The sequence below is a fragment of the Ursus arctos genome, unplaced genomic scaffold, assembly GCF_023065955.2.
Source record: "Ursus arctos isolate Adak ecotype North America unplaced genomic scaffold, UrsArc2.0 scaffold_16, whole genome shotgun sequence".
Classification (NCBI taxonomy): domain Eukaryota; kingdom Metazoa; phylum Chordata; class Mammalia; order Carnivora; family Ursidae; genus Ursus; species Ursus arctos.
In genome coordinates this window covers 29,260,883-29,548,003 of record NW_026622830.1, presented here as the reverse complement: position 1 = coordinate 29,548,003, position 287,121 = coordinate 29,260,883, and the positions used below count along the sequence as shown (strand labels likewise).

At 46.6% G+C, this 287,121-nt stretch overlaps 5 protein-coding genes, 1 long non-coding RNA gene and 1 pseudogene across 22 annotated transcripts in view; 4 read left to right on the top strand and 3 right to left on the bottom strand.

Moving 5' to 3' along the window:
* ADRA1D (adrenoceptor alpha 1D) overlaps nt 1–1,570 on the top strand; it is a 17,593-nt gene extending 16,023 nt beyond the window's left edge. The window contains exon 2 of the mRNA XM_026503079.4: nt 947–1,570. Coding sequence (XP_026358864.1) covers nt 947–1,548 — 602 coding nt within the window. The 3' untranslated portion in view covers nt 1,549–1,570. The remainder of the gene's footprint in view (nt 1–946) is intronic.
* A 9,605-nt stretch (nt 1,571–11,175) lies between these two features.
* Nucleotides 11,176–56,095, bottom strand: SMOX (spermine oxidase). Of its 3 annotated transcripts, XM_026503081.4 has the most exons (8): nt 55,913–56,095; nt 31,973–32,206; nt 27,971–28,197; nt 24,094–24,267; nt 23,172–23,931; nt 22,357–22,517; nt 20,412–20,501; nt 19,435–19,956 (listed from the first exon to the last, which is right to left on the bottom strand). In XM_026503081.4, exons 2-8 carry the CDS (start codon nt 32,178–32,180, stop codon nt 19,819–19,821), a joined length of 1,758 nt encoding a protein of 585 aa, XP_026358866.1. In that variant the 5' UTR covers nt 32,181–32,206; nt 55,913–56,095; the 3' UTR covers nt 19,435–19,818. The 3 variants fall into 3 exon arrangements, with proteins under 3 accessions (XP_048078323.1, XP_026358866.1, XP_044241647.1); XM_048222366.2 differs by lacking the exons at nt 19,435–19,956; nt 20,412–20,501 and adding an exon at nt 11,176–11,430 and having other exon boundaries at nt 55,913–56,094; XM_044385712.3 differs by lacking the exon at nt 20,412–20,501 and having other exon boundaries at nt 19,438–19,956; nt 55,913–56,093.
* A 41,733-nt stretch (nt 56,096–97,828) lies between these two features.
* LOC113258248 (60S ribosomal protein L23a-like) lies at nt 97,829–99,151 on the top strand (annotated as a pseudogene).
* A 44,809-nt stretch (nt 99,152–143,960) lies between these two features.
* Nucleotides 143,961–218,711, top strand: RNF24 (ring finger protein 24). 2 transcript variants are annotated; one of them, XM_048222191.2, is made up of 8 exons: nt 143,961–144,101; nt 147,483–147,536; nt 148,936–149,064; nt 198,618–198,767; nt 202,325–202,367; nt 204,668–204,709; nt 211,885–211,964; nt 212,695–218,711. In XM_048222191.2, the coding sequence occupies exons 4-8, from the start codon at nt 198,625–198,627 to the stop codon at nt 212,831–212,833; spliced, it is 447 nt and encodes a 148-aa protein (XP_048078148.1). In that variant the 5' UTR covers nt 143,961–144,101; nt 147,483–147,536; nt 148,936–149,064; nt 198,618–198,624; the 3' UTR covers nt 212,834–218,711. The 2 variants fall into 2 exon arrangements, with proteins under 2 accessions (XP_048078148.1, XP_048078147.1); XM_048222190.2 differs by having other exon boundaries at nt 147,483–148,003.
* On the bottom strand, nt 207,564–248,032 carry PANK2 (pantothenate kinase 2). 3 transcript variants are annotated; one of them, XM_057312648.1, is made up of 8 exons: nt 247,669–248,032; nt 233,958–234,310; nt 230,150–230,403; nt 228,775–228,951; nt 227,007–227,130; nt 225,309–225,434; nt 221,919–222,148; nt 207,564–213,146 (listed from the first exon to the last, which is right to left on the bottom strand). In XM_057312648.1, the coding sequence occupies exons 1-7, from the start codon at nt 247,937–247,939 to the stop codon at nt 222,098–222,100; spliced, it is 1,356 nt and encodes a 451-aa protein (XP_057168631.1). In that variant the 5' UTR covers nt 247,940–248,032; the 3' UTR covers nt 207,564–213,146; nt 221,919–222,097. The 3 variants fall into 3 exon arrangements, with proteins under 3 accessions (XP_057168631.1, XP_048078146.1, XP_057168632.1); XM_048222189.2 differs by lacking the exons at nt 207,564–213,146; nt 225,309–225,434 and having other exon boundaries at nt 216,983–222,148; nt 247,669–248,031; XM_057312649.1 differs by lacking the exons at nt 207,564–213,146; nt 230,150–230,403; nt 247,669–248,032 and having other exon boundaries at nt 216,983–222,148; nt 233,958–234,172.
* Nucleotides 248,033–248,204: 172 nt separating this feature from the next.
* LOC130543784 (uncharacterized) lies at nt 248,205–250,209 on the top strand. 3 transcript variants are annotated; one of them, XR_008959394.1, is made up of 3 exons: nt 248,205–248,319; nt 248,556–248,675; nt 249,164–250,209. It is a non-coding gene; the product is annotated as an uncharacterized LOC130543784 (long non-coding RNA). The 3 variants fall into 3 exon arrangements; XR_008959393.1 differs by having other exon boundaries at nt 248,214–248,319; nt 249,161–250,209; XR_008959392.1 differs by having other exon boundaries at nt 248,214–248,319; nt 248,556–250,209.
* A 17,252-nt stretch (nt 250,210–267,461) lies between these two features.
* Nucleotides 267,462–285,646, bottom strand: MAVS (mitochondrial antiviral signaling protein). 10 transcript variants are annotated; one of them, XM_057312646.1, is made up of 8 exons: nt 279,504–279,566; nt 276,929–278,340; nt 275,986–276,174; nt 274,446–274,623; nt 273,101–273,273; nt 272,253–272,409; nt 269,894–270,396; nt 267,462–268,987 (listed from the first exon to the last, which is right to left on the bottom strand). In XM_057312646.1, exons 3-8 carry the CDS (start codon nt 276,103–276,105, stop codon nt 268,547–268,549), a joined length of 1,572 nt encoding a protein of 523 aa, XP_057168629.1. In that variant the 5' UTR covers nt 276,106–276,174; nt 276,929–278,340; nt 279,504–279,566; the 3' UTR covers nt 267,462–268,546. The 10 variants fall into 10 exon arrangements, with proteins under 10 accessions (XP_057168629.1, XP_048078231.1, XP_048078236.1 ...); XM_048222274.2 differs by having other exon boundaries at nt 276,886–276,999; XM_048222279.2 differs by having other exon boundaries at nt 274,446–274,599; nt 276,886–276,999; nt 279,504–279,563.
* Nucleotides 285,647–287,121: the final 1,475 nt, after the last annotated feature.

Genomic DNA, 287,121 nt, shown 5'->3' with positions numbered 1-287,121 from the left:
CTGTCCCAAATGATGTTTTCTCGGCATATCCCACAGGACATTTCCAGGTCCCCAACTTGTACTTCTCTTGCCCACCTGTCCCCTCCATTCCTAACACTCTCTGTCCTCCTCATCCTGCCAGGCTCCTGTTTATCCTCTGAGAACCCTGGAAGCCCCCCACCCCACATGCTGAGCACTGCCATCACCCTGTCTTCACTCCCGTGATAGTTTATGCACATAGCTACTCAGGGAATGGGGCCATGTGTGATGTGAGCCCGGCACAGTGCCTGACATGGGGCCAGCCTTGGTCAACACTGAATTCGAAGATGCTTACCTTTTGTATGCTACAGACTTCCCTGGGCATCTGGCAAAGCTCGCGGAGCCCTTCTCGGAGTTACACTTTCAAATGCATAAACTAAAATACACGGATTGCAAATAAAACCGATTGCATTGAAAACACCCAACTATTTGTGAATGGAATCTGTGACTAGGTTAAGGCATTAAATAAGGATCTAGTGGTATGTTCTGATGCCTGTCACTTCCAAATACTGAGCGGCACAGACAGTATTCAAAGCATCTGCACCAACTGAACGTGACAGGAAAATATCTGGCAGGAACCGCTCCCATCAGGGCGGATCCTGGGGAACTGCCGGTCTTGCACCGGTTTTGAGCTACAAGAGCCGTGACTTCCTATGGCTTCCTCTCCTTATATTCGGGTTTGTTGCCTTCACTTGACTTGGGGGAAATGCACAAGATCAGGGAGATGTGAGTAAAATGGAAGATGATTTTTCCTCATCCAAGTTCATGGACCCCTCGGATTAGATCAGGGACCCCCTGGGGAGAGATCCCTTGAGAGCCCCAGTCCAGGACTCAGCTCCCCGTTGAGGTCTTTGCGCGCAGGGGCTGCCCGGGGCCTCCCTCGCCCCGAGCGTCCGTCTAACGGGCCTGGGTCTCTGCCTCCCCGCAGGCTCCCTGTTCCCGCAGCTGAAGCCCTCGGAGGGCGTCTTCAAGGTCATCTTCTGGCTCGGCTACTTCAACAGCTGCGTGAACCCGCTCATCTACCCTTGCTCCAGCCGCGAGTTCAAGCGCGCCTTCCTCCGCCTGCTGCGCTGCCAGTGCCGGCGTCGCCGGCGCCGCCGTCCCCTCTGGCGCGTCTACGGCCACCACTGGCGGGGCTCGACCGGCAGCCCGCGCCCCGACTTTGCTCCCGGCCGCGACGCCGCGCCTCCTGGGGCCCCGCTGGCCCTCACCGCGCCTTCGGCCCCCGGCTCCCCCAGCGCGCCCGAGGCGCAGGCGCCTGTCGCCGGTCGTCGGAAGCCGCCCTGCAACTTCCGCGAGTGGAGGCTGCTCGGGCCGTTGCGGAGACCCACCACCCAGCTGCGTGCCAAGGTCTCCAGCCTGTCGCACAAGATCCGCGCCGGGAGCGCGCAGCGCGCGGAGGCCGCCGGCACCCTGCGGGCAGAGGTGGAGGCGGTGTCCCTGGGAGTCCCCCAGGACGTGGCCGAGGGCGCCACCTGCCAGGCCTACGAATTGGCCGACTATGGCAACCTCCGGGAGACTGATATTTAAGGACCCGGAGCTAGGCCGGGGAGTGTGCCGGGGGGAGGAGGAAAGGGGCTGCGGGTGGGGGAAGGGGGGAGGAGGGCGGTGAGGGAGGCTGGCTTTGTTCAAGAGGCCGAGGCCGGTTCAGGGACCCAGACATTGATCAGGGTGGCTGCTCAGGGGCCTCCCTGAGGAACTGGGGCGGGGGTCGGGCCGCCTCCTGGACGCAGGTGCCTGGAGCTCTTCTTTTTGGAGGAAGGAGCTGCGGGTTCCAGGGGGTCTCTGTTTGAGAAACACTGCCCCATCCATGCCCTGAACCCTGGACAGACAGCCTCAAGTGTGGCGAGGCAGGCCCGCCCCTCCTCTTGGGGAGGAAAGGGCACAGAGGCCCTGCCTGGCTGTCCCCAATGCCCCCCCCCCCCCGAGGGAAAAAGTCAGTGGGACCAGGGCTTCTCCATGGACAAAATTTCTCCTTACTGCCGACTGGAGGAACCCCGTGGACCTGCCGCCACGACCACCAAGTTTTGGTGGCAGATTGGATGACCATCCTACAAGCCTGTCATATTTACCCATGGACCCACTCTCCCCTACAGTGGCTCCTCCATGCATACCCCATCACCTGGCCCTGCCCCTCATTACGTCCCAAGGGCCTTACTGTTTACACTCTGTACATAGTGCCTGTGCCCATCACTTCCTGCCGGGATCTGGAGCCATCAAAGGGGGAGAGCTTTATTTGTCATTTTGAGACATATTTATTGGTAAGAGTACTTCTATTTTGTCCAAACTGTGCAAACGGTCCCTCTTTAGCTTGTGACCCATAAAGAACTACTTTTTTTTTTCTAAACTCCTTCAAGGTCTAAAGCCCCACTAGAGGATAGACTGGGTCTGCATTCACTTTTCTAATTTCAACTTAACTATATCTTTAACTGATGGCTGCTATCCTCTAGGACTTTTCACATGACCAAAGGACTCAGGGGTTTTGTTGGCTTTTAAAATTCACATGATTAGTCTTGGGAACCAAACAGTAATTATAAGTAATTATAATTTCGCTTTGTCAGTCTCCCAGATGAAGCTGTGAGGCCCTGAGGGCCTCAGTGAGGAAGGTGGCCATCAGTTAAATGGGTGAAACATTACATGAAAAAAATATACAAGCCCAAGTAGACAAGTGTACATGGTGAGCGAAAGAAAACCTAACTAGGAACCATGCTTGTTAGCTTTGAGTGAAATGTCCAACACTTGTCCTATTCTCAAGAGATTGCAGGTAATTCAGGCTTCAGCTGGATAATATCAACCACATACATACAACCAGATTTGGGTGGTGACTGTGGTCCAGTGGAAAGCTGGCTGGGTGATACCCCAGGGTGTCTGGAGTGGGAATGTTCCAAAACTGGAAGAGCCAGTTGCTGGGACCAACACGGACCAGTAGTTTGAACCAGAGGTTTCCATCCTGTACTGAGGAAGTCATCCGTTTGAAAGGTCACCGCAATTTTAGACCTCTCACCCCAATTTTATAAGGTAAAAAGATAGCCAAGAGCAGACATTTCATACTGTGGGTCTATAGCACATTCTAGACTTTCAGGCCTGGCATCCCCCCATGGCACAGGAAGCTCGTTTAAGGTGGGTGCTGAGAACATGCTGCAGGCCCCAAAGAGGGCCCACGCTACAGCACGTTGGCCACCCTAAAGCTGGGGACACTGGGGACAGTCCTTGCTGTCTTCTCACAGAGGCGGGGCCATCCCTCAAATCTGGAGTCAGCGAAGGGCCTGACCCCCTCATCCGGGAATTGAACATCGGGCTCCTGGGCAGGGGTTCCAACAGCAGGGGAGGGTCTCTGAGCAGGCGAATGTGAGCTCCCACATGCCAGGGCAGTTGAGCCCGCAAGAGGTCAACAGTGGAGACAAGGAAGCAGGTTGGGGAGGGAACCTTCATAAGGGGGGTTTTAGGGGGTCCTCCCTGCCCCGGATAACCCACAAGGTGTGCAGGCAGGTGGGGCTGGCCCCTTGCCCAGTGCGTTCTCCAGGCACAATGATTAATCTGCAGAATGTATGTGATCAAGCCTCAGCCCCCGTCTCCTGGGCACAGGGGCCCTCTGCACACAGCTGTCTCCTCCTGTACCGCATACCAAGCCTCCAGGAGATCAGGGAGAATTACAGAGCCCCCAGAGAGGCTGTGCCACAGGGACCCTCCAGGGACCCAGTTCGAATCATCAATAAAGCACTGAGTTGCTGACCTTGGTGTCGGGGCATGCCAAAGTGTCGCAGGCTGGCCCAGAGCAATGGAGGGATTAGCAAAAGCCCTTCTGGAGGAGGGAGCCTCTTGCAAGTGATTTTGGGACATCTGGACGAAGTGCATTCACCACTTCCTGAGTCGTCAGGCGCCCCAGTCCACACATCTGATTAGAGACGCCGTCTCTGAGGTACACACAGAAAATGAGGCCGTTGCCTCCAGGAAGTCCTATGAAATATCAGGGTGACCAGGAGAGTGGGAAGACTCAGTACTCATCAAAATGGGACTAAGTGTTCCTTTACACGATCTTCAAGGGATGGGGAGAGGCCTTGAGGGAGTTTGTGAGTGGAAAGGGGCTGGCCCTGTGAGATGGGACAGGGACAGAACAAGCCTCCAAGAACACTGGCATTTGCCTAAGCCCTTTGCCCCTCACCATCCTTAGAAAGCCTCCTTCCTGCTTCCCACTCCAGGCCCCAATCTAGCCTGCCTGCCCTCCCCCTTGAGCTGGGCTCTTGCCACCCATCTTCCCTTGCTTCCCACACTCTTCCAGGGACCTCTGTCCCCAGCAGCCCCCAGAGCTGCTTTTGCAAGTCACCTGGGACGTCTCATTTCCTCGATCTCCTCCCCTCTGTCTCTGCCACAGTCCACGTTGGTGGCTGCAATGTTCTTCTCCGGCCCAAGCCACGCCCCTGGGATCTCTTCTGGTCCCCTGACCACTCTCTCTCTCTGCCTCGTGCGCAGGCGCCTCTCTCTGCCCTTATATGTCCCCCCAAGGTTTTCCTCCCCCTTTTCTCAACTCTCCACATGATCTCATCCACTCCAAATCATCTCAATGACCACTTGTACGTAAACGGCTCCCAAGGGTTTGTCCGTAGAGGGAGGCTGGCTTTGTTCAAGAGGCCGAGGCCGGTTCAGGGACCCAAACACCCCAAAGACAAGCCCACTCACTTCCTGCAAGACCACCTTCTTGACTCCATGTGGGCACGACAAGGCCACTGGTGCTGAGGCTGTAAGTTCCTGGAAGCCCTGAGCCTGCCCACTTTCTCCCCTCCCTCATCTTCCCAAGATCTTCCCAGATCCCCTGCTCAAAACTAAGCCCCGAGTGTCCCTTAGCCTCACTGGTAGTTCACAGCAAGATCAACCTGGCCCACAGCCCACTGACAGAGTCCATACCTGTGTATGGGGAGAGGGCTCCCTGTCCCCGGAGCTGCGCAGGGCTGGGTGTGAGTGTTCACGAAATCCTGGGTTGATGGAATGGGCCCACTGGTTCCACCAGTCCTCACAAGGCTGGAGCCTGTGTCCTGTCCCAGCCAGAGAGCCGGCTGTGCCCGGGACTCCTACAGACACCTGCTCTGTGTGCCTTCCAGTCCACCCAAGCCTCCCCCTGGAGCCCCACACCAAGCCCTTAGTCCCTCCTGCTCCAGGCGCTGACAGGTCCTGGCGAAAGGTTTGGGACCTCAGTCGCCCTCCCTTCAGTGACCTGTCAGAGCCCCGACTCCTCAGTGCCCTCCTGACCCTGTTTCTATTTCCATCCTGTTACACCCCAGGGAGTTACATGTTCACCGTCCACTTGGAAAGAATTTCCTTTTTTTTTTTTTTCTACTTCTCGTGGCTCCAGCAAAGCACAAAACCAGATGCTTGTAAAGGCTAAACTGGTCCCGCAGCGTCTGCTCAGAACAGCACTCTGGGGAGCCCTGTGGACCCAGGTGGTGCTGGAGGTGGGGCCTTTGGGCAGGGGCTGCCCTGGCCTCTCCCACCATTTGGAGCCGGCTTTCTTCCCTGCCCCCGCACACCCCTTGGCAGGAGCAGGGAAGCAAAACACGCTGAACAGGACCACAGCCTACACTCTCAAATCGCTCTGGTCCGGGGAAGAAATCAGCAGGAATTGCTGGATGCATTTCGACTCAAGAAGAAATCCAGGAACTGGGGCCACAACAGCCTGAGCTCTCAGAGCTGGGAGCCAGAGGGAGGGATGGCTTGGAGGCGGTGGCAGGGATCTCCCCTGTGACTTTTGTGGACGTTCCCTCCAGGGCCTCACCATTCACTCCACTCCACCATACCGTGGGTGTCTACCTCTTTCTGTCCTGCCAAAAACCAAAGAAGGGGTCCCCATTCCCACACCTGGGAGTGACCCAGATGGGTCCCACTCCTCTCTTGAGCCAAGCCACATAGGTCACTAGTCAGCCTATGGACTGGCTAATTTGGCGGCCAACGCTGATCGGCTGGGCAGGCAGATGGAACTGGGTCAGATCACGTGGTACAAAACACAGCTGTCCGGGTACCAGTGTCCATGGCTGGAGTGATGCTCCCAGATCAGGCAGGGGCAGACAGCCATGGACATCTCCAGCACGGTGGAAAAGTGAAGAACGCAACCGCAAGTAGTAAGGACGCTGATGGACAGCTGCTTAAACACGGGGAATTATTTTTGTCACTTGACAAGTCACAAGGTGGGCGGTGGCTAGAACTGTCAGTTGCAGGTCTTTGCATTCTAATCTCTGGTGTGTTGACTTGTATCCTCTTTGTTGTTTAATCACGATCAATGTTTCCATAATCCACATTCTTATTCAAAACAGAGGGGGGAAAGGAGAAAGGTCTGCTTTTATCAAGATAATAAAAGCTTTCCCAGAACCCCTCCCTCAGCACACCTCCACTCAGGGTCTTGCGGGCCAGACCTGGGTCCTATGACCTGCCAGGGAGACTGCTAACCTCAAAGGTTGGGTGCTTGGGGGCAGAGGTCTGCGTTCAGCCCACCACCCAATTTTGTACAACCCACAAACTGAGAATGAGTTTTACATTTTTAAAGGGTTGGGGCAGGGTGGGGGGCAGGGGAGGAAGTCAAAAGAATATGTCACGAGGGGAAAAATTACACGGAGGTTTCCTCTTGGCTCACAAAGCCTAAATTTTACTATCTTGCCCTTTACAGGAAAATTTGTCAACCCCTGCTTTAGACTGCCTCTCCCTGGGCACAAAGCTGTCCTGAACAAAATCGGGATTCTGGCAGTAGGAAGAAGGGAGGAAAGGCTACGGAGCAGGGAGCTCTCAGTGCCTACTCCCTACGCCAGGAGCCACATGCCCAGCCTGCATCTAGGGATCTAATCTGCAACAGCACAAATCAAAATGTCCCCCTTCTAACTAGGAACTTGACACAAAGGGCTTTTTCTGGAAGCCCTCAACCCTGAGGACATCTTCCCAGACTGACCCAATATGTAAGATTTTGAAAGAGACCTGTGAAAAGGAAAGGGGGATACCAGGAAATATCAGCACTGGCTGTGTCTCCAAAGGCTCGAGGAGGTATTATTTGCTCCATGAACTCGCCCCCAGCCAATGTGCGGTCCTTGATATCACAAGTCTAGAAAATGGGTCTGGTCAGGGTTCCAGAGTTACCAGTCTCCTATAAGCTGACACCGACAGCCTAACTCACTAGGACATGAAGTGCAGAAGCCCAAGACCGATGTGCTCATTTCTAATGGGAAATAGAGCCCAACTATATACACAAGCCAGTATCTTCATGATGACAACAAACTTGACGGGAAGCCAAACTGCGGTCTGAAAGTTCCTTGGTGAGCTCAGACGCTGAGCAGAGACGTCACCAGGAAGAGTTGGTGGTTGCACGCACCAGGCACAGGGCTCCATCCCGAGTCCACATCTTCACCTCCTTGCGCACGCTACCTGTGTTCCCGTGATACGTCCACCCATCCAAGTGACTCAGGCTTCAGTCCCAGCCTTCCGTCCTTCTCTGTGCCTTTGAGTTCACTGTGCCTGTCTCCGGTCTCATCCCTCCTGGACCCGTTTCAGACTGGCACCCTCAGAAACCAGTCTTGAGAGCTGTTATGTCTCAGCTCTCAGGGAACATGTTACGGTCATCCTAAGCCAAGCCTACAAGTGTCCAGCGCCTGGACCTCTTACAGATTAGGCAGCTGGTGTTCCTCCAAGCCCAGATGTGAACTGCACAGGTGGGGCCCAGGTGCCCTCTGGTGCCTTTCAAACAGCTGGTCCCCACCAGCCAATAACAAACGGCCAGACGATGGTCATTCAACAGTACAGGCGTTGGATCATATTTACTGAGCGTCTGCTTATGTGTCCAGCAGATGGGGAGGCATCAGTGGACAAAAGAAAAAAATCTCTGCCTCCACAGAGTCCTCATTTCAGAAGAGACAGGATGGGTCATGAACAACATAAATATACAGCAGACGGTGGCAAGCAAAAGAAACTAACAGGGAAAGGGAACAGAAGTGTTGGGGAGGGGAGACTGCACTTTGAGATCAAGTACCCAGGGAGGTCCTCAGGGAGAAGGTGATGCAGGACAAAGGCCTGAAGATGGTAAAGGAGTGAGCCGTGCAGACCTCTGGGAAAGAGCATTCCAGGCAGAGGAAGGAACAGGTGAAAAGGTCCCAACTTAGGAGGAGACCTGCTGTGTTTGAAGATTAGCGAGGAGGACTGAGTAGGCAGAGCCTATCAGGCAAAGGAGGGGAGTGGGAGCTGAGGATGCCAGCTGCAGGAGGTGAGGAGGGCCCACGCACATAGGGCTGTGTAAATCACAGCCGGACCCTGGCTCTCCAGGTGGGGCAGGGTGAGTCAGGTGGGGCCTTCGTCAGGCTTGAGCAAAGAAGAGACAAGATAAGCCTTGGGGCGAACAGGGTCACTCCGGCTGCCGTGTTGGGCAAATAAAGAGAAAGAGAGACTAGAGCAGAAGCAGGAGGCCAGTGAGAGAGAGATGACTGCAACAGTCCCGGCCAGAGAGGGTGGTGTTTGAGCCACTGGCCACGGGGATGCAGAGGAACGATGAGAAGAGGTGGAGTCTAGAGAACTTGCAGATGGCATTTCCACCTGCCGTCGCCACGCTTGGCGCTCCCAAGCTACCATCTAGACCGGCCTGTCTTGTCAGGAGCCACTAACAACTCACGAAAATGTTTCTTTTTCCTGCTCCTCTTCTGTCTCCCCCTATATATAGGCATGTCCCAAAGTTCTATTCTCTTCTCAGGTTTCCTTTCTTTCCATGTCACCGTCCACAGGAAGGCCCGTGTCCCAAAGCCACATTTCCAACCCCAGCACCATCTCCACACACAAACTCTGTGGTTGTCCACATGCAAATTTTCTCCTGACTTCACTACTGAAGCTCATACACACGGTTGGTGTGGGAAAGACTTTTTAAATCAAGGCCAGAGACTTCTAACTTAAGATGGCATCCTGTCAAGCCCTTTATAAGACCCCTCCCCTTAAAACACCAACAAAGACCTAAAAAGAGGATAGAAATTCAAAACGGGTCTGAAAAGCAAGGGTATCGGCCAACCATCTGGAAACAGTGGGGTCTCCAGAGCTGAGGAAGTTCAGCTGAGGCAGAGAGACTCAGGGGCCCTTGCCAGAACGTTGCCCTCTACAAGCACCCCCTGGCTGGGAGTTGGTAAGAAAAAGCTCTACCCTCTTCACTGCATCTCTCCCCACCCGGTACCCCAAGAAGAGCCCGCCCAATTATCTACTCTGCTGTCACTGCTCCCCTGCCCAAGGACGGCTTTCTGAGTAGCTGAGGACACAGTCATGATGCCCCGTCCTCCTGATTCTCTGCAGGGACTTTCTACCTTCAGCAAAGACTTTGTGCTCACTGGACTGTGCAGGCTTATGGGTCTGGGATCAGAAGGGACCTGAGAACAGAAGAGGATGGTAAAGTTTCTCAGATGTCCCATTTGACCGAAGAAGAGTAGCCAGCAGCTCTGAATTTTTAGAACAAAGTTCTTCCTCATTAGCTGAGAACTGGGAAGTTGGGGGTAGATCCTTCCTCAGTCTGGTAAAACAGAACTAAAAGAATGCCCACTGGCTTCTAGCTCCTCCAGTTCCTCGAACCAGAGTCAAGCCATGTAATGCACCCTCCAGGGAACTAAATCGAACCAGAGTCAAGCCATGTAATGCATCCTCCAGGGAACTGAATCCCTTGGCCCACCCCTGCCAGGTCCCTTGGCAGGACTGAGCCACCCTTGTACCCTGGGTGGCTTCCCCATCTATGGGCCCATTGCTCGTTCCATCACCAGTGCCTAGAAATATTCCTCTTGGGCTGAGCGACTCCCCAGAGAGAGACGAATCAGTCAGCTATTGCCACGATAATGTTGCAAAGCAAGCCAGCCCGAAATTCACAGGTTACAAGAGCAAGCGTTTGTTTTTCTTGCTTATGTGTCTGTCTGCAGGTCCTAGGTTTGGACCTAGGTTCCAGGCTTCCATGGGTTCGAATCTATTCCCCTTTCCTCCATATCCTCCTGGAAACATCAGCTATCAGGGCCGTGCTCTTCTCATAACAAATGGCAAGACATGAGAAATGAAACCCAACCGTACAAGCATATTTAAAACATCATGTCTGTTCACATTTCATTGGGCACAACAAGTCAGAGAGCCAAGCCTAACATGACTGGGGCAGGGAGCTCAACTGCTCCCAGACGGAAAGGAGAGTGACTGAGTATTTGCTGACTAATCTTCCAATCCATCCCAAGTAGCTGGGTTAGGACATTCACATATGAATTTGTGGGGGACCCAATTCAATCCATAGTAACCTCTTCTGTGGCAGGAGATGCAAGGTCACACGGCAAAGCCTGGGGTCGCAGGGAGAACGGAAGAACCAAGGTCACTTGTGCCATCATTTACCAAGTGGCAACACCAACCTGGTTCTTGGCCTGAGCTCGAACAAACACTAGTACAGACTGGAACACCCACTTCTCTGGCCTAGAACAAGGACCCCAGCATCCTAGGTCTCCTGGTTTGTCACTGGGGCCCAGCTCACATTTTTTGTGAGAAGCAAATGATACCCTGTTGTACATGTGCTTTGAAGAATAGAGAGAGTGATAAAGAGAGACCGTGGTTTCTAAGCTAGATAGGGTATCATTCAGGCATAAAGGCAAAAGACAGATATTTCCAAGCATGAATGAACGCTTCTTTTAAAACAGTACCCTTTGAAAAAGCCCAGACAATGTAAACACAATGAAAAAGAACAAATCTGAAACAAAAGGGGGGGGGGTGACTAAAGTCACAGAAAACACTGTGAACAATTTTTAAGCAGTAAATGTTTAAACCATCACAAAAAGGCCAATTTTCTAAGCAAATATAAATCGCCAACATTGCTTCTCCTCCAAAAAAAGTAGAAAATGTTCACGGAAAGTTAACCATAAAAAAAATTAAAACATCAGTCAACGTTCTACTTCCAGAAAAACCAAGTCCAACCAGTTTTGCAAGTAAGTTCTTTAAAACTCCAGGAAACGGATAATTAACATTCTATACATACTTTTCCAGTGTATATAATAAAAAGATGCAAGGCTACCCAAACTATTTTTAAAAGCCCAAGAGGGGAAGGAAAAAAAGCCCTGGAAAGCCCAAGACAAAAAAATCTTAGGTCACTTGTGAACATAGATACAAAAGCCTAAATACATATTTGCACATGAAATCCAGCAACATCTTAAAATAATACTGTATCATGACCAGTGTGATAGGTTCTATCATAATTATGAAACCATTAGCTGCCCCAACTTGCTGGGCACTTTTCTGCAGGATTATTTGCCTATTCACTGATATCAAGCTTAGCCACTGACGGTCTTTGACCAATGAAATGTGAATAGAAGTAACGTATGCCACTCCTGAGTAGAAATGTTAAGATGTTCCCGTATCTCTCTTTTCCATCTACCATGAGATGCTCCATCAACGTGGGTCCTAGAATTAAGAAGACATGAAATCAATCCTTAGTGCTCACGTGACATGAGCAATAAATAAACTTCTGTTGTAATTCACTAAGATTTAGGGATTGTTTGTTACCAGAGCAGAATTGAGCTTAAGCTGACAAATACAACAAGGTAAAGACGGTCCCCAAGATACAAGGAAAATATTAGAACTATTAATGTCATTAACACATTAACAGATAAAAGGAGAAAAACCCTATGATAATCTCCAATAGATACAGAAAAGGCATTTGATGAAATTCAATATTCGTTCATAATAAAACAGTTCCGAACTAGATATAGAAGGGAATTTCTTTAACCAGATCAAAGGTACCCACCAGAAACCAAAAGCAAATAGCATACTTATTAGAAACTTCAGAAGCATTCCCATTAAAGTCAGAAGCAAGGCTATAATCCTCCTATCACTCCTTTCTCAACATCGTACCAGTACCTATACTAATGCGATAAGAGAAAAAGAAAACAACAGGTACATTGATGGTGAAGAAACAGGACTATCTAACTTTGCAAGTAATATGATCTTCTACCCAGAAAAACCAAGAAAAGTAACTGATAAATAATTGAAACTAATAAAAGAATTTGCAATTTAGCCAAGTATAAACAAATATTCAAAAACAAATAGCCCTCCTGTTCCCCAGCAATAATCATTTGACGACATTTCAAATCAGTGGGGAAAGAGTGGATCATGCAACAGGTAATATTGGGGTAACCAGCCGACAATGGGCAATAAGCGTAAACCCAGATCCCTGCCTCATACCACAAGTCCACTGAATTATTTAAAAAACACAGAATACTAGCTTTTTGACTTGGGATAAAAATGCATATTTAAATAGGTTATAAAAAGCACAAAATCGATGGGGCTCCTGAGTGGCTCAGTTGGTTAAGACTCTTGGTTTCAGCTCAGGTCATGATCTCGTGGTCATGGGATTGAGCCCCGCATCGGGCTCTGTGCTGAGCATGGAGCCTGTCTGAGATTCTCTCTCTCCTCTCCCTCTACTCTTCCCCCTCCCACTCACACTCTCTCTGTCTCTCTAAAAACAAAACAAGATCGATAAGTTTGTTCATCTCTGAATGTAAAGCTTCTATATGTGAAAAGACCCCATAAACAACGCAGCTGACTGGAAGAAAATATTTGCAATTCATATCACGGACAAAAAGACTATTCTCCTTAATATATATATATTTTTAAGCTCCTACAAATCACCAAGAAAAAGACAATACCAGAAATGTGGGCTAAGGGACAGAGAACCCACAGGGGGGAAAAAAAACACACAAATGTCTAATAATCAGAAGAAAAAATATCACTAGTTGGGAAATGCAATTAAAACAAAAACGAGACACCTGGTTTTACCTACCTGGTGACAAAAAAACAAACAACCCCAAAACAACAATAACAAAAACCCATGCATTTTTCATTACACTGAGTGATGGCAAAATTGCATAAATACAAATGTTCTCATACCCCATTTGTGGGAGTATAAATTTGGTAGACCTCTTGACAGGATAATTTGGCAGTGTCTTCCAAAACTGAAAACACTATGCCCCGTGATCCGGGGACCTTTACACATGTGCGACACAGGGGCATTGTCTATGGTTATGGAAGCACTGTTTATAATAAGGAACAACTAGAAACAACAAAATGTCCATCCTTGGCAAAGTGGATACTTAAATGAAGTATGGGCACACAACGAAACGCTATCTATCAGCTAAAAGGAATACATGAGATAATAATTTAAGCAGAGAGTTCTCCTTTTGTTGTGTGAATAAAAGGCAATTGAAAGAGCATCTGTACAGGGCAATTCGATTTGTCTAAAAATACACATACATACAAAATACAATATAATTTACATTCACATATTATGGACGCAGAAATAGATGCTTACATTTTGGTAGGACAAACACCAAATCCTTAAGGGGGGGGGGAATAAGAATTAAAGAAATGATCACAGGAAACCAGCTTTATCTGTCAAGTTCCTTTATTTTTAGGAGAATATCTTCACAACTATTTATGTCACTAAAAATAAATTTTTAAAAACCTGAGGATTTTACACCAATTCTATTATCACCTTCATCCACTCAATAAACATTTTTTTGCACCCTTATTAAATACTTGGATGCTATGGGGATACAAAGCTGTCATCTCTGTGAACTACATAAGACACATGGTCACATTATTAGCAAGCAAGACAAGCACAGTGAAAAAGTACAGTAAAGAAGCAAACAGCAGTGCTTTGGGAATTCAGAAGACAGAAATTGACTAGAAGGGGCAGGGAGTTACAGATAAGACGGTAACATCACCAGAAAGCTTCATTAAAGGGGACTGTCCGGATGCTGAGTCTGAAAGCTTAGGCAATTTGAGAGAAAATCTTGAGAGAAGCAAGAGAGAAATGACACCTACTTCTAGGGAAACACAATTCTAAAGACAGATTACTCATCAGAATCACGGAAGCCAGAGGAAAAGCGTAGCATTTCAGTGTTGAAAGAAAAAAGCTGGGGCGCCTGGGTGGCGCAGTCGTTCAGCATCTGCCTTCGGCTCAGGGCGTGATCCCAGCGTTCTGGGATCGAGCCCCACCTCAGGCTCCTAGGCTGGGGAGCCTGATTCTTCTTCATCTCCCACTCCCCCTGCTTGTGTTCCCTCTCTCACTGGCTGTCTCTCTCTGTCAAATAAATAAATAAAACCTTTAAAGAAAGAAAGAAAGAAAGAAAGAAAGAAAGAAAGAAAGAAAGAAAGAAAGAAAGAAAGAAAGAAAGAGAAAGAAAGAAAAAAGCTGCCCATCAGAATTCTACATTCAGTGACAATACCCTTTGGGAACGAAGGGGATGGGAGGAGGCCAGAAGGAGCCATGTGGTGATGAAGACGTCCCTAAGAATTCACATTTAACATAGATACAGACAGTTACTTACTAAAATATCCATAGAGTGGAGCATGGAAAGGGGGGAAAGAATAACTTCACAGCGCAGAAACCTGACCAACACCACCTCCGTCGAGTGAGCAAGGTCAGTATCAATACCCTAAATCCTGTTGGTTGTGGGTCCCCTTGATATGATGAGATGGAATGGCACTTGACTTCTGTGGTTTTCCTCCCCCAAACCTATAACCCCAGTCTAGTCATGAGGAAAACATGAGACGGATTCCTGTCGAGGGGCATCCCACAGTATACCTGACGTCACTCCTCGAGGGCAGTAACGTTGTCAAAGACAAGCAGAGTCTGAGAAAAGGTCACAACCCAGAGCAACCTAAGGAAACATGACAACTAAATGCAACCTAGTATCCTGGGTGGAATTCTGGAACAGAAAAAGGACATCAGGTAAAAACTAAAGAAATCTGAGTCAACTACAGACTTTTGTGAACAATAATGCACTATCGTTGGTTCATTAGTTGTAACAAACTTGCAATATTAATGTAAGATGTTAATAATAGGGAAAATGTTGGAGCAGGGGACTCTATTTACCTTAAGTCTAAAACTGTCCTAAAACAGTCTACTGACACCACACACACACACACACACACACACACACAAACTCTGGTAGAGCTGAAAGGATAAACAAATACATAATCATAGTTAGATACTTCAACACTATTCTCTCAACAATTGCTAGAACTAGACAGAAAATCAGCAAGGATATAAAAGAAACCAATAATACCATCCACCAACAGGATCTAAACAACATCTCTAGAACACTCCACCCAACAGCAGCAGAATATGCATCCTTCGCAAGCCCCATAGATCACGTACGAAGATAGACCATATCCCGGACCATAAAACAAACTCAACAAATGTAAAAGAATTTAAATCATACAGTCCAACTTTTGTTTGAGAAACAAGTTCAATCTTTTATCTACTTATTTAGTGAATGTATTTATCAAAGCATAATTCAAACTTTTTTGAGGCTGGCATACAAGAGGAAAGCACTAAAAGTCTGATAGAGAAAGGGAAGGGAGGGAGAAAGGGAAAAAGGGAGGGAGAGGGAGAAAGGGGGGAAGGAATGAAAGGGGGGAGGGGGAAAGGAAAGAAGAGGGAAGAAAGAAATTTTTATTTGGGGGCCAACAAGGTCTCTTTTTACTGTTAAGAATGAAAAATAAATGATACTCTAGAATAAGTTACAATGTTATTTTATTTACTTATTCAATGTAAATTAAAGATACTTCCTGTGATTTGTTGGGGGGGGGTTGCTGAATTCAGAAATGCCCACAGAGAATCCAGCACACTTATGTTCTCGAGGCAGCAAGACGGCTGTAGTCCCAAAGGGCCAGCAGATGGCGCCAGAGGACTGTTTCAGACCAGGAGCTTGCCCTTGCTTCCAGACACCCTGGAGCCAGCCCCGATCCTCCCCACCTCTCCTAGCCTTGGTGAGAAGGCGAGCCAGCCCAGCCTTTGCTGGGTCTCTCTCTGCAACCTAAAGGTTCCCAGCAACAACCGCTAGGGTAAGGACGGTGAGAATGCAGAGAGAGCAAGTGCAGAAAAATGCTAGCGTGAAGCTTGGCTGAAAGGAAGGCAAGGGAAGGTGGTAGAAAGAGGATGGGGTGACGGGAAAGACAAGGGCATCTTGAAACGTGGACCGGAAGGATGGAGTAGAGAGAAGGGGGAGAGAAAATGAGGAGATAAGGTCCCTGAGTTTGGGGCAGGAGGTGCACAAGTGGAGAGGCACATACTTCCTTTGTGTTGGGGGATGGGGGCGGCTCCTATCAGGATGGGTGTGAAGACTAGCTATTTGTAGATTTGGCAAGGAAGTCACCTCCAGTAGCTTCTATGGAGACTATGAAGCAGGAGACATTGTTGTCTGTTGGCGGTGAGGAGACAGGGGCTTCAGAGGAGGAAGGGGGAGAGCTGACAGGGGAAACCAGGGGAGGGGGATTGTCTCACAATTGCTCAAATACTGAGCTCGCTGAAGTAAAATATGCCTGACATTTTGCATCCCCTAACAGAGAGCCGGGTTTTGAAAATCGGTGCCTGCAAAACGAGTGTTCAACAACCACTTCCGGAATCAGGAGAGGCCCGACCAGCTTTCGTGTCTATATCTCCACTTAACCAGTACGAAGCCAGGCTTGTGACCAGCCCCTTACCTTCTTCTGTTAAATGCCTGCCCTGAGCTTCAATGTCCTGGCTGCCACCTTAGTAGGGCCACAGTTCCTCCCGTCCGTTGAGACTTGATTGCCCTACACAACTCAGGAGTTGCCTCAACCAACAGCACAAGCCAGTCATTACGGGAAAGCACGGCCCTCCTGTAACTGTACCCTTACGTTCGGCAGACCATTCATTAAGCAGGCAGTCTTCTAGAACTGAACCAGCAGCCCACCTCGTTCTGCACCTCCGGGTTACCCTGGGGCTCATCTCAACAGGCCCAAGTAAATGCAGGGTGACTCCAGCCAGAAATGCCTCCTGCATTTGTCTGTGGGCAGAGCAGACCTTCCACGTGGCTCCCGCGAAGTCGGAGCTAACTGCTACCCTGCCCTCTACCAGCAAAGGCGGGAAGACACCGCACCTGCCAAGTACCCCAGGGCCCCTTGAAGGAACAGTTCTGAGGCTTCCACAAGACCACAACTGAATACCTTGCTCGTGGGTTCACCGATGCCCACAGCACAGACACCACGCAATCATCCTGCTAGAATCCTGTGCCAGAGAAGAAATTTCCTCTCAAGGGACTTTCTGTGAGGGACAGGAATTGTACAGCAGGCGTTGATGTGGGCGGTGGCCGGTGTAGGCCACGTGTGCCCCTCCCCCCCATAGAGTCCTTTGAGTGTCCCTCAATGCCAAGGCTGCCTCAGAGACCTAGTCACAGCAAGGAACTCATCCTCTGTTCCTGGTATGTCTAGTCTGTCTTGCTTCTGAATGGCCCTTGCTTTTTATCTGCTTCACATCCGTTTGTGGAAGGGCAAACCATAAACGCTCCCCACATTACGGGGTTACGGGATCGTTTGATGTGGAGGTAGTGCCCTGGAAGCCTGGGGCCGACTCTCCAGGGCCACCCCTCCCGCACCTGTCCCCACCTTCCTCCCAGGGCTGCTCCCTCCCTCTCACACGGCACAGGCTCCAATCGCGTGGCCTTGACCAGTCCCACACTGTTCTGGGAACCTGGGTCTCCTCTGCCGTGAGACAATCCCCGCCTTTCTCACACGGCTGCCGGTGCCCAGACGAGGGGACACAGGCAAAGGGTCTGATAAAGAGTGACATACTAGTAAACACAAGGCCAGTCCTTATCACCAGGCAGCCAGGGGGACATAAGTAGGTCCTTCCTCCCTTTATCTGCTCTCGGGATGTGTCATCTCTGCTGCAAGGAGGAAATTCACTGGGTCAACACAACTGTGTATTTTGGGATGGAAGGATGGGGGGAAGGGTGTCCTCAGACTTTTTTAAACTTCTTAAATTGAGTTAGATCATACACACAAGAAAAGTGCGTAAATCTTCCGTGTATAACTCAGTGCATTTTCACAAATGTATATGACCATTCAACCACCATCCCGGTCAAGATACAGAACATTTCTGTAACTCAGAAAGTAACCCCATACTTCTTCCCAAGCACTACCCATCCCCTCATGTCTAACACTATAGTTAGTTTTGTAAGTTCTTGAACCTCATATTTTTAAAAAAATCATACAATATACAGCCTTGTGTCTGGCTTCTTTCACTCAATCCAATGTTTTTGAGATGAACTGATGTTTGCAAATATCAGCTTGGTTTGTTCTCTTGGTACCTAGTATTCCATCGTACGGACGGACTACGGTTTCTTCTATTACTGACGGACACCTGAGCTGTGTCCAGTTTCTAGCCATCGCGAACTATGTCGCCATGAACATTCTGGTACATGTGTTTGGTGGGCATGTGCACTCTTTTCCCTTGCGTGCACAGCCAGGAGTGGAAATGAAATGCTGGCGGGCACATGCCAGCTTTCGTAGAATGCCCACACAGTTTCCCAGGGTGGCGTACCCATTTCCACTCTCTCCAGCAATGGCCTCAGACTTTTTTTTTTTTTTCAGCACCAGCCTCTTCTTTTCAGTGCAATAAATAGAAAGAGCCTGTGATGTCGAGTCAGACCTCAGGGACCTTGGGGGCCATTAATGAACTCTAATGGGATCTGTCTCCCCGTGGGGATAAATCACCCTCCCCAGCCTGAGTTGGCATCCACATCAAATGAAGAGACCCATGAGCCCAGCACTGATGACTGATGCTTTGCCTGGCAGGTGGTTGGATCTCCATGAATAATAACCGCCCCCCCCCCCCCGCTTGCTCATACCTGAAGCTCCCCAACACGCAATCACAGAATAAACATTTATGGCCCTGTCGCCCTCCTGGAGTCCTTTAAAATTCCTCTGCCAGTGACCCTGAGCACCTACTTATGACCTCCTTCCCCCATACTTATGCTTCAGGCCACTTCTATCCACCCCACCTTAGTTAGCGGGGAAAATCCAGGACACAGGGAGGGTGCACATGGGCCAGTGCCCCCCAAGGTGAAATTAATAGATGGAGCTTCCTGCAAAAAAGACTAACCTCCCCCCCCAGTAAGTGATAGGCCCTTGGAATACAGCAGGTGGGCAACACTTAAGAACAGCCCCCCAGAATGGCCAGACTACCCACCTTCCCAGAAGGCAACAGCAGCCACCCCAAAGGCCAGACCTAGGGCCCCACGGCCGGGTGACACTCACTAATTATTGACGCACCTGAGCTTGGCCAGGAGCCACAACAGATGTCCCCTCCCGTAGAACTCACCTTCACTCCATGTGGCCACTCCACCCAGGAGGGCTCTGAGAGGCCCAGCAAAGGCCAGCGGGCAGACACAGGCCCGGCCCGAAGGAGCCGAGCTGAGTAGTGAGGACCCCTGATCCCTCGGGGGTCCCGCCAGCAGGGAGGCAAACAACCCCAAAGAGACTGAGGGGAGAGGATACTCCTTCTAGTAAAGGCACATACCTTACCTTCTGGGGGCACAGCCAGGTCACAGCCCTCCCACCATCCCCTCACTCAAAAAGGACCGGGCTAAAAAACAAAAACAAAAACTAGAGACACATACACATATAGAGGCTGCGGTCAATGGAAGAAGAGAGCAGCTGAGGAGCATGGGAAGGGCAAGCCTCTTTTATTATCCCAAAATGCAAAGTATTGAAGGCACTTACAATAACAAGGCAGGAGGGGAGGGGAGGTCAGAGCACAGAGGTCAATCACCGGGCCCCACCCTGGCCCCCACCCGGCATGGAGGAAAGGAAAAGCTACAGGACCAGATCTGAGGCCAGTCAGGGTGTCTACCTCTACCAGAGATATAAACCCATTCTACAGAGGATTAGAAAATGAGGAGCACGCAGCAGTGAGGGGCAGGGCTGGCGGTCACAAGTTAGTGGCTCTGTAAGGAACACGCTGGGCAGCGGCGAGGGCCCTCAGGTCCCCTGCTGGAAGAGGTCCCGGTACATCTCGATGAGACGGGCAGCCTCGCGCTGGCCAGAGAGCAGAGCACCATGGGTGGTGGAGTAGTACTTGCGGTGAGTGGCCTCACCCGAGAACAGCACCTGCATGGGCTGGGCCAGGGGACGGGGAAGTGAGGGTGGGGGAGCGAGAAAGGCTGCGAGGCTACCTGTCTGCCCCAGGAACCCCCCATCCACACTACAAGTCCAAGTTGGACAGCAGGCATCTGAGATGCAGGTAGTGCTGCTTCCACGGGATGAGGAGTTGCCCGTCCCCCCTGGCCACCTTCCCCTGCTTCTTCCCCCAACATCCAGGCCTCAGTTCTTTCTGCTCAGACGCTGTTAGGAATCCTGGTTCTGCAGTCTCAGAGGCTCATTGTGCCTCCCACTAGTGAACTCAGGGCAAGTGGTTTAACCTCCCTAAGCCTTGATTTTGTCATCTGCAAGATGGGTGTATGCCACCTGCTTCTGAGGGTGGGTGTAAGGATTAAGTGAAATCATGTATCTAAAGCACTTAGAACCTGGAAGAACATAAGCACTCGATAAAGTTAGGCGGTAATTTAACAAACCTTTATGGAGCCCCTATTAGGGTCCAGGGACTGTTCTGAGCACTTGGAAGATAAAAGGTGACCGGGCTGCTGCTTTGAGGAGTTTCCTTGCTGGTGGGGAAGCCAGACACGAAACCCAATTACTAAACGGTGTCACGTGTGACATGATGGGTGTTTGGGCAAGGTGCTGAGAGCCCAGAAAAGAAGCCCACCGTAAGGGGGATCGCACAAAGCTTCCCAGAGGACAGGCTCTTTGGGCTGCTTCTCAGGAGATGCTAGGGAAACGAACAGGCAAAGGACGTTTCAGGAAGAAGGAAAAAATGGGGGCAAAAATGCACCAGAGCAAGGGACGGTGAGAATTCTGGTACGGCCGGGGCTCAACTTCCAGAAAGCAAGCTGTCTAGGTGGAGTCCAGGCAAGGAACGAGCGCTTGCATCCCAAGCTTGAGCTGGGACTTTATCCCCGCTGGGTCTCAAACTGAACGTGCAAAGGCACCAACTGGGGACCCTGGTAGAATGTTGTTTTCCATTCAGCAGGTCTAGGGGGTGAGAGCCTGCATTTCTAAGGCGCTCCCCTGTGATGCTGGTGCTGCCGGTGCATAGACCACTCACTTTGAGTAGGGAAGCTTTAACCCCCAACAAGGAGCTGCCCTGCTGAGTGAGGGCGGGGGGAGGCATATGGTGGCAGAAGGCAAGCTACCTCCTCCCACACCCATTCTCCTCTTTCTCCTCCGTCACAAAGCCCTGATTTTTAACTGGGTTCACTGCCATTCAGAATTAAAAAAAAAAAAAAAAGATGCATCCCAACCCCTTTCGCAGCTGCTCTGGCACGTGACTACTGGCTACAGGCCAATGGGCTTCAAGTGCACTGTTGCTTAGAGGCACTGACTCAGCCCCCGGGGTTCCCCCCTTCTGCCTCCTCTGCCTGTCACAGACCTGAGTGGCAGCCTCGCAGCCCTCTACAACCACAAAGTGGCCCTGAAGATGGAGCCGGGTGCCAGTGACATTGGGTCCTGTACCTACCTCCGGATTGCCCCTTGTATGATAGAGGGAAACTCTGTCTGGTTTAAGCCCCAGTTATTTGCATGTTGTTTTGCTTTGTGCTGGAGGCGCCAGTCCTAACTGGGGCAGGTGACAAGAGAAGGTTTGGTTTTCAGGAGGGTGGCCATGGCAGCAGCAAGGGCCTCTTCCCCTCTCCCGCTGAGCACAACCAGGCCATGCACAACAGCCGCTGGAAATCTTCTTCACCACTTACGCCAAAGAACTGTTTTACATATAATTCTGTTGGGGTTTGAACATTTATTGTATGTGTACGCTTGCTGGGGGAAACTCGAAATCCACTTTGTAAGACCAGAAATATATGCAATTGTTTTTCTCAGATTTATTCTTTTTCTCTATTATTTATTATGTAGGTGATATAATTTGGGGGAGAGTCAGTATTCTCGATTTTATTTTCTGACACATATTAGGAAAAGAAGTAAATAAAACATATCGAGGAAACTTACTTCTATGGAATCAGTGCGGCCCCACAGAACTTTCCTTGGTGACAGAAATGCTCCAGTTACACAACCCAACACCACAGCCACTAGGCACAGGCGACTATCGAACTTGAAAAGTGCTCAGTGCAAGCAAGGAGCTAAATATTCAATGTATTAATTTCACTTCAATTAATTAACGTCAATGAAATGTGCCTAATGGCTACCATTTCGGGCAGCAGAGCATGAAATGGCGCAGCTTTCAGCACCTCAATAAAGCGTTTAAATCTCAATTTTGATCCCATCTTTTCTTCCAGATGTTAAGTGCACACGTCCTTGTTTACTCCCTCAACACAGGAGCTACTCCATCCGTCTCCGCTTGGCACCCCGCAGGGAGCACCGCCTGCCCTCCCCCCACCAACCAGACCCGCATCCAAAATACCTGCCCCCGGCCCCCCGCCCCCAGCCCCTTCACCCCGCACCCATGCTCACCGCCATCTTGGAGCTCTCGGTGTACGGCAGGGGCTTGGCCAGCTTTTCCACATCTGCCCCACTAGAGCCCACCTGCGTGTACGAATAGGAGCCTCGGAAGTAGGGGTTGCTGCCCCAGGCTGAGCGCAAGATTCGCCGAGGTTTTGGAATGTTGGGGTTCCCTGTTGGGGAGTTGGAAGAGCCAAAGGGAAGGCAGATAAGAAATGGCTGCACATAGAACACACCCCTGAGAAGGCAGGGCTGCAAGAAGGCCAGGCCCCTCCCGGCAGGCACAGAAGATGCAGGAGGGGGCACGGAACCTGGGGGCTCCAGCTGTTTACCCCTCCCCGCAGCGCCTCCTTGTGGACACCCCCGGCAAAACAGCTCATCTCTCTGGGGCCCTAATTTTCCTGTATGAAAAAACATTCCAGACCATCATGTTTCCCCTTTCCACTTCAGGGGTTCTCGCGAGGCTTTTCTGGGATAGTAGGTGAAAAAATGTTCAACTAAAAGAATCAGAGCTCATGAGTGAAACGCAAATCCATCTGTTGCGGGACACTATGAGTGGGATATGGGCAATCTGAGGTTTGGGGGTGATACCTGAGGTTTTTACCAGCAGCGCTTAGAAGAAATACAGCGCCCAAGGTTCTGAGTGTTTCGAGTTCCGGGGCTGCGGGGAGGAGCCCGCAATCTGGGAGCCCCGCGCCCTGCGGCAGCTGTCCCAGTACGCACGCCCCTAGGCTGCACGATGGGCCGGGGGGAGTTACCGCAGGTGCAGGGGCGACGGAGGGCGGAGCAGAGGGCGGGGCTGCGAGGCCAGAGGCGGGGGGACACACCTGTGAATTGCCGCAGCATCTCTGTGCAGATCTCGGCCACCGCCTCGTCGTCGCACTTCTCCATGACGAGGGCCTCCTCCCCGCAGATCCAGCCGCTCAGCACGTGGCCGTAGCGCTCGGGCGGGTAGAGGACATCGAAGCCGCAGATCTTGCGGTACCAGAGCTCGGGCGGGTAGGTGAGGGTGCGGCTCTCCGCCTCGTCCTCCCACACAAACTGTAGGCTGTTGCACTCGGGGCCCCAGAAGGGCTCCTCAAATTCCAGAAAGATCTTGTCGGTGGTGCCAATGCCCAGGCGGTGGATGGCGGCCACCTTCTCGGCGGGCAGGCCTGGCCGGAAGAAGCTGGTGTACTGCCTCTTGAGCACGCCCAGCGACACGGTCACGATCACGTGGTCCGCCGGGATCACCTCGCAGTCCTCACACTCCACCAGCACCGGCCACTGCTTGTCCTCATCCCGCCCATCCCCCCGGGGCTCCTCTCCCCCCTGGCCACCCTCCCCGGCGTCATGGTTGTGGTCACCTTCGCCCCGGGGCTCAATCTCAGGGCCCCGGGGGCGGGCCGAGGCCTGGTCCCAGTGCACACAACGGACGGGTTTCCCCAGCTGGATGACGTGGGCGGGGATGCCCTCGGCCAGCAGCTCCACAACCCGCATGAAGCCCGAGGGGATGATGTGGTGGGCCCCGGGGATCTCGGTCCACTCCCCGAAGGCGCTCAGGGACACCTCGTCCATGCTGTGTGAGCTACTCTCACAGCTCTCCACCTGTGGGAAGGGCCAGAGAGGAGCCGGGTGACCACCAGGGCCGGCCTGGGGTCTGAACAGGACCTCAAAGCAGCGCCACCCTCCTTGGGCCCAGACTCCCCAGGATCGGTCTTCCTCTCACTGGCACCCCTAGTCAACAAAGCTCTGGGCAGACGAGGATACCTTCAGGTACTGCTGGATCATGGCGAGCTTCAGGCGCTTGGTGGCCTCCGGGTCCTCAGGGTCGTCCCTGATGCGGTTGCGCACCTCCTCCCGGGTGAACACCCCCACGCTGTTCTGACTCTCAGCGTTGACTGGTTTACCATGCCGGAAGAACTCCTGGGTCAAGTTATAGACCTGCCAGAGAGACCCCAGGAGACTGAAAACACACGCCCTCGTCCCACCTCCATCTCAGACCTAAGAGGCCCAACTCAGAAGCCGCCACCCTCCAGGTGTTCCTGAGTATGCTGAGCCCACGGCTCCTCTCCCTTGGTGAATCAGTGTGGCCCTGGGTGCCACACTCAGGCTGCACCAACAGGGCCAAGGTTCAGCCTGGCAAGTCGCCCTGGGCAGCCAGCCTCTTTGCTTCCAGACTGCCCTCTTAGACCCCCCGGGTCTGTGAGGGAGGGAGAGAGCCCTGGAGGCTCTCTTGTTGGGCCCTTCCTGAAAACAAAACAAAATGTTTGGTGCCTGGTGGGAAAGAAACCACCCCCGCCAAGGGCGCTATGTGGCCAAGCAGACCAACCACTGGAGAAGCCAGGTCTGCACACATTTCCTTTTTCCCAGAACCACATGTCCAAACCCTTTCCCTGCAACTCCTGCCCGAGCGTATCTGCTTCACCCTCTCCCGGGAGGGCAGTCTGGAACTGCGGCCTGGCCAGTGTTTGTGGGGGAGAGGGAGCAGAAGGAGCCCTGACATCTGACCTCCCAGGAGACCCTCCCTGGCCCTGCTCGGATCCACACAAAGTGCCCCTTTTACTGCAGAACCCAGACTTATTTAAGCAAGATGGCCACGTTGGGGCAGGACATGTGGTGGGGAGGGAGGCCCCAGTGCGCCGAGGAACGAAAATACATCTCCCAGGCATATTTTGGCAAGAACTCCAACCCACACCTTATCAACAGAAAGCAACAAGCAGTCCCTGGGAGCACGGTCCTATTGTCTCCCCTGCGTGGCTGGCACTAAACTCCCACCAAACACTGGGCTAGTCTCCCTGAGGAAAGGAAGCTCGTCCTGAGTCAGACATGGCACCCCCAGAGGGCCAGGTCTGAGCCCCAACTTTCACTCCACAGTTACTGGGCTGTGCCAAACACAGATGATAAAAATGAGCAAGAAGGACACTCCCCTGCCCTCGCTCGAACTGGGGAGATGTCATAACTGGTCTGTTTCTCCCTGATGTGCTGCGACAGGGACGAAGCCAGGGGTTGGGAGATCAACCGAGATGACCTTGCACAGTTGGCGGTGAGAGAGAGAGGAAAAGATGAGGGAGAGGAGGGAGAACGTCAGTGGCTCAGTCTTGCCGAAGTGGGCAGCGAGGAAAGAGAAAGTTACAGGAGGTGACTTTGAAAAGGCAGGCAGGGGCGCGGCAGGAGGGACTGAGAGTCACGTCTAGGACTCTGGACCCTGGCATCACTGAAGGGTTATGAGCATGAGCTCATGCCCACTCTCCCTCCCAGGACACTGGCATGTGTGGGCTCCTTGGCCAAACATCTGTGGCCGCTGTCAATTAGTGGTGTGTTTCCCCTCCTAAAGTGAGTTTGAATTTGGTCAGCACACATTCATGGGAATGATGTCTGCCCTGTAAGCCAGCCCTGGTACAGGCCCTGGGGCTGCTCAGTAGAGGAAGGAAGGGGACGCTGCCCATCCCCCACCATCCCACTCAAGGGAAAAGCCTCCACATGAGCTAGAAATATGAATTAAACATGTCTCTGAAGTCTACGCTATAAAGAAGAAAAATGAGTTAAATTGTTTGCTTTTCCTCCTTCCAGTCACAAGATGCTGGGCATTTGGCCTTAACTGGAGTCCTCAGCAAATTCCTCACCCAGTACGATTGCCAAGGAGTCAGGCTTTCAGCTTGCCTCCTCCTGCCTGGGTTTTTTTCCTTTGGTGATAAGCAACATGGTAGCCAGTCCCTAGCTTATGTTGACTAAAGGCCGAAATGTGGGGCTGGGAGTGATAAACTTAGTCCGGCTACACGATTCTTTGTGTCAACCACCAACTGGGACAGCCCTCACTGAACATGGGTTTGTTGTATGGGTACAGTCTCCTGTCCTGGCTTAAACTACATCTTCCCAATGCGACCAAAGGGAAATGGCACAGGTCTGTGACAGCTAATAATACGCACCCCAATTCTCGCTAAGCACTTTTCATTGGGATCTCATTTAATCCTCATGACGCTCTGAAATAGGTTTAACTATGTCCATTTTATAGATGAGGAAAGGAAGAGTCAGAGAGCCTCGACAACTCGGTCAAGATCATAGAGCTAATAATGGTAGAACTAGTATTTGAATCAAGGGAGTCTTGCTCCAAGAACTAAGTTCTATATGATACTGGTGCACGAACTCATTTATTTAACAAATATAATAGATTCAAATGAGCAGCCCTTCCGAGTCATCCCCTTTGGAGGAAAGCTGCATATTTGTTATGAAGCCAGCCTCAGACAGGGCTTCCCATGCTTAGAGCACACCTCTTCAGAATGGCCTCCAGCTTTGGTTAAGAGCCACATAAAGAAATCTCTCTTTGCTCATGGTTAACACCCCCTCCTTCTGAAAAGTGTCACCACTCCAACTGATAACCCACCTCATCTGCCCTACTCTCCGCAGCTCTTACCTTCCAAAACTCAAACCCACAAGCAGAAGCTGAGGATGATCTACTTTTAAGCACATTTAAGAGAACAAGCAAGTCACAGACTCTGAAATTTATTCTCAAGAGGCATCCATGCTTAAAGCACTCACAATAACCTGGAAATCGGGATGTGACTAATTCCCAGTAGACCAGAAAGGTCTACTTTGAAGAATACTAGTTCTTATCTGCTCATTAACAATTCAGTCTCTTCGTACATGAGAACACACAATACCATGGGATTGCACACAACATACCTTGTAGGTGCACGCACAGAAGTCACAGTGTGCCTGCCCTCCGCTGAGCAAGAACTATCCCCAGAGCAAGAGTCATTTCTCCTTTCCCATGCCCAAGAGACAGAAAATGTGCAATAGGTTCTTGTTGGCCAACTTACTGACCTGGAGTGAAGGGTCATTACACTACAAATGACAAGCTATCAGAAGGCAAGACCTGTGTGCTACCTTGCTTGTTAAGTGCAGTTCACAGCACCACTGAAAGATACTAAAAACATGAAAATTGTTTTAAAAACCTGAATTACACAAGGATGTGTGCCATTGCCACTTCTATCCAACACCGTACTGGAGACACTAGCCAGTGCAATACGGCAAGAAAAAAAATAAGTTGTCTTAGGCTGTGCTGCCCCATACAGTAACCACTAAACACCTGTGGCAATTTAAAATTAATTAAATTAAATATTTAGTTCCCAAGTGTTACTAGCTACATTTCAAGAGCTCAAGAGCCACATGGAGCTAATGATTACCCTACTGGATGATGCAGGTCTAAAACATCTCCATTATTGTAGAAAGTTCTACTGCACAATGCAGGTCTGAGGATTAGAAAGAAAGAAACAAAATTGCCATTTTTTGTATAGTATATACATAAAATTCCAAAATATTATTAGAACATAAATTAATATGTTAATAGATGTAATATTAGCATTAAAATAATACTTTATCAAGGTAGATAAAATCTATATATAATCAGTTATAGTTCTATATGCTGGAAAAAAATTAGAAAATACAGTTTTAAAAAATTACCACTTACAAGAGTATCCAAAAGCAATAACAACAATCACCACCCAGGCACCCAGGGCCCAGAGAGTATGCAAAAACTTGACGAGAATCACAGAAGACCCCCACAGGTCACCCAACTCCCCCCACACTGCCAGGGTGCTCCCTGCCTCCCACACCCATGTGCCCAGCTGCCCTGCTAACACCTCACCTCGTTGTATAAATCGCTGAATTCCTCAACCACGTCCTTGGGGATCCTGCGGCCACGGTTGGTGAGGTAGCAGGCCACGCCATTCTTGGAGTAGAGGCTGATGCGGCCCACGCTGCGCTCCCCATCAGTTGTCTCTTCCAGGAGGCCATTGGCTTCTGCTAGATGATAGATGGGATTCCCATGGGAGCCATGGATCCAGGTGGCTCCCAACTCAAAGGTGGCGTGTCCTGATGGTGACAACAACAGGCCCTTAGAGGGGCAGGGACTTCTTCAGAGAGGGGCCAGAACACTGTCTCCCCCTTCTTCCTCCAAGAGGTTCCTTCCATCCCCACAACAGGGTAGGAAGGGAGTTAGGTCCCTTTCTGGCAACCAATCAAGTCTTTAGTGAAAAGTTCCCAGTGGAAACTACATGTGGCACAAAATGGATTCCGCTTTACAGCTCAGCTAACTGCCACCCTGAATGACTTTGTGATTTGCCCCAGGGTCACTTCACAGGACTCATTAGAAGGCTCTCCTTTTCCATCCCACCTTTGTCTAATGTAACACCAGACACTGGATCCTCCTTCCTCATTGGTGACTCTCCCTCAGGAGACACTCTGTGGGCACCTGAGGGTACAGTGGTCCCAGCGAGGGGAGTGAGGTTACCTGAAACATCCAGTAAGGAGACCCAGGGGAGGGCCTCTGGCTCAAGGTCCTCATCTGACCTTACTCCAATTCCTCAACATCCCCAATGGCTCCAGAGTCTAAACCCCTGTCTCAGAGAGATAGTGGCTCCCCTCCCCCACTCAGTCTGGAGCAGAGGAGAGAGAGCAAACATTCCAGTGTGGAAGACTCCTTCCCAAGGCACTCTAAAATAGACTTCCAGGGAAAACTAAGCTCTATCATCCCAAGGCAGAAGAACATAAGGTAGAAGAACCCTGGGAGTCTGCCTAGGGAAGGGGGCAACTCCTGGACCCAAGTGGAGACAGGGCTAGGGTTGGGGCTGGTTCTACCACCCCATCCACAGCCAAGGTACCAGATGCACTCAGGCATCTGTGTCTGGGTCTCAGTCTCCTCTTCTGATGCTGCAGGGACTATGGTACATTGTCTCCTTCCTTGCCGACCTCCCCAGGAAGTTGAAACAATGAAAGAGGAGAGAGGAACATGTTTTTGTGTTTTGTTTTGTTTTGTTTTGTTTTGTTTTGTTTTGTTTTGTTTTGGAGGGCTGATTCAAGATATCATGTGCAGTTAAGTTTTTTGCCAAGATGGTCACAATAATTCCTCCTATCCTTGTACACATGGCCCTTTGCAACATGACCTTGCCAGTCCTCCCATCAAGAGGTGGGGTCTATTTCCCCAACCCCTTCAATCTGGTCTCGCCTTGTGACTTGCTTTGATTAACACAATGCAGGGAAAGTGATGTCTGTGGCTTCAGAGCCAAGGCCTCAAGAAATCTCATGGCTTCCATGTTCACCCTCTTAGATGTGGGTGACCATGTGACCACCCTGCTGGAGATGTGTGGCCCAGCCAAAAAGCCAGTGCCCATGTGACCACCCTGGAGAGGTTTATCCTGCTGGAGATGTGTGGCCCAGGCAAAAAGCCAGTACCAACCACCAGACAAATGGGTAAGGCTGTCTTAGACAAAACCAGCCCCGATCAAGCCACCAGATGACTGCAGCTGAGTGGGAAATCCCAGGCAAGACCAGCGAGAGAACCACCTAGCTGAGTCTGGCCCAAATTCCTGACCCACAGAATTTTAGCAAATAAATTGGTGCTGTTGTAAGCTGCTACATTTGGGGGTGACTTGTTATGCAGCAATAGCTATCCGATATGTCATAATAGACAACTGTATCACCCCTCACCCCACGAACTGGACATTCTTTTTTGTGTGTGTCTTCCCTCTCCTGGGTTGTTTTTAATTAAACCACCAGTTACTAAAAATAGCCCTGTATATACTATGTACCAAACACAGAGCAAGAGAAAAAGCAATCAACCTCATGCTGGCAGCCGGTGAGACATAATTTCCTCGTGTCTCTGGAGGAGGAGGCAGGAATGCATACATCCCTTTGTCCAGGAAAAGTGGGCAGACTGGACGGCACAAAAAGCTAAAAACCCAGTGCCCTATCTCCAGGCTTGGGGTTCTTCAAGGGGTCTTGCCTGGTTTGAGCTCCCAAGAGAAGAAGGGGGCCAGCACATTGGGGAGGGCAGGCCAGGGAGCGCCAAACCACACAGCCAGCAGGTAGTGACATCCAAGCACGGGGCACCCTTCCCGGCTCGACACATGGCAAAAGCAGGGATGAGGTGAACAGCCTGAGGCCAGCTGCACGGTCAGCATCCCACCCCTATTCGCCAGGCTCTGCAAGGAGGTGGGGTAAGCAGGCCCCAGTCTAAAGATATCTCCTGCCCTCTCCTACCTGCTCCTCGGCTGCTGTGATCCTTGACACCCCTGCATCCAAGGGCACCAGCACCATCTCCTCATCTGCCCCACAGCATCGCCGGAGCCTCTGGCCCTCAACACCTGCTCAACACCACTGAGACTCACAGCTACCATCTCACACCGAAGCGGGTCCAACTGCAGCCCGGGCGTTCAGCCCTGCGCATCTGCACACACGACATCCACAAATTTGCCCTTCCCTGGATGTGCTCTCCCCACTCCTGGCAGGGTCTGCCTCGATCTTCTTCTCCTACACCACTCCACGCATGTCACCCTCTCCTCCGTCTGCCCACCCAACTCCGCCCATCACCAAGCTCTCCCAGCTCAGGAAGGCTTCCGCCACCAGTGGATGGATGGATGGATGGATGGATGGATGGATGGATGGGGCATCCCCTCAGCTTCCTGCAGCCCCAGGCTTTCGCCTCACTGCCTGTACCATGCACAGCGTGGCTCCATGGTCAGTGACTACTGAGACTGGGCCATGTGTCCTCTCATCGTCTGCTTCGATGTCCACACACTGAGTGTCTTATCAAGACACATCTGGAGCTGCCCCTTCCAAAGGCTCCCAGCCAGCCAATCAGATGTCGAGCAAAGAGTCCCAGGGCTTCCCTGCTGGCTGGCCCCAGGTTTACAAGTGCCTTGGATGGCACTTTCATCCTCACTGCCAACACACACTCCCTGTGCGTGCCAGCAGAAGACGGACGCAACCTCATCTACGCCTTCCAGGAAATGCTCTAGAAGAATCAATGTGTCAAGGTTTCTGAAAGAGGAATGAGCCCCGTGTATGTCCTCAGCCTCTGTTTGTTCTAAGCCTGACCACCCACATTTTTTGAGCCAGGTTCCACATCCATCAAACGTGATGATATCTGCATGGCCTTGCTGCCCGGGGTGGGAACAGACCCAGATACAAAATCCTCTGGAGGGTCAACGTAGCATGTGCTTCGGGCCATCATGCATGGTCCCTACCCACTCAGCCTGTCATTGGACAGACCTCCTGGCTGGGAAGCGCTGACCTCCAGCTGCATTTCAGGCAAGTTCCCCATCCCTTAGGACCCCTGGCAAAATCTGCCCACCCCTGGGGTAAGTCTCTTACCTGGCTCCTTTCTCTAGAGTCTTCATTACTCTGCAACCTAGACAGATCCTCTTCCCAGACCATCCTAAGATCTGCCCATCAGCCACAAATCCCATCCACCTCTATTGCCCTGAGCTCCTATTGCCCCAGGACTAGCTCTCAGCCATGATATATTAATTCACGCTCAAGAGGTAATGACTAATAAAAACTCAGAGAATTCCTCTTCTTGTGAAGTAGAAACTGGTCCACCCACTGCCGAGACAATTTGGTCTGGGTGTCCTCTCCTTCCTCAACACTGTGAACTCTAGATCATGTTCCAGAAACGAAGGCCAGAGCCCCACCCTGCCCACCTCAGAGGGTTGCTCAAAGGGCAAAGGAAGCTTCTGGCAAATGCCCAGGCAGCATGCATGATGGAACACTTACCGCCGGGAAAAACCAGAATAATGAGATTTCAGGCAGGGCCAGAGCACTGAAGGACAAAAGATGACCTTGGCCTAGGAGCCCGGGGGACACTCACCGAGTTTCACGCTCTGCACGCGGCCTCCGATGCAGCTGGAAGCCTCAAGCACAGTGACATCCGTGAAGCCCTGCTCCAGAAGTGCTTTGGCTGCAGCCAGGCCAGCCAAGCCAGCGCCGATCACCACCACACGAGGCTGTCCCCTTCTCCGTAGGCCACGACTGAGAGGGTCATCCGCACTGTCGCCACTGGATTCACAACTTTGCATACCGTCCGCACTGGCCTCCTAGGAACCTGAGGGGGGGCAGGGGTGTCACAGCTCACCTGTTCTGCCCTCACTTCCCACCTGCCCTAAGGGACACCCACAAGCTCTGTCCTCAAGGGGGGAACCTCGAGCCACCATGCTCCTCCTGAGTCCTGGACAAGAGGAGCCATCTCCAAAGGACGTGGCAGGGAGGGGGACAGAGGGAAGGAGAGAGGTGGCAAAGAGGCATTGTGGGCCTCCACAAGCAAGCAGGACTGCTGGGAGCCCACCCTGAGCCCCTGAAACCCATCAATCCCATCCCAAACCTGTTCGGCACTGCCTCTTCCCCGAGCCTGAGACAAGAGCCAGCCAGGAAGGGGATGACCAAAAAGGCCAAAGTCAGGAGAAGCTGTGAACACGGCTGACCCTGAACCAGGCTGCCCCAGCCTAGCTGCTGTGGTCCAGCTCACACCCAGCCCCGGCTGCTCACACAGACCTCAGGCCTCTTGCACACACAGCGCTGGAGGCTCTACTTTCCCTCCCTGGTGTGGTTCTGCCCTGGCACTCTTTCTCCTTTACCCCTTCTCTTCTCCTCTAGCTTTCTGTTAGTCTTTCACAGCCTGAGCGAAGTGGCAATTTGGTGGGCAGGACACGGTCCCGCCCTCCCCCCAGAAACTGCCACGAGGCCGGTATCGGACAAGCCTCTGCTATTCCGGGTAGGTCTCTGGTTGTTTTCCCCAGCCACCCAGCCCCTCAGTCACCGCAAAGCAGCAAGGAGCCCAGGAAACGGTGGACTGTGAGGACCCAGGGCACCAGAGGCCAGACATCAAATTGACAGTTACACTAAGCCAGCTTGTTCAGAGACGCCAGGCTAGGGAGCCAATGGCTGGGCGGCCAAGGGGGGTCCCTGAATCGCTCCAGTGCTGAGAGAAGCTACCCTTCTATTCCTAGCGAGGGTTTGAAGGTGTCTGTGGGCCATCCCAAGGGGCCACTCAGCTCCGATCCTGTCCCTGTTCCCTCCCTGACGCAAGCAACTTTGATTCCAATTGTCTTTGCTGAGGTTTCAGTGGCTGAAACTCCAGTGTCTAATAGTATCCAGGACCTCACAACAGAGGACAAAGGGTGGGCAGAAGGTGGCTGCTGGGCAGTGGAGAGGACAGGGGACATAAAAAACGGTCTCCCATACCTAATAAAGCTCAGCATAACCCTTCCAGTGATGCAGCAGTCGCGCCCCGAAGAATAAACCCAAGAGAAGCAGGGTATATTCCACCAAATAGACATGCTAAAGAATGTTCATAGCAGCTTTCTTTATAAAAGCCAAAGAACAGAAGCAGCCCAAAGGTCCAGCCACGGGAGAATGGATAAAGGAAGTGTGCTATGTGTAACATTTTTGTACAAGGGAATGTTCTTCAGCAATAAACAGAACCCATTTACTGATACCCTCCAACATTACATTGAACAAAAGAAGCCAGAGACCGAAGAGTGTATATCGTATGACTCCACTTAAGGGGAAGCTCACGAAGAGGTGAGGTGAATCTGTGAGGACAGGAGAGAGATTGGGAGGAAGGGAATGACTGAACAACGTCAGGAGGGAACTCTCCCGGGTGGAAGGGATATGTATCTTGATCTGAATGGTGGCCACACAGTGTACATACAAAGATCCACTGACTTGGACATTTAGGATTGGTGCCATTTGTTATATGTATGTGTGTGTACCTCAATAACTATTCAGATATCCGTTCCTGGCCAGAAAGAGGGGGCTGGTTGCGGGGGGAGGGAGTTTAAGGAGGGGTTGAGAAGGAGAGAGGAAGAGAAGAGAAGAGAAGAGAAGAGAGAAGAGAAGAGAAGAGAAGAGAAGAGAAGCAAAGCGAAGCGAAGCTACACACTGGCTTCCTTCTCGCATCTCCTGGTCTGACCACTAAAGCTTCCGTCCCACCTTGAACCGTGCCCTCCGACCTCTCTTTATCATGGGTTTAGCAAAGGGGTCTTTTTCTAAATACACAGAGGCTGCGAAGCTGTTCCTCACGCCTCCAGCACCCACTCCGCCTGCCGCGGCCACACCTGGGCGCCAGGGGTTGGAGGGCCCTGTCCCCTGACTCCTGCCCACGAACTCCCTGCGAACCCCCCAGACCCAGGCCGGCCGCCTCGGCGCCCCCGCGGTTCCCTAGAGGGCCGGAAGGTGGCGCCCGCGGCCCCGCGGAGGCCGAGTTTCCCATGGAGGCCGGGGCTCCCCGTCCCCTTCCAGGACAGCCGGGTCTGGGTCTGGCTCTCTGCCTTTCCTTCCTCCTTCGGGGCTTCTTCGGTCCCCGGCCGCTCCCTGCAGGGAGGTGCTGTCCGCATTCGGGAGCACGGGGTCCAGCGGCCCGTGTCCTCCCCTCCCACCCTGCCCTGGCCCGGGTTCTCCTTCCGGTGGACTCAATTTAGAGGGGAGGGTGTGGCCGCCTGCACCCGGGGGGCAGGGCGACCCGCGGGAGGAAGGGTCGGCGAGGGGACGCGGGCTGGCGTCAGGTTGCTAAACACGCACAGAGTGCTCAGAGCTGCCGCTGCCGCTGATGCTGACGCCACCTGCCCCGCACCCCGGGATGAGACGTGGAGCTGCCGCCCGCCCCGCCCGCGTGCCTCAGTCCCCAGGACTGGGGGTGTGGGGGGGGGGCCTGCCTGCGTCCTGGTCTCCAGGCTCCATCTGCACCCCCCATCCCGCCCAGAGCCACCCTCCAAAACCGTCTCGCTTATACACTAAAGGAGGGGATTGCCGCAGGGGTCTCACGCCTGACTGGTGACGACCCCTTTTTGAAAAGTTCCTGTGGGACCCCAGGTGTGACTGGGGTGAAATGGTGGGGGGGGAGTCCCCACTCTCCCACAGATCCCCCAATCTCCGTGGGCCACCACGTCTGAAAACCCGGGGTCGAGTTAAGCTGGAAGCTGAAAGAGGGAAAGAATACTTGGGGCGCAGTGCCTTCCCTGCCGGCTACGTGAACTTCCTGGCTACCCTCAGAAGGGGCCAGCTTGTCCTCACTCCTCTGAGATAGTCGAATAGGTCCTATGTGGATATCACAAGATAGACAATATTCTGTAAGAGCCGCAAGTGTGAAAATCACCTGTAAAGTTCTGTAACTAAATTATAAGCAGAGTACCTTTGGGTGGGGGTTCAGAAATGCATGGTGGGAAATGGCAGGTGGGCAGTTTGCCTTTAAGAGGAACAGAGAAAGAACTCCGAGTTCCCACTGTATCAGAGACCTTAAATTCAAACAGACAGCACAGGGGTGGAAGTAGGTAAGCAAGGGCCATGTGGGTCACCTGCACCTCTGATCTTCATAAGGAATCCCACAGTCCAGTTCCCTCCACAGGCCTTGTCCCAGATAGGACTCCCAAGGAGCCAGAAAGGCCCTACACACAGCCCACAGAAGGCAGGGAGATGAGGAGTTCACCCCCCGGCCCCCCATGTCAACCCATGGAGCCAACACACCCTGGGGTCCAAATGGAAAGGGACAGAGAAAACCATGGGCAGGAACACCTACTGTGTGCCAGGCCCTCAGCTAAACCCTGAACTGGACCTTCCAGTGGAGGTCCGGAGTGGAGAGGAGGCAGTGAGAAGCAGCTTGGTTTCTGTTGGTTTGTGGCATCTTTGCCTTTCAGTTTTTTGTTGTTTTCTTTTTTTAATGAGAAAATGGCTTATTGAGGAAGGAGACTCACTTAATGCTCCTCCATGCCTGCCTGTCCTTCTCTCGCCTTGGGGAAATAAATAAATAAATAACATCCGCTCCTTGATCTGTATGCACAGGAGAAACAGAACACCCTGTACTTTTCGAGCAGATAAAGGAGAGAAGAAAAAACTGCTGGCTCAGCCAGGCAGGGAGGAGGAGGAGGAGGAGGGGGGTGGGGGGGGAGGGAGGCGCAGGGCAACAGACACTTGTCTTCTTGCTCCTGCTTCCATGGCAAAATGAGGGTGGGAGCCTGGAGCTCCCATGTCCCCGGGCAGCCCAAGCCTAGTAGCTTGGAGAAATCAGGCCCAGCCACCTGTGGCATGAGCATCCCACCCTCACTCAAAACGCCCCAGGCCCCACCTCTGCTCTGGCCTGCAAGCCGCCACCTCCCCCTGCTGCCCAGAGCCAAAAGTGCCCTGACTGAGCCTGCCCAGGAAGCCAGTCTGGAAAGGAGGTGACAGCAGGGGGAGAGGAAAGGAACAGAGGGAAGAAAGGCCCTGTCCCTGTGGCAGGGTCACCAAAGAAAGAAGGATGAAGACTAGGAGATCAGGCGACAGGAGGGGCATTAGCCACCAGGCACGTGTCCGTGTCACTGCATCCCCCTCAAATTTACCCTCGCCAAATACCAGAGAGGTGCTGTAGTCCTGGCCTCTGCCTGAGCCCCTCTTGGAAACGCCCAGAACTGAGCTGGGGGCACCAGATATCTCTGTGTGCTTCCCCAACATAGTTAACCCTGCTGGACCCCTACCCATCCCAAGGCTCAAAGCTGAACACATCCTTAGGGGAAGGCCCGCCCTCATCCGTCAGGTCAAGCCATGTCCAGCCCACAGCCAGAATCACGGTGGCCTCTACCCTCCGCTTCCCCACGCACTCGCCTGCCTCCTCCATCAGAACTGTACCCCTAGAGAATTGCGGGGCCTGCCCCAAGTGTCGCCTAGGTCTCTCACTGACCAGGAACATCACCCAGCAAGTCACTGAGCACGAATCATGTCCCAGGCACAAGGAAGGCCTCAGCATGTCAGCCCTTTACCCTCCAGACCTCACTGACCTTTCTGGCTTCAGTTCTCACTCAGACACCGCTGCACGTACACACATACCCCAACTTCACTGAAGTCTGGGGATCCCCCGCACTGCCCACCTGAAGGCCTATAGAGGAGACATCCCTCCCTTACACGTGTCAGAGAAGCTGACTCCGGCTTCTCTTAACATGCACACCCTCGCGCAGGGCACTGGGGCTGGGCAGCAACGTGCCTGCACGGACCCACCCGCAAGGCCCGCTCCACTGATGTTTCCTGAAGCAACAGACACCCTGCAAATGGGAGTTCCTTACACTAGTTGGGCTCTGCGATCACCCCCGCATACACCCACCCTCCCACCCCTGTCGCTCTTCTGTTCCCAAAGCACGGACATCTCACCCCAGGAAATCCTATGCTAGGATTCAGTAATGCAGCCCCACAACCCCTGAGTAGTGTGCGGTCCCAGGCTACACTGGAGACCCCCTCCCCAAGCTGTGGGAGTGAACCGCAAGGAGAGCAGTGGTCCAGCTCAGCGCAGGGCGCCCCTTCCTCCTGGAGTCCGCTTCAGCTCGCCTAGCGGTTGGCAGATCACTTCCTTCCCCCCACAGTGGCCACTGCAACAAAAAGACTGCCACAAAGGGCCAGCTTCCAGGTGCCCCATGCCCTTCCCAAGTCTCCCCTCACAAGAAACAAAAAAACCTTACCATCCTTGGCTCCCCTCTGAACACAGGCTACTCCCAAATGTATCTGCCTCACTGTCCTTTTCTCAAGGTCACCTCATTATGAATGACCCATTTCCCAGAGGAGAACAGTATGGCCAAGACAGTTAGCCCACCTGGCTCACCTCATCTTACCCTTAAGGGTCCAGACTCCACCAGCTAAAACACTTCAAAAGGGCCTACCACTTCGGATCAGTTGGCCTTCTCCCTTCCTATAAGCCCCATGTTTGCTCCTGCAGGGCTCTGGGGGCCACCTGGACCCTCCCCTAACCAACCCTAGGGACTTGCAAGTCTCACCTCCAAACAAATACTCCTAGTGCGCAAGGGCAGTAGCCCTACCTCAGTTTCCCTGGAGGGACCCCTCTCTGCTTCAGATTTCTAACAGAAGGGCGGGGGGAAGCTTGGGGGGCTGGTCCAGGGGAATCTCTTTGGACTGCCTGGCAGGTCTGGGGAGGGATTTGGATTCTCCTGGGCCCCCTAGACAATGCAATTATTCTTCAAATGTAAAAAATGCCCAGAAATCCCAGACCAGCTGCTTTGCACAGCCACCCAGACAAAGGGGCTCTGTGTCTGCACACAAGGCCCCTCCCACTCCTCAACCCCAGGGAGGGGCTGGGCCCAAACTCCTCCCAGCCAGACCCTCCCCACCCCTCCTCACCCTGGCCAGGCAGCCAGGAAGTGAAAGAGGCCCGGCCAGGCCTGGCCAGCCACAGGGGCATGAAGGTGGACAGTGAGATGGTGTAAGCATGGGGACAGGGCAGGGGCAGCCTGGGAGCCCAGTCTCTCCCTTACCAGGTGATCCTAGACTAGTGTCTTCCCTTCTCTGGGTCCCACCTTGCCAATACCTCTGAACTCACCCCAAGGACACAGCATCTGTACCCCCACCTCCTGGACACATTGGTTTAAGCCCCATCTGATGCTTAACTGCCTCCTTCAGTCTTCCAGCTTTCCCATCTGTAAAATGGGCACCGGTACGGCTACGTGGTAGGACAGCTGGGAGGATCACATGAGACAGCACAGGCAAAAGGCGTGGCCAGGGCCGCCTCTGAGAGAGCAGAGAGGGGAAAAGATCCCTGAAGAGACCGGGACAGAGACGGGAGGCCCGGGGGCTTCTCCTGGGGCCCAGGGCTCCATCTCACTTGTAGAAGAACTCCAGTCGGCGTCTGAGCTCAGACCCAGGCCTCAGCCCTAGCCCCAGCCCTAGCATCAGCCGAGACCTTGACCCTGACCTCAGAGTACACCACAGCCCGTTTCACTGACCTCCAACTCTGAGTCAGCCAACATCCTACCCAGTTCTGGAGGGTCGGGCATCAGAGACAATGGTCACCAGCTAACCCCAAGCTCATAAAAGGGAAGGCGTGGGAACCTCATTCCACAGAGCCCACCCACCAGCAGTGTTCTCTGGTTTTCACAGGCCAATGTGGGGACAGTGCTCTGGGGGCCCCATCTTCCTTCCTGGCACTTAAACTTCTCTCCCAACACAATGTCTTTGTTACCCATCTCTCTGCCTCACAACCAGATGTGTAAAGTCCCGGAAAGCACAGCTTTAAAACGTCTTTTTAAGCCTTTTCAGAAGAGAAGCAGAGAGCCCACGCTGGAGAGAGGCAGCCCGAGACGGGGTGTACAGGGGGACAGAGCCAATGGCACAGCCCACACAGGCGATGGTAGGCAGGAGGGGGAGGCATTCCTGGAGAGGTAAGCACTGTGGTCTGGCCTCCACTTCTCTTGAGGCTCTGCAAGGCAGGATAGACCCAGGAGGATTGTTCCAGGACCCCAGCTTATAGGGGCCTATAGAGACAGACTGTGGGGATGACCCAGCCCGGGTGAGAAGCCTGGCTGGGGGTGGAGGAAGGGAAGCAAGCCTGGAAAGAAGCCAGAGAAAAGGTAGAGTCCTTCTGATGGGCATAAAGCTCAGCTGGCCCCCTCAATGACTGGGCAGCCAGAGAAATGGAGGTAGAGATGGGCGAGGGCAGAGCCCAGGACCATATTCCTGCCCCCATAGCCACACTCAAAGAGCTTTGCCCCACACTCCACCCTGGATATCCCACCCTGAGCAAAAGTAAGTAAGTGGTTCATACTCTGACCATAGATCAGGTCAGGGGCTGGTCATGACTGCTTCCAAACAATCAGCAATGAGCCTTTCCCGATCGTGGCCAGCCCGCCAGCTCAGCTTCCGTCTCCGACGCCTGCCCCTCACAGCGCGTGCCCTGGGTTCCCATCCTTGTGCCTGACTGCATGCACACATCCTCTCTGGCCAGGTGGGCAGCCACCTCTCTGCAAGCAGGGCCCACGTCCTTCCCCTCAGATCCCAGAGCTTCCAGATGCAAGCAAACCCCATGGCCCCTCAGCCCAAAGAGAGGTCAGGGGGCTGAGACAATGACTGCCACTCCTGGGTGCTCCTGGAAAAGAGGAAACTGCCCCAGATGGCAGCCTCCACCCCAACCAAGGTAGCCTTGGGAGAGAGAGCCATGAGCCCTTGAGCTCTAGTTTCCCCAGCTGTAAAATGGGAATACTAACACGGCAATAATCCCTATTAGCCAGCCTCCAGGGCCCCCCAGCAAAGTCCTAAGGGCACAGGTCTCACTGTGGCTCCCCTCAGCAGCCCTTAGGATAAGATCCCATGGCCTGGATTTCCTCCCTCTGAGCAGGACCCCACACCCAAACTCTGAATCCCCCTCCAGGAAGTCATCAACCACACAAGTGTAAGAGACCACAGAATCGATCACTGTCCTAGTGACCACACTGTTATGGGACTGCCCTTGGCGACAGCAGACCAGACTGTGGGCAGAGGAGAGCTGAAGGGAGATAGTGCTCACGGTGACTCACTCCTCTGGGAGGAAGTGCTCCTAAAAGGGTGAACTTGAGAGAAAATGAGCCTCAAGGCCAAGTTTCCAGCCCTGTTTGAGGCACCCAAGTCACGGTGGCCCTTGGGGAGCCCCGGAAAGAGACACTTCTGTCCCTCCCTTCTCTGTTCTCTCTCTCTCTCATACACACACACACACACACACACACACACACACACACACACAAAATATACTTCCTTATGGTTCACTTATGATCTAGCTTGATAAATAGTTCGCTCATTTGAGGCCACACTAGCACACCATGGTTTTCATACAGGTCCTCCCTGGGATGAGATAGCTTGTTTTTTTTTAATACCAGTGGTTTGAATCTTTACCACTAAAGAGATGCGTGACCTAAGCCTCGGTATCTTCACCAGTAGAATGGGGATAAAGAGTGCCCACCTCACAGGGTTGACTGTGGCAATGCAAAATACTTAGCCCAGAGCCAGGCACATAGCAGCAATAGTTCTTAGATTTGTTTTCCTACAGGCCCAAGTGCATGCTAGTCAGGGTCATGGTGGTGGCCTGGGCCAGGAGACCAAATGTGGTGGGGATAGGGGAAGTTGAACCAGCAGAGAAGTCACAGACCTTCCTGCAAGACGACTTCAGAGCAAGACCTCCAGAGAGAACCACCCCACCCCGCAGTGATACTGCCACAGCCTGATGACAGGGGAAGAACAGAGCATTAGGACAGAAGGGCCACCCCTCTTACTGGGGATGCTTGGACCTCCCAGGCAAGGCGTGTGAGGCTGAAAGTGCAACAAAAGGACAATCCATGTGGGCACCAGCCTCCAAGATGGCAGTCAATGACCCTTGTCTCCAAGTACTTGTCCCCTCCCACACTGACCTGTGTAACCAAGAGGACATCAGCGAGGTGACAGAGCATGACTTCTGAAACTGGGTCAGAAAACACTGTGGCTTCGACCTTGCAGGAGAAGCCAGTCACCCACCACCTTGTGAGGACACTCCAGAAATCCTATCGAGAGGCCCGTGATGCAACAGACTGAGTCTACCAATGGCCAAACCATCTTGCCAAGCTGCGAGTGAACCACCGGGAAGCAGATCCTCCAGCCCCAGTCCAGCCTTCCAGTGAGTGCAGCCCCAGCTGACATCTTGACTCAACCTCCTGAGAGACCTGAAGCCAGGAACACCCACTAGACTGCTCCCACACGTCTCACCCACAGAAACTGGGAGGACAGTAAATAGCTGTTTTAAGCTGCTATAGTTTGGGGTCGTTTGTTACACAGCAATAGGTAACTAACACAGTCAGCAATTCTGTCTCCCCAGAGACCCCCAAGGTAAACCCCCCCCCCCCCCAGGCAGCCTTTCCATTCTACTCAGGATCCCAGTTCCCTTTTTTTTCTGAAATTCAGGGCTGTGTTAGAGTGAAAGAGAGGCTGGCCCAGGCCCTACAACCAACAAGTCCAGGAGATAGGAACTCTCACTAGGCTCGCCTGGAGATTTTTACAAATGACCAATACCCAGCCCCCATGCCGGGTCATTTAACTCAGACCCTTTGGGTGGGACCGAGCATGGTCAGGGCCCTAAATGATATTCACATGTAGCCAAGGCTCAGCACCACCGCTCCCTGCGCGGACTCCAGGCTGGCCCGGAACATCCAGGGTCCACCTGTGCGGAAGCAGGCGGCAGAATAACAGCAAGGCCAAGCAGTGCCCAAGATCCACTCCCTCCCCCAGCTCGGCCGGAGGGTCTCCCCCTCCTCGCCTCCCCTGCGGCCCTGCAATGCCAGCCCCACGCCTCTAGTGCACCTCGGGCCAGACAGTCCAACCTCTGGCATGAGAACTGCTCCCTTAGAGAGGACCCGGCGTGCAGGACAGGGGTTAGCTCTCAGTGACCCTGCGCAAGCCTCTATTTCCCCACCTATCAAACGGTAATGGCCACCACATCTGCTCTGCTCTCTCATGGGTCCTAGGCTCCCCCTCAGATGTCTTCAGAGAGATTTCTATGTTTCGCCCCCCACCCTGAGATGCAGCCCGGCCTGGTGCTGGCTGCATTAGCCCCGGGGGAGAACACAGCAATGGATTAAAGAGAGAAGGTAGGACAGGGATGTGATAACAGCTGTGATGGTGACTGAAGGAGAAGACGGGACAGGAACCGAATGGGGGCAGGGAGAGGAGTCAGAGAAGATTTCCAGGAGAGTCCTGAGAAATGAGCTCTGATGGGGGGGAGGGGCAAAGGCTCAAAGGCGCTGCTTACAAGATCAACGCTCAACACCACTCATCCCCCCTCTCCAGGACGCATCCTCCAAGCTCCAGGCCAGGGAGCCCCCTGGCGCCACGTGGCCACGCTCACCTGACCTTCCTCTGCAGCCACAGCAGCCACCACCTGAGCCACTCTGCGGGCGTGCAGGGCACCCCTCAGCTGCACACCTAAGCTTGCCCCACGGGGGCGCCCAGGAGAAGGAGCAGGACGGTCCCACAGTCCCTCAGCAACAACACAGGCACTGCAGACTCGGCGTGGAGCAGGGTGAAGAGCAGTGAGAAGTCTGGGTGGGTACGGGGCCTGGGGGGGGGAGGGGCAGGGGCAGGGGCGTGGGGGAGGATGTCTTAGCTGCGTCTAAAGCATGGCGGCACGTTCCAGGCCCAGGCTGTAGCCAGTGGGGAAGCCGCTGGAGAGAAGTACCAACCAGGCAGGAGAGAAAACGGGACCTGAGGGGAGAGGGGTGAAAATGGGGGCAGGAGGAAGCAGGGGCCAGATTTTCATTCATTCATTCAAAAATGTTTTGTCCTCACACCCATGAGGAGGGCTACTATCAATAATAAATAACAAGGGCGGGGCACGATGAACAGAAACCGGCACCCTTGTGCGCTGTTGGCAGAAATGTGAAATGGTATGGCTGCCGTGGAAGATGGTGCGGCAGTTCCTTTAAAAATTAAATAAAAATTAAATAGAGGGGCGCCTGGGTGGCTCCGTTGGTTAAGCGGCCGACTCTTGGTTTGGGTCCTGAGATGGAGCCCGGTGTCAGGCTCTGCACCCAGTGCACAGAGTCTGCTTGGGGTTCTCTCCCTCTCCCTCTGCCCCAACCCCCCTCACCTTCAAATGAATGAGTGTAAAACTTAAATATAAAGTTATCATCTGACCCAGCAGTTCCACTCATGGGTATATATGTGAAAGAATTGAAAGCAGGGTCTTAAAGACATAGTTGGACACCCACATCCATAGAAACGCTACCCAAAATAGCCAAAAGGTGAAAGCCGGCTAAGTGTCCTTTGGCAGATGGATAAACAAGATGCAGTAGACACATACAATGGAGTAGTACTCAGCCTTAAAGAGGAAGGACATTCTGGCATCTGCTAAAACATGGATGCTCCTTGAGGACATTATGCGAACTGAAATAAGCCAGTCGCAATAGGACAATCACCGTATGATTCCGCTTATGTGAGGGACCAAGAGTGGTCAAATCCATAGACACAGAAAGTAGAGTGGTGGCTGCCAGGGGCCGGGAGAGGGGGATATGGGGAGTTAGTGCTAATGGATTCGAATAGTTCCAGTTTTGAAAGATGAAGAAAAGTTCTGGAGCTGGACGGGGAGCTTGGAGCAGAGCAACGTGAATGTCCTCAATACCACTGAACTATATACTTAGAAATGGGTAAGATGGTAAATTTAATGTTATGTATCTTTTACCACAATAGAAACGGTAAAGACAATGGGGCGCCCGGGTGGCTCGGTCGTTACGCGTCTGCCTGCCTTCAGCCCAGGGCGTGATCCCAGGGTCCTGGGATCGAGCCCCGCATCGGGCTCCTCCGCTGGGAGCCTGCTTCTTCCTCTCCCATTCCCCCTGCTTGTGTTCCCTCTCTCTGGCTGTCTCTCTCTCTGTCAAATAAATAAATAAAAATCTTAAAAAAAAGAAAAGAAAAGAAAAGAAAAGAAAAGAAAAGAAAAAAGAAAAGAAAAGAAAAGAAACAGTAAGGACAACTACAGCAACAAAAATGTTTAGCGCGTGCTACTCTGTGGCAAGTACTCGGGATGCAGCCAGAAGCCTCCACCACCACCAACCCCCCCAGAGGATCTAACAGGTCAGGAGTGACAAGTGCCGGCACACAAAAGCAGGGTGAGGGGAGAGGCGGCTGCTCTGTGTGGGGAAGTCGGCCGTCTGGCTGATAAGGTGACACTGGAGCAAAGGAAGTGACAGGCAGGAGGGGAGCAGAGGATGAGAGTGCTGTGGTGACCTCCTGGGGACTTGCTGACTGACAGGATGTGGGGGTGAGGGCGAGGGCAGGATCGGGATGACTTGGGTGACCAGTCATGACCCCTTCAACCCCAGCAAGTTCTGTGAGAACTGGCCATCCCCTCTGGCCTTCACGACAAGCCTGTGGGGAGGAAGGACGAGAAACTGAGACTAAAGAACTTGGTTCAGGATCCTCAGGCAGGAGGGGGGACCCCCGGGGCTATCCCAGCTCCCAGCAGCCCCTGACCGGGGTGAGCGCCCCGCACGCGGAGATCCACCCATTCTGCGGATGGGGCCCAGAGGCGGGAGCTGGCTTCCCTGCGGGGCTTCTCCCCTCTCCCTGCCAGGAGCCACGGCAGCCTCAGTTCTGGGGTGAAGGAGGACAGCCCAGTCAGCACTTTCCACTGACTCTTTCAAAACCACTGACAAGAACCGAGGCTGGGAGACAAACTCAGCCCGGGCACAGTTCCCCCCGGCCCCTCGTGACTGCACAAAGCCCGTCTGTGCTTGGGCTCCAAGCCCCGGGAGGACGGAGGTCTCCTGCAAACCCATCCTCTCTCCTGAGCCACGGGGTCCCCGCTCTGCCTCGCCCGGGACACCCTGGCCACAAAGAGGCACCACAGCCCGGACGGCAGAGCAGGGCTGCCCACGGTTGGCCAGGTCCCAGCCGTGTTTGTGGGGGCCTGAAATGCTTAGCAGGACTCCGTCCCCGCTCCCCACGCTGTAAACTCTTTTCTGGCAAAGCTCCCTCTCCTGTGGCCCCCACTCACCAGAGTTTATCACAGGGCAAAGGTAGCATGCAGGATCCCGAGATGAAAAAAAAAACAGAAAACATCCTCAAAAAACCCAGCCACCAGATACACTCCATAGCAAACTTGTATCCCTAAGCCCTTTGTGGGCCAGGCCCCACGCTGGGGACTTGCCCTTCACTGACTCTTTTAATACGACGCCCTGCCACCCATTTTACAGATGAGGAAACAGGCTCAGAAAGGTTCACAGATGGGAAGGAGGCCACCTGGGTAGAGCGAGGGGCAGAGCGGGGCTTGACAACACTGAGCTCATCTGTTTCTACCCAATGCTGGCTGGGTTCTCAGGCTCCCACTCAGCCTCCCCAGGCAGCAGGCCTGAGGACTGCCCTCGGCTTGGCCCTTCTCCTGTCTTACCCTCCCCACAGACTGACACTGAGCACATTGTGCCAGCACTCGGGGCTGGCAGGAGGTATCCCCGAGCCTGGCGGCTCAGCCCAGCTGCACTGCCAAAACCTGGGGCTGCCACTGGGAGGCCACCTGCCTCCCAGCCAAGGCGCTGGTGGGGCGTGCTGCACACCACCCTAGCCTCCCTGCCCCATGAGGGCTGGCTTAAGGCTTGCCAGGCACTACGCTGCACCAGGCCACAGCCCTTTGCCCTTGGTTTTGTCCTCCGTAAACAGGGACAGAAACAGGGGTCTAATCGCTTTTGCCTGCGCAAAAGAAAACTCTAGGAGCAACTCACTCATACTTCCCTCAAGATATTCACGTCCTTTCTCACCAGCCCAAGACAATCCCCCTCCTGGTAACTTCAGAGCGGTTTAACTGTGCTCTCCTAACGAGTCCTAACACACGATCACCCAATAAAGGGCTCTCCATAAAGTTCAACCCTGAAGCAGAAACCCCCCCACCCCTGCCCCAGCAAGAGCTGGAACCCAGGTCTGGAAAGCCGATAGTGTTCATTTCAAAATGCACATGTGGGCCCTGAGCCCATGATTTAATCCATAAAACACCTACAGAGTTAAGACGCTGAGTTTGGACAATAAACATATTCTTCAAGTCCTTTTGTTGAGTTCAAAGACAGACTTAATAACTCACCAGCTTTTGAAATCAAGAAACATCTGTTCTTATAAATTCTGTCATCATCATTAGGACTACTTTTGCTGAGCACATGTGAGGTACGGGGATTTCCCGTGGAATAGAGTTGATGCTCACATCATTATCCCCATTCTACAGAGGGGAAAACTGAGGTTCAGAGAGCTTCCACAACCTGCTGTCTGGCATAACGCGCTCCAGAATTCACTTAGTAAGATCTTAACACTCAGGCTCTACTCTTTTGTAAAACGGAGGAACGAGTCAAGTTCGTTCTTTTCTTGAGTTACCTTTCCAGATTAACTCAAAAGTTAATCGTACACATTAATTGTGTATGATTTTTTAATTTTCTGAAATACGAAAAAAGAGTAAAAGGGATCTCTGTGTTTCACATTTAAAAGCCTCATTTAAAAATCTTTCCTAAGCATGTCTGCGCATTGGTGATCCTGAGTGTCTCCTGCTTGAGTCATCTTAAAATCTAGCTGACTTGAGGTCTCGTTTTCGGCCAGTCGGAAGGAAGGACCCGTCAGCCCCTCCTCCCTGGGGTCTGGAGTTTGGGGGGTTGGGCTGGGCTGGCTTGGGCAGGAGGTCTGGCTGTGGGTAGGGAGGCATGGTTGCAGGTTTGGGGACAGGCTCTGTGGGGGCTGGGAGGGAAAGAAAGGGTATCAGACCAGATGTCCGAGAACCCGGCTTTGAGATCCAGTCATACCATTTGCTGGCACTGCCAGTGTCTCCATCTGCGAAATGGGGTAATAGCTCATGTCAGGTGGGGCCGTGTGGAGAGGACAGGGGCTATGGGTCTGCCAGGGCCTGGCCCAAAGTTGGCAGAGGGTGGCTGGGTTCTTTCTTCTGTGTCCTAATAAATTACAAATCATTTCCAAGTGCTTCTTCCTGTGGTCTTAAATTACACCTTCCTGAACATTCTCCCCCAAGAAGCAACTAGAGGATAAAGGCATCTGGAGTGAGGGGGCAGGGGTCCTCCACGCCCCCTGGAGCCAGGCCTGCCCTGCTCTGGCTGGAACCCAAATGCATTTCTTCATCTTCCGTCCTCTCAGCCTCTGATGTAGAGAGAGCAGGAAAAGCCCTGGTGCCCGCCTGTTTGAGGAGGAAGGAGCCGGGGCGAAGGAGGACAAGAGCCTGGCGCTGGGCTGGGTGCGGAACTCCCAGGGCACCCTCTGCCAGGGGCCTCCCCGAGCGCCTTCGTCACCGCGGCCGCCCCAGCACGCCATCACAGCCACTTCTCCTGGGTCACTGTTGGACCGGCCACACCCCAGCTTCTCCACCTGAACTTAGAACAAAGAGCCCTCACACCCAGAGGAAATGAGGTGTGGCAAGGGGGGAAGCGGGGTAGCCTCCCTGACAGTTCCCGCAGGCCCCGGGGGAGCAGAAAGGGACAGGCAGGGAGCAGGGACCCTGGCACTCCCCCACTGCCTCCCCTCCCCCTCCCGCACTGGCAACACCCCTTCCAGGAAGGCGACAGGGGGAGATTCTTAACCTTTAGGGAAAATGACTCAGAGCTCTGAGATTCTGAGCAGAAGGGTCATATAAGCAACCTGTCCCCTCCCCGTGCTTTGAGCCAGGAAGGGGCACAGCTATTCTGTGAGGAAGCCCAATGTGTATTTTAAGGGGGCGGGGGTCCTGCACCGCCACCCCACCATCTCGGCACACCCAGGCCATGTTTCGCACTAAAGCGTCATTCTGATCAAACCACCACCCTGTTCAAAGACCTCCGATGGCTCCCCAAAGCAGGCCCCTGCCACCGTCCCCCTGCCCTTGGCACCCCACCCCTGCCACCTTCCCCCTGCCCTCGGCACCCCATCTCCTGAGTGCACCCACTGGACCTTCTGACTCCCACACCCAGACTAAGCCTGTGACATCTCATTCTATCAAAATCTCCCCACCCTGCCGGCCACTCCTCTAAACAGCAGGTCTGGGCCATCCCTCTTTCTTCCCCTCTACAGAAGATTACTCCTCTGGTCTAATCAGGACCCCACCTGAAGCCTCGCCATGCTCTCTGATGCCCTTTGTACCTCTTCATGTCCCTGATGACTGTCCCCTTCCCTGGGTACCCCCCCCCCCGCCCCCGCCGAGACACTGCCTACAGACATGTCAATCACACAAAGAGCAGCCAACCAGTATTTGAGTGTCACAATGGCCCTTCAAGGGAGGTCACATCATCCCCACAGTCTGAATGAAGAAACTGAGGCACAGAGCAATGTAACTTCTTGCCCAGAGATCACAACCCCACTCTCTGAGGTGAAAGGCTGGGAGAGCAAGGATATGGCAAGGGAAGGGTGGAGGGAGGCCCTCCCAGAATCACAGAGACCCAGGCCTGGCGACTACAAGGGTCCTCCTAGGTCCCTTCCTCAACCACGCAGTGCAGCAGAGCAGAGCTGTTGCCACAAGAAGCCAGGGTTGGCTCTGGGCCCAGATCCCCTTCAGACCAATCCTCCCTCTGCAGTGCCCTTTTCTTCCACTGATGGCCCAAACAGCATCCACCCACCAAACCCACCTCCTCCAGGAAACTACCCGTCCATCCTTCTCTCCCTACCTGGTACTTCCAGGCCCACCCATCACCCTATGTTTGTGGTCTCTTTCCACCACCGCCCTTCCCACCGGCTGTTTTCCTGGTCAGTAGGACATATTATTAGGAAGTCTTCCTCAAAAAAAAAGATTTTGGTGGTCAAATCAGTTTAGGAAACACCAAAAAGTTTCTTTTTTTCTGCAGGCCTTGTCAGAACCTTTAATTCTCTTAAATGCATTCTGAATCTCCCACAGGCTGGTGGAAAGAATTTGCCAGTTTCTACCCTTATCTGTCCCGGAACCCCTGGGGTATCTCAGAACAGTCTTTGAGAAATCCTATCCCCTCCCACCCCTTCAGAACAGCCTGGCACAGCAGAGGGCAGACAGGCAGGGATCACAGGGGAGTATCTTGTTAGGACATACATGGGACATTTGAGGAACTCAGCCTGAGAGTCCCTCTTGGCACTGCCCTCAGCATCTGTCCTTTCCACCTTCTTCTGGGTGAAGTGACCGCCTAACCTCATGCCAGCATCTGGAGGGACCTCCTCTGACTGGGGCCGTCAGATACCGTCCTCCTCCCACCCCACCGGGCCATGTAGGGCCCAGATAGCAAGGGGCCTGGGAAATCCCCAAAGCAATCTGGACAGTGCTTTGGGGGCAAATTGCTAATTTCTACTTCATCGTTAGCCTTGAATTTTAATATTAAGCCAAAATTAAAACATATGAGGCTGCCGATCTGAGAAGATGCCGGGCCCCACCCAGCAAACCCTGTAACCCTCTTGCTCCCACCCCACCCCACCCCCACCCCGCTCCCCAGGGACGGCACTTGGAGTCCTTCAATTTATAGGAAACTAGGGCCTCAGAGGGGAGCGGACACTTGCCTGTAGCGGCGCAGTCAGGGGCAGGGCAGAGGGCAGCATCCAGGCCTCCCCGCTTGCAGGTACGTGGGGAGGTTGCCAGGTGGGATAGGACCCCAACGGTGGCTCAAGTAACCATCAGTGCCAGCTGCAAGGACTCTCACAGGCCAGAGTGAGGGACGCTGCACACCCTGGGGGTGACAGCTCAGCAGCTGGGGTGACTTTGGGGACTTTTAGGAGAGGATGGCATGTCTGGGGCTGGAGTCAGCTGTTTCCCCAATCTTCTTGGCTCCGCCCTGGCTGGAGGAAGAGTGCTCACCCCAGATTGGCTACCCGCAGGGCCGGGCTCAGCTGTTGGCAAAGATAAGGTGCCCTGTACGCCAGCCGTATGTCACCCGGCCTTGGGGCAGTCGTCTAAGACACCCTCTCGTGGTCTTGAGAGTTCTTCACAGTCAGGTACTGGGAAAATCAGGCCTATGTTACTGGTCTGACACCCAGACTCCCGGAGGCCCTCCACTGGGCCCCACCTCCCAGCAGAGCGGCCCCTGCAACCCACACCCTCTGCATGCTTCCCTCCCCCCCCACCCCCACCCCCACAGTCCACAGGAGCCAAGATGGTCCCCTTTACCTGTTCTAGGTCCCACCTGACCTGCACCTGTCCCTGTGCCTGCCTGCCTGGGCCCTGAGTGCCCAATCTCAACCCTCACCACACAAACATGGTCATGGACCGGCAGGTTCCCACCCTCCAGGAGCGTGTGAGAGATGCAGAGGCTCGGGCCTAGACCCACTGAATTAGGGCCTACATTTGAACAAGATGCCAAGGGGATCCATGGGCTAGAGTTTGAGAAGCACTTTTATAGACCACTGGTCTCATCAAGTCATCGCACCTGAGGCCTATAAACTTCCACGGCTCCCCAGGGCCTAGGGAATCAAGTCTAGACTCGGCAGCTTGGCAGTTAAGGCCTTCCCTGACCTGGCTTCCACCCAGTTCTCCAAGCTTGGGCTCCCCCTCCACCTGGGGCATGCCATCTCCTCCTCTGTTGGCTAACGCTGCCCAGAACTTCAGGACCCTCCAAAGCATCACCTCCTCCAGGAAGCTGGCTGAAATCTACCTCCTTGTATCACACCTGGCATGGCTCAGTCATTTCCTGCAGAGTGGAGATCTTATCCTGTGTTCCCAGTGGCTCTGAGCACGAGACTGGGGCACAGGTGCTGACCACAGGTAACAAGGTCCGACCGAGGGGGAAGTCCACCCTCAGCCTCAGCCTGCCATACTCAGCCTCTGCCACCATCTTCACCCCAACTCAGCAGACAAGGACTCCATATGGACAAGTCTCCCTGCCAGAGAAGGGGCGTTCCCAAGAACCATGGGCCTGGTGAGCGTCTGGCAGCGATGTGCTTCCTCTGTGCCTCAGTTTCCCAAAATGAAAAGAATGCCACCAACTCTTCCTCCCTCTTTCCCCGGCAGACTGGCAGGATCTGCTGAGATAGACGAGCAGATCCCTTCATCTGTGGGGCCCAGAATTTGGAGCAAAGAGACTCCATCCCTACATGGTCAGCAACCCTTGTTCGGCTAGCCAGCCAGGCTCCAGGGAAGCCAAGTCACCTGCCCAGAGGCGTCCTCATGACCAAACAGGAAAGCCTCGAAGGACAGGGCTGCCACACCCTCCGCCCGCCTCCCTCCTTCCTGGCCCAGTTCCTCAGGGCTGGCACCTCATGGGAAGTCCTCACTCCTTTATGCTGGGTCTGCAAGAAGGCACTCAGGCATGTAACCTTGAGGAGTCCCCAACTTCCACAACCTCTGGGGGACAAGGAAGAAGTCTCTCCAATCCCATTTTACAGACAGACAGACAAAGAGGTAAGGACAGGACCAGCAGTGATGTAGATTAAGCCCTATTCAGGGCTCCTTCCCCTGTGCCCCCAGCTCTGCTCAAACCTCCATCCACACTCCCCAAGGCCAAGTGTGAAGTTCCACCTGACAACATTCTAGAAGTAATCCAAAACAGGTTATCTGCTGAACCCCTGCCTGACCTCTTGAGCTCTCCAGAGGCAGATGAAGAGGGCAACAGGCAATGCTAAACCCAGAGAGGTGACATTCTCATGGCATCCCAAGCAGGGAGCTGTTTTTGTATTTGACCTCTACAGCACCCCAAAATCACAGTCTGCGTGACGCCCAGCTACTTGGCCTGGGCCTGGAACCCCTCCTGGAAAAAAATGGGGCATGAAGCAGAGAACCTCAGCTGCCCACTCTGAGTGAGGACCTCTTCTACCTTAGAAGGTATGACTTCTTTCCTGCCTTCCCAGCCCCCAGGGCCAGGCACCTCTGGGGAGTCAGGAAAAAGCCTCTGTTTGTTAAGAAGCTTTAGCTGGTGCGGGTCTGAGCAGCATGGGCGAAGTGGCAGAGTGGAGTGGTTTAAGGCACAGATTCTGGAGCCAGGCTCCCTAGGTTCAAATCCTCACTCTGTCACTACTGAGTTACATGACTGTGCCTCAGTCTTCCCGTCTGTAAAATGGGAATAAGACCTGCCTTACAGAGCTGTTAAGACGATGAAAGGGGTTAATATTTGCAAAGCCTTTAGACAATTGCGTGGCATCCAGTGAGTATACCGGGGCCCAGCCTCTTGTGCTCTGCTTGATTTCTCCCACCCAGAATACTGCCCTTGCTTGCACCTATCCCAGGTCAAGGCCTTTCCTAGGCACGTCAGCCTGACCCTAGGTCTGAACCCCCAGCCCCTAGTTGCAACGCTCCCCTCACAGTGTCCCCTCGGCCCATCACCAGTCCCTCTATCCAGGGCCTTCCCAGAGTCGAAGTCCCCTGGCTCTCAGCTCTCCATTCTGAGAGCACCAGCCACACCATTTATTCTCAGCCGGCTCCTTTGTACAAAGAGGAGAGCAACAAGGGTCTATAGAAAGACCCCCGCCCCAGCTTCTTCCTCCCCTTCAACTCCCTGCCCCCAGGGCTGGGCACCCAGCAGGCACCCAAGGGATAGGCCTGAAATAAATCTCTGGCTGCCCAGACCACCCCCATCTCCTGAGTTAGATAACACACACACACACACACACACACACACACACACACAGAGCCCACTGCTGACCCAGCCTGGATTTCCACCAAAGAGAGCAAAGCAAATCATCGATGCCCAACCCACCACAACCCACACCAACTCCACATCCCCGGACCTACCCCATCCCACTCTAGGCATACAGGCCTTCTTTTGAGCTGCCTGCACCTTCTTCCCCAGTTCCCTGTTTCACATCCCACTGGCCCCGTCCGATTTTACAGCAATTTGCACAACTTCTTTTGTGGACAGAAAATTAAAAACCTCAGGGTCACTTAAGATTTAAAGGAGGGCTCTCGCACTGACTGCAATAGCCACGTCTTTCTGCCTCACCCAGCCCTGACCTTCCCACCTGGCTCAAGACCAGGGCTAGATGCTCAGATACAGCAGTGGGCCATTCAGTCAAGGTCCAGCCGTTGAGAAGCAGGACAAAGTAAACAGACAACTACAACACACGGGTATGGACTGTGATAGACATAATGAAGAAAGGAAACCAGGTGCTATGGTGAATTACAGCAGAGTGGGAAGGGGGCCTCTACCAAGACTGGGAAGGCACATTTAAAGTTGAGATCTGAAAAATAAGAAAGAGCACAGCCAACCCAGTAGAAAACCCTAGAAGAACCTTCCAGGCAGAGAAAACGGCACAAGTAAAGGCCCGGGGCAGGAAAAAGTTTCTGGTGCTCAGGGGGCAGAAGTGATTCTGACCTGACTATCAGGAAGAATGCAAAGGGGACAGTGGTCAGGGTAAGGCTGGAGGTCACCGTGGTGGCCAGATACGGAGGATCTGATCATTAAGCTTTGAAATTTTATTCCAAGTGCAATAGGGAGCTATCAAGGGTTTTAGAGGAATGTGATTACCTAACCACTATTTTTCGAAATCATTCTTGCTGCTCTGTTACAATAGATTGGAGGTGGGCAAGCGGGAGTTTGGAGAAAGCAGAGAGCAGCTGCTACAGCATTTGGGCAAAGGCGGCTTGGCCTGGGGCAGAAGCCTGCGGCCATAGCAGTGGAGTCAGAGCATGAAGAACAGGCCTGAGATAGATTTTGCAGAAAAAGCCAAAAGGATGTGCCGTTGGGCTAGCTGTGGGGGCGGGGCAAAGGGAGGAGCTGGAGCCGCCTGTTCCTGTCTTTAAAGGTGGGTGGGTTATGGGCTGTTTAGAGAGATGGGAAGGCCGGCAGAGGGTCACATCTGGGGAGTACAGTCAGGGTTCTGTGTCATCCATATGAAGTTTTCATACCTACGAGACCTCCAGGACACCCTAAATCATCGCATGGGTGGCTAGATAGAGAGGCTGGGGCTGGTGTCAAAATTTGCTACTTAAAATGATGAGTAGGAAAATGATGTACATTTAAGATCAGTGTGTTTGTAAATTCATGCCTTGATTTTAAAAATCATAAGAAAGAATGAGAGCTGGGAGGATAGGTAAATAGCGGGAGTCAGGACAGAGGAGGGGCTGAGGACAAAGCCCTGAGATCGATCCTCCAACATTTAGAGTTGAGCGAAGGAGTTGTCCCGACTAAGACGACTAAGGAAGCACTAGCCAGGGAAGGAGAAGGGAAACCAGAAGTCCAGAGAGGATATTGATTCTAGAGGAGAGAAGATCAATAAGACCACGGGGGGTCAAGGAAGACCTGCTTGTGGGGGTGTGGAAATCACTGGAGACCTTGCCTGCGACAGCTCCAGTGAAGTGCTAGGACCCAAGCGAAGGAATGTGCTCCGGAGTAGCAGTGCAGACAGCTCTTTGGAGAAGTTCTGCTGTGAAGAGAAGTGGAGAAGTAGGTCTGTAGGTGAGGGAACATGAAGGATGAAGGCAGAAAAGGGGGCTATAAATGAGGGAAGGAAGGTCAAGGCGTGTTCTTATCCTGTTGTGAATGATCCAGGAAAAAAGAAGCCACTTCTAACACTGGAGAGAGAGGAAGTAATCCAAAAGTGTGGGACAGGGAACAGACCACCTTGGAGCCCAAGTAGTGGTAGCCTGGGCCTGTGGCAGGAGCTGAGAGGCTTCCTCCCCCCCCCCCAAGAAGGAAGGGGGGCAGAAGCGCCAGATTACAAATGTGCCGCTTTCACTGCACACACTTTCAGATGCACACCTACCCAACCCTCCATTCATGCCCACTCCAACAACTCCTGAGGCACCTGCCGTTTTTTGCTCCGTGCTCCAAACACCGAGTTGCCCCCCAGGGACTGGCACCACCCAGCAGGTTCTGCAAACAACCTGTGGGTCCATCTCACCGTTTGTGCCAGCCACTGCACTCACCTCATCGGGGCTGGGCCTCTTCCTCGTGCTAGCTCTGAGGGGGGCCACGCGCCCCTCACCTGCCCTACCAGAGCCCCAGACCCCAACCCCAAGGCAGTGGCCTCTCTCAGCCCCTCCCCCAAAGTGAGCGCTCAGTACACCCTACCCCTTTCCCAGCCCGACTCCCTACTTGGCCCTTCGGAGAGAGCTGCTCCCCACCCTGCCCGCCGCCCCACCTCGAGACCACCCGGACAGCCGGAGGGAGGGCGGCGCAGGCTCTCCCCGTGTCCCGGCCGTCGCCCCGGCGCCTTCTCTCCTCTCCCCAGCGCCCACCCCCTGGACCGCCCGAGTCGTCGCAGGGCGCCGGCGCCCGGCTTTGTCTGCGCCCACCGAGCGCGCCCGCCGGGCGCCCGGGGCACTCCCCTGCGGCACGCAGCTCCGGGGGTTCGGCCTGCCCTCCACCCCCGTGCGCCCGCCTGGCCAGCGCAGCCCCCCGCCCCGGGATCACCCCACCCGGCCGGACCACCGCTTCCCCGGACGCGAGCGAGGGGGGCGCGGCGCCCACCGCTGTCCGCGAACCTCCGGCACCGCCGCGCACTCCAGCCCTCCCGCCCGGGTGCCGCGCTGGCCGCCGCAGACCCGGGCCGCCGGAGCCCTCGGGGCCGCTCGGGGCCCCTCACCCTCCCGTGGCGGCCGCAGCCCCTGCCGGCGCGAGCGAGAGCTGGGGGCTCGGGGCCAGGCGGCCGGGGGCCCGGAGCGGGCGCGCGGTACCTTTCCCTGCTGAGCCGGGGAAGTGAGTCTGCGGCGAGCGGCGCTCCAGCCTCGGCCTCCTCCGCCTCCCCTCCTCCTCCAGCCGCCTGGCTTCCTCCTCCAGCCGCCGCCGGGACCGTAGGGGCCCGAGCCAGCCGCCGCGGCCTGTGTGGGGCCCCGCTCCGCCTCGCGTCCCCGGCCCACCCCGCCGGGTCCGCCCGGGCCCGGCCCCCCGCTCCGCCTCGAGGCGGGGACGCGCCGAGCTCCTCCCCCGCCCGGCCCGCCGGGGGCGGGGAAGCTGGGGCCGCCGGAGCCGATGACAGCCGGACCGCCGCCTCCAAAGCCCCCCCGGTCCAGCGCTCCACCCCTGGGCCCGACACCCCCTCCTCTAGCTGGGCGCCAAACGTCCCCACTCAGCCGCAAAAGAAAAGCAGCCAGCCCAGCCCTGCCCGCCCTGTGCTGGGCGTAATGCGGGCCAAGGCTGCGTGCAAGGAAACCGCACAGCCGGGACGCGGGCCTCAGTTTACCCGCGGAGTTCAGAACCCTGCTTTTAGAGGGAAGGGGCGCCCCTCTCTCCTCCTGGAGCCGCCTTCACTCGCGCAGACCCTACATTGGTTCTCAGTTGGGATCTGAGGGCTGGCCCCCAGGGGCCACCACTAATCTCATTTTCTCTTCAATACCGGTGCCTCCACTGCCCCCCCCGCCCCCCGCCCCCCGCCCCCCGCTACCACCACCCCCACGCCTCGGAGACCTCCGCGCCTCAGTCTCCAACCCTAGACAGCAGGGGGTAGGGCCAGGGGGCAAGCAGCCCCAGCCCAGGGCACCTTCGCAGCTCAGAGCAGAAGTGGCCTCTTTAGGAAAACAGCCTTCACTAGTAGCCCCTGCCTCATCCTCGATGTAATCAAAACCGAAGCAAATAGGTGTGAGCATCACTCTTTATTTTCTTTTTAAAATCGTAGTTATTTGGAAATTATTTGTTTATTCTCTATTTGAGATACTGCAAGCACCGCTCTGGTCCCTTGTACAGTTTTTCATTTGTGCTCTTTTAAGGCCGCAGGCCATCTGGTCAGGTGACATTTCACGGTTTAACTCTGTGAGCATCTCCAGGGCCTCCTGGAGCTGACAGAGACCAAGTCCAAGGGGTGGAAGCCTTGGGTGGCCCCTGCCCTGAGCTGTCTTTCAGGCAAAGGAGGGTGCCTCTCCTAACCTTGACCCTACAGGGGACTCACCAGGCCCCACTGCAGAGCACAGGTGCACACATGGAAGCCAGGAGAGCACAGGTGTCCCTACAGAAATGGGGTGTGATGCTCCCTACGGGAGGGACCCGTGTGAGTATAGGCTTCAAGTCAGGGACAGGGTGAATGTTAGGTGAAGTTTCTTCTCAGCAGAAAAGTCCTTGTCATTGCCCAGGCTAGTCCCTTCCCCTAGAAAACCTTTCTGCCCCCTCCTGCCCAACCCCCCTGTCCCCTTGGAGTTAAAGGTCAGGTTAAATGTCACACCTTCCTCTGTGAATCCTTCCCTGTCACCGAGGAAGCAGAAGGTTTCTGAGTGGGCTCTCAGAATTAGATTTCCTGGGTTTGAAATCTGCCTCCACGTGGCCTCCCTGTGCTTCAGTTTCCTCATCTGTAAAATAGGTTTAATAAATAACACCTCCCGCAAAAAGTCATTGTATTAAATAAGAATGTTAATAAGGACTTAACAAATGATGGAAAACTACTCAGATTGGCTTGGTGTAAGCAAATAGGACATGCAGCCGCTCACGTAAGAGGAGACGCCAGCGGTCTGCCTGATCCGGGTTCCAAGAGGCTTTAAAAATATCATCAAGACTCAGTCTCCCCGTCCTCGTCTCTCTTCTCTGCTCCTTGCTGTGGCAAGATGGCTGCCAGCAGCTCCAAGTTCCACCCTCACGGCTCAAGTCCTCGTTTCTTTCAGCTGTCCCAGCAAAAAGCCAAGGTTACACCAAGTTGGCTCTGCCTGGGTCACATATCATTGTTTGGGCCTGAATCACATGCCCAGCCCTGGAGTCGGTCCATTCCAAACCACAGGGATGCGGAGTGAGGAAGGGTGATGTCAGGGCACTGTTTACAATTAGAAGGTGAATGGGCCCAGAGCTGTGTGCCAAACACACAGGGAGTTCACACACTCACACAAATTAAATAAAAAATACATATATATTTGGCCCTATTGACAGCCTTCATCATATTTCAGGGGTGCTCAGTACCTTTTGAACGTCCTTCTGTGTTTGGGGAACTTTCCATGTCACGAATCTTGCACCCCCTCCCCCACAGCCAGACATGCTCCTTCCCAGCCCCCTCTGCAGGGGGGCTGCTGGCTTCGCCCACACGCACCACGGAAGATTGTTCTGTGGAAGTGAGCAACGTGAGGAAACAGGCAGCACCCAGAGTCCGTTGGGGAGGATGGTAGCAAGGATGGCTCTGGAGGCATCTGGCTGTGGGGACAACTGTGGCAGAGGTGCTAGAAGACTTGCCAGAGTTCTTTTCAGTCGCCTATTGCTGCATAAGAAACACCCTCACAATAACAAACCACCCTCGTAACCCAGTGGCTTAAAACAACGAGTTCTTAGTTCTCAACTCTTGGGGTTCACTGGGCTCAGCTAGACCGTTCTTCTGCTGCATGTGCTGTTGATCAGGGACATCGGCTGGAAGCTTGGCTGGGTCTGGAACAATCCAAATGGTTTCTCTCTCCACGGGACGTCTCGTGCAGCATGGCCTGGACTTCCTTACAACATGGCAGCCTGGCTTCTCTCTGGGGTGAAATGGAAGCAGCCAGGTCTCTGAAGACCTAGGCCCAGGAGGGCCATTTCACGATTTCTACCTCATTCTGTTGGCTAAAGAAAGTCACAGAGCCAGCCCAGATTCAAGGGGAGGATAAATGGACTCTACCTCTTGATAGGAAGAGTGAAGTGTTGTATGAGTTTGTTAGGACTGCTGCAACAAGGTCCCACAATGTAGACGGCTTAATCAACAGAGATTCATTGTCTCACAGTTCTGGAGGCTGGAAGTTCAAGATCAAGGTGTCAGCAGGGTTGGTTCCTTCAACCAGGAGAATCTGTTCTATTGCTGTCTCCCGGTTTCTGGTATTTGGCTGGCAATCTTTGGTGGTCATTGGCTTCTAGATTCATCACCCCAATCTCTGTCCTCATCCCTTCATCTTCACACAAGTTCCCCTTTGTATCTGTCCCTATTCTGTATCCAAATTTCCCTCCTTACAAGGACACCAGTGAATTAGGACCCACCTTAATAGCTTCATTTTTATTTGATTACCTCTGTAAAGACACCATCTCCAAATAAGGTCATGTTCTGAGGTACTGGGGATTAGAACTCCAACATACCCCATATATCTATGGGGGAGACATAATTCAACCTGGAGCAAATGAGCAGACAGGAATGGAAGGAGTCCTTGGTAGCCATCTTACAGATAATCTATCCCACAGCAGAAGCCCCAAGGAATACCTCTCTCTTACCTTCAAGAATGGATTTCTGGGGTACACGGTTTCAATTAGGGCCTGAAATTGAAAGTGCTCCTTACAAATCACACCACCACCAGCAGCCTTGGGTACAACCTGTTTTTCTATCCTCCCCACCAAGGGGGTCTTTGGAGCCTGATTTGGGCAACGTGGATTAGAGCCAAGAAGTCTCCTCATGGTTTCCTCCCAGAACAACGAGGGGAAGGAGGTCGGGCATAGATAGGCACCTGACCAGCTGTGAGGCCTTGAGCAAGTTTGGCAAACTCCCATTTGTTATCCTTAAAATGGGGGTCATGTTAGGAGCCTGTCACTCAGGGTTGTGGTGAGAATTAAAAAGAACCAAGGATATAAATCGATGTCCAAGCCATCAGACCCCCCCCCCCAGATGTCAGCAGTTATTAGCATCAGCCTCTGCCACATCCATACAGCTGACCGAGACTCTGCTTCGTGTTGGGACATTAGTCAAGCATTGATCACAGTCAGACTTCACACGTGGAGCACTTTATAGTTTATAAAGCACTTCCACACCCACCACCACAGGGAGAGGCCAGAGTAACAAAGAAGGGCTTTAGGAAGTGTATTAGGGATAAGGAATGCTGGCTTCTATAAAGAAGAGACCCAGGAATATAGTGGTTCAAATATGATAGAAACCCATATCTTACCTACACAAGAAAGAGGTATTCCCATTTCATAATGGCTTTCCTCCACATGGTGATTCAGGGATCTAGGCTCATTCCAACGTGTGCCTCCAGCAACCATCAGGGTCTTGAAGTCATCTGCACAAAGCCAGCAGCAAAAGAAAGGCTCAGCTTGAAAACTGACATGACTTCTATTCACATACCATTGGCCAAAACCAGTCTTGTGGTCGCACCTAACTACAAGGGAGGCTGGGAATTACGCTCTAGTTGGGAATTCAGGAAGGGTAGGAAAGGGATTTTTGGTGAATAGCCAGCAGTCTCTGCTATGAGGGAGTTTTTTAAAGTTCTAGAAGGGATGGGTCGTGTATCCCCAAGGAAGCATCATTCCAGGTTGGAGGATATAGTGAGTTGACTTACTGGCCACAATTCTTCACCTCCCCGTGTAGTATTTTGCATCCATATTCTTGCCACAACTCAGGTGGAGCATATTTTCCCACCCATGGATGTCAGGCTTGAGTGAAATAGACTAGAAGTGGTCGTGTGTCTGTTTGGAGCCTCAGCTCCAAGAGTTCCTGCACGTTTCCACTTCCTTTGAGTGCTTTCTCCACCTCCATTGGAAACGTTCCCCTGGATGGCTACTGCCCTTCAGCCTGGGACTGCAGAACGAGCAGGCAACCAGCAGACTGGTGCTCAACCCAGAGCCAAGAGCCAAAGTCACCCGGACCGTGTCTTGAAGCACCTATCTGATCCAAGCCTAGATCAGCGAACGCCCAGCCAATGTGCAAATGCATGAGATCAGCAGTCATCCCAGGCAACACACGTGTACACATGAGAAATGAATACTAATTGTTGTATGCCACTGAGGTCTCGTGGTTCTTAGGCAGCACTGTTGCGACAATAGCCAACTGGTAGAGAAAGACAAAGAGCAACCTCGCCTACCCAGGCTTTTCATAAGTTACATCAACTCCATCTGACCAAAGAAAGAATGAGAAAACAAGAGACTACAGGCTCCAAACCAGACCTGCATAGCCATACAGTAAGTAAATACTTGCGTCCGAAGTTAAGGCCACACTGTATACTTCAGCCTGTCCTCCCCACGGATCCTGAATGGTATCCTTAGGTTTCTCTGCCAGAACAGGAGTCCCTGCTCTTCAGCCAACATCGCTGGCTACTGTGTGGTTGTCCCAATGGAACAAGGATGTATCAATGAAAAGACACTAAAAGACCCAGGCACAGAATACAAGTTCCATCACTGTGGGTAAGCCTACAACTCTACACCCAGGAGTGGGAGACAGTGCGGCGGGCTCTGATGGACAGACTAGCGCCTGTGGCCCTCAGGTCCCCACTGAAGGAAGCCAGCTGCCGCTGCCACCACCCCCATCAAGATGAGGTTCCCCACAGGTCTTCTCAGACTGCATGCCAAGCACCTGGAGACCTCGTGAAAATGCAGGTTCTGATCCAGCAGGTCTGGGGTGGGGCCTGAGATTCAGCTGAGACCGATGCCCCTGGTCCTCAGGCCCAACTTTGAGTAGCAAAGCTCCAAAGCAATGGCCGCACACTGGAATATGCTGAGATGCTTTTGAAAGCACTGATGCCCGGGTCCCCCCCGAAAGGCTCTGAAGTAGGGGGTCTAGGGAGCACCTGGGCACCCTAGCCATCCCAGCATGGAGCCACTGTCCAAAAGCACCCTTCACTGTTTTCAAGGGACGTGTACTGTCTTGCCTCTTCTCCACTTTTCTGGAAGCTCTGGCTCTCTGCTTGCCCACCCTTTATCCTGCCGGGTAAAGGAATCAAAAGTTTGTAACTGAAGTGATCCCCATGTTGTGAAAGACATCGCAAAAAGGCCAAAAAAGGAAGGCAAAAATGGGGTCCTTTAAATTGACCAACTGTGACATTTGAAAATCTCACTCTCCTGCCCTTCTTTTTCTCATTCACTGTTGCCCAGTGCAGACACCCCCCGGTGCTCCTTCCATCCACAGGAAAGCTGGCGGACAGGCTGAACAGGGCCCTAACTAATCCACAGCCCAGTGTGAGTACGTGGGAAATGTTTGCATTTTAACTAGGATAACGTAATAGCCGTTTTATAGCAAAACAAGGGTAGAAACACGGAGGTGGGCTTAAACTTTATGTGAATTTTTGAGGTGAAACCCAGACTTCAGAATAATGTAGAGTTTGCGACTGACAGCCTCTAGGTGGGGGTTGAGGGTGGGGGACCAACTTTTGGAGGGTTTAGAAGGGTTGCCAGATTTAGCAAATAAAAGTACAGGGCACTCAGTTCAATCTGAACCTCAGACAAACAATGAATCATTTGTTCACAGAAGCGTGGGCCCCAGTCACACGCAGAGAGAGTGAGTGGCACAGATGAGACCCCCTCAAGCCCAGGTCTGTCTGGTTCTTCACCGTGACAGTAGGTGTTCAGTCAGGCCATGAGGCAGACCCTGGTGAGCTCCAGATGACCTCAGGAATTCGGAGAATCCTCTGGAAGCATCAAAGGGCATCCGCCTAGACTCGGCTTATGCGGATTTTGTTTGTTCCTTGGTTTTTTGTTTGACACTCTTTGCGTGCTTGGGCCCTATGCTCAGAGTTTAGAAGTGAGGTCCTGGGCAAGCACCTCGAAAACCAAGAGGAGCATCTTCTTGGCCTTAGGTCCTCCCTACCTCAATTTAAATGCTCATCACCACCACCCCCTGCCTCCCCACAGGTCTGGCCTGACTCTTGCCCCTTTCCCCACTCATACCACTAACCCCAGGAAACCTCGTCCATCTCCAGTCCAACCCAGACCAGTGCCACGGCACAGGATTTGGGGAAACCAAGAAAAACCAACTAAAGTGTGTGTCTCAAGTCACGTGAATTAGGAGGGAAAGGTCCAATCTGGAGAGGGGAGCAGGAGAAATGGAGTAAATGGTGACCCAATCCACAATTCCTTTGCCTTCTCTGCTCTTAACTCCCTCGTGTAGAAATGGGCACGCTGAGTAAGCTGCCTTCTGACATTATTCCTCTGGGCACTGCCCTTCTCGCTTCTGAGGAACCCCCCTCCCCCCCGCCAACCCCCGAGGAACAGTGCACTGGGCACTCAGCTTCAGTCAGAAGATCTTTCCTGAGCCCTGAGTTTGTGCCAGGCATGCTGGGCCATGGACCTCAGCAGCGGTGGAGGTGACCTTGGCCCAGCTGACTGCCCCACAGCATCCCAGACATCAGAGCAGAACAGCCCAGGACCTCCTGGCACTGGTGAGGCAGACTGACCTGGTCATGGCTGAGTGTGTGTGCCTGTGTGTGTCAGCATCCTGGTCCCCACCCCACCCTGGGGGGCTGTGGACAGCCTCCCTGACCACAACGCACTGTGTCAGCGACAAGTAAACAGGATGGATGGACTGCTGACTCCATAAACAGATAGATGCCAGTCACCATCTAAACAGGAAAGAAAACACAGAACCCGTGGGGAGAGGAGCCTTCACTGTTCTCTGTGATGTAGGAGAGAAGGGGGAGGAGACAGAGAGAGAGAAACCAAGGGACACAGGAGTGAAGGAGAAGAGTCACAGACCTGGCAACACAGGCAGCGCCGAATCCACAGTTTGGGAGCTGCCGTGTTTCTTTCTACCAGCTGCTCTGTGCCCCCCCCCAAGGTGCCCCTACGTGCCAAGCTCCCCTGCCTTGGACCGGTCTCCCCACATCTGACCTCCCGCCCTTCTCCCATGGAGGCCTCCCCACCCTCCTGCAGGCCCTGCTCAGACTACTGCTTGTCCTAGAAATCCTCAAGGATAAACCACCCCCAGGGCTCCCTCTCTTTTGCACAGAAAAGTTCCAAAGTGTGTCTCCAGCCAGAAATATTCCAAGAGGGTCATCTCTCCTTTAGACCACTACTGAGTCTCATATGGTAGGATGTACGATTTTTCCCATTTTCAAATAGAAACACTGAGCCCTTTGTGGGTCCATCCAAGGTCACCCCCAAATGAGGAAGAAATTTAGCTTCCTGCATCTTAGCCTTTCAGCTCCCATCCTCTTTCCTGGTCCACTTACTGCTGACCTTTCTTGGCCTGGCCCATCCCCCACCAAGTCTTGTTAGCAATGTGTCTTGATGGAAGCACTGGGGGGAGGAGGACGGACTGAGGTAGGGGGTGGCTAGGGCTGCCAACTTCCTGGGAGGGGCACTAACCCATGAAACAGACCATCCTCTGAGTCACTGGGACGACTGGGAGATCCTGGAGGTTGGGAGAGGCTGACTCATTCTTGTCTCTATTTCGTCGGGGAAGGAAAAGGCCTCACACGTGGGGGAATGGCCGGTTCATCGTTGTTTCCCCCACAGAACTGCTGCAATGCAGCCGTGCGGAAAGATGGAGCAGACCTAGAAGGTCCTAGAAGACGTGACATGGGGAGAGAAAGGAGTCAGGGGTCCTTTCAAACAACCATGGACAGTAAACTCAATGCTCAAATTTAGACTCAAAAAAGGGCATTTGAAAGATGTTGTTTGTCTTGCGAAATAATCATTCATTAGAAAGCCCAGAGTTCCTTTAAAGGGCATTCCATTCCTGGCAGTCTCCGGGGTTTGCTTACAGACCCGTCAGGGAGCTCGCAGCACTAGAAAGTCTGCCCGTCCTCACCTGCAGGTCGCAGATCATCCCCCGTCCCCTTGGCTCCTTCGCGCCAGTTCAGAGCTTCTGAAACTCTCAGAATCACCTGGAGAGCTTGTGAAAAACACAGGTGGGCGGGCCCCACCCCCGTGTTTCTGATTCAGTAGGGCTGGGGTGGTGCCCGATCATTTGCATTTTAACAGGTTCCCAGGTGATGCCCTGGCTGCTGGTCCTTGAAGCGCACTTGAGAACGCCGGAGAGTGAGGCTCACCTGCCCGTGCTCCCTGCCAGGGAAAGCCACTGGACCTCGTGGTCGCGGGTCCCCGTTTATGTCAGCGCCGCAGGGCTCCTTGGGGCACGCTGCCTTGCCCAGCGGACCCATCGCACTTCCTTTGCCCCCAAACTTCCAACAGCCCCTCGTGTGCCCAGCTCAGCTCAGGAAGCAGACCCCATTGCCTACCCACCACCCAACTTCAGCCCCAGCCGCCCACTCTCTCTCCCATGCTCCTCGGAAATGCGGGAGATTCACACGGCCCGTGTCCCTCCTCCTTCGCTTCTCTCTTCTCTCCTGTGCCTTTCCTCGCACCCTCTCTTGTGGGAAGAATGGATCATTCCCATAAGCATACAAACATTCTCTGGAACCTCTCATCTTTTAAAAAAGAGGGGTGAGGGGTGAGGGGCACCTGGGTGGCTCAGTCGGTTGAGCGCCGCACCGGTTTTGGCTCAGGTCATGATTTCAGTATCCTGCGATCGAGCCCCACGTCAGGCTCCTCCCTCTGCAGAGTCTCCCTGGGATGCTCTCCCCCTCCCTCTGCCTCTCCGCACGATCTCTCTCTCTTTCTCTCTCTAAAATAATTTTTTTTTAAAGGGCAGGTGAGCTACCCTAGACGGCCTCATCTGCCTCTAGCTATCCCCCACCTTCCTCACCTAACATTCGCAGCAAAATTTCTTCAAACTATGGCGGGTAGTTCCCATCACCGCTTCCTCCTTCCCAGCCCACCTCAGGCTGCCTCCCTTTCTTCGCACTCCGTTGGAACCCCAACAACTCCCACGTTGCCAGGTCCAGGCCTCACCGCAGTCAGTCTCTCAGACACGCCGGAGACCACTGACTGCCGCGTCCTGCTGGGAAGACCTTCTGCTTGTGGCTTCTTTGGCCCCACGCCTCCGAGCGGTGGAAGGCCCCGGTCTCCCCGCTGCCTGCCTCTCCCCTTCCCCTCTGTCTGGCTTCATGGCTTCCACGGGGCGTCTGCTCAATCTGCATCTACAGCCCGTGATCACTCCCCTGAGCCTGGGTTTTACCAACTGTCTTTGAGCATCTCAAACCCAGCATGCCCAAAGCAGAGCTCTTGATTTCCCTGCCCAGTTTGGGGGCGAGGGGGGATAAAACAGAAAACTTACCAGTTTTAAGTGTCCGTTTCAGTGGCTTTAAGTACATTCACAGCGTTGTGCAGCCATCACCACTATTCATTGCCAGAACTCTTCCATCATCCGAAACTGAAACTCTGGACCCATTAAGAAATATTATTTAATATTACTCCCCCACCCCTCAGCCCAGGGTAACCACTCTTCTGCTTTCTGTCTCTATGACTTTGACGATGGTAGGTACCTCATATAAGCGGGATATTTATCTTTTTGTGTCTGCCTGCTGACTATTCCTTCCCTCAGTTTCTGCCATCACCCAATTGCCCAAGAAATCTCCCCAACAAATAAATTGGAGGTTGGCCGGCCCTGAGAAGGTTTCTGAGGCATTCTTCGATTTTTTTTTTCAGGTATTTGTTTTGCTGTTTAAAATTTTTAAATATGAAAAATAAAATCAAAATCAAAAAAGACCTAACCCCGTGCTCCTACTTCTCAGATTTATCTTTCTTGACATTTTATGTCCGTTGCTTTGTCATTTTCAAATACAAGAAATAAAGCACTGTGATTCAAATTGTAATCTCACTTAACTCCCACCACCAGAGGCAACAATAGATATACATCATCTAGCCGATTTTTATAGTGCACACTTAATCTGTATCTCGTCTAATCTGAGACATCGTTCGTTGTAAGATGCACTATTATTTTAAGCCCCCCTTAAAAAGAAAAACACTGGCAATCAAACTATGACACAATACTTTCTAATATTAGATTTTTATTTTTCCTAATCTATTATTTTTATTATTTTTTTTAGTTATTCATCACTTACATATAACACCCAGTGCTCATAACAAGGACCCTCCTTAATACCCATCACCCATATAACCCATGCCCCACCCACCTCCCTCAGTCAACCCTCTTGTTCTCTATCCTAAGAGTCTTTTATGGGGCCACTGGGGTGGTTCAGCCCATTAAGCACCAGACTCTTGATTTCGGCTCAGTTGTGATCTCAGGGTCGTGGGATCCAGCCCCACGCCAGACTCTGAGCCAAGCGTGGAGTCTGCCTAGTAATTCTCTCTCTCCCTCTGCTTCTGCCCCTCCCCACCATTTGCACTCTCGTTCACTCTCCCTCTCTCTCTCTCTCAAAAAAAAAAAAAAAAAGAGTCTCTAATGGCTTGTTTCCCTCTCTCTTTTTTCCCCTTCCCTTACGTTCATCTGTTTTGTTTCCTAAATTCCATATATGAGTGGAATCATAGGGTATGTATCTTTCTCTGACTGGCTTATTTCGCTAGCATCATATACTCTGGCTCCATCCACATTGTTGTGAATAGCAAGGTTTCATTCTTTTGAATGGTTGAGTAATATCCCATTATTTATATATATAATATCATATATATATATATATATATATATATATATATATCCATCTTCCTTATCCATTCATAAGTCAATGGACACTTGGGCTCTTTCCACAATTTGGCTATTGTTGATAAATGCTGCTATAAACTTTGGGGTGCTCGTACCTCTTCAAATCTTGTACTTTTGTATCCTTTGGGTAAATACCTAGTAGTGCAATTGCTAGACTGCAGGGTAGCTCTATTTTTAACTTTTTGAGGCACCTCCATACTGTTCTCCAGACTGGCTGCCCCAGTTTGCATTCCCACCAACAGTGTGAGCGGGTTCCCCTTTCTCCACATCCTCACCAACATCTGTTGTTTCCTGTGTGAATTTTAGCCATCCGGACAGGTGTGAAGTGGTGTCTCGTCGTGGTTTTGATTTGTATTTCCCTGATGATGAACAATGTTGAGCATTAGATTTTTATTTTAAAATTATTTTTATTTTATTTAGACCTTCTTTAGACCTCTTTAGACATATATTTTATCGTACCATATTTCACTGAATCTAAAATACCATCAATTTTAAGATGCAACCTGACTCAGAGACTTTTTTTAAACTCTCTTAGGGTCGATGAATTATGGCTTATCACTCTCATGCATCATTTCAAGGAACATAAAATTGGTTAAGTAGTCCTAAATTTTCACATTTAAAGTTCCACTCTTCTGTATCACTTTTTAAAAAATTAGTGGACTTTTTAACAGTTTTAGGTTTAAAGGAAAAATTAAGCAGAACATACAGAGGGTTTTCCTATACCCCTTCACCCTCCCTCCCAATTTTCCCTGTTTTGAACATCTTGCATTATTGTGGTACATTTGTTTTCATTGATGAGCCAATATTGATGCATTACTATTAACTAAATCCAGTAGTTTACATTAAGGTTCCACTCTTGGTGTTGTGCATTTTATGGTTTGACAAATGTATAATGACATGTATCCACCATTATGGTATCATACAGAGTAATAGCCTCACTGTCCTAAAAATTTCTTTTTCTCCACCTTCCCCCCTCTCTCCCCACCAAACCCGTGCCCACCACTGATCTTTTTACTGTCTCTATAGTTTTGCCTTTTCTGGAATGTCATATAGTTGGAATCATCCAATATGTAGCTTTTCAGATTGGCTTCCTTCACTTAACCTAAATGGTTAATTGGCCCTCAAACTGTCTGGAAACATCAAGGGATATCAGTGTCTGGTCATATCACCAAATCACTATACTTTTTGCTGAGCTCACTCCACTTTTTGGCGAGCTTATTCTACTTTTCTTTCTTTCTTTTTTTTTTAATTAAGTAGACTCCATGCGCAACATGGAGCCCATTGCAGGGCTTAAACTCATCACCCTGAGATCAAGACCTGAGTTGAGATCAAGAGTCGAATGCTTAACCAACTGAGCCACGTAGGTGCCCCTGTACTTTTTAATAACTTGAAAATTATTTTCCATACTAGAATGCAAATGCCCTGAGGTGTTTAGAGGTTGTTTGTATCCCCATATGAATAAGGAAAGAACATTTGAGGAGGAGGAGAGAAAGGTCAGATGTATTCATCTAATGCAGTCCTTCTTGGTAAAGTAGGTGGAAAAGTCATCTGCCAAGAGGAGAGAGAAGCCTGGGAGAAATGGTTCTGGAAATTTAACATGACAACAACCAAAGTTTTTGGTGTGTGTTGGGGGTGAGAGATGGCACACGAGTGTGTAATGAACAGCACTAACTTCCATGTCAAAGAAAGTGAGATTGTCAAATACTCTGAGGATGCCTCAGTTTTTTTCTTTTTTTTTTTTCAGGTATAAAGTATATCCAGGAATGCTCACTCTTGTTAGTAGAGAGTTCTGCAAGTTTTGAGAAACATGTAAGTTGTGTTATCACCACCACGATTGATGTACAAAAGAATCCTGTCACCCCAAAATATTCCCTCATGCCCCTTGATAGTTAATCCTTCCCCCTTCTCCAGGCTTTGGAAACCATTGATCTGTTTTCTGTCCCCACAATTTTGCCTCTTCTGGCATAAGTGGAATCATACCGTATATAGCCTTTTGAGTCTGGCTTCTTTCACTTAGCCTAATGCATTTGAAATTCATCCATGTCGTGTATATTACTAGTTCATTCCTTTTTATTGTTGAGTGGTATTCCATTATATGGATACGCCAGTTTTATTGCTCACTAGCTGAAGGACACAGGGGTTATTTCTTATTGGGAGACTATGAATAAAACTGCTATAAACATTTGCGTACAGATTTATGTGTGGACATAAGTTTTTATTTCACTTGGATAGACACTTATAAGTTGGAGGATCCCTGGGTCCTGTGATAGGAGTGTCATGACATCTCAATAGTAGCTTTAATCTACTTTTCCACAATAGCTAATGATGCATATCTTCTGTATATCTTCTTTTGTGAAGTGTCTGTTCAAATCCTTGCTTGTCTTTTATTGGGTTGTGTGTTTTATCATTGACTTGAGACTTCTTTTTATACTCCACTTTTCTAACAGGAGAAGAGCCTTGAAATGATCCCATCATGTGTTTCCTTTAAGCCATATTTTTCTCTCTGTGGTTTTCATCACATATTTCAAAATAAAGGTAGTCATAGTCTTTCTAATGGCAGCAAATACTCTGGCCTTGAAATTACTTGTTCTCAACCTCCTAAAGCATTTGGGAGCAGTGCTTTATTTTCCACTCGGAAGCTCCTGAGAATTGGGCAAATGACAGAGCCATGCAAAGGGAATGTGTCTTGGTGCTGGGAAGTGAATACAATGGAAAAATACATAAACACGTTTTTCTTTCTTTCTTTCTTTCTTTCTTTCTTTTTTTCTTTTTTTCTTTCGTCTTTTTTTCTTTTCTCTTCACCTACTGTTTGCTTCTCAGCCCTTTCATCTGAGTTCATCTTCCTCCTACCTAAAACACTTATTGAAAATCATTAGTAAAGTTTGGCTGGGGCTAAACTCAGAATTTAGGCTTTACATTTAATGGAAATGCCTTTATTTAACCTTTCTTAAAAGATGTTTTAGCTGGGTATAGAATTATATGGATTCTTTTTTCCCAACACAGTGAAAATATCGTTCCACTGTCCTCTCACTTCCATTGCCAGCTGACTAAAAGTTGTGTCTTTTTTCTGCCCCCTCTGGATGCCCTTAAGATTTTTCTCTGTATCTTTGGTCCTCTGTAGCTAGGTGTAGATTTCTTTTTATGTAAAGTCTAGAATTGAACTTCTTGAATCTATGGGTTGGTATCCTTCAATTGTTTCAGAAATTTTTCAGCTATTATCTCTTCAAATATTGCCTGTGTCCTTGTCTCTCTTGCTCTTCAACTTCTGGAACTTCGATTAAATACATATTAGAACTTCTCACTGTGTACTCTCAGTCTCTGGCCCTCTGTATTTTTCTTCTTTTTGTCTCTTGAGCTTATTCAAATAAATGCCCACAACATATATCAAGAGTAATGTACTGGGTAGATTGGTTGCCAAAGGCTCCCGTACATCTCTTCTAAATGCCTGTTAGGTAATCCTCCATTGGCTCAACCATCATCCATCCATTACTGTACGCAGCCACAATAACATCTTTGGGGAAAAGACCACTCTCAGAAATGGCTTTATAATTTAAAATCAGGGTGACCCAGTTTACTTGGGACAGTCCCTGCTATCCTTACATAAGTATCCACACTCCCTCTTTTACTCTCGTAAGTATTCTGTTTTGAAAATTGAATGATATGAACACCTCATTCACATTAAATATTATGGCCTCTTGGGTTAGCGGCAACTACCTATAGCATCACAGTGATTTGCTTTTTTTAGAAACCCCTGCTTATGATATTAGTTTCCTTAGTGCTTTTAGAATTGACAGTACAATTTTGAAGTTTTTAAAGAATGTGTGATATTGTCATCATTCCCTCCTTGCCTAAAATCCTAGTTTCATTTTTCCCTGATTGAATCACATCACTAGGAGTTAAACTGCTTCTGTTCAGAGTCAGCAAAAAGCTTCTGGGAAACTGATTTTCAGAGCTTCGGCAATAGTTCCCACACGATACAGCAGTCACACCAGCCTCCCGTTGTTTTTGAAATGTCTTTCGTGCGATTTGAGGGCTTTGGGAATTTCTCCTGCTTTGAGGTGCATGGCATGGTGAGTGACAGGCAAGCTTTTTGGCCACAACACAGCTTTATCTACTTATGGGTCTCTTTATGTTATTTCATAAAATCCCTGGTTATTGTTTTGTGAGAAAAAATAGCATTACAGAAACTTCTTCAACGTCGTGTATAGGCCTACTTGCTTAATTGCACTTCACAGATATTGTGTCTTTTGCAAATTGAAGGTTTGTGACAACCCTGCATTGGGCAAGTGTATCAGTGCCATTTTTCCTACAGCATTTGCTCACTTCATGTCTCTATGTCACATTTTGGTAATTCCCACAATATTTCAGACTTTTCTATTATCATGTGTATAATGTAACATACATGATATGATACAATCAGTTATCTTTGATGTTGACTATTGTAACTGTTAGGAACACCACAAACCAAGCCCATAGAAGACGACAAGCTTAATAAATGTTGTGTGTTCTGACTGCTCCACCCACCAGCCAGTCCCCTCTCTCTCTTCCTCTCCTCAGGCCTCCCTATTCCCTGAAACACAACAATATTGAAATTAGGCCAATTACTAATTCTAAAATGGCCTCTAAGTGTTCAAGTGAAAGGAAGAATAGCGCATCTCTCACTTTCAATCAAAAACCCAGAAACGATTAAGCTTAGTGAGGAAGGCACGTCAAGAGCCAGGACAGGCTGAAAGCTCGGTCACTTGTGCCAAAGAGTTAGCCAAGTGGTGAGTACAAAAGAAAAGTTCCTGAAGGAAATTAAAAGCGCTAGTCCAGTGGACACACAAACGATAAGAAAGTGAAACAGCCATGGTGCTGATATGTAGAATGTTCGAGTGGTCTGTATAGAAGATGAAAACAGCCACAACCTTTCCTGAAGCTATAACCTAATCCAGAGCAAGGCCCTAACTCTCTCCAATTCTGTGAAGGCTGAGAGAGGTAAGGAACCTGCAGACGAAAGAATGAAGCCAGCAGAGTTTGGTTCATGAGGTTTAAGGAAAGAAGCATCCCCACAACATTAAAGTGCAAGGTGACGTGGCAAGTGCAGACGCAGAAGCTGCCGCACGTTATCTAGAAGCCCTGGCTCAGCATGAAGGTGCCTACGCTAAACACCAGGCTTTCAATGTAGAGGAACTGGCCTTGTATTGGAAGATGATGCCATCTAAGACCTTCATAGCTAAAGAAGAGAAGTCAATGCTTGGCTTCGGAGTTTCAAAGGACAGGCTGACTCTCTTGTTAGGGGCTAATGCAGCTGGTGGCTTGAAGTTGAAACCATTAGTCAGCCTGAGAATTAGTTCTGAAAATCCTAGGGCCCTTAAGAATTACGGTAAATCTGCTCTGCCTGCGCTCTATAAATGGAACATCAAAGCCTAGATGACAGCAAAACTGTTCATGACATGGTTTACTGAATGTTTTCAGCCCACTGTTGAAAACTGCTCAGAAAAAAAGATTCCTTTCAAAATATTACTGCTCGTTGACAATGCAAGAGGTCACCCAAGAACTCCGATGGAGATACACAAGATTAATGTTGTTTTCATGCCTGCTAACACAGCACCCTTCTGTAGCCCATAGATCAGGGAGTTTTACTTTTAAATCTTATTATTTAAGAAATACATTTTAGGGTGCTTTGGTGGCTCAGTCGGTTAAGCATCTGACTCTTGATTTTGGCTCAGGTCATGATCTCAGTGTCATGAGATCAAGCCCCATAGTGGTCTCTGTGCTCAGCGTGGAGTCTTCTTAAGATTCTCTCCCTCTCCTCTGTACCCCCTCACTTGCTCTCTCTCTAAAAATAATTTTAAAAAAAGAAAGAAAGAAAAGAAAAGAAATACATTTGGTAAGACTATAACCAACATAGATAGTGATTTCTCTGATGGATCTCAACAAAGTAAATCAAAAACTTTCTGGAAAGGATTTACCATTCTAGATACCATTAGGAACATTCATGATTCATAGGAAGAGGTCAAAATATCAACATTAATGGAAGTTAGGAAGAAATTGATCCCAACCCTTATGGATGACTTTGAGGGGTTCCAGACTTCAGTGGAGGAAGTGACTGCAGAGGCAATGGAACTAGCTAGAGACCTAGAATTAGAAGTGGAGCCTGAGGATGGGACTGAAGCGTGGCAACCTCATGATAAAACTTCAACAGATAAAGAGTTGCTTCTTTTGGAGGAGCGAAGAAAGTGGTTTCTTGAGATGGAATCTACTCCTAGTGAAGATGCTGTGAAGATTGTTGAAATGACCACAAAGGATTTTTAGAATATTCCATAAATTTCGTTGATAAAGCAGCAGCTGGGTTTGAGAGGACTGACACCAATTTTGAAAGAAGTTCTACTGTGTGCGAAACGTATCCAATAGCATCAAATGATGTCCATGAAAGGAAGACTCAATCAATGTAGCAAACTTCTATGTTGTCTTATTTTAAGAAATTGTCTACACTGGGCGCCTGGGTAGCGCAGTCATTAAGCGTCTGCCTTCGGCTCAGGGCGTGATCCTGGTGTTCCGGGATCGAGTCCCACATTGGGCTCCTCCGCTGGGAGCCTGCTTCTTCCTCTCCCACTCCCCTGCTGTGTTCCCTCTCTCGCTGGCTGTCTCTCTGTCACATAAATAAATAAAATCTTTAAAAAAAAAAAAAAGAAATTGTCTACACTTATCATGGTGAGCATAGAGTAATGTATAAAATGTCGAATCACTATGTTGTACACCTGAAACAAACACAACATTGTATGTCAACTATTCTTCAATAAAAAAAAAAAATCGCCCCATCCACCCCAAACTTCTGCAACCACCATTAACATCGAGGCAAGACCCTCCACCAGCAAAGATTATGACTTGCTGAAAGCTCAGATGATGGTTAACATTTTTTAGCAATCAAGTATTTTTTTAGGTATGTACGTTTTTTAGACATAATGCTTTTTCACTCCTAAGGGTGGATGTGCCCGCCAGCAGCCCATGGCTGCCCTTCTACAGAGAATTGCCCTCAGTTGATGGGAGCCATCTCACCTGGAAGATCTGCCCTGCCTCCCACTCCCAACAGCAGTCTGTAGCCAATTATCGATTGGGTAGGAGTACAAAAGTTCAGCCCACTTGCCTCAAAGTGGGACCAATTCTGTGTCCAATCATGCTTCAGAGCTCCCCATGGATCAGGCCTAGATGGGATCCAGCTGAGACCACATCCTTGCTTAGCCCCTTCCTCTACCTTATCCAGCTTCACTCAGCTCCTTATTCTGAGAGAGCCCTCTCCTCTCTCAATAAATCATATACACAAGAATCCCCATCGTAGGCTCTACTTCTAGGAAACATGACAAATGATTGGCATGTAACTATAAATGATAATATTAGAAAAGAAGAAAGGCTGAAAATTATTGAGCTTCTGAGTCAACATTAAACAGGAGGAGGAAAGTAATAGAATAAATGTGGAAAAAAACAGAAGGAATGAAATAATAAAATTTGGGAATTAAGTACATACATAATGTATATTAGATACATATATATCATATATAAGAATATATTTTATATATTATAAGAAGAATACGTATGATATATAAGAAGGTACAACTTAACAATATTAAAAATGAAAAAAGATGCATCATAACAGAAAATACAGAAATTTAAACTATAAACTATGAAGTTTTTTGCTACTAAACTTAAAAACTTAGATGAAATGAGTAACTTCCTAGAAAATACATCTATCCAAAACTAACTGAAGGAGAAATAGAAAAGATAAAAAATTCCATAACCATTTGAAAAATTTAATCAAATATTGAAAATCTACCCCTTTAAAAAGGGGCTCTGATGGTTTTATGGGCAGTTTCTTCAAAGCATTCAAGGAATAGATCATTCCAATCTCATGCAAACTGTTCCAAAAAATTTAAAAAAAAACAACAAAAAACATGTCCCAAATCATTTTATGAGGTTAGAACAATACTTTAGGGTTTGATACCCAAACCAAACAAGAACAAAATGAGAAAGAAATATCGCAGACCAATATCACTTACAAGCATAGATACAAAAATTCAAAACAAAAATCTACAAACTACGTACAATAATGTATTTAAAGCAACGACACATTATACCCTCATTAGATTTACCTCCAGAATTCAGAAATAGTTCAACATTAAAACATATTACTCACCTCACTATTAAATTTCAAAAATACACAAGGTTACCTCAAATGGAAAAATATTTTTTAAAAATATGTCCATTAAAAATTAAAATTCGTAAGTATCTAGAAACAGAATGGAACTTCCTAAACCTGGTAAATGATGTCCACCAACATCCTTTTTAAAAAGCATACTTATATGCAACTAATGAATCATTGAACACTACATCAAAAACTAATGATGTTAGCTAATTGAATTTAAATTAAAAAAAAAAAGAAAAAATACTTAAAAGAGAAATGTTACATTTTTACTCTTAAAATTCTATAATAAGACAAGGAAACCCACTGTCATTTGCTTCTATTTGTACTGGAAGTCCTGGATAACCTTCTTCTAAAAGTTCAGGAAAACTAACTTGACATAGAAATAAGCAATAGAAAATGCTCAAGGCCCAATCCCATATAATGTTATTATAAGAAAGAAGGAGATAGGGAGCAAAAAAATCCTACAGACAATGAACATGAGTCAGAAAGATGTGCCCGCAAAACAGATTTTAAAATGTAATCTTCTGGGGCGCCTGGATGGCACAGCGGTTAAGCGTCTGCCTTCAGCTCAGGGCGTGATCCTGGCGTTATGGGATCTAGCCCCACATCAGGCTCTTCTGCTATGAGCCTGCTTCTTTCTCTCCCACTCCCCCTGCTTGTGTTCCCTCTCTCGCTGGCTGTCTCGATATCTGTCGAATAAAGAAATAAAATCTTTAAAAAAATGTAATCTTCTATACCAAAATGAGCTAAAAGATAATGAGATCCTGTTAGATACGAAATAGCAACATAAATCAGAAGAGAAAAAAATTAGAAGTGCAGCACTTAGAGAATTTTGAGTAAAATAAAAAAATCATTTCAGAAATGAAGACTAAGCTAAATGAACACAAGTAAACGTTCTTTTAAGGGTACAACCAGGGAATTGTGTACATCACTTCCATTCATATTTCATCGGCCTGGATACAGAGTTACAACCAGCTGCAGAGGAATCTGGGAAATGGGGTCCTGGTTAGTAACCAAGTGCCTATCAGAAACTTCCACTGCCATAGAATAAAAGGAAAATAGAGAAGATGGGGTACATTTAGCAATCTTTGTAACAGTCCACCACTTTTGCCATGCAAACCCTTGTACCCACACGTAGAAAATCTCTTGCCCCTCCCCAAGGGAGGGGACCCCCAAATCCTATCCGATGAATGACTCCAGCTCAAAAGTCAGGATCTATGCAAGATGTGCTGCCCTCTCCATCGGGTCTGGATAAACTTCTCTGTGTTCGATGACCAATAAAATAAAAGTTATCTGTTTCCTACCACACATGGGGATATGTACGATGCTGGAGTAGAAACAGGGTAACAGCAGCAAAAGCTCTCCTTTGAAAAGAGGAGAGTGCGGGACCTGCCCAGCAGTGGCGGATGATTCAAGCTACGATCAAGCCCCACAGAGGGGGGAGCCCAAGGGGAAGAGTCATGGAACTCACTGCCCTGACAATGAAGTGAGATCCTTGGTTGGCCCGTTTAGTTCTGGCCCATTGCCTCTTTGGCCCCGACATCGCCCATTTGGAGATTAATTCTGCTCAGTTAAAAGTGGACTTTCAAGCATGCGCATGAAGACCAGGGTTCTACAGAGCTTTCTCAGCTGGCTTCTCCTGGTTCAGGTCTCGGGTTGCTTTAAGGGTTTTAGACCAGGCATGGAGTTTCCTTAGTAGTCCAGCCTCTTCAAACCCCTACAAGGCTTCAGGCATATTTATCCACACTCATTTTGGTGTTTAAGGAACCTTACCCAAAGAACATCTTTTTTTTTAAGATTTTATTTATTTATTTGAGAGAGAGAGAGAGAGCACCAGCAGGGCGTGCAGCAGAAGGAGAGGAAGAAGCAGGCTCCCCGCTGAGCCAGGAGTCCAACACGGGGCTCGGATCCCAGGACACTTAGCCTACTGAGCCACGCAGGTGCCCCCATTTTTTTTTTTTTAACATTTGAAAACGCTTAACTTCTATTCATTGGTCTCTACACTATGACATCCTCCCTTATTCAGCTTAATGGAACTCCCTTAAGGGCAAATGAAATAATAGACTTAAATGTTCCAATGTGTGTGGTTTTTTTTCCAACACACCAATTAATTCTCCAATTCTTAGAGGACATTGACCAGGTGTCCCACAGTTCAACTCAATTCTGACACTACCTACCTGGAAATAGCATCAGATCTCACATGTTAAGGGCTCAGTCCCACAAGACTGACCCCCTCATTCCACCAGCCACTTTGGATACTAATGCCAACCAAGAATCCAGGTTGTCCTCTGTGCAGGGCCCCTGGGTGGCTCAGTCAGTTAAGCATCTGCCTTTAACTCAGGTCATGATCCCAGGGTCCTGAGATCGAGCCTCATGTTGGGCTCCCTGCTCAGCGGGGAGCCTGCTTCTCCCTCTCCCTCTGCTGCTCCCCCTGCTTGTGTTCTCTTGCTCTCTCTGTCAGGTTGTCCTTTGTTTCTTCCCCTCCTCCTCCTCCTCCTCCTCCTCCTCCTCCTCCTCCTCCTCCTCCTCCTTCTTCTTCTTCTTCTTCTGTTTTGGAGAGAGGGAGCATGGCTCAGGAGCTCCATCTCACGACACTGAGCCACCCAGGTGCCCCCTCTGTGCTTCTGACCCACAGCTATAGAGTGGAGGTTCCATGACCCCCTCCTTGGGTTTGATTAGTCTGCTAGAGCAGCTCACAGAACTCAGAGAAATATTTTACTTAGTAGATTACCAGTTTATTATAAAAGGATACAACTCAGGAGACACCAGATGGAAGGGATGGATGCATAGGACAAGGTATGGAGGAAAGCGCATGGAGCTTCCAATAATTCTTTGAGCGTGAATTCTCCCAGCACTTCCGTGTGTTCACCAATCCAGAAGCTCTACCAGCCCTGTCCTTTTAGGGGTTTATGGAGGCTTTGTTACATAGACCTGATTGAATAAATCATTGGCCATGGGTGATTGAACTTAATCTCCAGCCCCTCTCCCCTCCCTGGAAGTATGGGGGGGTACTGAAAGTTCCAACCCTCTAATCTCATGGTTGTTGGTTCCCTGGCCACGAGCTCCCATCCTTGGGCCTTTCCAAATGTCACCTCCTTAACATAAACTCAGGTGAGATTGAAAAGGGTTTGTTATGAATATCAAGATACCTTCATTGCTCTTATCACTTAAGAAATCCCAAGGATTTCAGGAGCTCTGTGCCAGAAGCCAGGGACAAAGACTAAATTATATATCTTAAGATAAATTACAATATCACAGATGTGAAAGCAACAGCTGTATTCTGATCTTTGCTGTTGGACAGATGCCCATTGTACAGCCAAGAACTCTTCCCATAAATGTTTGAGAAAGCCTTGGGGTCCTGGCCTATCTCTTTTAAAAGCCACCTCTCATAGATACACCTCTTATAAACACCTTTTATAGGTATCGGGGATGGTATGCCTCCGGGGTCCTCATGCTGGGGTCACCCCCTCATGCCAGGTGACTCTTTGGGGAGGGATCTAAACAATCCTCTTTGCTTCTTATGCGTGTCCATATCTGGTCCAAGAAGACTAGCCCCTTTGACCCACCACCTCTGGGGCTGCAGCTACTCCCAAACGCATTTCCATTTAGATCCCGGGTAGTCAGCTCTAGGCACAGTCCTTTCACAAATCAAATTTCTTGGGTGGTTCCAAGGCCAGTCTACTGTGCCCTACAAGTTCCAGGGGTGTATATTAAGTTTTTGGAGTGGTATCATCGAGGACCCTCTCATTTGACCCTAGATAAGGGGGAAGCACCTCTCCACTTCATCCCAAGGGAGATAGACCCCTAGCACGAGTTCCTGCAAAGAGATTCTAATTTTCTACTCTCTCTCTCTGCCTCACCAACCTCTTTGATGGGCCAACTTGGGGAGGGTCATCTAAGGTTCCCAAAGCTGGTGTTCGACACCTCTTCCCACATCCTGTGGAGGTGGTCTAACAGGACGTCCCCTTGGTATTGAGGTTGGGATGGTGCCACCTATTCTCTCCGCTGAAATCAAGACACAAAGAGCCCAATCCTGCCATATGCATTAACATCCTGCCATATTCAAGGGTGACAAACAACCCAGCAGAAGTCTCCAGACCGCAAGGATATTTTTCAACTGGGAACATTAGGCTAAATTAAGCACTTCCTCTGTGGGAGGGAATGTGGGGGGGGGGGTGTCACTTAATTCCAACTCTTTTTCATGAATGAAAAAATAAATAAATAAAAAGCATTCACCGGGAATATCCTCACAGCTCGGAAATTCCATGGTCAACTCAGCTCCCAGCACCACTTCCTGCTTCAGAAGGAAGATGGGTTCCGTTCCAGATATTCTGGGCCCAGCCTTGGCCGGCTTCCCTGGATGGTGTGTTTATTTGGCAGTTGCCACATTCCTCCTCCACCCCCATGTCCCATCAGAGCTTCCCTCCTCCCCAGCTGATTACTGAGGGACAGTGGAGAATGGGAGACCCTTTTCAAAGGGCTCTCCCTTCCTCCATCCATCCAGCCTCCACTCTCAACTCCTTCCTATCACTCAAGGAGCAAACCCTATGGGCATCTCCCTGCCTTAGTTGTCCTTTCCACTCCAGCCCCTGGAGCTCTTACTTCTGCTCTTATTGCTCCGTGGAAACTGCTCTTGGATGATAACACCCTCACAGGACCTTTGTACATCCTCATCTGACTTACCCTCTTGGGATCATCCGACTCACTAGCCACTTCCTCCTTCCTTGGCAGCGCTCTTGGCTTCTTTGGCAGCAGGGCCTGCCTTTCTTCTTTACCTTTCTGGCCACTCCTCTTCAGTCCCCTCCTTCTAACTCTTAAACAGGGCATTTCCCCTGAGTGCGGGGCTCAGCCCGCCTCCCTGCCGACGCACTCTCTTCCTGGGCACGCGTCGTTTGCCGTGCACTTGCGGAAGCCCCGCAGAGCTGTACCCGCAGTCTAGATGAGCCCCTGACCTTTCATATCAACTCCCAAGTATCAGATGTCTCCGCTCGGATGAACCACAGGAACTTCAAACAAAACACACGCGAAAGGAAGCTCATTTCCCCACCCACCCACCCATAAAATCCGATTTCTTTTTTTAAATTACCTGACTCATCAAAGACATCATATCAGTCCAGCTGCTCAAGCCGAAGTGTAGATGCTTTATCCACTTTGACTTATCTCCCTCCTCACGCTCCCATGTCTAGTCAAAACCAAACCTTACCGCGTGGACCTCTCCAACACCCTCGTATCCATCTGCTCGGGTCGACACTGTGATTATCCCCTGGGTGGCTGTAACACTCCCAGATAGACCCTGTGCCTCCAGGTCTGTCCTTCTCCAATCCATTCTCTCTTCTGCAGCTCGTTCGCTCCAACAGTATTTTTGACGAGGTGGGCAGAGACATTTTGCTAATAGGAACCTCTAACCAAGACGCCTTCCACCAATCCTGACCCGTCCCTGGCTCCCCATCCTCCCATGGATCCTTCAGGGCTCAGCTCGGATGCCCTCAGCCCCTCTGAAATACCCTCTCTGACCACTCCCAGCCTCAGGGAGGCTCCCCTCCCCGACCTCGTCCGCCAGCACCAAGTCCTAGCGCCTCCCACAGCACCCACAGCCCTCCACCTAATTGCCCGTTTCCTGCCCGACACTCGGACCGCAGGCTTCCAGAGAGCAGGACTGGGTCTCGGGCTGAGTTGTTCTACTCGTGAAATGTTGAATGAAAAGTTGAATAACAAAACAGGGTATACTTGATAATTCCAAGGAAGGCTTCATGGAGGAGGTGGAGCTTGTAATAGACCCTGAATCTACAGCCGATCTGGACAGGGGAAGCAGTCCTGTGGAGAAACATCCTGTGGAGGCAAATGGCCTGGGGAGGGAGGGCTGACAGTGGCTGAACCAGATTGCAGGACATTCCACAAGAAACTGGCGCCTGGAGTCTTTGGAATCTTGATACGTGGATGATGTATTTAGATGTGTTTAGAAGTGAAACACGTCACAATTTACTTTCAAATGTTTTAAGGAATAGTATCTACGTCTAAATAAAGCAAAGAGAAAAAATATTACCGTTTTGGAACCTAGGTGGTTGGGTATATTGTACCTTATGGGTGTTTGCTGTACTGTTCTTTCCATTTCTCTCTGTGTGCGGAGAGGTTTTCGAAAGACCAGGTTGAGGAAATAAAAGCTTTCCTCTGATAGTGGGGGTAGGAAAGGAAGCTGGCACTCAAGGAGGAGAGGTGGGGGTGTTTGTCATTATTCTGTGGTTTCATTTTTAATTGTCATACACATAATTCGTCTTGGTTTTAGAAAGTCTCAAAAATGCAAATAAAAGCAAAGCCATGAATAGGCAGCCCCCAGGAGCACAGATCCCAGGGAACAAGGGGCTGCAAACGTTTTCCTATATTTCTGTCTGGTCTTTTTATATTTTTATTTACCTAGATTCCCCTTCTCCCTCACCCCTGAGGCCTCTAGATACGTTTGGGGCCAAAATGGCCCAGGTTTTGCTGTTTTTGCTCCCAACTCAGAATGTTAGACCCCTAGAGCCCTAAAGCAAAGAGCCACCAGAGCTCGGGTAGGTCATCGCACTGTCCCGTCCGGCAACAGCTGCCATGCTCCCAGCGCGCTCCCGCCAGGTAGCGGGCGAGAGCCCCCTCAGCTGTGAGGTCCCGGCCAGAAAACTGACACGGAGGGCGCGACAGACACCTTGGGTGGGGGGGGCGGTGATGGGGCCTCTGGCCTTGGCTACTATCTCTCTGTAATGGAACCCAAACCCCAGGCTCACACGTGTAAACACACCTCTGAGTACACACATGCAGACACACCCCTGCGCGCACACACACACACACACACACACACATCTCTACACATACGCACGCACGCACGCCATCTGCTCTCATACCTGCCAGGAACCACTGCGGAAACGAATTCATGCCCTGCCTTTGTTTTGTATTTTTTTCCCCCTCACTGAAGACAGCAAGTAAACATTTTCCTTTCTCCCCTCTCAGGAAGGGCAGTTGGGGAGGAGAATAATCAATTTTTTTTTTAATTTCCCCACGACACATGTCCCTGTGATGTCTTGACGGAGGGCAAACAAGCTGATTCTTTGAGACCCAGAGGAAAGCGCCCCCCCCCCCCCCGCCACCACCACCACCCCCCCCGCCCCCCGTGGTCTCAGCAGCACCTGGATGCAGGGACCTCCCCACTTCCCTCCTCACTGACTTGGAACCAGCTTGCAGAGGACGGGAACCCAGCAGTCATCTTGGGAGACAGCGCCTCGGAGCCAGGTTCATTTTTATTTTTCCAAAGCAAGTCAAATGACATTTTCTTTTTACACCAGGGTGTCGTGCGGTAACTCATACCTGTGACACCAACAACAGCTCTAGGCATTTGGGATAAGCAGCAACTTGGAGCAATTAAAGTCTAACAATTAAAGCCTTGACCCAATTCATAGAGAGTAATTCACACCAGCGTGCCCCACCTTGAGGCAAGGGGCCAGCCTGTGACACCCCAACCATCAGTCATTGGCTGTGGCCCCCTGGCGGGGGCAGGGGAGACAGTGTGTACATAATCTCTCAGACATTTCTGGGCCTAGAGACTCAGCACAGGGCAGTGCTCAAGCGAAGGGTCAGCTGGAGGCGTTAGCCGCCAACACTCACTCCCAGGAGCGGGGGTGGCGGGGAATGGGGTACCCGCTCATCCCCTCCTGCCCCTTGTGTTCCAGCAACAGCTGCATGCTCTTCTCACCGCAGCTCCAAGGGTTCTCACACTTGAGCGAGCATCCCCTGAGGGGACGCCTTCAAACACACATCGCTGGGTCCCACCCCAGGTCTGGCGTGGGGCCTGAGAATGTGCATTTCTTTTTTTTTTTCTTTTTTTAAAGATTTTATTTATTTATTTGACAGAGAGAGAGAGAGAGAGAGAGACAGCGAGAGAGGGAACACAAGCAGGGGGAGTGGAGAGGAAGAAGCAGACTCCCAGTGGAGCAGGGAGCCCGATGCGGGGCTCGATCCCAGAACCCTGGGATCATGCCCCAGGCCGAAGGCAGATGCTTAAGGACTGAGCCACCCACGAGCCCCAAGAACGTGCATTTCTAGCAAGTCCTCCCCTGGTGACACGCGGCCCGTCTGAAGTCCATTCGTTGAGAAGCACAACTCAAAGCATTAAGGACAAGCAATCCCAAGCAATTAAAGGCTGAGTTCTGAGAGCAGATGGGCTTTCCTGATAAAACGGTCATTAACATCATGTGTTCAGCTCCCTGCACAACACCAATTTGGGGCAGGGTTTGAGGGAAGCACAGGGAGAAGGAGGGAGAGGCCCAGAGCGGAGAAGGCTTAGCTGCCGCAGCCTGAGGCTCTTACCCTGGCCGGGAGCCGGAGCTTTCTGAATGACGAATGGGGGCAGGAGGGCCCTGGCCCCCCTGGAGGCCACAAGGACTTGGGCTCTGAGAGCCAGATCTGAGTCGGCTCTGCTCCTGGCCTTCGCACCCCACCAGCGGGTCCCAGGGAACGATGCTCACCCTCAGTGGCACAGTGGGGCAAGAAGGTCTCCCCACAACTACCCATGAGAAGCCAGGGCCCGAGAGCAGAAGGGACATGTCCATTGACCCAGCTCGCTAGAAGCAAACCCGGGTTTGATCCCAGACTCTCACAAGCAAAGAGAGGCCTCTTGCGTGTGCGGTTCTGTCCTGATCCCTCTCGGGCTCAACGGCAGGCCAGTGGAGCAAAGCATCCGCGCTCCCACCCCCACCAGCGCGCTTGCCTTTGCAGAGTCTGGGAAACCGTCTCTACGTTCCCACACAAAACACTTCAGACGCCAGGTGTGTGGGGTTTTCCCACAGCAATGCGATTCATTTCTCCAGCGGCCACCAACTGGGTTGTGCTACAATTTAACTCCATTCTGAGTCTACCTACCTGCAGGCATCAGACCACACAGGTGAAAACTACTCCCCACTTCCGAACGTAAATTGGTGCAGCCACTGTGGAAAACAGGATGGAGGTTCCGCAAAACATTAGAAAACATTATCTGATCCAGCAATCCCACTTCTGGAGAAGTATCCCAAGGAAATGAAAATAGGATCTCAAAGAGATTATCTGCACCCCTGATTTCACTGCAGCATTATTCACAGTAGCCGAGATACGGAAACAACACGAGTGTCTGGCAACAGGTGAATGGATAAAGAAGATGGTGTGTGTGTGTGTGTGTGTGTGTGTGTGTGTGTGTGTGTGTGTAAAATGCAATATTGCTCAGCCCTGAGAAGGAAGGAAATCCTGCCATTTGCAACCGCTTGGATGAAACTTGAAGGCCTTACGCTAAGTGAAATAAGCCATACGAAAGCAAATACTGTATGATCTCACTTACGTTGCTGAGAAAGTAAACCTTCAATGTCCTGATCACGAAAAAAGAAATGATAATTCTGTAGCGAGATGGAAGTGGAAACCAACACGAGGGTAGTAATCATTTCGGTATATACAAGTGTATCAATTCAACACATCGTACACCACTTAAACTCAAACAACGTTATATGTCGATTACATCCCAATAAAGCTAGGGGCAGATAGACTGCCCCTCACCTCAAGTGCCAATCTCAAGTCCAGCACATCCGTACTTCAGACTGCCCAGTTGTAAATCAGGGCTTCCCACAAACCCCCTCAGCTCCACTAATTTTCTAGGATGCCTCACAAACACAGGGAAATATCGACTTACACTTACATTACCAGGTTAGTAGAAAGGATACACATTAACAACCGGATGAAGAGGTTCATAGGAGTTCGGGAAGGGTCCCCCGCAATCCAGAGGCTACACAGGGACCCGATCCTAAATCACCTCATTAGCATAAACTCAAGTTTGATCAGAAGGACTTGTTAGGAATAACAAAAGACACTCCCATCGCCTAAGAAATTCCAAGGGTTTTGAGATGCTCTGTGCCAGGAATGGAGACAAAGACCAAATACATCTATTTCTTATTATTACACTCCACATACACTGGCTTTAAGCAAAAAGGGAATCCACTGGCTCATAGAAATGAAAGGTTTCAGGGTTGCCAGCTTTAGGAATGGCTTAATCAGGGCTCAGTGTCTGCCTCTCAGTCCTGCCTCCTTCCTGGTTGGCTCCTGTCCTGGATTTAAGGTCAGGAGCTCCGGACCTCACTAACTCTCAGCAGGTCCATCAAGACAGAACCTCTTCCTGGTGACGAAGGTCCTGGGAGCAGCTTTGATTAAGCCTGATTGGCTGACCGGTTTAGGTCAAAGATAAGCCAGGGGACTGGCAGGAAGAGAAGAGGAATCGAAGTGAGAAGAGGAATACCAGAAAAGGGAGAGCCCTGCAGCAAGTGTGTCTACACGTCTGCCTGCCTGGCTGTCCGGTCACCTGGTTGCCTGGTTATCTGATTCTCTGCTTGTCTGATTTACCTGGTCACCTGATCACAGGGGATCTCTCTGGGGCTGAGGTGCTGATTGAGGAAACCAACTTGCCTCCATCAGGCCCTTAAGTTGAAGAAGGAAAAGACATTAACTTCTAGGTCCCTGTTCCCAATTAGCTGAAGATAGAGGCTCTGGCGGACATCTTTGGGAAAACATGAGGGAGGGTCCCCACTTCTGCAAGAAGCCAGAGAGGAGGCCCTGACCTGAGTTCCTGAATACTCAGCCCCTGACCTGGCTCTCCCAAGGAACTGGAAGCTACAAAGATAGATTTGGGAGAACAACAGAGAACAGAGATCCTTGTACCAGTCAGGGTCCCAGAAGGAAATAGATGCAAATTCAAATCAGGAAAATCCTGGGAGAGTTTGATAAAGGGACTATTTACAGAGAGGCTTGGGCAGGGTATCAGGACATCTGGGGGGAGAGGGGACAGTAGTGACAACTGGACTCTCTGACCAGCCTGGGGTCTGGCGAGCCAAGGGGAGGGAGCTAGCAGCTAGGAGAGTCAGACCCTAGAGGCAGGGATGGCTCAACGGAGGCAGCTGGCCCGCCAGGAGCTGTGACCTGGGACAGGGACCCAGCCAGGGAGGGAGCTGGTGGAGTAAATGCCCCACCCCTGACATTCCTCCCTCCCTCCAACGCCTGCTACTGCTCCCATTGGTCACACTCAGCGGGAAGCCAGAATGCTGGCAGCCCCCTGGGGCAATCCCACAGCCCAGCCTCCTGGGGCACAGAGCGAGGTGAAGAAGCTGGGAGGGTGGGCCTAGAAAGAGCCCAGAACAGCCTTGAGCACAAGAAGTACATCTGGGGGCTCTCCAGGGGCTGCTAAAACTGAAATCCAAAGGTCTGATGATTGGGATTCCCCCCCCCCCCCCCCCCCCCGCTCCCTGCTCCAACCCCTCCAGGGGGACCCACAGGGTGGGAGGCAGAAAAGGCCCCTCAGGCTGCCATGACTCCAGGAACCTGGGGAGGTGCCCGTGAGAAAGGCCAGCCGTGCAGAGAACACTGGCTCCAAGCATCTCTGAGCCAACAGACGTCCTAAGGTGGGGAAGGGGTAATGACTCTGTGTCCAGGTATCATCTCTGAGCAGCTCCAGGGCCCCTCCTGGGTGCAAGGGAAGTCCTGACAAACTCGAGCACGCTGACAGGTAAGGATCACAGTCAGAGCCGGGCTTTAGGCAGGGGCCCCCCGGGCCTCCACGCAGGCCCCTACACGTGGCTTACTGCTCCGCTGTCACTGTCTGGCGATTCTGCATAATTTCATAACCTGCATTTCATAACCTTCACAACCTGCATTTTCATATTGCACAGAGCTCCCAGGATTGCGTAGCTGGTCCTGACGACAGATGGCCAACTTCTGCAAAGCCTACCTGGAAGAGGGTGGGGGCGGTACTCTGCCCCAGGCCTCCTGCAGGGACAGTACGACAGCCTGGGTAGAGGAGAGACTTCAGCCCTGGGGTGGGGAGGGTGCTTTTGGAGCCCCTTACATGGAGTCAGGTAGATGAAAGCCTACTGCTTCCGGGGGCAGGAGCAGCCCCACACAGAATGTGCAGACCAAGGCAAACCACCCCCAGGAGGCAGCCACAAGGGACAGTGGCTCCAGGTGACAAAGCCTGAGCCCCTGGCCCTGGCAAGCTGTAGGTTGAGGGACTGTGTCACTTTCAGGTCCCCAGCCTGAGATGGTCCAGGTTCTGAGAGCCCCACACAGCACCAGCTGCCCTGCCAAGGTACCAGGGTCATCTGGCAGTCCCCAGGGCCTGGTGTCCTCTTACACCCTATGACATCACCTGGGCATCTTAGATGTCGGGGGGGTGGGGTGAAGCCAGCTCGTGTGGCCCAAGGGCAGGAGGTCAGGAGTGGTGGAGCTGGAAGGCACCAGTGCGCCAGGACCCACTGCTGGATATTGTGACACAGCCACTCCTGTGGGTAGGGGGAGTCACAGAGACGGGCAAGAGAAGAGCGAGTGCTTCTAGGTCTACACCCCAACAGCAAAACTCTCAGGACCCCTTCTCTGTGGGGCACTAACCAGGCCCTTCCCTCGGTGTCATGAGATAGGCCCTATTATTACCCCTATACACAGTTTTATGTGCATGGGGTAGCAGCCGCCAGAGGCAGCCCCTGGCAAAGAGATGAGGTCCCCAGCGCTGGAAGTGGTGACACTGAGGAAATGGGCGGAGCGCGACAGCATGCCCTGCACCTGGCGGGAGGGGCCTGTGCACCCTGACCGTGTGCCGTGGTAGGCAGTGCGGAAGAGGGCTGCGTACTGAGTACCTGCCGATAAAAGCCTCTTATCAGCAAGCTCTCTCGCCTAAAAGACTTAGTAATGCCCCCATTTCAGGGATGAGGAAACCGAGGCTCCGAATGATGTGTTTTTGCCCAGATCACATCTAGAGGGCACGCGGCAGAGCGTGCTTTCATCTACCTGACTCCATGTAAGGGGCTCCAAAACCCAGGTCGGTCTGACTCCAGGGAAGGTACAAAGAGCACGCGCGGACTCGCAAGACGCAGGAGGCAGGAGATGCGGCAGGGACCGTCTTTCTCGCCGTAGGGAGCCGCTGGAAATGTCTGAACCTGTAACGCAATCGGGTTTGGGGTCTCAAGAGGTCTCTCCAGCGCTGTGGGGAGAGCAGAGGGGTTTGGGGCCAGACCGCAGGCAGAAAGGGCCCTGAAAGGCCTTTGCATTTGTGGGTGCTTCCAGTGGCCCATGCTTACCAGTGGTCCTGTGCTGCCCCCAGGTGGTAGTCCGCAGATTTGCTTCCTTTGCTTTCCAGCAAGTTCCCAGGTGATGCCGATGGTCTGGAGACCACACTTGGAGAACCACAAGCTTAGCTGTTTTCAAGACACCCTCTGGTCAAGCTGTCCTGCGGGGAGAAGGGGATTAAAGAGGATCCTGGATTTTAAGAACTGTGACCTTAGGGGTGCCTGGGTGGCTCAATTAAGTGTCTGGCTTGGGCTCAAGTCATGATCTCAGGGTCCTGGGATAGAGCCCCTCATCGGGCTCCCCACTCAGCGGGAAGACTGCTTCTCCCTCTCCCTCTGCCCCTCCTCCACACTTGTGCTCTCTTTCTCTGTGTGTGTGTGTCTCAAATAAATAAATAAAATCTTAAAAAAAGAAAAAAAGAAGGATTGTGACCTCAGATGGGAGACACCGGAAGCAGGTGAGGGGGGCTTCTGAGAGTGCTGGGCTCAGAGAACAGCAAGGACTCAAAGGATCCCACTCCTGGAGGAGGCGGGAGCTTGGGGACATCCGTGACATGCCAGCCGCATTTTCCTATGTCATCTTTATTAATAGAAAAACATTTTTTATCGCCGTTCTAAGCACTTTACATGTCCTAATTCAATTAATCTTCACCAATCTGTGAATTCTCTCATTAGCCTCCTACGTGGGCTGAGTTGTCGCCCCCAAAATTCATATTTGATGTCCTAACTGCCAAAACCTCACAGTGTGGCCGCACTTGGAGATAGTCTTTAAAGACACAACTAAGCTAAAATGAGGTCATTTGGGTGGGCCCGAAGCCAATATATACTGGCGTCCTTATAAGATGAGGAAATTAGGATACGGTCACAGACGGAGGGAAGGCCATCTGCAAGCCAAGCAGAGGCCTGGGAAGAAACCAAGCCTGCCAAAACCTTGATCTCAGACCCAGAACTGTGAGAAAATGAATTTCTTTTTTTAAAAAAGATTTTATTTGTTTATTTGAGATAGAGTGAGAAAGAGAAGACAAGCAGGGGGAGCAGCAGGCAGAGGGAGGAGCAGGCTCCCTGCTGAGCAAGGAGCCCCATGTGGGGCTCGATACCGGGACCCTGGGATCATGACCTGAGCCGAAGGCAGACACTTAACCAATTGAGCCACCCAGGAGCCCTGAGAAAATAAATATCTGTTGTCTAAGCCATCCAGCTTGTGAGACTTTCTTATGGTAGCCCTTCCAGACGAATGCACTTTCATTGTACAGATAAGGAAACTGAGGCACACCAAGGTTAATTAATGTACCAGCAGCTACCTGAGCCCAAGTAGTCTGGCTTCCAGCCATGTTCTTTTATTTCTAAGCCACTAGGCACTATGTCCCCTTGCCCTCGTCCCCTCCCCTAAATACAGAGTGACATTTTTGCAACTCTCATTGGACTATTAAGATGGTCACCTAAAACCCATCTCCTTGCCACTCCTCCCACTTCCATCCCTTCTTCCCCACCGCAGCATACCACCCCTTCACCCCAAGGATTTTTCTCTGACCCAAATCAATGTTGTCCCTACTCTGTCAAAAGCCCTCAATGGCTCCCCACTGCCTTTGGGATGCAGCTTTTCAAAGCCAGTTGCAGACATCATGACACACCACCGGCAATACTTCAACACACGTGGTCTGCCCAGAGAGGCAGAATGGACCCCAACAACTGGCACGCCAAGTGGGTGTCTAGGTGATGACCACAACCACTGGAGGTCTCTCTTCTCTGGCTTTGGCTTATGAACAGTTCTGCTCCCTGCTTGTGTTTCGAGCTGTGCTGCTTTGTGCTGCATTTGCTGAGTCCTACTGACCATCAATAATAGATTGTTCCAGCCAACACTGGAATTTTCAATAGTTGGCATTTAGGAACAGGAGTGTGGAATTGGGGCCTTCCTTACTCCGGCCCTGGGTCATGTACCTTGGCCTGGACCTACCTATATGTCTCATTGCATCGTGTTGCAATTTCAGCCTAAGCCATGACTGATGCCAGGCTCAGAGGAACGACTCTTACTCTCTGACCCTTGGGTGTGTGACCGATGCCCTCGCGTGGCGGAGAGCAGTCATCGTGTGGCCTCCTGAAGTTCACACTTCTAAAAAGCCGATGGCTCCGCTGAGCCCTATGAGCTTTAAAGGGAAGAGACACCATGCCCCCCCCCATGGCACAAACCCAAGGCTATTCCTTTAAAACACATGCTTCGCCTCCTTCTTCACTTAACATAGCCCTGCCACCGTGGAACCCACCTACAATACCCTTCTTAATACGACTTCTACCACCCAGCGTAATTATGTTGAGACCCATCTATGTTGTTGCAGGTGTCAGTAATTTGCTTCTATTCCCAGGCAGTGTTTCCTCGTACACCATAATTTGTTTACCCATCCTTCTTTTGCTGAACATTTGGCTTGCTTACAATTTTTGACTATTACAAACAAAGCTGCCATGAACATTCACATTTTGTATGAACATTTTCTTTCTCTTGGGTAAATACATAGGAATGAAATGGCTTGGTCATGTGATAGGTGTATGTTTAACTTTTTAAGGAATGCCAAACTCTTTTTCAAAATGGTTGTACCACTTTCATTTCCAACAGTACTGAGAGTTCCCGTTGACCTTCACCCTCAACAACACTTGTTGTGTCTTTCTCCTTCTTTCAGTTTTTCTAGTGGGTGTATAGTAAGACTCCATTGTGGTTTGATTTACGTTTCCCCTATGACTAACTAGGTCGAATGTCAAACACCTTTTTGTGCACTTACTTGCTATCTCTATCCCTTCTTTGGTGAAGTATCGGTTCAAATCTTTTCCCATACTTTGTTGAGTTGTTGGTTTCTTATTACTGAGTTTTAAGAGTTCTTTATATATTCTGAATACGAGTAATGTATCTCGATGGTCTACGCCTACACTGGCCAATATGGTAGACCCTAGCCATATGAGGCTGTTGGGCACTGGAAATGTGGCTGGTCTGAATCAAGATGTGTTTTAAGTATAAAATGCACAGCAGATTTTGAAGATTTATAAAATATCTCATTATTTTGTATATTGATTTCACATCACAGTAATAATGTTTTGAATAGCTTGGGTTAGATAAAATATATTATCACAAGTGATTTCATCTCTTTATGTGTTTAATGTGGCTACTAGAAGACTTTGAGTTACACAAATGACTCACATTAGATTTCTGTTGTACAGCACTTTGAACCAATCATAATAATATTATTCCGTATTAGGGTTCTCCATAGAAATAGAATTAATAGAATTGATTGATTGATTGATTGATTATAAAAAATTGGCTCATGTGGTTATGGAAGAAGGCAAGTCCCAAGCACTCCAGGGTGAGTCAGCAAGCTGGAGACCCAAGAGACCTGGTGGTTTTGTTCCAGTCCAAATCCAAAGGGCTGATAACCAGGATTGCTGCTGCTGTGGTTCCCATCCAAAGGCTGGCAGGCTCCAGACCCAAGAAGAGCTGATGTTTGGGTTCAAACCTGAAAAGAGGAAAAGGTCGATGTCCCAGTTCAAAAGCAGTCAGCTAGGAAGAACTCTCTCTTACTTGGGAGAGAGTCAGCCCTTCTGTTCTATTCAGATTTTCAAATGAATGAAGCGTCCATTAGGGAGGGCAATGTGCTCCACGGAGCCAACTAATTTAAATGTTAATTTCATCCAAAAAAACCTTCACAGAAGCACCTAGAATAATATTTGACCAAAATATCTGGGCACCCCATGGCCCAGTCAAGTTGACACATAAAATTAAGCATCATACGATCCATTTTCCAGCCTCCCTTGAAGCTAGAACCAGCAACCCAGTTATGGGTAATGAGGTGTGGAAGGGAAATCTGCTCAGGGAGTCTTAGGAAAACTTTCGCTCCCATAGAAGGAGACATGATTAGCACCTTCTTTGTGTCTCCCCAGCTTACATGTGGCTGTGATGCCTACACCTGGAGTAGCCATCTTGTAACAAATGAGGGGAGAAACATCAACGTGCTAAGGATAATGAAGCAGAAATACGCAAAAAGCCTGGGTGCCCAATGGTATTTTGGGTCATTAAAACAATACCAGCATTCAGCTTGCCTTTGGATTTCTTCTTAGGTGGCTAAAATAAACCCCTATTTATTAAGTTCACTGTCATATTTTTGTTGTTGTTACTTGCAGCCGAACACATTCCTAACTGATGTTAGAAAAATAGTAGGCAGTATTCAAGGCATTAGGGATTACAACAGTAAATAATGCCCTTGGGGTGAGAAGGCTCATTTTATTTATTTATTTTCAAAGATTTTATTTATTTGAGAAAGAAAGAGAGCGAGAGAGAGAGCGTGCACGCGCGCACGCGTGCGTGAGCAGGGGGAGGGGCAGAGGAAGAAGCAGACTCCCCGCTGAGCAGGGAGCCTGATGTGGAGCTCAATCCCAGGACGCTGGGATCATGACCTGAGCCCAAGGCAGATGCTTAACCAACTGAGCCACCCAGGCAGCCCGGGAAGACTCATTTTAAGGGGGCGGGGGTCAACATGTAAACAAGATAATGTAAGACTGTGGTAATTACGATGAAGGAAATAAATAGAGGGAAACTGGGTATAGCTCCTCTGTGATATGATAATTAAACTAAGCTATAAAGAACTGAAAACGAGCTGGCCACACACACACACACACACACACACGTGAGAAAAGGATTCTCCAGGCAGAAGGAATAGCAGGTGAAAACACTCTGAGTTGGAAAAGAGCTGGTGGAGGAACTGAAGGAAGGCATGGGACCAGAAGAAGCAAAGAAGAGAGAATAAGAGTGAGGCTGGAGAAATAGGCAAGCTCCAGATCATGAAGGTTTGAGGGGCCACAGAACATAACTGGGCCTTTAGGTGCAATGCGAAAGGCTTGAAGGCTTTTGTGTCACACCCACATGGTATTAAGTAAGAGAATTCTAGTTGCAATGTGAGATGTGGAAGCTGGAAGACCAGTAGGAAGAGGTTTCAGTACACGGAAGAAATAAAATAGATAATCACATATAAAGTTACAGAGCCAAGATGGGACATATGATGGAAATTCATAGGCAACAAGATCGGTGTGGCTTGAGACACCAAAGCTTTCTCAAGTCTGTCATTGCACTGGGATGCCTGGGGGACTCAGTCGGTTAAACTCAGACTCTTGATTTCCGCTCTGGTTGTGATCTCAGGGTGGTGAGATCCAGCCCCAGGGGCTCCGCGCTCATCATGGAATCTGCCCGCATATTCTCTCCTTCTGCCCCTCCCCCCACTCACGCAGTGCTCTCTCGCACTCTCTCTCTAAAATAAATAAATCTTTTTTCAAAAAATCTGTAAGTACCCACCAACGACCTCAGATTACAGGAGCTGGTCTGATTCTCTCCACTTGTTATAAGAAGAATCTGTGATCCGAAGCGGTGATACCTGGCTCAAGACCACAGAAATCACTCGTGGAATCAACCAGCTCATTCACCGCAGCTTCCATGCCTGGCCTTCATGAACCCCAAGGTTTTCTGAGCCAAATTACCATGCATTTCCCCCAGTAAACCCACCAAGTCCTTTGCTCCTGAAAACTACCCTCAACTTTGCCAGCTACAAATGTTTACCCGACCCCAATCTCAGCTCTCCTCAGTTCCAAGGTTCCACTTTTGGAAAAACTAGTAGGCTAGGGGGTTGGCGTGGGGGACGATTTGGGAGTCGCCAAAGCACTCACCAGATCCACGAGGGGGCAAAAGAGAGCCAACGGACGGGCTGCCATCCTTTCTCTGACTCCCAACCCCGGGAGGAAGTGGAGTAAGAGAGGAGAGGAGGTCCAACTTTGGGCTGGGATGGGGAGGCAGGGGCCGAGGGAAGGGGAGGCCCCAAGAGCATGTCAACGGCTCCCCTCGCCCTCAGATCCACGGTGCGAAGGGCCTCTGTCACCCCCACCGCTAGGCAGAGCGCGGTTAGGGCTGGAGTCTAGCCTCCGAGGTAAGACACACCTGGAGGAGGGGGCGGGGCTTTACGTCTCCGTCAGCCATTGGCTGCGGGCTGCTGGGGGTGGGGACACATAGCCTGCCAAGCCCTGAGCTCCGTTTGAGCTAATTCTCTAGGGAAGAAGGCAGCGGTGACCCAGCAGCAGGCACCGAGTACAGCAGCTGCCGGGAGGGGGGAGGGGGGGACCAGCCTGTAAAGGGATCTGGGGGAGGCACCAACAAGCGGCCACTTAAGTCCCCTTTCCAGTTTACTCCTGTCCCCTTCCAGCCTCTCATCGCTCTTTCCAGGGTAGGAACAGAGGAGCCTATCCTCATGCGGACGGAGAGACACTGGGAGGGAGTTTTCTTAGCAGCTGGACAAAGTCTGTGAGAGTCTAAGGGGTGCTGAGCCCGGCCTCCCGCACTCGATCCTCTTGCCAAGCCCAGGGGAATCTCTCTCTTGCACAACATTTGCCCGTCTCCTATTTCCTGCCTAACTACAGAGGGATTAGGTCATACTTTTAGCTTTTGACCTATTTCTTTTCCTCCAGAGGACCAGGCTCACTTTTTCCTCTTTATAGTTTTGCAAAAAAAAAAAAAAAAAAAAAAGTCCCATCCTCACCACTTTAAACCAAAGGGGGTTTGTGACTTTTAACTAAAAGAATGCTTCTTACAGCAGGAATACCACATACCCGCTAAGATATCCCCCCGGCCAGCCTCTGCTGGCTTTGGGAGCCCACTAAGCACCATAAAGTTTGAGAAAACGAATGTCCAGCACCTCCATCTCCTACCTGTGACTGAGGAAATCCCCACTGACTGGGTCAGCACAGAAATTACACGAGATTATTTCACTCTCATTTCCAAAACTGGGGGCTTTAGCCAATAGGGTTTTTCCACCCAGGTCTTTGAGTCCGGAGCAAATGATGCGAGGAAGGGAGAACCATAGAGGATCCCCCTGGTGGTGGTGGTGGTGGCAGCAATAACCAGGAGCTAGGGGCAGTGTAGGTGGCAGTGGTGGCCGTGGTACCCCCCCCCCCCATGCTCCAGCAGTGTGGTTTTGATGGTGGCGCTGGCTACCCAGCCCCCACCCCTTGTGCCTGTGTGGTCTCTGGGTCTAGTTGACCAAGGGCCCTGTGAGCTAATCAATCCCCTTTGATTAGGCTCCTTTTCTGCTCTAGTCACAGCCTGTTTCTGTTGCTTGCAGCTCTGACCTGACTGATGCAGGGTCTTTGCAGGGTTGGGGCAAGGAGAGGTGATAGGATCTTGATTTGATCTGACTTGCACTTTGAAGAAATCCAAGCATAGAGAGGACAAAATGTGAGTAAACCAGTTAGACCGATGCTTAGGGCTCTTCGGGCTGGGGTGGTGGCAGTGGGAGAAGTTGAATGGAGCTTGAGAGGTGAAATTGAATTGCATCAGTGATGTAATGGATGTTGGAGAGTAAAAGGAAGGCATCATGATGCCCACGTTTCTGTCTTTTGTAAATGGGTAGTGTGGGAGATTGATGGCAAAAACGGTCCCATTTCTCTCCCCTCCCACCAATGTGACCTTGTAGTTCCTCCCATGAAGCGGCTGAGCCTATTTCCAAACCCCTTAAAGTAAGGCTTAGCCTTGAGACTTGTTTGTCCAAAAGAGTGTGGCAGAAGTGACAGTGTATCAGTTCCAAGTCATGACGTCATGAGGCCTTGCATATTTTCACTTGCTTTCCTGGACTCATGCAATCACTGTGTGAACAAGATTGGACTGGTGTGCGGAGGGCCGTCCTACACCAGCCAGCTCCCAGCCAATGCGGCAACTGATGGCCAAAGCGTGCGTGTGCCCAGCCAAGACTAGCTAGGCCCAGCCAACCATAGACCCATGAGGAATAGTAAATAGTTAATGCTTTAGGCCACTAAGTGTTGGGATGGTTTGTTACACAAGAGCTAACTGATATATATATGGAGAGAGAGAGAGAGAGGAGGATAGAGAGAGAGAGATAAGGATTGAGATAGATCCATCCTGACCAAGCCCACCACCCTCTGGTCTTTCAAGTATCCCTGTTTACCTGGATTTGCTAGTGATCTCCTCTACCTACAAGGTTGGACTTCTCTGTCCCAAGTCTATCTTCAGTACACTTGCACTTGCTCTGATTTTTCTTCATGCTCTTTCTTGGGCATCCCAGCTGCCCCTCAGGCCAGCCCTGGGCTTCTTATGCCCCAGAAGTCTGCTTTATCCCAGAGTCCCTGCCCCCAGCATCAGTACCTGTTGCTGGCCTTTGAGATTTGCTTTGTTCTCTGAGCCTGGGTTCTCAGTCTCAGAAGTGATTCGAACCCCTAGAGCCCTATTTGGGAAACACTAGGCCCCAGCACAGAGCAGCTGGGGGATGCCATGCTCCTTTGTACCCACTCTCAAGGCCTCACCTGCGCCCTTCTGGAACATCTGTGACTGACGGATCTTCCCACTACCTCTCTGACAGGCTGCCCTCTGCTCTTCTCCACTCAATACTCAATACTGGGCCCCTGGGGAGAGCCAAGTTCTGTGTAAGGCTCATCCTGTGTGGGTCCCCAGAAACTACTTTGTCCCACCAACTCAAAGACCCCCAGGCAGCTGGTGGAGATGGGGAGCTGGGAACTGACCTGGGACCTCTGTTTTGCCTCCTGTGAATAAAGATACCCCCCGAACACAGTAAAAAGGATGACTTATTGGGTATAACCCCATTGACTGACATAATTTTCACATCCTTGTTTTACATCTTTGCTTGGCACAGGCATCTAGGCATGGTGGAGACATCATTTCCTCTTTCTATCATCATCTATTCTAATGGGAGGGAGAAGAGGAAGTGAAGACTCTTCCCAAGACCTAGGGAGAACTGCTCCGGTTCTTCTTTCCAGGGGGTTAGGGAGAGGCTATAGATAAAGCAGATGGACCTGAATGCATGAAGACGCCTCCCTTCAGCCCAGTTATCTGGGATGCCTGTCCCTCCCGGCATAAAAAGAGCTATCTCCCCCCCACACACCCGCCCCACCTACCTCAGGTGCCCCCACGCTGAGGCAGCTCATGCTGGGCTTTCTGTCAAACAAGGTGAGAGCATGTTGAGAGATGGATAAGTCCATCACTGGTCCAGACTATGGGGGACCCATGACGTCTCTGCCTACCCTAGCTGCCGGCGGGTACGGGCTGGCACTGGCTACAGATGCAGGAGAGGATGTCTGAAGCATTGTTCTGGCGAAGGCTTGCAGAGGGCACAGAGCCTTGGGGAGAGAGGGGACAGCCATGGGGGCTCTCGCCAGCCCCTGCCTGTTCAAAGTGTGTGTCCATCTGACTCCCGTAAGGCCCTGGGCTTGCACTTGTAGGCACTTGCAGGAGCAGAGGACTTGTGGGGCTCCCTCTTGGATACAGTCTGGCAAAGAACACGCCGAGAGGAGGAAGCAAGGTCAGGCCAGATGAAAGGGGCGGGGTGGGGGGGCTGAGGGAGGTCATTTCATGACTTGATACTCTTGGAACCTGACCTGCTCATACAAAAGTGGCCTTGGAGAGCAGCGAGGGCTGGGACGCTGGGAGTATCTCCATGGATGCTGAAGGGAGACATTACCCACATCCTCCCCTGAGTTCTTCCCTGATGAAGACGCGGCAGAAAGGAGGGCAAAGTAGGAGAGCTGGTGAGCCCTCATTCCTGTTCCCTCACGTCTGGGAACTGGAGGGACCCATCCTTGGATGGGCGGTTGCCGCCTGAGATGGGAAAACACGGCGTCAGAGAGCTGGGGTGGGGGGGGGGGGCGCTGAGGCTGGCCACCAGGGGGCAGCTGGGAGCCCCCCAGCCTCGCCAACCTGCACAGCTCCTCCTCAGGAAAGCAAGCCAGGCCCTGGCTGGCCAAGACCTTGCTTTTAAAAATCCCAGCCAGCAGCTGCTCCACTGACCCCATGAGGGGTCCTCAGGTGGGGAGGGGTGAGATGCCCCGACAGGCAGACCCCTAACTAACCCAACCAGGTTTCAGCACCAAAAATGGGAGCCAGTGTTGTAATAACCTGGCCTTGGTGGGGACCTCCAACCCTGGCCTCAGACTGCCCCCCCAACCCACTGCAGTCCTTCGTGTAGTCACTAGCCCTCTCCCGAAGATGGTGCCGAGGAAGCGAAGAAGGCGGTCCCCGCCCCTCCCAAAGCCGAAGCCAAAGCAAAAGCTTTGAAGGCCAAGAAAGCAGCCCTGAAAGGTGTCCATAGCCACAACAGAAGAGAAAATCCACATGTCACTTACCTTCTAACAGCCTAAGACAGTCTTCGAAGTCGGCCCAAATATCCTAGAAAGAGTGCCCCTGGGAGAAGTAAGCTTGACCACTGTGCCATCATCAAGTTCCCCCTGACCACCGAGTCGGCCGCGAAAAAAGTAGAAGAGAACAACACATTTGTGTTCACTGTGGACCTCAAGGCTAACGAGCACCAGATCAGACAGGCTGTGGAGAAGCTCCGTGACATTGATGTGGCCGAGGTCAGCACCCTGATCAGGCCTGAAGGGGAGAAGAAGGCATATGTCCAACTGACTCCTGATTATGATGCTTTGGATGTTGCTAACGAAATTGAGATCATCTAAACTGAGTCCAGCTGCCTAAATCTAAATATAAATTGTTTTCACAATTTCATAAATAAATAAAAATAAAATCACACTGGGTGTGTTCTTTGACCAGCAATGCTGAGAGGGAATTTGTAGTACTAAATGCTTATATTAGAAAAGAGAAACGAGAAAAACAAGAACAAAAAACAAAACAAAACAAAAGAACAAACACAAACAAACAAAAATCCAGCAGAAAGAAGGAAATAATAAAGATAAGAGCAGATACCAATAAAACTGAAAACAAGAAAATGATAGATAACAGTAATAAAACAGGGGCGCCGGGGGGGCTCAGTCGGTGAAGCGTCTGCCTTCGGCTCAGGTCAGGATCCCAGGGTCCTGGGATCAAGCCCCGCGTTGGGCTCCCTGCTCAGCGAGGAGCCTGCTTCTCCCTCTCCCTCTGCCTCCCCTTCCCCCTGCCCCCGGCTCGTGCTCTCTCCCCGCCACCAAAAAAATAAACAAAATCTTTTTATTTTATTTGTTTTAAAAGATTTTATTTATTTATTTGACAGAGATAGAGACAGCCAGCGAGAGAGGGAACACAAGCAGGGGGAGTGGGAGAGGAAGAAGCAGGCTCATAGCAGAAGAGCCTGATGTGGGGCTCGATCCCATAACGCTGGGATCACGCCCTGAGCCGAAGGCAGACGCTTAACCGCTGTGCCACCCAGGCGCCCCCAAAATCTTTTTAAAAAGAAAGCAATAAAACATAAAGTTGTTTCCTTAAAAAAATTGATAAGATAGATAAACCTCTAATAAGACAGACAAAAGAAGAAAGAGGGAAAACACAAATTACGAATATCAGGAAAGAAATAGATGCTGTCATTACAGACTCTGCAGACACTGAAAGGATAACAAGGAAACACCATGAACTCTACACACAGAAATTTGACAAGTGAGATGGAATGGGCCAAGCCCTTGAAAACCACAAACTATCACAGTTCCCCCCTCCCAATATGAAATGAATAATTTAAGCAGACCTTTCACTAGTAAGGACATTGAATTCATAATTTTAAAACTCTCAAAAAAAAAGAAATATCCAGACCCAGACGATTTCACTGGAGAATTCTACCCAATGTTTGAAGAAGAATTAACATCAATTCTAGACAATCTCTTCCAGAAAATAGAAGCAGAAGGAACATTTCCCAATTGATTTTCTGGATCCAGTATTATCCTAATATCAAAAACAGGCAAAGACAGGACAAAAAAAGAAAACTATAGACCAATATCCTTCATGAATATAGATGCCAATGTCCTCAACTAAATATTAACAAATAGAGTTCAAAATATGTTTTAAAAGGCATATGTTTAAAAGACATAACCAAGTGCGGATTAATCCAGGTAGGAAAGCCTGCTTCTGTATTTGAAAATCAATGTAATCCACCATATTACCAAGAAGGAAAATGATATCGGGGCACCAGGGTAGCACAGTCAATCACGCATCGGACTCTTGGTTTCAGCTCAGGTCACGATCTCCTGATCGTGGGATCGGACCCCACGTCAGGCTCTGCACCCAGCGAGGAGTCTGTTTGAGATTCTCTCCCCCTGCCTCTGTTTCTCCCGCTTATGCTCTTTCTCTCTCTCTCTGAAATAAATAAAGCTTTTTAAAAAATAGTTTAAAAAAAAAGGAAAATGATATCAATTGCTGCAGAAAGGCATTTGAGAAAACCCAACATCTGTTCATAATAAAAATTCTCAGGAGTGCCTGGGTGGCTCAGCCAGTTAGGCATCCGACTCTTGATTTCGGCTCAGTTCATGATCTCAGGGTGATGGAATCAAGTTCCACAAGGGACTCCTCACTCAGTGGGGAGTCTGCTTGAGATTCTCTCTCTCCCTCTCCTTTTGTCCTCCCCCCTGCTCACTCATTCTCTCTCTCTCTCTCTCTCTCTCAAATAAATAAATTAATTAAAAAAAAAACTCTCAGAAAACTGGGAGTAGAGAGAAATTTCCCCAAGTTAAAAAAGTATATCTATAGAAAGCTACGACTAACATCACATCTAATGGTGAAAGACTGAATGCTTTTCCACTATGAAGAGGAATAAGGCAAGGATGTCCACTCTCACCAGTCCCATTCAATATAGTACTGGAAGCTCTAATTCATGCAAAAAGGCAAGGAAAGGAAATAAATAAAACATACAGATTGAAAAGAAAGACGTAGAACTCTTCTGTTTGCAGATTACATGATCACCTATCTAGAAAATTCCAAAGGATTTACAAAAAACAAAAACAAAAAAATAAAAACAAAACAAACACCAAACAAACAAACAAACAAAAAACAAACAAAACCTTCTGGAAGTAATAAGTGAACTCAGCAAAGCCGCAGCATACAAGATCAACATGGAAAAATCAATTATATTTTTTTCTATCTCCATGCACTCAGAGAACGTACTGGAAATACAAAACACCAGCAGGGGTCTAGTGGGAGTCCCCACGACAGAATGCACAGGCTGGTAAAGAGTATGCAGAGTGGAAGAAGCAAAAGAATGAAGGTTAGGGCAGACCAGGGGGGCCTAAGGGAGGTAATTCCATGACCTGATACTCTTGAAATCTGTCCTGAATAGAGGAAAATTGCCTTAACGAGCAAGGGAGCTGGAGAGCTGGGTTTTTTGGGTATGACACCAAAAGCACAGGCAACAAAAACAAAAATAAACAGCAGGACTACCACAAAACTAAAAAATTTCTGCACACCAAACGAAGCAATGAACATAATGAAAAGACAACCTACCAAATGGGAGAAAATATTCACATATACCTGATGTATCCAAATATTGGTTAATATCCAAAATATATAAGGAACTCAGGCAACTCGATAGCAAAAACAAAAAACAAATAACTTGATTTTAAAAACAGGCAAAAGACCTGAAGAATGAAGGGACATTTTTCCAAAGAAGACATCATGCAAATGGCCTATGGGAAGATGCTCAACGCTGCCAATTATGAGGGAAATGCAAATCAAAATCCCAATGAGAGATCACCTCACTTCTATCAGGATGGCTATTAGCAGAAAGACCTGAAAGAACAAGTGTTGGCCAGGGTGTGGAGAAAAGGGAACCAGTGTGTACTGTCAGTAGAAATGTAAATTTGTGCAGCCACTATGGAAAATAGTATGGCGGTTCCTCAAAAAGTTAAATATAAAACCGCTGTATGACCTGGCAATCTCACTTCTGCGTATGTCTCCAAAGGAAGTGGAATCAGTGTCTCAAAGAGATGCGTGCACTCCTGTGCTTATTGCCGCGCGGTTTACAGCAGCCAAGACATGGAAACAATCTAAGAGTCCATCTACAGATGAATGGATAAAGAAGATGTGGTATAGGGATGCCCGGGCGGCTCAGTCCCTTAAGCGTCTGATTCTTGATTTCGGCTCAGGTCATGATCTCGGGTTCCTGGGATCGAGCCCTGCGTCCAGCTGCACACTGAGTGGGGAGTTTACTTGAGGATTATCTCTCTCTCCCTCTCCCCTTACCCCTCCCCTGGTCACACTTGCTCTCTCTCTCTCTCTTTCAAATAAATAAATCTTTTTTTTAATGTGGTATTTATATACAATGGAATATTACTGGAAATCCTATCATTCGCAACATGGATAAACCACACACGAGGACTTTATGCCAAGTGAAATAAGCCGCACGCAAAAAGACAAATACTGTTCAATCTTATTTACATGCAGAGTCTAAAAAAATCGAATTCATAGAACCAGAGAATAGAATGGTGTTTGCCAAGAACTGGGGAAGGGGGGCAGGGAAAATATGGGGAGATGCTGGCCAAAGGGTACAAACTTTCAACTATAAGATGAATCAGTTCTGGAGGTCCACTTCATACCATGGTGATTATAGTTAGTAATACTGTATTGTATACTTGAAATTTGCTGAAATTCAAGGTGGATCATAAGTGTTCTACCGCACACAAAAACAGTAACCGTGCGAGGTGATGGATGCGTTAATGAACTTGACCGTGGTAATCATTTCACAAGGTACACATAGCGAAACATCATGTCGTACACCTTTAACAGGTACTGTACAACCTAAACGTATACTATTCATAAAACCAATAAACTGAGCATCATCAAAATTAACAACTTTCACTCTGCAAAAGATATTGTTAAAGGGATGAAAATACAGGGGCGCCTGGGTGGCTCCATTGTTAAGCATCTGCCTTCGGCTCAGGGCGTGATCCCAGCATTCTGGGATCGAGCCCCACATCAGGCTTCTCCGCTGGAAGCCTGCTCCTTCCTCTCCCAACCGCCCTGCTTGTGTTCCCTCTCACGTCGGCTGTCTGTCTCTGTCAAATAAATAAATAAAATCTAAAAAAAAAAAAAAGGATGAAAATACAAGCTACACCACAGTAGAAAATATTTCTAGACCACGTATCTAACCGAGAATGCATATCAGAATATATAAGGAATTCTCAAAACTTAACAGTTAAAAAAAACAAGACAATCCAATGGGCAAAAGGGGTACTTGCGGGCTCGGTTGGTTAAATGACCGACTTTTGGTTTTGCTCAGGTCATGATCTCGGGGTCCTGAGATCCAGGCCCTGTCGGGCTCCATACTCAGCCCAGAGTCAGCTCGAGATTCTCTCCCCCCGCCCGTCCCCCAACTCGCATGCACTCTCTCTCTCTCCCTCTCTCTCTCCAACAAATAAATAAAATCTTTTTTTAAAAATGAGCAAAAGATATGAAGGGACATTTCGCCAAAGAAAATATACATTATGGTAAATAAGCCCATGGAAAGAGGCTTAACATCATTCGCCACTTGGGAAGTGCAAATTAAGACCATAAAAGATATCACCACATACCAACTGGAACAGCTAAGATTTAAAAAAATAGTGACAATGCCAAGTACTTGAGAGGATGCGGAGAATCAGATCTCTCATACCTTGCTAGTGGGAATGTAAACTCATAGAGCCACTCCAGAAAATAGCTTGGCAATTTCTTTAAAAAACCGAGGATACACTTACCATATAACCCAGCAATTGTACCCCTGGACATTTATCCCAGAGAAATAAAGAGTTATGTCCACACGGAAGCCTGTCAAAAGTTGTTCATCGCAGCTTTAATTATAGTGGCAAAAACTGAAAACCACCGAAATGTCCTTCAACAAGTGAATGGTTAAACGAACTGGTACATTCACACCGACTTGTACGTTGACTACTCAGAAAATGAAACGATTGGTATGTTCAACACCCTGGATGGATGTCTGGGACATGGAGGGAAATGCAAAAGATCACGTCCGATAAACTTCCATTTGCATAACATTCTCAGAATGACAAGAATATAGAGATAGAGGACACATCCGTGGTTGCCAGGAATGAGGGACGGAAGGGAGAGGAGCAAATGTGACTACAAAGGAGTAGCGGGAGGGAGATGAGTCTCCCACCACTTTGTGGTGATGCCATAGTTCTGTATCTTGAGATAGGTGATGGTTACGTGAATCTGTGCAAGTGACAAAATAACACAGAACTACAGAGACACTGTATCGATGTCAATTTTCCGGTGTTGATACCATGCTACAGTGAGGTCAGATGTAACCACTGAGGGGGGAGCGGGATGAGGGGTACAGGGCACATGAGACCTTTCTGTACCATCTTTGTAAATCTGTGAATCTATAATAATTTCAAAATAAAAAGAGATTTTTAAAATCAATATATGATATTGATCCTCAGTGATGGGTTAGACTGTGTTGGCTTTGGGTTAGACTGTGTTGGCTTTGTAGTTCTGGAATGGGAGAGAAACAGGCCCGTATTTTTGGTATGTGGGAGAGGGGGAGAGGAACAGAACAGACATATGATTTTCAGCTGTGGCTTACACTTCTTCCCTCTTGGTGGCAGAAAATGGCAGGCAGGCTGGAAAGACCTGGAAAGTGAAGTCTCCAAGGACTGCTTACACAGCAGTTCCTGGACCCTAGGGGGTCCTTCACCTCACCATGGGGTTACTCTCTATCCAGAAAGCAGCCAGCCTCTCAGAGGCATGACACCCCAGAAACTGATCTGTTGTGGTCCTTGGCAAGCCTCTGGACCAAATTCTCTGACCAGGGGGAAGCTAAGGCTCAGAGAAGGGCAGCAACTTTCCAAGTATCACACAGATTAGTGCATCAGAGGGGACATGAATAACTCTGACATCTGAGTGAAGATTGAAGGAGTTTGGTAGTAAGGTAGGAGGGTAGTAAGAGAGGGTGTGGGGAGACCAGCTAAGAGCCATTGAAATGGTAAAGGTATCAGACAAGAGGACTCAGGACTTGGAGATTGCATGGGGTGAGGGTGGAGGGTGGGAAAGGAGAAAGGCATGAGAGTAAGAGAGGTGTCCAGGTTGACCTCAGCCTTCTGGCTTACATGCTAGTTGGATGGGGCTGCCATTTTGCCAGGACATGGAGTAGGCTGTGGAATACTCCTAAGAAATAGATTTTGGAGGACTCAGTCCTATCTCAGATCTGTGCAGCTTGAGGTCCCTGGGAGACAGACATTCAGGGAAAGTTGTTTAGGAAACGCCGTGCTACTTGAGTCCAGAGCTCCAGGAAGGGGTCTGCATAGGTCACTGGAAAAACCTTAGCACCAGGCGAGTACATGAAAAGAATGTCGAATTCCATCAGTCATGAAGAGAATGGCTGAATCCAGGTGGCAAAGGAACATGGAGGAAGGAGTGGTTTACAAAATTCCAAAACAGACCATCGAGCTGGAAAGAGGTAGCCTGAGAACTGGGTAGGGGGGTTATTAAAATGGCGTTGCTTCCTGCTGTCACATTAACAGATTAGAGACAGAAACTGAGAATAAAGCCACCCTCCAATAAATGTACAATCAGTAAAAAAAAAAAAAGAGGAAAGAAAGAAAAAGAAAGAAAGAAAGAAAGAAAGAAAGAAAGAAAGAAAGAAAGAAAGAAAGAAAGAAAGAGGGAAAAAAAAGTGTGTGGCTCCCACATCAGTTCAATGACTCTCTTTAGCCTTCCACTCCCCACCCCCCACCCCCCAGCCAGATTGCGCTCCCCACCCCAGCACCTCCTTTATAGAAATTCTGGAGCTGTAGTTCTCCTTCTCACATCCAGCAGGGAACCACGATTCAGGGCTGGGCAAACTGGCACGAGTACCCTTCGGTTCATCCAAGTCCACTGCCCCGGGTCCCAAGTCTGCTTTTGCAGACCACTTGCATGTTAATTCGCACTGCTCTGCAAACCCTGGATTCCTCTTTAAAGGGCTAGTGCCTCACTTTCCCATTTCATTCTCATCTCTTCACCCATACTCCTAGGTAATGTGGGCTTTGGTGATGAACAAGAAGTCGTCTTTCAGGGTATATAAAAGTAGAGACCAGGTGACTCCTCCAGTCCCTCCCATTGGGCCTAATTAACCCACACCAAGACACACTGCACACCGCGGCTGGCTCTTGGGTCAAGGCTATGTTCACTCAAGAACCCATACATTCCAGCCAGGCCATGGGCCCTCTGCACAGCCTCCTGCTGAGTACTGCAGTCTCCTCCCCCTCCTTCTCCTCCTCTCCCTCCTCCCCCTCCTCCTCCTCTTTCTTCTTCTTCCTCCCCTTCTTCTCCTTCTCCTTCTCTTTCCCATTCTTCTTCCCCTTCTCCTCTCCCTCCTCTTCCTCCTCCTTCTTCTCCTTCTTCTTCTTCCCCTTCTCCTTCTGCTGCTGCTCTTACAGCTCCACTGGGAAGGAAGCCCCCACACAGATCCCCCCAGGGATACTCAACACTCAGTGCACTGACCTCAGGACGCCAAAGTGTGCATGTGTTGCTCTGTGCAGAACAGGCATGACTGCATTAACCCCTGAGGTCACCAGCCTCCAAAATGGCCCCCAGTGACCCTCCCTTCCTGCTATTCATGACCTCATGCAGAACCCTGCAATGCTGAATAGAGCTGACAAGTAGTTGGTAGGATATATAGAACTGTCAGCATGTGTATCCCAAAGCTAGGTCATGAAAGGCATTGCAGCTTGGTCTCGCTTTCTCGGATCACTTGTTCTGGGGGAAGCTAGTCGCTGGGTCCTAAGGACACTCAAGCAGCCTACAGGGAGGCCGCTGTGGAGAAGAACTGCAGCCTCTTGCCAGGTGTGCGAGTGAGCCATATCTTAGAGACAGACCTTCCAGCTCCATCAAACCTTCTTGTTGGCTGGCCACTGAACTGGCTATGACTTTATGAAAGACCTCCAGCCAGAACCACCCAGCTAAGCTGCTCCTGGATTCCTGATCCACAGACGCTGTGAAGATAATAAGGGCTTGTGTTCTTTTAAGCTAAGTTGGGGCATAATTTAATACACAGCAGCAAATAACGAATAGGGTATGTTTTTATTTCTCCTAGGTAAATACAAGTAGAATTGCTAGGTCCTACAATGTATATTTAACTTCACAAAAAGCTGCCAGTTTTCTAAAGTGGCTGTCCCATTTTATACTCCAGCCTACACCACGCACCAGTCCAGTTTTCTCTAAGACCCATCTCACCGAAGACAAATAACACTGCCTTTGATTACAGGACAGGGCAAGAATGGGATAGACCGGTGATGGGTAGTAAGGAGGGCACGTATTGCATGGTGCACTGGGTGTTATACACAACTAATGAATCATCGAGCCTTACATCAAAAACCGGGGATGTACTGTATGGTGACTAACATAATATAATAAAAAATCATTATTAATAAAAAAAAAAAAAAAAACAGGACAGGGCAAGGTGCGGGCCCCCAGGTGCACCAAACCGCCATACATTCCTCCCTAGTTCTACTTGTTAGGACCCAACCAATGCATTGCCAAAATTGGAGTGCATCTCTGGTCTTTCCACCGCATTGAAAACCGCCTACCATCTGATCACATGCACGGCCTTGGAAATCATCTTGTACTTCGGAGTTGCCAAAACACTTTCCCGTACGTGCCCAGAGTTCCTACAGGCCTGAGCAACACATGGACACAAATGAGGTTGCATTAACAGGAAAGATACACATCTTGTGGGCTTTTACCCCCATCTGCAGACCACGGGTGCTTCAGGGCCCCTCAACTTGCCTAGGTATTTCTGAAAGTCCCGGCCGTTCCAGATGAACTTAGCACTGTGACCCCTCCTAGAAAGCCAAGTCCTTAGAAGCCACTGAGGGGCAATACCTCACCACTGTCCCTGCCAGTGTGCCCTAAAGATTAGCACTCTGGTCCCTCCTAAATGCCATCCATTCATCCCCTTGCACTCCCCAAGTTGCCAACCCCATGCCATGATAAGTCTGAATATCATGCAGAAACATGGGGAGGACCCTTGGATTACATTCTGTTGGTGCCCTGAGCAGATCCCCTCTCCCAGCCCACTATACTCATCCACTAGCTTCTGCAAGGCTGCCCCCTTCTCCTGAGAATTGCCCTTGGCTGATGGGTAACCCTGGAGAATTATACTCCCCACCCTCCTCCCAACAACGGATTGACAAAAGCCTGCCCTGCTTACTTCGAGGGGGGACAACTCTCCGCTCGGTTCACACCCCAGAGCCCCCTGTGATACCAGGGGGAGGCTAGATGCCAGCTGAGACCCATCCTTGCTGAGCATCTTCCCCTGCCCTGTCCTGCTGCCCTCCTCCTTTTTTATGCTTCTCTAAGAGCATGCCCTCAATAAATCACTTACTCAAGAATCCCCATTTCAGCCTCTTATGCCAGAGAAGAAAAAGGTGTCCAGAAACCTGCTACAATCTTACTTAGGCTCCAAGACCCTCATGAAATGAGCTCCTGCGTCTGCCTGTGTTCCCTCTCTGCAAGCCTCGGGGCAGTCCGTGGGCCAGGTGGGTCCCTCTCACTCCACTCCTCCTCAGCCCCACCCATCTCTCCTCCCGCCAGCCCACCCACCAGCTGCCACATGAGCCATTGCCCCCATGTAAAGTTACCTTCCTGCTGGATCCCACCCACTAGGACACCCACTATAATATGAATATATGATCTATGAATATATAGTGTATTCGTTTGACCTTCAAAATAATCCTGTTCAATGGCTGTTATTAACTTTCCTATTTTACTAGTAAGGAAGCCTCAAGCAATTTACTGCAAAGCTCGTGAAGCTTAAGCTCGCTTGCCTGGGCCCCTTCCTGCAATTTTATCATCATAGTCTTGAATCCTTTTGCTTAAAGCAGGCTCCCAACTGACATCAGCTTTGGCCCCCTCAAAACCTAACTCTGCCCTTGGAGAACCTGAGGCTCCGAACGGTAAGGCCGCTTGCCCCAGGACACACACTTGCCGAGCAACAGAAGCAGAAGTTGGCCCAGGTTTGGTGCCAAGCCTTTGCCTGTGCTCTACCCTACGATGTATCCCTGAAGCTCCTCCCAGCCTACAGGGCAGAGACCAGCCCTTGGTCTCCCTCAGCCCCCACCATGCACTTTCTCAGCTGCCAGCTGCCAGTTGCCACCCCTGTCTCTGCTCTGGCATATTATTGTGGGAGCCTGCCAGGCCAGAGCGTGCTTGGGCAGAGCTATATTTAAATATCAGGGTGGAAGAATGTCTACATGCATGCCCCCAATGGATCTAGACACCCACAGAGTCTTATTATAACCTGAAACAGGCCCTCTGTTTGCCTGTGTCTTCTCCATCGGCCAAGATGGCAGGCTGATAGCGTACTGCAGAAGTTGGATGGTGTATCAGTTAGTTTTTGCTGTGTAACAAACCACTTCAAAAACTAAGTGGCAAAACAACAGCTCTTTACTTAGCTCACCGTTCTGTGGGTCAGCAATTTGGCCCGGGCTCTGCTGGGCAACTTTCTCGTGGCTGGGCTCCCTTGTACCTGTGCAGTCAGCTGCCAGGTTGAGTGGGACCTGGCATCAGTTGGCACAATCATCGCCGTTCCACGTGGTCTCTCCTCCTCCAGTGGTCAGCCCGATTGTTCACATGGTGACTGGGCGGAATTCCACGAAAGTGAGTGGAATTGAGCAAGGCCTCTTAAGACCTAGGCTCAGGACTCATGTACCATCACTTTTGCCACATTCTGTGACCCAAAGCAAGTGACAGGCCAACCCTGGTGGTTAATTTTAGATTAATTACCTAATTTTAGGTAATGCTGTCTCGATCTAGATCAACTTACCGATAGATCGATAGGGATTAGTTGATCTAGATCTAAGAACCCTAATACACCAGCCCAAATTCAAGGGATGAAGAAGAGATTCCTGATGGGAGAAGCTGCAAAGCCACATTGCAAAGGGTGAGGGCAGAAGGAGGGCAAGGGTACAGCCATCTTTGATAATCACTGGTCACAGGCTAGGTTTAGGAATAGAATGGGATTTCTTGGGGGGTCTGCTGGGCCACTTAGGTGGAGCTTCCAGTCACCCCTACCCCCTGCTGGGTATCAAAGACTTCAGGAACAAAACTATTTCTAAGCCTCCCTGAGCAAGGAGTGACTCCACATCATGATTGGAGTTTGACTCCAGCTCAGACTAAGGGCTCCCTGAGGGCTGGGCTGTCTTCACCATCCAACTCAGGACTGGAGAATTCAGGTGAAAGAAAGCTCATCTACTCCCCCTACAGGGTACAACAGGTTCTGAGCACAGCCAATAGCCATATTCCTCCATGTTTCCCCCCAGGGGCTGGCACGACTGGGATATACTGAGCCCCCATCAGTGATCCTTGAATGAACAGATGACCAAGTGGGTGACTCATGCTCAATTCTGAACACACACGGCCTTCAGTGCTGAGGCCTGGGATGTCTGCTGCCTGCTATGCAAAGGGTCGCAGGTCCCAAGTAACCAGGACAAGGCGTAGGAGGCTCAGACCTGCCCAACCCACCTCATAGTCCCCTTGAGAGCCCGCCACACTGACTCCATCCCATTCTGTCTCTGCCTCTGCTCAGCACACCCTGCCCCCACAGCTTGACCAGTTGGCCACCTCCCAGCTCCCCGCCCCACCGTGTCTTCTGCTTACCCTCCTCCTAGGCTCTGGAAGCGCCATATACAGGCACTTGGTAAGGAAGCCAATCTTGCCACATGTACATGTCCTACAACTCCCCCTTTCCCCTGATATGGCTCTGGGCTCTGGGTAGACTAAGGAAGTGGGGACTATTCAGGGGAGAGAATGTAGCAGGGGCAGGTGGGGCAAATGGAGTCAGCCTATAAGACACTAAGGGCAGGGCCTTTCATGCCCAGAAGACCCACGATGGCAGGGCCCGGACCCACACGCTCTGAGCTCTGGTCCCCCAACCGTCGCAAAGCTGCGGGCTGTCACTCCGCTTCTCAGTTTCCCCATCTGTCAAAAACAGGATAATTATCGATAGTGTATTTCTATAGGCATCCTACTCACCTCCTTGGGGCCTTACCACTTCAGAAAGCTCAGCTATCTTCCTTCCGCATGTCTACACCGAGAGCTTTCTTTCCCGAGCTGCAGAAAGCCAGGTAGCAGACTGCAAGTGCCAGGGAATTGGCATGCCTTGGACGCTCTCCATCTGTCACTCACAGGAATTGACGGATAAATAGCCCAGCTGCCTCGCCCCTCAGGCAGGATAATTCTGGGGCACATATTCTACTCTGAGTCCAGAATTCTCCAGAAGGACTCAGTTCCAGCTGCCCACACTGGAACTGCCTCCCTAATGTGCCCTGTATGGCCTGCTTCCCCCCTGTCTCTCTTCCCCACTCCCCCATGGTGCCGGTGCATTGAACCACTTGCACTCGAACCTTCATCTCTTCCTTCTGGGGACCCCAAACTAAGACATCATTCCAGCCCTGTCTGCGCCACAATTATCCTGTGAACAAGATCAGGACAGGGGCTACCAGCAGGTGTCTGGACCCACAGCTGGGCATTGGGCTTCCCAGCTCTACTCTGGACCCAAAGGCCACAGAGAGGTGTCGCCCATGGTCATCCTGGAATGGCCACCAAGCCCTGAAACTGAGGACTGCAGATGCTCAGGACCAATATCCTAGAATGAGCAGTCAGTGAGTCACCATCAGCTGGACAGCCCTGACTCCCGGCTTGCTAAGAGGCAGCACGACTCGCTCCTCCACCACCACCCTAAACAGAGGACGGGGAGGAGTTGGGGGGTGGGGTAGGGAAGCACACCGCCAGGATGACAGGTGTTCCTCCAGCTCCCTGAAGCTAGGGAGCCAGGAGTTCCAAGCTAAGCAATGTGTCGGTTTGCAAACCCCTCTAGGCCTGGCCCAGACCTTCATTCTATGTCCTGCCCATTCCGAAACTCTGCCTCGTCCCTTCTTACCACCATAATAGCCCCCGGTTGGGCTGCTACCGTCTCCTGCCTGGCATCTTCGGCCACCTCCTTCCCCACCTCTCTGTCTGCTCTCAGCCTCCTACCCACCCCCATCCATCCTTGGGAAGTAGATTTTTCTAAAACAGGCTAGCAAAACACCATGGGCCAAAAGCTGTCTGTGTCCTGTTTTGGTGTGGCCTGTGAGCTAAGAATGGTTTTTACGTTTTTACATTTTGTTTTTAAACAAAACAAAGAAAACTATGTGACAACGATGTTTGCCAAACCCTGTTCTAAATCATAAATCTCAGCCTGCTTGAGGGAGTGGCCTCCCTGCTGACCTGCTCCCACACACCCACCCCTACACGCCCTAGGCCTGCTCCCTGCGCCTGAAATACCCATCTTTCCTCCCTCCTGTACCTGGTCAACTACCTACATTTCAAGTCTCATTCTAAGTGTCCCTACCACCGGGCATTGGCCTGTTGGCCTCAGGCCATGCCTTGGCTTCCTCTGCTCAGCTCTGTATGATGGGGGCTGGCCCATGCGGGCTCCTGTATAGGTTGGATCACAGCTAGGTTTGGCCAATAGAGGGCAAGAAAAAGGAAGAAGCCAGGATATTCCAAGGTCTCCAACCACAGCTGGACCTCGTCTATGGTTCCCTGCTCCCAGTGGGTATACCCATCATGGTTCCCACTGCCACTGGGTGATCCCAGCTCAGTAACACCACCGCCTCCCTCCTCCTCTTCCCCAGGGTGGTAGCAGCTTCCTGCTGTTGCTAATCTCTGGGCTGCCCGTGGATGACTTCTCAGCTCTTCCATTACCTATGTAACCAATTCCCTGCATTTAATTACCTCTATTAAACCCTGGTTTCTGTTTTCCTGGTAGGACTGTGACTAATACGCCATTCCTCCAGGCACCACTGACCCCTAGACAAGCTCAGCCCCTGCTACCACTCACATAGCACCCTTTACTCATCACTGCAACAAACAGGCCTTGGGTGCCTCTGATGTTCTAGGGCAAGGGGCAGCGAACCCTGGCCTGCTGGCCAAACCCGGCCCACTGCCTATTTTGTAAATAAATTTTTACTGGGACACAGCCACACCCACTCATTTACGGATTGTCCAAGGCTGCTTTCAAAGGCAAAGTTGAAGAACAGCAACAGACACCATGTGGCCCATGAGGCAGAGAAGATTGACTACCTTGTCCTTTACAGAAGTTGGCCAACTTTGTTTCAGGTAGGTCCTTGCTACTAAAACGCCACCTGGGGCCCAATCACCCAGCTTCGCCTAGGAGCTTGTTAGAACTCCAGAATCCTGGCAGCTTCACCCCAGACCCACCAAACGAGAATTTGCCTTTTAATAAAATCCTCAGGTTGATGCAACAACCACTGTTGAAGTTTGAGAAGCGCTGTCTGGGGAATTCACCCCCTTCTCACAGCACTCTCTGTGCTCCTCAGGAATTATTGACCGCCTATTTGTTCGTTTTCCTCCACCAGAGGAGAGCACGGGGATTAGTCTGGAGTTTTCTGCTGGGTCCCCAGCACCCGATTAGGTGGCTGGCCCAGAGACGATCAGTGCAGTGACTCACTGATAAATAAACAGTCGAAGAGAGCTGTGGAAGCTAAAGGAGTTTCTTTCTTTCTTGTTTTTTTTTTTTTAAGATTTTATTTATTTATTTATTTGACAGAGAGAGACAGCCAGCAAGAGAGGGAACACAAGCAGGGGGAGTGGGAGAGGAAGAAGCAGGCTCCCAGCAGAGGAGCCTGATGTGGGGCTCGATCCCAGAACGCTGGGATCACGCCCTGAGCCGAAGGCAGATGCTTAACGACTAAGCCACCCAGGCGCCCCTCTTTCTTTTTTTTTTTTAAATATTTTATTTTTTTAAGTTCTCTCTAAACCCAGCGTGGGGCTCCAATGCACAACCCTGGGATCAAGAGTCTAACGCTCCACCGACTGAACCAGCCAGGCGACCCCAGGAGGAGAGAGTTTCGAAAAGAACGGTTACCATGTTTTCCATCTCAAGTTGCCAAAGAGGAGGAATTGGTTCACACCCGGCGTTGGGAGAATAAGGGCAACAGGCCCTCTCTCACCTTGTTAGCACAGCCTCTGTGGGGAGGTCAGTTTGACAATATTCATCAAAATTACGAGAGCATGTAGACTTTGACCCTGCATTTCCACCTGCAGGCCTCTGTCTTCCTGAGAGACTCGCACCTGCAGGAAGTGACAGGATTCCAAGCGATCGACTGCACTGCTGTCCGCAAGGGCAGACGGCTGGAGCCTGCCGAGCGTCCACTGACAAGAGATTTGCTCAGCAAATATGGTACCTAACCAAAGTGTGCGACTTCAAAAGAGAAAGAAAGAACTGGAACCACCTCCAAGGCATGCGGTTAAGTGAGAAAAGCAAAATACAAAACAGCGCCATATCAGATAACACCCAGGACAGGGCAGGGAGAGAGAAGAGAATACACAGAGTTATTTGTATATTCGTAAAATATCTTGGAAGGGATGTATACAAAAGCCAACAGCACTGGTTGGCCACGGGAAGGGAGGCAGGGGGGCAGGGGTAGGAGATTTTTCACTGTCTTTGGTACTTTTTTTTTTTTAAGATTTTATTTATTTATTTATTTATTTATTTATTTATTTGACAGAGAGAGAGACAGCGAGAGAGGGAACACAAGCAGGGGGAGTGGGAGAGGAAGAAGCAGGCTCCCAGTGGAGAAGCCTGATGTGGGGCTCGATCCCAGAACGCTGGGATCACGTCCTGAGCCGAAGGCAGACGCTTAATGACTGAGCTACCCAGGCGCCCCTGTCTTTGGTACTTTTTTAATAAAAGGAAAGAAAGAAAGAAAGAAAGAAAGAAAGAAAGAAAGAAAGAAAGAAAGAAAGAAAGAAAAGAAAAGAAAAGAAGGAGAGAAAGAAAGAAAAAAAGGAAATTGAGGAAAGCTTGCAGGGAAAAAAAAGAGAAGTGTCAAAAAGCATTGATATGTTTTAAACGTCCGGTCCAGTGCCTTGCTACTCAAAATGTGGCCCACAGACCAGCAAGCCTCAGAATCACCTGAGAGCGAGTTAGCAATTAGAGATCCCAGGCCCCATCCCAGATGCACTGAGTCAGAATCTGGATTTGAACTCGAGCCCTGGGGAATTCGCGGACTGCACGCTTGGATACACGCGGGTCCGGGCAACGAGAGAACTCGCTCCCAGCCGCACCACCTGGTCTGCATGGCCTGCCACTAATAAAACAGCTGCCTTTCTCCCCTAACTGGGGCTCCGTCCCAGAGAGACACAAGGGGCCAGGCTGTTCCTATTAAGGGGGAGGTTTTCAGCAGCTTCTCTCAGGCCTTGGCTGGCCGGGAGCCCAGGGCCCTGGCAGGTCCCCAGACAAGGAGACAGCTCACTTCCTCCTCCTGGAGCCACTGGGACTGCTCAGAACGGAAATATCTGAGAGTTCTCCACTCCCCCAGCTCTAAGCTCTTTCCAGCATGAATAAAGATGCATCTGTCTGGCTCAGGTTTACTCGTCCCTGGTATTTATTTACCCATCCACCCGTGCCTCGAGGTCCCTGGTACCCTGACCCAGCGGCGAAAGGGAGGCAGGGGAGGCAGTGCACTGGGCAGGCCTCATTCTTTAGAGGAGGAGGGAGAAGGAAAAGCCAGGAGCTTGGTGGCTGCCTCGGCATCCCTGATCCGCATGACCTGCTCCAAGCCACATCTGGAGGCCACATCTGGAAGCAGTGACGCCACTGGACTTTTCTGAACAGCAGGGAGGAGGACGGAGAGAGGAGTGGGGAGCTGTGTTGACGTAGGTCCAGACCACCCAGGAGTCTGCCATTGGAAGGCTAGGCAGGGAGACTAACCTCTCCCACCTCACTCCGCCCCACATACCCCCCCCACCCCCGGACTCCAACTCTCTGAGCCCAACATCTGAGGGAGCACAGAGCTGCCGGGAGTGAATGCCAGGCACTGCGGCTGTCCTGAGCCTTCCCCTCCCCAAGCTGGGGGGGGACTCTAGAAGGTCAAGCCTTCTCTCCTTCTGGATCCTTCTACTCCTCGCACCTCCCAGGCAGCCCTTCCCTTCAAACAGAACCCCAAGTCCTCATATTCTCCCTTCATGAGCCTTCCTAGGCCCTTTCTAGGTCCCTCATGGCCGCTATCCCCAAGTGGCTCATGTCTCTCAAATGAAAAACAAAAGCAAGCCATAAAACCACTCAGAAGTGAGCAGCCCTGAAGAGTTTACAAAATGCTTCCACATACCGCACCTCCGGGCGTGTGGCACCAAGCCCAGGAAATGTCAGAGGCCTCGACAAGGTCTCCCAGCCTGGAGGGAGCAGGGACCATGGGGCTTGAGTGTGCACGCACGCCGCCCGCCATCTCCCACGGCCTCCAGGGCCTTCCCCTGCGGGGCTCCCAGCCACACAGGTCCTTCTCGGGAGGCGTCCACCTGCTGACACCCCAGCTCTGCGAAGGGCCATGCTGAATCTGGTGCTGAATTAGCAATGTCGGCCGTGGCTGGAAACAGAGCCCTGGGCCTGCAGTGGCACTCTCTCATCTTTCTCCTGCGTTCCTCTTTGAGGAACTAAGCAGGGAGGCCCCTCTTTGAGGAGGCTCAAGTGTGAGGAGGCTAGTGTGTGCACCCCCCCCACACACACACATATGCCCCTTGGAGCTCCAACACACATTTCACGTCTTGGGTTTGGTCTCCTCTGGCTGAGGCCCAGGCTCTGTTTCACCCTGGGAGACATTCCCCAGGCAGAGACGGGGGCCCCTCCTTCCTTGAAAGCTGCTCCTGCCTCGTGTTCAGTCTAGATTATAAGGGTGGGTGAGGTCAGGCCCCTAAGTCCAGCGAGACTGGTAGGCCACAGTCCGCACTTACAGAGCTGAAACTAGACTCCCTGGCTGGGCCGGCTTGCCCTGCAGCTGCCCTCAGGAGCCCTCCCCACCCTTGCAGGGGGCTCTCCCTGCCCTCTGGCTTTCCCTCGTGAATTGGGCTGGTCATGGGATAAGCTCCCTCTGGCTGTCTGATCACCAGTGTGGCAGGACCTGATGAACGAGAGTGACTTCGGACACTATCCAGGTCTCTCTGACTCAGCTCTGGACTCTTTCCACACGGCATTTACCAGGCAGGGCGCTTGGTCTCAAACCACAAAAATGGCTCTGAGTGGCCTAAGCAGAAGAGAGATTTATTAGAAGATTACAGGGTGACTTATGGGATTGATCAGAAGGACTGACCACTGGAGGAATGTGGCCGGGTGCTGCCGCTGCTGGCACCTCTGACTGTGGCCGTGTTCTCGGCGCTCTCTGCTTTCTGTGGCCTCATCTCAGACTCGGTACTCTGGGAAGCCTTCCAGAGAGGCCGAGCTTGGTTCTGGACCTGCACCCCCGTCGCTGGAGAAAGCAAGCCCACAGTGTTGGCTGCCCCAAGTGTAAGGGGGGTGGGGGTTCCAATATTGCACAACCAAAGGAAGGTGATCAGTACCCCCACACCACTCCATCCTTTTAGGACCCATTATAAGGAGCTGGGTATTCCAAATAGACCCCAACTTCAAAGGTCATTTGCTTTTCATTGTGCCATTTTTTTAATTGAAGTTTAATTTACACATAGTAAAATGCATCCATCATAAGGATTCCACTCAATAAATTTTAAAAGGCTGTTTATATACTGTGAAACCACAACCCAGCTCAAAATACAGAGTATTTCCATCACCCCAGAGAGGTCCCGTGTGCCCCTCCTGGTCAATCCCACATCCTCCCCAGAGGGAACGACTGTTCTGATTTTAGCTTAGTGTAGCCTGTTCTTGAACTTCATATAAGAAGAATCATACAGGGGGCGCCTGGGTGGCACAGCGGTTAAGCGTCTGCCTTCGGCTCAGGGCGTGATCCCAGTGTTGTGGGATCAAGCCCCACATCAGGCTCCTCCGCTAGGAGCCTGCTTCTTCCTCTCCCGCTCCCCCTGCTTGTGTTCCCTCTCTCGCTGGCTGTCTCTATCTCTGTCGAATAAATAAATAAAAAATCTTAAAAAAAAAAAAGAAGAAGAATCATACAGGGGCGCCTGGGTGGTTCAGTCAGTTAAGCATCTGACTCTTGATTTTGGCTCAGGTCATGATCTCAGGGTCCTGGCATCGAGCCCCGAGTCACGCTCCCTGCTCAGCGGGGAGTCGGCTTGAGAATTCTCTCTCTCTTCCTCTGCCCCTCCTCCCACTCACATGTGTTTCCAATCTCTCTCTCACTCTGTCAAATAAATAAATAAATAAATCTTAAAAAAAGAATCATACATCCTTCAACCAAGCCATCAGCTATCCCATCACACGTGCCTTTGAAACACCTGACTACTTCTCTCCATGGCTACCAGTCGGGCTGGACCACCATCAGCAGTCACCTGGCTCTCTGCAGAAACCCTCTGCTCTGCTTCCTCCTTGTTTCTCTCTCCCACCCAGGCCCCCCACCCCTGGGAGAGTCTCACCACAGAGTAACCCTGCAGAGGCTAAGCAAGACCATGTTCTGCCTTCACTTGAAACCCTCCCATGGCTCCCACTCCACTCTAAACAAAAGCCACGGTCCTCATAATGTTTGGAAAGCCCTCCATGATCTCCCCTTGCTACTTCTCTCCTGTCATTCCCCCTTCCCTTTCTCTTCTTAGGTCACACCGTTCATCGTCCTTTAATACGCTAAGGATGCTCCTGCCTCTGGACTTTTGCACTGGCTGCTCCCCTGACTGCAAAGCTCTTCCTCTAGTGTCCACACGACTCCCTCCTTTACTTCCCTTGAGCCCTATCAACTTTACCAGCTCTGTTTTTCTCTAGAACACTTACCATCGTCTGACACAGCCTATTTACTGATTGACGTGTTTGTTGTCTGTCTGTCTGTCATCAGCATGTCAGCCCCACGAGGGTAGAGCTTTGTTAGTTTGCACATGTCCCCAGTGCCCCACGGCATCGGCCTTGTCTTAGGCACCAAATAGGAGACACGGAAGGGCCTAGGGTGAGACGAGCACAGGGTGCGCTAAAGTGAGAATCGAGTCTGGCATCTTCTCCCTTGAGCTCATTATTTGGGTCTTGGATTCTGGAGGAGATTCCTAAGAGCATTGTCTGGGCCCCCTCTCCTCCCCACCCCAGAGATCTAGCTCACTGTGGCCCAAGCCCCCAGTCTCACAGCCCGTGCAAGCCCACTGAAGGCTCAGGGATGGACGAGGCTTTGGGAAATGAGGTGGCGCGCAGTCTGGGTGGGTAGGAGGAGTTTGGGCAGGCAGAGAGGACAGCATGGACTGTCATGGGGTAGTGCCATCTAAGTGAGATATAACTAGGGGGTTAGGATTTCAACAGATGAATTTTGGAGGAACACAACCATTCAGTCACAGGGTTGTCATGAAAATTGAATGACATCATTCTTAAAAAGCAATTACCAGAGCACCTGGTCTATAGTAAACACAAAATAAATATTTACTATTTTAATCATTAGGGTTCTGGTCATTCAGTCCAGGGACAATGCATTCTATGCCCCTAGGAGTGGAGAAGAATGGGGCAGGGTGAGGCTGACATTTTAAAGAGAACTACATGCTGGAAAAGGTTAGGCTGATCTGATTTTCAATGAACAAACTCGCTCGAGCTCCTCAGGACCTGGGGACCACGTTAATAGCAGATAACTGCTTTTGACTCTTACCACTTCTGGCTGCCAGTACCTATGTTTGGTTTGGTTTGGTTTTTTTTTTTTTTTTTAAGATTTATTTATTTATTTATTTGACAGAGATAGAGACAGCCAGTGAAAGAGGGAACACAAGCAGGGGGAGTGGGAGAGGAAGAAGCAGGCTCATAGCGGAGGAGCCTGATGTGGGGCTCGATCCCATAACGCCGGGATCCCGCCCTGAGCCGAAGGCAGACGCCCAACCGCTGTGCCACCCAGGCGCCCCTGGTTTGGTTTTTTGCCTGAGAGCTTTCTGTGATTGCTTGACCCCATCTGTAACCAGGGAATTAATATCCTACCCCAGTGGCCCTCAACTAATGACTGGTGGGAGTTGGCAGATATCAATACCCCAGCTCCCTCACCCCTCGGATGCCATAACACAGATGTGTGCTCTGCACTGTCTCCTAGCCTTTCCTCAGCAGGATTAAGCTCTAGTCACCTACAATGACAACCTGCTTCAAAATCCACCTTGCACTGGCTTCCTTCTCCCCCTGTCTCACTTCCCGAACCTCCCGTGGGTGGTCCTGGGATCATTTTGCAAATAAGCTGCTTTCATTCTTGTACTATTTGCACAATCCTTGTCTCAGGGTCTACTACTGATGGTGGTGCAGCCTTAAAGTCCATCTTTGATGAGACCAGTCCTGCCAAGCTGGAAGGTCCACACCAAGCCTGACCTCTGCCTCGTAACTCAAGCTGCCTGAAAATAATAGACCTTTTGGGCTACTCGATCAGAACCATCTCCATCCCCAGGCATTCCAGCTAGAAGATAGCTTAAAGACAAATTTTCTCTCCTTTAAATTCCTTCTTCCATACTCATGGAGGGACTCCTACGTGATGGCTATCAAGCTATCTTGACCCTAGGGCGAGGATGACACATAGGTTCTATCTCAAGTGCCATCTCTGATCAAACAAGAGAAGCTACCTAGAGGCTCTTTCCAGGGTTACAGGTCACAGATATACTTAGTGATGTCTGCCTTGAGCATTGGAATGGGTGAGTGGTGGTCTTGTGTCTACCACCCTGGCTCTGGAAACAACTGATTCCTTCACAGTAAGGTTGGATGAATTTTTCCCTCCCATTCTTAGTCCACTGAGGCTATCGCTGCCTCTTGATGGTCTGCTTCCGTTCTCTGACTTTCCCCATCCCAGAGAGCAAACCTGTCTGCTGATCATGGCCGCCCACTTACTGGATGAGGAAACTGAGGCTCTGAAACATTGAGTGACCCTCCCAGCATCACAGAATTCATAAGGATAGAACAGAGCTTTTAATTCGGGTCTACCTGACACCAAAGCCCCCACACTATAGTCTTTCATAGAGAAGGCAGTAATAAAGCTCTTTAACCAAAGAGAACAGCCCAACATGTCTCTTTTCATTAAGAGAAGCCTTCTGCCAGGGACGTCTGGGTGGCTCAGTCAGTTAAGCCGCGAAGGGTCCGACTCTTGATTTCGGCTCAGGTCATGATCTCAGGGTGGTGAGGTCAAGCACTGCGTCGGGCTCTGCGATCAGTGAGGAGTCTGCTTGGGATTTTCTCTCTCCCTCTCTCTCTGCCCCTCCCCCACTCTCCATGGGCACACACACACTCTCTCTAAAAAAAAAAAAAGAGAGAGAGAGAGAGAGAGAGAGAAGCCTTCAGACAATGGGTGCCCCATCCTTTGTAGTCTTCCCCAGCCAGGTGGAGTAGAAGGCTCTTTGGGGGCCAGCAAGGAGCCCTTCCCCCACCGTACAGCCCCCCTCAATCATTTCTGTGCCAGGCTCTGGCTCTATCTTCTCAGGTCCAGACTCTCCCATCTGCACCTGGGATAGCTTGTTCTCACCTATTTGCTATCCTTGAGCAGCTGACTCTCAGAGAAGGAAGAAGCCTCCTGGGAAATCTGAAGGCAACAGTCTGACTAGAGCAGGCATGACTGGAGCACTTCCAAACCTCTAAGTTATGGAAAAATCCAGCCGAGACCTTCCCAGGGTGGTGACTCAGCACTCCCACAGGCAGGGGGCTGCGAACGGGGCCTCGGACCACAGCCTAGGCCCCGAGCCTGCTGACCAGGCAGCCTGCCCGCCCGGGTCTGGCTCACACCCTCTCCCAAGTTGCAGCTCAGGACTTCCAGAACGTTCCTGTTACTGCACATCTGGCCTCCTGCTATCAAAAGCTGTGACTCCCTGCTCCGAGAAGCCTTAGGCATGAGACTCAGGGACCATGGTCTCTCCACTTACAAGCCTAGCCTTCAGCTTGCCCCTCCCCCCCGTTGTGAAGGTACCTAACTGGGCAGCTTGCTGCTCTTGCGGTACTTCGTGGAATGAGACAACAGCAAGGAACAAGAAAGCAAGGAAGGGAATGTAACACAGTCACCGAGACCTTCCTAAAGGCTAGGACTCTTCTCTTCTTATCAGCTGAGACCAGGGTCCCTCAAGGATGCATTTACACCTGCCAGTTTACCGCTCCCAGCTGTGGACAATGCAGGGCTTCAGTGGGCCAACTGTGAAGTCAACGACATCTGGCTTTAAATTCCTCATTAACAGGTGTCTTAGATCCCACTCTCAAGAATCAACACCTGAGATGGGGGGGGGGGGATTCATGGTCACGTGATTTACTGAGGCCATAATCTCAAGAGAAAGGGAGGGAGGGAAGGAAGCAGGACAAGGTAGGAGAAGGAGAAGATACTCAGCAAGAATGGGGTCTCAGCTGGTGTCTAACCTCTGCCTGACCCCACAGGGAGCTCTAGGGAGTAAATGGTCCAGCACTGTCTCCCCTTGAGGAAAGCAGGCCACGCTTTTGTACCCCTGTGTCAATCAGTCATTGTCCATCCCTGGAGGATGGGGGCCGTAGCAATGGGATAGGAGGGTGGAAATTCCCAGAAAGTTCTGGAAAAAAGCAATCCCATCAGCCACAGGCCATCCTCCAGAGAGGGTCTCAGATGTAAGCTTTTAGCCACCTCCCTGGCAGCAGCTGGGGGGAAGGGTCATTGGTGGGAAAAAGAGATCCAAGTGGGTCATCAACATTGGCTCTAACACTGGGCAAGATTCAGTTGACAGTAAGTCTTGGGAAGTAAGCACCAGGCCCCCAGTACAAGGTAAGTCTTCAGTGACTAAAAGCTACCATTCCTATTTCTTGGTGAAGTCATTTTAGTAAGGAGGTTAATTTTATGTGTTAACTTGGCTTACCATGGGGCATCCAGATATTTGGCCAAACATTATTCTGGATATTTCTGGGCGAGTGCTTTTAGATGACATGAACATTCAAATCAGTGGGCTTTGAGTAAAATAGATTGCCTTCCATAATGTGGGTGGGCCTCATCCAATCAGTTGAAGGCCTGAATAGAGAAAATGTCTGACCTTCCCTGAACAAGAGGAAATTCTGCCAGCAGATGGCCTTTGTACTGGTACTGTAACATCATCTCTTCCCTGGGTCTCCAGCCTGGTGGCCCACCCTTCAGATTTTGGCCTTATCAGCCTCCATATTCACATAAACCAATCCCTTCCCCTCCCCCTGTTCCATTCCTTCTCTCTATGCATATTGGATTGGTCCATTTCTCTGGAGAACTTGGACTACTACATATAGAAAGGAGAGCAGGAAGTGGGCAGCTCAGGGCTCACCAGCATTGTCCAAGGGCATGGCCCTATATACCACCTAACCATGCTTGTAGGTAGCTTATGACCACTCCAAATCCCCACTTGTTCTGAGGCTTAACTCTTGGGAATCAAGACAGAGCCCCACTCTCCCAACCTGCCTAGCATCCACTGAGCCAGGGCCCCAAGCAGCCCCTTCAGGTAGGCACTGTGATCCTGAGGCACCTCCCATCGGTCCCCACCAGCCCTGCCTCCAGCTTCTCTGCACCCCATCCCTCCCTAGCTTAAGGTGGGAGAGACATGAGCAGAGGGGTGAATCCCCAGAACAGGGAGAAAGAGATCCAGAAGGGGTAGCACTTGCCGGAGGACACTGCCTCCACTCACTCCTGATGTTCTCACCAAGATGTTGAGGACTCAGTCCATCTCAAGCGGACAAGAGGGAATGTGAGGATGCCCAAATATCCTCCCCGATTAACTTAGGCTCTATAGTGTTCCTTCCTTTCTTCCTGCGGTGAGGGCTCCCATCCCTTCCATGTATCATCAGGACTGGCAAACGCATCATGGTGCCTTGCCCCTGGCCTCCACAGAAAAGTTAGCACTTCGGACAAGGGAGCCATGGTGACCCCCACCCCCAATAGGAGGACATCCTGGAGCCTTGGAGCATGAACTTGCTGACATCTTGATTTTGGACTTCAACCTTCCAGAACTGTGAGAGAATAAATTTCTGTTGTTCCAAGCCACCCGGTTTATGGCACTTGGTTATGGCGGCCTGGGAACCTGATACAGTGAGTCCAGTTGTCAAAGGGCCAAGCTCTGAATTTCGGAGGGAAGTCTGAGGATTAGATTCCAGAAATTGGTGGCCACACCCAGGTACTGCAGTCCTTAGGGATCTATCAGAGCAGCCAACGGTGCTTGCTCAGCCTAATTTTCTACCTCAAAACCATCATCGCCCTGATGTAGAAATGAAGGCTCAGGGAGGGTTAGTTACTCGCCCAAGGTCACACAGCTGTCAAGAAGTGAGGCTAAGGCTTGAATTCAGACGGATTCTAAAGCCCAGGTTTCTGTGACATGAGCCCCAGAGATTATCCCCACCTGACACCATCCAGGCAGGCTCACCCTCAGAGCTCCATCCCTGCTGGCTCATCTCACACATGTTTCCTGCCATGAGTCAGAGCAGCTGGAGACTTTATGAGCCCTCTAATGGGCTAACTACCTGATAACTTGATTATGCAAAAAGCCACATGTGAAACTCCCGCCCTCATAACCACATCATTTATAAGGAAATGAGTCTACCTTCTCCTGAGGCCTTTGGCTGTCTGCCCTTTCTGATGGCTCTGTGGAGCTTTTCAGGCTAAAAGGAGCAACAAAGAGGGGCTCCATTCCACCTTCTGCTCTGCTCCCAGTCCCAGAGAGCCTCAACTGCCCCAGGCCTCCTTCCAGTCTGGGCCTATTTGCCGTGGGGACCAGAGGGGGGCAGGAGGCTGAAGAGGAGACATGCTGGGGGTGGTTGAGGGAAGCTAAAGGGAACAGGGAGAGAAGGGGGTGGCAGAGTAAAGAGATGGACTGACAGACAGAAGGAAATGGGGCCTTTCAGCTCCCGCTGCTCAGAAGCTGGGGCTGAGACAAAGCCTACTGTCCTCTCTGTCCAGGAACACGACACCCAGACAGCAAGGCCAGGTCCGGAGCGGGAAAGTGGCCAATGTGAGCTGCCCATCCCCCTCAACCATCTCCTCCTCCAGAGAGTTCAGGGACAGGGCTCCTCATTTTTCTCTGACTCTCTCTGACTTCTGCCTCCTTCATGGCTTCTTCCTCCCCTCCCCATGCACCCTGGGAGTGTTTAGCATGGCCAGGCACGATGCTGGGACACTGAGGTGAGCAAGACCGCACAGCCCCTGCCTCTCGGAGTCCATAACTGAGTCTCCCGTCCTCCTCTTCTTCCTCCTTTTGTCCAGACCCCAGTGCTCCCTGAGGCAGCTCTCCCCCCCACCCCCTTTCTCTCACTACAACTTCATCCCCTCCCTAGATGTCACATGCCCATCAGTGGGAATGTCTGCCCCTAACCAACACTGCCCTCTGGGACTGGCCCATACCCACCCAGCTCAAAAGCCATCTCCCGAAAACAAATATTTTTCCTTGTTCTCTTTTTGTTTATGATCTCAAAAAAAAAAAAAAAAAGGAAAGGAAATTCAAGAGAGTTAAAGCCCCCTCTTCTCCCAGAGTTCATCATTCTCCTGATCATTAAGAATATACCACCTGCTACAAAAGTATAGTTAATAACTGATTTAGAAATATTGATAAAAATAGAAACACTAATAACTAGGACCCAATCTGTACCCTCTAAAATTTGTAGCACCAAAGAGCTCTCTCCCCTGTTGGCTATGTAAACAAGAACTAAAGATCCAAGGGTGCCTGGGTGGCTCAGTCAGTTGAGTGGGGAAAAAAAAAAAGAAAGAATATAGCACCTGCTATAAGCCAGGCCCTGCCCTAAGCCCCATACGTACATTAACTTGTTTAATCTTCCAAATAACCCCCAGGAAGTCATCACTATTGTGCTATTATTTGCTCATAGTTACTTCTCGCCCTGTCCTTGCTCCGGTTCTCTGAGTGGGACACGCTTCCTCTACTCCACTAATTTCATCCTGGTGACTTGCTTTGGCCAATGGAATGTGGATGGAAGCAGCATGCTGTTCTGAGCCAAAGATTTAGGAAGGCATCATGTGTTTCCGCTTCCCTCTCTTACCCTTGCGACCTTTGCCGTGAAAAGAACACACCCGGGATAGTTGCTGATACAGACACATGGAACAGACCTTAACCCAACCCACAGTCTGGAGCCAAGCCCCGCAGAACCACAGACAACTCATAGACACGAATGAAAAACAGATGCTTCTGGATGTAAGCCCCTGAGCTTCGGGGTTGTTTGTTACACAGTATTAGTGCAGCAATTGCAGTAATTGTCGTTTCCCATCTTACGTGTAAGGAAAGTAAAGCCTGCAGAGGTTAACTAACCTTTCCGAGCTACATGACTAGTAAGAGATGGAACTATAGGGGCGCCTGGGTGGCACAGCGGTTAAGCGTCTGCCTTCGGCTCAGGGCGTGATCCCGGCGTTATGGGATCGAGCCCCACATCAGGCTCCTCTGCTATGAGCCTGCTTCTTCCTCTCCCACTCCCCCTGCTTGTGTTCCCTCTCTCGCTGGCTGTCTCTATCTCTGTCAAATAAATAAATTAAAAAATCTTAAAAAAAAAAAAAGAGATGGAACTAGAATGCAAATCCAAGCAATCAGGCTGCAAGTCCTACTACTCTGTATTGACTCTCACATGGAGCATTAGGGTTCCTGAGCACATTTACACAGATACACACACACACACACACACACACACACACTACATTATATTATTCTGCATGTTTTTAAACTGTATAAATTGCAACATTATGCAAATTGTTACATAACATGCTTTTTTCACTCTGATGATACTTGTAACTCTTGTTCATTTTACCTGCTGGATTCCATTGTGTGAATGTATCCAATTTCATATGAGATGAACATTTTAGTTATTCCCAATTCTTGCTCTTTCAGACTATGCAGCAACAAACATTCTTGCATTCATTTTCTCCTACATATGCAAACATTTCTCTAGGATATATGGCTAAGAGTGGAAATGCTGGGCCATAGGGCACGTGAGTCTTCTACTCTACGTTACCAAATGGCTCTCCAAAGTCCCATACCAATTTGCACTCCCTTGAGCACTCTGTGAGATCATCTGCTACTCCGCATCCTCATTTTCGTGGATGCTGTTGGTGCCTCACACAGATCCCCTTTGCTGGCTGGTACACCGCTGGCCCAGCTGCTGTGCATGTTTCTGCTAATGGCTCCCAGATGCCTCCTTGCTGGAGACTTGCCCTTGGCCATGGGAGTCTCCCATCTTGTATATTCCATCTTGTATTTTTGTTTTTTGAATTGGGTCCAAAGAGTAGGAATTAAAAATGGAAGCAAGAGAAGGAAGCCACGGTCACTGTCCCTCCCAAGCTCTAGGACAAAGGAAGACGCAGAGAGAGGAAGAGGAGGAAGAAAAGAGAGAAAGCTTTCAAGCAAGAAGAGAGTGGGGAACATATGCTTCAAAGCTGCCTCCCATTGTCAGGAGGGATGGTGGGTGGGAGCTGGACAAGCCTCCCTCCACAGGTGACAAGGATCCTGAAAACCACACCTCATCCCCTATTTGGCCTCTGTCACCCGCTCCCCACTCCCTCCTCCACACCCTTGTCTTTTTCTTTCACCCTGATTCCCTGGATCCATTCACCCCATTTGCTCACTGTATCCCCAGTGTAGCGAACATTGCCAGGTGCCTGGCTGTGGTTCCGTGTTTATTACATGAATTCACAGATGAATCTCATTTCATAGGCACAGAGGACTTTTAATAGGGGACAAAATGCTTTATACAAGTTGCAAATGTATCATTCTTCCCCAACCAGTCACCAAATTCTACCCTTAACACTCATCACACACAGGCGCTTCCGAATACGAAACCACAGTCCTATTTCCCATAACAAGCCTAGTTTCTCTTTCTTTTTCCCCTCCCTGGTCCGAGAGCCCTGCCTCCTCCCTCTCTGCAACGAGAAGGTTCCACCCACCCTCTGCTCAGCCTGGTGCTCCAGACCACACTCCCTTCCTCTGTTTTTACTCATGTGCACATTCTTGGCAGCCTTTAAAACTTCCTCTGTAAACTCCATGGGCTCCACCCTCCCCCTGTCTCTCTGCAGCCCCACCTAAGACAGAGCCACTTCCTCAGAAAGAGATCCACCCTACCTGTCTCGTCCTTAGTGTTCCTCCTGTTCCTTCCAGGCCCCTGTCACTGTTATGTTCATCTGGCTTCCTCCAGTTGCCTCCCTCCCCATCATATGTCCACATGCATGTGTATAAATATATATATATATTTATAAATATATACAGTCTATAAAGCCATTGAAATGTCTTCTTCGTATCTCTCCATTTTATGTAATAGCCTCTTTTGCTATCTTCCCCTCCCTCACAGGACTGACTTCCTCTGGGGAGGTATTGCCAACTCACGGCCCCTTTATTCTAGACCCTTGACCATGGGCACTGTGGTAGGTGAATAATGACCCTCCAAGATGTTCCTGTCCTAATCCTCAGAACCTGTGGATGGCAGGTTACCTTCTATGACATAAGGGTCTTTGTGGTGTAATTAAATTAAGGATGTTGAGATGGGGAGATTGTCCTGGATTATCCAGGTTGGTCCAATGTAAGCACAAGGGTCCTTATAAAGGAAAGAGGGAGACTGGAAAGCCAGAGATGTGATGATAGGAAGAGAGGAGAGGGGCACCTGGGTGGCTCAGTCAGCTGAGCATCCAACTCTTGGTTTCAGCTCAGGTGGTGATCTCAGAGTCATGAGATCGAGCCCGCATCAGGCTCCACGCTCAGCACAGAGTCTGCTTGAGATTCTCTCCCTTCCTCTCCCTCTCCGTCCCCACCCCCATGCTCTCCCTCTCTCTCAAAATAAATAATCTTTAAAAAAGAAAAAAGAGAGGAGAGAAAGAGAAAGAAAGCTTAAGCTATACAGAGCTGACTTTGAAGACGGAGGAGGGGGGCCACCAGTCAAGGAATGCAGGAAGCCTCGAGAAGTTGAAAAAGGCAAGGAAACAGATCCGTTCCTAGATAGAATCTCCAGAGGGAACACGGAGCTGCCCAAATCTCGATTGGAGTGCAGTGAAACCCATTTGGGACTTCAGACCTCCAGAACCGCAAGATAACAAATGTGTGTCATTTTAAGCTACTTTGTTACACAGCGATAGGAAACTAACAGGCACCGATTTGTACAACTCTGGGTAGTTGTATAGTGCACTGCCCGAGCAGCTGTTCACAGTAGCCTTGTTCAGTGCTGCCCCTGCATGATGCCTTTGCTGGCTGCAGTCTCTATGTGACTGAGGGATAATGACACCCCTCAGCAGAGGCCTTCATGTAGGTTCCTCCAAAAGTGGATTCTCAGACAAGGAATTGGATGCAAGTAGTTTGAGAGGTGGTGCTAGGAAACATTGGTAGGGGAGTGGGGAAGTGAGACAGGAAGGGGAAGGCAGCCAGTAAAGGAACCTTATCAACAAGTTACCAGTCCAGGCAACTAGAGTTCAATCCCATGGAGGAATTCTGGGAGCCAGTGGAGAACATGCCCCAGTGTTACCTCCCCGCCAACCCCAGAAGGAAAAGGGAGCTGGAGTGTTTGTGCACCCGCTCCCATCAGTCGCTGGTCCAGAGCTATGCAGGGATGGTGGGGAGTGTTTTAATCTCTGGGTGGCACACATGGAGCCACTTTCATGCTTTGAAGAAAGTGGTGCAGCAAAGAGATGTGGATTTTAGCCACAGAACACACTCAACTACTGAGTCCCTAGCTGTGAGGCAGGTAACCATCCAGCCAGCGGGGCATCCTCCCTCAGAAAGGAGACACCCCCATATCCTTGGCTTCCACATCTCTCTTGACTAAAGTGGAAAGAGTAGGAGCTCTGGTTTCTAATCCAGGGACCTCTGCGGGATTCTGTAGACTGTCTTTCACTTTGGGTTTGTCACGATTAGATTGAGGCAAGAAGCAATATTGTGCCCTTCCTAGCTCATCACGTCAAGGGTATGTAATGTCAATACGGCTATTACTAGTGAACTTAACCTTGATCCCTTGGTTATACTGGTGTCTGCAGGGTTTCTCCACTTCAATATGTTCCCTCTTAATTAATAGGTATGCTGAGGAGATACTTCAAGATTTTGTTTCTTATCAAATTTTCACCTACTAATTTTTGCAACCGTCACTGGATCTTGCCTGCAACTGTTATTACTGTAGGGTTTGCATTGAGTAGATTTTTTATTTCTGGCGTTTTTAGACCTAGTTTTAAATTCTTCTGTACATCAGTTTCCTCATCTGTAAATAGGGATTACACTTTTTCCTGCTAGAGACAAGGAGCAACATTGCATAAAATTAAAAAGATCCATCCACTAGGAAAGCACAAGGGTCCTAAATGTGTACATGCCAAAAAGAGCCTCAAATATACAATGCAAAAACTGATAGATGTGTAGGAAGAAATAGACAAATCCACAATGCTAAGCAGAGACTTCAACCCCATTCACAGCAAGTGATTAAAACTATTAGAAAATCACTAAAGATAGAGAAAAACTCAACATGACCCACGAGCAGGGTATCATTGGCATCTTAGGAATCCTGCACTCAGCAATAACAGAACGCACATTCTTTTCAAGAATTCGTAGGATATTCACCAAGATAAACCATATCCGGGACCATAAAACAAACCTCAACTAATTTAAAATAATTGAAAACATACGTATAAAGTAGGATCTCTGACCATAACGGGATCGAAGGGAAAAAAAAAATCAATAATGGAACGACAACATGAAAAGCTCCAAAATTTAGACGCTAAATACACATCTAAATAATCCCTGGGTCAAAGAGGTCTCAAGGGACATTGTTTTAAAAGCGGAACGAAATTGAAATGAAAATACAACGTATCAAAATTTGTGGGATGCAATTAAAGCAGTGCTGGATGGGACATTTAAAGCACTAAAGGCTTATATTAGAAAAGAGAAAAAGCTTCAAATCAATAACTTAAGCTGCTACCTTGAGAAATTAGAAAAGAGGACAGCAAAATAAACCCAAATCAGGCTGAATTCATGAAATAATAAAGAGGAAAAATCATGAAACTGAAAACAAGAAAGCAATAGAGAAAATTACTGAAACAAGAAACAAGTTCTTTGAAAAATTCAATAAAATTTTAAACTTTAAGCAAAACTGATGAAGATAAAAAGAGAGAAGACAAGTATGACCAATATTAGGAAAAAAACAGGATATCACTTCATTTCTGAATCCATTAAGGGGATAATGAGGGGAATGCTGGTAAAAGATTTATGCTCACAAATTCAACAATTTAAAAGAAATAGACCAATTTCAACCTACCTAACTACCAAATTTCAACCAACATGAGGTAGAGAATCTGAGTAATCCCATAACCATTAAATAAATTGAATCTATCATCTAAAAACTCCTGCAAAAGAAATCTCCAGGTCTATACGGGAATTCCAACAAACATTTTTTTTTAAGATTTTATTTATTTATTCGACAGAGATAGAGACAGCCAGCGAGAGAGGGAACACAAGCAGGGGGAGTGGGAGAGGAAGAAGCAGGCTCACAGCGGAGGAGCCTGATGTGGGGCTCGATCCCATAACGCCGGGATCACGCCCTGAGCCGAAGGCAGATGCTTAACCGCTGTGCCACCCAGGTGCCCCGGGAATTCCAACAAACATTTAAACAAGAACTCACAGCAATTTATACAATCTCCTCCAGAAAACAGAAGTGGGAACATTTTCCAACTTGTTTCATGAGGCCAATGTTATTCTGATACCAAAACCAGACAAAGACTGGAAAGAGAAAAAGGAGAGGGCGAGGAGGAGAAGGAGGAGAAAGGGAGAGTTACTGGATGAATACGTTCTGGGGACCTGATGTACAGCACGGCGACTATAGTTAACAACACTCTATTGTATATTCAGAAATTCCTAAGACAGTGGATTTTGAAAGTTCTTACCACACATACAAAATATTATAGGGACACCTGAGTGGCTCAGTCAGTTAAGCTCCCAACTGTTGATTTCTGCTCAGGTCATGATATCAGGGTTGTGAGATTGAGCCCCATCTCAGGCTTGCAATCAGCGTGGAATCTGCTCAAGATTCTATCTCCCGGGGCGCCTGGGTGGCGCAGTTGTTAGGCATCTGCTCAGGGCGTGATCCCGGCGTTCTGGGATCGAGCCCCACATGAGGCTTCTCTGCTAGGAGCCTGCTTCTTCCTCTCCCACTCCCCCTGCTTGTGTTCCCTCTCTCGCTGGCTGTCTCTCTGTGTTAAATAAATAAAATCTTAAAAAAAAAAAAAAGATTCTATCTCCCTCTCCCTTTCCCTGCCAACCCTCCCCCCCACCGCCCCGCCCCTGCATGCACTCTCTCTCGCTCTCTAAAATAAATTTTAAAAATCTTTACAAAAAGTGTTACAACTATGTGAGGTTATGGGTGTGTTAACTAATCTTCCTGTGGTAATCATTTTGCAATATATACATATGTGAAATCACTATGTTTACACCTTAAACTTACACAGCGTTATATGTCCATTATATCTCAATGAACCTAGGCAAAATAAAATAAAATAAAATAAAATTTATATGGAAAGGCATAGGCCATAGAATAGATAAAACTAGTGCATAAAAGAAGAAAAATAAAGAGGAATCAATCTACCCAATTTAGAGAGTTATTATATAGCTACAGTAATCAAGACTATTGGTATAGGGATAGACATATAGATCAATGGAACAGAATAGAGAACGCAGAAATAAATCCACACAAATACACCGCACTGATTTTTTTACAAAGGTACAAAAACAATTCAACAGAGGAAGGACAGCCTTTTCAACAAATGGTGCTGGAACAACTCGACATCCAAAGGCAAACAATAACAACAACAACAAAACCCCTCAATGTAAATATCGCACTTTATTCAAAAGTTAACTCCAAAGGAATCAAGGACTTAAATGTAAAATTTTAGAAAAACTTAGGAGAAAATCTTTAAGATTTTTTTAAAAGATTTTCAGGTAAAGAGTTGGGGTGCTGGGTGGCTCAGTTGGATAAGCGTCGGCCTTCAGCTCGGGTCATGATCCCAGCGTCCTGGAATCCAGTCCTGCATCTGGCTGCCTGCTCTGCGGGGAGTCAGCTTCTCCCTCTGCCCCTTCTCCGCCACCCACCCCCAGCCCCGCCCTGCTCATGCGCTCTTTCTCTTTCTCTCTCTCTCTCAAAGAAATAAAATCTTTTTTAAAAATTAAAAAAAAATGTTTTTAAAGAGTTCATACCTTGACATGAGGAGCACAATCCATAAAAGGAATATTTGATAAACTGGGCTTCATCAGAATTAAAAACTTTTGCTCTGTGAAGGACCTTTAAGAGGATGAAAATAAAAGCCACAGGCTGGGAGAAAATACTTTTAAATCACATATCCAATAAAACACTAGTGCCTAGAATATATAAAGAATTCTGAAAAGTCAACAGTAAAAAACCAAAACCAAACAAAAACCCCACAAATAATCCAGTTAGAAAATGAGCAAAAGATTGACCGAGCATTTTACCAAAGGGGTTCTACAGATGGTTAATAAGCACATGAAAAAAAGAAAAAAGATGTTCAACATCATTAGCCACTGGGGACATGAAAAAAACAAAGTTCAACATCTCATTAGCCGCAATGAAATATCACTACATCTACCAGAATCGCTAGAATAGAGTCATGACACCCGAAAGACTGGCGAGAAGGCAGAATTTGGATTACTTCTACATTGCCGGCGGCAATATCAAATGGTACAGCCACTCTAGAAACGATTTGGTAGTTTCTTATAAAATTAAACACAGTTCCATATGACTCAACAATAGCACTCCTGGGCACTTATCCCAGAGAAATTACGTTCATACAAACATCTGTACGTGAATGTTCATCACTATTGTATTGTCTTGACTGTCTGTAATAGTCCAAATTAGAAACAATTGAGACAGCTTTCAATGGGTGAATGGTTAAATAAACTGTGGAATACTGCTCAGCAGTAAAAAAGAACGAGCTACTGATACACACAACAATTTGGATGAATCTTCAGGGAATTATGATGTGTAAATAAAACCAATCCCCAAAGGCTACGCAGTATATAATTTCATTTATGTAACATTCTTGAGATAACAAAATTATACAGACGGGGACTCTATTAGTAGTTGCCAGGATTTAGGAACAGCGTGGGGTGGAGTGGGGTGGCAAGAATATGGGTATGACTTAAAAGGGATTCTTGTGGTGGTTAAACTGTTCGGTATCTCAACTACGGTGGTGATACATGAATCTACATTTGTGATAAATTTCTTAAAATGAAATACACACACACACACACACACACACACACACACACACACACACACCTGTCTGTAGAACTTGAGAAAACTGAGTAAGATTGGTATATTGTATCAATGTCAATTTCCTGGCTCTGCTATTGTGCTATAGTGATACAAGATGTTACCATTGGAGGAAACTGAATGAGGGGTACAAGGATCTTTCTGTATTATCACTCACAATTTCATGTGAATCTACAATTATCTGCAAATAAAAAGTTAATTTAAAAGAGAGCCCACTAGAAACCTAGAGGAATGTATATGCAAACCGTATAACATGTTTGAGAAAACACATTTGATTTGAAAGAAAGTACATACCCCCACCCATATTAGAATAAATCCCAAACTGGGTGGTAAGGAGAATTACATGACAGTAGATACCTGAGAAAGGAAGCTCTACATCTTGCCTTTTTTTCCTCAATAAAAACCATATCAGTTTGGAAAATCCAAGTGCAGAGGGAACACTGGGTAGAGCTCAGGGTGGCAGTAAGGCCTCCCCAAAGACAGGACCGCGTGCATGCATTACATCAGGTAGAGCCAGAACTGTCAGGGCTCCCAAGAGTTGGGAAAATTAGAAATAACAGAATGAGTTGCGTACGTCTGTGAATAGCCCAGAAAATCTGGAGAGTCCTGGATAATCTACCAAGTCCCCTTGGCCCATCACGGAACTTTAGAATACCCCATGAATCACGAAAGACCCAGGAATTGGCTGAGAGACAGCCAACCTTCAGGAATCAAGCAGTCAGGCGTGAGGGTGGAGCCAGCAAGGACTTGTGTGAACTGACCACCGAAGACAACATCGAAAGAGCACATCTCGTGTGATGCTGGTGTGGACCGTGATGGTGGAGACCAGATACCACCTGCCGATGCTTTGGATTTCTGAAAGCCTCCTGGAAATGGGCAACGACTGACTGAGATTAATGACACCAACACAGAATGAGGCTCACAATGGAAACGGAGTTCAGGGCACCTGGGTGGCTCAGTCTGTTAAGCATCTGCCTTCGGCTCAGGTCATGATCTCAGCATCCTGGGATCGAGCCCCGCATTGGGCTCCTTGCTCAGCGGGGAGCCTGCTTCTCCCTCTGCCTGCTGCTCCCCCTGCTTGTGCTCTCTCTCTCTCTCTCTGACAAATAAATAAAAATCTTAAAAGAATGAAAGAAATTGAGCCCAGTTTAGGTTGTGAAAATTGAAAGGTGTTCCTGACACATCTGCATTTTTCTGCTGAGAGGCACATCCATTAAATCAATAACTTGGTAAGAGAGCCAAGGGTTTTAAGTAAGTTATACAAGCCTGTTTTACCAACTGTGTAGAGGAAAAGCTCTCCTGTTCACATCAGGGGCTTGATTCTAATGGAGGAGGGGGAAGGTGAAAGGGTGGGATTCAGCACTGGGGGCGTAGACTTGTTTTGGGGTGGTCCTCAGGTAGGATAGTCTTACCTTTCAGAGATCCCCTCCTACTCTCAAAGTAAAATGTGCCCATCCTTAGAATTCTTCCACTGGGACCCTGCCTTCATTGTCCTGGCTGTCGTCTCAGGCCCTAACCACAGAAGCCCTCGAGGCTCCTCTCTGCAGCTGTTTGGTGGTATAGGAGGGTTTCGTCCTCTCACTTGGAGGGGCAGGGTGTAGCCGGTGCTGTCAATGCCTCACACGTCTCTCTTGGCACTCACCACTTGCACACCAAAAGCTGCTTACTTTGAACACCTGTAACTTTCTGCCTGAGGGCTTTTTTTTTTTTTTTTCCTGGTGGCAGGAACATGTTTGGTCCACATACCAGGCAAGCCAGAAGTGCTAGAGAGTTAAGTCCCCCAGAGGCAACCCTCAGCCAATAGTGAACGGGAAGTTGGTGGATAAATATCCCAGCTTCTTCACCCATTAGGCTGGACAGCTCTGAGGTGGGAGTTTTGCAGGGGATCCCAGAGTCCCCAGAGGGTGGAAATTTTTGCCCATGGTGATATCCTACTTGAAAAAAAACACACCCTATATTGGCTTCCTTCCCATCCCTGTCTCACTTCTTCATTCCCTTAACTAGCACTTCCTGGGATCACCTCCCACATCAACTACTTGCATTTGAATTCTTGCCTCAGAATCTGCTTTGGGGGAGAGCTGAAAACAAGATTAGTGGTAATTGATGGCTAGTGTATCAAAGAAATGCATTGTGTTCAATGAAAGAAGCCAGACTCAAAAGGCTTTATAATGTATGACTCCATGTATGTATTATAGCAAAGGTAAGGATGGAGAACAGATTGGTTGTTTCCAGGAGTTAAGGGGAGGAGAGACGGATTGACTACAAAGGAGTAGCATGAGAGCTTTTTTTTTTTTTTTTTAGGGTGATGGAACTGTTCTATAGCATGACTGCGGAGGTGGTTACATAACTATGCATTTTTCAAAACTCATAGAGCTGTAAATCATGAAGAATAAATTTCACAGAGGCACAGATAGCCTTAAAGACACATGGAATTCTTGTCCATTCAAGACACATGCCCATTCTTGACATTGATGGAGGACGATCTAGAAGTCCAGGAAGGGAAAGAGACTTTCCCAGCACAGCTACTTCAAAACAAAGCCAGGACTGAATAGCAAATCTCAACAGTATTAGGCAAGAGCTCTTTCCAACAATAAGTGGGGTCTCTGTCATTTAGCCAATTTACCTCTAAAGTCTGTACCTCGAAGAAAAACTGGTTATAAAGTGGTACAATGGCAGTGGTCATCTTGGTAATGACGATCCTTAACATATCTGTGTCTTGAGGCTCTCGGCTCCAATCCTCCTAGGTTCACGCTATATCAGCCTCACAGGGGTTCCCATACCTTCCCACTGTGTTGGCTCTCCTTCTTCCTGTATTCTGTGTCATTCTTTTTGGTTTGCTCCCTCATTTTGGTAAAGCACATCCTTCAGTTACTTCCAAGTAAAGGACACATGAGATTGTGCATATCTGAAAGTCTTCATTCTACCTAGTTCTTGATTGATGGGTTGGCTGGGTATAGAATTCTAGATTGGAAACACATTTCCTTGCGAATTATAAGGATATTACTCCAGTATTCTATCTTTCAGTGTTTCTGGAACAGTTCCAGGGAAGAGAAGTCTGAGGCCATTCTGATTCTTGAGACTTGGTATATGACTCTTTTTTCTTTATGCAAGCTTGTGGAATCTTCTTTGTCCCCAGGGTTCTGAAATTTCACAAGTGTGTGGACTGGTTGGGCCATTTATACCCATTGACCTAGGCACATGATGAGCCCTTTCAACCTGGAAATTGGTTTTTTCAGTTTGGGAAATTTTTCTTCAATTATCTCATTAATGATTTCCTCCCCCTCTCTTTCTGGAATGACAGTTATTCAGATGTTAAACCTTCTGGACTATTCCTCCTGCATTCCTCTTTTCTTCCCTATTTTTCATTGTTTTGTCTTTTGGATCTATTTCTGGGAAATATTGAGTTTTTCATTTCTTCTAGCATGTCTGTTTTCAAAGCTTATTTTTGTTTCTTGTCTTCTAAAATAGCATCTTATTCTTCTTTCATGGGTGCGATATCATCTCTTATCCTTGAGAATAAGTCCTGGTTTCTCCCAAGTGGCTTTATTAAATGTTTATTTTGGTTATTAGTTTGCTTATTGGTTTTTATTATTATTTCTCCCTTCTCTGGCTGTTAGCAGTTTTCCTCAGATATCTGGTAACCTGTAGCAGATGTTATTGGTGTCCTACCCATACCTCAGCTGCTGTGAGTGTTGGTTATTCATGGATCAGAGCTGCCCCTTTCTCTAGAGAATTGACCGCAGTCAGGAGCTGCCTTGCCTGGGAGATGATGGCCTCCTCTCTGGCAGCCCACAATCAATGATTGATGAATGTGTGGGCACAAAACAGCCCCCTTGCTTCCAGGTGAAATCAATCCTGTGGTGCAATTCACACTCCAGGGCTCCCTGTGGGATGGGACTGAGACTAGACTCCAGCCAAGCTCCTTCCCCAGCTACTCCTAGAGGAGGTGAGACATGAGGCATGGGGAAGGCTTCCCCCGAGAGCCCACCCTCAATCAATCATGTGCACCTGAATCTTCATTTCAGCGCCTGTTTTTAGGGAACCTAAGACATGACATGATCTTTGGCTGTCTGCTCTTGATTAAGACTAAAAGCCTGAAACGCTTGTTGAAAGTGTGGGAGTCAGACTTGTCATCTCAGAGACTCACCGTAGGGAGACATGGGTTGTCAGTAATTGGAAATTCTAATGTTAGTATCCTTAGTTCTTTCCTTTGGGGCTGGTCAGAATTCTAGAGACGAGGGGGTGGAGTGTGGCTGTCAGGGACCTGGTAAGGGAGCAGAAAAGAAAGCTAAGGATCTATGTGCAGTGAGTAAATATTCACTTGCTGCCCCTCTTCTTCACGTGAAACCTTTGTTCACAGCCGTCGCTGGTGCACTCAATTGAGAGACCTTCTGTCTTAGCCTCTTCTAGAAGCTACATCTCCAGCCCTCTGCCTGTTGGGAGATGGGGCTGTGCAGCCAGGAGGGTGGTAGAACGGAGACTCTAACTGCTTCCCAGTCACCTTTCACCCAGTTCTCCTGATCGTGGCTTGCTCAGTTACAGAGGTTATCTGGGACTGCCAATCCCGTTTGTTTGTTTATTTGTTTGTTTTTTGGAAGTTTTGTTTTGTTTTGTTTTTAGGGTTTTGCCATGAAGAAAGGGCTGTTCTTAGCTTTTCCTCAGGTTTTCACTTTCTTGAGTCTGCTAAGTCCATCATCATTCATCCGTTTCCCAGCTTACAAAATTCTTTCTGCCATTGTCTCCCTTTCTAGTCTCTCTGTCCTTGTGAGTTTGTCTTTTTTAAAAAACAATCCCTTTAGAATAGTTTTAATGAGTTTCAGGAAGGAGCCAAAGTAGATGTGTGGGTTCATTTCACCATTTTAACCCGGGGGGGGGGGGGCGGGAGGGGAAGGAAACCTCTGATGGTATTAGAAACACATTGCCTCCCAGCGTTGCTCTCCTGGTGTGCTCCTTTGGATGACAGACAGGCGAGTGAGAACTCCGGGTAAGGGGGCCAGAGGCCTGTGACCCAAGTTCTGTCTCATGGTGGAGGGCACACTGCACTACGGAGTTCAAGGTTCTTCCCCCAGTCACGGTCTTTGCCTGGCTCAGAGCCTTCAGAGGGCACGAAGGACTGAGTCCCAAGTACAATCATGTGGGTTAGAAAGGCGGGAAGCCAACATAAACCAGGGAAGCCTGCTTAGAGGAGATGCTACAATAGCAGGAGAATCAAAAGATACTGAGCTCATCTTTCTAGAGAGTTCATTCCTTCCAGCTCTGCTTCTATGACTCTGTGATGCCTGAAGTCATTCCAGAAAGCTTGCCTGTTTTCTGGCTCTCTCTCTCTCTCTCTCCTGTGCTTTCCTTTGGGACGAGGTGATGATGGTGGAGAGCTATTTCGGTAGATAGGATAGGTTCAAATGGGGGAGGAACCATTATAGTTCCTTTTTCTTAGAACGGTTTGTGGGCAAAGATATCACCCCCCTTCACTTCCTCTTACAAGCTCAGACATTAGAACAAAGAGAAAAGGTAGTGACACAATTGGGCGAGAGAACTCAAGAGGGACAGGAATTGTGGTGTGGTGGGGTTCTAATGGCGGCGGTAATGGTAGGGGGAGGAAGAGCTGAGCTAGGTAGCTCGCCTTGCCACATCATCATAACTTGAAAGTTCCCTGATGGTCATCTAGAAGCAACAGGGAGATGGAAGTCAGTAGGTAAATACCCCAGCCTCCTCATCATTTGGGAGGACAGTGTAGAGACTGTTCCATCAGGTTTCTCTGATCTGCTCATGGCAGTAACTGGCTCATCAACAGCCCCTTAGGATTGGCTTTTCTTCCTTCTCTATCCTGCTTTCCCACATCTTCACTCCTGTTTCCTGCAAATACCTCCTAAGTAAATTACCTGCATTCCAACCCTTGTCTTGGACCTCTTTTTGGGAGAGTCCACACTAAGACAGGTGCACTCCAATGCAATAGTTAGTCTGAGCAGGCTCCCCACCCCTGGGAAATTGTGCCTCCACTCCTTCCATCTGCAGCTGGTCTCAGCTAACTCTCACGTGGGATCCTGAGCACATGTATATTTTCAGGCCTCTGAGTTCTGTTTGGGTGATTGGGCTTAGGGGTGCCAGAAAGGCAGCATGGATTGCCGGTGGCTGAGGATAGAATCCCTGACTTCCATTTCTGAGGGTGGACACAGTCTTACCCAAAGCTACCACGCAATAGAAGACTTCACTTCCTCCCACACTTGTACTGTTTCACAGTTGAGTACACACATCCTGCATCAAGGAGCAACTCAGGCCCCTATGCACAGGGTCATACCCCATCTAGAGGTCCACATGGGGTACTGGGGAGGGTTCTTGGAGGAGGAGGCCCAGCAGGAGACTGGAATTCTCAAATGAAGGGGTTCAGGGAACACAGGAGCACACTTCAAGCTCTCACAGAAATGGTGAAACTCCTCTGCTGACCCAGTCCAAAGGGTCAAAGCATTAGACTGGTAGACCCTTGAAAGGGTCATTCAGAGGGCTAGATAACTCAGCAGCCAAATCATTGACCAATAGGAGGAATGTTTAGCTGGGATAGTGCCCACCACTCAACAGATGGATAGTCCTCACCAGGGGAAGAGGATGGGCAGAGGGGTTTGATTTCTAGCTTCTCCTTGAAATGCTGATTTTTGCCTTTATTGGTCATACAGTCATTCAACAAACTTGTATTGAGCACCAGATCCCAGATGACTAAAAGCAGCCCTTGCTTCCACTACAGTTACCGTCCAGAAAGTTGTTGTTCTAAAATTGGTCACTAGCATTTGATTTAAAATTAGATGCCATCTATTTTCCAGAAGGTAGAAGGGTCTTGAAAGACTTCTGACCATGCAGGTAAGGGTTGGAGTGAGGAAAATGCTTTAAAAGAAGTATAACATAGGAAGAGGATGAGAGAGGGCTGAGGGTAGAGGAAATAGAGAGAGGGACATCCTCTGAAGCCCAAAACAGTGAAGCTTTTCCCACTCCTCCATCACAAGGAACAAGAGCCCACATTAGCTGAGAGAGCCACTACTTCAAGTCTTGGATGCCTGCTATTTGGGGGTACCCACCTAAACTGCCCAGATCTCTCTGAATGTACCCACACTCCACCCCCACATGCATTTTGCCTAGGTGGGGGCGGCTGGGTATAGTGAGAGGGAAGAAGAACCTCTGTATCATTAGACAGCTAGGATCATGGATCAGCTTGTGAACTCCAGCTGGAGACACCAGGAGACCAAAAAATCTGACTTCTCTCCCAAGAGGAACAAGGAACAATCTACTACACTCACTCTCTCTCTCTCTCTCTCCTGAGTTTCACAAGGACAACGGATGTGAAGCTAAAGCCACTCCACCCTCAACCCTACAACCAGCTTGGACTAGAGAATTTCTAGCCAAGCTTTTTAAACAAATAAAACAGGTTTCCTAACATACGGAGTGTAAAGGAAACCACAAGAAGGGAGGAGAAATAAAAGAGAGTTCTGTTTTTCTCACCCCTGTGGAACCTTCCTGGCCCACCAGGGAATAACACCTCTCCCAACAGCCATGGCTTCCTAATTGTTTTGCCAACCACTTGCTAGGTCTTCAGGAGACATTGTTCCCATTGTTGAAGGGCTCACATGCTGGTGGGGGAGGAAAAGAGGGGCTGAGAGGGACTTGGGTACAGGACCCTGGAAGATTCCAAAAGAAAGTCCGTCAACCAAGGTGGGGAAAGAAAGGAAGACTTCATTAAAAACGTGACTCTTGAGTGTTCCTAGATGAGTTTTGCTTTCCTAGTAGAGAGAACATCAAGAACATAGGAACTGAGGGTAAAACATTGTGGTGCTGCTCTGGAAATGACTGGAAAATAAGGGTCAAAGTACCAAGTGGGGCACTTTAGAAAAAGACAGTGACATGGGCAGATCTGCATATCCTGAGAATTTATTTGCCTAGGAATCAATAGGCCAGGAGAGGTATGAGGAGGCCTGGTTTAGACACAGTGACAGGTATCTGCAAACCAGAGTTGGGAAGGCCCTTCTGGTAACAACTCCCATTGAGAGCTAGAAGGGAAGAGAGGGAAGGAAAGGGCCCCTGAGGTTCTTGGCTTGAAGGGCAGGGGGAGGTGATGATAGGCAGCTTTAGAGGAAGAAATGGTCTCCCCCATCCTTCCTTTTGTCACACTCTACAGAGCACATGCCTCCAACCATCTCTCACCGTGGGGGACTGTAACTACAGGGTAACTTCTTGAGATGTTCACTGAAGTTTCTGCCTTTATTTCCCCCTTGCCTTGGAAGCTTATGGTTTGCAAAGCAGAAGGAATTTGTCTATAGGCACTTTCCATGACGACTTTTGCTTCTCAAAGTTAAGCCACTGAGTTGTTTGTGGTTTATGTGAGGGAAGCCTGGAAGATAGGAAAAAGAAGGAGAACCTCAGAAGGGAGCATGGCAGGGCGCCTCAGTGGCTCAGTGGTTAAATGTCTGCCTTTGGCTCAGGGTGTGATCCCAGAGTCCTGGGATCGAGTCCTGTGATCAAGCCCCGCATCGGGCTCCTCCACTTCTTCATCTCCCACTCCCCCTGTTTGTGTTCCCTCTCTCGCTGGCTGTCTCTCTCTGTCAAATAAATAAATTAAATCTTTAAAAAAAAAAAACGAAGAAGAAGAAGAGAACATGGGGACTGAGCCGTACCCTCGCACTCAGCTGAGGAACCTCAGAGGGGAAAGCTGTGAGGCCTCCTGCAGGCTCCCAGCATCCCCAAAGATTTCTGTGGCATAGGAGTAGCAGAGCCAAGGGGCTAAGAACAGGAGGGTGTCTCCACAGATACACTGCCTACTAAGACGAGAGGCCTCCACAGATCCTTGGAGCTACAACACCCTAGGCCTTGAATTTACAGAAAGGTCTGTGCCCTCTTCAAAGCCATGGTCAATTTCTTGCCTGCCCTGTGGAATGAGAGCTGGGGGCGGAGGGGGACAGGTCAATACAAATAAACAATGTAATGCACTCTTTCTTGCACACACTTCTCTCCACTATCTGGGCAGATTCTGGGTCTCATCTACCACTGTGGTCCCAGCTATTCAGGGGAGAGGACCTGCGGCAGGAGAGACAAAGGGAAGAAGGAGGCGGGGTGTACTGTCTTTCCATCAAACTAATGGACATTCCTGTGCCCTCGGAGATTGGGAGGCTGGATGCTAGGAAGATGGTGGCGTCCCAAGCTTTCACCTTAAAAAATGTTTATAGAACACGCAAAAATACTAAACAGATGAGGGAGTCGGTCTACCTGCCGCAGTTCGCCCTTGGAACTGTCTCCCCCCGCCCACGGGGGCGGGGCGGAACCCGGCCACGCCAAGGAGCGCCGCGCCTGCGCACGGCAGACTCTGAAGCCAAGACGCCCTCAGCGAGGTGGGCGGGAGCTGCCCGGGCATCCGGGTCCCTCACCCCGCCCCTGCTGCATGAATGAGAGGCGCGGCGCCCGCCCCTCCCCCGCCGGGCCCGCCCCTCGTCGGGGGCCGCCGCGCGCAGTCGGCCGCCGCCACCTCAGCCGCGCTCGGTCCCGACGGACGCTCGCAGCCCGCAGCCTGCCTCCTGCCGCCCGGCGCTGACGGTCCCGCACACTCGCTGCCGCAGCTGGCGCGCCCGAGTAAGTGAGGGAGTGAGGGAGTGACGGCAGGGCGCCGGGGGCCGTTGCCCCCTGCCTGGGGCTTAGGAGACCGGGCGGCTCCGGGCTTGGGATGCTGAAGAGTCCGCGGGCCGGCGCCAGCCTCCCCCATTCACACTCCCGGGCGTTTCGGCGGGGACGGAGAAGGGTGGGACAGCGGCCCAGGCCGGGAGGGACGCGGAGAGGGGAGTCCACCGGGGCGGGAGGCTGAGTCCCGCACAAAGGGCGGCGCGAGGCTGTCTGTCATCCGGAGGTCACAGAAGGAAGGTTCGCGGCACCCCGCACGCCCCGCTAGCCCGTGCCCGGCGTCGGTTCCCGGGCTGGGGAGGCGGCTTGGATGAGCGGGGTGGCGAGGACGAGGATGGCGAGGACGGCTGCCTCCGCGCTGGCGATGGGAACGCGCCTTGGGGGGCGCGGCGTGGCAGTGTTTTCCTGGTCCCCACCTGCCCCTCCCCTTTCTTTGTGGCGTTTGTCTCGTGCCCGTTTGTCACTGTGTGCATGGCTGTGGGCTGGGGTGAGACCTCTCGCCTCAGCTTACTCATTAATTAAAGTCAGGTGGTGGCCCCTATCAGTGGGTGGGGGCGTGTGTGCTTCCACAGGCCGGAGAATTAAGGACCCTCCTTTGTTTCCGGAGAGAGAGAGAGAGAGAGAGAGAGAGAGAGAGTGTGTGTGTGTGTGTGTGTGTGTGTGTGACCGTGTCCTCCGTGTCCCCTATGAAATGAGAGAATCAGAGATGAAAAAGGGTAAGAAGAAAAAGAGATATTACTTCAACAAACCTTCACCCAATTCTGTCTGCTAGTCTTTCAAACAATATTTTATGTTTCTTACTATAAAACCAGTGCGTTTTGCTAATTGAAAATGAATGTTTTTATAGGTTCATTGAAAATTAATATTTTCATGTATCTGTATACCTAGAACGCTTTGCTTTTTGGGTTTAGGTAATGGTAATATGCTCATATATATGTGTACGGGAATGCTCCAGAACATATAGGAAACTGACTTCTGGGTTTAGTTCATTGGTAATATGTCTATTTACTCATATACACGTCTACAGAAATACTCCAATATATCTAGGACACTGTCTTCTTGGCTCCTCAGTAGAAGCAGATTTTGTTTCTCCCTGTCTCCCTGTATTAAGAAGGTGGTCCAGCAGGTTCTCTCCACCTCCTTGCTTTTTTCTTCTGAGTGCTTTGGCAAAGGATTTTATTGCATATTACCCTGGCATGCGTCCTTGCTTTGATCTGAATTTTCCTGTGCTCTGTTGTCTGGTTGTGTGGCCCAGCTCAATGGCTCCTCTTACAGGACTCCTGGAAAACAGAACACCTTTTATCCTTGTCCTTATCCCCAGAGAGAGAAGGAAGCTCTGCAGGTTCCCGCGGACTTTGGTTCCATGGGTTGGACTGCCTGACTTTGCTGTCTTGGTAAAGTTATGAAGAGTTACAGTTGGTGCAGACCAATTAAAATGAAGCATTTGTAATAGTACGAGTTATTCTTTGGTCTTTCATTTGGACCTTTCTCTCTTTTTATACCAGATTTTATAAGTTTTAGAATATTGTTGGTTGCATTTTCACTTTCTTTTTTACCCTTCTAATTTTGCAGAGTGATAGGAAATTAGCTAAACTTGTATATAAGAAACACATTTCCAAAATAGATTTTTATTATGATCTTTTGATTGAAAGTAGTGGTGGTAAAAAAAAATTAGGATCTTATTGGGTGATAAGAATAATTGAGTTGGTTCAGCTTTAAGATTTCTTTAAGATTCTTTTTTAATCATGTGTATTTTAATTCCTGGTAGTTTTTAGTGCAAAATGAAATACAAACTAAGCAGTCTTCCACAGCATCTGTTTATGAATATTCCCTGTATTAAAAACATTTGCTTTTAATTTGAAGGGGAAATTTTCCATTGGTTGGATAGGGATATATTATTCTTGGTGAAAGTCTTAACGTTAGCATTGTCAAATTCTTTTTTTGTAAAAGTTAAAATTAGTAAAGGTTGATTTCCAATTTGGAGAACTTTTGGTTTTATGATGCAGAATTTAAATAAAATTTTGATATCAATGAACTTAACTCAAAATAAGTTAACTTAAAAACAAGGGCTTCATTAACTTCATAAGCTAGTGTCACTAATATTGAAGCAAGCCCAATAATTTATAACTGCTTGCATGAGATCTTTTTTAGGAATTCCCTTAAAACAAACCATAAGGGGAAGTCTTAGATAAACAGAGTAGTATAACCGGAATTATCACTGAAACAGGCTTGCATCGTACCATAGTATTGTGGAACTTTATTTTGCAAGAGTGACTTAGCTATTGTTTGTATCAAGAAAGGAACTTAAAAACATCCTGGCCTTTTTATTCAGCATTCTGTTAATCAAAATCTTTACCAGCCCATAGTTTAGCATTTCTGTAGTATGATGTTTGAAGAAAAATTCTGAAGTAATTTTTCTATCATGAAAATAGATTAAATTATGCTAAATGCCATTTTAGTAGTAAATATATTCTTTATATTAGCAGCACTAATACTGTTATGTCAGTCATGGTGATAGCATGTATGGTAACACTTTGTTACCCCAAACTGTGATATATTATTCCCCCAACAATGTCAGATAACAAAAAGTAGAGCTTTTTTTTCTATTGAGCATTTTCTATCAGTAATTGTTTTCTGTCTCAAATGGTAGCTTACTCTAAAATCAGTAGTAGGGCACCTGGGTGGCTCAGTCAGTTGAGCATCTGCCTTTGGCTCAGGTCATGATCCCAGGCCCCTGGGATGAGTCTGGTATTGGGCTCCCTGCTCAGCGGGGAGTCTGCTTCTTCCTCTGCCCCCTCCCCTGCTCCTGCTGACACACGCAGAAGCGCGCGCGCGCGCGCGCGCGCTCTCTTTCAGGCGCGCACGCTCTCTTTCACGCGCGCAAAAATAAATAAATCTTTTAAAAAAATAAAACCAGTAATAAAGTAATGTTATGATGTATTAACTTATATGAAATTGCCATTTTTTAGATTGGTGAGTAGTAAAAAATCAGCAGTTTCAGAATGTTGAACTACTTTCAACTCTTAGCAGTTCCTTCTGATATTTACCTTTATATTTACTTCGTTCTTAATGTTTAAACTTATTTCTTGATTTTCCATCTTTGGACATCATCTATGGACTTCTATTTTGGAAGTTGAGGACTTGGTTGTCTTACATAACTACAGTTCCCAGTTAAGTCACTATTCAGTATTTATATAACTGTGACAATGTACCTGTTATTCGCAGATGAGCCATGTAGCGTACTAGTATTACATTTTCTATCTTGTACTTTTGTTTCTCTAAACTAAATAATTGCCTCTTGTTTGTTTTTCATTTGCTTTGTTTTCTTTGTACCAGTCACTGACTCATCCTCAAATTCTGACAGAACTGATAATCTTTCAGCATTTTCAGGTAAAGTTTCATTTCTTTTTCCTACCTGTCATCTAGGACTTCCCTTTGTTATCATCTTGGGAATTCTTTTTGCCTTCCTCCTGTATTGGATCCTCTACTTCCTGAATCCTATGTCTTCCATTTTCTGTTGTATCTTCCGGAGACTGGGCACATACAAAGTGAAATTCTTCCTGATTTCAGAAGTTGCATATCTGGAAATGTCTTCACTTAACCCTCACACTTGAATAGTGGTTTAGCTGAATATTGAATTCTAGATTGAAAATTAGTGTCCCTCTTTTGAAGGCATTTTTCCATTAGCTTCTGGTGTTGCTATTAAGAGGTCCAATCCAAGTCTAATCCCCATTCCTATTTTTCTCCCACTCTGGAAGATTTTCAGATCTTCTGTTTTAGGATCTCAGTTACCACAGAGAAAGTTTCTTCAAGCAATGAAAGGCAATCACCTCTGAAATGTACAAGAAGATTATCAGGTGCATTTTTAAAAATCTGCCTTAGGAAGTAGCAGAAGCATTCATGACCAAAAAGAAATAATCTTTAAGCTTCATGATTAAATGTCATGACTAAATATGACAAATATATTATTTACAAGAATTTCTGTTGTGAGAAGGTGGAGACAAATGGAACTATGTAGACCACAGCTTGATTGGATATTGTTAGTGACTGTGACATGGATATATATGCTCTTGGATACATATTTTTTATTTTATTTTTTAGCCAGGAATTTTTTTTTCTATTTATAGCTGTTTTATCTCTCATCTGGTTTTTCCATGAATGCACATAAGTGGTTGAATATTAGAGACCCTTAGATTCATGACCAGAAATCTGCAGTGGACTCTCAGCACTGCCCAGGAAAGCGATCAGATTCCTAATATTTTTGCCTATGACTGTTTAATAATTTCTTCCCACTCTTTAAACTCATGAGCTGCCCACCCTTCCCCATGCAGATAAGCAGGCTTCATATTTCATTGAGGTTTAGAAGCTATAAGACAAATAGCACTCAACTTCTACTCACCAAATCTAGAAATCCACCTTCCTTAGGGCCCATGTTTTATGTTTTCTTCCTGAGAGGCCAGCTTCCCTCCCTTCCATATTCCCCCTCATACCTACTTAAGGACTTACTCCTGATTTTATGTCTCTCTTTTGAATCATCAGCAATTCCCCAAGGCACCATCTATGTCAGCATACACACATGCTCTGATATTGCCCATTTTTAAAAATAATTTTAAAATTATAACAAAATTAAAAACAACTTCCCCCTGCCTTCCTATCCATCTCTCTCATTTACCTTCATAGTTAAATGTCACAAAAGAGAAATCTACATTTCCTTCCTACCTCCTCTGTAAAATGTATCACTTTGAAATTATGTTGTTAACTGATTTTTTTGTCTCTTAACCCTCACTAGGTCAGCTCCAGGAAGGCAAGGACTTCCATCTGTCCTGTTTACCACTCTGTCCTTTAGAGTAGCAACTGGAACAAGCACCTACTCAACAATACATGGGCAAAGAAAGGAAAAACAGACATCTTTAACCTGGTAGAATTTTCTCTTTAAAAATTTCTGACAAGAAAATTGGTATTTGTTAAATTTTTTTAATTACCACTTTTTAGAAAAGATTTCTTTATTTTAGAGAGAGAGCATGAGCAAGCAAGAATGGGGGAGGGGCAGTGGGAAAGAAACTCAAGCAGACTCCCTGCTGAGCATGAAAACCCAGGCACTCAATCTCAGGACCCTGAGCTCATGACTTGGGCCGAAATCAAGAGTTGGGCACTTAACTGACTGAGCCACCCAAGTGCCCCTAATTACCACCTTTTGCTACACTTAGAGTTGAAAAAATTACGAAGACTATATTTATGATTGAATTTTTCCCTACATTTCATTCTTTCATAAGTATAACTTAACCCTGGCAGTTGTGCACCCAGATTCTTGGAGCAAGACTGCTTGGAGTTGAATTCCAGCTCGTGCAGTTTAGCCATGTGACTTTGGACAGGTTTCCTGATGACTCTATTTCTTCATCTGCAAGATGGAAATAATAGTACCTACCTCATATGTTTGTTGTGTATATCAAACGAAATAGTATGTAAAATGCTAAAGTCAGTACTTGGCATGGGGTAAACACAATGAAAACTATAATTACAGTTATTATTTGTATAATCTTCTCCAGTTTCTAATATTTGATGTAATATTTTACTCAGAGTACTTCTATCTTGCAAGGTATATTGGCTATAAATGCATCTCATCTGTTTTGGGGTTTTTTTCTGATTGCTTGCCTCTCTATTCCCATATTAGTATAGATTAGTGATAGAATAGTAAAATGATCTACAATTGACAGATTAGTGATAGATCAGTTGAATGATCTATAATTGACAGATGAGTTCCCTTTTTTTTTTTTTTTTAAAGAGAGGGAGGGAGGAGGGGCAGAGAGAGAGGAAGAAAGAGAATCCTAAGCAGGCTCCACGCCCAACTCAGGGCTCTATCTCACAACCCTGAGGTCACCTGAGCCAAAATCAAGAGTCCAGCGTTTGACCACCTGAGCTACCCAGGAGTCCTGACAGATGAGCACCCTATAGCACTTCCCAACAGTTTGGTCACTTGATAAGTCATTTCGACCACTTAATAAAATATTTTTATGTCAAACTAAGTCCTGTTCTTTGTTTGGCTTGCCTGGAGGAGAGGTCCTTCATTTTATTCCAGATTAAGTTTTCTTATTTCTAGAAATGGAACTTGTAAAACACCAATACATTATTAACAGTCTTTTTTTTTTTTAATTAGCGGTAAGAAAAAAAAAAGCAGCTGGAAGACACTGTTGTTTTCACTTACTAGTTGGCTGGGAAGATAAGTATATGTAGCAATACAAAGTCTACATTGAGGGCCACATGAAGGATACAGAAAGGCTCTGGAGAAGTTCAGAGTAGTGAGTGTCGTGTCCTACAAGCCTTACAACTTTCCTAATGTTAAATTGTCTGTTTAGCCTGTTTATTTTGAAAGTTTGCTTAATCATGGGAATGGTTTAGATTTTAAGGTACATAATACACAAGATAAAATTGAGAGCAACTTTTAACTTTAGAAATTATTTCTTGAAGTAATTGACTTAGCAGTTTTTCTGCCTCTTTCTTTTCTTATCTAGGTAGGCAGTGGGGATTCCTCCAATTATCTGAGCATTTCAGACATCAGAGTGTAGTGCTGGGTAAATTGAGGGTTCAAAAAGAATGCCAGATGGTTTGAAAGGAATTGTGATCACTCCAACTAGTGCAGCCCATCAAAAGCCAGCTGGCTGAGTTTCCTCTGCTCTGGAGGTAGGAACCAGACACTTTGTTCCATGCCAGCTGGCCCAGGAGTAGCTGGCCAGTGGCCTTACTTTGGGTTGGCCATTCCTGGGAAAACCAGCCTGGGCCCTCCATCTGCCCTGAGAACAGTCTGACACTAGAGAGTTGCTCTGTGCCTCCATGGTACTCCAGAGAGTTGGAGCAAGCCGGAGTGGCAAGGAAAGAAAGCCACTTTTTAGATACCATTACAAATGAACCTCACCTTAAGTTGTAAATTTGCTCTGAAAAAGTGAAATGCAATTTGAATTTTTATGCATTCAGTGCTGTCAGGTATACTAGAGTCGCTTACTACCAAAGTAACTGTAGTGAATGTTTTTATATTATAAATAACTTCCAGTTTACCAGCTTTCCAAGTTCCTTTTTTTGTTGACTTTTCTTAAAGTGAGGTTTGCCTGTTCTTTTCATTGTCATCTTCTAAAGTTTTGGTCATTCGGATTAGTGAATTTTCATCTTGTCATAAAATTTGCTTCTATATAAACTGTAGGCTTCTGTGGAAGGTTAATTATGTGTGTTGCCTTAAAAATCTGTGTCTCATTTTGTCTGTTACTTGTTTTCCCAACTAGGCAGATGTTTGTATCAGATACAGTTCTTCCATTAGCAAACTTAATGTGAGAATAATTTAACTGAGAACAAAAGAAGTACAAATATGGCACTGCAAGTGTGAGCATTCAATTCATTTGATGACTGTGCTTATTTAAGAATTGTAAAAATTAATAATTTTGCCACAGTCTGTCAGTATGCTTTGTTACCTTCAAAATTTTTTTTCATTTGGAGATTGAAAGGTGCATTATCTATGTTTGTTAAGTTCATCTCAGCAAACCAAAAAATTATGAACTTCTTATATCTCTTTATTGTTCTCTCCCAACTCTGAGCATGAGAAATTATGCTCAGTGGTATAAACTTCAAATAGAATCTAGGTGTCCTATCCAAGTAGGCTCTTCATCTTGAACTGAAAGAAAAAATTTGGCAGATAATAAAACACCAAACTATGAGCTAATGTAGTTTATAGGAAGTGGGTGGGAAGGGAAATCAAAGGTGTACGCTTTCATTCTTTTCCTTTAGCGCAAAAGAAATTGCAGAACTTCTTCGGAAACACCCTAGAAATCTCCTGCTTGACTATACTTAAAGTTTTTACTTAAACTTATTCTTCTTGAAAACAGGCCAGAATGAATTTTTGTGGGAGTGAGAATGATTTTTTTAAATCAAAGAACAGTATATCAAAAGCCAGGGACACTATTACACGCAGAAAATCATCCTTCACATTAGCTAACCTTTACTACATACCTTTTATGCCAGTAGCTTTACATGCATTGCTTATTTGCTTCTTATAGCAACCCTCCACGAATTGTTCACGGGTAATAAAAGTTCAGCGAAGTAACCTGTTCAGGTTCACAAGGTCAGGAGCCACGTTTAGAACCCAGGCTTTCATCCTCCAACTCACCACATGTCACAGTTGGTGACGTCAGCTTTCACAGGAATATAGCTCTTTCCTATTCAAATGCTATCCTGCACTGGCACTTTCAGAAGACTATGGATAAAGGAAATTCAGAGACTGTTGCAGAAAATAGCAGGAGAACAAGGAGAGATTTGGGGAACCTTTACATTTTTTTTAAATGTGTTCTGATGCTCTTGATATAATTAACCATTGCAGAACTGCAATAAACAAAAAATACTCTGAAGTAAGTAAAAATGACTAGAAGGGGCTATATAGTTTCCTAGTGTCATCATGACAAATTATAGCAAAATTGTTGGCCTACAACAATAGAAATTTGTTCTCTCACAATTCTAGAGGCCAGAAGTCTGAAATCAAAGTGTCAGCAAGGCTGCTGCATTCCCTCTAAAGACTCTAGGAGAGAATCCTTCCTTGCTTCTTCCAGCTTTTGGTGGTACCACATAGTCTTTGGTTTGTGGTTACGTAATTCTAATCTCTGCTTCTCTCTTCACATGGCTTTCTCTTCTTTCTCTTGTAAAAACACTGTCATTGGAGTTTGGGCACCTGGATAATCCAAAATGATCTCATCTCCAGATTCTTGATTACATCCGCAAAGACCCCCTTTTCCAAATACGGTCATGTTCACATGTTCCTCAGGTTAAGATGTGGACATATCTTTTGGGGCGCCACCATTCAGCCCACTATAGGGAGTAAGAACTTCTTTGGTAATAATTTTCATTTCCACTGCTATATCATGCAGCATCCCAGATTAGACAAGTATTTGGTATAGACCATGATGCAAAATGGGGAAAGGTGTTGGAAGTATAGGATAGAAGACAAGTTCAGAGGAAGGTTTAGGGAATCAAGGAAGATTTCATGGGGTTGTATTGCTTATGACAGATCACGAAGAATAGATGGTTGGGATAGCCTGGAATGTGCAGATAGTGGAAATACCCAGAACAAAGTTAGCGAGGCATATTCAGAGAACCATAACTAATGCATTTGAATAAAGTGTGGTGCTTAGAGAAATAGTGGCAAATGGGGTTGAAAAGTCTGAGCTAATCCATGGGAGGCCTTTAGTGTTGAGTTGATGAATTTGTACTTTGTTTAGCGTTGCTTATCCATGAGAACACTGTATTACAAAGGTTTCTAACGGGCCTTCTGAGCTATGATAAAACCTTTCAGAAAAAATCTACATTTTTCTTTCTATAAGAAGATTTTCAGAGGGATTCATAACGCTAAAAAAAGGTTAAGAATCACTGCTCTAGTAGAAATGAAATGTTTTATGCTTTGAAGATGTTTCTGGAAGATTATTGATTTTCCATTTGGTTTACTTTGAACTACTTTGAAGATAAGAAAATGGAGCTCCAAAGAGCCTTCCTTAGTCAGCACTCTTCTGTGGAATACGTTATGAATGTTGCATACTTAAAGTTAAAATAGTATTTCAGGAGGGTTGTAAAGTAGGTCCAAGGTTCTTAGGAAAGTGATCAAATGATTACACAAAAAGAAAAATTCATAATATTCAGTTCAAAATGCAGCTGTGACTTCTGTTTTCTGTGTCTCAATTTTCTCTATTTCAATTCACTACCATTTAGAACTCCAAAATGATATAAAAGCATGACACAGTTCTGAGGAGAGGAAACCGACAGCTGCGTTCTTAAAAGATTTTTTTTTTTTTTAATGTATTCTGTAAAACTGCTTGTTCTCTGCTGTGGGTTTTCAGTGGAATAAACTATTTCAGGAATAAAACAGTATATCACATAGCTGTTTGAATGTCTTTGTCCATTCAGTCTGCTATAACAAAATACCCTAGCCTGAGTATCTTATAAACAACAGAAATTTCTCACAGTCTTGAATGCTGGAAAGTTCAAGATAAGGCACCAGCAGATTCAGTGTCCAGTGAGAACCCACTTCCTACTGCATAAATTGTACTTTTCATTGTGTCTTTTTGCTATGTCATCACGTGGTGGATAAGGGCAAGGGAGCTATCGGGGCTTCTTTTATAGGGGCACTAATTTCATTCATGAGGGCTTCATCCTCATGATCATCTCCAGATACCATCATATTGGGGATTAGGTTTCAGTACATAAATTGGGGGTTGGGAGATACAAACGTTCAGTCTATAGCACTGACCATATGATATAAGGAGAAAATCAGTGCTTTTCCATATAACTCAATTTCTAAATAATCAACTGTCATTGATTTTTTTTTATTGATCCATTTATTTTCTCCCTGAGATTAGTATTACTTAATAGGTTTACCTGTACTGTTGTTCAGGCTTCTCTGCTAGTGAGATTCTTCTTTTTCATTTTTTTTTATTATACAAAATTGTAAATACTCTCAAAAGTAGACAAATAGTACAATATACCTCCATATGCCCATCACTTAGCTATTCAGCTATTATCAAGGTTTTGCCTCATCTGTTTCATTTATCCTTTTTTTCTTTCACTTTCATTTGCTGAGGTATTTTAAAGCAAATCTCCAGCATTTCAGTATATGTATCCTGACACATTTCTAAATGCATATCTTAAAAAAGTAAAGATGTTGTATTATAGAACCAAAATGCCATTCTCACACATAAAATTAACATTTACTCCCTGGTGTCATCTAATAGACCGAATTCAGCTTTGCCTGATTGTCTCAAGAATATCTTTTTTAGCGATGTCTTGTTCACACCAGGATTCAAAGTCCCAGGACCATAGTTGATCAGTTTGTCTCTCGTGTCTAATTTGATCTAGGGCAGTTCCTCTGCCCACCCTCTCTCCCCACCTTTTTTGGTGTGTCATGGACCAGTTGTAGGAACTGGGTCATTTGTCCTGTGGAATTTTTTCACATTTGGGATTTGTCTGTTTCATCATGGGTCAATTTGTTGATCCTGTATGTCCTACAAATGGAAGTGACCTCTAGAGGCTTGACTAAAATCAGACCTCAGTGTTTTGGCAAGATTGTTTAGGAGGTTGCTAATATTACATCGCATCCAGAGGCCTGCTATGTCTGGCAACCCCACTTGTAGTAATGCTGAAAGACCCCACTGATGGTCATGTCAGTATTAGATATTTCATCCATTGTGGTAGAATGGTGATTTTCTTATTTTGTTATCTCTTCCACATTTATTAACAGGAATTCTGTAAAGAAGACTACCTCATCAAGTAGGGCTGTTTGGGGTTACCCTGAAATATGCTTTGTATGAGAGACTGTCAGGTAGTTTTATAATATCGTGTTTTTGATAAAAATAATGAGTTTGAATCAGAATAAAAATAATTGAGTTAATCTTTTGTTTTAAGGAATTTTACAGTGAGATTCTGAGTACTATAGCAAAATGTGAATGAGTGCTTTTCTTTTACAATTGAGAATGTGGACTCCATTTGCTCTGAAAGTTAAAGGTTGTGTATGTGAAAGCCTGTTATAGACTAGAATCAAGCAGTGGAGAGGAAAAGAGTATTAGATTAGGATTAAAAAATCAAGGGATTTCCAGAGTCAATTTGGCCCAGCCCCTGAATGTCTGATCCATTCATTCTTCTTAGGCTGAGCATTTTGTGTATGTGTCCCTAAAATATTGTCAGTGTTTTCATGAAATTGGCTGTAGACTAAAGAAATCAAAGTTGTATGTTATAGAATTAATGCTTAAATATCTTTAAAGACAGATAATTCTTCCTTGAATATCATTCTTTTTATTTAATTGTACTTTATGGGAGTCATTTGGTCACCATTTCTCATAATTCCTCATGTCTTCATGTTCTTATACAGTAAAACTACTGAATAAAGTCACGCTGAAAAAAGCCTTACTTATTTGTCCTGCTCCATTTTACCTTTAGTCAGATTATTTTCATTCAGTTTCTGAATTAGTTTGTTGTGGGGAAAGTAACATGGTATTAAATAAAAATTAAAGGGATGCCTGGATGTCTCAGTTGGTTAAGCATCTGACTTCAGCTCAGGTGATGATCTCAGGGTCCTGGGATCCAGCCGGGTGTCCAGCCCCACGTGAAGCCCTGCCTGGGGCTCCAGAGTCAGCGGGGAGTCTGCTTTTCCCTCCCTCTCTGCACTGCCTCTTTCCCCCACCCCTCCCTGAGTTCATGCGCTCTCACTCTCTCTCAAATAAATAAATAAATACAGAAAAAAAAAAAAAGACCAACGTTCTTAGCTTAGTGACCATATCTAGAGAGCCTCTAATGTTACTTGAGAAGGCCATTTAAAGTATGTGCTAGTATGATTTCTCACAGGCAAACTCTTGTATTATTATGCTGTTTATTTTTAAATAATAATACTGTGGGTCTTTTCAAAAAGATAGAGAATGCTATTATAAAGGGATACCTCAAAAGACCATAGATAAGATCAGTATACTTATTTTTAGTCAGTTGAGCTAAGCATCAAAGCTAAATTACTCCTCATCAGGTCTCTAAAATGGTTTTAGTATTGAAAATTACATTTTCCCTAGGTTTCAGCCCCAAGGGAAAAAAAAAAAAATCCATTACATTTTCCTACCCATAGAACAGATGCTTGTGGGACACCTACTCTCTTTAAGTCATTGCACTTATTGAGTAGTACGGTTGATTTCACCATTTGGATGAAGATAGTACTTTTTTTTTTTAAGAGCCCTCTAGGAAATTGTGTTTCAGTGGTTGCCTCCTCACCCTCATGTAATGCGACCAGAAGCCCCTGGGCCTGGACCCCACCATGCAGCCTTTGTCCTATTCCCTTGTTTGTTAAGTGCTATGTGGGCTGGAAAGTGGTGGAGCGCTGGGATTAGTGGAATTGAAACTCTGTTCTTTGGAGGCCACAAAGCTTATACATTCTCCTTTCTATCCTCTGCCAGACACAAGGGTGGCTTTTGTCTTTTTAGGAATATTTCAATTATTTCAACCAGTATGCTGCTTGGATTTACCATCTTTATTCAGGTCAGTAAATGCTTATTGAGTATCTTTTAAGTACCAGGTATTGTTCAGTCTGAATTTATAGAAATCTCACATCTTGTGGTAAGAAACTCTTGTTGAATAACTCCAGCACATTTAGTGAAGTTAAGGTATAGTTCAATTCTGAATTTATTTGATCTGAGGTTGTAATTCTAATATTCTTTTTCTGACATTTTAAATATGATCTGACTTAAAAGTTCCTATAAAGTGAATGAAAACTGGCTCCTTATAAGGAATTTCAGTACTTTCTACAGGCTAAGATAACTAAGCACAGATGCAGTGAAATCAGTGAAACCTGCATTTAGATTTTATTCAGACTAACTTTCCAACTTCGTACAGTTACAAGTTTATTTTCATAAAGGCAAAAAAGCCATGTGGTATTTAAGTTCTGGCCCTACTATTTGTTAACCGTGTGGCTTTGGTGAATTACTACCTCTCTTAGCCTCAGATGGAGGTAATTATAATGGAATGCTTCAGAGTTATTGAATTTATAATTGAATTACTTCAGAGATATTGTGAGTATAGTCTATCTCCTTTGATAAAATGCCCTCCTCATGATTTTTGTCGTTAGGCAAGGGATGGGACATGGAAAGAGTGAACACAAGAACAAACAATCTTTGCTACATCTCAGTTCTCTCCTTTTCATATGGATGGAACCAGTTATGCTGCATTTTAGCCTGGCTACTGAGCTGTGGCTGGTTAGAAGTTCCATTCCAGTGGTGGTCAGATGATATTAAAAAAAATTGTTACTACTTAACTGCTCTACATACTTTCTTAACTTTTTAGGAGATTCTGGATGCATCATTTCTGGTGGTTGTCTTAAGTCTGCTTTCAACCTCCCCTTTATTTAAACAGCTTTTTTGAGACGTCATTTATAGCCCATATATTGAAAGTGTGTAATGCAGTGGCTTTTGGTATATTCAGAGTTAGGCATCCATTACTACAATCACTTTTAGAATATTTTCATTATCATTATCCCAGAAAGAAACCCTGGATCCTAGCCATCACTCCTCACTGCCCACCCCCACCCCCACTCTCCACCCTAGGCAATCACTAATCTATTCTTTCTGTCTCTCTAGGTTTGCCTATTCTGAGCTTTCATATGAAAAGAATCAGACAATATGCGGTCCTTTGTGATTGGCTTTGTTTTACCTAGCATGACATTTTCAAGGTCTATGTTCTCTTTTATAACAAAAAGGTATATTAAGGTTCCTAGAGACACACTGACCTATCCTGCGGGAAGAAAAAATGAAAGATTTTTTTTAAATAAAGGTAACTGGTATCCCAGGACTGCTTGTCAGTCACAAATGATGAGAAAAGCCCTATAAATAGTTACTGTAGCTGCAAACCAAAGAATGGTATTCTAACATTGAATGTGGAAAAGATTCATGTCTCAGCATTCTTTTTAGCTCCATTTGTTTATATGAATAATGTCATAATTATTGGTACATCATTCAGTATGGATAATAAGATATAACTCTATGGGACTAATGTAACTAAAACTGTTGCACCACTGTCGTTTTTCTTTGCTGTTTTCCTTTTGTAACTAATTTTCCTGCTGAATACTCTGCATAACTCAGACATATGATATAATGTCTGTGGTTACATGCTACATGTTACATGCTAATGTTTGTGGTTGCATATGGCATTTTTTATTTTTATGTGAGCCTGATGAGCTAAAGCTTAGGTATTTTATTTGAGGATAACCAATGATTATATATATTAGAATAAATGTTGGAAACAGGATGCACAGAAATAAAATCTTCAGAGCATATTCCCCCCAAATTTGTGGATGTAGTTAAAAAAGCTGGGGGGGGGGGGGAAGCAGTCTTTTGACTTTGAAAAACCCAACTTCTCTGTGCCTCAGGTTCTTCCTCTATAAAGTGGAGCAATTGGACTATGATGATTAATGCTGATGGTCTTTAACTCTGTGGTTCTGTGAAGGTAATTGATAAATATTACTGATGGTTCTAGATTACTTCCTACATTACATCAAGAAGTTAGCATTGTAATGTCAGATTTCCTGTGTTCTAATTACTTAACTAATGTGGTGTCATGACAGAAGGCTAATGATATGTCTTAGCAAAAATCATATTTTTCTGTACGAGAATTAGAAGCCATGGTCTGTTATTCCAAATGGTCTGTTAATACAAAATAATTTAAAATAATACTTACCTAGAACACCTACTTATTAAATAAATGGGTTCAGCTATGAGTGGAAAAAAACCCAAAACAACAAGTGGCTTAAAACAACATTAAATTTTATTTCTCACTCATGTCCAAGTTGACATAAGTCTGGTTTGGAAGTTCATGGCATCAGGGACCTCTTACCAATTGTCCCTTTTTCCTTTTGATACTCTACCCTTCCTCTTGGGTGTAAACCATATTCTTATTGAGCAAAATGGTGGCATCCACATTACAGGAAGCAGGATGGAGAAAGGGATGAAGCAGAAAATAGAAGTTACCTTCAGTGCCGTGTTAAGCATTTCCACGTGAATCCATGAGACATGTGGCCATGCGTAGCTGCAAGAGTAGCTGGGAAATATAGCCATGTGCCCCATTAAAAATTCTACCTATAGTGGAAGAAAGGAAGAAAAGATATTAGGAGGTGGGCAGTCTACTACAATCTGGTTAATGGTAAACAAAAGGGAAAACTAAAGAGCATTTGTCATTGTATCTCTTCCACCAAAGAAAGGAGCATTTTATATTTCTCTAGGTGATACTGGTTCTCAAAATGGAAATGTCATTTTACAGGTGAAGAGCTGACAATGTAATGGGAACATCTCAAGAATACGTGATTCGCTTTTCTGTAACTGGGTTAATGCACAGGATCTTCCAAGAGAGAACTGCTAGATATATTTCCTGGTTTGAATTCATGAGTTGATATTATGTTTTATGAGCTAGCCTCTTGTGAGTTTAGTTAGTATGAATTTTTCCCACTGAGCCCAGTAGCCCCTAAGAAAACTGATCAAACAGAGAACAGACCCAACCCTAGATGTACAGTGACGTTACTGGGAACATATGCCCTATAAGGCTTCATCTGACCTGAGACACCCATCTCTTATTCCTGATCTTAAAGGGAGAAAAAATTATACACTTGTAGATAGTCTTTACTATATCCATCTACAAAATCAAAATAATAGTGTTTCACATGATGAAGATTTGTAGTGGTCTTATAAAATGTTTTTATATAGGAAAGAGCTTCCAGGGCTAATGATATTGCAAGTCTTGACTCTTAAAAATCCGTTTAGAGAGAATGATTTACTGTTCTGGAATGATAGTGACCTTTTCAGAATTTATGAAAATACGAAATCAGCAGAAACAGACTCACCCCCAGAATATTGAAATAACATGTTCCATCTGTGGTATTATCTCAGCTGTTCCATAGTCTGCCTAAAATCATCTTAAGGATGAAGTCTTCCCTTATCTTTCTTAAAAGAACAAAGTGATCCCAGTAGACAAAGGAGAGACTTTGAGGCCATGCATAGGACTATAATATCTAGAAACTTAAGGTAATTATCACCAGTGTCAAAGTACCAAGCAGCCTGAATGCTTTGCTGGTTTCATAACTATTTGAGGTTTGCTGAGTTAGTTGTGAGCATCTTAGAATTCTCCTACAAAATTAAGATCTAAAAACTGATAGGCTTTTGATTTACACAATTTAACCATCTAGAAACTGTTGTTGAAGAAATGTAGCTAACTAATCCCTGTTTCCCAGAATTCCGTACTCCAAGTCACTTCCAAAGGCAGTCCACTGATAGCCCAGGCTCGAAGATTTGGATTGGAACAGGGTGGCCCGGGAAAATATGGCCTAGGTTCAAATTATCCCTGACTCAAAATTCAGACACCCAACTCAATGCTAACCTCACACCAAAGAACCAGAAAAGACCTTGATAATGTTGATGAACACTCAACTATATACCAGGTACACTCTCCAGAGACAGATGTAACTTACCACATGAGGAAATTGAGACTTGCCTGCAGTCCTAGTGAGGGGAGTGGCTAAGGTTGAGTCTGCACTTAATGCCTCTGCTGTGGCATCTTCCATAGAGCTCAATTATTGTGGTGGAGCCCTCTGATTTACCCTCATTTCCTGGCTGATGAATTTCTAAACAACAGATATATTGTTTTCTCTCATTTTTAAGGCTGTACAATAACAGAATCTTGCAATCAACAGAATCTTTTTCATTTGTTAGCTTGTTCTTGCTTTACCACTCTAGAAGTACTTGCAGCTTATTTAACTCTCTTGTTTAGGTTTTAGTACATATAATTTATGCCTCGTAATCTTTCTTCTTCAGGGATTCTTAGCTCATGTAAGAATTCTGAAAAACCATTACCTTTTCTGGTAATTAAGAATTCACCAATAAAGTTCTGGAATTAATGTGCTCAACCCAGAACTCTCAAGAATAGGAGGTAACCTATAAAGGTTTATAGAGGACCTTCTAGCCACTTCTCCCAAAGTAACTTGGATAGGGTCTAGAGACTGTGTACTTTCCCTGTGGTTCAGGATTTGAATTAGAGTCACCCACAGCTCAGCTACTTTTATGCTACAATTTACAAAAGGGGGTCCATATGTAAAGGAAATGTAGTGCCTTCTAATAACCTTTTGTGTACTTGAATGTAATTATTAACTTACCTTGCCTATAGACTGAACAAACTCAAGTCCTTTAATTTAAAAACGAATTAATCTTTCATGACTGCTTCACTAAACAGAGTTGTATTGATTTCTGTCTGATACTGTTTTTCCAGGGAGTTATAACTGGATTGTTGATATATTTTCTGTGAACAGATGTCTTAAATACAATTGACTTCTCCAGATTGTCACAGCCAATATTCCCCTTTACTTAAAGAATGGCTCTTTTTCTGTCTTTAGGGCCACTCTGGCTCTTTATTTCAGGGTGTTTTCTTGGTTATTGCATACACGCAGCAATGCCCAAGACAGGTTTTCAATATTCAGTGCTGTTTCCAGAAATGCCGTGACATTTTCAGAATAAAATAAACTTTGATTAATTTTAATTTAAAAGACACAGTTCTTTGTCACAGATTGGAGAAGACTAAAGAGACACAACTAAATGTGATGTGAGATCTTGGATTGGATCCTAGAAAAGCAAAAGAACAACAGTAGAAAAACTAGTGAAATTTGAATGAAGTCTGCAGTTTAGTTACTAGTATTCTACCAGTGTTGATTTCTTGTCCTTATACCATGGTTGTGTAAGATTTTAACATTAGGGGAAGCTAAGTGAAGGTTTTGTGGTAACTTGTGCAACTTTTCTGTAAATCTAAAATAGTTTCAAAATTTAAAGTTTATATATTTAATATATATATTTATATATTTAATACACATATTAAATTATATATATATTATATATATTATATATTTAATAAATATATTATATTATATTTATTATATATTATAAATATATATATTATATATATATATAAAATTTTTTTTTCACAGTTCCAAATTGTTTGGTATTATGGTGTTCACCTTTCTTGAGTCTGTCTCTAAGGCATTGACAACAACCCAGGATCCATCAGTATACTCACTACCCACAGGAACTAGTTATAGAAATCATTTGATTTGTGTATCCATTCAGACACTAACAGTCTTAGTAAGGTCCATGGAAGACAGCAGGATCTCATGGGAAGAGTAAAAGATTTGGATTCAGATGTGGGTTTCAGTCCCTCTTCCGCCACTCAGTGGTTTCAGTTGGGCAGCTAACTGGAACTTTCTCTCTCTATTCCATCATCTGAATACAGAGTGTAATACCCACCCCACAGTGATTTTAAGGATTAAATGAAATGTATGTATGTGAATGCTAGTCATAAACTCTTAAACACTATGCAAAATGTTCATTTCTGTTCATATCCTAAAGAATTGTTTGAAGAAAAAAGATTCTCCAGTTTCAGCAATTTTGAGGTGATTTTTCCCCTAGATTAATTGTATTGCAGCATTGAGTGCAATCAAAATCCATAGGTGATATATTTATAATTGTGCGTACAATATTTTGAATCTTTTATCATTAACAATCAGTTTGAACTTGAGCCAATATGACCAAGAAACACAAAGCAGTAAGCTAAATGTTATATATATAGTCTATTTAACATAGAGATTTTACATGCACATTATTTTTACTTATTTGAGCCAATGTCTAGCCTTTTCGCTTTAGAAGTCATAACACTAAGAAGAGAATTTCAAATATGAAAGCTCCAAATTTGTTCTCCTGATATTTAAAGCGAAAGCCATCAATGGAATCTATGGAGCTATTTTCAAGACCCTACCAATCATATGAGACTTTTAATCGTGTAGTTTGTGTAGTTTGTTTCCAAAAGTTATTCTATAACAAATAGAAAAAAAAGGAGCTCAGTCAAAATATTTAAGTAGTGCTGCCAACTGTGGTGAAATTTTATTTTTTTTTTAAATTTTATATCTGAGGGATGTAAAGTTGATTCAAAGTCCATGTTTCAGATGGTTAAATGCTCTGATTCAGAGCCTGGTGAAGGGCTGCTTTGTGGCTTCAATCATACGTTAATTCTTCTTGCTGTGTCTGTCTACTGAGTTAGCTGCGTCACTAGGGCAGCCTCACGTAGATCAATCAGGTTCTTTTTCGAAAAATTCCAATCTACAGCCAAGACCAAAAGATCAAAGAAATAGAAGATCTTCTAGTGAAGTCAAGAGCTTCTCATCAGTAGTCCTCAAGTGCTTACCTTTGAATAAGAGAAATATTAAAAAATTGTTACTGAGTTGGTAAAATGAAGTAGTAAAATCCTCAAGGAATGCATTTTCCAATTCGGTAAAAAGTTTATTGGGAATAGATGGAGCCCTCCTTAATATATGGTGTGTATATGTGTGTGTGTCTGTGTCATGCTCTGCACATCCTATTTACTGATGAAACAGCAATCTCATAAGATTACGAGTAAGACAATATCCATTGTATTTTTAACATTGTTCTAGAAATATTAGACAACTCAGAGAAGAAATTACTTATATTTAGTTGTAAAGGAGAAATTAAGATCATCATTAAATAATTAAGCAAATGTTGATTTAAGATGGATAGCTATAGGGTATTTATTTTTTATTTATTTATTTTTTAAAGATATTATTTATTTATTTGACAGAGAGAGAGAGACAGCCAGCGAGAGAGGGAACAGAGGCAGTGGGAGTGGGAGAGGAAGAAGCAGGCTCCCAGCAGAGGAGCCTGATGTGGGGCTTGAGGCCTAGGACTCTGAGATCACGCCCTGAGCCAAAGCCAGACGCTTAACGACTGAGCCACCCAGGCGCCCCAACTATAGGGTATTTATGAAATAGCTAATAAACCTTGTGGAAAATTTTCCTCACCAAATCTATCCAGAAAAAGTCAAGGTTTTCAACCAAGTCTTTAAAATAATAATCAAATTTGAAAAATCCTTACAAATCTTTACAAACAACACAGGGAACCTTTTTCTATTTCCATTTATAAATAATTTTCTATACTCTTTAATAAGTAATATGTGCACATATTATAAAATACAAAAGGTATTTTAAACAAGTATTCAGTGAAAAGTCAGTCTTCTTCCAGCCCTGTCAGAGACAGTTATTGGTACCAGTTTTTTTTGGGCGGGGGGGGGGGGGGGAATATCCTTCCAGAGATGTGTTTGGCATGTACAAAGTTAGTTTCTCTCTTGATCTTTTTACATTTATGGTAATGTGCCACATACACATTTTTGTACCTTGTTTTTATTTTGTTTACTTAGTAATATTATCATGAAACTGTGCCACATCACAACCTACATTTTTAAGCTTTTTTTTAATCATCCAGTGCTCATCATGACAAGTGCACTCTTTAATACCCATCACTTATTTCACCCATGCCCCCACCCACCTCTCCTCTGGTAGTCATCAGTTTGTTCTCTGTAGTTCAGAGTCTGTTTCTTAGTTTGTCTCTTTTTTTCCCCTTTGTTTATTTGTTTCTTAAATACCACATATGAGTGAAATCATATGGTATTTGTCTTTCTCTGACTTACTTTGCTTAGCATTATATTCTTAGTTCTATCCATGTTGTTGTAAATGGCAAGATTTCATTCTTTTTATGACTAATATTCCATTGTATATTTATACGTCTTCTTTATCCATTTGTCAATCAATGGACCCTTGGGCTGCTTCCATATTTTGGCTCTTGTAAATAACACTGCAATAAACATAGGGGTGCACGTCTCCCTTTGAATTAGTGTTTTTATATTCTTTGGGTGAATACCCAGTAGTGTGATTGCTGGATTGTAGGGTAGTTCTATTTTTAACTTTTTGAGGAACCTCCATACAGCTTTCCAGAGTGGCTGCCCCAGTTTGTATTCCCACCAACAGCGCAATAGGGTTCCTTTTTCTCCACATCCTCCCCAACACCTGTTGTTTCCTGTGTTGTTGATGTTAGCCATTCTGACAGGTATGAGGTATATCTCATTGTAGTTTTGATTTGCATTTCCCTAATGATAAGTGACGGTGAGCATCTTTTCATGTGTCTATTGGCCATCTGTATGACTTCTTTAAAGAAATACCTGTCCATGTTTTCTGCCCATTTTTTAACTGAATTATTTGTTTTTTGGGTGTTGAGTTTTATAAGTTCTTTATGTATTTTAGATACCCTTTATTGGATATGTCATTTGCAAATACCTTCTCCCATTCCAGAGGTTGCCTTTTAGTTTTGTTGATTGTTTCCTTCACTGTGCAGAAGCTTTTTATTTTGATGTAGTCCCAGTAGTTTATTTTTGCTTTTGTTTTCCTTGGCTCAGGAGACATATCTAGAAAAAAGTTGCTATGGCTGATGTCAAAGAAGTTACTGCCTGTGTTCACTTCTAGGATTTTTATGGTTTCAGGTCTCACATTTAGGTATTTAATCCATTTTGAATGTATTTTTGTGTATGGTATAAGAAATTGGTCCAGTTTTATTTTTTTACATGTTGCTGTCCAGTGTTCCCAACACCATTTGTTGAAGAGACTTTTTCCCATTGAATGTTCTTTCCTGCTTTGCCAAAGATTAATTTTTTTTTAATTCAGTTATTGGTTTTACTAGTTTTTGTAGAATCTTTTGGATTTTCTACATATACAATAATGTTGCCCATAAATAATGACAAATTAATTTCTATTTTTAAATTTTCTTAATTTAAATTCAATTTAAATTCAATTAATTAACATATATTGTATTATTGGTTTCAGAGGTAGCAGTCAATGATTCATTAGTCTTATATAATACCTAGTGCTCATTACATCATGTGCCCTCCTTAATGTCTCTCACCCAGTTACCCCATCCCCCACCTCCTTCAGCTCCAGCAACCCTCAGTTTGTTTCCTATGATTAAGAGTCACTTATGGTTTGTCTCCCTCTCTCGTTTCATCTTTTTTTTCCCCCCTCTCTTCCCCTATGATCCTCTGTTTTGTTTCTTAAATTCCACCTATCAGTGAGATCATATGATAATTGTATTTCTCTGATTGACTTATTTCGCTTAGCATACTACCTCTGGTTCCATCCACATATTTGCAAATGTCAAGATTTCAGTTTTTTTGATGGCTGAGTAATATTCCATCGTATATATATTCACCACATCTTCTTTATCCATTCATCTGTCGATGGACATCTGGGCTCTTTCCATAGTTTGGCTATGCTGCTATTAACACTGGGGTGCAGGTGCCACTTTGGATCACTACATTTGTATCTGTGGGGTAAATACTCAGTAGTACAGTTGCTGGGTCATAGAGTAGCTCTATTTTCAACGTTTTGAGGAAGCTCCATACTGTTTTCCAAAATGGCTGCACCGGCTTGCATTCCCGCCGACAGTGTAAGAGGGTTCCCCTTTCTCCGCATCCTCACCAGCATCTGTTGTTTCCTGACTTGTTAATTTTAGCCATTCTTTTTTTTTTTTTTTTTTTTAAGATTTTATTTATTTATTTGACAGAGAGAGAGCCAGCGAGAGAGGGAACAGAAGCAGGGGGAGTGGGAGAGGAAGAAGCAGGCTCCCAGCCGAGGAGCCTGATGTGGGGCTCGATCCCAGGCCGCTGGGATCACGCCCTGAGCCAAAGGCAGACGCCTAATGACTGAGCCACCCAAGCGCCTCAATTTTAGCCATTCTGACTGGTGTGAGGTGGTATCTCATTGTGGTTTTGATTTGTGTTTCCCCGATGCCGAGTGATGTTGAGCATTTTTTCATGTATCTGTTGGCCATTTGTATGTCTTCTTTGGAGAAATGTCTGTTCATGCCTTCTGCCCATTTCTTGATTAGATTATTTGTTCTTTGGATGTTGAGTTTGGTAAGTTCTTTATAGATTTTGGATACTAGCCCTTTCTGTGATATGTCATTTGCAAATATCTTCTCCCATTCTTTCAGTTGTCTTTTGGTTTTGTCAACTGTTTCCTTTGCTGTGCAGAAGTTTTTATCTTGATGAAGTCCTAATAGTTCATTTTTGCCTACGTTTCCCTTGCCTTTGGAGATGTGTCTAGCAAAAAGTTGCTGCCACTGAGGTCGAAGAAGTTGCTGCCTGTGTTCTCCTCTAGGATTTTGATGGGTTCCTGTCTCACATTTAGGTCTTTCACCATTTTGAGTCTATTTTTGTGTATGATGTAAAGAAATGGTACAGTTTCAATCTTCTGCATGTGGCTGTCCAGTTTTCCCAACACCATTTGTTGAAAAGACTGTCTTTTTTCCATTGGACATTCTTTCCTGCTTTTTCGAAGATTAGTTGACCATAGAATTGAGGGTCCATTTCTGGGTTCTCTGTTCTGTTCCACTGATTTATGTCTGTTTTTATGCCAGTACCATACTGTCTTGATGATTACAGCTTTGTAGTACAACTTGAAGTCCAAAATTATGATACCACCAGTTTTGGTTTTCTTTTTCAACTTTCCTTTAGCTATTCAGGGTCTCTTCTGGTTCCATACAAATTTTAGGATTATTTGTTCCAGCTCCGTGAAAAAAGTTGATGGTATTTTGATAGGGATTACACTGAATGTGTAGCTTGCTCTAGGTAACATAGACATTTTAACAATATTTGTTCTTCCAATCCACGAGCATGAAATATTTTTCCATTTCTTTGTCTCCTCCACAATTTCTTTCATGAGTGTTCTATAGTTTTCTGAGTACAGATCCTTTACCTCTTTGGTTAGGTTTATTCTAGGTATCTTATGGTTTGGGGGGAAGGTGTAAATGGGATCAACTCCTTAATTTCTCTCTCTTCTGTCTTATTGTTGTGTATAGAAATGCAACGGATTTCTGTGCATTGGTTTTATATCCTGCCACTTTGCTGAATTCCTGTTATGAGTTCTAGCAATTTTGGGGTGGAGTCTTTTGGGTTTTCCACAGAGTATCATGTCATCTGCAAAGAGTGAGAGTTTGACTTCTTTGCCAATTCAGATGCCATTTATTTTTGTTGTCTGATTGCTGAAGCTAGGACATCTAGTACTATGTTGAACAATAGTGGTGATAGTGGACATCCCTGCTGTGTTCCTAACCTTAGGGGAAATGCTCTCAATTTTTTCCCATTGAGAATGATATTCACTGTGGGCTTTTCTTATATGGCCTTCATGATATTGAGTATGTTCCCTCTATTTCTACACTGTGGACAGTTTTAATCAAGAAAGGATGCTGTACTTTGCCAAATGCTTTTTCTGTATCTATTGAGAGTATCATATGGTTCTTGTCCTTTCTTTTATTTATGTAGAGTATCACATTGATTGATTTGTGGATGTTGAACCACCCTTGCAGCCCAGGAATAAACCCCACTTGGTCATGGTGAATAATCCTTTTAATGTACCGTTGGATCCTACTGGCTAGTATTTTGGTGAGAATTTTTGCATCTGTGTTCATCAGGGATATGGGCCTGTAATTCTCAGTGGGGTCTTTGTTTGGTTTTGGGACCAAGGTAATGCTGGCCTCACAGAAAGAGTTTGGAAGTTTTCCTTCCATTTCTATCTTTTGAAATAGCTTCAGAAGAACAGGTATTAATTCCTTAAATGTTTGGTAAAATTTCCCTGGGAAGCCATCCAGCCCTGAGCTCTTGTTTGTTAGGAGATTTTTGATTACTGCTTCAATTTCCTTGCCGGTTATGGGTCTCTTCAGGTTTTCTATTTCTTCCTGTTTAGTTTATACATCTCTAGGAATGCATCCATTTCTTTCAGATTGCCTAATTTGTTGGCATATAGTTGTTCATAATATGTTCTTTTAATTCTTTGTGTTTCTTCATTGTTGGTTGTGATCTCTCCTCTTTCACTCATGATTTTATTTATTTGGGTCCTTTCTCTTTTTGATAAGTTTGGCCAGGAGTTTATCAATCTTATTAATTCTTTCAAATAATCAGCTCTAGTTTCATTGATCTGTTCTTTTCATTTCTATTTCATTGATTTCTGCTCTAATCTTTATTATTTCTCTTCTCCTGCTGGGTTTAGGCTTTATTTGCTGTTCTTTCTCCAGCTCCTTTAGGTGTAAGATTAGGTTGTGTCTTTGAGACCTTTCTTGTTTCTTGAGAAGGGCTTCTGTTGCTTCCCTCTTAGGACCACCTTTGCTGCATCCCAAAGATTGTGAACAATTGTGTTTCCATGAATAAAAAAATTCTTTAATTTTGTGGTTGACGCATTCATTCTTTAGTAGGATGCTCTTTAGCCTCCATGTATTTGAGTTCTTTCCTCTTGTGATTGAGTTCCAATTTCAAAGCACTGTGGTCTGAAAATAGGCAGGGAAAGATCCCAGTCTTTTGGTACCAGTTGAGACCTGATTTGTGACCCAGTGTATGATCTATTCTGGAGAATGTTCTATGTGCACTTGAGAAAAATGTGTATTCTGTTGCTTTAGGATGGAATGTTCTGAATATATCTGTGAGTTCCATCTGGTCCAGTGTGTCAATCAAAGCCCTTGTTTCCTTGTTGATCTTCTGCTTAGATGATCTGTCCATTGCAGTGAGTGGGGTGTTAAAGTCCCCTAGTATTATTGTACTATTATCAATGTGTTTCTTTAATTTTGTTATTAATTGGCTTATATAATTGGCTGTTCCCATGTTAGGGGCATAAATATTTACAATTGTTAGATCTTCTTGTTGGATAGACCCTCTAATTATGATATAGTGTCCTCCTTTATCTCTTATTTCAGTCTTTGGTTTAAAATATAATTTGTCTGAGATAAGGATTGCCACCCCAGCTTTCTTTTGTTGTCCATTAGCATAATAAATGGTTTTCCATCCCCTCGCTTTAAATCTGGAGGTGTCTTTGGGTCTAAAATGAGTCTCTTGCAGACAGCATATCAATGGTCTTGCTTTTTTATCCAATCTGATACCCTATGTCTTTTGATCGGGGCATTTAGCCCATTTACATTCAGGGTAACAATTGAAAGATATGAATTAAGTGTCATTATATTACCTGTAAAGTCACTGTTCCTGTATATTGTCTCTGTTCCTTTCTGGTCTATGTTACTTTTGGGCTCTCTCTTTGCTTAAAGGATCCCTTTTAATATTTCTTGGAGGGCTAGTTTGGTGATCACAAATTCTTTTCATTTCTGTTTGTCCTGGAAGTTTTTTATCACTTCTGTTTTGAATGACAGCCTTGCTGGATAACGTATTCTTGGCTGCAGATTTTTCCCATTTAGCACATTGAATATATCATGCCAGTCCTTTCTGGTCTGCCAGGTCTCTATGGATAGGTCTGGTGCCAGTCTAATGTTTCTACCCTTGTAGGTTATGGACCTCTTGTCCTGAGCTGCTTTCCAGATTTTCTCTTTGTCTCTGAGATTTGCAGGTTTCACTATTGTATTTTGGGGTGTCAGCCTCTTTTTTTGATTTTTGAGGGGGGTTCCCTGTGCCTCCTGGACTTAGATGCCTGTTTCCTTTCCCAGTTAGGGAAGTTCTCTGCTATAATTTGCTCCAATATACCTTCTGTCCCTCCCTCTCTTTCCTCTTCTTCTGGGATCCCCATTATTCTAATATTGTTTTGCTTTATGGTATCACTTATCTCTTGAATTCCCCCCTCATGATCCAGTAGTTGTTTATCTCTCTCTTCCTCAGCTGCTTTATTCCCCATCATTTTGCCTTCTATATCACTAACTGTCTCTTCTGCCTCATTTATCCTAGCAGTTAGAGCCTCCATTTTTTATTGCATTTCATTAATAGTCTTTTTGGTTTCGACTTGGTTAGATTTTAGTTCTTTTATTTCTCCAGAAAGGGATTCTTTAGTGTCTAATGTGCTTTTTTTCAAGCCCAGCTAGTATCTTTATAGTCGTTATTCTGAACTCTAGTTCTGAAATCTTACTTATGTCCATACTGATTAGGTCCTTGGCAGTTAGTACTGCCTCTTGTTCTGTTTTTTGAGGTGAGTTTTTCCATCTTGTCATTCTGTCCAGAGAAGAATAGATGAATGAGAGAACAAAATACTAAAATGGTAACAATAACCCCAGAGAAATATACACTAAACAAATCAGAAGAGACCTGAAACCAAAAAAATAAAATAAAATAATAATAATTATTTAAAAAGAAGAAAAGAGAATATAATCAGACAGGTGAACAGAATAGAGCCATACACTGGATCATGTGTGTGTGTTGGTCTGTTTGAAAACTAGATTCCAAAATTGTAAAGAAAGAAAAACTTACATACGTACAAAAAGAAAATTAAGTACACTGAAAGGATAGAATGTAACTGTAAAAATGAATATTAAAAGACAAGGAAAAACAAAAGACAAAAGAAAACAGCAACAACCAAAAAGGAAGGGATATAAACAGGTGAACAGAAGAGAGCTATACACTAAATCCTGAGTATATTTTGGTTGGTTTGTTAGAAGAAATTACATCTCAAAATTGTAAAGAAAGAAAAACTTGTATGTATGCAAAAATAAAACTAAATGCATTGAAAGGATAGGATGTAACTGTAAAAATGAAAATTTAAAAAGACTTTAACAAAACAAAAAAAGGGAAGAAGAAGAAAAAAGAGAGAATATGATTAGATAAGTGAATAGTACAGAGCCATACACTAGATTTTGGGTGTATTTTCGTCTGTTAGAAGAAATTGCATCCCAAAATTGTAAAGAAAGAAAAACTTACATATATACAAAAATAAAATTAAATACAATGAAGGAATAAAATGTAACTGTAAAAATGAAAATTAAAAAAGATTTACAAGAAGAGTTAATAAAATAAAAATTGGTTGAAAAAAGAAAGAGAACAAAATTTTAAAAATTAAAATTGAAATACTTAAGAATCATGGGGGAAAAGGCCATGACTTCTATGTGCTGTATCCCCCTGGTGCTGGAATTTTGCAGTTCTCATTGGTTGGTAAGCTTAGTCTGGCCAGATGTTCTTGCTGATCTACTGGGGGAGGGGCCTGTTGCATTGGTTCTCAAGTGTCTTTGCCCCAGGTAGAATTGTACCGCCCTTGCCAGGGAGCCAGGCTAAGTAATCTGCTCTGGTTTGCTCTTTGTAGCTTTTGTTCCCTGAAGGCTTTATGCACAGCTTTAGCGGATAAAAATGAAAATGGCCTCCCACTTTGTAGCCCCAGAGCTGAAAGCTTAGGACCCCACTCCTCAGTGCACCCTCAGAGAAAAGCAGTGAATAACTCCTATCTCCCTGGTTTCCAACCACACTCTGTGCTCACCCAGCCTGTGACGGAGTGTTTCTCTCTCAGGCCCATCATCCTGTTTGAGTCTCCAAACCCTGCAGACTCCTGTGACTCGCTCCCACGATACTCCTCCCCGGGGAGGGGCGGGGGGGTCTCGCTGGTTCTGCCGCTTGCTGGGCCTCTGCTCCGGGAACGGTCACCCACCTGTGCCAGATTCGGGATTTATGGCAATCCCGAGCTGAGAGCCCACTCCTGGGCTCACCGATTGTAGCTGGCTTCCCCTCTCCTATGCCTGGGAGCTCTGTCGCACTCAGGCACCCCTGGTCTTCCTGTGACCCTGGGGATCCTGAGACCACACTGATCCACCTAGCCCCCCCCCCCGCCCCCCCCGCCCCCCCGCCGCTTAACCACCTCAGGGCCTTTCAGTCTGGACATCCCTCACCAGAGCATATTTCTAAAAGTTCTGATTTTGCCCTCTGCTGCTATATAACTTTCCAGTAGCCGGCTTTCGGAGTCTCCGTCCCCATGTGGTCTATCTTCCCATATATCTCATTGGATTCACTTCTCTGCACCTCCTACCTTGCAGAAAGTGGTCGCCTTTCTATTGGATGGAGTTGCAGCTATTCTTTCTTTAGATACCTGGTTGAGTTTGCAGGTGGTCAGAATGATTTGGTGGCTATCTAGCTGAATTCCTGGGGCTAGATGAAACTAAGGTCACCTACTCCTCTGCTGTCTTGGACTTCTCTCCACCAAAGATTAATTGACCAAATAATTGTGGCTGTATTTCTGGGTTTTCCATTCTATTACATTGATCTATGTGTCTGTTTTTGTGCCAGTTTTGATTACTATAGCTTTGTAATATACTATTTTGATTACTGTAGTTTTGTAATGTAACTTGAAGTCTGGAATTGTGATGTCTCCAGCTTTGCTTTTCTTTTTCAGGGTTGCTTTGGCTATTCATGGTCTTTCGTGGTTCCATACAAATTTTAGGATTGTTCTAGTTCTATGAAAAATGCTGTTGGTATTTTGATAGGGGTTGCATTAAATATGTAGATTACTTCGGGTAGTATAGACGTTTTAACAATATTTTTTCTCCCAATCCATGAGCATGAATGTCTTATCACTTCTTTATGTCATCTTCAGTTGCTTTCATCAGTGTTTTATAGTTTTCAGAGTATAGGTCTTTCACCTCTTTGGTTAGGTTTATTCCTAGGTATCTTATTTACATCATTTTTTTAACAACTGCAGAATTAGCCTATGGTGATAAACTGTAACCAATTACATACTTAGGTTGCTTCCAGCCTTTTGCTATTATAAGCAGGGCTGCAGAGAAGAGTCTGGTACATATATATGTGTTTTTGAGTACATGTAAGCACATTTGAAAGTTAAATTAGTAGGGTGCATGGGTGGCTCAGTAATTAAGTGTCTGACTTCGGCTCAGGTCATGATCTTGGGGTCCTGGGATGGAGCCCCAAGAGTCTGCTTGTCGCTCTGCCTCTGTCCTCCCCCCCCCACTCGTGTGTGGGGGGGGGGGGCATGCGTGAGCTCTCTCTCTCAAATAAAATCTTTATTAAAAAAAAAGTTGAATTACTAAATGTGGAATTGCTGGGTCAGTGGGTAAATTCATGTATAATTTTGCTAAGTTGTTTTAATGGAGGCTGACAGTTTTACTAATTGACATTTTCACTAATGTGTGAGAGCGCTCGCTATTGGGTAAGATCAGCTACTGGGTAATCATCAACTTTATAATATATTAGATTCCTTTATCAATTTGGACTGCTCTTCAGCTTTCTTGTATCTACCAGGGTACCCTAGATTATACCATAGAAACAAACAACCTCAAAATCTTAGTGGCTTGTAACAAGAAATGTCTTTCCTTTTGGTACATGGCCATCAAGGGTTGCTGGAGGCTCTGTGCCATGACTTTCACTCAAAAACTTAGGCTAACAGGGTTGCTGTCATCTTGAACATTGCTGGTTGTCCTGGCTAGAGGAAAGAGGGCCCTGGAGAGTCTCACACCGTCAGTACAGTCATACATGTGCCCAGAAGATGAGACACTGAAGATAATTGGCAAACAGCAGCTATGACTATCATATCTCTATTCTGTCCTGTTAATCTGTCGATTTATGTGGTTGAAACACAAGATTTTCTTTTTTGGAATGTGTCTGGCTGTTCTCTCATTTTCATTTGTCCTGTTAACTAGAATTAGCTTCTGTAACCACCCTCTGCTCTCCAGAAAAAGCCAGATTCTGTCAGTATTTTTTATTTTGTCTGCATTAAATTTATAGATTTAAAGAAAATTGACATCTTTATTACATGGAGTTTCCACAACCGAGAAGCAGATATATATATTCAGTTATTCACCTCTTCTTTTGTATCTTTCATATTTTCTTAATATAGATTATATTTATTAGTAAGTATTCTTTTTCATTTTATTATCACCTATAAATAATAATCATTTTAATCCCTTCTTTATAATTAGGCTGGTTTTCTTGAAGGAATATAAAAGATATAACCATTTCTCAAATAATATATCCATTACAAAATCAAAAATTTTTTCAAAAAAGTTCATACAGAAGATTTTTCTTTTCAAGATCCATCTTTGTATTAACTCTAGTAAATAAGTAGATTACTCTTACCATTACCCCAACAATAATATATTTACTCTAGCAACTGGAAGCACTTACCAAATTTTTAAGAATTATATTTGTTTTCTGCTCTGCAGGTGTCTATTATGCCCACCTGTACAAGAACCCAGGAGATGATGAGCCATTAATGTAGAATAAGATCTGACTCTAAAGAAAGAGGCTCACTGGCCCTTTCATCATATTTGAGAGACGTTGAAAATCAGACATCCCAGGGTAATTAGAGTGTGGTTTTGAGTGACATAGGCATTGCTCTCCTATTGCATTTTGAATTCTTTTGTTGTGAGAAAAAAACATGTTGTTTTCTTGGGGAAGAAAAAATCCGCTTATTTTAAAAGTAAGCAGGTATTGTATTACACCTAGGGTTTGTTCCGTGCTGAGAATGAGAAATTCTCATTGCATCTTATTTCTTTTCACTGCCTTTGTAATTAGGTTGTGAAGTTCAATCTGAGAGATTTTCCTTCCTTACAACTTGTTTCTCATTTCATACTCTTCTTATCTTAGCATTACTCTGCTCTTTTTCCTATAATCCATACGCTTAAGAGTTCCATCCTTAGTTAATCACAAGACTGTGAATTAAATAGAAGTTGGTCATTAAGTGCTGATAAGCAGATTATTTGTGAAATTATAATGCATGTATGGTTGTGCGTGGGATAGAGGTCAGAGAGGAATACAAGACATCAAATTTGAATACCTCACCATCATCAAAGTGAAGTCTCATAAAAGTCTGATGGAATGGGACGCCTGGGTGGCTCAATTAGTTAAGTGTATGCCTTTGGCTCAGGTCACAATCTCGGAGTCCTGGGATTGAGCCCCGTGGTGGGCTACCTACTCAGCAGGGAGTCTGCTTCTCCTTCTCCCTCTCCCTCTGCCCTTCCTCCACTTGCACATACGTGCACTCTCTCTCTCAAATAAATAAAAATCATTTTTTAAAAATCTGATGGAATGAGTTAAACTGAAAATAGAGACTTATCATTACACAAAAATGAAGAAAAAGTCTTTATGGAGCCAACACAGAATAAGTACTGGGAATATGGCAGAGTAAAAAGAGACCCACCAAAATAACAAACATCTGAAACATAAAATGTTTAACAAGACAGGCTTTAGTTGTGGTAAGCAAAGATAGCACCACAGCCTTGATTTTAGAACTTGGGCAATATCAACAAAGAGAAAAGCTGTGTACAAACCCAGAGAAAACAATGGTAATGGAAAAATAGGAGGGGAAAAAAAAAACCTAAAATGCAGAAGGAATGGAATTGTTGGGGTACCTGGGTGGCTCAGTCATTAAGTGTCTGCCTTTGGCTCAGGGCGTGATCCCAGAGTCCTGGGATCGAGCTCCGCGGCGGGCTCCCTGCTCTGCTGGGAGCCTGCTTCTTCCTCTCCCACTCCCCCTGCTTGTATTCTCTCTCTCGCTGGCTGTCTCTCTGTCAAATAAATAAATAAAATCTAAAAAAAAAAAAAAAAGAAGGAATGGAATTGTCAATAATAAGGCTGAAAAGGATAAAAGACACAGAGACTGTTAAAAAGAACTAGTTAGAATTTAAAAAAAAAAACACACCCGGAAGCACAGTGATAAAAGTATAAAGCAATTTGCATCCCTTAAGGGAAAAAAATGTCATGAGAATAGTGGGGTGGTCAATAAAATCGAGGCTAAATGGAAAGATCCAGATTAAAATACAGATGGAATAGACAAATAGGTTATAATAAATCCTAGATACCTGGTTTTTTGCTCCTGCAACTCTCCCCTAAATAATGGCAGGAGATGGGGGGCATTGCAAATAGGAAGAAACTGCAGTAAAGGAAAAATTGAAGTTATTGTAAAGAAAAACAGACCTTTGTCTCACAGATTGAGAGTTTGGCATGTACTTATTTTCCAGATTTGACACTTAAAGACAGTATACTCACATACCTACTTACCAGTTTCTTAACACTGGAAAGAACTGTCCTCTGGAGAATAAAAGATAAGAATGGCCTTAGACTTTGTAACTCAAATAACACAAGATGCATTTAGAGAAATATTTACAGAATACCAGCCAATTATATTGCCTAGTTGTCTGCCTTTTGAAGATAAAGGATTTTTGTGCCCTGATATCTTAGAATCTCCAATAGCCAAGAACCAGAGAAAATTATAGAAGACTGGAATGCAGAGGAAACTTCTGAAAGTGGTGGAGACTGGAGCACTTTGAAGGAAGTGAGGTGGCAACTTAGGTACTCAGGCACAAAGCATCTCAGTGCAGGATCTCCGCCTGAAGTTCTGCATCCTGGGGTCTGGGCCTCTATACATATGGAAATGAAACCTTACCTATACTCAAGGATAACCAGAGCCTAGGAAAATCTTGCTGACCAAAGTGCAGAAGATTGCCAGTTTACAGATTTATCATGAGAAATAGAATTTTCAGGTGAACTTGAGTGTTAACTAGGCTTGAGTAAAATTTTTGTGCTCTTTCCTTTAAGTCACATGGTGAAAACAATTAAAACCACCACATAACTTTGGTGAATTAGAATAGATTTAGAATAAAAGAATATAAGTGGTTTTAAGTGTTTTTCTGCTAAACTTGAAGTATTCTTCCCTGATATAGGCATGCTTTCTGGGGGACCTAAATGTTTGACATTCACTGATGATCTCTGGATACGGCAGGAAATGTATGCTTAATTCTATATATATAATCTGTGCTTCTATACAGATGGACTTCCACTGACACTTTCTCCGTTTAAATCCTTTAATACCATTGGCTTTACCAGCTTTTATGTACAGACAAAGACAAATATTGGTGAAATGCATCACTGATTTTTTTTTTAATTTTAAATTCAAAAGATGCAAAAGGATTCTATATGAAATGCAAAGACTCTGGCTTCCTTAGATTCCTCATCCCCTAACCAAAAACAGCTATATTGTCAATTTCTTAGACATCCTTCCAAAGATATGCATATTCAAGCAAATTCCTATATTCTTTAGTAGTGAAATACACCAAATCCAACTCGTAATGGATGTGTTGTGGTTTTGTTGGCCTCTGACATGGTAGAGCTATGGACTGAGCTGCAGAGGCTCCACATCTGCCCCTGACTATTAATAAAGACATAGAACCTGCCGTCTAATTCTCTCAGGCTCAGGTTATTGCAGTAGGGCCAGGTCTTGGCTAACCTAGTAAGGCCACAGTGTGGCTCATCAGCTGAATTCAGTGAACTCTTCTGCAATTGTTTCCTATGCTCTAGCTAAATAAGACAGGGATGTATCTTGGTTTTCCTGTATTTATAATTCATTCCTGAGACCACCTTTGGTTATGTTAGAAAACAAAAAGATTGCACCTTATCTAAAGCACAGACTGGGCGCTGTCCCATTTGGGCAGGGTCTTGAGAGACAACTTGCGGGTTTGCTATTTTGTTGTCAGAAAGATGAGCTAGAGATCAGCTAGTCCAAAACAAAGTTATATTTGGTGATATTTATTTTTAATAATTATTTTAGGTGATATATAAGTAAAAAGCCCATTTGAAAGTTACTGTGTTCATTTGCCTTAGTGTATATTTTGCAACTAGTTGTTCTTGGAGTGCTCACTGCTTGGAGCTGTGAGTGCTTCTTCATTAAGATTTATTTTTTATGCAGGCAGTTAGTCACACCTACCCTAAAAAATGTTTCCATGTTAGACTCCAAAATAAATATACAAAAAGCAGTAGCTCTTCTCTCTGCCAGGAATAACTAGCTTAGAAAATATAATGGAAGAAAAGATCCCATTCATAATAACAGCAAAAATACATATAATAACTAGGAATAAACTAAAGGAAAGTATAAAGCCTATACGAATAAAGCTATACAAATCTAAGAGGCATAAAATAAAACTAGAATAAATGAAAAGCTCCCTAAGTAAGCTATAAATATAATTTCAGTCAACTTCCCAACAGGATATATTTTTAATTTTTTATTTAAATTCAATTTAATTAACATATAGTGTATTATTAGTTTCAGAGGTAGAATTTAGTGATTCATCAGTTGCATATAACACCCAGTGCTGATTTGCCTTCCTTAATGCCCATTACCCAGTTACCCCATTCCCATACCCACCTCCCCTCCAGCAACCCTCATTTTGTTTCATATATTTAAGAGTCTCTTATGGTTTGTCTCCCAATGGGATATTTTTTAAATTGCTTCTCTGAAAAAAAAATGGCATAAAAATAGCCTTGAAAATACTAAAAAAGTAATAATGGAAATATTGCCCTATCGTGTATGAATTATTGGTATGCTAAAGCTATATTAAAACATTGAGAGATGATGCAGGCCATCATCATAGACCTAAAAAAAGGGAAGGGACTACAAAATCCAGGAACAGACCCAGGCATATGTAAAAAGTGACTCCGTGAAGAAGATAGAATTTTAAGACCGAGGAGAAAGAACTTTATAAATGCTATTGGAACAAATGACTAACCATTGGGGAAACCAATTCTAGGGTTTTTTTTCCATGCAATAGTTTCAAGATGGATTAAACATTTAAATTTAAGATGCAAAACCACATAGGTGTTATAAAGAATATAGGTGAGAATTTCTAATCTGATGTGGGGAAATCAAAGATAGAAACCATAAGAGAGGGGCACAAATGAGAGCATACTGACCTAGGCCCAGGAGTGCACTCACTCTAGTATGTAAGAATGTCTCCTCCTCTCCTCCCATTCGTGCAAGAACACGGCAGCTTGGAGACCCCAAGGACACCGAGCAATTGCTGCTGTACAAGATGATGCCCAGAATCATCAGGTCTTCTGATCTTTTTCCATGTAAAGCTAGGCATTGCAAATTCTATATTAAATCTCCCAAATGTAAACTGTTATCTCGAGGTGCCTATGTGGCTCAGTCCATTAAGCACCTGACTTCGGCTCCAGTCATGATCCTAGGGTCCTGAGATCAAGCCCCACATCGGGCATATCAGGCTCCCTGATCAGGGAGGAGTCTGCTTGTCCCTCTCCCTCTGCCCCTTCCCCCCTGCTTGTCCTCTCTCTCTCTCACTCTCTCTCTCTGAAATAAATAAAATATTTTAATAAATAAACAAACTGTTATCTCAATTTTTAAAAGTTTGTATAGGCCAAGCAAAACATATTCACAAGGCCAGACTCAGCATATAAACCTCAAGTTTGTGAACTCCACTATATAGTTTTGGTTTTGGCTTCATGATTATGCTTACCTCTTTAAATGAGTTGGGATGCTTTCTCTCTTTCTCTCTCTGTCTCTCTAGATCAGTTTATCTGGCAGAGGAATTACCTATATAAGTTTAGATGGAGTTCCACCTCCATTCCCATCTTGGTCTGGGCCTCTTTTATGAAGACAGAGTTATATATTTTCAGGATTCCTTCTTGAGCCAGTTTTGATTATTCATATCCCTATAAAATGGTACATTTAATCTAGGTTTAAATGAATTCTCTTACAGATTTTTTTTTAAATGTCGGCAGATCAGTAGTGTTTATCTCTTTCACATTCTTAATAGTTTATTAGTTGGTTGATTTCAGTTCCCCTATGAATTTTTTTGTTTTAATTCATCTATTTTTGTTTGACCTTTATTAATGCCTTCTTCTGGTTTATTTTGATTTGTTCTTTTTTAGCTTCTATAGTGAATTCTTTTGCTCATTTATTTTCATAATTATTTTTAGATTGATAATACAAGATTGAAGATTATGAACTTTTCTCTTAGTACAGAGCTTTTTTCTCCTACGTGATTAATTTCTAAATGATCTGTAATTTGTTTTGATTACCTCTTGGACCCAAGTCACTTCAAATATTATTTTTTGAATTTCCAAGTAGTTAGTTTTCTTTTGTTTATCTTTTGTTGAGTTAATTTTATTTTACAGAATGTGGTCTGTTTCTATCCTTTTGTATGTTCCTTATGACATAATAAACAGTTTAAACGTAGATGTTCTGGAGTATTTGAGAAGAATGTGTTTTCTCTGTAAGAGACAGAGTTCTAAATTTATATTTATTATTTGTTACTGATATTGTTTATATTCTCTCTTTTAGGCCCCCATGTTTTTACCAAATTCATAGTGTATTTCTTTTCTTTTTTTTTTTTTTTTTTTAAAGATTTTATTTATTTATTTGACAGAGAGACAGCCAGCGAGAGAGGGAACACAGCAGGGGGAGTGGGAGAGGAAGAAGCAGGCTCCCAGCAGAGGAGCCTGATGTGGGGCTCGATCCCAGATCGCCGGGATCACGCCCTGAGTCGAAGGCAGACGCTTAACGACTGCGCTACCCAGGCGCCCCTCATAGTGTATTTCTAATAACTTTTGCTTCTGTATTTTGATACTATGTTAAGTAAAGGTTTGTGTCTGTTACATCTTTTTTTTTTTTTTTTAAGATTTTATTTATTCATTTGATAGAGAGAGAGACAGCCAGTGAGAAAGGGAACACAAGCAGGGGGAGTGGGAGAGGAAGAAGCACGCTCATAGCGGAGGAGCCTGATGAGTGGCTTGATCCCAGAACTCTGGGATCACGCCCTGAGCCGAAGGCAGACGCCCAATGACTGAGCTACCCAGGAGCTCCAGTTATATCTTTTTTTTAAAGATTTGTTTATTTATTTGAAAGAGAGAGAGAGTATACAAGTGTGGGGAAGAACAGAGGGAGAGAATATTCAAGCAGACTCCCTGCTGAGTGCAGAGCGCAACTCAGGGCTTGATCTCACCACCCATGACATAAAGACCTGAACCAAAACCAAGAGTCAAACATTCAACCAGCGAGCCACCCAGGTGCCCCATGTCTTATATATCTTATTTGGTTATATATAGCTCTAATTTTTTTATTTTTTATTTTTTTTTAAGATTTTATTTATTTATTTGACAGAGAGACAGCCAGCGAGAGAGAGAACACAAGCAGGGGGAGTGGGAGAGGAAGAAGCAGGCTGCCAGCGGAGGAGCCTGATGTGGGGCTCGATCCCAGAGCACCGGGATCACGCCCTGAGCCGAAGGCAGATGCTTAACGACTGCGCCACCTAGGCGCCCCTAATTTTTTAATCACTGTAAAACATCATTGTTCCATGTAACCTTTTCCTGCCTTCATTTTTACTTGTTTGAAATTGGCACTCCCACAATATTTACCTGCAGTATTTGTACTCATTTTCTTATTGCCAGCCTCATTTAGAAAATTCTTAGAATTACTTTAAATGTTTTCTTATAAACAGCATATAGCTGATTGTTGTTTTTGTGTAGTCTTAGAGTCTTCTAATAAGGGGATTTAGACCATTTATTATCCTCATAATTAACTTTAGATCTTATTCCTACCATTTTATTTTCTTTCATTTGCTTTCTTATGACTATTCCCTCCCCTTTTTTATCCATTTTAGATTTTACTAAAATGATCTAGTTTTCTTTGCTTCATTTTTCTCCCTCTTAGTCATGAAAGTTATACATCCCATTTGTGGCTCCCTACATTTTACAAACTTATTTGTTATGTTGTTTAATTTTTGCTTGTTTTTTGTAAATGCTTTTTATCAAGTTGAGGAAGTTCCCTTCTATTCCTATATATCTGGGAGTTTTTATATTGAGTGGATGTTGAATTTTGTCAAATGCTTTCTTTTGCATCAATTATTATGGTCTCATGTGATTTTTTTCATTCTTTAGCTATTTAATACGGTGATTACATTGCCTTTTTTAAAAAAAATATTAAGCCAACTGGGGCAGCTGGGTGGCTCAGTCAGTTAAGTGTCTGCCTTCAGCTGAGGTCATGATCCCAGAATCCTGGGATCAAGCCCCACATCGGGCTCCCTCCTCAGGGGTAGCCTGCTTCTTCCTCTCCCTCTGCAGCTCCCCCTGCTTACGTGCTCTCTTGCTCTCTCTCTCTCAAATAAATAAGTAAAATCTTTAAAATATACATATGTATAAAGTCAGCTTTACATCCACAGAATAAGCTCCACTTGGTTCTAGTGTAAAATTCTTTTTATAAATTGCTGAATTCTACTTGCTAAATTTTGTTGAGAATTTTTGTGTTTATATTCATGAGACACTATCCTTATCTGCTTTGGCATCCAGAATAATACTAGCTTTAAAAAATGAATTTGGAAGTGTTCCCTCCTATTTTCTGCAAGAGATTGTCAATAGTTGATGTTAATTCTTCTTTAAATACTTGGTAGAATCCTCTGGTAAAATCATATGGGCCTGGAGCTTTCTTTTTTGTGTATTTTTAAAATGACACATTTTATTTCTTTCATAGTTACAAAGCTATTCAAATTATTTTATATTGGAGTTGTGGTAGTTTGTGTTTTTTGAGGAATTGGTCTTTTTTATTTAGGTTGTTAAGTTTATGTGTGTATGTCCTAATCCTGTTGATGGCTGCAGGATCTGTAGTGATACCTCCTATTTAATTTTTGATATGGGTAATTTCTGTCATCTCTTTTTTTTTTTTCCAATCATTTTTGCTACAGGTTTGTCAATTCTATTGATCTTTTAAAAGAACAAGCTTAGCTTTTTTTTTTTTTCCATTGGTTTTCTCTATCATTTTCCTGTTTTTCATTTCATTGATTTCTGCTCTTTATTATTTCCTTATTTCCACTTAACGGGTTTATTTTGCTCATTTTCTAGAGTCTTGATGTGGAGCTTAGATTATTGAATTGAGGTCCTCCTCTTCTAATGTGTGTATTTTTAGTGCTAAAAATTTCCCTCTGGGTACTGCTTTACCTGTGTCCCACAAATGTTGATGTACTGTATTTCCATTTTCAATCAACTTACTGTATTAAAAAAAAAATAACCCTTGAGACCTCTTTTTGACCCATGGGTTATTTAGAAGTGTGTCGTACCCAAATGTTCATAGCAGCTTTTTTTTTTGTAATAGCCAAAACTGGAAACAACCCTGATGTCCTTCAGCAGATGAATGGTTAAACTGTGGTATATATATAACCATGGAATAAAAAGGAACAAACTATTGATACAAGAAACAACCTGGATGAATCACCAGGGGTTTATGCTGAGTGCAAAAAAATGCAAAAAGTTCCATACTATGATTCCATTTATATATCATTTTTGAAATGACAACCTTTTAGACTTGGAGGACATATTGATCATTGCCAGAGGTTAGGTACTGAAAGTGAAGCGCAGAAGTATGTTGTCATAAAAGGATCCTCCTGGTGTTGAAACTGTTCAGTATCTTCTCTGTGGTGGTAGGCACACACACATGCATGCATACACAAACAAGCATAAGGAAAACTGGGGAAATTTGAATAAGATTGATTATATCAGTGTCCATTCCCTGTATGTGATGTTATAGTTTAAAAAAATCACAACTATGTATTAGTTATATTTATAAGATTTCATTTATTTTATTAGAGAGCATGAGCAGGGAGAAGGGGCAGGGGGAGAGGGAGAAGCAGACTCCCTGCTAAGCAGGGAGCCCGACACAGGACTTAATCCCAGGACACTGAGATCATGACCTGAGTCAAAGGCAGACACTTAACCAACTCAGCCACCCAGGTGCCCCAATACAGTTGTGATTTTATATGGTGAAATGTTAGCACTGTGGGAAACTTGACAAAATATACAAAGGATCTATTATTTCTTACAACTGCCTATGAATCTACAATCATGTCAATAAAATATCAATTAGGGGAAAATGTTTTAAAATTCAAAAAAGGGAGTGAGAACAAATCTGCAAGTCTACAAAAGTAAAATTATGGAAGGTAGGAGCTGCGGGTCGTTGATTTGAGGGAGATAAGTACTGCAGGTGCTGTGGAGAGGAGGGAGCCCTGCTATGGAGACTACCACAAGGTATTAGAAGCAGTGGAGTGCAAAATCTGAAGTTTTAGAAGTCCATTGCCACCGGGGTCATGCCTGGCTTAAAGGTGCTCCAGTGGGGAAGGAGGGTGGAGATGCGGGAACGGACAGGATGGACTGAGGATACCGTGGGTTGCAAGAAGGAGTGATGCCAATGTGCTGCACTGTTCCCGGGCATAAGAGCAGGGTTGCTGGCTGAGGGCAGTGAGCCTGGGTGCTGGCTTTTTAGCTCTGCTTTTCCATAAACTCTAAACCAATACACATGGTTGTGCAAGTGCTTTACCAGGACTAGCCAGCAAATGGCAAAAGCATGGCAAGACCCTCCCCCAGAGGATCAGTGTGGGTCCACACCTACAGGAGTCCCTAAAATTTGAAGTTTTGAAACCCAGCTGCGCACCTGAGATAAAACACAGAAGCATGGTACCACCTGGCAGGCAGACCACTCTGACACAGGGTGAAAGCAAGGATCTGACAGAAGCCGGGGACACAAGAAGGGCAATTGTTTGTGACCGATTCCTGAAGAGTGGCAAGCACAAACTCTCATCTCTGGGATGAGAGAGCGGGGTGACAGCGTTTTGCCCCCCCCAACCCACCCATCAGCAGGGACTAACCTCAGTGAGCTAAACAGCACCAAGTGGAGACCAGCACTGCTTACACCAAGCCCCCCACCCCCACACCCCATAGGTGCATCTCCAATAGGGCAAGTCCACCTGAGAATCAACGCAAACCAAAATAATGGGATGATTACCCAAAGCAATCTATAGAGTCAGTGTAATCTCTATCAAAATTTCCTTTTTTTTTTTTTTTTTTTTTTTTGCAGAAATAGAAAAGCCAATCCTCAAATTCTTATGGAATTGTAAGGGGCCCCAAAAAGCCAAAACAGTTTTGAAAAAGAACAGAGTTGGAAGACCTACACTTCCCAGTTCAAAACTTACTACAAAGCTATAGTAATCAAAACAATGTACTGGCACAGACCATTGGAATAAATTTGGGAGTCCACAAATAAACCCCAACCATCTATGGCCAATTGATTTTTGACAAGAGTGTGAAGATCATTCAATGGGGAAAGAATAGTCTAACAAATGATGCTAGGACAACTGGATAGTCACATGCAAAAGAATAAAGTTGGACCCTTTCACATATCCTACACAAAAATTTAACTCAAAATGGACCAATGACCTAAAATTAAAAACTGAAACTAGAAAACTCTTAGAAGAAAACATAGAGGTAAATCTACATGAACTTGGATTTAGCAATAGATTCCAAGGTATGACTCCAAAAGCATGAGCCACAAAAGAAAAAAAGCATAAAAGATAAATTTGACTTCATCAAAATTTAAATTTTTTGTACATTGAAGGACATTATCAAGACAGTAAAAGAAAACTACACAGTGGGAGGAAATAATTGTAAATCATGTGTCTAATAAGGGTTTAGTATCTAGAATACAGAAAGAACTCTTATAACTTAGCAATAAAAACACAGCCCAGTTTAAAAAATAGGGTAGGGACTTAAACATACGTTCTCCAAAGAAGACAGACAAATGAAATAAGCACACAAAATGACGTTCGACATCAGTAGTCATTAGGGAAATGCAAGTCAAAACCTCAGTGAAATACCACTTTATGCCTGTGAGAATAGGTATTTAAAAAAATAAAGATTACAGAAAATAATAAATGTTGGTGAGAACGTGAAGAAAGTTGAATCTTTGTACATTGCTGGTGGGGATGTAAAATGGCATAGCCACTGTGGAAAACAGTTTGGCGGTTCCTCAAAAGGTTAAATATAGAAATATATATGACCCACTAATTCTACTTTTAGGAGTATACCCAAAAGAACTGAAAACAGATACTTGTATACAAGTATACAAATGCTCATAGCACTATTAACAGTAGCCAAAAGATGGAAAGAACCCAAATATCCATCAATGGATGAATGGATAAACAAACTGATATTTACATACAGTGGAATATTATTTAGCCATAAAAAGGAATGAAGTACTGACACATGCTACAACATGGATAAAAACCTCCAAACATGCTAAAAAGAAATCAGATACATAGGTCATATATCATATGAATCTATGTATATGAAATATCCAGAAGAGTTGAATCTACAGAAAGAGAAAATAGTTTGATGGCTCCCGGGGGCTGGGAGGAGGGAAGGTATAGGGAATGATTGTTTCATGAATACAGGATATCTTTAAATTTAGAATGATGAGATGTTTTAGACTTAGATAGAGGTGATGGTTGCACAACATTGTGAAGGCACTAAGTACCAATGAAATTGCTTACTTTAAGATGGTTAATTTTGTTATGTGAATTTCACGTCAAAAATGTTTAAGCATATGCATGGTATGTACTCTTAAATTGTGACAGACTAAAATTTTGAAAGTTATATTCAAAGATATCACTTTTGTAATAATCATTTGCTACTTGACTTTTTATAAATTGTATAAATTACTTTTATCAAATTATTGCTCAAAAAGTTAGATCTTTGATGATTATAAACATCATTGTAAACATCATTGTAAACAACCTCTGTAAACAGAGGTTAGAGGGGGAATTTATAGCTGTAAATGCCTGTATTAGAAAAGCATAAAGAATTCAAACCAATGACCTAAGCTTCCACTATAAGAAACTAGAAAAAGAACAAACCAACCCCAAAACAAGTGGAAGGCAGGATGTAATAAAGATCAGACTAGAACTCCATGAAACACAAAACAGAAACATCATGGAGGAAAATCAGCAAAATTAAAAGTTGGTTCTTTGAAATGATCAACAAAATTGAGAACTTTACCTAGACCAAGAGTTGGTAAATTTTTTTCTATAAAGGGTCAGATAGTAAATATTTGGGGCTTTGAGGGCACATATGGTCTTTGTCATATATTCTTGTTTGTTTGCTTTTTTAGCACACCTTTTAAAATGTGAGAAATATTCCTTGCTTGTAGACTATGTGAAAATAAGCCGTGGGTCTGAGTTTAACAACCTCTGACCTAAACTGATCCAGGAAAAAGAAAGATACAAATTACTAAAATCCAGAATAAAAGAGGACATACACTACCGGTCTTATAAAAAAAATTAAAAGAATTATAAAGGGATACTATGAACAACTTTATATCAGTAAATTTTTAAATGTAAATGAAATGGGCATATTCTTAGAAATACCCAAATTACTGAACTGACTCAAGAAATAAAAATTCTGAATAGACCTATAACAGGTAAACAAATCGAAAACCTTACCAAGTCTTCCCACAAAGAAAAGCAGAAGCCCAGATGGCCTTACTGAATTTTATTGAACATTTAAAGGAGAAATAATACCAATTTTTCACAAACTCTTTCAGAACATAGAGGAAGAAGGTCACTTCACAACTCATTCTGTGAGAACAATATGTTTTCTAACATGATACCCTGGTATCCTGGTATTAGCATGATACCAAAGCCAAACAAAACATCACAAGAAAAGAAAACACAAACCAATATCTTTTATGACTATAGCTGCAAAAGTCCTCCACAAAATATTACCAAGCTGATTCCAGAAACATATAAAAATGATTGTGACTGAGATTAACACCAGAAATGCAAGGTTAACTTAACATCAGAAAGCAATTAACATAATAGACTGTTATGAGTAAATACTCTCAACAAATTAGGAATAGAAGAAACTTGTACATAAAATTTCTACATAAAATCCTATAGCTAACATCATAATTAATGGTGAAAGACTTAATGTTTTTCCTCTAAGATTGGGAACAAGGAAAGGATGTCTGCATTCATAGCTTCTTTTCAACATTGTACTGGAGATTCTAGTCCAGTCAGGAAAGAAAAATAAAATGCATTTAAATTAGAAAAGAAGATGTAAAGCTGCCTTATTCACAAAGTGATCCTAGATACAGGGAATGCCAAGGATTCCAAAAGAAAAAAAAAAAAAAAAACCCTAATAAATGAGTTCAGTAAGGTCACGGGATATAAGATCATTATACAGAAAATCAGTGTATTTCTATATATGAAGATTGGACTATCCACAACATATTAAAAAGAACAATTCCAATCACAATGGCATTAAAAAGAATAAAATACTTGGGAATAAATTTAACAAAAGGAGTGCAAGATTCATACACTGAAAATTACAAAACATGGCTTAAAAAATAAAAAATCTAAATGTAGAGAAATTCCATATTCATGCATTTGAGGGCATTATTGGCATGGCAATTCTTCCCAAATTTATAGATTTAAAGCAGTTTCCTTCAAAATCCCAACTGGCTTTTTGCAGAAATCCACAAGCTGATTATAACTGTGAAATAACAAAGAACCAAAATAGTCAAAACAATACTGAAAAAGAACAGAGTCAGGGGTGCCTGGGTGGCTCAGTCTGTTAAGCGTCTGCCTTTGGCTCAGGTCATGATCCCAAGGTCCTGGGATCAAGTCCCACTTTGGGCTCCCTGCTCAGCGGAGAGCCTGCTTCTCCCTCTCCCTCTGCCTGCTGCTCCCCCTACTTGTGTGCGCACTCTCGCTCTCTGTCAAATAAATAAATAAATAATATTTAATTTAAAAAAAAGTTGGAGGACTTCACTTTTTGATTCCAAAACTTACCACAAAATTATAGTAATCAAGACTGTGTGATACTGGAATAAAGTTAGACATATAGCTCAATAAACTAATTCAGAGTCCAGAAGTAAATCCTTACATTTATAGTCAACTGATATTCTGTTAAGCTCCCAAGGCAATTCAATGGGGCAAGAGCTGTCTTTTCAACAAATAGTGCTGGGACAATTAGGTATCCAACTAAGACATGTAAAATGTCTTTAGACCTTTGCCTTGCACCATATACAAAAGGAATTCAAAATAGATCATAGAGCTAAAAGATTATATAGCTAAAACTATATTACACTCATAAAAGAAAACAGACGCTGAATCAAAGATTTCTTAGAACACCAGAAGTATAAACAGTAAAAGTCAAAATTGATAAACATCAAAATTAAAAACTTTTACGCTTCAGAAGACACCATTAAAGTGAAAGGCAAGCCCATATCTGGGAGACAAGTTTGGCAGACCATATATCTGATAAAGCACTTGTATCCAGAATATGTAAAGAACTCTTACAACTGAATAATAATAAAAAAATAACCCACTATAAAGTTGGGCAAAGGATTTGAATAGGTATTTCACAAAAGATGATATACAATGGCCAAATGCACCTGAAAAGAAGCTCAGCATCACTAATCATTAAGGAAATGCAAAGTAAAACCATAATGAGATATCACTTCACATCCCCTAGGATGGCTAAAAGCAAAAAAGCTTGGGGAGGTTGTGAAGAAATTTGAACCCTCATACATTGCTACTACGATTGTAAAATGGTGCAGCCACTTTAGAAAACAGTCTGGCAGCTCCTTCAAAGGTTAAACATAAAGCTATCATATTACCCAGCATTACACCCCAGGTATATACCCAAGAAAAGTGAAAATATATGTCCACACAAAATTTTCACATGGATGTTCATAGCAGCATTATTCATAATAGCTAGAAAGTAGAAACACTCCAAATGCCTATCAACTGGTAAGAGAATAAAGAAAATGTAGTTTATCCATAAAATGGAATGCTATTTGTCAATAAAAATTAGGAACAAAGTACTAATATGGGCTATACTTTGAAGACATTAATAAAAGAAGCCAGACACAAATTGTATGATTTCACTTACATAAAATGTCCAGAAAAGGCAAATCTCTAGAGACAAAGTGGATTAGTAGTTCCCTCAGGGGGCGGGAATAGGGGATGACAGCTAATGGGTGCGTTTTCCTTTGGGGATGATAAAACTAATCTGAAATCAGACTATCATGTTGATTGCACAACTCTAAATTTACTAAAAATTATTGAATTGTACACTTAAAATAAGGTACATTTACATTGCATAGTACATAAATTCTATCTCAAAGCTAATAAAGAGAAAAAGAAATTGGGAACTGAATATTTTGGGAACTGAAACTTTTAGATTATCGCAAGAAGGCTTCTGTGGAAGCTGAAAATGGCATTTGAGACAATATGTAGGCTTTGAAATGTGTTTCTCCCATTCTGTAGCCTGCCTTTTAGTTCTGTTGATGGTTTCCGTCACTCTGCTTTTTATCTTGATGAAGTCCCAATAGTTCATGTTTGCTTTTGTTTCCCTTCTATTGGGAGATGTGTCTAGTAAGAAGTTGCTATGGCCAAGGTCAAAGAGGTTGCTCCCTGTTTTCTCTTCTAGGATTTTGATGGTTTCCTGTCTTACATTCAAAATCTATTTTGAATTTATTTTTGTGTCTGGTATAAGAAACTGGTCCAGTTTCATTCTTCTGCATGTCGCTGTCCAGTTTTCCCACCATCATTTGTTGAAGAGACTGTCTTTTTTCCATTAGCTTTTTTTTCCTGCTTTGTCAAAGATTAGTTGAACATATAATTGTGGGTCCATTTCTGGGTTCTCTGTTCTGTTCCATTGATCTATGCGTCAGTTTTTGTGCCAGTACCAAACCATTTTGATGACTACAGCTTCGTAATACAACTTAAAATCGGGAATCATGATGCCTTCAGCTTTGGTTTTCTTTTTCAGGATTGCTTTGGCCATTCAGTCTTTTGTGATTCCATACAAATTTAGGATTGTTTGTTCCAGCTCTGTGAAAAATGCTGGTGGTATTTTGATAGGGATTGCATTGAATATGTAGATTGCTTTGGGTAGTATGGACATTTTAGCATTGTTTGTTTTTCCAATCCATGAACATGGCATGTTTTTCTATTTCTGCCCTCTTTGATTTCTTTCATAAGTGTTCTATAGTTTTCAGAGTACAGATCTTTTATCTCTTTGTTAGGTTTAGTCCTAGATATCATATGGGTTTTGGTGCAATTGTAAATGGGATTGATTCCTTGATTTCTTTTTCTGCTACTTCATGAATGGTGTATAGAAATGCAACAGATGTCTGTATGTTGATTTTATATCCTGTGTCTTTGCTGAATTCATGTATCAGTTCTAGGAAATTTTTGGTGGAGTCTTTTGGGTTTTCTTCTTTTTTTTAGATTTTATTTATTTGAGAGAGAGCATGAGCTGAGGGAGAGATAGATGGTGAGGGAGAAGCAGATGGAGAGGGAGAGGGAGAGGCAGACTCCCCGCTGAGCAAGAAGCCCAACATGTGGCTCAATCCCAGGACCCTGGGAGCATGACCCGAGCCAAAGGCAGACGCTTAACTGACTGAGCCACCCAGGTACCCCTTTTGGGTTTTCTACATAGAGTATCATGTCATCTGCAAATAGTGAAAGTTTGACTCTTCCTTGCCAATTTGGATGCCTTTTCTTTCTTTTTGTTGTCTGATTGCTGAGACCAAGACTTTCAGTACTGTGTTAAATAATAATGGTGAGAGGGAACATCCTTGTGTTGTTCCTGACCATAGAGGAAAAGCTCTGTTTTTCCCAGTTGATGATGATATTAGCCGTGGGTCTTTCATATATGGCCTTTATGATGTTAAGGTATGTTCCATCTATCCCTACTTTCTTGAGGGTTTTTATCAAGAATGGATGCTGTATTTTGTCAAATGGTTTTTCTGCATCTATTGAGACAATCATATGGTTCTTATCCTTTCTTTTATTAATGTGATGTATCACGATGATTGATTTGTGAATATTGAACCACCCCTGCAGCCCAGGAATAAATCCTACTGGATCATGGTGATTAATTCTTTTAATGTACTGTTGGATTTGATTTACTAGTGTCTTGTTGAGAATTTTTGCATCCATGTTCATCAGGGATATTGGCCTGTAATTCTCCTTTTCGGTGGGGTCTTTGTCTGGTTTTGGAATCAAGGTAACGCTGGCCTCATAGAATGAGTTTGGAAGTTTTCCTTCTATTTCTATTTTTCAGAACAATTTGAGAAGGACAGGTATTAACTCTTCTTTAAATGGCTGGCAGAATTCCCCTGGGAAGCCACCTGACGCTGGACTGTTGTTTGTTGGGAGATTTTTGATTACTGACTCAATTTCTTTGCTCATTACAGGTCTGTTCATATTTTCTATTTCTTCCTGTTTCAGTTTTGGTGGTTTGTATGTTTCTAGGAATTTGTCCATTTCTTCCAGATTGCCCAATTTGTTGGCATATAATCGCTCATACTATTCTCTTATGATTATTTGTATTTCTGTGGTGTTGGTTGTGATCTCTTCTCTTTCGTTTGTGATTTTATTTATTTGGGACCTTTTTCTTTTTGATATGTCTGGCTGGGGGTTTATCAATGTTATTAATTCTTTCAAAATAACCAGCTCAGTTTCACTGATCTATTTTACTGTTTTTTTGTTTGTTTGTTTCTATATCGTTTATTTCTGCTCTAATCTTTATTATTTCCCTTCTTCTGCTGGCTATAAGCTTTATTTGCTGTTCCTTTTCTAGCTCCTTTAGGTATAAGGTTCAGTTGTGTATTTAAGACTTTTCTTGCTTCTTGGTGAAGGCTTGTATTACTATATACTTACCTCTTATGACCGCCTTTGCTGCATCCCAAAGGCCTTGCACTGTTGTGTTTTCATTTTCATTTGCTTCCATGTACTTTTTTATTTCTTCTTTAATTTCCTGGTTAACCCATTCATTCTTTAGTAGGATGTTCTTTGAGCTCTATGTTTGTGGTCTTTCTAAATTTTTTCTTGTGGTTGACTTCAGGTTTCATAGTGCTGTGGTCTGAAAATATGCTTGGTATGATCTTGATCTTTCTGTTCTTGTTGAGGGCTGATTTGTGATGATCCGCAGTTTGGCTATTGTGCACATTGCTGTTGTGAACATTGAGGTGCAGGTGCCCCTTCAGATCACTACCTTTGAATCTTTGGGGTAAATATGTAACAGTGTGATTGCTGGGTCATAGGATAGCTCTGTTTTTAACTTCTTGAGGAACCTCCATACCGTTTTTTTCTGAGCATATTTAAAGCAAAAGTAGAGTGCTAACGACCGGAAGATGATGTGGTATTGTCCAGGGAACAGGAACTGGCCTAGGAAGAATGTGTCTACCAAACACACTTCAAGAAACACTGCTGTAGCCTTTCTGGCTGTGGTGCATTGTGTTAAACCCAGGTCCTCTATGCAGCCAAATCTCATACTCTGTCCCTTTTGTATATTGATGAAAAATCTCACTGCCCATAAAATACTCAGATCTTCCCACCTCTTTCTTTTCCTTCCTTTTTTAATTTTTAATTTTATTTTTTAAATATTTTATTTATTTGACAGAGCGCACTGGCAGGAGGAGCAGGACAGGGAGAAGCAGACTCCCTGCTGAGCAGGGAGTCGAATGCCGGCTCGATCCCAGGACCCTGATGTCATGACCTGAGCTGAAGGCAGACACACTTAACAGACTGAGCCACCCAGGCGCCCCTCTTATCTTTTCTTAAATAACCTGATTAGATGACTTAAAATTTAGACTGAGACTAGAGATATCAGGAGCTACGAATTTCATAAGGAGGGAAAAGGTTTTCATGTGAATGAAATCAGAAATGCCAAGATCCAGCAGTACACTGTCTGTTCTATTTATCCTCTTCACTCCCACGAGGAGCAGTTCCTAAATAATTTTTACATTTGTAATACCTAAATAACAAAGTATGCTTATTACTAGGATGATAATAGTGGCTCTTTTTTTTTTTTTTAAGATTTATTCATTTATTTTAGAGAGTGGGGGGGAGGGGCAGAGGGAGCAGGAGAGAATCTTAAGCAGACTCCCTGCTGCACGCAGAGCCAGACATGAGGCTTGATCTCCCCAACCCTGAGATCATGACCTGAGCCAAAATCAAGAGTCAGCTGCTTAACTGACTGAGTCACCCCAGGCACCCCAATAGTGGCTCTCTTTTTAAAAATGACCTTATTTTAAAAGATTAATACTCATGCTGAAAAGATATCATGATGAAAATATTATATAAAAAAAGTGTCTACTGGACTAGGATTAACATCTTGGGATAATACACCATCTGTTTAGATTACTGGGCCAACATTTCAATTGTAGCCAAGCAATTAAATTATCAAAAGAATGGGAGAAAATTCCTAAAATGTATTCTGCATCAGCTATCCTCTGCCAACCCCACCCCTCTGGTAATAGGTTGTAAGGCCCTGCCAAGGAGGGAGAACTCATAGAAAAATCTCAGCAGCCAAGTTTCAGGAGCACTGAGGTAGATGTCTTCACTCTAATGACAGTGCTACCTCTAATACTCTGCATGTCTGTGTACCTGTTCAGAATTCCTCAAGTTTGTCCTTGAGTTTGCTGCCCAGTGCAAGGACTCCCGCAGGGCAACATTCCCACATCACTGACGTACTCTCTGCTGGCCTATATTGATGGCTGCCTTTAGCCGAAATAAGTTTCCAGTTCCTGCCTCTGGGGACCAGGTCGGCAGCATGTGCAGAGGAGCTCCCTGAGAAAGAAGCACTTGGTTTGGTGAAATCCTTTCCAGAGACTTGATCTTTGTCAGGGCTTCTTTTACGTTCTTTTACTTAATGTCACCCTCCTCCTTGTCCCTGCCAAAATGTGCACGCGTGTGTGCGTGCGCACACACACACACACAGATGCACTAAAACCTTAGTATTTTGTCCTCTTAGAGTTTTCAGACACTTCAGTATCTGTGGTCTTATTTTATCCTTCCAGGAATCCCTTAAAGATGATAGAATAGGCATTGTTCCACTTGAAAGATGAGAAAATTAAGGTATAGATGGACCAATTACTGACATCTAGCTAGTGATATCCTGGGAACAGTATCCAGAGTTGCTGACTGCAAACCTGTCCCTTTTTCTACACTACCACTTTCTGTTTGCCTGTTTCCTATTTGCCCTTCCAGCCTGGATGTTTAATCTCTTATTTCCTAAGGTGAGAGTTCTTTTACCAAGCCTAGTTTGTCTGGTGAGGGATATTTCTAAGGGATCGAAGGGCAGCCATCTAATTCTTAACTGTAGCAAGGGGTATCAAGTGAGGCCCTCTCATCGATGTGGAGATTAAGAGTTAAGTTTAGTGCAGCTATAATTTTCTTACAGCTCTCTAATGTATGTGTTAGATATATTCAATAAAGTACTCCTTAACTCCCTCCTCCCCTCCAAGATGATTGAGTGTAAGAAAAAGGAAATTATGTATCTGAGTGAAAAAGCACTTGCAGAAAATGGCTAAAGGTTCACAACTAAATATTACCCATTATTTATGTTTGGAAGTTCTCAGAGAAGAGTTTCCATGGGATAAAGTTGCCCTTTGCGGCTGTTGACTTCCTGGTATAAGTTATTGGAAGCTGGAAATTAATAAGTAAAAGTAATAAGTCGTGGGCCACAGGGTGACTCAATCAGTTAAGCACCGACTCTTGATTTCAGCTCAGGTCATGATCTCAGGGTCGTGGGATGGAGCCTTGGGTCGGGCTCCATGCTCAGTGAGGAACTCCCTCTCCTTCTGCCCCTCCCCACGCTTGTGTGTGTACACACTCTCTCAAATAATTTTTTTTAAGTAATAACTCATTAGATTTCAGATACAGCCAGTAAGCATCTCAGTAGTGTCTATAAGTATACTCTTCTGGGAACCAACAAAGACATTAAAAATCTGTAAACACTTTTTAAATTTACATTATATACATATAGGTAGAAGTGTTGGTAGGTTTTTGTTTTGTTTTGCTTTGATTTTGGCAGTAGTCATTGTTATAATTCAGTTATCAATATGTGGTCTTGATAATCAGGCCTGGCAGTTGCTCTTTCTTTTGTAATGAATCACAATGACAAGTAAAGTTCTAGTGAAAAGGTGTGATGAGCCATTTTATCACTAAAGCTCATCATCTAATGGAGAGGGCAACCTCTATTCATGGAATTTGAACTCTGTGGTGATTGGTATTACCAAACAAATTGACAGAAATAGCCTCTTTTTTAATGTTTAAGCAGTATTTGCTGTTTTCTGATTAGAAAAACAATGCAAGAGAAAGACCATAGAGCATATAGGCTGTGGGTGCATTGGCTTTGGAGTTGGAGAAGGCTTGGCTCCCATACATACTTGGTCAGCCATGACTATGTAACCAAAACTCTCTAAGCTTTGGTGTCCTTATCTGTAAAATGGGAGATATTATGGTACCTACCTATAGAGGTATTATGTGAAGATAAAATAAAGCCAGTAAAATGCTTACAACGGGGCCTACCTTAATAAAGGGAGTTAAAAAAAAAATCAAAATGACTAGTAAACCATAAGCCACTGTTTAACATTTTGACATGTTGGCGCTCAGGCTTTTTTCTGCCATACACACACATACACCAGTATGTACACCTTTTTTTCAACCTTTGCCAAAATTGGGATATTTTATATACAGTCTGCTTAATTTTCATATATATATATATATTTTAGATTTATTTATTTAGGGACGCCTGGGTGACTCAGTCAGTTCTCAGCTCAGGTCATGATCCCAGGGTCCTGGGATCGAGTCCCACATCAGGCTCCTTGCTCAGCGAGGAGCCTGCTTCCTCCTCTGCCTACTGCTTCCCCTGCTTGTGCACTCTCTCTCTCTCTGACAAATAAATAAATAAAATCTTTTAAAAATACATTTATTTATTTATTTGAGAGAGAGAGAGTACATGTGACCGGAAGGGGCAGAGGGAGAGGGAGAGAATCTCCAGCAGACTACCCCGCCCCCTGATTGTGGAGCCTGTCGCAGGGCTCAATCCCATGACCCCATGATTACAACCTGAGCTGAAATCAAGAGCCAGGCACTTAACCCACTGAACCACTCAGGCGCTCCTCCCATATAGCTTTATATTGCCCTTGACATTAAAATTTACTGAAACAGATTTTCATGACCTCATAATACTGTAACATGATTCAAGTAATTATTTAATCATTACCTTCTTGTGAGATGTGTTATTTCCAGTATTTTACCATTATTAATGATCTATTTTTTTAGAGATTTTATTTATTTATTTGAGAGAGAGCACAGAGGGAGAGTGAGAGGGAGAAGCAGACTTCAAGCTGAGTGGAGAGCCTGAGCAGTTTGAAGTTGAACTTTTTCATATGTTTATTGATTCCTGGCATTATTTCAGTGAAATACCTTTTTTTTTTTAATTTTATTTTTTTATTTGTCAGAGAGCACAAGAAGGGTGAGTGGCAGGCAGAGGGAGAAGCAGGCTCCTCACTGAGCAAGGTGCCCAAAGTGGGACTCCATCCCAAGACTCTGGGATCATGACCTGAGCCAAAGTCAGACACTTACTGGACTGAGCCACCCAGGCGTCCCAGTGAAATACATTTTTATGAATGAATGTAACTTGTAAAAGTTTTTTAGGTAGGATCTCAAGCTTCTACAATAGTGCCAGGTACATAGTAAGTACTCAGTAAATATTTGTGGCATGATAAGTGGGTGAATGGCAAGAATATTAACTCTTTGTTTGTCATACTTGTTTCAGACATGGTCAGGTCTTAATAAAATTGTTGCCTTGTATACATACAAAGATAGTGCTATCTTGGTTCTTAGTCTTTATAAACTAATTTTTTCCCATTCTTTTCTTCCCCCACAGTTCATCCATGAGCTCGGATTTCCCACATTACAACTTCAGGATGCCTAATATTGGATTCCAGAATCTGCCTCTCAACATATATATTGTGGTTTTTGGCACTGCTATATTTGTCTTCATCCTTAGTTTACTCTTCTGTTGCTACTTGATTAGGTAATCAGTTTTCATTCTATGTTACTTCAGAATATGTTAAACAATCAATTATAAATCAGCTTCCTGCCCTTATGTTAAAAAATTGTATGTGTGATAATTAGCAAATTTTCTTTTTTTTAAAAGTGTACTTATTTATTTAACCAATCTCTACACCCAGTGTGGGACTCAAACTCATGACCTCAAGATCAAAAGCTGCACACCCCTCTGACTGAGCCAGCCCGGCACCCCAATAATTAGCAAATTTTCTAAAATTAAGGTTGCTTAACATTTTAACCTTCTGTGAGTTAGTTACTAATCGGTAAAACACCTTTATAAAGTCTTCAATCTACCTACTGATGAAATGTTTTATTCTATAGAAGAAAATTGTCCTCATTTATTTTTCTGACATATTCGCACCTGGTCCAGGCACACTTATGTCATTGTCTATTCCAAAGATTTAATCTACATTCACAGATTTCGGGATATCTTTTCAAGGAGGGTGTTGCATCATTCTTAGCTAAAGTTATTAGGGATCAGAAAACAATGTCCAAGACAAGATCTGAGCCTTTAAACAGGTTCTGTGGTCTCTTAAGATTTTAAGCTCCTTTGGTCAGGTGTTTATCTACATAAAACACTCAATATTCAGGGCACCTGGGTGGCTCAGTCGGTTGGGTGTCTGTCTTTGGCTCAGGTCATGATCCCAGGGTCCTGGATCGAGTCCCACATCAGGCTTCTTGCCCAGCAGGGAGCCTGCTTCTCCCTCTCTGCCTGCCACTCCTCCTCCTTGTGCGCGCTCTCTCTCTCTGACAAATAAAATCTTAAAAAAAAACAACTAATGTGGTAATGACACCAGGTGCATTCAATTCCCAGGGCTGCTATAACAAACCAAGTGGCTTAAAAATAACAGAACTCTAATCTCACAGTTCTGGAGGTTAGAAGTTTGAAATCAAGGTGTCAGCAGGTCCATACTCCCTCTGAAGGCTCTAGGGGAGAATCCTTCCTTGCCTCTTCCTTAGTTCCTGGTAGTTACCAGAAATCTTTGATGTTCTTTGGCTTGTACCTGCATGATTTCAGTCTGTTTCGGTCTTCACCTGGTCTTCTTCCCTATGTCTGTATGTTCTCTCCTCTACTTCTACACCAGTCGTATTGAATTTAATGTGACCTCATTTTAACTAAATAATCTACAAAGACTCTATTTCCATGTAGGGTTGCATTCTGAGGTTCCAGCAGACATGAATTTTTGACACTATTCATCCCAGTTTATACAGGAATAGGCAAATAGACCAATGGAATAGAACTCTGGAAACAGACCCATATATTGGATCTGACTTACAACATATGCCACTGATATGCAATAGGGAAAATAGGGTCTTTTAAATAAATGAATCAAATGAAAATCTGCATGTGGAGGAAAAGAATCTTGACCCTTTCCTCACATCATAAAGACAGACTAATTTCAGATGGATCATAAGTAATTTTGGATGGATACCTAAATGTGACAGGTAAACTAACAAATTGTTTTCATAATATACACAAGAGAATATCTTCCTGATCTGGGGGTAGGCAAAGATTTCTTTAACTGGGTGCAAAAAGAACTGATATTATTGGGAAGAGTTTATAAATTGGGACTTAATTTAAATTAAAATCTGTTCATCAAAAGATACCATCAGGGGCACCTGGGTGGCACAGTCAGTTGGGCATCTGCCTTCAGCTCAAGTCATGATCCCAGGGTGCTGGAATCGAGCCCCACATCGGGCTTCCTGCTCGGCAGGGAGCCTACTTCTCCCTCTCCCTCTGCCTGCTGCTCCCCCTTGTTTGTGTGCTCTCTCTCACTCTGTCAAGTAAATAAATAAAATCTTTAAAAAATATATATATACCATCAAGAGAATGAAAATGCAAGCCACAAAGTAGGAGATGATTGCAGTACATAGACCCAAGAGAGGACTTGCATCTGAAACATATAAAGAACTCCTACAAATCAATAAGAAAAAGGCAACTCATTTTTTAAAGACTCAAACAGGCATTTTATAAAGGAAGTTTTCCAAATGGAAAATAAGCTTTATAAAAGGGTTCTGAACATCATTTGGGAAATGCAAATTAAAGCTGAAATGAGATACCACTGAATACCTACCAGACTGGCTAACATTTTTTTAACTGATCCTACCAAGTGGTGGCAAAGATGTGAAACAGCTAGAGCTCTAGTGCATCCCCTCTAGGAAGAGAAATCAGTACAAGCGCTTTGACCAGCAATTCTACTTCTAGGCATACACTCAACAGAACTGAGTCCATGTGTCCACTGAAAGATATGCAGAATTTATGTAGCAGCTTTATTCCTAATAGCCCCAAACTGGAAGTAACCTAAATATGCATCAACAGTGTAATGGATAGTCTTATATTCATACAGTGGAACACCATATGTCAGTCAAAAAACTGCAACCACATGGATGAATTTCACAAGTAATTGTTAGCTGACAGAAGCCAACACAAAAAGTACATATCAAATATCAAAACAAGCACAGTGTATCTATAGTGACAGGAATCGGGATAGTGGGTACCTCTTAGGGGTAGATACTGACTGGGAGCAGTCATTTCAGGGGTCCTGGAAACGTTCTATATCTTGATCTGGGCGATAGTTACACTGGTGTGTGTGTGTGTGTGTGTGTGTGTGGACACGCACATAGATATGTTTTTAACATTTAGCTGTATTTTTATTTATTTATTTTAGATTTTAAAAATTTATTTCTTAGAGAAAGTGAGAGCCAGTGAGAGAGAGAGAGAGCCAGTGAGAGAAAGAGCACGAACAGGGGAACAGGGAGAGGGGCAGAAGGAGAGGGAGAAGCAGACTCCCCACTGAGCAGGGAGACCGATGCGGGGCTTGATCCCAGCACTCTGGGATCATGACCTGAGCCAAAAGCAGACGCTTAACCGACTGAGCCACCCAGGTGCCCCACATTTAGCTGTATTCTTAAGGTTTTTGTATATTAGTAGTTGGATGTTACACTTAAATTTTTTAAATTAAGAAAAAAATGTAATATACTAAATATTATTTTTTTAAAGATTTTATTTATTTATTCGACAGGATAGAGACAGCCAGCTAGAGAGGGAACACAAGCAGGGGGAGTGGGAGAGGAAGAAGCAGGCTCCCAGCGGAGGAGCCTGATGTGGGGCTCGATCCCAGAATGCCGGGATCACGCCCTGAGCCGAAGGCAGACGCTTAACCGCTGTGCCACCCAGGCGCCCCTATACTAAATATTATTAAAACAAGTGGACTGTCACCAATATAAATAGAACTGAGGTTTCTTCATTAAAATATTTGTTGTATTAAGATTTTGTTTTAATGAGATTTCACTTGAACTTAACATTTGGATAACATTTTGTGGTTCTTTGACTACTTTCTCATAACAGGGTAACAGATATGCCATTTGGGTGTTTTTCAGAATAAAGGTTTTGGATTTTAAACCATAAATGATATAACTAATATCAGTTAATATAAATTAATATCAAAAATCTGTTTAAGATGTTTATCAACTTGTTATATTGGAGACCTCAATATTGCGTTGATCATTTCTGTCTTTTAGGCTAAGACATCAAGCACACAAAGAATTCTATGCCTACAAACAGGTAAGATATTTACTTCAGATTGGCTTTGATTTTTTTGTTGTTGTTGTTTTTACCAAAAAATGAGAACTTGAATTTCCACTCACATGTTAAACTGGGACTGGATTTACTTGTGCTCATTTTAGCATTTCACTTCCAGTTTGCAGAACAAAATAGATCAACTTCATTTTAAGTATTTTTTTCCTATTATTCGAAGTTCAGATACTATAATAATATAACAGGGAACTTTAGCCAACACTGCTAAAGAGAGATGCTGTGCTTTATAATCCTCAAAGTTACTGTTAATCTAGTGGAGTTAAGAGATTCTATTAAATGAATTGTTTACCTCTTCCGTCAGAAGACATACCAGTTCCTCAGGGGTGAACCGTTGCATTATAGTGACCTCATCTCCTCCTCCTTCCTCACGTCACAGCACCGGAAGTCTAAATACTTGGGCCATTGCTCTTAATCCCTACCCTTTGTACTGTCATTCCTTTACTGATTTGTTCTTTAAGGGAATAAACAGCTTTTCTTGACGGCCAAGTAAAATTTGTTTTTTCTTCCATGTGTCATCCATTAACAATTTACCACTAACCAAACAGTGGGCCTAGGTGTTCCTTAATTTTCTTTTGGCCCAAAGTATGAAATTATTTTTAATGATTTTTTTGTCCCTAGTTTTTTTTTTCCTTTCTGGTTTTGGGATTTTGTTTTTGTTTGGTTTGGTTTTTGTTTCTTTTTGTGGAGTTGTGAGGTAAGTTTTAGTTTATTTGGGTCTTTAACCCTGCTGACAGTGATGCTGCAGGACCATGTCACCATTTTAGGATTACCTATTTCTTTGTCCATCTTTTGTTTATGTCTCTTTGAAATCTGAGCTCATTGTCGAGTTCCTTAGATGTCCACACTGATGTTCATAGGTAACCCCATGCTCTTCCCCATAAGTCTCATGTGAGATTCATAGAGTTGAATGTTTTAGTTTTCTAAATTAATGAATCCCTTTGTCTCAGTATTATCATAAAACTGACAACCTATATTTGTATATAAGCTAACTAGAAAGTAAAATTGGCCTTGATGGTCATTTAACAAGTGAAATTGAGTGATAGAATTAATAGAGTAACAAGATAGACAGTAACGTGGTCTTTAAAATATACTGAATTGGAAATTTAGTACATCCCTGCATAGCTGGATGGTAGCTTTTGAAGATATTTATTTATTTATTTATTTATTTATTTATTTATTTATTTATTTGACAGAGAGAGCGAGAGAGAGAGACAGCAAGAGAGAGAACACAAGCAGGGGGAGTGGGAGAGGGAGAGAAGCAGGCTTACCACTGAGCAGGGAGCCTGCTGTGGGGCTCGATCCCAGGACCCTGGGATCATGACCTGAGCCGAAGGCAGACGCTTAACGACTGAGCCACCCAGATGCCCCTGGATGGTAGCTTTTGGTTGTGATTTCTGAAAATGTGACTTACCCTGAAAACCATTTTTGGTTCAACAGTGTAAGCTATTCAAAACTGGGAGATTTTCCCCCAAATTTCACTTGCCTACTTTTTCACTTTAAGATGGCATATAATTCTAATAAGCTTTTATTCTCCAAAATTTTATTTATTTTTACTTTTATTTTATTTTTTAAGGATTTTATTTTTTTAAGTAATCACTACACCCAGCGTGGGGCTTGAATTCACAACCCCCAAGATCAAGAGTCACATGCTCTACCAACTGAGCCAGCCAGACGCCCCTGGAAATTTTCTTTTTAGATAGTAATCTGCTGCCCTCTTATCACTTGTCATTTTTTTAACTGGTATCCAGTCACCACAAAATCAGGTTAGGGATAGCACCTGGGTGAATTTTAAGTTCATTTACATGACTTTGGGTAGAGCTAAAATTTTCTGACAATAATGATTTATAAAAATAAGTAAAACTTGCAAAATTAAGCTTGACCTTATTGTTTTAATCTTTTGTAAATTAATAGTTACCGTCAGCTAATACTGTAGTTTAGTGAATCATGAGAGTCAACCTCATTTATTTTCCTCCTAAGTTAGCACTTAGTCCAGATGAGCATGTATTTATGTCTTTTCCTGAAATTTAATCTATACTCAAAGGGATTTTAAAATTGCTTTTCAGGAGAATATCGCATCACTGCTCAAGTTAAAAAAATGTTGCTAAAAAAATATGCTAAAATGTTCTGTCTCAATATAAAAGAGATTTTCTCCAATATTGAATAGGAGGAGAAATGAGCTACATATACAAAAGAAAAATATGTTTGAGTATAATGAGAAATTTTTTAATTACAGATTTAAATGGATATAACATTTTTTTGTCTCACAGGTTATATTAAAAGAGAAAGTAAAAGAACTGAATTTACATGAGGTAAGTTGCCTATAAGTATTTTAATCTTCTCTTGAGCTATTAGCTAATAGAAGTAGTATGCTGTGGTATGCTTAACCTTCTTTATTTCCAGAAGTTAAAAAAAGTTAGGCTTATTTTGATCTGCCTAATAGAATATTTGAGGGTGAGGTCACATAAAAATCAATTATGAGATGACTTGAAGACAGAAGATTAATTGTGAGAAGATTTTTAATAGAGATGGTGGTGATGTAAGATTTCATAGCAGTAGGGATGCTGTGTGCTATCCCTGACGTGAGGGGATAGATAAAAATTAGTTTTTCTACTCAAGATGAACTTGCACTGATTTCATTCTTGAAAATGTTCCTAGTAATCCTTTCATATAAATGGCACAAAAGAGTGATTACTTCGTGGGGGTTTGGGGAGGTGAGGCAAGAAGATACAATAGAGAAGAATGTAAGGGGAGATATGATTCCTTGGCAGTTGTCTAGTGATGAAGTTGCATGGTTGGTTCCCAGGTGTTCCTTGTTACCATGCTTTGTAACATGAATACAAAAGTGTGTGTGATCTTGCTGTGCACCTTCAGACACATTGCCTGTAAGAATTCTTATTCATTTTACTCCTTGTGTCATCTCTGACTACAGTTGTTCAGAATTTTTAATTTTAGGGCCCTTTTCTTCCTTCCTCTCCAAGTGTTTGAATTGGTTTGTAAAACAAGGACTTGGAAAGCTGCACATCATAATATCTGTCTTATATAATTTAATTATGGAGCAGCTTCATTGCTAGTCTCTTCAAAGCGTTAATTTGTGAAAGTATTTGAATAATAATAAAATAATGATTTAGGGGTGCCTGGATGGCTCAGTCGGTTAAGTGTCTGCCTTCGGCTCAGGTCATGATCTCAAGGTCCTGAGATCAAGCCCCGTTATTGGGCTTCCTGCTCAGCAGGGAGCCTGCTTCTCCACTCCCTCTGCTTGCCACTCCCCTGCTTGTGCTCTATCGAATAAATAAATAAAATCTTGAAAAAAATGGAAAAGAATGATTTATATTATTGCCAAATGCTTTGAAAATGTCTACTGCTCCCTTGCTCTTTCTGCATATTTTTTTATCAGAGTTGCTATGTTACAGCATTTTAGACCTACCCTTGGATTAAACCCAAAGCATCAGTTACTGTTTGATTTTTATTTATTTATTTATTTACTGTTTGATTTTTAAATTTTCCCAAAATTAACATGAAGTTAATTAGAGGATGATCTCTTTTCTATTTGGGGTCTCTTTGAGGACCATAAATGTAAAGATTATATTCTGACACATGTTACCAATATTAAGCACCCAGGTTCCTCAGGAGCAGAAATCTTCCTCATAGGTCTGACCCACTAGTTTAAAATGGATCTTTATCTTGAATGAGCATGTTGTGTTGCATCATTATATATCAGAGTTAGTATCCCATTTGCACCTACCCATTCCAGTTTCCCTGAGTCTGACCAGCTACTGATCCCCTCTCCCCGTTAGTTGAAACTGGTAGCTAGGATAACCTTACCTTGCTCCTCAGCTTTTTTCTAGAGGAAATCAGGTATTTTTTGCAATTCATTTGGTCCTTTCTAGTTGCATTTCTTGGTGATGAAACTATTTTGTCAGACTTTTGTGTGTATGTGTGCATTCCTGTAGCCTAATTATACAGTAGTAACATAGCTTGGTCCTGTGTAAGCATGTGGAATTTCAATATGGATACTGTCATTAGTGAATAATTACAATAGTGAAAAATCAAAGACAAGCAAAATGTCCATCAGTGGTGAGTGAATAAATACAACATGAAATACTGGAAGATTATCCACCAAGAGAGGGAGGGAAGGAAGGAAACCTGATACAGTACAATGAGGTACTATAATGTAGGCAAAATTAAGGACTGAGCTCTATCAAGGTATCAATTGGGGTAGATCTCTAGTGGGATCCAAAAACAAGCAAGTCACGAAGTGATATAAATGTTTATATGACACATGTAAACTAAACTAAACACCATATTGTTCATGGATTTATATGCATGCTACAAGGTGTTTTACTGCGTTTGAGAAGGACACATAGTTGTTACATGGAGGAAGAGAAGAGAAAAAAGATTAGGGGAAGTTGTTCAAAGAGATGTTAGTTTTATATGTAATGGCTTCTTAAAGAAGGAAAGTAAGTTAATATATTACTTTTAAAATAATTTTAGAGTTGGAGCACGTAGGTGGCTCAGTTGGTTGGGTGTCCAACTTGATTTCGGCTCAGGTCATAATATTAGGCTTGTGAGATCAAGCCCCGCGTCAGGCTCCGCACTGGGTGTGAAGCATCCTTGGGATTCTCTCTTTCCCTCTCCCTCTGTCCCTCCCCCCTCCCTCTCTAAAATAATAGTAGTAATAATTTTAGAATTATTGGATACATAAAACGTGTCAGGCACTATACTAAACTACAGAGACACAAAGAAGCATAAAATACTAATTTCTGCACTTAAGCAGTTAACAGTCTGGTAGAGGGGACTATAAATGAGAAAGTCACACTGGAGTGTGCAGAGGGGTGCTGTGTGTTATCTGGGGTATATGCTGAGAAGTTCTTGGGGGTTCTGGTATTGCATAATCACACAGCTGCTTCTTGGCTTTTGCTCCCCTAAGAGAGCCTTCCTGGGACCTTGCAGACTCAGATGCCCAGACACCACCACCCCCACCCCAGCTCTTTAGACAGTTGGCTCTATAGCTGTGACTATATCATTTTTGCTTAATTTTTTCTACCAGTACAGGAGTCAGACAACACTTACACTAAGTGAAGCTAAGGAGATACTATATACATAATCAAAACACGAGAATATATTGTCCTTCTATGAAGAAAAATGTCCTCTCAAGACCCATAGTTTTCCCCATTTTTGTTTATTTCTCCATCTTTTCATAGAGGCGCAGATATAGAGAAGGAGATCTCTAAGAGAAACAACAGAACAATCATACAAGTGGGTTCATAAATGGCATCTAATGAAGTCTTGGTGTCAAAAGCAGAAGGGTGCTGTGGAAGCTGTGACACACCGGGCCATGCAGGTCCTGTTAAAGGAGTTGCCAGCACTCAGCTCTAGCCGATTGTTGCCATGGGGCAATACAGGCCAGTTGTTGCCAGATCTGGGTTTCTTCAAGAGAAGCCCGAGAGTCTTGGCATTAGTTTATGATCTACTCCCTGTTTGCATTTAGTCTTTGATTTGTTCACCATAGTGTCCCCAGCTCTAGTTTTGGTGAGTGGTAGCTTTCTCCATTAAATTTCCTTCGTCAGAAATCAAATGGCCATATTTTGTGACTCTATTTCTGGATTCTCTATTCTGTTCCATTGATTTATACACTCATCCCTTCACCAATACCAGTCTAAATGTAGCTTTACTAATAAAACTTACTGTAGCTTTGTAAGTCTTAAAATCAGGCAGTATGATCCTCCAACTTTATTCTTTTCCAAAACTGTTTTAGCTAGTCTAGTTCCTGCTCTTCCATATAATTTGTAGCATTAGGGGCGCCTGGGTGGCACAGCGGTTAAGCGTCTGCCTTCGGCTCAGGGCGTGATCCCGGCGTTATGGGATGGAGCCCCACATCAGGCTCCTCCGCTGTGAGCCTGCTTCTTCCTCTCCCACTCACCCTGCTTGTGTTCCCTCTCTCGCTGGCTGTCTCTATCTCTGTCGAATAAATAAATAAAATCTTTAAAAAAAAAAATTTGTAGCATCAGCTAGTCTATATCAACAAGAAAGAGGAAATCCTGCTGGGATTTTGATTAGTATTGCATTAAATCTATAAATCAGGGGAAAATTGGCATCTTTACCATGTTGAGTCTTCTAATCTATAAACACATTGTGTCTTTCCATTTATTTATTTACTCATTTGTATAAGGCTCTGTTGTTAGCTGAATACACATTTAGGATTTTTAGGATTATATCTTCTTGGTGAATTGACCCTTTTATTGAAAATTTAATATCGCTCTTCATCTCTGACAGTTTTCTTTGTTTTGAAATCTTTGCCCAATAGTAATGTAGCACCTCCAGCTGGGGCACCAGCGGCTCAGTCGGTGCAGGAGCCGACTCTTGCTTTCAGCTCAGGCCGTGATCTCATGGGTGGTGAGATCAAGCCCCACGTCAGGCCCCCCTTTCAGTGGGAAGTCTGCTTGAAGATTCTCTCCCTCTGCTCCTCCCCCATTCATGCTCACAAGCTCTTTCTCTCTCTCTCTCTCTCTCAAACAAAAAGAATTAACTCCTTTTAAAAAAAAAAATAAATAGCACCTCTAGCTTTCTTTTGATTAATTTTGCATGGCATGTCTTTTTCCATCTTTTTATTTTCAGTCTACCTATATAATTATATTTGAAGTGAGTTTTCTTATAGATAGCATAAGGTTGGGTTATGGTGGGTTCTTTTCCTTTAACCCACTCTGCCAGTCTTTGTTTTAATTGGTGTGTTTAGACCACTTACGTTTGAGGCAATTATTGATGTTTGGAATTAGATCTACCATTGTATTATTTGTCTTCTGCTTTTCCCTCTCTTTGTCATTCTCTTTCCCTATTCCTGCCTTCTTTGGGTTATTTGAACATTTTTAGTAATCCATTTTTATTTTTTAAAGATTTGTTCACTTATTCATTTAAGAGAGCACAAGAGAGCATGAGTGGGAGTAGGGGGTGGGCAGAGGGAGAGGGAGAAGCAGGCTCCCCACTGAGCAGGAACTCGATCCCAGGACCCTGGGATCATGACCTGAGCCAAAGGCAGACGCTCAACTGACGGAGCCACCCAGGCGCCCCTCAATTACTTGTTTAGAGCAACATTATTCCCAATAGCCAAAAGGTAGAAACAATCCAAGTACCATCAACATATGAATGGGTAAACAAATATGGTATATCCGTAATACTGTTTAGCCATAAAAATGAATAAACATGGATGAACGTTGAAGGCATCGTGCTAAGTAAAAGAAGGCAGACAAAAAAGACCACATATTGTAAGACACCATTTCATGATTCCATTTCACTCTGGAAATGACCAGAATAGACAAATCCATCAAGACAGAAAATTGATTAGTGGTTGCCAGGGACTGGGAAGAAGGGAGAATGGGGAGTGACTGCTTGTGGGTGTGGGCTTTGGGGTTAGGGAATGAAATGTCCTGGAATTAGATAGTGGTGATGGTTGCACAATTCTGTGAATATACTAAAAACTGAATTGTATACTTTAAAGGGGTGAATATTATGTGAATTACATCTCCATTTTTAAAAAGGTATGGGAAGTTATACTGGAGAAGCAATCTTGTTGAAATACTGGAAAGTAAAACTGATTTGCAAAATAAGATCTGTAAAGTTGTAAAATTAGCTTGACCCTTCATGGAACTTCTGAGAAGTCAGATCTGAGGCTTTTCTCTTTGTGACTGCCCTTGGCTTCTGGTCACCTTTGGCACTTAATATGTCAGAATTTATCTTTTTTTTGTTTTCAGGTGGCTATGGTTTTAGAATTTGATTAAGAACATAATAGCATATTATAACCATTAATCATAACTCCATTTTGAAAAGGCTACAAATCTAACCTTAGATCCTAGAAAAATAAGCAAATTAAAATGAGTGGCTTGACCAACTTCTTGCCCTTTGGTAGGATCGGCACTGAATCTCCAGAAACAGAGCCGGCAGTCCTGACCCTCTTTCCTTCCCTGTGCTGGGAGGGAAGCTTGGTGGTTGAGGCCAGAGGGGCCTGTTCATATAGTCTGCGAGGTGGGAACATCATCCCCCTTTACAGATGGGAAGCTAAGGCCCAAAAAGACCACCCTCATGGCTGGAACTGCTGGTTCCTCATCTGTACCCACAGCTTGTTCTCAGCCTTCCTCCAGAAGTCAAAAATGGGCTTAAAAATAGTGCTCCCATCATGAAATTTAAATGTAAATAAAAACAACTAGCATTGGTAGACTGCCTTACCGCCTCCTCAGCCCTGCCCCTAGTCTGAACTGATGACGGTGGGGCAGGTAGTGTCCCCGCTTTACAGACGAAGAAACAGAGCTAGAGAGGCATCATATGGCAGAGGTCCCACAGCTAGTGGGTGTCTGAGCCAAGGCTAACTGTCCTGCCTTCTCCCCTGCTGTCTCCACAGTAATGCTGAGCCTAAGACAGTTACCCCTTTTCCTCCTCCTGTGAAGATCCTATCTGCTGTATACACGAGCCCCTGGAGAGCTCCCCAGAGAAGGGTGTAGGAAAACCAACATTCACAGCACTGGCCATGGGGCACCAAGAGCCACGTGTCCTGTCACATAACCTAAGACTGGGTTACATATTACAGGTTAAGATACAGGCAACAGGGAAGTCATGTCGACAGGATGGACAAGAAATGGTGATGGCTGAACCAGGATCCCTGGAGACGGACAGGGAAGCAAGCAGGGGGGAGTTCAACCTTTGGGCAGCAGACAAGTAGTGCAGCAGCCATCAGTGCAACGGACCTGGGTCCCCAGCCAGGCCCGGCTACTCACCAAGGTGGTTATGGCTCTGAGCCTCTGTTTTCTCATCTGTAAAGTGGGCATATGCAATGATACTTGATGTCCCTGGGCACTAGTATGTGGTCGGAAGCCAGCATCTGGCTGTGACGGAGAAGGCCTCTTTCCAGGCAGTGGAGCCTAGCCACCTGTCAGAGAGTGCTACTAGCCCCATCTGTATATTTTCATAAGTTTAACTTCAGTGACTCTTCAGTAACTCTGTATATGATAGAAACACTGGTAGGACAGTGCCAAAGCAAGGGGCCCCGGGAACTATAAAAAGCATGTTACCACAGGCTGTGCCATGGTTCAGTTTCTACGTTATGAGAAAACCAAAGGAGAGCCCCCCTTAGGGGCTGTGCTGCCAAGCAGGCGTTCCCTGGGAAAATGAGCCCCTCACCCACCACAGGGAAATCGCAGTATACCCAGCCTGTCTACGGAGAGTAACCTCACTGAGACCCTCCTGATGCTCCGAAGTAAAGGAAGCTGCCTTTCGCTGTCTCTTCCTGTCTGTCCTCCTTCTTGAAGACGTGTGACAGGAAGAGCAGGAGACTCTTCTTCAGAAGACCTGGTCCATTCCAGTCTGTTTCTTTCACTTAAGGAGTCATGGGACCTTGTAAGTCCCTTCAAATGGCTGGCTTCAGGGGTCTGCACTTTACTTTGGGGCCTGCGAGAGTGCTTAGCAGACACTTTGCCTCATCTGTGAATTTGTCTTTCAGCTCTGCGCAGTTTGTCTAGAAGATTTCAAGCCTCGAGATGAGTTGGGCATTTGTCCATGTAAGCATGCCTTCCACAGAAAGTGAGTATTATTGGTATGGAATTATTTAAAGGGACCTGAGTTTGAGGCATATCGGCCAACTTGTGGACTTGGGGCAGTGCCAGACAAGCTTGACAGCTTTGATTGGTCTGTAAAGCAGAAAGTGGAATGTACCCTACAGGGTGAGGTGTGTGTCTGTGTCTATGTGTGTGAACGTGACATTGGGAGGGATCAGGACCAGGTGGAACGTGACCACCAGGCAGGACTTTGGGCAGAGAGCCAGAGAGGCCCACACCTCCTTAGAGCCCGGGCTATAAACAGCTACTTAACTGAAACTTTCCAACAAGGGCTTCTATTCCTAAAAACTTACTTTAATCAAAACCATCATTATTTTAAATCAAAATAAAGTTTGAATGTAAATGGTAGAGTCCATCTCCCATGCAGACATATTAATATTCCCCCTTCTTTCACAATTTTGTTTTTTATTTCTATTAAAAACTTTTATTTCTACTCCCCACGACCATCCTCAGTGTACTTCATTAACAAGTCATGGATAATTCAAGGATATAGCATGCTGACTGTGGTTTCTTAGTATCACCTTTTGGAAGACTAACGGCTGTGGTCCGCCTGCTGGTGGAGCTGCTTGGGACCTGAGTGTTCACACTGGCCCCTGGCTACGAGGGACAGAGGTGTTCAACCCATGAGGCATGTGGGCAGCAGGGGCCACGAGCATGGGACTGACCTCTTCCTGCTGTGTTGTCTCGCTTTGCAGGTGCCTTATTAAGTGGCTGGAGGTTCGGAAGGTGTGTCCACTGTGCAACATGCCAGTTCTGCAGCTGGCCCAGCTGCACAGTAAGCAGGACCGTGGACCCCCACAGGGACCCCTGCCCGGGGCAGAGAACATTGTATAGCTCCCCCAAGAATCAAACTGCTGCGGGATCCGATGCCCATGTGGAGCCAGGAGGAACACAAGCGGTCTCTGTGTCGGCTGCTCTACCTGGGGCACCAGCTGCCACTTCTTTGCCTCATGAAGATCTCGGGCCAGCACGGCTGGAAACGCAGACTTCTGGGTCTTGTGACAACCAAAGCACGCTGACACTACCCCATGCCAAGAGGAGTGGATGATGGATGAGCCTTCCGGTTATGTTCAAGAAATTTCATGAGGGTCTCTTGCTGACGCCATTACTCTGTCTCCCAGATACTTATCTCCATGTCAAGGTGAATCTTTATCAAGCAGAAGGGAAGATACACAGAACTGTTAGAGAAGGGAACTGAGGGCAGGTCTTTAAAGCCACTCCCCCACCCCCTGTGGACAGACGAGCTTCTATGCAGACCGTGCATGCCTTTGCAGCAGCAGACCCTCCCGGCAGCCCCTGAGCCAAGTAAAACCAGCGGTTACCTCAGCCGAAGCACGACTGGTTGCCAGTGATTGGTGAGGCAGTGCCAACAAGGCTTTTCACATTATGTTCCTTTGATAAGGTCATCTTGGAACCCAAGGGCTTTGGTTACCACAGAGCAGCGGTGCCCCTCGCCACCCCTTCTCCCTCAAGTTCACGACACTTGCTATCAAATCATCTAAAAACATTAGATGTGCTTGGGAAGGCCTGGTCAGAAGCCATTTCCTCTCATTTACCCCCTGACTTCCTAGTGAGCCCATGCTGTCCCTGTGTGACCCAGGGGGTCTCAGGGTGCTGCCCACGCAGTGTGGTTCCAGCACAGCTGCTAGTCTCAGCCCACTGCCTTGGTAAGGAGCTGCTGTGAGCCCCTCAGACGGCTCCCAAGGGGAACTCCTTCCTGAGAATGGCCAGTCCTCCCGGCCCTGCTGAGATGAGAGGATGCTGACCCCCTTGCCTCCCCCCTCCTTCCCTCTGTTCTCTTCCCTCTTACCCTGTTTCTACTTAAGAGAAAATGCCTGTCATTGACCTTTTAACAATTTAAAGCATCCCAAATAAGATCCTTATGTAATTCTGAAGCCGGGGATCCACTTGAGATTATAAATAGTGTCAGGAAGCTCCCGCAGGCTGTTCACCCGCCGGTGTGTGCCGCACTATTCAGACTTGAGATGAGTAATTCAAAGTGTCTTTATAGGAGAGAAATGCATGCTGCTCTTCAGTTTTCTGCCCAACTTTTCTAGAAATGACTCCATCTATTCAGATTCATGAATACTGTACAAATTAGCTATCTGAAGTGGCTTTGGGTCAGATAGAAAGTTCTTTTCCACAGCCCTCCTTTCCACCTCCTTCTGTCATAGGGTGGACTTCTCATCAACAGCTTTGCCTCTGCTCCATTCCTCAGGTGTGAATGGGACAGTTTCTCATTGGAAATGTGGTCTGCGTGGTATGGAGAGCCGATGGAGGAAGCTTTGCTACTCTGTTCACGGCATGTCTCCAGGGATTTTTTTCTGGAATCCAGCCTCTACCGTCTTAGAATGGGAGAGGGAACCTGTCCTTGGCTCAGGTGGCTGGGGCCAGAGGAGGAGGAAAATTCCCACTAGCCTAGGAAAGTGCTGGGCAGAATCCAGCTTGGAAAATTACAAATCCAGTTGGTCAGAATTGGCTGTTTCCTCTGTGTGACCTATTCATGGCACGCCAACTGGCTGCTGCTGAAACAGGGCAAGGAAGTGTGGGATATTTTTATATGAAAGCCTTAGCCTGTCGGGCATCCTTGAAAAGAACTTTTCGTGCGTTCCTACTTTCATGGTTTCTGCGTTCTGTGTTGGTAGCACAACGGAGTTGAATACTGCAAGCACCCAGTTTACAGTGAAAGGTTTCCAGTGACCAATGTCAGAAGTAAGCCTGCTTCTGGACTAGCCTCATTAGTGGCCAGCACCCACCATTTCCCATGGAATGGCTTTGGGACAGATCTCACCTTGTCGTTACGGGGTTCAAACAGGAAAGAAAATTTTTCCCCTCAGAGGAAGATTTCTCGTGCTCTAAACTGCAAATGATTTCAGTTCACAGCTTCCGCAGGATTGTAACTGGTCAGTTGCAGCCTTTTTCTGTCCCTGTGCGTCAGTATGAGGAGACCGCCCACGAGTCCGTGTGTGTAGGGAGGTAGAGGAGTTCATTTCCTGTATCGCAGGAAGCGCGAGCTGACCTGGTTGGCGCGTCACTCCGGCCGGTAGAGGATAGCTCAGGAATGCCGCACGCTCCGCCGGGCACCAGCCCCCACGAGGTACCACCTCCATGACCTCGGCACCTTGCGAATGCAGAGGGCTTTTTCAATGCAGTTCTTCCGCCAGGATGGGGCTGGGCGTGGAGTGGCGAATATTCCCTCTGCTCGCTCTCATCTCCTTTCTTGGCTCTGTTGTCTCACTGCAGCACGGCCAGCACCACGCACAGCAGTGGCCGCGACTCTTGGCAACAGGGCCTGAATGCACTTGCTCCCCACATCTGGGTCCCCCTCCAGGGCTCTCTGCCGCACTGCCAAAACCGCAAGGCCAGGCCTTCACTTACATCTTCCTTTAATTCTGATTAAAACACAGTCTTCTGTGGACGAGGTTAAACCTCCATCTCGACATTTTTTTAAAGAATGAGTTAAGGACACCCTAATATTCTTGGCACAGGCTTACACTTTAGAGTGAGGCTACTCTAGCCACATCTGTCTTTCGTTGGTGAGTTGTTGGGTGACCTTTTGTTAAATCTAGACACGTGGGGTCTTTGGTCTGTCTGCTCTTGGGCCACTGGCTGGTGACATGGAGGTTTTTTACTTTCTCTTAATGTGTCTTAAGCAGCTCAAAGATTGGATGTTACTTGTATGCTGTGGGTTAAAAGAAAATAACCGGGAACTCCATGGGCGGCTGCATCATTCTCTAGTTACTGCTAGGGGAGCAGCTGAATCCAGCTGGCTTTAGCAACAGGGAACAAAACCAGCCTGACTTGTTTCCTAAAGAGTAGGCATAAGGTATTGTCCTCTGTCACTTCTTTGCCACAGTGTGATTTGGTTGGGCCTGTCCCTAGCAGATAAGGTCCTCGTAGTCTGCACCCACCAAGGCAGGGAGCAGGACAAGACAGAAATGGCCAGGTGGGAGCAGATGGCCCACGGGAGGTCTGGGGTGAGGAATACAGGGAACATACCATCATTGCCAGATAGCTTGTTCTTGATAGGTCTTGACAAATGAAGATCCTTTTCCCCAGTGCCACGTCCCTTGGGCCCATCAGAATGATTTGCCCCTTTCCACAGCCCCACTTCAAAGCCTGTCACCTCCATGACCTGGTCCTGCTCTGCTAAGCTATTCTGAACAACTCTAATTCTCTGAAAGGCTGAGAATTACAAAATGAACAAGGGAAGCATCCCTAGAGCTCTGGACAGAAAAAGTGCTCAGTGATTCAAAATCACCCCTTGCCATTCACCAGCCATGTGTCCTTATGCAAGTTAGCCTCTCAAAGCTGGTTTTCTTATCCCCCACCTAGGAATTGTAGTAACATCTTTGCTGGTTCTTGTGAGGACCAGCCACATCCAAAGCCTGGTGGGCAGTAGGCCTGGGGCCGTGGCAGCTTCTGATTATAGGCAGCATCCTGATGCAGGTCACGTGGGGCTCCTCTGTAGTCCAGGTAGCAACAGAACCTCAGCAGGAACTTCCTGAGGGACAGGGCTCCCCTGGGGTCTGGGTCCGCCCGGGTCCCTTCCTTTGCCTCTCCTGATCTTCCCCAGTCACCTCCGTGTACCTTTCCCACAGTGCTCCCCGAGCGCCATCGCGTAAGCTTCTGAGTAGGTAACCCCCTCACATAGCTCACGAATCATTGTCTTCCTTGCATCGTTGACCTGGCAAGCCCAACTTTATTAGCCCTTGAATGCCCACTTTTAGTTTGTTCCATGTAGATCCTTCCAGTGACCATTTACACATATGCAGGTGAATACACACATGTGTATGTATACACGTGTGCTTGTGTGTGTACATAATTTTTTTCTTTTCTTTTTTTTTTTTTTTTTTTACTTTGTGATACCAGACAAGTATATCCAAGGAGCATTCCTATTCATGGGGGAAGAGCCATCCCAGAAGGCAGAGTATCTGTAAAAGGTGAGCCCATAATTGGGGGATGTCTTTGCAATCACATTCCTTTTTGAATAAGGCACTATTTTTTATTGATTGCAGCAAACTGAACTTCTAGTTTTCCATACAAAGCAGAAACAGCAGTCCCTCTGTGGCCCTTACCACACAGGTGCTCAGATAATATGTGAGCACAACCGATTTCCAGACTCCTTCTGGTCTGTGACAGGACGCTCGAGAACAGGTCCTGCTCTGTTACTGACGGCAGCAGTGCAGGCCCCCGGTCCAGGTCCAGCAGCCTTTGCAGGGCCTGGACGAGCTACCCCCACCCCCACCCAACCCCATCTGATGGGGTGATGTCTGGCTACCACCGCCATGATTTCTTAGGCGAGCTCCTGTGTTTCTGAGGCAGGGGTTTGAGAAGCAGCAACAACTGAAGCCTGAGGCAGCCTCTGGTTTGGGGGACGGGGGGGCGATGTCTCAGCTGATGCTAAGCAGGTACGTAGGCAGGCTCCTCCAAGTGAACCGCAGATACACACACTTCAGTGTCCATGTTCAAGGCCATGCGCTCTGCTCCCTTTCCCGCCCCACTCTTTAGGCACACATTAAAAAGAAAATGCTTCCCACAGGATTTTCTCCTTTCGACCACAGAAATTACTCCACTAGTCATCTTTTCTTTAAAGAAAGAAAAAATGTCTTAAGTCCATTTTTGCCCCTGCAGGAGTTTATAAAGCTGCTTCCTCCAGGCAGCTCTGCGGGGAGGGGCATGGACTCCTGCCTCTTGGTCCTCGCCAGCCCCCCTGGCATCCTGCCTTCCCTTGGATTAAAAGTGCAGCTTGGGCCCCTAACCTAAAGCTTGACAGGAACTGTATGTGAAGCGCCACCTTTCTGTTACTTGAGTATCTCGTCCTGGGTTAGAATGTCTCCCGCATTAGCTATTATGAATTTTAAGTAAAAGAGATGAACGTGCCTCACTCTGCACTTGAAAACTGGAGTGGTTCTTTAGTGGAGATGAACGGAAGATCCCACGTGCCACGGAATGTGCTTCCATTTGAGTGAGACTATCAGGAGAAAAATGGGACTTGCTCAGTGTGTTCCCCTTTAGAGCCCAACTTGTTGCAAGATGCAAACAGTTTCATCCCACTTTTAGACCAAGCACCATACCCATCGCTTACCAATCCAGCACTCACTTTTGTGGCTCTCATCAGGGAGAACACCTACCCTGCTCCAGGGACATGGACCTCGAAGGTGGTCCCCCCCAGTGTCAAGGGACCTGTCGTAGCTTGATGGAGCTCCTCTCTGCTCCCTGTGCCAGCACGAGCCTGGCAGACCTGCGTCTAGGGCCAGCTGCACACTGTCCTTCCACGCACCCCTTCCCTTGCAGGCCCTGCCAGAGCGGGCGCGGCCGGGGTTAGGAAAGTCCCTCCTGACGAGGGCCCGGTCTTCCAAGAGCGTTCCTGATACTGTCGTCTCTGTGTTTCTTGACATCATTGCCCAGAAGGGGGTAGTTTAAGTCCTGTCGTTTATTTAGCCCACTGGGTTTTATTCACCAGATCTCAGATAACTCCCTCAAAAAAAAAAGGTTTATGAAATGCTGAGCTTCAGGTTTCATAGACGTGTTTGTACACTAAGAATTCTGCAGCAGAATATTTTTAAACATTCGCATTTTGTAAGCTATATTTTTGTATATTTAATTGCTATTTTAAAATTTTAATGCATTTTTGGCTAATTACTCCTGTTTTAAAAACAAAACATGCATGTAATTGACTTAAATGTAAATAAAAAGCAGGTTTTGAAAATACTTTGTATGGAGTATGTACCCTGCAACTCGGAGGGCCTGAGGTCACCTACACCCCACCTCAGCCTGCGTGGCGCGGGTTGGAGAGTCAAGGTGAGTGGCTGTGATCAAAGTGAGCTGGTCACCAGCAACGCGGGACTGTGACGAAGGGAGCTTCCGGCCTGCACCCTCCCACGGGCTGGGGCGTGGGGTCAAGGATGAGGACCGGAGCACCGGGTCCCAGTGAGGGAGAAAGAGGCCCAGGCCCCACCTGCCACCCTGGCCTCGGCACTGCGGATCCGGCTGGACACACCAGCGGGCTCGCCGACGTGGACACCGGCGCTCGGGGGTGGAGGTGGTGGGGCTGGCTCACGCCGCACGCCTCTAGCTGCATCGCAGACTGGGCAATACCAACTATATTACATTAAGAGAAAAAAACATCTCTTGCTCCAAAGTCGTCCGGTGGTGACTGCCATTTCTCCTCACTGGGACCCCCGCAGGTCAGCTTTGGCCCCACAGTTTGGGGGGGAAAAGGGCTTCCCTCAAGGCCATTCATGACCCTGCCACAAATCTGGACCATTTCTTGAACCTCCTCTGAACGCAGGTGCCCGGGGAGCTCCTCCTCCTCAGCGGCCTGGGCAGCGGCCCCCACCAGCCCCGTACGGGACCACTGTCTTTGCAGCCTGTTCCTTCTCTGCGCATCCTGTGACTGTTCTTCTCCCTCTGCCTTCCCGTCCACCAAACTCCCACCTAGATACACATCATTCTCAGGTCTGAGGTCTCCAGTTAAACACATCCAGCTGCCCTCTGACGTCAAGACCACACAGTCCGAAACCAAGCCTCCCCAACAAGCCTGGGCACCCCCCGGAGACTCCCTCCCCCCTTGCCAGTCACCGCATCCCAGCACTCAGCCTGAGCCTTCATCTCCAATCTTGGTTTAGCCCCCCCAACACACACACCGTCTCCGGCAGCGGGGGGAGCCTCGGCTTCCTCAGGACGGGCAGCCGGGGAGGGACGCCGCCGAGAGACGGCAGACGTGCCCGTGGATGGGAGTTTATTTAATGCACCTCACGCGCCAGAGGCAGTGCAGTGGCAGTAAACTGGGGTCAGGCTCAGGGAAGAGAATGTGTAGCGATGGCCTTAGGGACACTCAGGGGTGAGAGGGGAAGGCGGTCACTGCCTTGGGGCTACAGCTCGGACACGAGGGCTGGGAGGGGCACCACCTTAGAAACCCGCATCCAGGGCTGATGGCTGCTTAGGGAGGTGGGACCGCACCTGCATCCTGAGCAGCGGCAGCTGGCCACGCACAAGCGGCCTGGGAGGCAGCAGGAAAAGCAAGAGGGGCCTGCTGTGGCAGAACTGAAGAGGCCAGAAACGTCCGCTAGCCTTAGAAACAACGCACTGGTGACGGATCAGGCACCCTCCCAGCTAGTGACAGTGTGAGCTGAGCACAAAGCGCAGAGAAGTCACGGAGACAGCTGCTCGAGGACAGGAAGTGCTGCGTTCATAGAAGCGCGAGGTCAGTGCGACGCAGGAGAGGGGGCTCTGGCCCGCTCTAGCCGTGCAACCTCAGGCAGGCTTGTTCCTGCTGAACTGCAGGGTGAACAGAGCTGCAGTGAGGCCAGCTGCGTAAAGCACTGGTCTCAGCCTCGTGAGCACCGTCTAGGCAGGGGGAGAGCAGGGCACCCCCGGCACAGGGGCCCGGATCTCCTCCGAAGCGGGCTCCCTCCCTCCCTCCACTACCTTCTCTGGAGGGGAGCAAGCGGAGCAGGCCTGGGGCACAAGGGCTCCAGAAGCACAACTGTGTATCAGCGAGTGGGTAGTGACCCTGTCTCTGAAGGCCGTGGGGGCCGTGGGGCCACCAGGCACATGTCTCAGGGCTGAGGGCTGAGGGATGAGATCAGAGGTGGCTGGGGCTGAGCGCCCCAAGCGCCACGAGCGGTGGCAGCAGCAGAGAAGCCGATCACCACCCAGGGGCCACAGGTCTCATCTCCACAGCGTCCCCCCAGCTCTGCTGCCTGCGCCAGGCTGGCAGCACCCAAAACCCACAGGCGCCCAGCTGCCTGAAGGGGTGGCCCCTGAGAAAGTGCTGCCACGTGCCTCTGCTGCCGCCACGCGGCCAACACAAGAGGTGCCAAGGGACCCGACCCTCCTCCCTTGGCGACCCAAGGGGCCCCGGGCCCTTCCGACCCTTGGAACCTTCCGGCCAGGTCCCCCTGCCCAGGCGCCAAGGAGGCTGCAGAGTCTTGGAGTTTCCTTCTGGTTCAAAGGCTGCTTTATACAGACCCTTCATCGCCTTCAACAGCGATGCGGGCACAAAAATACACAAAATAAAACGGTGCTCTATCTCCAAGGGGAAGGGTTTTTTAAGTTATTCTGTACAGCAAAAAGAAAACCTTCTAAGTCAATCTACCAAGACTCCATCTTCGAACCTCTCATCACGCTACCTTTGGAGCCTGCACATGCAGCCCTCACGCAGTCCTACCGGCCAGCCTGCCTGGCAATTTCTGGCAAGTAAAGACCCCAAGTGGGAGGGGAAGGCGGAAGTACCCCGCCCTGCTCCCCATGAGTTAATCAATGGACTTCAATTCCTCACTTTCTACCAGCCCAAAAAACCGAACTCTCCAATTCCATGAAAAGATGTCGATTCAAGAGGCCCCTTTGGTCTGGGTTTAGTCTTCCAGGTGGCATTTTTTCTGCTAGCTTAAATCACTTCAACAAAATTACCTCCCGCCCCCCAGGATATTCTGCCCAGGGTAGACTAAGCCCCATCTTTCCAAACAGACCTTCCCAGGACTGTTTGGTGTAGAGTAACCTGGAACTGCCCTTCCAAAAGTTGCTTAATTGCCAAGTTACAAATACAGAATTACTCTGCCCAATCAAGTTTGCAGATCCTTGAAATAAAACATGTTTTTCAGTATGTTCACACAAAAGGCTAAACTCACACCAGAGTTAATGCACAGGTGATGATCTCCAAGGCCATCTTGACAACATTGTGATTAGATTACAACATACAGTGCTTGCCTTACATCTAGCAAGTTCAACAGGACAGAAAACCACAGTCAGCTGAACACAGAACAGCTCTCCCCTGAAGTGGCTCCAGCAAGCGACACTGAATTTCAAAAATACATGGCAGGTGTGACAAAGCTGCACTGAGAGCAACCGCAACACAGCAGATCCAAACTGCCGCGGGCATGGTCCACTTTTTTATACATGTATCTTTCCTTACCGGTTACTAGTTTAGACTGAATTTTTTAGGATTTATCTTGAGGACTTAGAAAAATACACTTGTCCTTTCTTGCTTTGATTCGGGTAGTACACAATCATAAAACTGAATAAGTCTCTTAAAAAACAAAAGTTCACAGATCCCATTGTGGAATGTTCCAGGAACCCCTCCCCAGGTAACGATCAGGGGATCTTCAACAGCTCAAGGAGTGCTCCAACGGCTCCAAAATAACCCTGAAAAAAAAGTACACCAAAAATGAGAGCAATTTTCCTTAGACTTATTTAAATTACCATAAATATGATTACTACTATTAAAGCCAACAGCGCCCGTAATTCCTGACACCCATTCCTTGAGCACCCATTTTGCTGAGCCCAAGACCAGCGTGGGGGCAGAGAAGCTCTGAGGAGCTCCCAGGCTGGGGAGGAGGGTCGGATGTCCAAGACAGCCCGGCAGGTCAGCATGTGAGACCAAAGCCCGAGCTGAGGGCTGCAGGAGCTGGGGCCCACGGCGGCGCAGTGACGTCTGTAAGAGACCATAGCGGGGCTGTGTCCGGCAGGAGGGGGAAGCAGCAGAGGCCCGGAGCCTCTCCAGACAACTAAGGAATGAAGGGAGGATGGGACATAAGTGCAACGGAGCAGGAAGAGCTCGGACTGGGGGGCTGGTCGCACAGGGTGAGGGCCTAACTGGGCTGGCGATGGAAGGGAGAAGGAGAAGAGGGTGGGATGGACTCAGACCTGCCGAAGAAGGGGAAGAGGCCAGCAGGGAGGTTTAGGTCCTTCCCTCGCATCCGGTGACAGCGCCCCTGAGGACAGGGACACAGGAGCAAGAGATGTGGTGAGCAAGGAGGGCTTCCATTCGGCCCGTGTGAGGCTGAGGGGCCCCTAGCAGCCAAGCAGCCACACCAGGACGTAACTGGCTGCCTGGATCTGGAACAAGGCAGCCGTCAGGGCGGCACTGGCGGAGGCGGGCGGCAGAGGAGTGGACGAGAGGGTGCTAATGCGAGGGGAAGAGGGGGGCACGGTGGAAAAGCGCCACCTGCAGAACAGAGAGCCCGCAGACGGGGCAGAGGCATGAGGCAGACAAGCGGCAGCTGAAGGAGGACAATGCTAGGCCAACTCCAGAGGGAAGTAGTCGAAGTCAAATACAACCAAGAACCAAGACAGTAAATCCCAAAAACAGAAAGAAAAAAAGGGCTGCATGTAACAGAAAATGAGAAAAACCCGCGCTGGTAGAAAGAGCGCGCCAGCGGGCATCAGAGCAGAGGGCAATCCTCCAGCGGTCGAGACCCCGTCACGGTCTCCCAAGGGTAATCCGTCAAGCACTTTCAAAAAGACAGAAATGACTGAAAAAGGAAAGTGGGAAGATCCTGAAAGACCTGCCCCCGACTGAGAAGGATGTGCTAGCAGTGTCTATCGTAAGTCACGAAGGTCCAGTCGGGCGCCCAAGGAAAACTACTCCAAGAAAAGTGGCCACACCCGAGAGAAGCTGAAGCCTCTCCTCTCACTCGGTTTCCTGGCCTTAAAAACAGGCAGCCGCACGATGTGGGTGATGAGAGGTCGCCAGCAACCGCAGGGGCCACCCGGCTGAACAGGAGGAGGGGACGCTGAGGGACCCCGCCACCAGACGCCAGAGGACTGACTCCCGGGGGTTCAGCTGGCTATCCACTTTGTTTTCCGTGGCGTTCTGAACAGCAAAAGAAGAGATGAAGTTAACCATTCAATGAGCTCCCCTGAAGATCCAGAACCCACCAGCAAGTAGAAGATGCCAACTGTCACAAGCTACCAGAGGCTACGACGAGAACAGTAAACAAAGCTGACAGGAACGCACACAAAGCTTTCACGGTAGTTAAAGTGACTTCAGGGTGAGAGCGCGAGGGGATTTCAAGACGCAGGGAGCCCAAGCTGCCCAAGTTCCACGAGCGCAGCGGTGACGCTCGAGTCGGAGGCCGGACGCAACGGCAAGAGGAAGCAGGGCCAGCGGTCAGAGCCGGCGGAAAATGAGGTCAGGCGGCAGGAAGGATGACAGGTTGTCCAACCAAGACTCCATAAAGCGTTCAAACCGTAACTGTTACGGTGTGAAGATTTAAAAAAAGCTAACCTAAGAAATGAGTCTCCACGTTCCACCTAGAAAAGGGTTTCAAGAGGTAGAAACGGAGCAGGAGGAAAGTTATACTACGATGTGACACGAAAGAGGGTTTCTTTTTATTCTAACATAAAGCAAAATAAAACTGGTCAAAGATCACAAAAAGTAAGATATAGATAAAAGGTATAAGAAACTTAACGATAATTTGGTACCGATTTATTGATAACGTGAAAAGTAAGAAAAGCCTTAAGGGTACAGCCGTACAAAGGGGCAGGCGAGAGGCCAGAGCGCGCTGAAGGCCAGCACACAGAGCCGTAGCGCCCCCCGGCGGCCGGAAGCGCGGCCGAGGAACACGAAGTCTAGCAGCGGCCCACGCTGTGCGCCTTACCCTTACACAAGGGCACGCGGCCCATTTACTCAACTAAAAACTTAATAAGATAAACTTAAAATATTAGATGACCAAATTTTAAGCTTTTTCAAAAGGGGAATTTGTGCACTTTGAATTTTAACTATGAACTTAAGCCACTTAGAAAGGAAAAAGAGCAACTTTGAGGGAAAAAGCCACCTGTGTAGCGCTTCGAATCGTATTCTGTCAATTCCTATAAATACCCTTAAAGTAAACGTGCACAAACAATTCTGAAAAATGTTCATGATAACACTATTTAAAATCCAGCAACACTAAAAATAGTTCAACTACCCCACAACCAAGGGGACAGAAGAGAGGTCCCCCTCCACAGCTATGGTTCTATTTTTTCCCCAAGCTGGAAAAACAGTAAAGCACTTTACCATATAGGATATCAGGCTCAGCAATTCAAAGAGTCTCTTCCGTTTTGTCCTTTCTAGCCTGTCTAGGTGTTAAGTTCTTATAACAGTGTGGCTCTAATCTTAATACGTTTTTGTTGGTTTTAGAACACACATCTTAAATAAGCGGCACGTGAACTGGAGCAATACATAAAAACTGACATCAAAAGGAAAAAAGCAGAACCCAGAGTAAATGCATTTACAAAATGAGCGTAATGGGGAAAATAAAAAGGATGGTTTGGAAAAGCACATAACCTTAGAAATAGAGGTGTTCACCAAGATTTCTTAAAAATTGCTGAATCTCACAATTAAATTAACCAGAAATTTCCCTTGCATTAAATCAGGTCTAAATAGCTTTTGAACATTACAATCAAAGTTAAACCCGCTGTCATTCTTTCACAAAAAAATAGGAACTGCAGCCCACTTCAACGTGTACTTCAAGTTCCAATGCAGTGGGGACTGCATGCCCTTTACGTTCGTAACATTATCGCAAGAAGTCAGTCCGCTTACCTCGTGTTCCGAAAAAAGTGCTTTCAACTGCCCCTTGGACCAATAATCCAAAGCATATGCCAAAAGTCGCATGGCGATCGTATTAATTCTCAAGAAATTTCCAACAAATACCACCTGGTTAATGTTCTGAGCACATCAAAAAAAGGCAATTAGTTTTCATCTTAACTTCTGTCCTCTCGTAAAAGCTACCCCAAACACAGCACCATGTGCAACTTGACTGCTGAGCAAAAAATAAAATAAACTATACATTTAATCGAGTTGGCCAAGGCCACTTAAATTTGAACCCAGAAAACTCTGGACTGACCCGCTTCAAACCATGCCGGAAAATGTCACAAGAGAAAACAAATTAGGAAAACCATTTGTATTAAATAGGACAAACAATAACTGTTATTAAAGTAGAAGTTTTATACAGAAAAGTTAAAAAAAAGTAAGACCCCAATTCAAAGAAGGAAAGTGACACTTATTTGCAAATTATACAAGAAATATAACAGGAAAAAATTCAACCCCACCAGCAAAGAAAGCATTTAAACCTATTAAAAGTTAGCAGAACAACTGAAATTCCACCCCCAGCAACGAGCCAAGTTATGGTAACACTGACCCACTCACTCAACGCTAGAGATCTGCGCCAGGACAGCCCTTGTGAAAGCGCCTTGGCAATAATACCCACCAAACTCCTAAGCACGGTCGTATTCTCCAGAGGAGAAACCTCGCTCCAGAGTAAGTCCCTTCTCAGGAATAAAATTCAACCAAAGAAAAGCTTCACACTTAAAAACGCCTCCCCGCAGAGCGATCCGTGGCAAGCTACCAGATGCCCAGCTCCAGGCGATTTATGATCCAAAACCAAATCAAACATACAGCGGTGCCGTTCGAAGTATCGAAATAAAAACTCTGACATGGTATACACACGCACACCAACTAACAGATCTTAAAGTAAGGACAGGAAAGGAGCATGCGATAAAGGAAACAGTAACTTTAACATATTCGAATGAAGCATGTTTTTAATTACTTGATGCTGATACAGTATCTTTTTAGTTAAAAACGAGACAATCTTTTGGTACCTTTCAAAGTCTCCTTTTTAAGCCACATGCCTACAGCACCTCTCCCAGAGGACTGTAAACAGCACCGCGTGAGTAGGCACGCGCGGCAGAGCTGCACCCCGGGCCCCGGGAAGGCCGTTCTCGGCTCTTTCATAGCCCTGTACAATGCTGCTTGACCCGAATGCTACAAGGCAGCACTGTAAAGAAGCTGAAAGCACAGAGACAGCTGGGCGGCGGGGAGGGCGGGCGCTCCTGGGCCGCCCCGTCTTCTCCGGCGGCAGCGGCTTCCTCCACAGGCCTTCCCGGGCCGCAGGGCTCCGCGGGGCGCACGGGGCCTCGTCCGTTGCTCTCCATCACCGCCGCCCACAGCGCCCGCCACCGAGCTCTGCCTGCCTTCCGGCCTCCCCCCGTCTCCCCGAAAGATGCACTTTTACTTCGAGAGACTGGCAATACTTATCTTCACTGAGAAAACAAAGAACAGAAACCCTCAGTGAAGAGGAGGCTCCGCGTGCAGAGCTCCCCCTTCCCGGGGCAGCGCCTGCAGCCCGCACAGCCACGCCGACGCACCGTCCGCACCAGACGGACGTCGCACAGCAGCGGAGGCCCCTTGGTACGCTCCGTACTCTCCTCAGAGCACCTAAAGAACTGCGCGTGCCCTTACTTCATTGAGGGCGCACATCCTTGCTATCGAGCCGATGTTGTTGGTGATGGTGATGAGGGTGGCTCTGGCCAGGTCCTCCTTACTGACCGCCTCTCGCTTCTCCTTGCTCATCATGTTCCCAAAGCTGGAAGGGAAAGAAAACACCCAGATGCTGAACCAAAGGCGACACAGACAACAGAACTTACACGCTCCTCTACTAACGTAAATGTGACTCTTAGGGCTACGTTGTTCAAATCTTCAAACTTTCTATTCCAAAATAACAGAGCGGCTGCTCAAAGAGAAACAGACCCCGAAGCAAGCCCGCAGCCTTCTCGGTAAGCCGGTGCCTCTCCCCGCGGCTTCCGCTGAAACCTAGCCTCGATGACGGACCTTCACACGTCCGCTCAGGATCTCATCGGACCCGCTCTAAGGCACCACCACGCCTTCTGCAGCCAGGGCCAGTTCCAGAAAGGCAGCTCTACGAGCAACCCCTTCCCAAGGGCACCGCCATCCCGCTCGGCTGCGTGGTCACGCTCTGTCTGGGAAACTGCTTCATCGGAGCAAAGCAAAAGCGCAGACGTGCAGTCCCAGAGTAAACTGCTTAAGAGTTTCAGATTTCCCTAGAAGATAGAGTACTTCAAAGTACCTGACCAGCAGAACTGCTACGTTAACAACTGTGAGCGGAACACGCGTCCGCTCAGACACGGAAGTGATCAATCATGTGCAAGTGCCGCAAACTCAGAATGGACACACACAGCATTACGAAGTCCCCAAAACTAGTCCACAAGCATGCACACGTGTGGTCCTTTCCCTGTGAGGAAAAATCACGTGTCCCAATACACAGAAAACCATTCTTTTTTCTAAACAATCCGGAAATGAAAGTTAAAAAACAATCCCAGGGGCGCCTGGGTGGCTCAGTCGATTGAGCATCTGCCTTCGGCTCAGGTCACGATCCCAGGGGCCTGGGACGGCTGTGTCGGGCTCCCTGCTCAGGGGGAGTCTGCTTCTCCCTCACTTCTGCGCCGCCGCCCCCCGCCCCCCGCTCGTGCTCTCTCTCAAATGAATAAAATCTTAAAAATAAAAAATAAAAAACTTCCTTTACAACAGCATCAAAGAGAATAAAATACTTAGAAATATATTTAACAAAAGTAGTATAACAACTGTACACTGAAAACTACCATAAAACATCGGTGAAAGAAAAGCAAAACTCTCAATAAATGGAAAGACATTCTATCTTAGATCAGAAGACTTGGTAATGTTAAGATGGCAACACTTCCCAACATGAGCTACAAATCCAACACAATCCCGACCAAAATCCCAGCTGCCTTTTTTGCAGCCGCTGACAAGGTGATCCTAACAGTCACCAGCAGATTCAAAGTGCTGACTCCCGCTGCCGCACGGATGCACCTTAAAAACATGCTGAGTGGAAAGCAGCCAGTCACCAAAATCTCATACTGCAGGACCCCATACATATGAAGTGTCCAGAACAGGCAAATCTATAGACAGAAAATATATTCGTGTTTACCAAGGACTGAGGTGGGGGGTGAGGAATCACAGCTAACGGACGGAAGGTTTCTTTCCGGGGTAATGAAAACGTACTGAAATTAGATTATGGTGATGACTCTGCAATTTGGTAAATACATATACTAAAAACCACTAAATTTCACTTTAAACAGGTGACTTTATAGTATGTAAATTATAGAGCAATAAAAGCTGTTTAAAAGGAAAAAGATACACCCAATATTTAATATCTTATTCCTGACTTTCAGAGAAAACACACCCCCCTTACCTTGATGCCACGGCCCAGCCCGGCAGTCCAAACCTCTCATAGTCCCCTCCATAAATGTCTCGAACTAGTTTATCCACTTTGGTGCTATCTCCACGAGATGCCATTTCAAGAGCTTCTTCAAAAGTGGTACAGCCAGTAAGAAGACAGCAGAGACCAAAAAAAGTTCCTCCTCCAAGACTGATTAAAAACAAACAACACAGTATTAACAACATTTTAAAACTAAGAACAGGAAGGTTATATTTATGAACCCAAAAGCACATTCATACAACAACCCACTCCCCCAACCCAATCATGCAGACGCCACTGGCAGGCAAGTCTGTGGAAAGATAAAAAACAAGATGCCTGATATATACCTTGATACGTATTCACGTGAGCCAACGAGCAAAATGGCAAAACACAGGGCCCGCGACCCCAGCGCAGCCTGAGCGCGAGGACCTTGAGGCGCAGACCCACCCGCCACATCCAGGCCACACTAGCACCTCCCTTCCTTTGTCTCTCCAAACCCCTGCTCACCCTGCTTCAGCAGCGCCACCCCACGAAGAACTCGTTCATTAACGTGTTTCTCTCCCAAAATTACTCACCTCATTTTTTGATTCACACCTGTTTAAACAAACTTGTCTACCCCAATCCCCAGCTCCTTGTTTTGCCTCAAGTGATCCCTAATCCTTAAACCACAACATACTCCTTCTCGCCTGCCACCTCTCCTCCCTTCTCAGCCTGCCCTCCCTCAATCATCTGCCTGTTGCTCAGTACCTCACCTTCTAGATCTCAGACCACCCCGCGGGTGGGTGCGCGCCTGGTATGCATAAAATCTACGCCGGGGCGCCTGGGTGGCTCAGTCCGTTAAGTGTCTGCCTTTAGCTCAGGTCATGATCTCAGGGTCCTGGGACTGAGCCCCCTATCGGGCTCCCTGCTCAGCAGGGAGTCTGCTTCTCTCTCTCTCCCTCTGGCCCTCCCCACCGCTCGTTCTCTCTCAAATAAATACAATCTCTTAAAAAAAAAAAATCTAGGCCAGTTTCAAAGCTGGGATCTTGCCTTGCCTTGTCCTTACAGACATCACCGGCAGCTTTGGTGACCTAAGTACGCGCACGCCATATACTACCTGACGGCAGGGACTGGGCTCAACGAGTCTGCCAATGAGACAGTTTATGGAACTATGATAATGAAATCCTGAGCAATACAGGTTAAAGAAAAGTAGGTCACGATACCAGAATGTTCAAAGAGAAACTATTTGTTTGCCTAATCCCAGAAAGAAATGTTTTTCACATAATTTAAACAGATCCTTAAAAGTGTACTTATATGCAATACCTGAAAACTCACTTTTAACCCATCATGATATCAAGAATAAACAAAAACTTTTATATAAAAGACCTACCTGGTACCCGTGACCCGCTTGTAATTATCTTTGGAATATACTGCTAAAATGCTAACCCCAGAGCCAATGTTCACCAGAAGCAGAGGGTATGGATTTTTCAAATCAAACGGTAACTTCTGACATTTTTCAGCATCAGCAGGATTTTCAAAGTAATAGCACTGTGACCGTCCATTGAATCCAACTGAGTCAATGTATAAAATTCCTTTTACTAAACAATCTAGTTCATCAAGTTTGCAAAGCTGAAGGTCACCTATCTGTAATGAAATAAAAATGTATTCAGACTTTTCAACAGACCAAACAAATAAAAACTCCACTTAATAAGGCACCCCTCTCCATTAAACAAAGCACAGAAGTGCTCACAGAAGTGGATTATTCATGCATGATTCACAGAACAGGCCTGCAGACAACACACATCGGGACAGACCAACGAGACAGACCCACCCCCACCCCACTTACAAACGGCCTTCACCACCGGAGCCTGACGCCCAGACCCAAGCAAAGGACGAGAGGTCTACACACAGGGAGCACAGGGACCGGGAGCTGGAGGACAGGAGCGATCACAGCCTGATCTGAAAGCCAACTCCAAGAAATTCAAGTGACTCACACACCTGGGGACACATGGCAGGAGCCACAAGGACTCCAACGTGTCCCCTCCAGAAGACCCTCTACGGGGCTCCGGAGCAGTACCAAAGCGGCCACACTTTACTATCAACGAACAGGCGTCAGAGGGCCGCAAGTGTCCAAGCAGAAGGCAAGATTTTTCACTGAACTGATGACGGCCCCTGGAGGCTGGGAAGGTTTTAGCAGTATCAAGATTTACAACGGTGTTGTCAATTTCATCCATTTAAATAATAAAGGAATGCTTATTCATATTAGGGAGCGCTGTGCAGCAATTAAGAGTGAAGAAGACCTTCAATTAAGAACTGAAGTGGAAAGAACTCCGGGACATGTTATCAGTCACAAAAGCAAGTAGAAAAACATTCGTAAAGACCCTACCTGCCTGCTTCTGGAGACAAGTTTATAGGCACATGTACGGGTCATACACAGTCGCGCACAGAGAACTAGGAAGATACGTCAGCTTCTAACAGTGGTGACTGGAGAGATGGCAGAAAGAAACCCCCACTTCACTCCCTGGACTTCTAACCCACGTGAACGTTTACCAGCGCGGACCCTCCGGATATGTGCAAAGGGAAAACTGCCTCAACCCGCTTAAAGCACCGATTTCTACTTAAACCCAGATCTAGCCCTGCAAGTTCTCCCCCTTCAATTCTACTCTCACTTGATTACATTTACCCTCAGTTTATTCAGATCCACAGCAGAGAGGGGAGTTAATAGGTACCTTCATCTTAACCCTTAATGAATCACTAAGTAAGAATATGAAATTATTCCTGTGACCGAACCCAAGCTCCTGCAGGATTCATCACTGTCCCTACTGTACCCGCTCGTGCCCTCCCTGCGATCATGAATTCAAAACCGACTTTCCACTTCGAGCTTTTCATTTCATCACTTTCCACTGTGGTCTACTGGAGCCCAAGCACTTGGTCTCCTTTTTCTTCCTATAATTTTTTCCTTTTCTTTCCTATAACTCCTGTCATCCTGAAGTGTCCTGCTAATTCCTAATGAATCCCCGCCTCTAAATGAAAGATGACTGAAGGCACAGCTAACTTCACAGCAGTGTATGTGCTGGGCCAACAAGCAAACCCAGGACGTTCGGAAATCTGAGTTGCATTAAAAAAGCAACAGGGTGAACTCAGTATTTAAAAAAATATTTCACTGTGGCTTATAAAATACTAGTTACTCCAAATGCAGAAACAGCATTGACAGTAATCTCATTTTCCTACAATTTCCAAGGACAGCACTGGTGCACACACTGAGAAACCCCGACAGCCTAAGAACCAATTCTCGAAGTCTAAAATCCACTTTGCACCCTCCCCTTGAATGACCACACAATGCTAAACCTCTGACAACCACCGCAATGATTTTCGAATATGTTCCAAAGGGCATCTCTACAGGGTCCTGGAAAAAAGATTTTCTCTGTTACCTATCACTTACGATCCAGAGTCCACTATGAAGCTTCCACAAAGGAGGGGACCATCTCTCCTCCAGCTACACTTCCCCTTTACTCACGGGTGGAAGGGAAGCCACTGAAAACCAACAACCAAAAGAAATTCAAGCAAAGAATAGACACTTGTTTAAAAAAATTCATGTCAATTCTATTTCATGATTATGGTCAGTGATCAGAGAAAGGAGACAGAAGACAAAGAAAGAGGATAAGGTCACCAACCATACAATGACACATGGAGAAAAAAAAGGCAGAGTGACAAAGGCAGAGGCAGAATCTCTAGAACAACACTCTCACTCGTGCATTAAAAACATGGTCACTGAAGATATTTTCAGTCTACACTGCACGCTGAACGGTCCAGGTCTTGGCCAACTCACTTGTCCACTCTCCCACCTACCCCACCCCCAGCCCACCTCAACGGACCTAGCCTCGGTGTTCACTAAATGAAAACAAAAGTAGGTACCCCCTGGCACTCCCCAGTGTCCACACGTGACTCAGACACTCCTACAACGAGCACCCGACATATCAGAAGGCGTCTGGGGAGAGGAGGCTCCACTGTTAACCATTTCCAACTGGTCCTGAGACTGAAAAGCCACTGCTTTGGACCAGAGTTCCTTGTTTTTTTTAAATAGTAAACTTGCCAAGAAACAACTGAGGGGGACAGGAGAAATTATGTGGTAGATGAAACAGGAAACGATTTTACAACATGAAATGACATTTTTAAAAATTATTTTTCTTAAATTTATTTGTTTTTTTTTAAAGGCATTATTTTTATTTATCTGAGAGAGAGAGAGAGAGAGAACACGAGTGGGGGCGGGGAGAGGGAGAAGCAGACTTCCCGCTGAGCAAGGAGCCCGACTCGGGGCTCAATCCCAGCACCCCAGAATCATGACCTGAGCCAAAGGCAGATGCTTAACCAAATGAGCCACCCAAGCACCCTATTTTACTTTTTTTTAAGTAGGCTCCACGCCCAGCATGGGGTTTGAATTCACCACCCTGAGATCCAAGAGTCGCATATTCCACCAACTAAGCCAGCCAAGCGCCCCCAAATTATTTTTCAATCTCATTGTTCAAGAGGGTTTTTTTTATAGTAATCTCTACACCCAACATGGGGCTCAAACTCACAACCCCAAGAACAAGAGTTGCGTGCTCTTCCAGCTGAGCCAGCCAGACGCCCCTCACTGTTTAAGGTTCAACAACGCGCTCCTCATAGGCAGCCCCTCAGTCCGCTTATCACGGCTTCGCTATTGTTCCCACACGAGAAGAACAAAACGCTACGCTTTCAGGGGCTGAGCCTCATCAACTTACCTGAACTGGGCAAAAAGTAAACTCTACAACAACCTCTAGACCGCTAACTCCTGACCACCCCTCACTTACATCTACCTAAGCTTCATCAGACTCAAGAAAATTCAAGTTCCATTAGAAACAGAAATGAGCCCACCACTTCCTACTGGTATTATCTTTAACAATCAGATGACCAGCGTGCCTGGGTGCCTCAGCTGACTGAGTGCCCAACTCCTGGCTCCTGCTCACGTCGTGATCTCACGGGTCACAGGTCGTGGGATCAAGAGCCCCATGTCAGGCTCTGTGCTCAGCGGGGAATCTGCCTGAAGATTCTCTCCCCCTCTCCCTCTGCCCCTACTCCACACACGCCCACACACCCACTTGCTCCTCTCTCTCAAATAAATAAATCTTTAAAAAATAATCAGATTACCACATGTTGTATATAAGCTAAAACATACATACTGTGAGAAAATCCTGCTCAAATTTGTACGCTCCACCCCCAGTGGCACAAAAGACAGTGTGGAGACTCGAGAAGTTCTTATCTCTGCCCATCTGAATGAAAGCAGGCATGTCATGAGTGGGAAAGCGGATGAAGTGCAGATTGCCCTTGCGTCCACACAGCGTCAGGTCCTTCAGCTCCAGGTGCACATCCCGAATACCTGTGGACCCATAAGCCACGTTGGAGGTCAGGTACTTCCGAATGCTTTTAAGACTTTCCACCTCTTCCTCTTCTTCTTCAGCAGTGATGTCTTTGGGTTCAAAATAAACCAGCTTGACCAGGGTTCCACCAATATCCAAGCCAAACCACGGAAAAACTAAATGGAAAGAAAAAAAAAAGTCAGAACAACTTTTTTCTGAAAACTAAACACGTACGTACTGGTTTAGAACCTAGCCATACCTTGAGGTTTCCAAGGACTATAAATACAAAAAGGGATTTGGGAAAAGAAATAGGATTCTGATTTGGAAACACATCTTTAAAAAAAAAAAATCAGAATACAACCCAACTCAACCCTCTTATACAGATAAGCCCAAACTACACTATGAAATATTAAAAAACAACAAATTGACTACCTATGAACCTCAACTCTGGGCTGGGGGCGGGGGGGAGATTGAGAATGAAAATCTACATCCTTCCCCTTGGCTTAAAGAAGAAATGTTGAGGGGCGCCTGGGTGGCTCAGTCAGTTAAGCATCCTTCTTCGGCTCAGGTCATGATCTCAGAGTCCTGGGATCAAGTCCCGCATCGGGCTGGGATCAAGTCCCACATCCCTGCTCAACAGGGAGCCTGCTTCTCCCGCTCCCTCTGTTTGTTCCCTCTCTCTCTCTCTGATAAATAAAATCGAAAGAAAGGAAGGAAGGAAGGAAGGGAGGGAGGGAGGGAGGGAGGGAGGGAGGGAGGGAGGGAGGGAGGGAGGAAGGAGAAATGCTGGAACTTTTCAGAGCTCCAGTTTAGTACGCAAACTAGGGGTAAAGGAAATTCCCAACCCATGAAACATGTAAGCTCCAGTGGTCAATTTGTCCCTCAAAACCTGAGGTCCCCAAAACAAAAGGTTTCAAAGGACTTTAATGGATAGGCATTTCAGAGTTATATCTGTTCCCAAAATATCCTTCCAAAAAAACGGCCTCAGGTGATCGGATGAAGACGGACTACACAGACGGGCAGGCCTTGCCCTCCCAGCTTAGATCACAGAAATGACTAAAGGTAGAGATGTACTGATATATTATTTTTCAAAATGGTTCTGGGAAACAAGAAATGATATGATCAGCAGAACTAGGTTGACAGAGGCAGTAACTGTCCAAAAACCTCAAAAGAAGAATGCTATAAAAACTGGGAGTAGCTATGAACACTGAGAGCGCACAGGGGAGCTCCACCAAGCTGTAGAGAGGGGCAGCTGCCCCGGGGCTACAGGAGCAGGCTCCGGGGGTCATGGGTGACCGGACAGGGAATGCATCTGGCGCAACTGCACAGACCAACCACCTTCCCACCTCCACCCTCCCCGCTCCATCCCCGCTGAGGCCAAGTCTTCAACTAAACACAGGTGCGTAAGCCAAAGAGTCAGGATGGCACCCAAGCATCTACTATCTACCATCACTCAGAAGAAATGAGGAGCCCCCACACCTGGCCATATATCCCTACAATCCATCCTGAGAGGTTGGTAAAGACACACCGCATCCACTGACAGAACAGCAATCCTCAACATAGAGATGATCACTTTACAAATTAGAATCACCAAAAGGGAAATCTATGCCACAAAAATGAGAAAATAAACATCTGAAGAAAGAGTTGCAGGAACAAACAGGAGACTTAAAAATAATCAAAAATATCCTCAGAGGTAAAATGAGATCTCATCCGTGGAAAATGAGTAAGCTACCACAAGGACAAATCCGAAATTAAGAAATGACTGCCACCTGTGGTTGTGACTGCAAGAATCTACATGTGACAATTACACAGAACTAAATATGCATACACAAAAGGGTTTATGGAAAACTGGTGAAATCTAAGTCAAGTCTGTGAATTTTATCAATGTTAATTTCTTAGGGGGGGTGGGGGTGTGAAGCTTTCAAAACCAAAAAAAAGGGGGAAGGGACAAACTATTATATGCTTAACAGATGAATCTCAGAAACAGGCTGAGCAAAAGAAGCCTCGAACAAAAGGCTGCATACTCTGATCCCATTTATATGAAACTCCAGGAGATGGAAAGCAATCATGTCTGCATCTGACAGGAAGCGTATCATAGGCTGGGGGAGGAAAGGAGGGAAGGACTGTCCAGGGGCAGGAGAACACTTTCTGTAGTACCCCAAATCTTGACTGCTGGAGGTGAGGGGAAGGCTCTGTGGGTGTATATATCTGTCAAAATGCATGGAACTGTACACTTTACACGGGTGCAGTTGCTTGTGTGTAAATTATATCTCAATAAAGAATTTTCTAAAAGAAAAAAAGAAACAAATCTATTTCCAAAATAAAGCTTGACAGCTTTATTTAACAGCAAAATGGGCACAAAAAAATTAATGAAAAACAAAAGAAAGATTCTCCCAAAATGCCTGTCAAGCATGAAGGAAAGGTAGATATACATACAGAAATACAGAACCAGGAAGTTCAATATCTACCTTCTCTGAGTCCCAGAAATTTCCTGGAGGAGGAAGGGGAAGAAAGACATAAATCATCAGGTTCACTAAGTGTTAAGCGGAACACTGAAGTTAACACTTAACAGTTAAGTGGAGAAAGGGCAGAGTTAGACACATGCTATTGAAATGTCAAGAAATCCAAGGCGCCTGGGTGGCTCAGTCGGTTAGGTGGCTGCCTACCGCTCAGGTCATGATGGGGGGGGGGGGCCTGGAACTTAGCCCTGTGTCGGGCTCCCCACTCAGCACAGTCAACTTGTCCCTCTCCCTCTGCCCCTCCCCCGCTCATTCTCTTGCTCTCTCTCAAAAAATTCAATAAAATCTTAAAAAAAAATTTTTTTTAAATCAATGGCAAGAAATCCTAAAAACTTCCAAAGACTGCATCGACATGGATGGAACTGGAGGGGATTATGCTAAGTGAAATGAGTCAAGCAGAGAAAGACAGTTATCAGATGGTCTCACTCATATGTGGAACACAAGGAATAGCACGAAGGACCACAGGGGAAGGGAGGGAAAACTGAACGGGAAGAAATCAGAGAGGGAGACAAACCATAAGACTCTGGACTCTGGCCAAACTGAGGGTTACAGAAAGGAGGGGTGGGGGGATGGGGTGACCCAGTGATGGGTATTAAGGAGGGCACATGTGGTGATGAGCACTGGGTGTCATATGCAACTAATGAATCGTTGAACTCTGCATCAAAAACTAATGATGTAATAAATGCTGGCTAATTGAACATAAAAAAAAAACTTCCAAAGGGAAAAAACTGAATTCCTACAAAGATACATAAATCACATAAAGGTGGAATTAGAGTTTTCATCAGCGACACAGATGCCAGAAGACAACGAAGCGCTGGCTTCAAAGTTATAAGGAAACGATTTTGAAACATATCCAGCCAACTCTTAGCTTTCAAGGAGGAATGCAAAATAAATTTTCGCACATGAAAGAACTCAATGCTTACTACTCAAAAACCTTCTCTGAAACAATTAGTAAATGCATTCCAATAAGAAGCATCCAAGAAGGTATGAGTTTTAAGAAACAATGATAAGCGAAGGAAGCAGCAATACATACGACTTTCAAAAAATCTGCAATCTGGAACTACGATACATGATTTCAACACAGGAAGTGAAGAGGGAAGAGAAAGGAGAGGGAAGTGAAGCAAACTGCATTTCTGTCTTGATGGGGGAAAGAAGATACAGATTCTGATTAATTCTAAATAAGAATGAAGTGATGTTGTTTAAACGCATCAAAATTTACAGGTAAGTAAAGAAGAAAAAAGAATGAACATATGACCTTCAAACAACTACGGAAAAAAATCAGTTCAAAAACGAAGAAAAAAAAATATGGTAAGTACAAAACAAAAAAATGATAGGAATGGAGGGCCTAGGTGGCTCAGGCGGTTAAGCGTCTGCCTTTGGCTCAGGTCATATCTCTGGGTCCTAGGATCGAGCCCCACATCGGGCTCCTGGCTCAGCATCCTCCCAGCCCAGCATTGGGCTCCTGGCTCAGGAGGGAGTCTGCTTCTCCCTCTGCGGGGGGGGCACACTCTCTTTTTCTCTCAAATGAATAAAATCTAAAAAAAAAATGAACATAAACGTATCGGTAATCACAAATCAGTCAAATTTCCCTTCTAAAGAGGAAATTCAATTATATGCTTACATAAAAAGATACATTTAAGGTAACAAGTAGACTGAAGGTAAATAAATGGCAAAACACCCACAACAGAGTCCCATTATGCTTTAAGATGAAAACAGTGTTCAGTCAAAAGTGCTGATATCAAAATCTTAAGCACCTCACTGGTGACTGATGTACCAGGTAACTTACATTGAGGAACCACGATATGGTTAAATCCAAACCTTATGTTTCAAGACCAGCATTGCATTTAACGCTCACATGAGATGTGCCCCTCCAAAGGGCAATCTACCAAGAAAATAGGATTCACAAGTCCCATCCTATACTCACTTGCAATTATATATGCACTGACCAATTTGTTGTGTAGAATCACTGGCACCATTTATTCAACTGACTTTTTTTTTTTTTAAAGATTTTATTTATTTATTTGACAGAGATAGAGACAGCCAGCGAGAGAGGGAACACAAGCAGGGGGAGTGGGAGAGGAAGAAGCAGGCTCATGGCGGAGGGGCCTGATGTGGGGCTCGATCCCATAACGCCGGGATCACTCCCTGAGCCGAAGGCAGATGCTTAACCGCTGTGCCACCCAGGCGCCCCTATTCAACTGACTTCTAACATTTATACACTTGAATTTGGGTAAGCAAAATGAATGCCTGAACAATGCTACTCCACTGTATTAAGCAAATGTTAACAGAAAGTAAATGCAATACTAGTAGACTAAACAAAATTCAAGCAAACAAAAAGCATTAAAAGAGAACAGAAAGAAATTATATCATGAGCATAAAAGAAGTAGAATTGACAGGATCTTAAGAAATGCTTCAAAAATATTTAAAACAAGGACAAATTGATAAATCTACACAATAACTTGAGATGACACAAAAATGTGTACACACACACACACACACACACAAACTAAAGGTATATGGAGGATCTGACTATCAAACTAATAAGGTGGGTCTATGAAACACAAGTAACTTTGTATCCAAAAAAATACCTTCCTTTCCAAATACTCATGAACCATAAAAAAATTAACGGTACAAGCTTAAAGGACCTCAAATTACAAAGAACATTCGCTTTCCACAATACCTCAACATTATAAATTAATCCAACAAACACAAAGAAGTAAATCTCTCCACCTGGGAACTTTTAAAACCACTTATTTTAACTCTGAAATTAAAGAGGAAATCAAAACAAAAATTTTAAATGAATGACAATAAGAACAGTATGTATCAAAATCAATAGGATATATAGCCAAGGTGGTATCCAAAGGGAAATTTCTAGCCTTAAATGTTTATCAAATGGATTAAAAAAAGAAGAAACCCAAATAAAAGGGAAGGTCACATAAAGTGAAATGCTAGAAAAAGAATAAAATAGACCCAAAATAAGCAAAAGGGAATTATTTTTTTTTTAAGATTTATTCATTTATTTGAGAGAGTGAGCACACACCTGAGCAGGAGGGGCAAAGGGGGAGGGAGAGAGACTCTCGAGCAGACTCCATGCTGAGCACGGAGCCCCACACAGGGCTGGACCTCATGACCCTGAGATCACAACCTGAGCTGAAACCAAGAGTCAGGCACTCAACCGAATGCGCCACCCAAGTGCCCCAAGCAGAAAGGCATTATTAAAAATAAAACCAAGATGTAAATGAAATCAGAAAAACATCATCATGAGCAAAGCCACAGTAGAGCTGATGGATAAAATGAAGCTTTGAGAAAGTCATTAAAACAGACAAATGTCTGATATGTATATTCAAGAAAAAGAAGATGAAAATTTTCTTTAAAAGGAAGGCAGGCAGGAAGACATAAAAGAGTATATGCCATGGGGCACCTGGGTGGCTCAGTCAGTTAAGCGACCGACTCCTGATTTCGGCTCAGGTCATGATTTCAGCGTCATGAGACTGAGCCCCCTGCTGGCTCCACACTCAGTGGGGAGTCTGCTTCTCTCCCTGTCTCTCCCCCTCTCCTTCTGCCCCTGCCCCCTTAAGCCCCCCACTCACAGGGCTCACTCAGGCCTCTTTCTCGCAAATAAATAAATCTTTTTTTAAGTATATAACCAGAGACTGTGCAAGTATACAATTTTGTACAAATGGACAATATACAATTTTAATGTTTAAAATGTACACTAAACAGGGGCACCTGGGTGGCTCAGTCAGTTAAGTGTCTGCCTTCAGCTCAGGTCAGGATCTCAGGGCCCTGGAACCAAGCCCTGCACCAGGCTCCCTGCCCAATGGGGAGTCTGCTTCTCCCTCTCTCTCTGTCCCTCCCCCCAATTTGTGCTTTCCCTCTCTCTCTCTCAAATAAAAACTTTTTAAAAAGTACACTAAAGAGAAAACTAGCGAGAAAAAAGAGTACAAAAAATGCTCAAAATAAGATCAAAATCACAAATCAAAAGCACTGAAAAATTTTTAAAATGTATCAAATATCTACCACTCAAACAAGAACAAAAAAGCACCAGGCCCTAATGGTTTCCAGGCAAACCTTTAAGAGCCTCCAGAGTACAGAAAACCCTAAAAAGATTCGCAAGTCATTCTAACCTCATATCAAAACTGGAAAAGAAATATCTCACAAAAAATGCATTAAATTATTAAACAGAATCCAGTTATGCAGTAAGAGTAATACACCATGGTCAACAGAGATTCTTCTCAGGAATGCAAAAGATGGTTTTCACATTAGAAATTACCTCAATAGATTCCAAAAAAAATAAAAAGAGACTCAATTAAAAAAACAAAACCAAAAAGTTTTAAGTATATGGATAAAAACAACATACAAATATCAATACCTTTTCCTATATAATAAGGAAAACCCAACAAGAAAATGACATGGAAAATGTCACGTATAACAATACTTTGAAACAAATCTTAACACTAAATATGTACAATCACTATTAAAATAGTATCCTGAAAATCACAGCAGTAGAAAGATGTATCCTATTCCAGGAGAAAACACTGAATATTGTAAAATGTCAACTCCCCCCAAGATAATCTAACAATGTCAATGCAATTCTAAAGAGAACACTGTGGTTGACTCCCCAGCAGCCATTCCCTTGGTCCCAGGGATAGTTCTCTACTTTTTTTACACCTACAAAAATTCCGTTGCCAGTGACAGGCCTAACGCAACCTGGCACAAGTCATGAAAAGTCTGTCCCTGGCATCTACAGGAAAAGTTTCTTCGCTCCAGCACAACAGCACAACAGCACTGGATATGATGGAAGCGAGGAGATTTGATTCCTACTTTCCTACCTGCAGCACCACTCTTTTAACCATCGCTGCCAACCTTGAGTTTAGCAGAACACGGCACTCCACCAACAAACGTATCACATCGACAGGGCTGGAATCTGAAGGTTTGGACATATCTAAGACCAATGGAAGACTGGTCCTTAAATTAAGCTTTAAATTAAGCTTTACTCCCATTTCCTTAGATTAAAAAACCTAAACATTAATGTATGGCTATTATATTTTAAATGATCATCTATTAACAGCCAAGCACTATTAGGCACTTGACGGTATAAGCTTATTTAAAGCTTGCAACAACCATATAAGGCAACTACTATAACCATCCCACTTCACAGATTAAGAAATGAAAGTGCAGGTAGGGGTGCCTGGGTGGCTCAGTCGGTTAAGCGACCAACTCCTGACTTCGGCTCAGGTCATGACCTCAGGGTCCTGGGACTGAGCCCCATGTCCAGCTCTGCACAGAGTGTAGAGCCTGCTTAAAATTTTCTCTCTTCCTCTGCCCCTCCTCACCACCCTCTCAAAAACAGCAAGAAAACAGAAATGCAAAAGGGCCCAAGGTTCCAGTCAAGGAAGGCAGAGGTGGGACTCAAATCCAGACTTCCGAAAACCCTCAACAAGCCTCTTTCCACAAGTATCTATACAAACCTAAGAGCACAGAACACATATTCTTGAGTTAACATGAAAATAAAATTAAAAAGCAGTTTTAAAAAATAGTACTTTAAATAATCAGTAAGAGGGTGCCTGCGTGGCTCAGTAGGCTAAGTGTCTGCCTTCCCCTCGGGTCATGATCTCCGGGTCCTCGGATCCAGCTGGGAGAGGGCCGGTATCGGGCTCCCTGCTCAGCAGGGAATCTGCTTCTCCCCCACCCACTGCCTCTCTCGCCTGCCCATGCTCTCTCTGTCACACATGAATAAAAATAAAAAATAAGTAATCAGGAAGATCAACAATATATAAAGAAAAATAAGGAGTCTTGGGGCGCCTGGGTGGCTCAGTCGTTAAGCGTCTGCCTTCGGCTCAGGGCGTGATCCCGGCGTTCTGGGATCGAGCCCCACATCAGGCTCCTCCGCTATGAGCCTGCTTCTTCCTCTCCCACTCCCCCTGCTTGTGTTCCCTCTCTCGCTGGCTGTCTCTATCTCTGTCAAATGAATAAATAAAATCTTAAAAAAAAAAAAAAAAAAGGAGTCTTAAGCAAAGCTAAGTTCATATGTTTATTATAGCCTTTAACGGCTTCAGGATTTTTCTGTGTACTACTCATCAAACCATTTACATATGCAAGAACTAAGAAACACTGAGAAGCATGGAAGGTCCATTAGACACATGTTCTCTGATAATGGCTGAGAGAATTCTGTCAGGCCATAGAATTCTGTTATTTCTAAACATTCAGCCTATCACTGACTGCAAAACTGCCCCAGATACCATAATATAATGAATACTGGAATAAGCTTTCCAATCCTTGTTCAAAACACTGTGCTTCTGCTGGGAAAAGTCAAGGACAAACGAACTTCCAACTATACCATCAGTCTTCATATCTCACCAACAGAACACTTACTTATCACTTCTAATTTGTGAGTCATTCCATTAATTTTCAGCTATTTCAGTCAGTTTGCAACCCTTAGCCTATTTCCTGATATTAAGGCCTCAAGGTACTCAGTCTAGACAATTCATACATGACCCAGGACACATTTCTAGAACGAACTGAAACTCTCCCGCACAGGTTATTTATGTAAAACCACCTGCAGCACCACGTCCGTCTCATAATGGATCTCAACAATTGAAATGCTTCCCCACAGGAAATAAATGGTTTACAGAAGTGTGCTCAATTTCCCAACATCACAAACTACATCTTTACCAGACCACATCTGGTTAAGCATTGCAAACCCAAACCTCTAGGCTGGTCTAGGCAGCAATCCTCGGCCTCACCTTACAAGTCGTACTTTAATAATAATTATTCTTATTTAAAATAATTTTAACTTGGGGACTAAGTTAAAGGCTGCCTAAAGAACAGCCTTCCCTAATTCCTATAAAATAATATATATTATCAAACCAGCAGACTCCATAATAAATTCTACATTCAGGAAATATAAACACACGAAACCTAATAAGCTACTAAAAACTAAAGATGGCTCCCACCTTTAGAAAGCAAACTTTAAGCCATTATTTAGAAAAGGGGTTTTCACATGATGGTCAGTCTTGCTGACATAAACTGAGAAACAACACAATAAACTGAGAAAGAACAGTGCCTGAAGTTAAAGATACCCCAAAGATACGAACCTGAAAAATGCTCCCTAGGTTATAAATTTAAGCCCAACAAACATCACTGGTCTTTTAAATGACAATTCAAAGTAACTATTCTTTTCTGCTGATAAGGTCCTAACGGTCTACAAGACTACTGTATTCCTCCTCTCTCCTTTTAACATGTGTTGAAGCAAAAGATTTTTAATAGCGTACATCACTCCTTGCCTAGAAAAAAAGAGGGCGGGGATGCCAACACTAAACAATCATATTACCTAAGTGCACCATTCACACATATAGCTTCCAAAATAACATACTGTACCATTTTACACAGCTACGTAATTGGATTATTTTTAGGCCCTTCTTAATGCTTCACATTTGTTACACATCCACAATGAAGAGCCATGTCTACTTTGATTTCATTTAGCTTTAAAGTTGATAGAGGTTAAAAAGCATCCTCTCCCATCCTCTCCCTCTCTCAAAAGTAGAATACAAAGCAACAGAAATCCTCACAGGTAGGAGCTCCTTCCCTAATTCCCCAGCTGAAGATGAAACACTGCACATAATAAGGGACAGTCTCCCAGGGCCCCAGCACCAATTCTACCCTGCCAATACTGACGCTCCCCAAAAGCCAAGGAAAAGCAATCCATTTGCCACGCTAGTATTGTCAAGCTATAAACAAAAGCTTTATTTTCTAAATCCATGGCAGTGAGGGATACTGCATGACTGGGATGAGTCCAAAAGAAGTGTGTCCCAAAGATTTCCCTGGCGTGCTACACCACGCTTGAGTCACCTGCAAAGATCCAGCTCGTCCCCCCGCCCATGGGGCACTCTCATCCCAGGTTCCCACACCTCCTACACATCTGCTGCACATCTGGGACCATGATTAAAATGCATGTTCTCTTGTTACATGCCTGCATACTTCTGTAAAAACTGTACATTTTGCTGTATGTAACTATGCCTCAATGAAATTTTAAAAATTAAACAGATGCATTTCTTAGACCCTTTTGCAGAGACCTGAAGGGTTTTTTTAAGCTTCTGAGTGATTCCATGTGAGAACCGCTCTGCGTTACACTGCACATACCTTCCCTCACTCAAAAATGGGGAAAGTCAAGAACACTGGGTCTGAAGTCAGACATCTACAATCAAAAGACAGCTCCGTTATTAACTTGCTATACACCCTTGGACAAAGGACAAATTTCACTGACAGTTTCCTCATCTGGAAACTGGGGGTTAGGAAAAAAAAAAACCACAACCTGCCACACAGGATAGTTGTGAGACTTAAGTGATAGTTTATAAAATATTTGGCACAATGTCTAACACAAAGAAGTGAGCACTATATAACCATCGTTAGCATCTTTGTTTCCATCATTTTAAATCAACCTTTACTTGGTATTTCTCTCAGTCCTGTGAGACATACTCCACCTAATCTAAACCTTGTGAAGAACTTCTTAGACACAGACATGCCCAGCCTCATCCCTAATGCCTGTATAAGTCTGGGATGAGACCAAGTTTGAGAATCACACCGCTCTAGGGAACATGTGTAGCAGAATAGGATTATAATCAGGGCCACAAGAATTCCTAAAATAAACTGAGTAGCTCCTTCTAGTTTCAAATGATGACTAGACTCCTCCCTTTCGACAAGTAGTATAAGGACATCAGAACGAGGCTTGCTAACCTCAAAAGAAAGGTGGTACCACCCTATACCCAACTTCCCCAAAGATAAATACAGAGATTTTGTCTTTATTGAATTCTCTCAAAGTTAACACCATTCTTAAGGGTTCAGCAATCAACGGGCTGTCTCTTCACCCAACTGGTGCACCCTGGGCAGCAAAAGAAAAAATTAATGGAAGAATGAACAATACCTTGTTTATTTCTTTGGCGGGTCTCATTACCTGAGATGGCTTTCATAATTTATCAGAGAAAGCAGTAAAGGGGACCACGACAAGCATCAAACATAAAAACAAAAAAATAAGCCCTCCAACATGAATATCTGTCTTAGTTCCTTAAAAGTCATCTCAAAACCACCTTACATATCACCCCTCCCCCATTACAGTTTAAACCAGAGTTTTCCAGAACTGTCTCTGAGCCACCTGTACCTAAATGATATGAGGAGTTTTAAAATGCAACTTCTTAGAACCCTCTCCAGATTCTGATTCAAAAAAATAAGAGTTGGACCCCAGGAATCTGCATTTTTAACTCCCAAGGTCATTTTTATGCTCAAAATTTGGAAGTACTTTCACAGTAGCTAGAAATTTTCACCTCAAGTAAGCCTTGAACACAAAAGATGGAGATTATGCTTAGACTTAGAGCAATGAAAAAACAGCTAACCAAATATAAACAATTCAATAAACACAGTGGTTAAGAGGATGTTTGAAGCTGGACTTCCTGAATTTACATTTCTATTCTACAACTCACAAGCCATTTTACACGTAGCAAATGTGCCCCAGTTTTCCCATCTGTAAAATGGAATACTACCACCTACCTCAGAGTTATGAGTACTAATGAGTTATTAAAGCTCTCAGAAGAATGCCTAAAAATTTTAAGAGTGCCTGACCCCTGCAAACAGCCAAAATACAATATTTATTTAGAATCCTTACGGCCAACAGCCAAAAACCGTTGGCTACATGGCTGGGATTCTTATTTGCTGAATCTCTGGAATTTACATCCTTCTCCAACGATGTAGTACAAAACCATTAAGGCACAAATATTGTGCACCGCTTAAAAATCAGATGCTTCTCAAATAAAACACAAACTAGGTAACTGGCTCTAGAAATGGTGTAAGTTGAGAGCAGTTAATCTGTTTTTCAAATTTCTTTCAATAAGACCTAAAAAGACAAAATAACTGAAACTCCCAAACTTTTCATAGCAAAGGAGGGCTACATTTAACATTTAATCATCCAAATCACAGAAGATAAAAGTAAAGCAACCAGGTGGCTGGGCTAAGGTACAAGACTATCCAATAAAGACCTTACACTCATCCTGCCACTGTCCCTCACTCTCATAATCTGCATTTAAAACAAGGGGACTTCCTGAAAGAGAAATTGGAAACGACAAGGAAAAAAAGATCTAACCATATGTAAAATGTCACTATATGATAAAGCTCATATTAGAGTATTAAGACAGTGGATACTTTCAACAGTAGCAATGGCTGCCAAACAGAGAACCTGAACTGAAGACCTGTAAGGGGGGAAGGGCGGGGGGGGGGGACTATTTGTACTAGGTCACAACGCACAAAAAGAAGTCTGATAATAAAATGGAGAAAGCGATTCTCAGGGAAGAGCATGTGCAACTGCCAAGGCGAGATTCCCTCAAAAGAAAAAGCCTCCATGCCCAGAATGCTACAGTCCTGAATCGTGAGTATCAGCAAACAGATGCAAAGAAAACAGAGGAGATATCTGGGTGAGAGATGACCCGAATTCTCACGGGAAGAAAAGCAGCCAAAGCTTAAGTGCACGGAACACGGAATCCAGTTTTAGGCCTGCAGCAACTCAAGGGTCGGCTAACCATTTTCCAGGAAGCCCGAAATCTCCAGATTAAGGGGATTTAACGGCTTGGACAGCTCTCTGGAAACCCACAGAAGACAGGCATTGGCGAGTCAAAGGATTTAGGGGGAGGGGAAGCGGTGGAAAAGAGTCAAAAGAAGCCTTCTTGAGAACAAAATCACGTGACTCGCGGGAAAAGAATACCCAAGGAGCTAGAGGGAGAAAGAGTCCCTGGGTAAAGACCCTCCACTCCCACAACCGAGAAGCGCGCACCAATGCGCGCGAGGGCTGGGCGGGGGCCGAACCCCGATCCGCCGAGCTTGGACCCGAGGCCTCCAGTCGGCTGTCAGCCCATGCACCAACCTGGGACCACCGTGCGGGGGCACTGTCCCCGCGCGGGCGCGCGGGAAAAACGGCAGCCGGGCCGGAAGGGGGCAGGGCGAGCCGCGAGGACGACCCGCCGGGCACTTACGCTGCCGCTTCTTCCTAAGGCTTTCGACGCGCTGGCGGGAGGCCGAGGGGGCGCCGCTGTAGGAGCCGGGCCGGCTTCGTCTAACGCCCTCCGCCGAAGCCGAAGCCGAGGCCCCGACTGGGGGCTCCGACGCGCTGCTCGCCCGGCGCCGCAGCAGCTCCCGCCGCCGCCCATCAGCCCCTTCGGGCGCCGGCTCCCCCGCCGACGAGGCGGAGGTGTCGGCCGCTCTTCCGTGGCGTTCCATGGGCACGCCGAGCCGGCCCGCTCCCATCCGCAGCAGCCACTGCTGCCGCCCGAGCCAGCCCCCCAGCGCCGGATCCCTTGTCGCCTTCTCCGCGGCAGTACAGCCCAAGCAGAAGCGCACCCTCCGCCGGCCGCCTCTTCCGTTGCGCCAATGCTCAGCAAGCCAACCCAAATAGGCTGAGGGCGGCCCGAAGGCCTCGCGTCCAATCGTCTCCCTCACTCGAGGCGGATCGACCGCGCCTCCGTCCAATGAAAGGCTCCCAGGACGGGGCGGGGCGGAGAGTGGCGGGGGAGGGGATCGGGCTTGGCCGCGGAGAAGGCGGTGTTGCTGAAGGGAGAGTGATGGCGGCACCGCCCAATGGACGTGTGGGTGGAGGGGTCGGCGCACCCGCCCGCACAGGTGGACAGGTCAGCTCCCCGGGCCCCAGCGTCCCGCCCCGCTGCTGCGTCCCGTCTCTCCCGGCCCGCACCCTCCTCCAGCCCAGCAGTGTGCTGTCCATCGTCTGGCCGCCAGTCTTTGGCAAAGAGAAGGTCTTGAACCGCGGCTGACCTTAGTCTTTGTCCCTCGGCCCCGGTCCGCCGCTGGCGTCGAGGCCGCCAGTCCCTCAGCGCTATATTTTTTTTACCACCACTCTCTCCCCCAGCACTGCCACGGGCGTGTTTGGGCTAAGCCCCCTCCATTCCGTCTGCGTTGGAGAAATGTTCCTGGTACCAGAAGGAATGAAGGGACTGGGACTGGTCTCCATGGCAACTGGAAGAAAGAGGTGGGTTATAAATCCTTCGCCACCCTCCTGTGCTGAAGGAGGGGGTGTGGGAGCCGGGGAGTAGGGTTGGCTTTTTGAAGGACAGTCTGGACTCCTTTTCTGTGCAGCGCACTGGGGGAATATAGAAGGATTTGGTGGCTGCCTTGGAGCCTGTGTTGTTAGGGGTGTATGCGTGTGTGCGCGTTAATCATTATCGTCCCTTTGGCGGGGGCGGGGAGCGAGAACATAGTCACCTCCAACCCTGAGATGCTGACCACTCACACCTACCAAAGGCGCTTCCAACCACCCTTCTCCAAAGGTTACCCCAGCCTGAAATGATCGTGCCTTGTTCTGTACCTTCAAGGCAATCCCTCACTCCATGAAGTTTAATGGGACTGTGGGGTTTTCTTGCTTGCTAATTATTCATAAGTGCCTCCCCCAGGACACTGTAATGTCCCTTGGGTGATAGCCCTCATTTTCTTCACCTTTCCGGTAATGACTGCTAGTAGCCGGCGGAACAAGAAAGATGAGCTTCTCCTTTGCTTGTTGAACAAAATTAACTATGCTCACTCCAGACTAGCTCCCCTGACTAGGAATAACTTTGGAGTTATCCAAACTCTGGAAATTCCAGCTCCTGCAAGAAGCCATCCCAGATGGATCCTACAAGAACTAAGAATACCTGTAACTAGTCTTCTAAATCTCAGCACCCAGTGTGGCCTTTCTTTCTACCCCCCACCAATCTGGTCCTCCTTGACCTGAGAGAGCTTTCATCCAAGTCTGTGAGTCCTAATAGATCATCCTGAAGAATCAGAAATCACCATCATCACCATCATCACCATCACCATCATCATCATCCAGGGCTGCCAAGATGAAGCCCCAATAGCAAAACAACACCTGAAATACGTATGTAGTTTGTTTGTTTACAGTGTACAGAGTACCTTTACATGTCCTTTAATCCTCCCAGCAACACGGATGATGAGGCAACTTAACCAGAGGCACACAGCTTAAAAAATGACAGAACCTGGATTCCTGAGAAGTTCAGCCACTCTCTGCCTCACAGTAACCAAAAGGCACAAATTCAGTAAAATTCCAATAAGTTACTAGAAGGCTTTTTGTCTTCTTAAATAAATACATGTGTCTTCACTCTTTGGTGTGATCTTAATAACCGTTTGTGGCTATCATTAAAGTTTATCCAAAATAATGGATGACGCATACACTAATGGCAGTTAGGCAAGATGTTTATGATCCTAAATGAAAAATGCAAATAAACTGAGCAAGAGAAACCATACATGAAAGAATACATACCATATGATTTATATGAAGTTCAATGTTCATAAATGATGTTAGAAGTCAGGATGGTGGTGTTTTGTGGGGGAAGGGAGTCATGATGACAGGCAACAGATAGACTTCTGCAGGGCTGGGAGTGTTCAGTTTCTCCGGTCTGGGTGGTGGCTGCGTGGGTGTGTTCACTTTGCAATATGTCATCAAGAGGTTCACTTGTGCACTTTTCTGTATGTGTGTTTTACTTAAATAAAACATTTATTTAAAAAAAAAACTGAAGATTTGTCCTGGAGCAAGTTTTCTTGTTGTTGTTTTGTTTTTCAAAAAAGTCAAATGAAAGGAGTGATTAAGAGGTTTTCTTTCTCTCTGGTTATTAAAACAGTTTATAGGGAGAGTATCAATAAGTTTTTTGTGTTTTTTTGTTTTTTTATCAGTTCTCTCAGTTACTTACCCTTGGGGAGAAACCAGTTTTCCAGTATACAGACCAGAATAAGCAGCACAGAGGTCATGGTAAGCATAATGTTTTGGAAGAACTAATCAAATTCTAAAGTAATAATTTGCAAATCTAGAGCCATTTCAGGGACAAAACATCACACAGAATACACATCTACCATAGTAGTTGCCTTTTACTCGGTCAGAAATAACCCCAAAACTTAGTGGCTGAGTAATAAATATTATCTCAGTTTCTGTGGGTCAAGAATTTGGGAGTAATTTAGCTGGGTGGTTCTGGCTCAGGGTCTTTCATGAAGTTGCAGTCATTTGAGGGCATATGGGCTAGAGGATCCACTTCCAAGATGGCTTATTCACATGACTGGCAAACTGATACTAGCTTTTGGCAGGAGGCCTCAGCTCCCACAACATGGAGGGGCCTCTTCATAGGGTTGCTTGAGGGTCCTCACAATATAACAGCTGGCTTCTCCCAAAGCTAGTGATTCAAGGAAAAACATGCAGAAATCACAATATCTTCTCATTTCTGCAATATCCTATTGCTGTATCGAATATCCTATGATTCCACAGATCAGCCTTCTTCAAAGTGGGTTGATATTACCCAAGAATGTGAATACCAGGAAGGAGAGCATCACTGGAGGCATGTTAGGGCCCACAGTCTGCCCTCTGGCCCCCAGAGGGTGTGAGAAGATTCACTTCCTCGTCTCTTACTACTTCCTAACAGCCAGGGGACAGACCCTCTCTAAGTTTCTATTGAATTTTCTCGCAGCTAAAGTAGAGCATCACTCGGGAGTAAATAATTAAAAGTAGGATCACAAGAGTGCCAAGCCGCAGAGGTTTACAGATGAACTTCTTTCTCCTTCCACTGGGCCGCGTTGGTGCCAAGGAAATGAAAAGCATAGAATCCGTTCCCTTTCAAGCACAAGGTCTTTTTTTCCACAGTATAATGGTGTGGAGAATTGGGGCGAACCTTGCCTATTATCCCTCCCAAGGACAAAGATATGAAAATTGTGAAATTATTAAGCCCCTAGACATTCTTCCAAGGCCTGGCCCCTGGCCCAGAACCGCTACTGAAGAGGTACGGAGACGTGTTATACGTGCGTGCGCGCATCCACACGCACGTACACCACCCAGTATAGCGCGCGGCACTCTGGTGCTCTCACCAGAGCTCCCAGGCGGTAGGAAAGCATTGCCTGGTTTCAGACATAAGGTTCGATTTGTCTCAGAAGAATAGAGACAGAAAATCCAAGAGGAAGTATAATGAGTTTAGAGCAACTCAGAGTTTCCTAGCCATGGAAGATCCTATCCCTCCACAAGTATTGAAAGGGTTGAAAATTTTTCTGTCTTCAAGCGCATGGCCTATCTTATCTTTAACTAAATATCCCTGATTTGGATACTATTACCAGATAACACCTAATGGCTTAGTACTGTGCTCAAATAAGTTTGGGAAATATAAGGTAAACTTAAGTGCATTTTTTTTTTTTAAGATTTTATTTATTTATGTGACAGAGAGACAGCCAGCGAGAGAGGGAACACAAGCAGGGGGAGTGGGAGAGGAAGAAGCAGGCTCCCAGCGGAGGAGCCTGATGTGGGACTTGATCCCAGAACGCCGGGATCACGCCCTGAGCCAAAGGCAGACGCTTAACAACTGCGCTACCCAGGCGCCCTTAAGTGCATCTTCTTACAGCTTTGAATACACTGAAGGGCATGATGAATCTCCAAGAGGAGGCTGAAGTATGTATGTATCTGTCTTCCAAATGTAATTGACCATGGAATCCTTTTCTCATGAAATCTTTTCCTTAGACACACTTTGGGAAATTCACCTCTGGATACAAAATATAAAAATCACTCACATCTCTGTTATATTAAAGGCAATGAAGATCTAGTTCTTTCCATTTTAAAAGCCTGATGGCTTTTTTATTTATGTTTAGAGAGGGGGAGGGGCAGAGGGAGAGAGAGAATCTTAAGCAGGCTCTACGTCCAGTGCAGAGCCCAACACGGGACTCCATCTCACGACCCTGACATCATGACCTGAGTCGAAATCAAGAGTCAGACGCTCAACGAACGGAACTACCCAGGTGCTCCATCTTGATGGCTATTATTAACTTCATCCCCAAATAATCCAACAGTAGTCCCCTCCGTATCTGAAGCTTCACTCTCCCAGGCTTCAGTTACCCACGGTCAATCACGGTCTTGAAGTAGATGATCCTTCTGAAATACTGTCAGAAGGTTGCTAGTAGCCAATGGCTACATCACAACACCTACCTTGTTCCCCTCACTTCATCTTATCACGTTGGTATTTTATTATCTCACATCATCACAAGAAGGGTGAGTACAGGCCAGTAAGAGGACACATTGATACAACTTATTACAATAGACTATTATAATTGTTCTATTTTGTTCTATATTGTGGTTAATCTCTTACTGTGCCTAAATTATAAATTAAACTTTATCGTAGGTGTGTATTGACGGAAAAAACATGTATATATAGGGTTTGGTACTATCTGTGATTTCAGCCACCTACTGGGGGTTTTGGAACGTATCTCTTGCAGGTAAGGGGGAACTATTTTTGTAAAAGCATCTGCTTTTGGAAAACAAGTTTGTCCTCTTTCCTCTTAAACAGCTCCCCTTTCCTCTTTCTCTTAATGGCACTGCCATTTCTGTTCCTCTGGACAATATGATTCTTCCCTCTCATGCTGTTTCCTTGAGTCTGACACTGTTCAATAGAAATATAATTCAGGGGCGCCTGAGTGGCTCAGTCGTTAAGCGTCTGCCTTCGGCTCAGGGCATGATCCCGGTGTTCTGGGATCGAGCCCCACATCAGGCTCCTCTGTTGGGAGCCTGCTTCTTCCTCTCCCACTCCCCCTGCTTGTGTTCCCTCTCTCGCTGGCTGTCTCTCTCTCTGTCAAATAAATAAATAAAATCTTTTTAAAAAAATGCAAATCACGTGTGTAATTTAAATTTTCTAATAGCCACATTTTTAAAAGCAAAAAGAAATGGGTGAAATTAATTTTATTAGTATATTTCACCCAATATATCCAACACATCATTATCTCAACATGTGGCACTAGTCACATTAAAAGTGGTCAATAGGGGCGCCTGGCTGGCTCAGTCTGAAAAGCATGCAACTCTTGACCTCTGGGTTGTGAGTCTGAGTCCCAGATTGGGTATAGAGATTACTAAAAATAAATAAAGAGGGGCGCCTGGGTGGCGCAGTCGTTAATCGTCTGCCTTCGGCTCAGGGCGTGATCCCAGCGTTCTGGGATCGAGCCCCACATCAGGCTTGCCGGCTGGGAGTCTGCTTCTTCCTCTCCCACTCCCCCTGCTTGTGTTCCCTCTCTCGCTGGCTGTCTCTCTCTCTCTCTCAAATAAATAAAATCTTTAAAAAAAATAAAAATAAATAAATAAACTTAAAAAAACGTGATCCGTAGCCGCAAGTGTCTGGTGGCTATCAAATTAGACCAAAAAAGCCCTCTCAGCACCTTATTTCAGTTGCCTCCTAAATGTTTGTTCTGGTTTACTTTCCAGGCCCACTGCTCCCAGGTTAATCTTACTATACCACCGTTCTGGTATAATCTCTCCTCTGTTTAAAAGGTCTTGATGAGGGGCGCCTGGGTGGCTAGGTTCATTGAGCGTCTGACTCTTGATCTCAGCTCAGCTGTTGATCACAGGGTCACGCGTTCATTTTCCACCTTGGGCTCCACACTGGGCGTGGAGCCTACTTGAAAAAAAGAAAAGAAAAAGGTTTCAATGGCTTCTTGGCCTACAGAACAAAATCCAAAACGCTTAATATCCAAAACACTTAATACCCACATTTAGCATCTTTCCACTGTTCCTCATTACTTCCCATACTCTTGCATAGTGTCTCCCAGTTCTCCGGACAGACTTGACTCTTGCCCAGCTGTAAACCTCATCCTTCATCTCTACATGAAATTCCTTCCCACCACATTTCTGCTTACTCAAAATTCACCCCTATGTCCATGGTTTAGCCCAAAAGATACCTCCTCCTTAACGTCCTCACAGATTACCGCATTTAGCCATGAACCTTCCAATCTTTTATGTCACTCTTAATGACATGTATCACATACTTCCTCATCTGAACATTCTTGGTGTACATGTTTTATAATCTCAGCTAGATGATGAGAGCCACGAGAATAAAAGTGTGCATCTTCATATCCCCTACAGTGCCTTTCACAGAGTAATGCACACAGACACACACACACAAATGATTACAGTGGCAATAACAACTCTGGGATCCTTTAAAATACTAACATCTTTGTAGTAGACAATGTTTCATGCCTGCCACCTCACCAACATTCCCTCTTCTCCCAGAAATCCCCCTACCTACCTGTAGATTAGGCCCCAACGGCCATGTTTGCAAGCATAACCCCCCCCCCGACCTTGGGGCAGGGACTCCTTTCTCAAAGTGTGACGCCACATCTTCATGCAGGCAAAGGAACAGAGAAAGCTGATCTGCAGAGAGACCCAAGAATGAACAGATGCACAGAGCAAAACAGAAAAACAAGAGTGCTTTTCCAGTTCTTCCAGTCCTGCCCACTTCTATCCTTTCCTGGGTTGATGACTTTCCTGTCTTTGGTTCCCTTCCTGTAACATTAAAATATTCTAAAATATTTCTTATGTCTCCCTCACTCCTTTTTTTCTTAATCTAGCTTACATTGTTTTCTCTTACTTGAAGTCTTTTTTTTTTTTAAGATTTTTTTTTATTTATTTGACAGAGAGAGAGACAGCCAGCGAGAGAGGGAGCACAAGCAGGGGGAGTGGGAGAGGAAGAAGCAGGCTCCCAACAGAGGAGCCTGATGTGGGGCTCGATCCCAGAACACCGGGATCACACCCTGAGCCGAAGGCAGATGCTTAACGACTGAGCCACCCAGGCGCCCCTCTTACTTGAAGTCTTAAAACAAAATCAAGCCCTCATTTGAAGGCTACTCATCCTGTCCTCTCCCATGATCCAATATCCTGAATGATAAATTTCCTACCGTAAGGGTGACCCCATTTCTGAAGGATCCTCAGATTTCAGGCAGCTGAAGAGACACATGCACAAGAGAAAAATTGTCTACCCAATTTTGGCAGATGGAGACTATTGCAGAATTTATTGTGCTGTCCTTAAAGAATCCCTGTCGCTGGTCAAATTCACCGAAAGAGAACACCAATAGGCATTATCACTAAGTTTTTAATACTTCCCAGGTGATCCTAATGTGCAATCAATGCTCAGATCAAGTTTTCTAGGCTGGCCTTGCTTTGGCACAGTTAGTAGTCTGTAAGGAATGCAGAATCTCAGGACCCACCCCACACCCACCTTATCTGCAAGTTTAGCAAAAGCCCCAGGGGATTCATATATGCATTAAAGTCTGGGAAGCATTAATTTAGAATACAGGCTTTGGAGTCAGCCAGACCTTGGTCCAAATCCTATCAGCACCAGCTGAGTGCTTTTGGGCAAGCTGCTTAACCTAGCTAAACCTCAGTTGAATAAACAATGACAGGTTCACATAATGGAACACTATGCAGCCATCAAAAGGAATTTGTAATATCTTTAGATACTATAGGCTGCTTCTCACAGTATTTTAACAGAAAAAAATATAAATATATATTGTCTATGTTAATGGAAAGATAAATGTAATAGGCTTTGGGGAAAAGTTAAATAATATACGTAGAGCAGTTAAAATTGTTTCTGGTGGGGTGGCTTAGTTGGTTAAATGTCTGACTCTTGATCTCAGCTCAGGTCTTGCTCTCAGGGTCATGAGTTTGGACCCCATGCCCCATGCTCAGCATGGCACCCAACTCTTGGTTTTTGGCTCAGGTCATGATCTCAGGTAGTAAGATCAAGCCCTGCTTCGGGCTCCAGGCTGGGTGTGGAGACTGCTTGAGATTCTCTCTCTCCCTCTGCCCCTACTTTCTCTCTCTCTCTATTTCTCAAATAAATAAATAAATCTTTTTAAGAAAAGAAGTTCAAGAGTTGCAGGTGCGCTCTACTGACTGAGCCAGCCAGGAGCCACATTTTTTTTGCTTTTGTTTTTGTTTTTGTTTTTGTTTTAAGGCAGGACTGATTCTTTCTCTTTATTGACCAGTTTTCAGAATGAATCAGTTTTCTAGTATCTTCTAGAGGTGACTGATGAATTATTTTCTTTTAGTATTATTATGAACTCATGCATTTTAAAACATACTTGATGAATTTCAATCCATTGGAGTCACTCTTCTTTTTGATGTTCAGATTGTCCTACATTTGGTCAATGGAAGCCCTTCAGATTGACTCCATAATCATTTAAACATGACTCTAATAGTCTTATATAGCTTTCTTGTTCTCTGGTATGACAAGAGGTTCCAGCCTCAACTCTGTAAATTTCCTGTCCAGATCTTGAATCAGACATTTCTCCGAAGAGTAATTGTTCCTATCAGTAGGAAATGATGTTTAGAGGCCACAATTTGGACACCAGGAGTGCACATTGCTACTGGGCTGTTCACTGTTTCTAGGCCCTTTTGGCAGATAGAGCTAGAAAATATATTCTTAAAGAGGAAAAATATATCATACACTTATACTAATATTTTTCCATTCATTTTTAAGATTATAGAGTTTTTACTTAATTTCTTTGTTTTTTTTTAAGATTTTATTTATTTATTCGACAGAGATAGAGACAGCCAGCAAGAGAGGGAACACAAGCAGGGGGAGTGGGAGAGAAAGAAGCAGGCTCACAGCGGAGGAGCCTGATGTGAGGCTCGATCCCATAACGCTGGGATCACACCCTGAGCCGAAGGCAGACGCCCAACCGCTGTGCCACCCAGGCACCCCAATTTCTTTGGTTTGATATTTCTTTTATCTTGCCCTAAAAATCTAAGTTCTTAACAACACTCACTATTTATTTGCTTTATCATTAGAGATAATAGTTTCAGAATAAAAATACCAATATTATTACCAACAAGACGATTACTAAATACTGTTTAAGATTTCTTTGCAGCCCTTTTTGTCCTAAGGATATATCGCACTAAGGATGAAAAATCAAACTGTTGTGCTTTAAAGTTGAAATAATTCCTCTCTGTGATTCAGGCATCAATTCAATACACAATGAGTTCTTTTTGCCCCATTCTGGTTCACTTTTTAGAGATATAAAAAACCTTTTTTTAAAGTTTTATTTATTTAAGTAATCTCTCCACACAACATGGGGCTCAATCTCACAACCCCAAGATCAAGAGTTGCCTGCTCTTCCAACTGAGCCAGCCAGCCGCCCTGAGATAGAAAAATCTTAAATTTAACTTTGTTATATAATTATGTAAAATAGTAACATGGTTCCAAAGTCAAATTTACAAAAGAAGGTACATCCAGAAAAGTCTGGCTTCTGTCCTTGAACCCTCCTTTCTGTTCCTGCCTTTTCTTTATAGGCGATCATTTTTGCGATTAGTTTTTGGTTTACCCTTTCATGAAAATAGACAGGAGATTCCAGTCCAAATTCTCTTTGTTTTAGTGGTACTCATAGCTAAGATTTATTACAGGGAAAGGACGCAAACCAAAATCAGCAAAGGGGAAGCTGTGTAGGGCAAAGTTCAGAGGAAACCAGGCCCAAGCTTTTAAAGTCCTCTCCCAGTAGAGTCACATGGAATACCAAGTCTCAACGCTTAACTAAAAGTTTGTTTTTTTCTTAAATAAAATATTATACATTTTCTACCCTTTTTTTCTTTTTTAAAAATATTTTATTTATTTATTTATTTATTTATTTATTTATTTATTTGAGGAAGAGATAGGAAGAGAGAGCACAAGCAGGGGGGAGAGGGAGAAGCAGGGAGCCCAACGTGGGGCTTGATCCCGGGACTCTGATATCATGACCTGAGTCGAAGGCGGATGCTTAACCAACTGAGCTACCCTGGTGCTGCTCTAGCCTTTTGCTACTTACAAAGTGTGCCATAATGATTAGCCTCATACATACGTTTTTGTTTATTTTTGCCAGTGTATCTTTGGCTTAGATTTCTAGAAATGGGATTGCTGGGCCAAAGAACTCATATATATGTCCTGTTGCAGGTCAGAGCCAACTTCCCCTTCAATAGCAGAAAACTTCTACATTGATACTCCCAATGGCCCCTATGTCCTGTTAAATTGCCCTGTGAGTGCAATTTACAAAAGTGATGGGATATCACTTCCAAGGTTAACTTCTGAAAGACGGTAACTTCTGTTCTGCTCTCACTCTCTCTCTCTGGCTCTTTTCTCCTGCTTGCTCCAATGAAGCTAGACATTATGTTGGGAGCTGCTTTATGGAGAGGCCCACGTGGCAAGGAATGGAGGGTAGCCTCTGGCCAACAGCCGACAAGGAAGTGAAGCCCCCAGAGCAACAATTCAGAGAGAAACCGGATCCTGAAACAACCGCGAGAGTAGTTTGGAGGTGAACCCTCCTCCAGGTTGAGTCCTGAGATGGCTACAGCCCCAGCCAACACTTTGATGGCAACCTCATGAGAGACCCCGAGCCAAAGGACCCAGCGAGCCTGCACCTGAAATCCTAACCCACAGAAACCATGAGATACTAAATGTGCTGTTTGAAGCTATTAAGTTTTGGCATAATTTCTCATATGCAGCATTTGTTAGCAGATACACCTCCACTAGAATTGTGTTATATATACTCTTCTTTAAAAAGATTTATTTATTTATTTATTTATTTATTTATTTATTTATTTAGGGGAGAGAGAGAGAGTGTGTGCAGGGGGAGGATCAGAGGGAAAGGGACAAGCAGACTCTGTGCTAAGCACAGAGCCTGACATGGAGCTGGATCTCACGACCCTGAGATCACGACCTGAGCTGAAATCAAGAGCTGGGTGCTCAACTGACTGAGCCACCCAGGTGCCCAGTGTTATATACGTTCTTAACTGTTAGATGACTATAGGGAGCGTAGACTACTGATGAATCGAGTAATGATGAGGTCAACTGATGAGGCTGGTTGGTCAATGGTCTTGAGTGGCTCTGTGTGGGGCTCGGGCTCTGGCTTTGCCCTGTTCTCCAGGGTGGCTCATCCTGCACATGGTTGGGCAAAAATCAGAAGCTGAGGGTCCTCAATCAACTGAAACAAGGACCAAATCATGTGGATTCTGTATGAACTAAATTCAATTCAACAAAGACCTAGTAAGCTTGGCAACAATACTTTGTGAGGGGCTAGGAGCAGTATATGAGAGTCTAGAGGCTAGGAGACCCTGCACCCCACGGCTATGAACAGAACCTCCAAGAGCCCTCACTCCCAAGCCACCGATGGGATTAAGTTAGGATTATCAAATGGCACAGTACATAGGCTAAGGCAAAGAATAATGTCTCTCAAACTTGCAGGAGAGTGAAGGACATTTTCAATTACTGTTCTTTGTCTTTACTCAAAAAAAGTCTTCTTAGATGAAAGACCTAAATGTGGCACAGGAAACCATCAAAATCCTAGAGGAGACACAGGCAGCAACCCCTTTGACCTGGGATGTAGCAGCTTCTTACTAGGCACATTTCTGGAGGAAAGGGAAAGAAAAGAAAAAATGAACTGTTGGGACTTCATCAAGATAAAAAGCTTCCACACAGAAAAGGAAACAGTCAACAAAACTAAAAGGCAACCTACAGAATGGGAGAAGATATTTGCAAATGACATATCAGATAAAGGGCTAGTATCCAACATCGATAAAGAAATTATCAAACTCAACACCCCCAAAATAAATAATCTAGCTAAAAAATGGGTGGAAGACATGAACAGACATTTCTCCAAAGAAGACATACAAATGGCTAACAGACACATGAAAAAATGCTCAACATCACTCGGCATCAGGGAAATACAAATCAAAACCACAATGAGATACCACCTCACACCTGTTAGAATGGCTAAAGTTAATGACTCGGGAAAGAACAGATGTTGGTGAGGATGTGGAGAAAGGAGAACCCTCTTACATTTTTGGTGGGAAAGAAACTGGTGCAGCCACTCTGGAGAACAGTAAGGAGGCTCCTCAAAAAGTTAAAAATAGAACTACACAGAATGCCTGGGTGGCTCAGTCAGTTAAGCGTCCGACCCTTGATTTCAGCTCAGGTCATGATCTCGGGGTCCTGGGATCAAGCCCCATGTTGGGCTCCACCTTCAGCTCAGAGTCAGCTGGAGATTCTCCCTCTCTCTCTGCTTCCACCCATCCCCACCCCACTCCTGCTCTAAATAAATAAAACCTTTAAAAAAATAGAACTACCTTACAACCCAGCAATTGCACGACTAGGTATGTATCCAAAGGATACAAAAATACTGTTTCAAGGGGTACATGCAGCCCAAGGTTTAAGCAACACTATCAACAATAACCAAATTATGGAAAAAGCCCAAATGTCCATATCGACTGATGAATGGATAAAGAATTGAAGGAGTATTACTCAGCAGTCAAAAAGAATGAAATCTTGCCATTTGCAACAACATGGATGGAACTAGAGGGTATTATGCTAAACAAAATAAGTCCGTCAGAGAAAGACAAATACCATATGATCTCACTCCGATGTGGAATTTAAGAAACAAACCAGATGAACACAGGGGAAGGGAAGGAAAAATAAAATAAGATAAAACCCGAGAGGGAGACAAACCATAAGAGACTCTTAACTACAGAGAACAAACAGGGTTGCTGGAGGGAAGACAGGTGGGGGGATGGGGTAACTAGGTGATGGGCATGGAGGAGGGCGCTTGTTGTGATAGCACGAGGTGTTATATATAAGTGATGAATCACTAAATTCTACTCCTGAAACCAATACGACACTATATGTTAACTAACTTGAATTTAAATAAAATCTCGGAAGGAAAAAAAGGTCTCCTCAGAAATGTAGTGAGTTCAGGAGTCAGCACCGCCTTTAACAAGATCTCCAAAGGAGTCGTATCTACACGGAAGTTAGAGAAACTCTGGCCTGATAATTTCGTTTGATTTGGGGTTTTAATTTTTTACAGCAAGCGCATTTTCATGTATTACCTGTGTAACTAAAAGATGTTTTAAAGAGACTAGATTAGGGGCGCCTGTGACCGGCTCAGTGGGAAGAGCATGCAGCTCTTGATCTCAGGGTTGTGAGTTGGAGCCCCATGTAGGGTGTAGAGATTACTTAAATAAATAAAAATTTTATTTTTTTTTATTTTTTTTTAAAGGTTTTATTTATTTATTCGACAGAGATAGAGACAGCCAGTGAGAGAGGGAACACAAGCAGGGGGAGTGGGAGAGGAAGAAGAAGCAGGCTCCCAGCCTAGGAGCCTGACGTGGGGCTCGATCCCAGAACGCTGGGATCACGCCCTGAGCCAAAGGCAGACGCTTAACGACTGTGCCACCCAGGCGCCCCGAAATAAAAATTTTAAAATAAAAAAATAAAGAGGCTAGATTATAAAGAAGGTGAAAATTCAAGGGGGGAGATTGGCTGCTGCCAGAGTAGGTGGGTAGGAGTCCACTGAGTCAGTCCAGAAGGTGACAGGCTGCCCCACACCCTGAGAACCGAGGTGCAGGTCTCTGAGTAGAGAACTCCTGACAGTGACGGCAGGAGGGAAAAGGAGGAGAGGTCCTGGACCAGCCGCCTGAATCGAAGGTTCTGTACTGCAGTAGTCTCACTACAGTCATTCATCTGGTCATAGTAGACCCTTATAACTGTAAGCTGAATGAAGGAAATGTCCAAGGATCTTAAGTTCTAGAAGTAATAATAGCAGAATGACGGCAAATGAGTATCCATGGACTCACAGTTCTAAAGATGTCATGACAGCAAGTCGGAAAAGAAGTCATTCTTTTTCAACAATTACCAGTTTCTCTCTTTCCCCATTCCTTTGGACAGGCCTCCTGCAAGAAGCCGATTTCCAGCTGCATGTGATAATGAAAGGATTTTGCCTTCTTCTTATGTTAAATACAAGTGAATTGATTAAATAGAAGACAGTGTCTGATTGCTAGGAAATCAGTGATTCAGATGGTATGGAATGGCACCTGGGAATGGGGCAAGAGAAAACAGGAGGGGGAGGAAGTCCATACAGCAATCCGCGCCAAGGACACTCAAGGGCTGATGGGACTGAGCCTTGGAGGAGGAAGATTTGATATCACTTGGTCCAGCCTCACTGTGGGTCCAGGAGGATAAGGGATGCCAGGAGTTGGCTGTGGACCCAGAACTAGAACCCAGGGCTTCTTCTCCTTCTTTCCCTTCCCCCCACCCCCTGATCTCTCTGCCCGCCTCCACCCTTCTTGCCACAGATCCCTATCTCCTTTCTTAGTACACTTGCCAGTATGTACACGTTACTTCAATAAAAAGTTGTATTTGGTGGGGGCAGGTGCTTTTGGTGCTGTTTTTGCTGTTTTTTATAGAAACAGCATTGCATTTGTAGAAGAAGCATAGTCAGGATAGGCTTTTGAAATACAGGCAAGGAAATGGGAATTAGCACTGCAGGGTTTGAGGCAAGCCGTGGGAACTTAGGAAGCCTAAGAAATGAGAGGGGTCTAACCAAAGAAGGCTTCTAATAGCAGCTGGGCTTTAAGACAGGCCTTAAAGGAAAAAAGAACCTTGGTGGGTGTCGTAGCTCAGCAAAGACTTGGAGCAGAGCACTCGAACTGTTGGCCTCACCCTCCCAGGCAGGTCCCCAGGCCCCAGGGAGGGAGAGGGAGCTGGAGGAAATAGGTATGTGCCGACCCCCTCCCACTCCAGCAGGGGAGGCCCCCCTCAGAGCCCATACTCTTCCCTCTGAGAGACTGAATATACAAACGGACATGGGCCAGACCATATATGACACTAGAACTCTGACCCCGAACCTCTGCAGGAACCAGCCTGAGAAGCCCAACCACAGCCTCTGCAGGGATGGGCCCAGAACAACCAGGACTCAATGTCTGCCAGCTTCTTCCCCGTCCCCACCACTCCCTCTCTCTACCAACTCAGGGCCAACCAGAGAAACCAAATATGCTCCCCAACCAATCACAGAGGTGCCCCTTCTAGTTAGCCAGCCTCTGGCGTCCGGGGTAAACCATCTCCAATCAGAACACACCTGGAGCCTCCCTTCTATCCCACTATGACGCTTTCCCCCTCCCTGCCTTTGAGTCCCTTTCCTGCCAAATGCAAGCTCTGAATGAATAGCCTCTGTTTGTTCTCATTTGGGTGATCTTGGTTTATTTCTGTATCTCCAACAGGGAGTCTGGACACAGACGGAACATCATACTCTACATCCAAATCAGGAGGTAGAGCCGCCCCCCAGAATGTCCCTTCCTGGCTCTATCCCTCCCAAAGGTAGAGAGCCCCACAGCTTCTATACTCATTCTACCCTGGAGAGCCATTTGGGCTGATACCAGTTTGGGGCTATTATAAACAGTGCAGTTAGAAACATTCTTGCACTAAAAAAATAAATAAAAAGAAAAGAAAGACAAGAGAAACGTTCTTGCACATATCTTGGTAAACATAAGCTCTTGTTGCTGTGGTGTTCATACCCAGGAGCGAATTGCTACAGCCTGAGGAAGGCACATGGTCAATGTCAGTAAGATACTGCCGGCTTGGGAACGGTTTTGTCAACTTCTATTCCCCCAAGATGTCTACAAAAGTTTCAGCTGCTCTGTTTTCATCAACACTTGATCTTGTCGGACACTTGCATTGCAGCCTTTCTGGTTGGGTGTCTTTGTAAATTTCTTATTCCCTATAGGCTCTAAGTGTTACTGTTTTCCTGGATTTAGTTATGGTAATTATTAATAGTACATAACTGATCGAAACAACACTTGTGCCTCCTCCCTAACCCCACCCTTGCTTCAGGAACATTCCTTTAGACCACTCACTATTGTATCGGAAACGGTGGGTAGTAGAAGGGGGCCCTTAGAGTGAGGTCTTTACTTTGTTATTCTGTGTCTCTGATGCCTTTCCCAATACTCTGCACACGATAGGTGCAAAATATTATATAAAGACATGAAAGTATGATATGAAAGCCTGTTTGTCTGCACCACACTTCGTGGGCCATTCCGAAGCACTGGAGGGTAAGCAGGGGTCTTACTCATTTTAGGCCTTAGACCTGGCACTGGAGAATCATTTTAGTCCTCTTTAAAACATTTTTAAGTAATCTCTACACCCAACATGGGGCTCAAACCCACAACCCCAAAATCAAGAGTTGCACGCTCCACTGACTGAGCCAGCCAGGTGCCCCATGGAGAATCCTTTAATAAACAATGTTTGCTATACCAAACTGGCCTCTGGAGACCTGGAATTTTAGCTTGTTCCCCCTGCCTTGCCTCACAAAGCCTCAGGCCACACACACACACACACACACACACACACACACACGTGATAGTCCTATTGTTACAACATCCCTGAGACCATGAGTTATAGTATTGCACATTATTACACTATCATAACATGGGACAGATCTTGGCACACCAGGCAGGAATGTGTTGGTGTGAAATCTCATTTTAAATGGGGTCCCTGGCTCCAGACATGCAATCAGCTGTGGGTCACGAGCGAGTGTAGAAAACATCTAGGTCTGGGGCTCAGGGGTCAGAGGTTTCCCTTCCATTGTCTCCTCTGGTCCTTGCTCCCTCCCGGTCTTGCAGACTAGCTATACATTGGATCACAACAGTGCCCCTTGCATAGGGTTGAGGACTAAGCGAGTTCATCTGTGTAAAGGGCTTAGACCAGCGCCTGGCACACAGCAAGGTATGGGGTAAGCCACAGCCCTGTGTATTACTGTCATTGTCACTAGCAACTGCAGGAGTGCGCAATGCTGGGGGACCGTGCCCGATACCAGGTGCAAGCCTCATAGAGGAAGAAAGCAGAAAAGTGAGCAGAGGGGGAACATGTGATTTTCATCCATGAAGACTAGTCACTTCTAGCACAGATTACACCAGGAATGCCAAACATTGCTTTCCCTGGGGGGGGGATGGGGGCAATTCATGGAAAGCAAGTCACTTCAAGGCCTGAATGACTCCATTCTAAGAGACTCCTAGAAGAGCAAGAGACATGCTATGGAATTTGTATGTGGCCCAGATAGGTCATTTCTGCCTGCTGGAAGGGCTCTGTCGGAGTCTGGGGAGGCCCCCGATGCAACAGGCGACCTGCCACTGGTCACACCCAAATGTCGCCTCTCTGGGACAGGGGCAGTAGCCAGACCCTCCAAGGAGCTTGTCAATGGAGGCACCCCCTTTGTTCTCCTCTCACTAAGACAGGGACCCAATGCTGCTCACTCTTTGAACTGGTTCAAATGGGATGTCACCCACAGAGGCCAAGCAACTAAGAAGGGAATGCCTAATGCTGCCTTGGGAGGAAAGATAGGGCCTTTATCAAAAAATTCTCCTGGCCAAGTGTGCCCCTTGGCTTTCTGAACCCCTCAGTCTCTTGAGTTACAAAAGGAACCTGTACAGAAAAAGGGGAATTGGGCAGGGATGAACAAGACTGGCCATGAGTCCATAATTATTGAAGCTCGGTGATGGGCATGGGCGGGGGGGGGGGGCTCTCGTTCTATTTTCTCTTATATATATTTCTCATATACATTTTCTTATGTTCTATTTTGTATTTGAAAGTTTTCCATAATGAACAATGTTTATTGAAAGAAGCTATGACTAACCCAAAGCCTGGCAGGGTAAGGCCGTTTTCTTGATCTCCGACCAGAAATTCTCCCTAAATCCGATGAAATCTGAGTATATCCAGCAAGGAAAGTAAGGTGCGGGTATGGCATTGGTCTGGCTTCGGTAGGTCATCAAACAAGGCCTGTGTTTCTCAGGGGAGAGAAGCCGTGGTGGCTCTTGGGTTTAGAGGGAAATGTTTCAGCAGGAGAGAGAAGGTGGAGAGGGACTGATAAGCATACTTTGACTGCTGGTGAGTCTGCTCCAACCGATTGGGATGGCACTGGGCCTCTGGCCCCACCCCAGCCTTTACCCTGAGGTGAAGTGTGCTCTCCCAAGCCTCTGAGGAGACGTGGCTGGGCCCCATGCTGGGGGCAGTCACCCTCTCTCCCTTCCTGGGGTTTTGGCCTCCATATGGTCCAGGCCATGATGATGAGGGTAACCTGTCTGGTCACCCTCCTACACACGCCCACCTGCAGTCGAAAGCCACACTCCAAACCCAGGATTGCTGAGATCAGACACATCTTATCAACTATCCCAAGCCATCTCCTGGGCACAGGCCTCATGATGCTGGCCAATTCCCAACTCTGCTTGAAGTTGGCATTTTAGAAGCCTTCAGTTGACAACAGCCGAAATAGGGAAGCTGTTCCACGTAGGCCAGATCAGGGCTTCTGGGCGGTGTCAGGTGAAAGGTGCGTGGTAGACCCCTGCATGATTCCTGCACACCTTGCCCGAAGGTGTCTCCCACACGGCTGCTCCCTGTGCTTGAAATCCCACCAGCAAAGCATCCTCCTCTGGGACTACCGATTGCTTTGCGGAGATACTCTTTTCCAAAGCTACCTTGGGACAGTCACACATTAAAACTAGTACCGGTGCATGAATTGTTTACGGACCCGGGTATCTGAGAGTGAGGGAGAGCACAGAGGGCTGGCTAAGAGCAAGGGTGACGGGGACTGGTGCAGACAGCTTGAGTGGGGACCTCTCCTAGTTTCAGGGTGCAGGCTGTTGGGTTCGGAGTGAGGATCGAAAAGAAGTTTAGAGGGAAACGGACATGTCATTCAAGGTAGAGGTCCCTGAAGGCCCCTAGGGCAGTACAAAGCAAGGCTGTAGCAGGCGAAGCAGGGTACAGAACCCACCAGCTGACAGTCTGGGGGGTACCTCCCTAAGGAGCTACTCTTTGTCTCTTGCAGGGCACAGGAATGGAAGTGGCTCCTGCTTCTTGTCCAGAGACAGCTGCCTGGAAAAAACCCATGAAGATATTCCCCAATCCATCTGCCGGGGGAGGGGGGGCCGGGGAGGGCACCCCAACCCTCAGCCTGCAGAGCTGCCCCAGTAGACATGCCTCCTTTCCCACTCCCCAATGACTCAACGCACGGGATGAAGTAGGGTGGGAGGGGAGGCAGTAGGGTCTGAATCTGCCTCGTAAGGTGTAGCTGAGCACTCCAGCCCTTCCATGTTTATAACAACATGTATCCGACCCTTAATAAATGCCAGGAACCATTCTAAGGGTGATGTAGATAAACTCCGTTAATCCTCACAACACTAGGAGATCTATTTTTTTATACACAGAAGTTTTACTATTCATCCCCATTTTACAGCTGAGGAAATGGAGGCACAGAGAGGTTAATCAAGAGCACACAGTGACAGGGCACAGAGCGAGTGCAAGTTAAGAGTGGGGTCCAGGCCTAGGCCACCCTACACTACAGAGTAGGACCCTTGCCCACTGGGCACTCTGCCTCTTACACCCTCATGTCCACCAGGCGGCACAGGGGAGAGGTAGGGGAAGCTGTCAGTGTTTACCAACTCTGGGTCAGGCACTTGACAAACACTTGTGTGCTTCGATCTCAGAAGAACCCAGTGGAGATGAGCCATGATACTCACTGTCCATGTGGGGAAGCAAGGCCAGAGAAGTCTGATCATCTGCCAAGGCCACACAGCCCAGGAAGGGGTGGAGCTGAAATCCAAACCTCGGTCTGAGCTCAGCCTGGCAGGCCTCTCCCCCCCAAATCCCCGCCCTCTTCCCGCCCAGCTAAAGAGCATGGAGACCAGAAGGGAAGGAAAAGGAAGAGGGGGTGAGAAGGCCGCAGAGGGGCTTCAGAGGCAGTCCTTAGCCTAGCAGCTGTTTTACATTCCCCAGGGTCCAGGAGATGTCCAGACCTCTTCCACTTCTTGAGGGACCTCAAGCAGCATGTCCCTGGAAATGGTCCACCCTGATGCTCCTGGAGCAACAGCTGGGTTTTTGGGGTCTGGAGCAAGGTCCTGTGGGGTCCCCCACCCTGCTGCACATCTGCTAGCCACCAGGCACCAGGGCAGGATGGGGGCAGTGCCGACCTCCTGCACGATCCAGCGGCACCTCCTGATCGGACGTGGACAAATGGGTACACAGCCCGGATGGGGGTACCTCACCTCCACCCGAGAACAAAGGTGGCAGCCCAGATTGCAGGGTAGGCGAGGTCTGGAGCACATGGGGAGGGCATGAGTTGGGACAGAAATCTGGCCTGAGGCCCCCTGGCTCCCCTCTGACCCAGGCTCCACCAGCGCCACCAAAGGGACAAGGCAGGAAGACAGCACAGTCCGTGCTTGGGCTGGATGTCCCACGGGGAAGAGAGCAGATCCATGGCAGAGAGGGTCCGGGGACGTCACTGGAGCAGGCGCCGCCTGTATAGCACGGTCAGGAGCACGGCCAGGAGCGCCCCAGCGGCGGCTGCCCCGAGCCACGGAGCCCAGAGGCTGGCCTGGGTGTACTCCTCCTCCACCAGGGGCTGCAGGGCAGCACGTGGCCCAGGATTACCCTCCAGCAGGTCGACGCTGGGATCCTGGGTCACTTGGATCCTAATGGAATCCACCGACTGGTACTCGTTCTCCTCTGGGGCATTGTCAGGCCCTGCGTCCACGGACTTGCTGTAGCTGAGGGCCAGGTCCGCAGAGCAGCCCGAGAATGGCTCACTGTCCACCCGGGAGGCCAGCCCGCCTGGCTTGCTCAGCTCCAACTCAGAGCTCCAGCCAGCAGAGCTGGGGTCTAGCCCAGGCAAGCTGTCTCTGGTGGAGACGCCGGTGGGCACTGGGGCCGCTGAAATCTCCTGGGAAAGAAAGGAGGGGCTGGGGATGGCCGCCCAAAGTGGGTGGCCCCATTCCCAGCCAGGGCATGAACTAGCATCCCAACCCTCTAATTCACAGCCCATAGTCCAGGGAGGAAGCCTCCCCCTCTTGGAGACTCATCCCATTGATGGTGCAGGAGGGCAGTGGGGAAGGAGGGGACTGAGGCTCTGCCACAGCATCAGTGTGACTTCCTCCAAGGCACCCCTCTCGCTGTTCACTGGCCTGCCTATGTGCTCACCCCACCCCCCTGGAGCCCTTGGTGGTTGTGGCCCCACCCTACTTTGACACTCTGCCTGGGCTGAGGGCCATGGAGCAGCCACAGGGTCAGAGGCCTGGCCATGTGCCTAAAGGGTCCCCTGGACTCGGTTCCTCCAGCAGACAGCAGCAGCAGGGCTGCATGTGCAGACCCCGAGGGGGCAGCCGTGGCGGACTGCGTCGGTGTGCCTACCTCAGGCTGGTTAATCCCACCAAGACGGCTGTCTGTAAAGCCCGGGTCACGGAGGGGCAGACTGGATCTCCCGGGGTTAAAGAGCAAGGCGCTGAGGCAGACAGGCCACCCTGCTCTACTGCTCACTGATTCCGTCTCACACGGCACTGCTGAGCTTTACGGGGAACAGTGAGCTCTAAATGGGCTGAGGCACATGACCAGTGGGGGTGGCCACGATACCCAACCCCCGAGGCATCCGCACATGAGAGCTCGGATGATTACTATCGCTCTCACAGTCATGGTGTGGGGTCCGGATGAGGCTAAATCTCAGGTTTCCCTGCACCCTGAGAAGCAGCCCTGGGACAGCCCAGGCTGGAGATAGAATGGGGACTGGAAAGGGTCCAAGGACAGGGCTACAGGGGAAAAGCCTGGATCACTGCTAGAAGGGGCAAAGACTCACCCCCGAGGGTATGTTGCTCCCGGTAGCAGGAACTGTGCTGGCGGGCAGCTTGCTGGTCACTGTGCTCGCGGACGTCCTTTGCTCCGGCACCAAACCAGCAGGCATTCTGGGTGGCGCTGCGCCCGCACGTACTGAGTTGATGGGCAGTTTGGACGGTGGCAGACTCGTGAGCACGTGGGTGGCCACAGCACCAGAGGGTTTTGAGGTGGCAGGCAACTTGGAAGGCACCGTTCTGTCAAATGCAGCGTTGGCAGGCACCCTGGAGGGAGCTGTGCTGATGGGCAATGAGCTGCTGCCCCCACTGGGGCAGACGCTAGCCTCACCGTGGTCGCCAGCACCCCGTGCACAGGCCGAGCCAGGCGAGGAGGAGGAGGTGCCAGGAGACAGAGCTGACACGGAGGGTGCAGGCAAACGGCTTGCCCTGGGGATGGAGCGGGTCAGGGGCTGGAAGGAGACAGTTGGAGACACAGGCCCACGGGGTGAGGTGAGGCTGGAGGCCACGCCTGCAGGTGGCAAAATAAAGGGGAAACACAAACCACAGGACCATTACCCTAAAGTCACAGTCACTCTGGGACCAGATGGCTGAAGAAGGGCCTCTGTGCCCCAGCTGAAGTCCCTGCTGCATCCAGGCCTCCTAACTTCCTACCCAGGGAGGCTCCACAGTCCCTTTGGTCATTGCGCCCAGGCCCGAGCGTCCACAGCTGCAGACACATCCTCGGTCCTATCTATCCCTAGTCCTAGACCTAAAGCCGAATCTGTTCTCTCATAAGAGTGAAATGATCCCTCCTCCAACAGCATCTAGGAGCTTAAAGATCATTCATTGCCCTTTGCTCTTTGTCCTGCCTGGGATACCCCCCTTTTCTCCTGTGTCTGCTCCTTAGCTTGGGGAAATTCTGGATGCTCCCCTCTCTGCCACCTTCCCCACCTCCCCCAGCAGGAGCGATCCTGCAACAGGCGGAAGAGCTCACAGCCATACGGCACCAGAGGTCCAGCCAGCCACCAGTGTGTGCAAATCTCCTGGGAGGCCTATGGACTCGGGGGGGAAGCGGGGTGCAGGGACGAAGCCACCCCTGAGACGACGGCCTGAACTGGGGCAAGCAGGAGGGAGCAGGTGGTGACAGTCCACAAAGGCATTCCCCATGGAACTCTGAGAACACACCTGCCAGGCCATACGGCTGACAAAGGCCAAGAGTCCTTCTGATGTACCACCCCGCGCCCCCCAAATCTAACACACCACAAAATCTTGTGGGACCTGCGTCCATGCACGCACTAAAATCTAAGTGCCCTTTGCCTCCCTGGTCCATAGCAGCATTTCCTGAAAGGTGTTCTATGGCAAGCTGACATTGCAAAGTATAAATGGGTGCTTGGGGAAGAGTTCTGGGGTGACAGGAGTGTAGGGCACTAAGATGGCTTCTCTGAGCCTTTAACTGTACATGTGCCTTGTGGCTGTCCCTGGGGCACCAAAGACGGGGCAGGCCACAGTGTTCCACAGAACACAGTTTGGGAAATAACAACGCAAAAAAATGCCAGTCTGCGAGGTCAGAGTGGACAGCTCTATGTTCCTGAGGGGGAGCACTGAGATCTGGTGTGGGGGTCCAGGCCCTTACCTGATAAAAATCATACTTCCTCTGGGGGCTGAGAAGTGTTAGTGATTCACTGGGAGCTAGAGCCCCATTTGCAGTAGGCCAGTGCCTGAGGGCTCCCCTGCCAGTAGGTGGCCCAGGCCTTCTGCACTGTCCTCCAGGTCCGGAGAACCTCTGCAGAGTCAGTCCTCTTCCCCTAGCTGTATCCACACCCTCTGCAATGTGACCGTCAGTCCTCTCACCTAGGGATGGAGTCTGTCTGCCTACTCCTCGACTCTGCACTGGCCTCGTGACTCGCTTCGGCCCTCAGAATGAGGCAGGAGGAACGCTGCCAGCCTTGAGCCTTTGCCCCAGGAGTCCGCTCCCTCAGAATTCTGCTCAGCTGCCATGAAATAGACTTGTCTGGTGAAGGACGAGAACTCGCTGAAGAGAACCAAGTGCCCCAGCCAGCAGGCATAAGCAGAGCTCATGCGTGCGTGCAACAGCGGGTACCCAAGAGGGAGCTCGGCCAAGATCTGAGGAACTACCTGAACAAGCCCAAACTGCTGACCCACAGAATCAGGAGCTCAATAGTCATATCTTAAGCTGCCACATGTTGGAACAGTTTGTTACATAGACAATACAGAGACGCCCTCTAAGGAACTGGGTTGTTCCCTGAGGTAAACTCCCTTTATTCCCACACTTGCCTCCTGTCCAAGGAAGCCAGAGGGGCAACTCTAGTCTTCACCCTCACTGGGAGGCTGGAGAGGCCCTAGAGCTCAAGATTCCACACACACCTGCTGTGCGGGCACTGCCCAGTTCTGTGTCGTGCTCTTGATGTCCACTGGAGGTCAGAGGGCTGAAGGCCGCCATGTCAGAGGAGGGCTCCAGGGGGCTGGTTGGCCTCCTCAGGACAGCCCCAGACTGGGGCATCTGTGGGACTCTCCTTGAACTCTGCAAGAGGGAAAATATAAATGAGACAGTTGCTTCTTCCAGAAGTGGGCCTCTCCTATAGGCCTCAGCCCATGCCACAGAGCATAGAAACCAAGGAAACCCCTTGCCCTGGCTTTGGTCATTGCCAGGCCCTGTCTACAGAAACCTACCTTACAGAAATTCACACCATCCCATGGGGAGTCTCTATGCATCTGCCTTGCCCTATAAAAGGTCCCCTCTCTGAGGCTACAGCACACACTCCTTTCTTGGGCTTCAAGTTTACAGTCTAACAACTCCTAGACCTCCCACTGCCTGTTCATCACATCCCAACAGAATTAGTAATTCTCCCCCCCCAACTTGACTTTACTGGCAATAATTACTCCAACCACCCCATTATCTCCTGCTTCCCCAGTATCCTTTCACTGGTCACTCCCTGGTCCCTCGATCTAGTTCACATCTCATCACGTGAACCACTGCAAGACCACAAAACTGTGACCTCACAGCTGGTTGATAAGAGGGTTGAGGGCTGCCACAGGGTAAAGGCCCAGTCAGCAGTCTGAAAGCTGGTTTGGAGCCTACCTCCACTGAGGGAGCCCTGAGGTTCTGAGCCAAGATTAGGCATGATTTGTGGTGGGGACAGAAGAAAGTTTCTAGAAGTTGGGCAGACAGGAACACAAAAGCAGGGGACCCAAAGTAGATTGTGAGGACGCACCTCTTCCAGGGACTCTGGTGGCTGGGTTTCCTGGACAGACATGGGGAAACTTGGCTCCTCCTCTCTATAGCCGTTGTGGGGGGCACTGGGGGCCACAGCAGGTCTGGAGGGCCGTGGAACCTCAGCAGGAACGACCTGTGGCTCCACTGGGGCTGGAGGCCGGTTCTGGACACCTAGAGGACGAACAGTGATGTCAAGGGGGACTCAGGGGTGCTCCCAGTGACGGAAGAGGCCTGGGTGTTCCTGGCCCCCCCGGTCAATGACTGTCAGTCCCCACAGCTCCCAAAGTTATCCTGATGTAGGATGTACTTAGAAGAGAAGATTCACTGAGTGGGAGGTGGTAGCAGGAGGGAGAGAGGAGGTAGGGAGGACAAGAACAAGGAGAGGTAGGAGTGGGGCATTGCGGGGGAGCATGTGGGGCACCTCACAAGCCTCTCACCACCCAGACTGGGTCAGCAGTCACGACTTCTCTGTCCCCCGGCATTCTGGAACCCAGTGGCTTCCTCCTCCTCCTTGTGGGTGGCCGTCACCACTAACTGACCCCTCAGAAAGAAGGAAGGAAGGAAGGGAGAGGGAGGGAGGGAGGGAAAAAAGAAAGCAAGCAAACAGGAGGCTATTCTAAGGCTGTAAATCTGAGCATGGTCTCAGGAGTTGTCTCTAGTCTGAAACATAAATAAGACTGGCTTGAATTTTCTTCCTGTTTTGACCCCTCAGACCTGACCTCACTAGACCCCTCTGGGCACTTGGCCTGGCAGGGAGCATTGAGAGGGAGCTGAGGAGTAACTGGGCAGCCAGGGTGAGGGACCAAGAAGCCTCCAGGGGAAGCTAGGGGGAGAGGAAGAGATGAGGGAAAGGAAGGAAGGAACCTATGAGGAAGAAAGAGGAGACGGCAAAAGGAGGAGAAAAGAGAAGTGCAGAGAAGAGGGTAAACTGAGGGAGAGACAGGAGGAAGTGGAAAAGAGGTGGGAAGCAAATGTCACAGCCACAAAAATTAGAGGAAGCCCTATTTGCTGAGCACATGGGAGGTGTCCAGTCCCAGCTAAGCACTCAACACGCTCCCCGTCATGCTGTGGTATCCACCACAGTCCTACGACGTAGATGTCTGCCCATTAGTCCCATCTTATAAAGAAGACTGAGGCTTAGAGAAATTAAGGGACTTAGCCAAAGGGACATGGTCAGCAAGAGGCTAAGCTGCGATCTACACCCAGGTTTTTCTACTGCCCAGGACTGGTGGGAGGGAGAGTGACAGAGGGAGGCAGGAGGTACAGGGGTGAGGGGACAGGCTGAATGGAGGTGAGGGGAACCGACAGGGGTTCCATGAGGAGGGCCAGGGCAGGAAGCTCACCGGGGGGCAGGTTGCTCTGGTAGACCCGGGCCACTTCATCGGCGAGATCCACCAGCTCACAGGCCCTCAACGCTTTGATGAGGGCCTCCACCCAGCCGATCCGCCGCCGAAGGCTGTTGAAGAGCTCCCAGAGGGTGCCGTGGTTCCCAGAGAGCTGGAAAGACGCCCGCAGTCGGTCCTGGAAGACACAGCCAGCTGCCCTGCTCAAGCCAGGTGGCCCTGGCCCCTTCCCCTCTCAGGAGGGCACAGCTGCAGAGAGAGGCTCCAAGTAGCCATAAAAGCGAGGCAGCCATCTGAAACTAGGTCAGAGCCCAGGACAAGGCCAGTGTTTGGGCACAAGTTTAAACGTGGTAACCAGGAAATAGGCTCTTACCGTGTGCCAGGCCCTGTGCTCAGGATGCTGCGAGAATTATCTTATTTAATGCTACTGCCCCTACTTTACTGGTCAGGAAACTGAGGTTTAATAGAAATAAGGCAACAAAGATCCTACAGACAGATCCCAGTTAGTCCATCACCAAAGCCTGGGGTTGTGTTTATCTAGCCCCGAGGGCAAAAAGAAAGGGTTTGGATTAGCAGAGGAGGAAAGGGTATAGAGGGAACAAAAGATGAAAAGGAGGCAAAAAGGGCAGAGAGAGGAAGCCAGCTCTAAGAATCAGGAGAACCGGGTGCTGGGAGATTCTGATAAGGAATCAGGGCGGCAGAGGTCCTCCACTGAATTCCCACATACAGACGGACAATCAGACGGCAGAAACGAAAACCCACAGGAAACATTTCCTGCAGAGCGAGTCACGAGGAACCCCCACAAGCCCCCAAATACAAGGGAGAGGGGCTGGATCCCGTCAACCACAGGCCTGCGCTGCTGCCATCTGAGAGCAGCAGAAACTGGGAGGCGGCCAGCCCCACTTCACGTGGGGCCACAGCCAGTTCTGAGAGGCTAGAGAGGTCTGGCTCCCGTGACCTCTCAAAACTGAGCCCTGGGGGGCGCCTGGGTGGCACACCGGTTAAGCGTCTGCCTTTGGCTCAGGGCGTGATCCCGGCGTTATGGGATCGAGCCCCATATCAGGCTCCTCCGCTATGAGCCTGCTTCTTCCTCTCCCACTCCCCCTGCTTGTGTTCCCTCTCTCACTGGCTGTCTCTCTCTCTGTCAAATAAATAAATAAAATCTTTAAAAAAAAAAAACAACTGAGCCCTGGGCTCCCTGTCAGGACAGGGTCCCATGACAAGGGGAATGGAGGCAACACTGAGCAGGAACAATGACAAGAGAGACGAAGTCAAGGAAGGTCCCTATGGGAGCATGTGAGGGGACCAAAGTCCAGCAATCTCAGCCAGCCAGCCAGCCTAGTTCTTAGCACTACACCGTATGGACGCGAGAGGGAGCTCAGCCACGAGGGAAAGGCCAGCCTGAAGTTAGAGAAATGTCAAGGTCAAGAAGCAGGGTGCAGGTGACGAGAAGGAAGGAGTTGGTCCTGGCTTTGGGGCAAAGCTCTGAACCCCGCAGCCCTGCCCCGAGTCAGTGGTGGGCTGTCGTGCCCCAGCTCACCTGGTCACTTGTCGTAAGGCAGGACAGGTAAGGCAGGATCTCCGGAACATGAACGCGGTCAACAAAATTGCTGAAATGGTGGCGGATATACTCGTAAGTTTTATCCTCGGCAAGCTTCATCGCTGTCCAGGCTCTGAAGTGACAGAGGGCTCTGGCCCATAAAAGGACAGACGGAGAGGGACAGAAAGACTGGAAGAAAACACACCACATAGGGCAACACAGTTGGGAGTGGGTTCGGACAAAAGGCAACAACTCCTTTCTTTCTCAACTCTCTGGAATGCTTGTTTCTTTCTTTAATTGTCCAATTTTATTACTGCCTGAGTCCCATAGGCCCTCAATAAATTTGTTTAAAAATGAATTGATGACCAAAAGAAATCAGATCCAGATCTAGGCCCCATTTCTGCCCTACAGGTTGGCCAGTGTTGGGGAGAGTTCTGTTCCCTGCCATTGTCCCAAGGTCTGTATGTGCTCCTAGCCACTGATAGCAAGAGGGCTCCATCAAGAAGTGCTGCTTCTTTGGGGTGTACTAGAAAAAAAAAAATCCCAAAATAATAATAGGATCATCCCACTTTGAAGGTGAAGAAAATGAAGTACCAAGAAATTAAGGGGCTTGGTTGTTAGTGAAAGAGCAAACAACAGAGGTCTTCAGGCTCCAGGATCAGGTTCTTTCTAGAACATAACTGCAAGCCCACCATTAAAGCTTGCCTCGCACACGTTCTTAGGGTAGGAGGCTGGTTCCACTTACTGTGTGATCTGGGGCAAATTATCAGTCTTTTACACGTTTCTCTTCACCCCTAAAATGGCTTGTTTTGACAATACAATAGTTCAACCGCACGAGCTTGACATTTACAAGTGCCTCAATTACTAGCAATTGCTACTAGTTGCTTAGGGAGCACTTACCACAATTTGCAATTATAGATGGGGTTGTCTGCGAGTTTCTTACCTGCCTCCCCCCTCAGGGAGAGCTGCAGGGAATAAGAGGGACAAGATCTCTGCCATCATCCAATTTATCTTCTATTGGGGTGGGACAGATAACAAATCAGTAAACATATACAAAAATAAGAATCCCAGATATTAGTCAAGGTTATAAAGAAAATAAAGCAGGGTAATGAGACAGAACCCCTGGAGAAGGGCACATTGCATGGATGGAGGTGGTCAGGGAAGTTTTTTTGAACTGGTGACGTCTGAGCTGTGGCATTCTGGGCTGTGACAAGATCAGCATTTTGGGAGCGGGGAGCACAGCAAATTAGAAGTCCTAAGGTGGAAATGAGCTTGGTGTGTTTGAAGAACAGAAAGCAGGTCTGGGTGGTCCAGGTTTAGAAAGCTAGAGGGAGGGGCAGAGATGAAGATCAAGGAGGTTAGGAGGGGTGGCTCATGTGGGGTGTTGCAGGAAAGGACTTTGGGGTTTTTTTTGTTTGTTTGTTTGTTTTTGGAGTGAAATGGAAAGTCATCAGGGGGTTCTGAGCAGGGAAGGGAGAGGATTTGACTTATGTTAAAGACCTCCTGGGTAGCTGTGAGGACCTGGACTGTGGAGGGGCCAGGATGGAAGCAGGAAGACAAATCAGGAGGCTAAAGGAAGGGGCCGTAGGATGGGTATGGTCAGAATATTGCCCATGGAGGTGGTGAGAGATGGATGGATTCCTGGTGTGTCGTGCATGTGGGAAGTGAGGAAGTGAGAAGAATCAAGGATGATTCCTCAGGTGCTGGGTGGATGGATGCTGCCATTTAGGCAGGCCACAGAATCTGGTGGAGAAGCTGTGCTACAGAGAGGACTTCAAGCTCCATTTTGAACAAGTGAAGCTTGAGAAGCTATGACATGTGCAAGTGGGTTTTCTGGGAAGGAAGGGGTCAGAAGAAGGAGGGCCAGGCTGGAGCAAAAATGTAGGTGTCCGGCTTGGGTGGGGCTCTAGGAGACAGTGCTGCAGAGCCTCATAGCCTCACGCTGCATGCCTTGCTTTGCCAGCCACCAGGTGCAATACTCCTGCTGGGGTAAGCGTTAAGGACAGAGGTCAAGAGGATCAAGGAGATGGGGGGGGGGTGTCCTCTGAGTCTTCAGGAGATGAGCAAAGAACAACTCTGAGGTGACTAAATGATCCTCTTCTCCTTCTCTTCCATGGCATCCAGGGAGGTACCAGGAGAGAGTCAGGTAATATGTTCTTCTGCATCTGAGCCTCACCCCTTAAGCACAAGAGTTTGGGAAGTATGGGGATGCCTGGGTGGCTCAGTCAGATAAGTGTCTGCCTTTGGCTCAAGTCATGATTCCAGGGTCCTGGGATCAAGTCCTGCATCGGGGTCCTTGCTCAGTGGGTTCTCCCTCTGCCTGCTGCTCCCCTGGCTTGTGCGCTCTCTCTCTCTCTGACAAATAAATAAATAAAATCTTTAGAAAGTGGGGCGTTTGGGGGGTTGAGAAGTATAACATGCTCCAACCAAAAAGAAAGGAAGCCCATTATTAGTTCACATTTATTCACGGTCCACTATAGGCAGGCACACCCTAAGTTTCTTTCATTTAGGAGAGGAGAAATGATCCCAGGTTGCACAAGCAGACCAGTGGTCCTGACAGGATTCGAACCCAGGACTTGCTGCTTCATTGCAGCTCACCATAACATCTTGCAGAACATAGGGGCTGCTGCAGCAAGTGAAACTCACAGCCCCAGAGGGATCAGGGCCACAGCTTGGGTGAGGGGAGTCGCGGGATAAGGGAGCGCCTGGGAGGCTGAAACACTAAGTCCCTTCTCTTGAACAAACTGCAGATCGTTCAGATAAGGCTGAGTGCATTCCTTCTACCGGGTCGCTGACTGTCCTTCCAGAAGTTTTTGAGATTCCACAGTATGCATAAGGGAACGTCGTTTTTTGTTTTTGGGTTTGTTTTTTGTTTTCAGTGTTTTCCGAGCACCTCCTTCCGGTCTCCGAGAAGGGCGGATCGACCTGCGAGGAGAGCAGTCTACCCGAATGCCCCGGAGGCTCTGAGCGCGTCCCGGAAAGAAATAACCACCCGGTTGAAAGGGGCGAGGCCTCACTGATTTGGCTCGGCTTCCTGGATGGGACCAGGACCAGGCCCGCGGAGGGAGGGAGGCTGTTCTGAGCAGGTGTCACCACCGAGAACTGTCAGGGCCCCCGGGAGGACGGCAGCCCTGGACCTCTAGGCGCTGCCGCGGCTCTGGGCGGTTGGTGCACCCCGGCTAGGCCTCGCCCCGGGGTCACCCTCCGCCTGCGGGGGGCCGGAGGAGCTCCGCAGCCGGCGCCTGTTTCCTTCCCGCCCAGCCTCTCCTCCAGCCGGAGCAGACGCCCCGCGCCACCCCGGGGCTGGCTGAGGCTCGTTGGAGTCCTCGCTGCTGCGAACTGCGCGTGCTTTAGGACACGCTCTTCCCCAGCCCCGCGCACCCAGTCCGGTCCCCGGACCCCCGTGCGCCCCGGCGGACTCCGAGTCCCCCTCGGCTCTTGCCGCCGGTGGCTACCTGTGCGAAAGGGATCCGCGCGCCCTGAGCGGACGGGCAGAGAGCTCCGGGCGGCTAACTTACCTCGGGTAGCCACCGCGCAGCAACCAGCAGACCTCCGCCGACACTCCGGAACCCTCCCCCACTGGGAGGGGGCGCGGCGGGAGGGGCGGGGCCGTGCGCCCATTGGCCACACGGCGGGGGGCGGGGCTTCGCGGCCCGCCCCATTGCTGGGCAGCGGGGGCGGGCGCTTGGTCTTGGCTCAGGGGCCTGGACACGCTGGACCGGCGCTCCCGGACCGACCTAGGTTCCTACTGGGGCGCAGAGGATCAGATTATTTTCTTTCCTTGTTTGTCTCGAGCAACGTCCAGGGTAAATCCAGAATTTGGCTAGAATCCAAGTGGATGGCCGACCTCGGAGTCCGTGGTCGGCTGGGTCCCCATGCTGCCTACGCCAAGCAATCACTCCTCCCGCCCAGTAATTTGAGGGAGGAGGGTCTTTATGTCATTTGTACCTGGGCACCCAGGACCTGGCACACAGTTAGTGCTCAGTAAATATCGGGTGACACACAAAGTTCACATGGGCGACGCCTGGGGAAGCAGGATCGAGGTGGGAGGAAGCTGGGTAGGTGAGAGTGGGCAGGGGCGCCCTTGTTGGCTTGCCCCTCCTCCTCGGTGTGGGTCTTGAGTGCTGTGTGCGAAACGCCTCTCTGCCCAAGGATCTGGGGCAGGTACCTCCCCACAGTGCTTGCCTGCTGCCTGGCCCTTCCTCTGCTTGGGGCAGAAGCCAGCAATTATTGAGCCCCCACTGTGTTCCAGGTACAGGCTTAAAGTCTTACACCTTAGAGCCCACTAAATAATCTCACAATAACCAGGTCGAGGTTTATTTTTCCTGGTTTTAAGAGATATTAAAAGAATCAGAAAATGGCCGGGTTTGGTTTTGTTTTGTTTTGTTTTGTTTTAAGAGAGAGAGAGCACAGAGGGAGAGTGAGAGGGAGTATCAGACTCTCCGCTGAGCAGACAGCCCGACGCGGGGCTCGACCGCAGGACACTGGGATCTTGACCCGAGCAGAAGGCAGCCACTCAACCTATTGAGCCACCCAGGTGCCCCAGAAAATGGCAGTTCTTACTAAACTTAAACATGCCAAGCCCATCACCCAGCTACCACTCTCAGCTGTGTGTCCACCTAAAAACGTGCAGGATAGCTAATGTTAATAGTGGCTTTGTTCACAATAGGCAAACTCTGGAGGCAACAAGTGTTCCATTTGCAGGAGAATGAAGAGACAAACGGCGGTGCGCTCGCATTGTGGAATAGTATACAGCAGGGAAAAAGAACCGAGTAATACACACAACATGGATGAATCTCACCAGGATAAAGGGGCACCACAGCTAACCAAGTCAAGCACAAAGAATACATGCTGTCTCTTCCTTCAGTTGCAAGATAAGGTGAGGTTCGAAAACAGGCAAAACTCATCTACATAAATAGGAATCTTTCACTGGTTACTTCAGAATGGGGTACAAGGGAACTTTTGCAGGGAATGGAAATGTTCTATATCCTTTTTTAAAGATTTTATTTATTTGAGAGAGAGTGAGCACGTGAATGAGCGGGGAGGGGGGAGGGGGAGAAGAGGGAGAAGCAGACTCCCTGCTGAGCAGGGAGCCTGATGTGGGGCTTGATCCCAGGACCCTGGAATCATGACCTCAGCTGAAGGCAGACGATTAATAGACTGAGCCACCCAGGTGCCCCAGAAATGTTCTATATCTTGATGTGAGTGGTGGGTACACGGGCTTGTGCATATGTAAAAATGCATCAGCTGTACACTTAAGATTGTTACTTTATACTGCAACTTAAAAATGAAAGAAAGACGAGACGCGTGGGTGGCTCAGTCAGTTAAGCGGGGACTCTTGATTTCAGCTCAGGGCATGGTCTCAGGGCTGGGAGATCAAGCCCTGCCTCTGGCTCCGCACTCAGTGGGGGAGTCTGCTTGAGGTTCTCTCTCTCCTCAAGGGAAGGGGTTAAGAGGTTTGGCCAAGATCACATGCAAATAGCTGAGTACATACCCATCTCCAAAGCCAGTGCTCCCAAACTAAACCACAGGAAAATGCCTGAGCACTTTTTAGATGAGATTTTATTACTTTACTGGTAACCCTGTGGCTATATCACACATTCAGCATTTACAAAATGTTATTATCACACCTGAACTCAACTAACTCTAATAGAGCCAGCTCTGCCTTGTTCACCAAGACAGGGTGAACGTCAATTGGTTTGAGAATTACTCCTGCCTACTCCAACTCCATGACCTCAAATCTAATTCTTGCAGGAAGAACATGGGAGTGTGCTGACTGGCTTCCAAATGCAGTTATCACCCCTGTCTCTACCCTTGTATTTTAAAAAAAAAAATAGAGCTTCCTCAAAAACACAATGAGATACTATCTTAGTCCATTTGGGCTGCTATAACAAAAATACCGTACACTGGGAAGCTCGGATAACAAACACTTATTTCTAGTTCTGGAGGCTGGGAAGTCCAAGATCAAGGTGCCAGCAGATTTGGTGTCTCATAGGGACTCACTTGCTGGTTCAGAGACATAGTCTTCTTGCTGTGTCCTCACATGGTAGAAGGAGCAAGGGAGCTCTGTGGGGTCTCTTTTAAAAGAGCACTAATTCTATTCATGAGTGCTTCACCCTATGACCCAAATCACCTCCCTAAGATACCACCTCCAAATACCATCACATTGGGGATTGGGTTTCAAAATATGAATGGGGGAGGGGACATAAACATTTGGTCTATAGCAGATATAAACCTTTAGGATGGCTACTATGAAACACACAAGAAAATAACAAGTGTTGGCAAGGATGTGGAGAAACTGGAACCCTTGTACATCACTGGTGGGACTGTGAAATGGTGCAGCTGCTATGGGACCGTATGGCTGTTTCTTGTGCTGTAACATATACGTAACGTAACATGTACCATTCTAACCACGGTAAGCGTACAGTTCTCTGGCAGTAAGCACATTCATTGTTGTGCAGCCATCACCACTATCCATTTCCAGAACTTCTTCATCTTCCCCAATCGAAACTCTACCCATTAAACACTAACTCTCCACTCTCCATTGCCCCCAGCTCCTAGAAGCTACTATTCTTTCTCTCTCTAGGAGCTTGACTCTCCTAGATAGCTTATATAAATGGAATGATATAATACTTGTCATTTCGCGACCGGCTTATTTCACTTAGCATCATGTCTTCAACGTTCATCCATGTTATAGCAGGTGTTCAATTTACTTCCTTTTTCTGGCTGAATAATATTCCATGGTATGGATAGACCCCATTTTGTTTATCCATTTGTCCACTGCTTCTACCTTTGGGCAGTTATGAATAATGCTGCTGTGAATGTGGACGTACAAATACCTGTTCAAGTCCCTGCTTTCAGGGCACCTGGGTGGCTCAGTAGTTAAGTGTCTGCCTTCAGCTCAGGGTGTGGTCCTGGCGTCTGGGATCGAGCCCCGCATCAGGCTCCTCCGCTACGAGCCTGCTTCTTCCTCTCCCACTCCCCCTGCTTGTGTTCCCTCTCTCACTGGCTGTCTCTCTCCCTGTCAAATAAATAAATAAAAATCTAAAAAAAAAAAAAAAAAAGTCCCTGCATTTCATTTGGGTATATATCCAGAAGTAAATTTGCTGGATCATATGGTAATTCTATTTTTAAATGTTTGAGGAAATGGTTAGAGAGTTTCAGTTGGAGAAGATGAAAAAGTTCCAGAATTGGATGGTGGTGAAGGCTGCACAACAGTGAATGTACTTACTGCCAGAGAACTGTACGCTCACCATGGTTAGAATGGTACGTGTTATGTTATGTATAGTCACCACAACAAAAATCCCGGCCTACGTCATCTCCTGCCACTTTTGTCTGGGACCCAAAGGAGGGCACATCATCTCATCTATGGTATTCTTGCCAAAACTCATCATCTGAAGCCAATCATGGGGAAATGTCAAACAAACCCAAATGAGGGGCATTGAACAGGTGTCTAGTTCAATACAGTAGCCATTTCCCACAAATTACTACTAATGTTCTTCGGCACCACGAACCACACTTCAAATGCTATTTTTATATGGCTAATGGCTGCCATATTGTACAGCACGGCTATTGTGCATTTCTATCATTGCAGAAAATTCTACTGGAGAGTTTAAAAAAAGGTATACTGGACAGCACTGATCTACAAAATAACTCTCCAAAAATGTTAAGGAAAGACTGAGGAACTCTTCCTGATTAAACAACAGTAAAGAGAACAGCTGAAAGCAATGGAAGACCCTGAACTGGACCCTGAAAGAGAAAAAAGGACATTGGTGGCACAAATGATGAAATCTTACCAAGACTTTGGATTAGTTAATAATACTCCATCTGTGTTAATTTTCTGGTTTTGATTACTGTACTATGGTTATGTAAGATGTACACATTTTATTATTTTTGCAACCATTTTGTAAGTCTGAAATTATTTCAAAATGAAAAATTTTTAAGTAAAATAAAATGTAAAATCATCCCTATCTGGCAATTTATATTAATTCACTTTTTACCTTTGACTGCATTCCACCCTATTTCATGAGTAGAGTTCATTTTGGGGGCTTTTTAAGTTTTTATTTAAATTCCAGTTAGTTAACATATAGTGTAATATTAGTTTCAGGTGTGCAATAGAGTGACTCAGCACTTCCATACATCACCCAGAGCTCATCATGACAAGTGCCCTCCCTAATCCCCGTGATCTATGTCACCCATCCCCCACCCACCTCCCCTCTGGTAACCCTCAGTTTGTTCCCTATTGTTAAGAGTCTGTTTCTAGGGGAGCCTGGGTGGCGCAGTTGTTAAGTGTCTGCCTTCAGCTCAGGGCATGATCCCAGTGCTCTGGGTTCGAGCCCCACATCAGGCTCCTCCGCTATGAGCCTGCTTCTTCCTCTCTCACTCCCCCTGCTTGTGTTCCCTCTCTCGCTGGCTGTCTCTCTCTCTCTGTCAAATAAATAAATAAAATCATTTAAAAAAAAAAGTCTGTTTCTAGATTTGTCTCTATCTCTCCATGGGTAGAGTTTATTGACTGCTGTCCGAGTATTAGTGGAAGGGCAAGAAAGTGATCTATATCCCAGGCGCCCACCGCCGCCCCTCCAGTGAGGGCCTATGGAGGCCCCTCCACTTTAAAGCTCATAACCAGGCAGGTGACCCAAGTCCGGAAGCCAGTGCTATGAGGAGGGCTGTGGCTCATATATGTTGACTCAGCAGCCACCAGCTCACGTTTCCCCCCAGAGAGCAGAGTCAGGCCCAAAGAATAGTGACAGACAGCCCCAAAAAGGGAAACGTTCTCATGTCTGGGTCCCTTCAGGGAACTCTCCAAGACTGAACAACAAAATATAAACCCAGCTTTTACAACCTTGTTTCAGATAAGTTTTTAAACTGTTATTATTTAAACTATTTTATTTTTCACACCGCCAATTTCATTACAAAAAAAACTAATATATTTTCAGTAAAGCTAGGGAAAAATGATATGCTTATATAGTTAATATGGGGAAAACCAGAAATGCTTGATGGAGAAAACGAAAATCTGTACTCTTAAGGCTACCACTCAGGAGAAACTGCTAGTGACACTCCAGTGTTGTCTTTTCTTTCTTTTTTTTTTTTTTTTAAGATTTATTTATTTATCAGAAAGAGAGAGAGAGATGAGAGACTGCAGGGGCAGGGATGGGAAGGGCAGAGGGAGAGAAAGAATCCCAAGCTGACTCCCTGCTGAATGCTGGACCCCAGACCCTGAGATCACCACCAGAGCAGAAATCAAGAGTCAGATGCTTAACTGACTGAGCCACCCAGGTGCCCCACTCCAGCGTCTTTTCTTCTAGTAATTTCCTTTCCTGCAATACAGGGCCTCTGAGTCCTCTGGCTTCCAGGAGTCACCCTTGACCAGCCCACGTGAGATCTCTGGACATAACGGGGTCTGGTATAAGCTCACCTTACCTCTCAGTGGTCTCAGAAGAGGGCTTGGTCCATGTCGGCTTGTGGGTCAGTCCCCACCGCAGGTGGCTCCTCCCAGGCTCAGTCCCTGTGGTCAGTCAACATGGCCTCCTCATAAGCCTCAGGGCATTGTTTGCTGGTCACCTGCCACTCAGGTGCTGCTCTCCTGCCCTTCCTTCCCAAGAACCACTGACGTAAGTTGCTTGGCAACAGACATTTACCTGAAACTTGTGGGAAAACAAGCAAATGAGTACATGCACAGGATGTGACTTCCAAGCTACCAGGGTTCCTAAAATTCACAGACCTCCCCCAATACGGGAGCCTTCCCCTGATCACATCCCTCCATGTTCCAGCCTCCTGCCACACTGCTGCTGCCGTGCTTGCTTTCAGCCCCTCTTGCTGTCTCTTGTCCTAGGGCCCCTCCCCTGGGATCTGGAACCAGTGAAGAAGACAGAAACCACTGTATAGTTATTTTGTGCATGAAAGGGCTTTGTTTCTTGAAGCATAATTCTGTGAAATGTATTGATCTTAAGTATGCCACTTGATTTTTACCTAAACAACTGTATAACCAGTACCTAGATCAAAATCTAGAGTATTTCTCTCTCCAGAAAGTTCCCTTGTACCCCTTTATCAATCTTTTTTTTTTTTTTAAAGATTTTATTTATTTATTTGACAGAGATAGAGACAGCCAGCGAGAGAGGGAACACAAGCAGGGGAAGTGGGAGAGAAAGAAGCAGGCTCATAGAGGAGGAGCCTGATGTGGGGCTCGATCCCAGAACGCCGGGATCACGCCCTGAGCCAAAGGCAGACGCTTAACCGCTGTGCCACCCAGGCGCCCCCCCCTTTATCAATCTTAACCCCAATTCATTATTCTGATTCCAACACCATAGCTTAGTTTTGCCTGTTCTTGAAATTAATATAAAAGAAATCAAATAATACATTCTGTTCTGTGTCTGGCATCTTTCACACAGCTGTTTTGTGTGTGTGTGTGTGTGTGTGTGTGTGTGTGTGTGTGTGTGTGTGTTTAAGTAATCTCTACCCCTAATGGGGTACTCGAACTCAGGGTTGCATGCTCCACTGACTGAGCCAGCCAGGCGCCCCTCCCTACCCAACATGTTTCTGGCATTCATCTATGTTGTTCCATGTACCAGGAATTTGTTCTTCCGTTGCCGAGTAGCATTCTATTCTATGAATATGTCATAATTTGTTTATACATTCTATTTTCTATGGAATATTTGGGCTTCTCTGGGTTTGGGCTACTAGCAATAAAGCTACTGTGAATTTTCATGTATAAATCTTTTTGTGGAGTTAAACCCTCATTTAAAAATTGCTGGACAATAGGGTATGTTTAGCTTTATTAGAAGCTTCCAGGGGTACCTGGCTGGTTCAGTTGGTAGAGCATGTGACTCTTGGTCTCAAAGTCACGAGTTCAAGCCCCACGTTGGGCATGGAGCCTACTTAAAAAAAAAAAAACAAAAAAAAACCAAAAACTTCCAAGCAATTCCCCAAAGTGGTTACACCACTTTCCACTCCCGCTAGCAATGTACTCATGGTTTCAGGTGATTCAGTTCAGCCCTCTACTTCACCAACACTTAACATGGTCAGTTTCTCTTTTCCCCAGAGGAAGGAATTTAGTACAGAGAATTAGTTTGTTTCAAAACTGGAGGGGGGGGGTGCTGCAGGCAGCAGAAGGCAGCCAAGGGAGTAACTGAGCTCAAG

Coding starts and splice junctions, on each gene's coding strand:
- SMOX (XM_026503081.4), bottom strand. CDS start 32,180: ATGCAAAGTTGTGAATCCAGTGGCGACAGTGCGGATGACCCTCTCAGT. Junction 28,198..31,972: donor CGTGCAGAGCGTGAAACTCG/GTGAGTGTCCCC, acceptor TGTCACCATCAG/GACACGCCACCTTTGAGTTG. Junction 19,957..20,411: donor CTAATAGGGGCTCCATAAAG/GTTTGTTAAATT, acceptor CCCCTGGCCCAG/CCCATGCAGGTGCTGTTCTC.
- PANK2 (XM_057312648.1), bottom strand. CDS start 247,939: ATGGGAGCGGGCCGGCTCGGCGTGCCCATGGAACGCCACGGAAGAGCG. Junction 230,404..233,957: donor TTGAGCAGGATTTTCTCACA/GTATGTATGTTT, acceptor ATTTCATTACAG/ATAGGTGACCTTCAGCTTTG. Junction 227,131..228,774: donor GGCTGGGCCGTGGCATCAAG/GTAAGGGGGGTG, acceptor TTTCCCTTCCAG/CTTTGGGAACATGATGAGCA.
- MAVS (XM_057312645.1), bottom strand. CDS start 276,105: ATGAAGCTTGCCGAGGATAAAACTTACGAGTATATCCGCCACCATTTC. Junction 272,410..273,100: donor CACCAGAGTCCCTGGAAGAG/GTGCGTCCTCAC, acceptor TCCCTCTTGCAG/AGTTCAAGGAGAGTCCCACA. Junction 268,988..269,893: donor GGAGCAACATACCCTCGGGG/GTGAGTCTTTGC, acceptor TTTCTTTCCCAG/GAGATTTCAGCGGCCCCAGT.
- RNF24 (XM_048222190.2), top strand. CDS start 147,984: ATGTACAAGAAGATTATCAG. Junction 148,004..148,935: donor ATGTACAAGAAGATTATCAG/GTGCATTTTTAA, acceptor AACCCTCACTAG/GTCAGCTCCAGGAAGGCAAG. Junction 198,768..202,324: donor TTCTGTTGCTACTTGATTAG/GTAATCAGTTTT, acceptor TCTGTCTTTTAG/GCTAAGACATCAAGCACACA.